General features: G+C 37.8%; 3 protein-coding genes, 2 long non-coding RNA genes and 1 pseudogene across 12 annotated transcripts; 2 read left to right on the top strand and 4 right to left on the bottom strand.

Annotated features, from left to right (window-relative positions):
* The first annotated feature begins 5,761 nt into the window (after positions 1-5,761).
* On the top strand, positions 5,762-76,066 carry BRCA2 (BRCA2 DNA repair associated). Its single transcript, XM_020997137.2, is given in 27 exon segments — positions 5,762-6,222; positions 8,174-8,425; positions 13,870-13,984; positions 16,309-16,358; positions 16,467-16,507; positions 16,863-16,974; positions 18,830-18,879; positions 23,202-23,316; positions 25,312-26,394; positions 28,900-33,411; positions 33,414-33,794; positions 46,361-46,456; positions 48,252-48,321; positions 49,730-50,163; positions 50,674-50,855; positions 53,113-53,300; positions 58,001-58,171; positions 58,680-59,037; positions 59,603-59,758; positions 60,582-60,726; positions 64,900-65,021; positions 69,495-69,696; positions 69,975-70,138; positions 70,236-70,374; positions 71,721-71,965; positions 73,398-73,538; positions 75,205-76,066. Coding segments are annotated over 27 exon segments (10,005 nt in total). The 5' UTR covers positions 5,762-6,155; the 3' UTR covers positions 75,619-76,066.
* A 14,091-nt stretch (positions 76,067-90,157) lies between these two features.
* On the bottom strand, positions 90,158-116,593 carry N4BP2L1 (NEDD4 binding protein 2 like 1). Of its 4 annotated transcripts, XM_020997139.2 has the most exons (7): positions 116,114-116,375; positions 111,547-111,638; positions 111,051-111,066; positions 94,961-95,088; positions 94,549-94,637; positions 92,177-92,253; positions 90,158-90,750 (listed from the first exon to the last, which is right to left on the bottom strand). In XM_020997139.2, the coding sequence occupies exons 1-7, from the start codon at positions 116,278-116,280 to the stop codon at positions 90,495-90,497; spliced, it is 825 nt and encodes a 274-aa protein (XP_020852798.1). In that variant the 5' UTR covers positions 116,281-116,375; the 3' UTR covers positions 90,158-90,494. The 4 variants fall into 4 exon arrangements, with proteins under 4 accessions (XP_020852798.1, XP_078003183.1, XP_020852799.1 ...); XM_078147057.1 differs by lacking the exon at positions 111,051-111,066 and having other exon boundaries at positions 116,114-116,593; XM_020997140.2 differs by lacking the exons at positions 111,051-111,066; positions 111,547-111,638.
* LOC144454563 (uncharacterized) lies at positions 90,746-98,344 on the top strand. The gene is made up of 2 exons (XR_013483068.1): positions 90,746-91,073; positions 94,325-98,344. It is a non-coding gene; the product is annotated as an uncharacterized LOC144454563 (long non-coding RNA).
* A 25,753-nt stretch (positions 116,594-142,346) lies between the features above and the next one.
* Positions 142,347-212,251, bottom strand: LOC110215619 (uncharacterized). 5 transcript variants are annotated; one of them, XM_078147055.1, is made up of 11 exons: positions 211,137-212,251; positions 204,240-204,364; positions 202,462-202,550; positions 202,020-202,096; positions 195,129-195,263; positions 161,495-163,269; positions 153,674-153,759; positions 151,711-151,794; positions 151,202-151,247; positions 149,153-149,350; positions 142,347-146,000 (listed from the first exon to the last, which is right to left on the bottom strand). In XM_078147055.1, the coding sequence occupies exons 1-10, from the start codon at positions 212,156-212,158 to the stop codon at positions 149,190-149,192; spliced, it is 3,600 nt and encodes a 1,199-aa protein (XP_078003181.1). In that variant the 5' UTR covers positions 212,159-212,251; the 3' UTR covers positions 142,347-146,000; positions 149,153-149,189. The 5 variants fall into 5 exon arrangements, 2 of the variants coding, with proteins under 2 accessions (XP_078003181.1, XP_020852897.1); XR_013483066.1 differs by lacking the exon at positions 142,347-146,000 and adding an exon at positions 149,522-149,647 and having other exon boundaries at positions 149,262-149,350; XM_020997238.2 differs by lacking the exon at positions 151,711-151,794.
* A 151-nt stretch (positions 212,252-212,402) lies between these two features.
* Positions 212,403-215,153, bottom strand: LOC144454562 (uncharacterized). Its single transcript, XR_013483067.1, has 2 exons — positions 215,064-215,153; positions 212,403-212,490 (listed from the first exon to the last, which is right to left on the bottom strand). It is a non-coding gene; the product is annotated as an uncharacterized LOC144454562 (long non-coding RNA).
* Positions 215,154-232,802: 17,649 nt separating this feature from the next.
* LOC110215585 (leucine-rich repeat-containing protein 51 pseudogene) lies at positions 232,803-233,375 on the bottom strand (annotated as a pseudogene).
* Between the last annotated feature and the right edge of the window lie 10,418 nt (positions 233,376-243,793).

Raw genomic sequence — 243,793 nt, 5'->3', positions numbered from 1 at the left:
CAGGTCTCAGTGTGTCTGAGGCAACACCCATTCAGTGATTAAGGTTAGGTAAGAAAGGAGGCAAAAGATGACCAAGTTTGCCTTCACAAAAAACATCCCTCTGGGAGGGGAAGATCCACAGGGTTTCTGACCAGAATAGAAACAATTGCTATTTACACCTGACTCTGAGCCATCAAAACCCAAACAATGACCAAATGAAATTTGCAGGACCTATTATTGGCCCATCACTGAAAGCCAGAATGATTAGGGTTTAAGGCATAGTCAGATAACTCTATTTGAATCCCAATGGCCTTTATCAAAGCCTGGTTTTCTAGAGCTCTATTTCTAGAAATCATGAATGAAACTTCATGGGACAGAAGAATTAATTTTCCCAGGTTTTTTTTTTAATGATAGAAATAAATAGGGAAGAGAAAAGAAAAAAAAATCTAGTCTCCAATGCAAGGTTCAAGATCAACATTTATATTCCTTTGGGCAGAGCGCCCACATGTAAGGGTATGACTCCCCATGTGGACAAAGGGAGAGAAAGGGAGGAAGGAAAGAAAGAAGGAAGGAAGTGATGCAGTTCAGAGGTTTAGGGGTCCCAAAACTATGGAGGTACAGGGCAGAGTTGCATGGAAAGAATTCAAGGATTCAAGCCATCTTTTAGTCAAGTGACAAAACTTTGTCATGATGCTATAAGGGCAGGCAAAATTCTTTAGGGAACCTGCAACTTAAAGGTTTGTGAATGGTGTGCCAAGTATGCTAATTAGGTAGTGGGGGGGGCAGAATCAAGGAGTGGTCAGATCTTAAAGGAATGTACAGTTTTTGTACCTTAGGCACAGGCTTTATTCACTACTGAAAACTCGGGGTGGGGGCCTTCTAAGGAGTATGGTTTTTGGTCTGCTACATCAGTAAGTCAACTAGTGATCATGGCTGTCCTGTTTGTACAAGATAGCCTTGGGAGTTGACATCTATAGCTTGACTTCTGAATTGTATATGGTAACTGTGGGAATCAGTACTGGATAGTTCTGTATGTGCAGGGACAGAACTATCCTAACAGAAGGGTCAGCTTGTTCCTGTAGCAGGGAGGGATAGTTTGCCTCACTGAGGCCCCCTCATAAGTTATTGCCAGAGATAGGGTCTTTGGGCTGGGGAGAGATATGGTCCTAGGGCTGGGGTCCAAGTACCCCATCAGAAGGAAAAAAGAAAGGAAGGAAGGAAGGAAGGAAGGAAGGAAGGAAGGAAGGAAGGAAGGAAGGAAGGAAGGAAGGAAGGAAGGAAGGAAGGATTGCCAACTGGAAGTGGCCAGTTGGGTCCCCAGTGGGGCAGCTAATACTAGTCTGGGATCTGAAGAGATGAAGAAGGAGGGCCCTAGGTGCCACTCTGTTGATCAGGAACAGAGCTGGGATAGGAATCCAGGTCTTTTGATAGTACAGTGCTCTTCCTGGAAACTTCAACTGCAAGTCAGTTTGAGCCACTTTTCCTTAATCTGAATTCTCTTTTACTGTTGCTGGCATTTGAGCTTTTCTCCTTGTTACTCAGGAAGCATCAACAGTACTCATGATGCATCACCAGTACGCAACTCTGATAGAGAGATAGTATTTAAAGTTATGCTGACTCAGTGACCCATTGGTCCCCAGTCCTGTTTGTCAATCAGCCTTGGGGAAGGCGACCATCTTCAGCTTTTCTATTACCTGCTATCCAGGACAACTGTTAAGCATCACTTACAGGCAATTGAGGAGGAGGTGAGATGCCCTTTTGCTGAGGTGGAATTGTCTTTATCTCATCAATAAAGTTATCAATAAAAACTGACTTGAATCCCTGACTGATCTCTATTAATCAGCTTGTCAACCTTTTGCTACCTTGACATTTTATTAAATTCTTTTTAATTCTCTTTTTCCCAAGTTTTGCCTCTTTAATCAAGGTGAAAGCCCAAAGAAAGAATTTTCCTTTTAACAATAGAAAATGGGAGTTAAGTTAATGGTTACCAGAGGTTTGAAGGGAGCAATGAGGAAGTGAAGGAGCAAGGAGACAGAATAAAGTTAAAGGAAATGCAACATGCTTATTTTCATTCATTCAGTTGGAACCCTGCCCTCTTCCCCTTACTGCCAACCTCCTTCCCTCTCCCTCCGCACACATTGGAAAAAATCCAGTGGTTCCCTAGTACCTAGGTGATGCTGGGACTGGAGTCAAGAAGACCTAAGTTCAAATGTGACCTCAGACACTTACTAGCTGTGTGATCCTGAGCAAGTCATTCAACCTCTATTTGCCTCAGTTTCCTTTCCTGTAAAATGAGAATAATAATAATAATAATACCTCCTTCCTAGGATTGTTGTGAGGATCAAATAAGATAACATTTGTAAAGTGCTTCGCACAGTGCCTGGCACATAGTAAGCACTATGTAAATGTTAACCTTATTATTGTTACTCTTCTCCACATATTCTGTGGAGTGTTCCACAGTGACATCAACCTTGCTTTTCCTCACACAAGACACACAAATCACCTAGCTCTGCATTTTCACTGGCTGTGACTCATGCCTCAAATACTTTCCCATTTCATTTCCATCTCCAGGCTTCCTTCAAATTCCAGAAAAAAATTCTGCCTTCTGCAAGAAACCTTTGCCAGTCCTCAATCTTAGCACCTTCCCTTTGAGATCCTCTCTGATTTATCTTGTTGATATCTTGTTTTTATATAGTTTGCATGTTGCCTCCCCTATTCAACTATGGGATTTTTTTGGGGGGGGGGTGGGGCTTTATTTGTATCCCTTGTGCTTATGAAGTGCTGCCTCTTAGTAGGTACTTAGTAAATGACTTACACCAGCTGCAAAGAATTGGACTTTGAACCCAGGCTCTTTGATTCGAAACCCAACCTTCTTTCCAGTCAGTGGTATGCAAATAAGTGTTTCATAACCAGCTAGAGATGGGGAAAGGGACACACTTTTAATTTTAATCTGCATTATTAACATTTTTTCCAGCACTTTCTTAAGTCTAGACAGTCAACAAAACAATACCAATTTCAGAGAGTATAAAAGCTTGCCAGCTCCAGCAGACTTCTGTTTCCAGTGCACTATGTTAGAAGAAAGCATGGACATGTGGAAAAGGCTGTCTGGGGAACATATAGTAGTTAAATTTGATGACAAATATGTTGTTTTTAAGGGAGTGGTGGGAAATAAAATTGGAAAGGTAGGATTGTAGAGTGCTGAATAACAGGCTGAGGAGTCAAGGCTTTATTACGTTGACACTGGGGAGCCATTGGAGTTGTTTGGTAGGACTGGTGACAGTCAGGTACAGTGCTAAGTGTTGACATAATCAGAGTAGAGCTTTAGAAAGATTAATCTGGCATCAGAACATAGGCTAGATCAGAGGAAGGAGAAGGGAACAAGGTGAAGGCCTACTATATGCCAGGTGCTTTATAGATACTGTCTCATTTGTTCCTCACAGCAACCCTATGATGTAGATGCTATTATTATCCCCATTTTACAGTAGAGAAAACTGAGGTAGAGATTAAATGACTTTCCCACTATCACAGAGCTAATTAAGAATGTGAGGCAGAATTTGAACTCCAGGCCCAGAGCTACCTATGGGCAGAAATCAAAACTACAGAGTTGGAACAGACCTCGGATGCCATCTAAGCCAATTCATCATTGGATTGAAAAAGCAAGAACTAGAAGCAGGGAAAAAAAGTTAGGAGGATTTTGCAACAGCCTAGCCAAGAGATGATGACTTTAAATCCTGATTCTACCACTTGTGTGACCTAAGACAACAGAGGAGGAACCACAGTCTAGAAAGAAGACTAATTTTAGAAGACTAGAACCTGGACATCTCAGAATATTGCTACTTGGTGGGATCTTTTAACCCTCTTTAGCCTCCTCGGTAAAGCAAGATAAGATGAAGACACTTCCAGGTCTATATTGATGATCAAATGAGATCTGATTTGGCAGGCAGCAGTAGGCATGAAAGAAGGGGAATAGCAATAGTATAATAGAATTGAAATTCACTTCCAACCATCTCCACCAACTGTCTTGCCTTCTCCCAGGTACCCTTTCAAACTACACCTCCTCCTATCCCTCTTCGGTCTAGAATGTGATGTTTAAACGCTGACATTGTACGTGGAAGATGTGTTATTTCTGTGTCCGTCTATGCCCCATTTTCCATCCCTGTAACCTTCTAGACGGATGCATCCCACCGTGACTACCACTGCTCTCCCTATGTTGTCCACTTCTGTTTCAGATGTAAATTCCTTGAAGTCAGGGATCTTCTTCGGTTTTGTATTTGGGCAGTGTTTAGTACACAGTGAGCACATATTAAAGGCTTCTCCTTTCACTCATCAAAATGCCAGAATCCACAGCACCTTCTCTCTGATACTAGCCCCAGTTTATCCTGTCTATATCTTCTTGTTTGTACATAGCTATTCACATGTTGTCTACTCCCTTTAGAATGTGAGCTCCTTGAGAGCAGGAACTGTCTTTTGCCTTTCAAGGTATCCTCAGAGCTTAGTACACATTCTTTTTAGTTGACTGACTAGATATGGTCCATTAGAAAGATAACCCAATGGCTTTTAGCTTGGCAACTGGGAGAATGGGGGCATTGTGACACAAAATAGGAGAAAATAGAAAGACCTGAATCTTTTTCTTTTTGAGGGTGTGGGGACTGAAGTGAGAGTAGGGACAAGGTACAGGCTCCAGAGTCCAGGCCTTCTTCAGCATGCAGTGCTAAAGTTTTACGTGGCTAAAATTTGCGGTAGGAAACAATACTGGGGATAATTCAAATTCAGTAAATGTTAATCAAGCATCCACTAAGTGCAAAGCACAGTGCCACCAGAATGAGAAAGACTCAAATAAAAAATAAATTCCCTGCCCTCAAGGCAGGTTAAATCTAGTCTGAGAGCCTTGAACCCTTCTCCCTAGTCTTTAGTCCCTGTTTCCTCCTTCTCCAATAATCACCTTTATACTCATTTGTGCACCTGTAGTACACCCTCCCGCTATATAAGGATAGCTAGCATTTAAGCAGCACTCTAAAGTTTGCAAAGCACAAATAGTAACTCATTTTTATCTTTAACTACATTGTATCCCCATTTTACAGATGAGGAACCTGAGGCAGAAAAGGGGTAACAGATGACATAGCTAGAAGTGGGATCTGAACTCGGGTATTTCAGAATCCAGGTACTATGCCACCTAGATCCTCCGCAAAGTTATGCCCTAAAAATCATCGGATTGAAGAGGCAACACAATCGCCACGATCCCTAGCCTGAACTAGCAAAGCCCCAGACCACCCCAGAACCAGGAGGAAGGTGACGACCCCCACGCCGCCCTGTGACCACGCCCACCCGACCAGGGCGCAAAGAGCGCAGCTACGCCCCTCGCCTGGCCCCGCCCTCCACCTACGTTGGCTGAGCGACGCCGGCGCGGGCGGGGGAGGAAGCGAGGAGTGCACACTCATGCGCAAAGCGAACGCTCTCGAGTCCTCCTCAGGAAGGGCGGGCGGGGTGAGGGGTCAAGTCCACCCTTGTCTCGGCCCAATCCCTTCGGCTGGTCTTCCAGTACGGAGGAAGCCCGACCGGGGTTGGGTGGGGGGGGAGGCTTTGGGAGGAGCCAAAGCCGCGCCGAATCTCGCTTCCGGAAGCCACGCTCTGCGCCTCGTGGTCATGTGCCTGCTCGGCTGACTTTTGGCGCGAGAACCTGAAAATTCGCCGAGATTGAGTGCAAACGGGATTCGTCATCGGAACCCCAGGTCCGTGGCGCGTGTGCGCCTGCGTATCTCCACCCTTCTCCTCCCCCCACCCCCCCCCCGCCACCGCCCCTACCTCGGTCCGTCCGGCGCCGGGAGGTCTCGTCTTATCTCCCTGCAGGGCAGCAACCCCAAGGCCAGTTAGTACCGACCTGGGGGCGGGGGTAAGTGTTGACCAAGGTCTTGGCCCGCCCAGCTTCTGTCCCTCTCCGGGTCTTCCTCTGCACCGCTGACCTAAGGATTGGAATTCGAAAGAAACAGTATTCGTAGTGAACCCTCCCGGACCTCAGTTTACTTCTCCGTGAAATGGGAGGGTTAACCCACGACACAGCTGCAGCTCTCCGGTGCTGACGTTCACTGATGACCTCCCGTTTGTTTCTTCTGTCATTGTTCCCCCCACCACCACCACTTTGTAGACTTTAACAGACCAGTAATACTGGGGGCAAGAAAATGCCAGCTGGATACCAGGGAGAAACAACTTTTTTTGAAGTTTTTAAGACACGGTGCAGTGAATCAGGTAGGACGTGTTATTTCATTGTACAAACTCCACATCACAAACCTTTTTAACAGTTTTAGCCACCACTGCTTTTTTTCATTAATATTTATTTTCATTAAATTAGCCATACCCATAGCACTCCCCCTTCCCCCTTTTTAGAATGCCCTTGAGGGGGCAGCTAGGTTGCGCAGTGGATAGAGCACCGGCCCTGAAGTCAGGAGGACCTGAGTTCAAATGCGGCCTCAGATCAGGCACTTGACACTTACTAGCTGTGTGACCCTGGGCAAGTCACTTAACCCCAATTGCCCGAAAGCAAAAAAATAAAATCATAAAAATTAAAAAAATAGAGTGTCCTTGAGGACAGGGCATGTCTTGTTTATATTTCTATCCCTTTCCCTTAGCAGGGTGCCAGGCATGCCAGAGAACAATATTTTTACATTCATTAATCCTATATAAAAGTATGTTTATGGGCCTTTCTAGTGAGAAATGGGACTCAATGATGAATATTGAGCACCTGCAGATTGGTAAGTCTGGCAGGTTCCTTGGAAAATAGTTTAAAGCACCGCTAGAAACTTTATTTGCAAGACAATTTAAAGATAATCTGTATGTCTTTAGGAGATATTTAGTGATAATTTGTGTGTTTTTAGGAGATAATGATAAAAAAAAGTATTACTTTAGGAGAAAGGGGTTTTTTTGGTCCCTCTTTATTTGCTATAAGGTGTGTTAAATATTTTAACTGCCTGCAAAGTAACTTTAATAGACACTTAATCGCTATACTGTATTACTTGTCACTGGATTGTGTAAATATATGTCAGGCTTAGAATAATTGGTGACTGAAAATTCAATTCAATAAACATTTAACACCTGTTATGTGCCTGGTACTCTAAGTGCTATCTTCGTACCATTATGCAGTGTTTGTAATAAAAAATGTTGTAAAAATATGTGGTAGACGTCATCTACCCGAAACCTCTCACTTAAACATTAAAGAGAATACCCTTTGGTTATATTAAAGAAGTAATAACAATACTGTCATAATTCACAATAGCTTAATATAGTTCTACTATAACTTTCTTTTTTTTGCTAAATGATGGGGTTAAATGACTTGCCCAGGCTCACATAGCTGGGAAGTGTCAGTTGTCTGAGGCTGGATTTGAACTCGGGTCTTCCTTGACTCCAAGGCCAGAGCTTTATCCACTGCCCCTCGCTGCCCCCTACTATAGCTTTCTAAAGAGATTTTCTCTTATAGCAAGCATTTATTAAAAGTCTTTTTATTGTTGTTGTTGTTGAGTCATGGTCAACTTGCAGATCAAGGTGAAAATGATGCTGTACAAAGTTAAACATTTTGCATCTAAGTTCCAGAAATAAATAGTACCGGCTTTTATACATAATGAACCAGTCAATCAATAAACATTTATTGTGTACCTACAAGCACTAGGGATACCTAAGGAAGCAAAACACAGTCTCTATCCTCAGAGCTTGCCATCTAATGGGGAGATAACATAAACATATATAAAAAGCAAACCATGTATAAGATAAATAGGAAATAATTAATAGATGGAAGGTACTGGAATTAAGAGGAGCAATTACTTGGTAGTATAGAAATGAAGATAGTAGGGGAAGGAATATTGAAGGGGAAAAATTGGAGTTTAAATTATTAGTGATGCATTTGTCCAGCTCTACCACAGATCAGTAGACATGCTTCTACCTCTACTAGGCTGTTTCCCACTTTACCCCCTGTGCTGTTTCCCTAAATATTGTTTCTAACCCAATGAACATAGATGCTTATGACAGCTTGACTTAATATTACCGAATTAAAAACAGTTTGATCTAATTCTTACCATTTTTTCATTTGCCAAAGCAATAAAATCTCATATTATGAATCTGTGTCCCTGAACATTTAGATGACATTGATTAAAGCTTAAGGTGTAAGGTATTTGTTTTGTTTTTGGTTTTGGTTTTGGTTTTTTCACAGATTTAGGGCCAATAAGCCTTAACTGGTTTGAAGAACTTACTTCAGAAGCTCCACCTTACAATTTTGAAACTTCAGAGGATCATGGAAATAAAACTGAAATTATTGAGTTGACTTCTTTTAAAACACCTCAGCGGAAACCTTTCACTTATAATCAGCTGGCTTCAACACCATTAATCTTCAAAGAACGGAATGTAAATTTTTCATTGTATTCCCCTCCTTTAAGAGGACCAGATCATTGCAAATCAGACATAGGTAAGTAACTTTTGTTTGAATATAGATTTTTAAAATTTATTCACAAGAGTGGATTTTTTTCCTATATTAAAAGTTGTGGTTTGTTTTGATTATATATATTTTTTAAAAAGCCAAACTATGATACATTTGTATGTTGCCATGTAAGACATGAAAGAGTTGTCAGTGAATCAAAAAGATCTATGCTTGACCCTGTGTTGTTGAATCTTTTTATCAGTGCCTTTGATAAAGGCGTGGATGATGTCCTTATCAGATTTGCAGATGACGTTAAGCTGGGAGAGATGCTGACCAGAGAGAATGATGAGGCAGATCCCAGATGATCCTAAAGGGCTAGAATATTGGATCACATAATTAAAGTATTACAATTTTGGATCCAAAATGTCAACTTCAGGAGTACAAGATGTCTGGAGACATGATGAGAGCAATTTGTATGGAAAAAAATTTAGGGATTTTAATGGACTAAAAACTCATCCTCAGTCTACAGTATAATATGGCATCCAAAAAAAGGGAACATGACCTTGGGATGCATCAAGAGAGAAACAGCTTTTGACAGTAATTATATATTTTTTAAAGTTTAGAGTATTGCTACAATATACAGCTATCTCTACAACATCTTTTGCACAGGTCTATCTTTGATGTGTGAGTTTCCTATTCGATTAACTTCTGTGGCTTCCTGTTGCCTCTAGGATTAGCTATAAACCCCTCTGTTTAGCTTTCAAAGCACTTCACCATACCCTATCTTGACAACTACATTGGATATTGCTTCCTTTTTGAACATCTTTTGCCACAGACAGCTTCTCCCAACTCACACTTCATGATGAGGTCCTCATCACCTCCAGCTTAGATTATTGCTATTGCTGGTGCCTTCCCTCCCAAGCTACCTTGTATCACTTTGTATACATTTGTATTTATTCACTTTATGTTGTGTGTATACATATATGCTAGGAGACAGTAGGGTCACAAAACTAGAGAAAAGAGAACATAGAGAGAAGAGTGTGGTTCACATCATTAGTGAGTAAAGAAAGGTCAAGAAGGACGAGGAATGAGAAAAGGCCATTAGATTTGGCAATTCATGAAGAGCATCATTTCAATGATGAAGTCAGAATCCAGATGGTAGAGAGTTAAGAAGAAGAGAATGAGTGGAAAGGGGGTGGAGGCACTTGTTATAAACAGCCTTCTCTAGGTGTTTAGTCATAAAGGGTAAGGGAGAAATACAGGATGATAGCTAGTGAGAAGGATTGGATCAAGTGAGAGTTTTTTGAAGATGAAGGAGACATGGGCATGTTTGCAGGCATGAGGGAAGCAGCCAGTCAGTAAGGATCGGTTTAAGATTAGAGAGTGAGGATGTTAGAGGTAATAGTCTGCTAGAGAAGGTGGGTTGGAATGGAGTCATTTGTGCACATAGAGAAAGGGATTTATGTTGACAAGGAGAAAGGCTACTTTGTCATGTGAAATAGGCAGAGGAGATAGTGTCAGAAAGCATCTAAGATGGGGGAAACAACTATGGTCTGAGAATGCTTCGCCTGTCACCTTGGCAGCCCGCAGCTCCAGGAGGGGCAGTGGCCATAGGTGCATCCTGCTTCTGGCCTGGTCTGGCAGGCCTTTCTGGCAGTTTGGCCAGCTGATCCCTGCAGGAAGTGGGCGGTGGCCTTGGCCCCTGCCAACGTGATCCCTATCATATTGCTGTCCAGTCAACAAGGGAAATTTTTCTGTGCTGTAGAAAATTAGGACAATGAATTGTTGATGCTAGAGACTGTACATGTTATGTGGAATTACTAGACAAGCATTTTGGAAACATCTGTGAGCTGGATATTATATTTAATTTTGAAAAGGCATATTTTGTCCTTGATGAGTTTGTAATGGTGGGAGAAATCCAGGAAACCTCAAAGAAAACTGCTGTTAAGGCTATAGAAGACTCTGATATGTTACAGGGGACAGTGGAAGAATACATGAGCAAGCCTGCGTTTTAACTGAAAAATCTACTTGACAACCCAGTGGTGCCACATGTCATAAATCTGCAAAACTTCAGCTGGATGTGGTTCTTCTGCGATGTGCCAGAGCCTTATGCCAAAAATAACTTAAATTGATTGTGTTTGAAACTTCTTGGATGCTTTAGGATACTGTGTTCAACTAGCAAGACTTAAAACTGTAGCATATTTGTAACGGGTGCATATCTGTATTATTCTCTATATATGGATTCTTTTGGTTGTAGAATGTAAAACAACCACCATTCAGTAGACTGCATGTTTTGTTTGTACCAGCAAAGCAATAATTTTAAAGTATTTTTGAGAAGTGAGCTGTACTATATTTTTGCTAGTATTCTTAAGTTGGCAACTATTTTGTAAAAAATACTATGAATGTACTGCCTGTCTTGGACTAAAATAATACTTTTTTCTAACTACAGAGTTATTTTTTATTATGATTTCATAATGTGTCAAAGTAATATAAAAGGCCAGTTATTAGACAACTGTAGGCATATCATGTAATATGCATAAGTGTATATATGCATGTATATGTAAGTAGATGCATAAGACATCAACATGTCTTCAGCCTCTAATAGCAGGCTTCACTGTCTTACCTTGAATTTCTTATTCAGTCTTGACTTTGGGGAAGTAACAGCAGTGACAGAAACACAGCTACCTATCATTTAAAACAAAAACGGAATCCTTAGGAACATCTGTCTAGGATGAAATTGTTCTAATAAAATTTTGGCAGTCAGAATTGTAAAGTATATGAAGTATCCCAATTTGTATTTTCACAAAAATCACAGCATTTCATATTAGAAGGGAGTTAGTTGAGTGGCCATTTACTCTAATCTATACTCCAAACTTACTAATTTACAAGCTTTTTTTTATAACTTATTTTTTAACAAGTCAAATAATTTGAGTGACAGTGTCTATGACTTATTTCCCTTCAAGATGTAATAAGATGATTGACTTGGCTTCCCTAATGCACACAGTGTAACACCCTAGGACTCCAGTCAATTTTTGCTGTTGACTGTGGTGTCAGCACTTCTCTCTTTGGAAGCCTGGAGAATTCATGTCCATCAAAATGAGACATCTGTATACTCAAGGATATGAAAGCCTCCAGTTAGTAAATATTTTGTAATTTTCAGTCACAATTTTCTAACATCTTAGGACTTTTCTGAATTTTAATTTGCACCAAGTGTTTTCCTTAGTGTCTGGACAGTGTTAGTCTGGAGGTCTAAGTTCACTCATATTGCAGTGATTAGAGGGACAATCATGGTCAGTTTTCCTGAGAGATGAGTCTGCCTCCTATGGGGGTGTCTTTAGGAAATTTTGGATGGGGTGACTTCTAAAAAAATTTACTAACACTAAAAATTACTTTTTTGTCTGCCTTAGTAGACATGTGCACATCAGCACCACAGGGTCCTTGATCACTGGAAGTGATATTGCACTTCAGGGCTTCCATTCCTTTTGACTACAAGTGCTCCTCTCCACCCTGAACCTACAATCCTGAAGTGGGTATAGACAATGGAATTGCCAAACATCTGGCCCTGAACTCAGTGCTAGCACAGGGGTCCCCCATAATCTCTTTCTGACCAGTTGTCACATCCACTTCCTATGTCTGGCTTGGAAGCTCCTGAAGCTGCTGCTGCTTCTGTCACCACCACCCTATCCCGCCTCTGTTGTTTCATGTGGGCTCAAGATCACCCCGTTTTCACAGGTCTGTCTCTCTTTCTTACCTCCTGTGTTGTCTTAGGCTGGAAGAATGCTTTTGTTGGCTCTGCCACTCCAGAATTCAATGTGAGGTGTTATTTTAAAGCTGTTTGGAGAGGGATTTGGGGTTGTTTGTGCTTTGTTCTTGAAGAGGAGTGTGACATCAAGGAGGTGATGCCATGACATGCAAGTGAATTGGATTTAAGTGAGGGGTGGCTGTGCAAAGTCACTGGCCTCACTTTCTCCTCCAGAGCCATTTGGGTCTAGTGGTGAGACATAGATCAGGACAGTGGGACACCGTGGCTTTCCAGCTTGACTGAGGCAATGCTTATTCATTGATTAAGGCTACGTGAGAAATGAGGCAGAGAATGGCCTCTAGTCCAAAAAAAAAAATCCGGGGGAGAAAGATCCTTAGGGTTTCTGGTCAAAACAAATGATTGCTATTTATGTTCCTTTTTTTTTTTTAATGTGTCACTGATGAAGATTTTTTTGAGTGTTGTGCTTCTAACTCCATTTTCTCCTTAAGTTTTTATTGCATTTTTGCATAGCATGATGATTTTTAGGAATGCATAGGTTGTATTATAACAGAGCTGACTGTATTACTCTCCCAGTCTTACATCTCATCTGGCTCCAGTTCCTCTTCAATATAGCTAACAAAGTGATTTTTCCAAATTTCAGTTCTGCTCCTGTCGCACCCCTTCCCAACTGTCTGCTCCAGTGGCTCCATGTGATCCCTGAGATCAAATGCACACTTTTCTCTTTGACTCCTAAAGCTCTCCACAACCTGGCCCTTTCCCTCCTTCCAGTCTTCTGCATAGTCCTTGCTTCCATTAGTTCTCTGGTCTAGCCATATAAGACCACTTTCTGTACCTCTGATGTGATGTTGTGTTTCTTCTCTCTACTTTTGCATCAGCTATTCCACACGTCTGGAGCGCTCTCTTACTCCACCTTTCCCTCTTGGAGATGCAGCTCAAGCACCACCTGCTGCCCAAGGCCTTTCCTTACCTCTTCCCCCACCATCCTCCCTCAAAGCTTGCTTTGTAAATATTTCTGCCTGTGTATATGTACATTGTTTCCCTCTAGTAGAATGTAAGACCCTTAAGGGGAGAAACTGTTTTGGTTTTGCCTTTGTATCCCCAAAACTTAGCCCAGCCAGTGCCTGGCATATAATTAATTGCTTGGTCTCTTAAAGCTTAAACTCCTCATCTTTCCCTCCAAAATTTCTGAACTTTAACTTTCGTGTTTTTGGTACCTCAGTGCTTCTAATGACCTTGGCTTGCAACTTGAGTCATTTTTGACCCTCTTCTCTCCTTCCCCCTCCTTCATATACATTTAGTAGTTAAGCCCTTCAACGTTTCTTTCTTTAATATGCTTCATCAGTCCCCACCGGCCCTCATTATACGTACTACATTATTTGTTTGGACTATTGTGTAAGCGCTTCCTGACTGGTCCCTTTGACGTCTGTCTCCTTTCCATTCCATCCTTCACATGCAGCCAAAATAATCCTTCTAATCCCCTGATCAAGTCACTTCACAAACCTTCCAAGGCAGCACATTGTGGGTAATGTCTGCCAAATTTTATTCAGATTATCAAGAAGCCTAAAGTGACCTTCAGAAATTATCTTTATTCTATTTCTCTGCCTTTATGCCAAGTCCAAGATAAGCCATTCCAGATCAATGAGAATCTCTCCTAACTTTAAAGACTTCTAGAGAGGAAAAATTAACAGTCCTTAACAATGATTATTGTAATTATTTTGCTCTATTGCAGGTAAGGATAATGCAGTTGATAAAGAACTTAGGAAAAGTCATTGCATAATGAAGACCAAATTAGGTCAAGCAAATGATGTTACCAGCCCACCTCTCAGTGCTTGTCTCAGTGAAAGGTATGATGAAGTTATGAATATGAAATGAAATGCTTTCTTGCATTTGATTTGCTTTGTTTTTTACATGATTGTCTCATTTAGCCAGCATACAGAGTGCTAAAGTTAGGTTATTGAAGAATACTGCTCTGTGAACCCAAGATCACAGTTATTGGAGCAAGAACTCACTATTTGATAAAAAATATTTGGGAAAATTAGAAAGCAATCTGGCAGAAACTATATATAGACCAACAATTGACCCCAAATTTAGAGCAAGTGAAGCTCTGATTTAGGTGTATAGGGTGATGCTTAAACAAATTAGAGGAACCAGGAAGAAATTACCTTCAGGTCTTTGGGTGGGGAAGATGCCATGACCAAACATGGGATAGAAAGGTTCACAAGAAATAAAATGAACAGTTTTGATGACATGAAATTAAAGAGGTTTTAAACAAACAAAACCAATGCAGTTAAAATTAGAAAAGAAACAAAGGAGGTTAAAAAAAATCTTGGCAGTAAATTTCCTTGATAAAGGTCTCATTTCTAAGACATATAGGGAAATGATTCAAATTTGTAAGAATGAGCCATTTGCCAACTGATAAACTTTTAAAAGATATGAACAGTTGATTCAGTTCAAGCTATCAATAGCCAAATAAAAATCATTAATAATTAGAGAATTACAGATTTAAAAAATTCTGAGATACCACCTCACACCTACCAGACTGGCTAAATTGACAAATGCCGGAGAGTCTGTGGGAAATCTGGTACATTAATTCACCGTTGGTGGAGCTTTGAACTGGTCCACCTGTTCTGGAAAGAAGTTTGGAAATGTTCCTGCAAAGCTCTTTTAAACTGTGCATGCCCATTGACCCAGTAATAATGCTGTTAATCTTGTATTGTCTTGTAACTGCTGCTTGTTGAATTTTTAGCGTGAGCATTTACACCTTGGAAATGAGCAAATGCCTCACATTAGTGCTTGGTTTATTGTTTTATTGATTGTTTAGACTTAAGAAAGTGATAGAGAAAATGTTAATAATGCAGATTAAACTTTAAAATGTGCTGAATGTTTTTGGAGATGCAGTTGTTAAAACATTTATCAGCACCCCCTCCTATACCCCAAAGAGATCAAAGAAAGAGAAAAAGGACCCCATTTACAAAAATATTTATAGCACCTCTTTTTGTGGTGCCTTAGTGAATTGGGTAATGGCTAAACAAGTTATGGACTGTACATGTAATGTAATATGCTTTAGCTACAAAAAAAATGATGAAGGGGACAGTTTTAGAGAAACTTGGAAAATTTTGTATAAAACTGCAGCAGAGTGAAATGAAAGAAAGCAGAAGTATAAGCTGTATTACTGTCATGATAAAAATTTGTGATAAAGAGAAACTGAGGCACAGAGTTCTGAGCATAATCAGTTTATTAGCAAGGCTAGCAATTGCCTATAAATGGGACCCAAGGCTCCTCAGTAGCCAGGGATAGAACTGGCGGGGAGAGCGTCACTTTTATAGTATTTACATAGTTACTGTTTTTAATCTCACTTCTGATTGGTTGATGCCCTCTTACATCATGATATCCCTCACTCAGTAGTTTAACATTTTTTGAAAGGTCTCATGGTTGGCAGTTTCAGGGCAGGGGGATGGGGAGTAGAGGGACAGGACAGGAGGCTTGTGTTTTACATGCTAGCACTTAGGAATGGGTTTAGAACATTTGTGGTGAGAAAGCACGGAGAAGAAAGGTACCAGGAAGTGAGGTGCCTGGAATTGTTTTCCTCTGTTGCCAGTGTTGTCAGGCAGCTTATAGGGTGTGGATGGCAAGCTGTCAAGGTGGAGGAAGGCAACTGAAGTCAGAGGCATAAAGAGCTCAGACTCGTTTAATGAGGGGACCCAACCAATACATAGTCAATTGATCAAACCCGATGAAATAGAGTGGAAATCTTATTAAGACTCAATTCATCCTGCACTAATGATCAGTCAGTACTAATGATCAATTCCACATTATCACAGCAATATTAAGACAAATGACTTTGAAAGACTTAGGGACTCTGAACACAGTGACCAACCACAATTTCAGAAGGCTCATCATGAAAGATGCTGCCACCTCCATTTGGAGAGGTAATGGGCTCAGAGTTCAGATAGAAACTTTGTTTCTGGACATGGCTGGTTCTACAATTTATTGGGCGCAATTTTTTATTTCTATGATTCAGTACTATAGATTTAACAGCTATTATACCTAGGCTTCTTAAATCTTTAAAATTTTAAGTTGTTAGCTACTCTTTTGTAATTTTGTCGCATTTTAATATTATACGATGTAATTTTATTTGTTGAATAATCTGAGTGGCTTTTATTTTCAGTCCAATGGTTTTACGAGGCCCATACAGAACTCCACAGAGGGAAAAGCCTGGTATGAATAGTCTTATTTTTTTGTATGTGTTCTTTTTAAACTACATTTTGATTTTTATATTTGTTAAAATATCTCGTGGCTTAACTACGTTTCTCTCCATTTTTTTAGTGGCATATGGAAACTTGTTTTATACCCCTAAACTAATGAAGGTAAGTATTATTTTAATTGTTAATAATATGAGCTTTTGACAATTTTTTTACTGTATCTTTCCTCTGAGATTCTCCATGCAAATATTTTTAATCTTCATTGCATTTCTTTAAATTAACTACCATTTGTTAATAAGGCAGATATGTTCTCATCTTAAAAATTGTGAAACCAGAAGCATACCAAGATTGAGTGGCACATAGAACCATTCAAGGATGAAGCTCACTTTTTTCACGAGAATATATGTATATTTTCACATGTATATATGTGTGTATATGTGCATATATATTTAAACATATATGTGTGTATATATTTGTATGTAAATATATATGTATATATAATTTTTTTTTCTATTTTCAGGTTAATACACCAAAACACATTTCTGAAAGTCTAGGAGCAGAGGTGGATCCAGACATGTCTTGGTCAAGCTCTTTGGCCACTCCCCCCACCCTCAGTTCAACTGTGCTAATAGGTAATATTATCAAAAATGTGTTGTATGGTGAAAAACAGAATTAGTACAAAGTAATGCTCCCCTCCAAAAAAATAATTAGAAATAGTAATGCTCCATCTAAGTGGTGGAGCTAGTGATTATAATCTAGTTCTTTGCCTCCTTCAGCGGTCTGTTTCTCTGCAGCTTCTTCTGCAGGTTTTCTCGGCAAATGAGGAAGGCTGTATGTGATGTTAACTGAATGAAGAGCATTATTTTGACTCTCAAATAGGCTTTAAATTTAGACATTTATTTCTTAACCCACAAGCCTCAAAGGCTGTGATCTATGTGAATTATTTAGATGTTCAGAATAGTGAAGTCAGAAAAGGGTTTAGGAGGAAAGAGGGTAAACTTAGTTTGAAGTATTGGGGAGACATCTGGGTATAGATAGATGGTCAGTATATGAGAATGGTCAGCATATGATGGTTAGGTATATGAGAGTTCAGGTGTGGAGCTCAAAAAAATGGTCAGACCTAGAAGGCTAAATTTGGGAGTCATCTTCATACAGAGAATAGTTGAAGCTGTGGGGAGCAGTGAGATGGCGAGGGTAGAGAGTGCAGAGGGAGAGGTGGGCAAACAAAGGACAGGAATTTGGGGAAGAGTGTGAAACGCCCTTGGAGGAATCCGAAGCAGAGGCTTGAGGTGGAATAATCAAGAATGTAGTGTGTCTAAAACCAGAGGAGGGAAGATACCTAATGGGAGGGGTTGCTCATTGGGATCAAAAGCTTTGGGAAAGAAAGTGAAGGAGGCTGAGTTATCTACCAAAAGACCATTGACTTTGCTGTTAGGAGGAAAGTGAATTGCAGAAGTCAAATAGAGTAGAGGAGACTGAAGTGAAGTTTGAAGAGGTTGAGAAGAGGTTGATTTTGATTTTATTGGAGGCATAGGGTATAGAAAGCATCTTGAAGTAGTTTGGCAGTGAAAGAGAAGAAGGAAATGGAACTATGGCTGTTTGGGATATTAGGATCAAGGGAAGCTCTGTTCTAGGATTGGGGAGACCTGAGCATGATTTAAAAGTAGATGGGAAGGAGCAGTAGCAAGAAAGAGACTGAAGAAAAGATCAAGTGATAGATTGTTCATAAAGCACTTGATAAACTATAAAGCATCATATAAATATCAAATGTTTGAAGAGGAGGAGAAGGATTAATTAGAGAATTGGGTATGGTTTGAAGACCATTTGCCTTAGTATAGGGAAACCATTTGTGATAGGTAAGAAGAGAGAATAGGTGATGATAGCTAACATTTATATAGCATCTACTATGTGCCAGGCACTGGGTTAAGTACTTTATCATTGTTATCTAATTTGCTCCTCATAACGATCCTAGGAGGTAGGTGAATGAGGCAAAAGGGTTAAGGGGTTAAGTGACTTGCCCAAGGTCACACAGCTACTAAATGTCTGAAGCTAGATTTGAACCAAGGTCTTCCTGACTCCAGGCCCAGCCCTCTGTTCCCTGCACCACATTCCAGTGGATGATGTTGCTAAGAAATTGGAGTCTCCTTCTTAGGGAATAGAAGGCTCATTTACCATTGTAAATGTGTGAGATCAAGGTGTAGTTGAGCACTTGAGGGGGACCTGAAAAGGTTTGGCATGTGGAGAGTGGGAGATGAGTTGAATGGCCACCTCTAGAGCCCCTGGCTGACATGAGGCACCTTTTATTTGTGGTGATAGGGCACATCTGTGACCAAGGAGCATAGCAGCCAAGAAATGCAAATGGATTTCTTTCAGCATTACTTCTGTCTCATTGCCTACCAGACAAATGGTTGTTTATGAAGCCGTGAGGACAGTTGTCCTTTTCTGACTATTAACAGTCTTATGTAAAATTTAATGTTTTTCTTTCAGTCAGAGATGGTCAGACTTCTGGAACTAGGATTCCTAATGATACTACAATTGTAAGTACATTTTATGAATCTGTGGTGTGCTGTTTTCCTTTTTACTTTCAAATCCTTATATAATACTTTCAAATCTTCAGTAATTAAATTATGATGGCATAAGCAATAGCCCAGCATTGAAAAAATTTAAATTCTCAATCCAGTAGAATTATGTAAACAAAAGAAATCCAAATAAACCAATTTTTAATTAATATGTATGTTTCAAAATACAGCCCCTAGCCAAATGGTTTCCTGACCAGTTTCATAAATAGTAGCTTTAAAAAAATTAATGTCTTTTATTCATTAACGTAATTTTTTCCCAGTGAACAAAAATCTTGCTTTCTCTTCCTTCTCCCCCCTCCTTCTTATAAGAAAATTAAAACTAAACTCTTATAACAGATAGTCAATCAAGCAAAATTTCATTGGCTATGTCCTAAAGATAAATGTCCCATTCTGCATCCTGTGTCCATCACCTCTGTCAGCTTAGATTTCTTTAATTAATATGCGTGTTGCAGAGTACAGCCCTGTACTTCTGGCTTCCTGACCAGTTTCATAAATGGTAACTTTAAAAAATACTAGTGAGTTATTTATTAAAATAATTTTAATTAACAAAAATATTACTTTCTATCCTTTCTCCCCCCCAATAAAAAAGAAAAGAAAAAGAAAACTCTTATACCTAATATGCAGTCAATCAAAACTGCATATCTTTTGACCATTTATTAGTTGACATTATCGTTTCAACTAATTTTTTAGATAAATTTCTAGGGTTTTCTAATTAAACTGTTATATGATCTGCAAAAAGTGGGTATTTTGTTTCCTTTTTGCCTATGCTGATTTTCTCATTTTGCCTTGCTAACTTTTCAATGCTACTCTCCAGATGAAGAGTTTTCATTTTAAAAGACTTGTATGCCTGATCTGTAGTCTCTTATTTCTCTCATGCTATGCTGTCTCCCTACTTTGTCCGTTCTATAAGAACGTGATTGACTATTTAAAGTGCATAGAAATTTTGCTACAATGGAAAGCAATGTTAGAATATAAGCAATATGTCGATTAGATACAGTGACTGTATACTGCTGTTTCAGGCTTTTTACAGTAACTTCTACATGTTTCTTGCCTATTAACTTCTAATTCCCTTCTTAGTGTGTTCCCTATTTTTGCTCTATAGTTCGGGGTTAGATTTCCTTTCAGTTGCCATGTTCATTAAATCACCCAGGGCTTCAACCGTGGTCTCTACTCAGGATTGCTTTCTTCATTACCAGGGTGTGGCAAGTCCCCCTATTAAAGAGAGAAGAAATATTGGGGCTCAGACTAGATCCATAACCAAGAAGAAACTTCAAGGCAGTTAGACACAAATTGCCTAGGCCATTTCTGTCTGAAGAGTGAGGGCTCCATGAAACTGCACTGGGTGCACTTATCGAGGGACACCTGGGCAGTAGTGCAGCTTTCTGGATTTTTGTTGGCTTAGTTTTTTAGTAGGAACTATCTTGTGGGGAAGCATTTCCTTTTCTTTCTTGTAATTTTTGTCACTATTTGGCTTTTTTTTTTGTTTAAATTGGTGAACTTGGGAGTTAGATTGACATCCAATTTTTTCCTCTGCCATCATGTCAAAAGTCTCAAATAACTAAGGAATTGAAAATGATATGTAAATGCAGAAGAATAGTTTGAACCAAATGCTTTTTGAGGTCAGGGGAAGAAAGGCTTATTATTAATTGGCACTAATTTTTTTTAAATGTTTGAGCAGAGAACTTTAAAAATTAATAGTGCCTAAGCAGTGTTGTGGTGAATGCAGAAAAGATTCTTGTATAGGAGACTGAGCTTGAGGACTATTATTTTGTTGTTGTTGATCGTCCTTTCTAAAGCAGAAATTGGAATAATGGTCTTTTTGTAAAGCCTTATTAAAATAGTGAGTGCACTTTTAAAACATTGGAATCAACACTGTCTTACAGGACATGTAGTCACCATAGGGATGGAAATCAATAGGCATAAATTTGTTCTCAGGTACTACTAGTGTCAAAGACGTGTTCGCCTGTCACCAGGCTTACTATGGGGAGAGAGCAATGATATCCCCAGCTATTCTGCTAGGAAATTTTTAATAATAGTAATAATAATAACATTTATAGAGTGCTTTAAAATTTTCTAAGTGCTTACAGTATTATCTTATTTTATCTTTATAACAACCCTAAGTAGTAGGTGCTATTTTTATTCCCATTTTATAGATGGGGAAACTGAGTCAAACAGAGTTTAAGTGACTTGCCCAGGATTACATAGCTAATAAGTGTCTTAGGCAGGATTTGAAGTCTGGTCTTCTGATTTCAAGTCTAGCACACTCTTATCCTTTATGCCACTTAGCTGCATAATGAGTGTCTTTTGGGATAAGATTCCCTAAGTTCTATTTTAGAGTGGGTATACAAACAATTTATGGGTTCTTTGAGGGCTAAGGTTGTTTAATTATTTGTATTTGTATCTCCAGCACCAAACACAGTGCCTGGAACATAGTAGATGCTTAATCAATGCTCATTATGCAAGCAATCTTCTACTCCCAATTTTCCTAGAGAAGACATGGATTAGGACTTGAGACCTTACTTGAAATCAGCTAGGCAATTAATAATTTATGGATTTCTCCCAAACAACTTTTTATATCCAGTAAGTTGTATACATCAGGGTCTTTGACACTAAGGCCTGAGTAATGCAAAAATGTACAGAATTTAGTCTTATATTCAAAGTTAATCTACTGTGTGCTTAATGATACAGTCATTACTGTGCTGCATGGAGGTAATGCATAAATAATAAACAGTTAACGGAAGTTGTAATTAGTACTGTATTGGGGGAACAAAATGGGGGCAGGGTTCTAGAAGAGAGAGATTTCTACTTCCTTAGACAGCTAAGTGGCTTCGTAGAAAGATCGCTGGGCCTGGAGTCAGGAAAATCTGAGTTCAGATCCTACCTCAGATACCTACCAGCTGGGGCAAGTCACTTAACCTTAGTCTGCCTCAAATTCCTGTTCTGTAAAATGGGGTTAATAATAGTACCTACTCCCAGGGCTTTTTATGAACATAATATGAGATATTTGTAAAGTGCTTTTCAAACTGTAAAGTGTTATGTAAATGATTCCTGTTATTACTATTAATATTTCTTAATTCCTTTCATCGGTCTTATGTGATGATTTCAAAGTCTTTCACCATCCTGTTTGCTGTCTCTTGTATGTTCTTCAGCTCACTGAGGTCAGAATGTACCCAGAACAGGACATAAGCATAAGTGGGGAAAATTACAGCAGGATTATCACATATGCTCTCTTACTTTGGACACTCAGATTAGCTGACTCATTGCAATCCATAGTCAAGATTTGGAACAGAAAGTTCCTTATTAATGAAATTTAATTTGAATCATTTCTGAGTGACTATTATCCTGATCTTGTGATTTCATTGGTACTGGTAACTCCTCATGAAAAAATTCCCTACAGCAATGAATGCCATGTATTCTGCAATGTAGTATTAGAAAGGTATGGAGAGGGTGAGCAGCTTGTCCAGGACCCCAGGGTCTCTGACCTCTGTGTCAGAGACAGGACTCGAACCCCAGGTGTTCTTGATTCCAGGGTTCTCTGTCCACTATGGCATACTGCTTCTCAAATGATTATTACATGGGAGAAATTACCAGATAACACATTCAAGTATAAATTCCATAGAACTCACCCGTGTATTCATTCTTATAATAACTTTTGGTTCAGTAGCACCTTTTTTGCTTGGTATTTATTGACAAAGTATATAAATGTAATCTTAATGAGTAAAGTAATCTTTACTCATTAAGTAAAATATTTGGTAGAGAGCAGACATGGTTAAGTTTTGTTTTTAGAATGATTAAAAAAGCTAAGGCTTGTTTTTGTAGCCTCAAACAATATTCATAGTCTTTGTAGGAGGGACTGCTGAAGTTAGGGTTATGCTTCTGTTGTGACCTTATTCTCCCTGGCTCCATTGTTGCCCACTACTATGGAATTTATCCTTGATACTTGACAGTTTTTCCTTTATGCTTAATCTAAACTGAAATTCTGCTTTCCTAGATTCCAGTCTCAGGACCATCATAATTTTGCTTCCCATCTGAATCTGTCTTATAGCATAGCTTTACTGTCTTCCTATTCCATTTTTCCCACTCTCTACTATCTGTAGTATTTTTCTTCACCTGCAGGCCCATATACCCTAATAAGTAATTTATTTAAAATTTCTATAATAGTAACTTATGAGACTACCTATAGAGGTAGGTTATGTCACTGACTTCTTAAAATTTAGGTGTTTAATACATACAAGAATGCAAAACTTAGAATTTCTATGTTAGTATTTTAATTTTTGTAGATGTTGCAAAAGTCTTTATCTCAGCAAGGTGAAAGTCCTCAGAGACTTGATAGGACCACCTCTTCTGTACCAAACGTTGAAAATACACATGCAACAGATGACATCACGAGCCAGGGTAAGAATCTGTGTTTTACTGACTTGCTTTGTCTTGTTACTGTTTGTCTACAGTTAGATGCTTTCTTTGCCACTCAGGTGAAAGGGAGAAAAACCTGTAAGGCCATTCCTTTCATAAATTCCACTGTTATACAAATCCCCGTTTTTATAGCATCCTTATAATGTAATCAGTGAAAGTATTTTTACTCCCATTTTACACTTGGGTAATAAACCAAAGCTCCTGAAAGTGAAGAGACTTGTCCAGGTCACACAGCCAGAAAGTGTCCCCTGGGACTGAAACTCAGCTTTTCCATCTCAAAGTCCAATGTTCATTTCCCAATACTAGGCTACAGTTTTGTTTTTTTCTAAAGTGAGTATCTAGATTTATCTTAAAATTCTCAGTTTAATAATTTTATTTGGGGAGTGAATAAAGAATGCACAGTGAAGGGAAAAGGGGAATTTGATTTGACTGTCATTGCTAAAAGAATATTCTGTGGCTCACATTTATACAGGATATTCCAAAAGTCTTAGTGTAGTTTAAAACTTACAAAAACTTGACTGTAACTTTTGGGACACCCTGCATTTTTACTGAGTTTTAAGGTTTGTGAAGAGCTTTGCACAGTTACTTCATTTGATCCTCGTGACAGCTCTGTCAGGTAGGTGCCTGGACATGCCTCATTTTACAAATGAGACAACTGTTACTCAGAGAGAGTAAGTTACTTGCTTATGAACATAAATAAGTCTCCATGTTGATATTTGAACCCATCTGTCCTGACTCCAAAGGCCAGTTCTCTCTCCATTACACCTGCTGCCTTTCTCAAAAGAATGGAAAACACTGAGGACACTATAAGAACATCTTGAGTAGTTTGGATATTAAAAACATGAATATTTCTTAGGTACTTAGTGAGGTCAAATCTTTTTTTTTTTAATTTTATTTATTTATTTATTTATTTGTTAGTTTTTTACTTAAAGTATCATTTTTTTTTCATATGCTTTTGAGTTGAAAAATTTTTCTCCCTTTTCCTCCCCCCACCCTCCCCAAGACGGCGCACAATCTGATATAACCTTTACATTTACATACCCATTAAACATATTTTCACATTAGTGAAGTTGTAAGTAAAAATTAAAACCAATAGGAGGAACCATCAGAAAGATGAAACAAAACTCAACAGAAGGTAAAAATAAGTGATAGCAATTCAATTTCCATAGTTCTTCCTTTGGATGTGGACAGCATTTTCCATCCCAAGGCCTCTGGAGATGTCTTAGATCCTCATAATGCTGAGAAGTGTTCAGTTTAACAATATTAGTCATCGCATAACGTGGCTGTTATTGTGTACAAAGTCCTCTTGGTTCTGCTCACTTCATTCAGCATCAGACCATATAAGTCTTTCCAGGTTTTTCTGAAGTCAGCCTGTTCATCATTTCTTATAGCACAATAGTATTCCATTACATTCATATACCACAACTTGCTCAGCCATTCCCCAGTCGATCTGCATCCTCTCAATTTCCAATTCTTTGCCACCACAAAAAGAGCTGCTGTGAATATTTTTGCACATGTGGGTGTGAGGTCAAATCTTTAACTACTTCATAAGTATTTGTTGAATTTGATGAGATAGATATTATAAATAATACCAAGATGACCTTCTCAGGGACTACTTTGTTTTTATCTTTGTATGCTGACTGTTTAGCACATGGGTTGTTGAATTGAATTTTTCAGCCCTGTTGCTGAAAATATGAGAAACATGAAAATACGAAACAGTAGTAACTGAACCTTAAAATCTAAGGCAGACTTAAATAAAAATGAGAATTGTTAGGTTTATTTGAAAATGTTTATTAGCATTTTATTACTTTCATGTAATTTGAATGGAGATATCCCTCTCCCCTTTCTGTTCAACTGATTATATGTATATACATATTTTGGAATAACAAAATAACTTCATATAATTTTGTGTGATTTGATATGAATTGAATGGTGTTTTTAAGTGATTTTTATAATGGTATGTTTTTAATTTAACAGAACTGGAAAAAATGATAGATGATTCATTTGGTGATGGAAATAACTTTGAAGACCGTAGTGGAAAGATGATGAGAAATGTGCCGAATGTTATGGAAGATGAAGTGTGTGATCCAGTCATTGATACACCTCTAGAAGATGGTACTTCATTCAGTTTCCCTGGTTATAAAATAGGAAGTCTACGAAAAGTAAAACTTGATAAGACTAAGAAAAAATATTTTAAAATAAAAACTAATGAATGTGAAGAGACTGAAAAATTAAATAAGAACGATAAGTATTCAAGTACATCTGAAGCTGAACTAGAATACTGTTGTCCATGCATTTCAAAAGAAATTCAGAAGACCATTGAGAATGTTAATGAAGAATTGTTGAAGGATGCAACTCAGTGGTCTCAACTAAACCTTTCTGGTCTGGATGTAACACAGCTAGAGAGAACACCACTGCCACATATTTCTTTTTTTGATCAAAATTCAGGAGAAAGATCAGCAAATTCAGACAATGAATGTTCCAGCTTAACTACTTTTAAAAATGTAGAAATGTCAGTGTATAAAGAGGATGAAGAGAAAATTAGCACACCTCTGAAAGAAACCGTTCTGTTATTAAAACAGACATCCCCTGAAAGTTCTTCACTAAATTCTTTATGTCAAGATAGAAAAAGTTCCATGTTCAAAATGGGACAAATATCTGAAGAAACCATCAGCATGGATGGTTTTTCCTTTTGCACAATCAACACAAGCATTACAACAGAATCTAAAGTTCTTGGAAATAAACTGGAAAATCCCAAGTCTTCTGTAAATGATATTGTTTGTCCTGGAGATTATGGTTCCTTCTCTCCAAATACAGATGGTAAAGAAAACTGTCCAACAATTACCAAATGTAACTCATCACCTTTGAACAGTGCAGGTATAATTTCTCATTTAAAAAAGAAGACAAAAAAGTTTATTTATGTTGTGAATGATGATTCATCTTGTGAAGGAGAAAAAATACAAAAAGCTCAAGAAATAGGATCAAAGAACTATTCTGCATCATCATATTTAGAATCGAATTCTTCTGAAGTTCATCCTGAATTCACAGATGCTCTTTCAGGTACTTATATTTCTACAAGTGAGTATGGATTATGAATTTCTTCCTACCACGATATAGCATTAGGTATCTAAACACCTGTGAATAAAAAAAATTACACAGAAATAACATTGATATTAATTTAACATCTGTATTATGCTTCATCTAAATTCAGACCATTTATAATTATTTAATTGGTTTGATTTTTTGGACTAGTAACCAATTAGACCTCCATGTTTAGATATATGTATATTCTGAGTCAGAGTAAGAATTTCATAAACGTCAAGACCTTAAATAAAAACTGTATCCTCACTATTACATTTAAGGTAAAAGCTGTATATTAAATGTTTTAAAGCTTGTTGCATAGATTTTTCTGAAATATAATTATGCAACTCTGCAATTACTTTTCTGAATTTAGTGGGAGACACTTAATAAAATTATTTAGCAGTATGCTAATCACGTTTCATACAAGCTCAGCCTTAAATGGACAAAGTACGTTTTTATTTTTGCTGCCTTTTATTTCAAAGATGACACTATCAGTGTAGATATAGGTGAAATGATCAATTGTGTATATTTTATTATACACAAATTGTTTTCTGACTGTATAAACTATTTGAAGAACAGTGGGAAAAGATGTAAATATATGCATGATTGGCAATTTCAGAAGCTTTGGAGAGGTCAAGGAATAAAGACCATTGGATTTGCAATTGGGTAGTCATTGGTATTAACTTTTAAAGAGCAATTTCATTGGAATGATAAGTAAGGGAGCTTGATTGCAAGATATTGAGAAGAGAGGGAGTAATGAAGTAGAGGCATCCTGAATAGAATTTTTTTTTGGTTCTCTTCTTCCCTCTCTACTCTTCCTAATTTAAAAATGTGAATGAGAGAGGACTTGTTGGGATAGTATTTTAATGAAGTAAAAAGCTCAAGGGAAGACTGCTAGGTTGTAAGCAGATAGAAAGAATCATTGAATGGGAGATATATAAGAGATAAAGAATAACAGCTAAAGCTAAGTCTTGGAAGAGGCAAGAGAATAGAATTAAGGACACAAGTAGAGGTACTAGCCTTAGTGAGAATTAGGGATACTTCATCTTCTGTGATCAGAAGGAAGAATACAGTAGATAATGATGCTGAGAAGCTTCAGTGTTTTCACTGAAGTAATCAGAGAATAGAAGAAAGGAGAAAAGGTATGGTATACTTGAAAACAAGATAAAAGGAGAACAGAATTGTAGTCCAGTAGCAGTGAGGCACAGCTAGGTTTATGTAACATAAGTTTATAGTGCATAAAGTCAAAACTGTTTTGTTAATTTCTCCAGTGATACTCATTAGCCCTGAAACTGCCAAAGAGAAATTAGGATTTAAGGAATATTGTGATCATCTGCTATATCTGCCATTAGTTTAAGAATTTAGCTATCATCTTAGACAAATGTACTAATTTTTTGCTTATTGAACATTTACTAAACTTTGAAGCAGTTTCTTTGATCAGCTATTCAAATTCAGAATAAGATGGCCTTAACAAAAAAGCACCAAACTGTTCTGATGTGATGATCTTTATAACAGTTTACATTTAAAGTTACACAAGTCTGTATTTGTTAAGTTGCAAAATTTAGAAAAATGTTAGGACTGAAAAAGACCTTAGAAATCATCTAGTTCAAAACTGTAAGGGGGGGAAATTTCTTTAAATTTCTTACCTTTGACTTGATATTATGTTAATTCATAAATTAATGGTTAGGTAAAGCGAATGAATATCTTTTAAGTTTGTATGAGGAATGTCTTGGAACATAAACTACTATAGATTAAATTAACTATATTTTATAAAAGAGAGGCATTGGAGCTGTGATTCATTTGTACGAGATTTCTCAGATGAGGAAACTATAACGATACAAGTTATCATTGGATAGAGTGCTGGGCCCTAAGTCAGGAGGACTTATGTAAAAAGATGGCCTCAGACGCTTAATAGCTGTGTGACCCTGGGTACGTAACTTAACCTCTGCCTACCTCAGTTATCTCATCTGTAAATATCGCCCAACTCTCAGGGGTTGTTGTGAGATTCAAAGGAGAAAATATTTGTAAAGCACTTTGTAAACTTTAAGGGTCTATTTAAATGTTAGCATAGTAATCAAGTCATAGAGAGTTATCTAGAATGCTGAGAGATTAAGTGTTTTTCCCAGGACTTTCCCTCCCGCAATGAGTATGTGTCAAAGTCAAGAATCTAACCCAGGTCTTCCTGGTTCTAACACTAGCTTGCTGTCCATTATTTCATGTTGACACTCAAATACAGGATGTCCCAAAAGTCTTAGTGCAGTTTATGCTGCCTTTGTAAAATATACTACTTTATTTCCATTTTTTTGGAGAGTGGTTTAACTTTTAGGGTTTGAACTATCAATATTGAATTAGCGAAACTGACCTTTTGCTCATCATGTAATTTCTTAGAAGCTGACTTTTTTAACTTAGTGAAAATTATCTACCCTGTTTTTTATACCAGTGTTTCTAAATTGGACTTCTCTCTTTTGTTGTTGTTGTTCTTAGATGTTTTGGATTCCTCTGTCAAAAGAAAATGTTTACAATTTAATCCTGAAAAACAGACTGTCTCCCTAACTGGTCCTGACAAAACAACACTGGAAGAATGTTATAATGAAAGCAGTTTTCCTCAGAATGAAGTAACATCTCAGGATGTAAATTTTAAAGAAGTAAAAATAAATAGAGGGGATCTAGAGTCAACTATAACAGAAGCTGGTAATCAGTCACAGTCTCAAAAAAGAGGCTACAACAATGCTTCAAAAAGTCCAGGAGTTTCAAATATAAAAGAACAAGTCTTGGCTGCAGCATGCCTCCTTCCAAGAAAACATACAGAAATAGAATTGGGGAATATTGGAGAAAATATTCACTTTCCAACAAAAGATAGAACTCTAAATGACACAATTAATTCTGTTATTACTTTATCTCAACTTCCTCAGGATCCACCAGAGTTTTCTGTTGTGATTTATGCAGAAAAGGAACCTTTATGCAAAATGAAACAAAAACTAAAATTTAGAAGAAACTCTGATTCAACTTTTGTCACAAGTAAAGTTAGTTCTGAACTAACAGAGAGCATTACTAATAGCCACTTTAAGAAGACTCAAGAAACTGAAGTATCAGATGAAATTTCAGGAGAAGTTCAACAAATGTCATCTGAAAAATGCAAAGAAATATCGTCAGTTTCTTTGGGAGCACAGCTCAGCAAAAATGCTGACCTCTTTGTAAGCCTAAGAAACCAGGAAAAAACTATTTCCATTACAGAAAAAACAGTTCTTGAACCATATGCTGAGGAACATTTGCCTTTGAATAAAGATAACTTCCTTTTTCAAACAATAGATAAAAAGAATGTACAGATTATGGACAGTTCTGAGGAACTCCTTGAGACTAATTTCTCTTATTTAGGAGTGTCTATTCCTGAGAACTCTATAGAAATAGATTGCAAACAGACAGTTCAAGAGGTGTGCACAGATTATTTTTCATCAGAAGTGGTTCCTGAATTTATAGAGGACAGCCAGAATAAAAGCCAGACTCCAAAATTGGAAAGTACTATTGATACTAATGTGAAATCAAAGAAAAATGAAGATAATTTTTTGGAAAAGTGGGCAGGAAATTTCAATCCTGACTCAAATAAGAATTTTGGTAGTGGATTCAAAACAGCTTCCAATAAGGAGATAATACTCTCTGAACACAACATTAAGAAAGGGAAACTTTTCTTCAGAGATATTGAACAGCACTATGACAGTTGCTCTTCTGTAGAAATTGTGAACACTTCAACTTTAGTAGCAGCAGAAAATATCAAGACTGATTTAGATACTGAAAACCAAATCAAGAATTCTTTCCCCGTTTGGAATTCAGAAGCAAGCCATACTATGTCTAAGGATGTCCAGAGTAACATATTTGTTATTAACAAGAAAGATACTGATGTAACTCTGGAAGACTTACCATTAGAAAAAGATCTTGATCTTACCTATAGTTTAACAGCCAGCCAAAAAGCAGAAATTACAGAGCTTTCGACAATTTTGGAAGAAACAGGAAGCCAGTTTGAATTTACACAGTTCAGAAAACAAAGTCCTTCAGTACAAAAGCTTGAAATATCCACCAACAAAGCAGCAGATGAGTTAGGCAACTTAAATACTTATGAGGTCCAGAACACTGTTGAACTTGATGGTTATTTTGGAGCTAAAAATGAGATAGATAATAACAGAGCTCCTAAACAAGTAGATTTAATTGTGAACTCTGAAGTGGTAATTAATGTAAAGCAAGAATTTGTTGGTTTGCCAAAAAGTAACTCTGGACAATTCACCTCTACTGATATTTTTACTAAAAATGAAGTAGAGTTTGAAGGCTTTTGTTCTGCTCTTGGAAGAAAGATGAATATTTCTAATGAAGCTTTACAAAAAGCTATGAAATTGTTCAGTGATATTGAGGAGATTGGTGAGGAAACACCTCTGCAGAATTTTAGGAATGGTTCTTTAGGTAGAAGTCATAAGTCTAATATTATTCCTACATTCAAAATTGCAAATTATAATACCAATGAAGATTTTCAAGGGAAAGATGGTAAATGTGTACACAAACAACAAAACAGCGTTGAGAATAATACTGGCATTTTTGTTGAAGAAAACATATTAAATTGCAGCAGAGACCCAGAAAATAAAAAGAGTAGTTGTCCATTATCTATTAGTTCACATAAAGATAACAGTAAATTAAAAGGATCTGTTGTACATAATTCAAGTAATAACAGTCAAAGAGAAATAAATGGCTTGTCATCAATTGGTCAGCAAAATATACATCTGAGAATGTCTAAACTTATAAAACAAGAAAATTATCAAATTAAAGAAGAATTGTTAGATTTAACTTGCTTGGAAGAAGCTGTTAAAGATGAAGAAATGTTTACCTTGAACATAAGCCAAGTGGAAGAGTTGATTTCTAATCAAAAGGAGCAAAAAATTAGAGAAAATGAAAATTCCTGTGACCTACAGCATTTTCAGACTGCGAGTGGTAGAAATATTAGGGTCTCAAAGGAATCTTTCAATAAAGTTGCACATCTGTTTGCTGAAGAATGCTCAGTAAAAGAATTAAATAATTTTTCATTTCCTTTGATTTTGGAGATGCCAAATGTTGCTTGTAATAAACCAATGGAACTTTCAGGGAAAGAGGAAGAAAACTTAGTTGAAAGTGAAACAGAAGAAATGGCTCTTGGTGCTACTAAAAATCAGTTGATATCTATCCAACAGGGACCAAAAATTGAAAACAAAAAATGGAAAGAACATAGTATGGTGAGTTTTCATACTGCTAGTGGAAAAAAAGTTGTAATTTCAAATAAATCTTTGGCTAAAGTGAAGCACTTTTTCGTTGAGGAAAATTTAGAAAATGATGCTACTTACATTGAGAATCTTGAGACAGAACTTTTTAAGCAAAGAGAAAAAGCTAATGAAAAGCATAGACAAGCTTATGAGATGGTTGAGTTAAATAATGCCCAAATGAGGGAAGAAATGCAAAATTATCAGGGTGATGATGAAAAAATCCTTGTTTCTATTAGAACTGCAGGTCCACCTAAAATAACTGATAGTGCTCCTTCTAATGAACCTTCAAATAGTATTTTATTTGAAGAAAAACTGTCTGAAAATAAAGAAAGTAAAGAAAATTGTATGTTGTCTGATACAAAACAGTCTACTGATTTGCCTGTTGGAATTTCAGGTTTGGGATTTTACACAGGACATGGTAAAAGCATTTCTGTAAGTGAAACTTCATTACTGGCAGCAAGAAAATGGATTAGAGAGAGAGACTTAGAAGATTTAGGAGGAAACATCTCTTATGTTGATGGGATCATATGTTTAAAAGCAGACTCTGATGTCCATGGGGAGAAGCTTGTGCCTTTAAATACTTCAAATAATACATCATCAGTTGAAGACAAAAACTGTATCTCTGATAAGCAAGATTCAGCTAATTTAAGTAATAATATGTCAAAGATTAAACATAATTTAAAACATGATACAAAAAGGTCTGATTTTTGTCATTCAGATAATGCAGATTTCTTCCCAGAGCATACATCTAATAAAGTAATGTCATGTCTTAAGACAAGACCACCTGCATTCACTACAGCAAGTGGCAAGACAGTTCGAGTTTCACATGAAGCAGTACAAAAAGCAAGAGAGATGTTTATAAATGATTGTGATAAGTTCCTTAAACCAAACATTGAGACCAAATCAGAAAATAATGAAATGGAAATTGCAAAAGATTTTTCTAAGACATTGGAAAACAAAGAGGATGTTTCTCTTAAATCTTTTGGTGGCAAGAAGAAGAATATGTCCACAGCTGATATTTTTGTTTCAAATAAAAAATGCAGTAAACTAGCACAACTTGAAAATATATCAACAAATACTGGATTAGAGATGGACTCTGAACTGTCACATTATCAAATAAATTCTAAAACTTCTGATTTGTATAAATCTACTATGGGAAGAGTGACTAACTGTAGCTCTTCTGTTGGGATTTTTTGTACAGCCAATGGCAAACCTGTACAAGTATCAGATAATTCATTGCAGAAAGCCAGACAAGTATTTTCTGAAATAGAAAGTAATTCTGAGAAATTACTTCCCATGACATCCTTTAAAGATATTGAAAGCCATCCAGAAACATTATTAGGAGAAGAAAATGCCGTGTTATATGCAAAAACTAACTTACTATCAGAAAAGAAAGACTATTTAAGTAATATGCCAAATTTACATAACAACTCTGGATTTAGTACCGCAAGTGGAAAACAGGTTTCAATCTCTGAAAATGCATTGAAGAAAGTTAAAGCTATGTTAGTAGAATTTGATTTAATGAAAAGTGAGTGTTGTGTTGAGCATTTACCTGAATCTACACAAAATGATACACCAAAAGTTCTGTCTTCTATTCCTTGTATTGATGGTGGTAAAAACCCAAAACATACTGCAAATTCCAAAAATGAAGAAACTTGTAATAAAGAGCTCAACTTCTCAAATAATTGTAATGTTGAAATAAATTCCTCAGAAAATAGTAGCGTACTAAAGTTTCTTGTAATCAATTTAAACAAGATGAGATGCAATCACCTTTAGAAACTAAGCTGACTCCTGCTAAAGATATTTCATTTTTGAAAAAAGAACTAGTTGGCCATAAGAATGTGAACGTGGAAGGTGATGAAATTTTAGCTGATCTTCCTGTGAAAGGAAGCCTGCGAGTTTCTTCTGACTCCAAAGCCCCAGAAAATTCTCTTGATAGAGAAGCAATGGAAATTGCCAAAGCTTTTATGCAAGATGATGAACTCACAGATTCTGAATTGCCTCTTAATGCCAAACAGTCATTTTTTACTTTTAAAAACAAAGAGCGCATGCAACTAAATTCAAGATTTGGGAAAAGAAGAATGGAAAAACATGCTTCACATGGTAGGTCTCTTAAATTTTTTTTCAGTGTACAATTTAATAGTTAAATAGAGTGAATCCCCTTGTTTGATATTATTGATCTAACCAAATTGTATTAGACATGTGTAGTTTATGTTTAGGGGAATGTAATTTGACTCATTCAGTCCATGAGATAGTAAATCCTAATGGGAGTTACCTATATTCAGATATTTTTACAGTAGTTAATAGTAACACCAAATGATTATATTTACAGTATAATACTATATGAATATTACAAGGCTGTTTGATAACATTTTACATATATAGATACAGAGCATTCAGGTTCATTTCATCCAACCTATAGCATTTTCCTGTAGAAGTGAAAAAAATCAAATGGGGCATAAAATCTTAAAACCATTTACATTTTGATTTTAGTAGAAAATGTAAGTAATTCAAGTGAATCATCACATTACATCACATATTACACAGTGAATCAAAGTTTCATTAATAGGAATGCTTTCTGCAGTAGTTCATTTCACAGCCTGCAATTACTTATTTCAGTCCATATATATAATGTTTACAGCTTTTGCTTTTCCAAATTACCTAATGACTTCTCTGTGACTAAGAACACAATTAATATGGATTGGGCAGGGGGTAGGGGAAATGTAAATTCTTGACTTATAGTTCCCTTTATACTTTAATACCTCAAAAATCTATTATAATTAATGTGGCTACTCCCTCTATTGACAATTTGTAATTCTTCTATAAATTAGTGAAGTGCTTCATTGTCCAAAAAAAGTATTGTTTTGCAACCATTTTGTTGCTTAGGTAGGCTGGTTCTTCAATGACAGATTTCACGGGGGCCATACATGGAAGCCTTTCTGGCTTTGTGTAGGATCTTCCAGTTTGCAAGTGCTATCATAACCTTCAAGGAACCTATAATAAGTCTTCAGTTAGTAGAGGATGTATGTGTGTGTGTGTGTACACACACACACATACATATATACATACATACACATGTATGTGTGTATTAAATCTGCTTTCTTCATAACTTCATCTGTAACTTAAATTTACCTTTTTAAATAAATTTGTCACATTTTGATAAATTGGGTTGCTGAAAGCTACTATTAGTTTTCTAGATATTTCATATTCAATTTTCCTTCAAAAATGTTATTGCTATGCAGGATATGGGATACAATGTATGACACCTATATATTTAAAATTAATATGCTCTTTTTATTTGTGAAACCTTTAAGCGTGTCTCTTTATTTTTAGCTCTTAAATCCTATTTGAATTTAGTTTTGTTTGCTATCATAGCAAAACCAGGTAGTTGTAGCATAATAAATTTTGGCTTATCTTTTCAATTTAAAGCTATTTATATGTTTGGGGATTAAATATATTTCCAATAAAGAACATGTTATTGGCTTTTGCTTTAAAGTTATTCTCTTATCCTTTTTCATTTTATAATCCATTTACATTTCAGTCCACTTAAATTCCATTACTTATTTATTTTGTCTTCTACCATTCATTACATTCTTGTTCATTTTGCTAGATTACCTGGTTTTTTTTGCTTCCTATCCACAAACTTAAGAAACACAAAATATTATCTCTAATAATCTTTCTTTCCTTTCCATTCTCCTGCCTTTTTTCTTTATCTGAAATGCTCTCTTAATTCTTTTTAAAAACTAATTTTTGGAAGCAGCTAGGTGATGTCAGGGGATAGAGCACCAGCCCTGGAGTCAGGAGGACCTGAGTTCAAATCCAGTCTCAGATACTTGACGCTTACTAGCTGTGTGACCCTGGGCAAGTCACTTGACCCCAATTGCCTCACAAACAAGACAAAAAAAACTTGTTTTTGCTTTTTTGTGTTCTTCTTCCCCCGACCCCTACTCCCCAATCTAACTGGAGCTTAGCACAGTGCCTAAGACAGTGTATATTGTGTATATACTGGGTAACTGATGCAGTACCATAATTGGTTTTTAATCACACTATAGTGATTAAGATAGTAACTTGTTAATTACAATTGAAAAGTATTTTTCTGAGTACTTAATTCTTTTTTTGTTTGTTTGTTTTTTGTTTTTTGCTTTTTTGCTTTTAGGCAATTAGACTTGCCCAGGGTCACACAGCTAGGAAATATCAGGTGTTTGGTCTGAGGCCAGATTTGAACTCAGGTCCTCCTGACTTCAGGGCTAGTGCTCTATCCACTGCGCCACGTAGCTGCCCCTACTTAATTCTTCATATGCCATTTTACCTCCAATTTTCTCTTGGGTTTTCTCCACATCTGGCCCAGAGGATCTTTTTTTAAAGCTAGGTACCTCCCCCCATGACTTTTTGAAAGTAATCTTAATTTTCAAATACATTCTTGGTCAAAAATAATACATAAAATTTTCTGGGATTCAGGCCTAGTTTTTTGTTTTTAAGTTTTATGTATCTTATTCTAACTCCTTATAGGATCTTTGTGGTTCTTAAAGGAAAGAAATAGTGAGTTCAGTGGATAAAAAAGATTTGGCAGAATACTGGATGTGCAGATAAGGCAGAATCAAGAATCAAGGATGATTCCAAGTCTACACAGCTTTTGCGGCTTTTGACACTGTCAACTGTCCTCTCTTCTTGGACAGTCTAGTCTCTTCTCCATTGGTTTCAGTACTGCTACAGTCTGGATCCTTCATTCTGTTTGACCCTTCCTCTCTCATCATCCTATTCCTGTTCACAAAGGGTGGGTACTACCTAAGGTCTTTTCACAACCAAATTTGAGAATAGAAAGATCTCAGGAACTCAACCCACAAACAAAAGGAATCCCCAACATAAAAAAACCAACAAGTGGTCATCTAACTGCTGTTTGAAGACCCATGAAGGAGAGGAAACACACTACTCCCTCAGACAGTTGCAACCCATTTCACTTTCAGACAGCTCTGAGTGTTAGGAAATTTTTGGTGACATCAGTTCTATATTTGCCTCTTTGCAGCTTCCATGCATTGCTCCTAGCTCTGCACTCTGGAGACAAACAAAAGATAAGTCTTCCCTTACAAGACAGTCCTTCAGTACCTTAAGACAGCTATCCTGTCCTGGTCCCAGCTCCCCTGGTTTTACTTATCTCTTATGCTGATGACTCCCAAATCCAAGTCTAGTCCTTATTATTTACTACTTGTTAATAGATATTCATCCACAGATAACTGGTCCCACAGGCATCACAAATTCAATGTGTACAAAATGAAACTTATCTTTCCCCACAAACTTATCTCTTCAAACTTTACAACTGCCTTTCTGGTCTTGTTTCATATTATTTCCCTTCCTATGCTGTCTGTAGTAGTCAAACTGGTTCAGTAGCTGTTCCCCATACATAGAATCCCATTTTCTTTTGATATACCTTTGCACCTGTCCTTCCAGTTTGGAATTCATTTCCTTCCTTATATCTGCTTGTAGTTTATTTCAAAACATCCCTCTTAATTATTTGCTTATGCTCTCTGTATTGTCAAATTACTTATATCTTCTGTGCATATTTTGTACTTACATGTGTGCTTTTTTTATATATCCCCAGCATCAAGTACATTGCTTTGTACATACTATGTTTTTAATAAATGTTTTTTTGATATTAATTTGGATCAAATCCAGTAAACATTTATTGAGTGCCTACTATGTTCTAGGCACCGTGCTGAACACTGGGGATACAATTAATGAAAAGAAAGACAGTCCCTGCCCTCTAGGAAGTTACAATCTAATTGGGGGGGAGTGGGAAGGGAGAGACTACACCAAAGGAGCCAGGAAAGCAAGGGGGGGGGAGTAGGAGACGGGGCTTCTTGTTCCATGAAGTTGAAACCAGACAGAGCAGCAGATAACAGAGGGGAGTAAGCATGAAAGGTCCAGTTTCTGCCTCCTATAAAGGAAAGCATCAGGAGGAGTTTAGTCATCCATCCTCCAGCCCTCCAATCAGAGGGGAGAGGAGGCTGAGGAAGTATCAGTCATGGCTTGAATTAGCAGCATGGTAGATCAGAAGAAAGTGCCTGGACCACGTTAAGTCATCCACCACAAAAATGCTTTCATTGAGTTTCTATTCAGTATTGTTGCCTTGACATTTATTAGAGATCCTTTATAAGAAACCCATTTGATTTGTGAGGTTTTTACGCCCTAATATTTGGTCAATTTTTGTGAACTTGCTATGTATAGCTAAAAATAGGTATATTATTTTCTATTCCTAATATTTATTCCCCAGAATGCTATCCTATATAAATTTTCTGAAATTCTGGTTCTTCATCTGTCTTTTTTTTGTTGTTGTTAGATTAATATAGGTCTGTGAGAGATAAATTAAGGTCCCCTAGTTTTATCATTTTACTATATGTTTTTTCCTATAATTCATTTAACTTTTCCTTTAGGGACTTAGATGCTCAGACATTTGGTGCATACATGTTTAGATAATAATTCATTGTCTATGGTACCTTTTTGCAAAATGTAGTTTACTTGTTAATTTCTCTCTTTCTCTCCCTCTCTCGAATTATATTTGCTGTTGCTTTGTCTGAGATCCTAATTACTATCCCTGCCTTTTTTACTTCATCTAAAGCATAATAGATTCTGTTACAACCTGTTGTTTTCACTCTGTATCTTTCTGCTTCAAGTGCATTTTTTATAAACAACACATTTTAAATTCCAGTTTAAGAAATAACAGTTCTCTGTCTTTGTCATGACAAGAGTTGACAACCCTACTCAATATATTATTTAGAGTGTCTCATTTCAGAGCTCATGCAATACATTACTTATTGAATTTAGCCATAAGAAAAAATTTTTAGGGGCAGCTAGGTGGTACAGTGGGTAGAGCACCGGCCCTGAAGTCAGGAGGACCTGAGTTCAAATCCAGCCTCAGACCAAACACTTGACACTTACTAGCTGTGTGACCCTGGACAGGTCACTTAACCCCAATTGCCTAAAAGCAAAAAAAAAAAAAACAAAAACAGAAAAAAAAATTTTCCTGGTGACCAATTGCTGTGCTTTCTTTTTAATAGACAATAAAAATACGTAAAACAAAAAGGGAATAATTTAAAACCAAATTTAATGCTCAGTTATATTACTTGGTTCATCTTGGGTATTTCATAAAATATAATCCATATATTTCTTTTGGGTGGTCTCTATTTTGTTTCTGGCCTTAATTGTTCTATTTTAATTGGTTAATTTGTTAATTGTTTAATTTTGTAAGTTGTCTTAAATCCTGTGTTTAGGTGTCCTTTTCTCTGTCATAAATTTATTCATTCCTGTAATTAGAAAACGGAACATGGCTTTTAAATCTAAAAGATGAGGATGTTACTCTTTAATTGGGCCCTTTCCTTTGTGGGCCCTGTGTGATAGTGTTCTTAGTACAAGTGATCAAGCAGGAAAATGAGTGTTTTAAAAATGTTTTTGTTGTGGAGTCGTTTCACTTGTGTCTGACTTTTTGTGACCCCATTTGGGGTTTTCTTGGCAAAGATGCTGGAGTGGTTTGCCATTTCCTTTTGCAGCTCATTTTACAGTTGAGGAAACTGAGGCAAAGGGTTAAGTGACTTGTTTAGAGTCACACAGCTAGCAAGTGTCAGGGGCCACATTTGAACTCAAGAAAATGAGTCTTCCTGACTCTAGGCCCGCCACTCTATCTACAGTGCCACCTAGCTGCCAACTTGAAAAAGTTAACCCAAAAAAAAAGACTATTTCAAAAATATTCCATTGGGCTTTCATAAAGCAGGATATTAAATATTGAAAATTTCAGACATTTGAAAACAGAATCCACACAATTACCTGGAAAAATCAAAAAGACCATTGAATGAGAAAAGACGCTATTCAAAAAAGGAAAGAGGTTAAATAAGGAAAAAAGAAGCATTTATTAAATGTCTACTCAGTGCCAGGTACTGAACTAAACTCTAGGTGTACAAAGAATGGTAAAATACATCTCTTGGTCTCAAAAAACTTGCAGTCTAGTGGGGGAGAGAGTATGGATTCAAAGATGACACCTACATTGTGAGCCTAGGTGGTTAGGAGGTTGGTGGTGCCCTCAGGAAGAGGGGAGGGCTTGTGGGGAAAGATAATGGATTCAGTTTCAGACATGTCAAGTTTAGGATGTTTATGGGACATCCTATTTGAAATGTCTCTAGAGGTCAGGTGAGAGGTAAGGAGAAGTAAATAGATTTGAGATTCATCTGCATAGGTATGATAATTTAATCTATGGGAGTTGATGAGATCACCAAGTGAAATAGTATAGAAGGAGAAGAGAGCCAGGACAGATTCTTGGGCAGCACTAATCACATGTAGCCAGTCATATATGAACTAGAAAACAGGTAGACCAGAAGTGAATTGGTGGCCTAAAATCTGATGCTTTTTAGATATGTTCAAGTAGAAAAAGAAATGGGGTGGACAGAAAAATTTCAGAGCTACTTTAACTGAGCAAAAGGCCAGGCTATAGAAGTTTCAGTGTATTGAGAGCAAGTATTTGGGTAAGAAAGGGTTCAGTTTTCATGTATCAACAGAGTTCTAGATAGGGTGGGATTTGGGGACTTGGAAACAGTGTGGTTGAGAGATCTGTGCCTTTTTTTCTATTCCTTGTATCTTGTTGTCTCATTCTTTCTCTTCTTATTTCCCTTTTTGCCCTGGATATGTTTCCTTTGGCTAAATATAATATAGTATAATTTTTTTTGTTGTACTTATTTAATTTGTTTTTGTTCCCTGCCCTTATTAAAAAGTAAAAGAGTTGAACTTTGTTTATTTCTTAAGAAGATAAAAGAATTAATTCCATTTTACCTAATTAATTTTTCCTTTGGTTCAGTGGCCCTTGATTTAAAAAATTTCCATCTTCCTACCATAAAATTACTTCGTTACCATACTTTTATTCTGTTTTCAACTGTTATACACAGTAATGGCTTATTCATTATATATATGCATTGTTTTCCAAAAGTTAGAAGATACTCTTAGAAATTTAAAAACCCTACCTAGTCTGGCTATATACAAAGAAATAGAAATAGCACAAAGGAAGTCAAAGTGAGACAGCTTGGCCAAATGAGATCATTTTCACCTAGGAAATTTGTCTTGGAGATAACAATTTTCAAAGCATTGAAAAATAATTTTCTGAGGTATCTCAGAAGGGTGATTCAATTCAACAAGTCAGGTTTAATTCAGTTGAATGAAATTTATTAAGCACTTTATGTAAGATTCTGTACTTCATGTTGGGAATACAAGGGCAGAAATGGAAGTCCCTGCTGTCAAGAAGTTTGATGGTTCTCCTGGGGAAATATAGCCTGTACACAAATAAATAGCTACAAAAGTTCTTCAGGAAACGTGGGGCAGCATTAACAACTGGGGAGATCAAGAAAGACCTCATGTAGGAGGTAGTAGGCACTGAATTGAAACTTGAAGAAAACCCAGGGTGGGTTCTAAGATGTAGAGGTGAGAAGGAATTGCATTCCTGATGTGGGGTTTGTCCTATGTAAGGGATGAGGGCAGGAGATGGAATATTCTTTTTGAGGAATTTGTAGGCCAGCTTAGCCAGAAAAGAAAACATAGGGGGAGGGGATAATATAAAATAAGTCTCAAGAGGCAGATTGGAATTAGACTAAAGGGCTTTAATCTCCAATGAAGGAACTTATATATAAACTTACAGGCAGTTGAGAGACACTGAAGCTTCTTGAGCAGAGGAGTGACATCTTCATGGATACATCTTTCAAAGATTGTTTTGGTACCTCTTTGAAGGGAGAAGGATGATGTTAGGAGGAGAGATGATCAGTAGGCCAACTTCGTGAAGGATAGTGGGAGCTGTGGAATCAAGGACACTTGGAGAAGAGCCACTCGTTTGCAGAGACAGGGGCAAAGGAAAGAGTAGGGGGTTATGTCAGAGCATTTGGGGGTATAGAATTCAGGAGAAGAGAAAGCTTATGGCCTCTATTTCCTTAGGTTGGGGCCAGGGTACTTTGCTGAGAGGGAAGTGGAAGGCAGTACTGTATGGGGCTTGAAAAGAATAAGGTTTGGAGCAAGCAGCAGCAGCACAATAGAGGCAAAATAGAGAAGAATGAAAGGATTGCCATACTACAGTGAAGACTGTCCAAGAGTAGGTAGCAAATTTGTGTTAGATCCAGTTGTCACAATTATGTGACTTTAGCAGCATATGAGAAGCTATGGGGTATATCGGGGTGTTGACCTGGGTTTGGAGTCTGGCAATACATAAGCCACAATTGTTGTACACCCTTCATTCTTGAAGAGGACCAGTGACATCAGGAGGGTGATGTCTTGACTTGCGAGTGAGTTGGATTTAAGTGAGGCAGAGCTGTGCAAAGGTCATCAGCCCCACTCCATCCTCCACAGTCATTGGAGTGAAGTGGCCAAACATAGGTCAAGAACACTTGTGATGGCCCAGTGAGAGACCTTGGCCTTTTTAAGCTAAGGTCTTTCCCAGGTCTGTTTGTCTAAGACAATACCCATTCAGTAGTTAGCCTTCAAAAAAGAATCAGTCTGGGAGGGGAAGACCCTCAGAGTTTCTGGCCAAAAAAGAAGCAATTGCCATTTACACTTACTCTGAGCCATCAAAGCCAAAACAATGAGCAGGTAAGTCTTGGGCTGTTACTGGGGCCAATCAGCAAGAGCCAGAGTGAGTTGGGTTTAAAGGCATACTCATGTAGCTCCATTTGAATCCCAATGGGCTTTATCAAAGCCTGCCTTTTCAGAACAGTATATCAAGAAATCATAAATGAAAACTACATGAGACACAAGAGTTAATTGTCCCAGTTTTTCAAACAAACAATGATAGAATAAATAAGTAGGGAAGGAAAAAATCTAGCCCCCAAAACCCAAGATACCTTGGGAAGTATAAACGATAAAAATGTGTATTCTTTTGGGCAGAGCACCCATATGTAAAGGTATGAGTCATAATAGAACAAGGAACAAAAGTAGAGGACACTGTAAAATCAAACTGGTTAACTACAGGGTCAAGATTTCAGTGGAAAGAAATTGGTATTAGAACAGCAGTGGATAGATGGACTGGAGGTCACAGTAAAGATGAAGGATAGATTTAAAGGAAGGAGTGGGAGAGATGCCAAGAGAATGGGGGGAAAATATAGACTATTTAAAATCCCAGAAGAGGCAATCAGAACATAAATAACAATCATATATCTTCTTTTTCATCTGTATTTATGATCTGCCTGTATATCAGAGTTATACTTGAAAATACTAAAGAGGAACAGGAAAGTTTTGCACTGATTCTCTACGGCAGATTATATCTTCATAATTAAAAGGTACAGAGAAGACAAGATGCTGTGTTTTGGGATTAGCAGAAAATAGTCGACTGGATCAGAGAAAGCTTCTGCCCACAATGAGTCTCTCATGCATATGCAACCACAGAAATCTCTGTTCGGTGTATTAATGTCAAATGAGGCATAACAGGGAAATACATGTTTATCTAACTAAGGTGTTTGCTCATAAAGTATGTCTGACCCAGAGGATAAGGTTTCATACACCTGTTTCTGTATGGCAGATTAAATCAAGTACTAGAACGTTGAAGAGCCTTCTCAGTGAGACCCAAGAGTATTGAAAAGATATTAGTTGTTAGAACTCATGTTCTTTTTCCTCTTCCCTTTATGGAATTTCTCTTAATTTTGTTGAAGACACTACCATTCTTCCAGCTTTCCAGATTTTGCCATTGTCCTTAACACCTCACTCCTTCACCCAAGATATTTAGTCGTTTACCAAATCTTGCTCTTAGTGCCTTCACATCTTCAGCATCTGACCCCTTTCTCTACTCAATCACCACCTTAGCTCAGACTCATTACTTCCCACCTGGCATATTTCAATAGCCTTCTAAATGATCTCCCTCTTTCAATCTAGACAGCTGCCAAAGTGGTTTTCCTTAAGCACAGATTTGACCTTGTTATTCCCATACTTAGTTATCTCTACTGGCTTCCTATTGCCTGAAGGTTAAAATAAGAGCTTTTCTGTTTGGTTTTTAAAGTTCTTTGCAACTCAGCTCCAAGATTTTTTTCCAATCTCCTTCTGCATTTCCCCTTTCAAAAACTAAGTTCAGCTAATCTGGTTTTCTTTGTCTTCCTTATGCGTCTCTCTCCTTGCCTTGCCATATGCCTAGGATGCACTCTCTCCTCTGCTTCATGGAATCCCTCAAGAATCCTTTTTATACTTCATTGTACTGTTTCCCACCCTACCCCCAGCTTCTCATGCCTTCTCTGACTACCGTATGTTTTATTCTATTTCTGCCCATAGAACAGATACACCTTCATCCCAGGGATGGTTTCATTTTTTTGTCTTTGTATCCCCAACACCTAGCACAGTTCCTGACACATAGTAGGTGCTTATTGATGGTTGTTGGTTGATTGATTGAAACAAAATATATGAAAAATTCCTAGACTAATATGCAGCTGAATGGATAAACAGCTAAATTATTTGGTACATCCACTGCCAATGGAAATAGGTAAATCCAGATTTGAATAAGAGGAAGAGAGTGAGCTAGATTACATTAGGAAAGTTTTACAGAGCTTTTAATCGTTTTCAAGCTCCTCCCCAGGGCAAACATCTTTCAACATGAATATATTTTTCTGTTAATGCTGTGTGGTTGTGAATCATGTAACACTGTATTCTCTGATGAATCACAGTTGTGAGTGAACCAAAGGATGCAATGGATACAAAAGACATGGTAAGCACAAGTAGGATGTGTCATTTTTGAAGTTTTATTGATGCTTCTATCATACCTCTTATTTATAAATGGACACCCTCCTCCTAAATAGGTATACACAGCAAAGAGAGTGAAATGTAACTAACAAAAAACTCATACTCTTATATGACATACTGACAAAAAACAGCATACTCTTATACGACATTATGTTCTCTGATCCCCTTACTACCAAGACGAGAGAAATATGGTTACTTCCTGTTCTCTGAAACCGTGATATGACATTGTATTAATTTGAATTCTACCTCCTTTTAATGTTTTCTTTTGCATTTTTATTGTGTATGCTGTTCATCTGGTTCTATTTATTTGACTTTGCTTTAATTCACATACCATAGGCTATTTAGCCATTCCCCGATTATTATGCAAAATAATAATTTCTCTGTTTCCAGAGTTTGTCTTAATTTATATTCAAGTGGCGTAAGGGATATCATCAAATAGATGTACGAGCAGAGAAAGTGTTAGGTTGATCATATCCAAGGAGGATAAAATGTATAGTCTGAGTGGATGTATAGGTCAGTGATACAGTGTCAAAACGTATACAGGAAAGCCTCTGACACATTGGTGGATCTTCCCAAACTACCTTGTGTAGAATTACTTTGTACATATTTGTATTTATTCACTTTATGTTTATACACATAGGTATGCACACAGACACACACATGCTTATTGTCTGTCTCCCTCTTTATGTACTACACAGAGGTTCCCAGAGTGGGTGATACCACTAGCTGGGGGCCACTGGAATGATCCAGGGGGGTGGTAGTAGCATTGGGCACAATTAGGGAGCATTGAATAAAAATAAGGGGATGGGGGAAGCATAAGGAAAGAAGAGAAGAAAATTTTGAGAAACCGTTCGTACATGTTTCATCTGTTGCATAACAGAGTTAAAGCTGAGGTGATCACATTATTTTCCAAATAAACAGCAAGTTCTAACTTATCAGTGGTCAGGTCTGCCAACAAGTCTTAACAGGCAAATGTTGGCAAGCAAGCATGTCCTGTATTGTCAGGAAGTCCAGCGTACATGGCAGGAATATGTGCGTGTAATGACTTGTTCACAATATGATACTATACAGTTACATGATGCAATGTTGCATCATTAAAATTTCAATGCAGGAAAAAAACTATAAATTTACTATAAATTATTAAATTTTAAATGTGTCATTTAAAATTTTTTTTTAATTTATGCAAAAAAAAACTTTGTTAGATCGTTAAAGGTTTAAAGAAAGTAGATTTCCATGGGGCCACTGAGTAATTTTTTTTTTCAAAGGGAGCAGTAGGCCAAATGACTTTAAGAACCTCTGTTTATACAGTCACACAGCTAGTAAGTGTCAAGTGTCTGAGGTGGGATTTGAACTCAGGTCCTCCTGACTTTAGGGCTGGTGCTCTATCCACTGTGCCACCTAGTTGTCCCTACACATAATACTTTTAAGGATCAGACTTTTTAGTGTGAACATTCCCACTTCCCACATAGCTAAGCTTCTTTATGCTTTAGACTTTGGACACTGCAAGAGGTAAAATGTTATCATCCTGTGGTCAACCTTCTAGCAATGGGTGAACTTTTCCAAACTTAACTGGGGTGGTCCTCAGACATGATCTTGTACTCAGTGTCTTTCTGTTTTGGCATAGGACATGCCAAAACTTACTCTATACTTAAATAGATTTTAAGATCTTCAGGTCACTTCCACTCCAGGAAGGGCTGGTTTGGTGGAGGATTTCTTTTATATGGTCAGAAATTGTGCTAGATGAATTTGACATTGGAAAATGATTTCTTTTCACTAGGAAAGGGACAGGTTTGTATGATATAATTTATAATGCTTATAATCTTAGGCTAGAATAACATTCATAGTGGTTTAGTTTCAAAGATAAATGGCTCATAATTTCAAAATAGAGCAGGTAATAAGTACAGTTTTTTTTAAAGACATTTATTTTATTTTAGGAGAACCCCCAATTAAAAGAAAATTGTTACATGAATTTGACAGAGTGGTGGAAAATCAAGAAAAATCTTTAAAACCTTCAAAAAGCAGTCCAGATGGTAAAAGTCTTTTTTTGTTGTTTGTTTACTTTGCTATGTAGGTATCATTATCATTATATTTTCTTTGAAGTTGTTATATAGATTTCTTGGAGGAAGATTCTATAGAATACTTCAGTAATAAAACATTTTTGTTCTTTTTGTTGTTTGAAATATTTGTTCTTTGTTAATAATGTAGCACAGCAATCAGTACATAGTAGGCACAAAAGGTATAAAGATGAAATGCCTGAGGCTTTTCCTCAGGGTTCGTGTGCAGGGAACAGCTCTTCTGCCTCATTCATGGGCTTCTACTCCCAGACCATGCCTTCCCCCACCTCCAGTCTATAATGGGACCGGCACTGCCTCTACTCTTTTGCTTAGCTTGAGGCCACCACCCATGAGAGTCTTCTCACTGTTCTGCCCTTATCCTGGTACTTGGTAACCAGGCTGTTGCTCAGTGGTCATGTTTGCATGGTATATTCAAATTGAAGAAGACAACTGACCCCCCGTTTCCCGCTTGCCACCTTCCTTCCCATCTCTCTCTCCTCCCAGGAGGGTTGGGCTATCTAGGCATTGTTAGATATACCAGCAGGGCACAGGCCGTACTGCGAAAAAGGGTCACCCATTCCTATCTCCCCTCTACCCCCACCAGATGGTGCCTTCCTCAGCAGTGTACTGAGGTCGCAGGATTTTCCTTCCCCCATCCCTTCCAGGCACCGGAATAACTAATTACCACTCTGATGAGTAACTATTAGGTGTGGCCACAAAGTAATAAGACTGTTGAAAAATTACCAGAAATTGTGTATTCAAAGCAATTGCCTAGAAAAGCTATGTACTTGCCCCAGTTTTGTCATTACTTAAAAGGTTTTTGGAATTGCTCTTACTGTATTGCCTTCAGATCTAGTTTTTAGTCCACACAGTAAAACCACGTTTCATCATTTTATAGGTGTTTTTTTTAATTATAGATAATCTTTTTTAAAAGTGTGAACATTTAAAAAAAGAGGTAATGAGATTTAGAGCTCTTTATACATAAGAAAAACTGAGGCCCAAAGAGGTTGTGAGTTGCCTAAGGTCACACAGGTTATAAATGGCAAAACCAATTTAATTAAAACCTGATTCACTAGTCTCGATTTCTACTTACAGTTTTCAAAATTCCATTCAGTTCTCAAAGACTGAAAGTTTACCACCACTTAGGATATATAAAAGAATATAGTAGAGGCTTTGAAAGCTATACCAGAGTAGCAGTTTCAGGAATGTTTTTAAGCAGCATCATCTAGTTGAAATTAATGTGTCAATTCTTAAGATATGCTTATGGGGGGGCACACAACATTCATATCAATATTTGACTTCCAGTATTTTGTTAAGAATCTATCTTATCTTCTTATGGTCATACTTTGTATGTATTGATTTTTTTAAATTTAAAAGATATAAAACTAATTCAAACAGAAGTATATAACTTCAAAGCAATAATAAGGCTGAAAATTAAATTCAGTCTCTAAAAGCTTAAGATCTTTATGTGGTTGGTAATTGACTAAACCATTTGAAATTTAGATTGTTGATACTTGGAAAATTAATGTAAACATATTAAATATTGATACTACCTGACAGTATATGTTATATGCTAAGCAATTCAAACAATTTTGTGAAGCCAAAATTTTTCTAGCGATTGTGAGTCAATTTATATTTGTCAGCACTATTGGAAGGAAACCTAATATAAGTGTTTCTTTTGAGTAAGCATTTATAGTAAAAGTGAAGAGATAAGTTGGCAGTAAAATTAGCCATTTGGTTTTCATTAATACACTGTAATATTTTCTTTTAGGCACAATGAAAGATAGGCGAATGTTTATGCACCATATTCCCTTAAAGCCAGTTACTTGTGATCCCTTTAGGTAAGAGTCTCCTTTTTTAAATTAAAAAGTAATCAGGTAAGTTTTAAAAATTTTCCAATAAATTTTTATTTAATTTTGAGATCTGTATTCTTCTCATTTCTGATTCCCCTTGCCTCACCCCCATCCCCCTTTGAGAAAGCAAGAAAAACAAAGCTCCTGTTACACATATAGTCAAGCAAAATAAATTCTTGCTTTGGTCATATCCATCCTCCCCCCAATTTCTCTATCTGTATCTCCTTTTTCTTTCAAAAAAGAAAGGAAATAATACAGTGTACTTCTTTCATGCTCCTGCTTTCATTAATAGAGTGTGGGGAAAGAATATTGTATTATCTCTGATTTTTTTCAGGAAATATTATATTGCTTTTGTCATTAAAATGATGCAACCTTGCCGAAAGGAAATGCAAAGGTAGCTAGATGTCACAGTGGATAGAGTACTAGGCTTGGAGTCTGGAAGACGTGAGTCCCACTTTGGCCTCAAGCACTTACTGTGTGACCTTGGGACAAGTCACATAACCTGTTGCCTCAATTTCCTCATCTGTAAAATGGAGATAATAATAGCACCTACTTTGCAGGGCTGTTATGAAGATCAAATGAGATCATATTAATAAAGAGCTTAATATAGTGCCTGGCATTTAATAAATGCTATGTAAATGCTAGCTATTTACTATTAGTTATAATAAGGAAACTATGTGTTGTCCAGTCAGAAATTTAGTATTAGGATTTAATGTGGAGATATTTTTAGAATAAGCCTGGGAGAAATGTTCAATTCATAAATTGTGATATATTTGCAGAGAATGTGTGAAAAGGCTTTGACCATATGATTACAGAGTTGTTAGGGACCAGTTTTCTACCCATTTAACAGATGAGAAAACTGAGTTTCATAGAGGTTATGATTTGTCTAAAGCTAGTTGAAACATTGAAAAGATTAGGAAGCTACTTTATCCATTAAAGGTAATTTTGTACAAGTTTTATCTATGAAAAGCCCAGAAAATTTTATTTTCACTTATTTTTGTCAAAAGGTTATGAATTTGAAAGAAAAGAACACAATTTTCTAGAAAAGAATATTAGATCTTTAGGTCATACAAATAAAATGGAAAATCATTTTCACTAATTAGATGACCTCCTTAGACTAAACCTTATTCTATTGTATATTCAGTTCAATTTCAGTTGCATTCAATAAATGTTTATTGTCTATTAAATTCAACATATTGTGGTAGGAACTGGGCATATAAAGATGGTCTCTGCCTTCCTAGATCTCATAATCTTATTAAAGGAAGCACTTTGCCTCCTTTTTCAGGCAGCCATCTTGCCTTGAAGTCCCTGCAGGAACTTAATACACTGTAAAAAACAAAAGGTAGCAATAGAAGTATAAAAAATAATAAAACAAAAATATTTTGCTTCTATGTAGCACAACTAAGGAACGGCAAGAAATGCGGCATCCCAATTTTACTGCACCTGATCAAGGATTTCCGTCAAAATCTCCCTTTTTAAAACACCAGACTTTGGAAAATTCAAGCTATAAGTTACTTTTGGGAAGTCCATCATATATAGTTTCCTCTACAGATAATGGAAAGATGAAATCCAAGACTGTTGTAGGCAAGCTTGCCAAAGTCTTTGTTCCACCATTCAAAACTAAGTCAGACTCTTCAACAGATGAGCAGTATGTCAGTAAGAGACTTAAGCTGAAGGTAAAGGAGAACACACAAGAAAATGAGAAGCAAAAATGCATAGATGGACGTAATACTGAAGTTAGTGAAAATAACGAAAGTTATTTCACTGGCAAAGATAATGCGGATCAAGCAACATCTGGTGTTTTTGAAGAATGTGGAGACTCAAACCTAGGTATTTTATGTGTGGTTTTGTTTTTGCTTTTAAATTAGGTACTCTTCTAAATATTATCTTATGTTTTCCATTTCAAACAATGGTTAAGGGAGTTCTGTGCTTTCCTCACTGTTTAAATGTTATTATGGCTATGGAGTTGGTTTCAGTAATTTATAAATGTTAAAAGTATTTTTAAATTTCAGTTTTTAAAACATCAATATGGAATCCTCCAATTGAAACTTTTATACTTAAATGTGTCATTCAGCAGTCTATTAATTTTCTTTCCAAATTACAAAATTCCAAAGTACAAAAAACTTTTTTCCTTTTAGGGATTTCTTACTTGAACTTTTCTCATCCATTCCAAATGTTAAAGATTGTGGATGCTCAAATTTAATGAAAATGTTCTTGCTGTTTAAGAAGATATTAAAATATAATGATTCTTTATTATTAATATAAATGAAAATTTTGGATTGTTTTATAATTGGAAAACCATTTTAGATTTTTTTTTTCCTGGTGTTTTTCTTTTAATAGAGATGATTGAAAATCTTCAGAATGCCAGAGAGATGCAAGATATGAGAATTAAAAAGAAACAGACTCAACAGATTCATCCACAGGCAGGCAGTCTGTATCTTACAAAAACATCTTCTATTCCTAGGATATCTCTCAAAATAGCAGTGGAAGGCAGAGTTCCCTCTACTTATTCCAGTAAACAGGTATATTTTTGTGTGAATTGCTAATAGTTTCACATGATTATCAGCAAATTTTTTTAAAGAACACGGATAAGTGAAATTGTCATTAAAGATTTATTTGTATTAATTTGGAAATCACCTAGACAACTGAACTGTGATGTAACTATAACTGAAGTTGTGAAGAAACAATTAAGTTTGAGATAAGGAAATGAAAGTTGGAAGTCTAAGGATTCTGTTTCTAGTTCCTTTATTACCTCATGTGATTACTTCTGTGGTCACTTTTAAATGTGTACAATAGGAATATTACCTCAAATCAAAATCTTCAAATAGTTGAATGGAGAGATGTGGACTAGGCAGTAATACAGTTAGATGAATTCAGAACTTCTTGGATGGCAAGACTGCTACAAAAAGTACCTGCTAGTGGTTCAGTGGTAGCATGGCAGGAGGTCCGCAGTGAAGTACCTCAAGGATCTCTGCTGGGTCCTGTATTATTTAACATTTTTGTCACTAATTTAAACATAAATAGCATACTCATCAGATCTGCAGATGACTTTGAGCTGAAAAGGATAGCTAACTCATTGGAAAATGGGATCCAAAAGATCTTGGGAAAGTGGAGCATTGAGTTGAATCTATTAAGATGAAGTTCAGTAAGGATAAGTGGAAAGTCTTTAACTTGGGTATAAAAAGTAAGCTTCCTAAGTACAGAATGAAAGCTGATAATATAGTAGTCCTGAAAAAGAAACAGAGATTTCTATGGACTGCAAATTTAATATGAGTCAGCAATGTGATATGTTAGCCAAAAAAGTTAATGCAATCTCGGGCTGCTTTAAAGAAAGGCATAGTTTCCAGGAGTGCTATTTCCACTGTCCTCTGCCCCTAGACTTTATGCAGTGTATTATGTTCAGTTACCGTGCCATGGTCTAAGAAAGACAGGAGAGTGTCCAGGGGATAGCAGCTAGAATGGTAAAGGGCCTTGAGTACATGCCACTTGGTCAGAATTTGAAGCAATTGGGCATTTAATTTGGGAAAGAGAAGACTCAACAGGGACTTGATAGGTGTCTTAAAGTATCTGGAAGGCTATCACAGAGAAGAGATTAGATTTATTCAGTTTAGCCCCAGCAAACAGCCAAGAAGCAATGGATAGAAGTTGCAAAAAGGCAAATTTAGGTTAGACAGAACTCCCTAAAAATTAGTCTTTTAACAGTGGAAAGGTCTGCCTAGAGAGGTGATATTCCCCTTTCCCCCCTTCTTTAGAAATCTTCAAGCAGAGGCTGGAAACCCGGGTACCGTGCATATTAGGCTCGGGGGTTTTTGAAGTGTGGGTTGGACCATATGAGCACTGAGGACTTAGTACCAGTTGCCAGACATTTTGGGTTCCCAAGGTTCACTTGAAGGTTGGTTGTTTGTAATTCTTGAATTTTTCATTAAAATAATATTTTAAATGATGGTTAGATTCTTAGGCTTGTCAATAAAAGCCTGTTTTTGTGTGTGTGAAGTATGGATTGGAAAGGAAGAGAGAAGTCAAGTATAAGGGTATTGCAGTAATCCAGGAAGGTGATCATAAGAATGTTGAGGTTTTTGTTGTTGTTTTAAGAATAAAAAGGAGGGAGAAGTTATAAGCACTAAGGCAGAGGCCCAACTGACAGGACCCTGGTCAAAATTCTGTTCTTTCAGTATAGCTGTGTTCATCAAGGTCTTAGCAATCTGATGGAACCATGCTTCATTGCATGGATAACTGATAGCTGAAGAAGATGCTTGTTAGCTCAAATGACTCTCTAATTAGTAAAATCTATCTGGCGCAACAAAATCAAGTGAAAAAAATCACATGATGCCATGGACAGTGCTTTTAGTGAAGCATGTCATATTTGCATTAACGCCAAACCTCTGAGTTTGGGCCTCTTAACCCGTTCCTACTTTTTAACAGCTTCCTCCTTTCCACCATTTCAAAGTCAGAGATTCTCAAAAAGCATTATTTTGAGCTTTTTGTTTGTTTTGTTGTGTTTTTTAAGCTGTAATTCCTATGAAAAATAAACCAGTGATACCAACAATGAAGACAATAGAACACTGAATACAGTTTTTTGTAAATGTAGATTATTTGTGAGTCAGTCTTCCTGTAGTATTTCTGTGATCATTATATATACCTCTTCTTTCTAATGAAAGATTTTACACTTGATATATTAAGATTTATTGTAAATTCAGTTGTTTGCTATAATTTTGTAGTCATGTAATTTTTAAAATATTCCGTATACTAATCTTACTCACTACCCTTTTTTCTTAACAGTTGTATATGTATGGGGTTTCTAAACAGTGCCTGAGGATTAACAGCAGAAATGCAGAGTCTTTCAAATTTCACAGTCAAGATTACTTTAGTAAGGAGTATTTGTTGGATGGAAATGGAATACAACTGGCTGATGGTGGATGGCTCATACCTACTGATGAAGGAAAGCTTGGAAAAGAAGAATTTTACAGGTATCCTAGTTTTGTAGAGGGTTTTGCATTAACCACTCAAAAGGTAGTGTGGTACCTTAGAGTGCTGCATTTGGAGTCAGAAGACCTGGGTTTCAATTCTGGTTCTGTTACTTAGAACAACAACTGCTATTTATATAGCGCTTTAGTTTCCAAAATGTTTTACGTATATTGTTACATTTAAGCTTCATAACTTTGCAAGGTAGACACTAGATATTTGTTACCCCTGTTTCACACAGACATGATGTCTCTTAGAAAATCATATACAAAATTCATCAGGCTGTCTAATTTAAGGTTAAGAAGATGGCGTAATTTATACTGTCACAATTTTATTTCTGTATCTCTTTTAATAAATACTTATAAAATTATAATAAAAATTTTCCTATTACATTTTCTCTTGCATTATAGTTTTTTATATTTGTGTCTCTTGTAGACTTAGCTCTATGAAAGCAAGGATTGAGTTTTAATTAAATTTCATACTTCAGGACCTAGCACATGACTTTGTCAAACTGCTCTGATCCTCAGGTTTCTTGTCTATAAATTGAGAGGGTAGGCCCAGAAGGCTTCAAAGGTCCCTTCCACCTCTAGATCTGTCATCATAGTCTGCATTTCTCTACATCTTTTTTCAATCAGTGACAATCACTCCTCTCTTCCATCTCTCCAAGTAGTCATACTGCTGAAGAATTCCATTTAACCTATTAGGACCCCTGCTTTCTAAGATTATAAGTCATAGAGCAGGTGCTGGTCTTTGTTAATAGAGGGAATTTCATCCCTGAAATCTTTATACCACTAAAAAAAACCAAACCTGAAAACTGGCTCTAAATCAGATTTTTTTATGCATTAAATAATTTTAAAAGTACTGGTATATTTAATATTTACAGGAATTGTATGGTTAAAAACCTTGTGGTGGTGTTTGTTTGTTTTTTAACCTAATCACCTGGTACTTTATGGATTTAATAAGTGTTTTTCCTATATTGGACTTTCTTTTCTTTTTTTTTTTTGGTTAGGCAAGGGGGTTAAGTGACTTGCCCAGTCACAACTAGTGAGTATTATGTTGGATTTTCTTAAAGTAGGATTTGAATTGGTGTATACATTTTTTATAGTATATAGTCATATGTTTAATAGAGCTTGGTTTCCATATACAGCATATTTATTGTCTATATAGTCTAGTGTCAGTTTATTCTTGATTAAATAATACTTGAAATAGATAATTTATATATATACATATTTACACACACCACACACTCTCTGCCAACATTTGGGATGCCATTTGGAGCTATTAAAATCCAAGCAAGATGTCAACATACTTTAAAAATAAACTACTAATAACAAGTTTCCACAAAATCCTATCCCAGTGCTTCATCGTGGCATGAAGGTGGCACAGACTTCTCAAAAGATATGCCAATAAAGCATATACTTTGGTAATTTCTGCTATGCAGGGTAGGTTTCAAATATGGTCCTGGAAATACACATGTTTTCCAAGGACCAGCTTAGCTAAATTCAGAGAAGTTCATCTTATCACTAGTGGGCCAACTATTTGTGATTAACTTTTTGGCCATGGCAGCCCATGACACAGAGAAAAATACAGTGTGACCTTTAGTTCTAGGTGACTGCTTTCATCTTCTATACTAATGGAGACAGAGTGGCAGAGTACAGGATATGGGGGCTCAGAGTTGCAAATAAGAAAAAATATGCAATTAATACAAGTCCAATCTGACCTTTTAAAGAAATAGTTGATGCTGAAAAATGAGAAATGGACAGAGAAAACTATATCAACATTGACTAAAAATTTTATATAGAAATTAACAGGCATCATTCAGTTGCCATAAAGAGGAAATCAAAAGAGCCCCCTAAAAAACTTCCTCATTGGGCAAAAAGAGAGTTGGCAGTCAATGGCAACACCGATTTAGAATATAAATTCATTTGTAATATGTCACAGAGGAGAGTGGTAGAGAGCTATAAATACTTATCACCTCACAAAACAAGGATTTTGTGAGGTGGAGTTAAGGAGGACGTATAATTCCAGGTATGGTGCAAGATCATGAAAATGGGTGATGGAATGCCATATGTGAGGAACAGAAAGAAAAGGACAGTTTGGCTGTACCGTAAAGTGTGTAAAGGGAATAATGTATATTAAGGCTAGAAAAGGAATTGGAGCCAGGTTGTGAATGGCTTTAAATGTCAAACAGGAATTAATACTTCATGCTAAATTTTAGTATTTCCTTTAGTGCCTAGCACAGTGCTTAAATGAGACAAATAAACAGCCTGATAGAGTTTCTGGGTAATTAATAATCAATGTATTAATTAGGCTAGGAAATAATCAGTAAATTGATGGTCAGTGGTCTCTCTTAGTAACCAAAGACAAAACCATGGAGATCCCTGAGTGCTTAAATCCCTTTGAAAAAGGAGGTGCCCTTGACAGGTGAAAATCAATCCTGATTGGTGAACAGTTAATGAGGGGGTAAACATATTAATAAAGAGGTGGGCTAAAAGTCTTAAACTGTTCCTGCTGAGAATGTGACTTGTTCATGAGACTCAACTGCCTCCAGCAGTATGAACAAAGGAATCCATCTCTACCCAGATCACTGTGCTTGGTTTTCTCCATCATAAGCTGGGTTACCCTAAACTCCAGTGGGGGGCTGCAAGGGCAGCCTTCTTAAGGGCAAGAATTCACCAAATTAGATTCTTTTTGTAAGGTCTTCTAGTTGGGGGGGGGGTACTGCCTAAGATTGCAGAGCATGTACCTGGAGGATTTGGGCAGTCTCATCTATCAGTAATTTCCTTCAGAGACTAACTGACTAATCTATAGGGACTAGCCCCTGAATAAGGAAATAAAGGGAAAAACCTTAATCCTAATTTTTAATTGGTTAATATAATAGAAAATAATTTTTCGCAGAGAATAGTGATGCTAAAGAAGTATGTGTTGAATTAATTGAATGAATTCTGCAGTTGTGTAAATTGATCATTATATACCATGTGTAAACTTCATAAATAAAATAATGTTAAGAAAGTTTGAAACTAGCTGACATATCCTGAGTGTATATTGATTTATTGCCGCACTTGTAAAAGCTATTAAGTAAAAAAAGTCCTTCTAGACCATCATGAAATAAATTATAAATTTTGTTTGAAAGACTTCTGTTGTTTGTGTGATGGTTCTATTCTCATTCAGCTAATGTTATTTCATTTATCCCAGGAGCTACTTATGGCTGAAATGGAGGTCTTCTCTGGCATATGCATAGTATTCTGACTTTTAAAGTTCAATAATATTATGAAATGGACCACAGGAGAAGTTAAATGGCATCAATTTATGTCTTCTTCATATTTATCTCAAGAATGGGAGGTTTTCTCCTATCTTCATTTCTTATTATTTTTTGAATCTCTGTATACCCTCTGTCTGATAGTTGACAGGAGATAGGATGTTTATTTTACAGGGCCATATTTCTTAGCATCTGTATCTCTTTCTAGAATTTGTATTTGTGGAGGGTTCTAGAATATTTTCTCTTTTACTCCATTTTAAAACTAAATTTTAATATAGAAATATTGTTTTACAAATATTTCCTCAATATTCCTTATTGTTATCATTCACTACCAATTTGTCACTGTAATTTTATATTTCTGTTAAGCAAAAAATACTAAATAATCCTTTAAAAGTAAGATCTTTAAAATTTAGTTTAACTCTGAAAAATGTCATTTTGTTTTTTTATAAAGAGTCTAAAAGTTATTTTATAGTTAATGATTTTAGCATTTAAATCCAAAAACAGTTGATTTTTGTTAAAGTTTTTTTTAAAGATCATCTTTACTTTAAAAAGAAAAAGCCCAGCCTTTAAGAAAAAAAACCCAAAGACAACTTTTTACAAAAAACTACTTTCGTATGTGAACTTTTAAAAAGATATAGAGAAATACCTTTGTTTTGACGTACAGCTCTCTAGAAGGAAGCTGAAGCATTAAGATTTACAAAGCATTTTATATGCTATACTCATTTTTCTTTTCAACAACACTGAGAGGTGGGTGCTGTTATCCTACAGATGAGGAAACCAAGGCTGGGAAAGGTTCAGCAACTTGCTCAGGGTCACAGAGCTAGGAAGTATATGAGGGAGGATTTGAAGTCAGGTCTTCCTGACTCCCAAGTACAGAGCTCTTTCTGTTCCCTTATCATTGTATTAATTTCTCCCCAAGGGAAAACAAATTAGAAATGCTGGCATAGTCATTGGTGGTAAGCCCTGCAATGGACCCTCTTGAAAGCCTGACAGTGTCATGTGATCATTGGATCCCACACACTTTGTGTTCATTAACTGGATCTGTCTTAAGTGGTGATTGTTACACCACTTTTCTTAGTGGTTTTGATGCCCTGGACCAGTCATAGTTCTCACTGAGTCAGTTCTTACTTCTGCCTTCCTTGGCCCAACTTTCTTTTTACCTGGCCTTGAACCTATGGCTCCCAGAACCTCATGGTTCTCCATGGCCAGGGCTCACCATCTTCATTACTGGTTTCATACTTCCAAAGTTTCAACAATAAGAATATCACTCAAAATAGTTATATTGCTTAAATACAATGGTTATTAGCTCAGTATTCTGGTGCCAAATAATTTCTGAACTTAAATTATTTCTATATTACAAATATACAATAGGATTTTTTTTGTGTGGTATTTTTAGTGCAGGTAAATCATTATCCGCTTTTATTTTTCAATCCATTTTATGTGCAGGGCTCTGTGTGATACTCCTGGTGTTGATCCAAAACTTATTACTAAAACCTGGGTATATAACCACTATAGATGGATTATATGGAAACTGGCAGCTATGGAATTTACCTTTCCTAAGGAATTTGCTAGTAGGTGCCTAACTCCAGAACGGGTACTTCTGCAACTGAAATATAGGTAAATATAAAGCAGCAGTGTTGATGATATAGAGATTGACATTTTGGACAGTACATGCGAGAGAAGGCAGCACTTAGATTTTCATTGGTACATATACTGGGTAGCACTACAGCTCATCCTCTTCCTGCGTGTGAGAGTCATTGCCGTCATTGTCATTCTTCTCACTGATGACAATCATCACATGATACAAAATTCCAAGTTATTATAAAATCCTTTCCTTTTGAAACGCCAAAAGAATATGAATGGCCAATCTAGCAAATAATTTTGCAATGCTAATGACTCTATAGTAGCAGTACTGTTTTAATTTTATATAATTTTTACTTGTATTTATATTTAAATGATTAAAATATGAATTACCAAATTTAGCATGAAGGCTAAATTTATCATTCCTAGCAGTGTTTCTGTAGGGTATGTTTTAGTTCTTCATTGTAGGGTGATTATTTTTCCCTCATGACTTTCTAGTTCACCAAACATAAAACTTGTGCTTTTTAATATTGTATCTTTTTAGATATGACATAGAAATTGATAAGAGCAGAAGATCAGCTCTTAAAAAGATAATGGAAAGAGATGAAACAGCTGCAAAAACACTGGTGCTTTGTGTTTCTGAAATAATTTCATCAGGCACAAATACATCTATAACTGCCAACAGTAAAAACAATAATGTGGACACCAAAAAAAGATCAGCAGTTATAGAAGTTACAGATGGATGGTATGCAATCAAGGCACTGTTAGACACTCCCCTCTTAGCTCTGTTACACAGGGGTAAATTGACTGTCGGTCAGAAGATTATAACCCATGGAGCAGAACTGATAGGCTCTCAGGAGGCTTGCACACCTCTTGAAGCTCCAGCATCTCTTATGTTAAAGGTAAAGAAAATCTTACTCATGATTTTTAAGAAGTTATTGGTAAAATTTAACTAAAGAGAAGTTCTGCATTGTTGAGCTTTTAATTCTAATGTTGATAAATTTTATTTAATGACAACCTATTCAAAAGTATAAGTTGTTTTGTTCGATAAGCTGAGTGGAAAAATAACTTTTAATTTAAGACTCTTTAAAACTTTTGGGAAAGTAAAGAATATTTCCTATTTCAACTATCTATCAGCTATCCTATTTAAAATTCAGTTGTAACAAGGAAAGCACTAGCAAATTTTGGATCAAATGTTCTGGTTCAGCTCTCCCCTTGCTGCCATCTTACCAGCTTCCTCTCTGTTGTCTTACCTCAGTATAACTTTTGCTCCAGTGGAAGTAGGCAACCAAAGGATTGATCCAACAAGGCTAGGATGGAGCACCCCTTTTGCACTTCTGATTATATAAACCCACACAAATGCAATGTCTATTTTGAAAAATTGAATATAGGCCAAAAAAAAGAACAATTACAATCAGTTTCTTTTGTTTTGAGAACTTTTAATTTATTCACATTCAATTTATCCAGCTTTCAGCTAACAGCACTCGACCTGCTTGTTGGTATGCCAAACTGGGCTTCTTTTCAGATCCCAGACCTTTTCCACTGCCCTTATCATCACTCTTCGGCGAAGGCGGAAATGTTGGCTGTGTTGATATAGTTATTCAAAGAGCTTATCCTACCCAGGTATGACACAAGCTGAATACTTCCCATTGAATTCATTTAAATATTCTTCATGCTGCACACAGAAATGCAGCAAGTCTCATCATTCGTGGAAATTATAGTCTATAAAGTCACCATGAATACTGAATTAGCAGATGCCAAACCATTGCTTCTAGGGGAAACATAGGGTTAGGTTCCTTGTGAGCCTTTGGTCACAACATTTACTTTAGCACTTTCTGGATTGTGTTGTTGATTCATTAACACTGAACTCATGGCTAACAGTACCATAACTCGTGCCTGAACAAAGCTTATCCAGCTCACATATTTTCTCTATAAGACATATCACAGCCTTCTTGTGCCAGAGAATGCTAGACAGTACTTAAACAGTATTCTTGGGGATCATTTTAAACAGTGAAATCACGAACAAAAAAACACAAAGATGTGAAAAAACATGGCACTAAATAGACCTTGAAAAGAGTTCTTATTTTATAGTATGAAAACTGAAATAAGAATGCAGAGCATTACCTTGTTTAACCTCAGGTAGGAACATGCACATCACAAGATTCAAATTTTTCCCCACTCTGTTCACATCTGCAAAAACACAGCAAGTATTTATTTTTGGGGATACAAATAAATTTTAGAAGTAGGCGGATTTACAAGTATGGAATCCCCAAATATGAGGATCAACTGTATATTTATACATCTTCACTAAACAAAAGTCTCCTGCCATTTCCATAATATAGACTGTCCTACCTTATAACTTTCAACCTTTCTTAGAAATGTGATAGAATGTATAGAAGCTGGATTTTAAAAATTAAATGTAGATATTTTATGTAACACATTCCAGTGGATGGAGAAGACGGTATCTGGATTATATATATTCCGTAATGAACGAGCAGAAGAAAAGGAAGCTTTAAAACATGCGGAATGTCAACAAAAAAAACTGGAAGCCTTACTTACAAAAATACAAGCAGAATTTGAAAAACATGAAGGTAAAGATTATTTCAAAATTTTACTTACTGATATAAATATATTAATTGTTGGGAATTTTAATTTTAACATTGGTAATTGGACAATTTTTCTCTCTTTTTTTTGTTTTTGTTTTTGTTTTAGGCAGTGGGGTTAAGTGACTTGCCCAGGGTCACACAGCTGACAATTTCTCTTGATGTTATTGGAAGGGTTTATAAGTTTTTCTACCATCTTGAAATTGGTCAATCTATTTATGCTTGTTGGTGTTTGGTTTTTTTTTCAGTCATATCTGACTCTTCTTGACCCCATTTGTTGTTTTCTTGGCAAAGATGCTGGAGTAGTTTGCTGTTTCCTTCTCCAGCTTATTTTACAGATGAGGAAATTGAGGCATACAGGGTTCAATGGTTTGCCTAGGGTCGACAGCTAGGAAGTGTCTGAGGTCAGATTTGAATTCAGGTCTTCCTGACTCCAGGGCCACTGCTCTATCCAGTGCTCCAACTAGCTGCCCCATTGATGCTTAGTATTCTAGTTAGTTTTCCCTTCTTCTTTAGCTATGTAAAATTTTCAGGGAGCTAGTTCAAAATTGTCATATTTATATGGGGTTTGTAAATTTACTAATTGCCAGAGCAATGTCCTTAAAGCATAGATCTGACATGTCACTCCCTTGCTCAGAAAACTCCGGTGGCTGCCTCTGACTTCTGTAAAATATGAGGCAAGGTTCTCAGCTGATGGTGGGGGGAGGGGAAATCATGGGAGGTTTGAGGAAGGATAAAAAATTTTGGAAGAGCAGCTGTGGAGAGTGGGATAGTGATTTGAAAAGGAGGTGTGGTAGAATTGCCTAGTAGCAGTGAGGGCGCAGTTGAGGTTTTATAACAAAGTTGTAGTAGATCTAGAGAGAACAGCTGCATGATTTTTTTATCTTCATTTCAGCAGTACATATGTAAGGCTGTACGTAGTGAAAATGATCCAAGGCTGAGGTTCATCAGGGTGCGGTCAGTGAAATATTAAGAGGGCTTGAGACTCAAAAGAAGAGGACGTGTATTTAGAGTTGAGCTGATTCACCAAAGGGTGAATATGGGAAAAAGAGGAGAAAGTGACTAGTGCAGGGGAATTGGCCTGAGAAAAAACCTAGAGATTGAGGGATTGAAGTTCATGGTAGGGACAAAGAGTAGGTTTAAGTGAAGACAGAAGGAAAGGTAGAAAGCCAATAGATTATGGCCAAGATAAGGGGGGCTGGGAATTTTTCAACATTGGAGGTGGTACATTTGTGGGTGATAGCAATATCAAAGGTGTGAGCATCTTTGTGTGTGCCTGAGGTTGGGTGGAAGAGTATCTCATGGGAAGTAAGTAGGTTGAGGAACTGAGTGGTTAGGATGTTTGAGGCAGAGTCAGTATGTATGCTGAAGTCCCTAAGTATGAAGGTATGAGGTAGGGAGGAGAGAAAGTTGTGAGGCTTGTGCCAAACTCATTGAGAAAGGAAGGAGAGTAACCTTGAGGGCTAGTGCCAGGTTTTGATTGAGTGGTACATATGGATTGCATGAACCTCAAATGAGAAGTTACGGAATGATGGAGGTAGAGGAGGAACCTGAAAGTGGCAGTGAGGAGCAAGGAGTTTTATTTCAATCCCACTGTCTCTACCAGACAGCTGAGGGGAATAAATGAAGGTGTAGCCAGTATTGGAAAAAAGTAGCTCAGGAGGCCATGTCATCAATGGGGAGCCAGGTTTCAGTGATAGCTAGAAGGTGGAAGGAGTGAGAGAAGAAAAGATTTAGGATGAACAGAAGGATGTTGCCTGTTAAACATTCATTCCAAAGGGTCCAGTGGAGGGAATGAGTGGACTGTGGGGAAGGAGATTAGTTGAAAGGGATGGGAATAAGGCCGGAATGGCGTTTGGATGATGACCTGCAGGGGTTCAGATTCCCTGGGATGTGTAGGGTATGGCCAGATGTGAGAATGATTATTGTTAAGTGGAAGGTGCCATTACTGTATCCCAGGGGAGGCTGGAAATCAGGCTGGAGACAAGCACATGAAAAGATGGAAGGCACATTATAAGAAATGATGAGCAGGATGATTTCAGAACAACCTGAAAGACTTACATGAACTGATGCAGAGTGAAGGGCACAGAATCAGGAGAGCATTGTACACAGTAACAGTGCTATTGTATGATGAACAGCTGTGAAGGACTTATCTATTCTCAGCAATACACAACGATCCAAGACAGTCCTAAAGGACTCATGTTGAAAAATGCTATCTACCTCCAGAGAAAGAAGTGATGGAGTCTGAATTCGTTCTTTCTTCCATCTTTCCTTCCTTTCTCTCTTCTCTCTTTCTTTTTTCCACAAAATGACTAATATGGAATATGTTTTTATGTAATTACACATATATAACCTACATTGTATTGCTTATCTCAGAGAGAGGAGGGACAGAATTTGGAACTCAAAGTTAAAAAAAAAAATTTAAAAATTTTACATGTAATTGGGGAAAAATTAAACTACTACTAAAAAAAAAAAGATGGCAGGTACATGGTCAAATGGGAGGTCCTGTTTCGCTACTCCTCTTCCTTCTGAAGTTTGGAGAGGACCAGGAGAAAGTGCAGTGGAAAGAGTGTTGAGTTTGGAGTTAGAAGGTTTGAATTCAAATCCTGATTCTGCCACTTCCTTGTGATCATAGGCAAGTCACTTGCTATCTCTGGGCCTCAATTCGTCATCTACAAAAATGAGGGCGTGTCACCTCGCTCTGATTTTATGATCCTGTGAATAATTTTTTTCACAAATATTTTAGTTTTATTGATTCTTTTTGCTGTTTTTAGAGGCAACTGGTGGATAGGGTACTGGGCCTGGAGTCAGGAAGATGCAGGTTCTAATTTGGCCTCACAGCTGTATGACCTGGGGCAAGTCACTTAGCCTCAGTTTCCTCAGCTGTGAAATGGGAACAATAATAGCACCTACCTCCCAGAGTTGTCGTAAGAATCAAATGAGATAATACTTGTAAAAGTGCTTGTTACATAGTAGGTGCTGTATAAATGCTTATTCCCTTCTCTTCCCTCTCTGTTTTTTCCTTCATCACTGTCAATTCTAAATAATCAGTATGTCCAGTGCTCCGTCCATTTTCCCAATCGAATATAAGCTCCTTTGAGGACAGAAACTTTTTTTGTTTTTTTCCTTGTATCTCATTCACTTGGCACAATGCCCAGCATGGAGTAGTTTAACAAACAATTATTGGATTGTCTTGAAATTAGATTTTTTGTTTTCATCAAGTTTTTTGTTTCATCATTCTGTGGGAGCCTAGTGACTTTTAGATTCTCTTTCCGTGCTATTTTCCAGGTCAGTAGCTTTTGATAGTCAGTTTATTATGTTTGTCCAGTTTTTCCATCTTTTGACTTTAACATATCTTGAATTTTGAATTCTGTTTGGGGTTTTTTTTTTTCAGTTCTTTTTCCTTGGGGCCTACCTTTTCTGAGCCATCTCCTCTCTTTCAGTTCTTTTAATAGGCCTTTCAGCCACGCTGGCAGCCTGTGGCCATTCCATAGTCTTTTCCTGCAGTTCTGGTTAGAGTTTTTACAGAATATTTCTTTGTGTTCTTTCTCTCTCACTTTTAATGATCCCCTCCTGTCCTTATCCCTTCACCCCTGAACTACAGTTTCTGAAGGGCAGAGGGAGAGATTATTGTTGTCAACGTTTCTTTAGCTTTTCCTTATATTTCTTGTTGGTACAGCGTTTTAATCTCCACATCCATATTTATTTCTGGTTTATATATCCAGTCAGCAATAATAAGAAGCAGCAGGTGAATTTTTCCACCATATATATGGAGATCTACTTTTTTTATTTGTTTGAAGATTTTGTTTAATCTTCATGTTTTCTTATAATACTGATTTGTACATCTTAGAGAAAATAACAGGGATATCATTGGTTTAAAATATCTCACTAGATCATTGTTATTTTCTGTATATTTACATAAATAAATTCTTTCCTTTTTATTCTGTAGTAAATGTACTACTATCAAATGAATGAGATGGCCAGTTTGGTTTTATTAGAGGAGTAGTTGTAATTTTAATATAAAATTACTTTCTGGTTTTTGTATATGTAGCTTTTGGAGTATTCAATATGTCACTTGGTTCACTAGTTTACAATTTATTTTTAAAAGCTGTAAATAAATGAATGTACATTACTGACAATTGTATTTATCTTTTTTAAAAGAAAATAGTGCAACACACCCTGGGCTATCACGTATTTTAACAAGACAGCAGGTTCGTGCTCTACAAGATGGTGCAGACCTTTATGAAGCAGTTAAGAATGCCCCAGATCCAGCTTACATTGAGGTGAGTGATTTAGATGATAAGCCCAATTACTCTAGCGTCTAAGATGGGAACTTTGGGCACTTTAGAAAACTGCATCAATTCCATTCCTTCATGCATTAAAATAGTAATTGAATATATGGTACCCCCTGGGGAGTCTAAGAAAGATGATGTAATTTCTTGAATTAGGTAGCAGTAAGAAGCTAAATTTCAGGGTCTGGCTGCCAGGGATTAAAAGTGGAAGGATAGCTGGTGGATGAGAACTATTGATGACCATTCTCCTAGATAGCAACCCTACAGATGCTTTATATATAAATCTTCCCTTAATTTCATTTGCTTTAGGTTTTCCTTATAATTCTTATTCGTCTTTCCTCTTTTGACCTCTATTCAATCAAAATTTTCCTTCCAATCCAAATTATGGTGACTGTGGTATACTTACCCTCAAGTCGTTCTTTTTTTCACAAGGAATACCTTCATCACCATCTTCCTTTCCTCTTATTCTTGCCTTTGTACTAATGTTTACTTTGTACTGTAATATTTACAGAGATGCTACCTCAAAACCCTTAGGCACCCCAATTCTTCAGCCTTCTTGAATCCCATGACCTACTGCTTTGCTCCACTTTATCCACAAATTGGGATGGTCACACACAAGATCTGAACATTACCCACAGTCGTCCAACTTTTCTAATTAGAAACTGAGTCATTTCCCTTATCTGACCATAACCTCCCACTCTACCTCTCCCTACACCTCACCCCTCATGAACCCATTCTTCATGTCCAGTCCGTCCACCCCTCAGCACTTGTTCAAGAATACTCCTGCCCTGACTTCGTTGAATCTAATCTCTAATCTCAATCTGATAGTTAAAGATTTCAACTCTACACTGTCCTCTGCTCTCCAAGTCCTTGTCCCCTTGTCCTGTTGCCATTCGCATCTTGCCAAACCTCAGCCCTGGATTATTCCTGCTACCTTCCTCCTCCACTCCAACTGAAAACAGCTGAAGAAGTTTCACAATCATGCTAAGTACGTTAAAAATTCACGTTATCCAACCTCAGCTGGGCCCTTACTACAGCAATGAAGACTTTTTATGTTCTCCCCAGCTTTTCTTCTACCTCTCCCCCTCCCCTTGATTCTTACTTTACCAAGAAAATTGAAGCTGTTCAGTGTGAACACGCTCTTATCCTCTTCTCTTTATTTCAGAACTCCTCAGCATAATCTCTTACTCCTCTTTTCTCCAAGTTGGTGACCAAACACCCTTCTCCTTGCTAAGGCTAGCGCCTCTTCAAGTTCACTTGATCCAATCTCCTCTCTTCTATAGTAGGTTGCATTCTGAATCATACCCTCTCTCACTGCTCCTAAATACTGTCTCCTTTGGGTATTAATGGGGCTGCCTTTTTCTTAGTTCACTTCCTAATGGTCTCCCTCTTCATTTTCCTTTGCTGCCTCACCATCCATATCATGACTCCTAATAGTGCTACTTCCCAAAGTTCTGTTCTAGGGTCTCTGTTCTTCTTCTACATTTTCTCGTGGTGATCTCATCAGCTCCAGTGGGTTCAGCTTTCTTATGTGTAGCCATGGGCACGCACACTCACTCCACTTCCAACTGCCCTTTGGACTTTTTAAACTAGGTGTCCCATGTGCATTTCAAACTCAATATGTCCAAAACTAAACCCATTATCTTTCACCAAAACCTTTCTTTCTTTCAAATTTCCTTGTATGTGTCCCAAGCACCATTATCTTTCAGGTCTCTTAGATTCATAATCTCAGCATAATCTTTGACAATTTACTTCATCCCACATAGCAAATCAGTTGCCAAAGCTCACTGTTTTTCTTGATCAGACCATAGGTTGTGAAACAACTGAGGCCATTCTCTATTGTGACCTGCTCATGGTCACACAGCTAGAGGCAGAGCAGAGATTAGAGCCCAGCTTTCCTTCTAAACTGCCAGTCATTGGGTTTTTTCTACTTCACTGTTTATTGCTAAGTAAATTGGTAATATTACTTCATTTGCCTGTGTTCAGTCTCTATGGGTTTTTTCCTTGTAAGAAGTGAGTCCACTTTGGAAAGTGTACTGATACAAATGCTGAAAGTATAAATTCTGACTTTGTTGAAAACAATTTGCCTCTCATATCAAGAAAGTATTATTACTTTCACTAAATTGCTTGACATGCTTTGTAGAAATCATACTTAAAATATTTTTAACTGTATTAAATTTTTAAACTTAACAAAAACATCTCACCAAAATTCTTGAAGTTTGCATGTGTATTGTTCATGAAATGAAAAAGACTGGAAAGGAGCCCATGCTGTGAGTCAGAAGGCCATAGTCTGGACAGTGCCGCTAACTTACCATATGACTTTGGATATATCACTTAATCTCTCTGAGCTTCAGTTTCCTCACCTGTAGAAAGATCCTAAGAATCTTTTTTTTTTCCTGCCCAAGAAAAGGTTTATTAGAACATCTGCCATATTGGCTAGACTCTTAAGGAGTCTGAACATTAGTGAGCTATTGGCTAGATTTTAAGAATCTGAGCACCTTATTAAAGACAAGATGGACTTTGTATACTGAAAGACAGTGGGAACTGGGGTGAACAGAAAGCCTGGGTCCTGGACCACATGGACAAGGGAGAGTGGATTCCTGCCTAGGATTAAGGGTGGGAAATGGCCTAGGGTCATAGGGAGGTAAGACAGTGGAGGGCTAGGCTAGGTTAAGAGAATTGGGAGATTGGTTGTAGCCACAATGAAATGCCAGTTGATGTGATTATCAGCCTTAGCCTAACGCCAGAAATTTGGCCTTGTGGGAAAGTCCAGGGTTTTTCCTTTTTGGGGTCTAGATCCCATCCTCATCATTCCCTCCTCAAATAAATGGGACATAAATTCTTTTGGGGTAAGGGGCGAAGGTCTTGGCTTCTGAAACTGCTTCCTGCTGGCAAGGACCCACTCTGTCACCTAGCTGCCTTAAATTAAAACATAATCACAAAATTTAGAGTTGGAAGAAACAATTTATCTTAACAGTTATTTGACCTAATCCATACCTGAAAAAAAAATCCCTACTGTTATGTACTAGACACCTTTGTGTACTGGATTCCTCACCTTTTGCAGCAGCCAACCTACTTGTGGATAGCTCTAATTTTTAGAAAATTTATCCTGACACCAATTTTCTTCATTTATGAAAAGGGGACAGTAACAGCATCTGCCTCCCAGGGTTGTTGTGAGGATAAAATGAGATACTTGTGAAGTATTTTGTAAACCTTAAGGCACTATATAAAATGCTACTTTAGTGTTAATAGCAGTAGTGGTTGTGCTAGTATGTTTGCCTTTTTGCACCTGATATCCATTGCTTTTTGTTAAACTCTGGAGCCAAACCAAACAGGTCTTAATTCGTCTTCCACATAGTCATATATTCATATATTTGAAGACAAATATCTCGTCTTCCAGAGACTTCCCTGAATTAAACATCCCCAGTTCTTTCAACCGATCCTCACAATAATGTAATGGCTATAAAAGTAGCTGTTGATAGGAACAATAAGTTACCTGTATGTAAAATAACCTGACAAAAATATTACTATTTTTTAGTGATGCCCTGACTCTGGGAAGAAAAAAGCACCAAATATGCAATTTCAGAAAATTCCTAGTTTAAGAAGTAATCTTTCTGGAAGTAGGGATTTTATCTTTAGTCAGAAAGAATTTTATGACACATTGAATTTTAAGCTACCCTATTCCCTAATAAACTGAAGTTATAGTAGAGGAGATTTGTAAGTTAGCAGCATCATTTACTGCTATCAGTAAACTCGGGGTTTAAGAAATTGTTGCTGTAATATATTTAAATCAGTGCTTGGAAGCCTTTCAGAAGTTGTGGCTAAAGTTCCAGGCAAATTTTGTTTTGTGTTAGGGTAAGGTGCTATTGTGATTTCCCTCATGATAATTATCACAGTGCACTTCAGACAAGCAGTGTTGGGATAGGTGGAAAGCATCAGAGTGTACTAGACCATATTTGAGATGTTAACATAATAACAGGTAATATTTATAAAATACTTCAGGGTTTACAAAGTAGATTATGTAAACTATATATATATTTTCTCATTTGACCAGTGAGATTGCTAGTATAGTTTGTATTTCCACTTCACAAATAAGAACATTGAGGCTCTGCAAGTTTATGATTTGCTTACAAATCACAGCTACTAAGTCTTAGAGACAAGGTTCAAACCCAGACTTTACAAATACTGAGAGAATATAACAGCTTATTGCTTCCAAGGGTATTAATTTCTCAAATAATTATGTTGTTATATTATTATATCATGTAGTGATCTTACCTTCAGGACTTACCCACCTTATAAAGAAGATACACTTAATAATTTTCAGTACGTTTTAATCTCTAACCAATGTCTTCTCTACTGGTTGCAAGAAAAATTTTTTAAAATTTTTACAAAATTATTCTAAATATTTTCTGGTCAACATTTTAAAATGTGTACATACACAAGAAGTTTTCTTTGTGGTCACAGGGCTGTTTCAGTAAAGAGCAGTTAAGAGCTTTGAATAATCACAGGCAGATGTTGAATGATAAAAAGCAAGCACAGCTCCAGTCAGAATTCAGAAAGGCTGTAGCAGCTGCTGAACTGGAGGAACAAGGATTGTCCAAAAGAGATGTAACTATGGTTTGGAAATTACGAGTCGTCAACTATGAGAAACAAGAAAAAGATTCAGGTCAGTATTGAGAACATGTAAATGAATTGATTGTTTTTCATTAGTTTCTTTAAGCTACATAACTCTTTTATGATTAAGTAATTATAAATGGAAGATGGAAAATGTGGTGTGTGAATTGTATTGTTTATATAATTAACATAATTATTATTAATGTTAGTATTATAATCATTAACATAATTAATGAAAACTTAAACCAATTCTTTTTTTGAAGTTCATTTTTTACAAAAATTTAGTTCATGTAACTCAGTTCTTGACTTTAAAATGTTATTTTTAAATAGTTATATTGAGCATCTGGCGTCCATTATCAGATATATATTCCCTACTAAAGGAGGGAAATCGATACAGAATCTACCACCTGGCAACATCACCATCTAAAAGCAAATCTGACAGAGCTCGTATCCGATTAACCTCAACAAAGAAAACTCAATATCAGCAGCTGCCGGTACAAAACTTTTACCTCTCATTTTTACAATAGCAATAAATTTATATTAGTTTTATGAAACCTATGAAAACTGAATGTTTAAAAACATTTTTTGTAGGTCTGTCATGAAATTCTATTCCAAGTTTATCAACCAAGGGAAGCACTGCCATTGAGCAAGTTAGCAGATCCATCCTTTCAGCCCCCTTGTGCCGAAGTAGACATAGTAGGGTTTGTGGTTTTTATCACCAAAAAACCAGGTATTCTATATGGGATTAAACGTGGCATTTTTATTTGTGTGTTCTGAATTTCGTCACTGTTGGGTAGTGGTAATAATTTTATATTCATTTTAATCTTTTTATTGTTGTTATAAATATTAGCTGACTACTATCAATTATAGAAGGTGATACAGTGGATAGAGCACTGAGCTTCGAATCAGGAAGGCTTATCTTCATGAGTTCAAATCCCGCTCAGATACTTCGTAACTGTGTGACCTTGGGCAAGTCATTTAACCTTGTTTGCCTCAGTTCCTCATCTATAAAAAGAGCCAGAGAAGGAAATAGCAAGCCACTCCAGTATCTTTACCAAGAAAACCCTAAATGGGGTCATGAAGAGTCACACATAACTGAAACAACAAACCAACAACAAAATTAATTATAAAGGATTGGAGAAAACTCTTAGTACGTATTGCAGGCTTCAGTATTGTACTAAACTGAGTAGCCTGTGAAGCCAGTTTTGTTTGTTTGTTTGTTTTTTAGGCAATTGGGGTTAAGTGACTTGCCCAGGGTCACACAGCTAGTAAGTGTCAAGTGTTTAGTCTGAGGCCAGATTTGAACTCAGGTCCTCCTCACTTCAGGGCTGGTGCTCTATCTACTGCGCCACCTAGTTGCCCCTGAAGCCAATATTAATAAGAAAAATAAACCATACCAAATAAATATTCCAAGACAAGTAATTTCTTCTTAATCTTTAAAACATTTTGTTATTTATGCAACAGGAACCCATTCAAATTGTATATCTCATTCACTGAAGTAATTTAGTCTTAATGATTTTCTTGATCTCTTCCCCTTGCTTCTCATTCCCATTCATTTGGACACCCACATGTCCAAATGGGGCTGATAACACAACCGCATGATTGTTTAATCCATCCTTAAGCTAGGGGGTATAGGAAATAGAGCCCTGGAGTTAGAGTCAGGAAGACCTGTGTTACAGTCCTGCATTAAACACCAGCTTTGTGACCCTGGGTAAGTCACTTAACCAGTCTATAAAATGGGATATTAATAGTACTCATTAAAGGGGTGCTGTGAGGACCAAATGAACTGTGGTTAGTGGCTTACAAAGCTCAGAGTGTTGTAAAATATTAGCTTCATTATTATTACAGTCACAGTATCTCTGACCTTGACTGATGTAGAATTCTTAGTCACTCATTGGGAATAGATCATTTAAGAAACTCTTGAAATTTTTCCAAATTAATTTGCTTTAGTTTTGTTTTTGTCATTGGGATATGCTTCAACTGAGTGGGCACATCTGTATTTGTCAGCATTTCTGAATTTGTTCTCCTGTATACATGGTAAATATATTTACTCTTTCTTTTTAAAAAAAATGCCAGGTGTTGCACCTTTGGTGTACTTGTCAGATGAATACTGTAACTTATTAGCAGTAAAGTTGTGGATAGACCTTAATGAAGATGTTATTAAAGTGCATACATTGATAGCTGCAAGCAACCTTCAGTGGAGAGCAGAGTCCAGATCAGGAATTCCCACCTTATTTGCTGGAGAATTTTCTTCATTTTCTGCCAGTCCAAAGGAAAGTCATTTTCAAGAGATATTCAACAAGTTGAAAAGTTCTGTTGAGGTAAAATTGCTTCTTATCATAACCTCAGGTCTTAAAGTAGCAAAAATAGCAAGAGACTGTTTTTTTGATGAAAGTTAGATGTTCAAATCAGTCAGGCATGAAATAGTGCTAGGGAAGGAAAAAGTGGCTTTTACATTGCTTGACTTAGTTAAGAGAAAGCATAGGAAGGGAGACAGGAGATGCAGACCAGTGAAGGAACTACATATGTTAAAACACCAGAAATTCAGAATAACTCATGAGCTCAAGAGCCATCTGGGGTTGAATTCAGTTCAGCCATCACTGTGGTGGAAGCTGTGTTTTAGTGGATAGAGCCCTGGCCCTGGGGTCAAGAAGAGCTGAGTTTAAATCCAGGCTCAGAATTACTAGCTGTGTGACTCTGGGCAAGTCACTTAACCCAGTTTGCCTCAGTTCCCTCATCTGTAAAGTGAGCTGGAGAAGAAAATGGCAAACCACTCCAGCATCTCTGCCAAGAAAACCCCAAACGGGGTCACAAAGAGTCAGACACAACTGAAGCTGCACGGCAACAACAAATGACTGTGGTGCCTGCTGTGTAAGTTAGCTATGAGTTGTCGAAGACTATATACAAACTATGTATTTGTGTTTAAGATTCACCTCCAATATTTTATGCTGTTTGCCCAGATATTGTGATATAAGTAGTTCTTTATGGGAGAATGGGAAAATTATTCTCACTGTACCCCGTACTAATAGAGTAGAAGTATATTTTGCCTAAATCTATGTCAGATTCTTTTATGTTATGTAAATGAAGGAAGGCAAGCCTCTACCATTTAGCTGAAGGAATAGCGAGTGGATTTTTGTCTGTCTCTTTCCCTCCCACACTTCTTTTGTTTGTGTGGATAACCTAATTACCTTGGGTTTCAGGTCTGCCAACACTGGCCTGTGCTGGGGGCAGACCCTGTTAAGTGTTGAAGTAGTCTTAGTGTTCTTAGGCACGTCACCATTTCCTCCGCCCTGCTTTCTCACCTTATCCTTTGATTCCAGTTTCTAAACACACCTTGAAACATGGTTTGTGAGGAGGTGGCCTTAGATCACCCCTTAAGACTCTTTCCACCTCTAAATTTATAAATCTGTTATGGTGGCTTCCAGCTCATTTTTTGATGAAAGTTAGATGTTCAAATCAGTCAGGCATGAAACAGTGCTAAGGAAGGAAAAAGTGGCTTTTACATTGCTTGACTTAGTTAAGAGAAAGCATAGGAAGGGAGACAGGAGATGCAGACCAGTGAAGGAACTACATATGTTAAAACACCAGAAATTCAGAATAACTCATGAGCTCAAGAGCCATCTGGGGTTGAATTCAATTCAGCCATCACTGTGGTGGAAGCTGTGTTTTAGTGGATAGAGCCCTGGCCCTGGGGTCAAGAAGAGCTGAGTTTAAATCCAGGCTCATTAAGTTGTTAAAAATTTGTCATTTCAGAATATTGACCTGTTCTGCAGTGATGCAGAAAGTAAACTTACTCATCTGCTCAACACACATAATTCCAAACAACCTAATGCAGTCAAAGAGTATAATTTAGACTCACCTTATCCTCAAGCAAGACTTGGCCTGGGGCATGTGGTAAGTTGTTGTGAGTAAGAGCATGTGCAAACTGACCATGTGATGTTTAGTAATGGATGCAAACATTTATTTCAGTGTGATTTAAGGAGGAATTACAAATGCTAGTCATATACAATAGCAGGCAAAGGAAATATGGAATGTGGGGTGTTTTACCGTTTAGCAACAACAACCGCAAAAACATTTTTGTAGTCCGGCATTGTAAACTGAGTCTCTAATTCGAGGATTCAGCTTAGTAGTTGAACATTTTTTAAGATCCTGCTGTGTGCCAGGGACTGTGCTGAGTGGGCTCTGGGGCCTTGGGGATAGAAAAGACAACAACAAAACAGTTCCTTCCCTCAAGGAGCTTACATTTCATCAAGGAGACAACATGTTGCAATCTTAGAATATTTGAAATTATTTTTAACACAGTTATTGTCCTGGTCGGTCAGGTGGTATAATGGACAGAGTGCTGGCCTTGAAGGCAGGAAGACTTTGTTTAGATCCTACCTCAGACAGTAGCTGTTGGGCAAGTCACTTAACCTCTCCCAACCTGTTTCCTCATCTGTAAAGTGGGTCTAATAATAGTACCAATTGTACAAGGTTCATATGAGGATTAAAAGAGGTCAAGTTCTGCAAAGCACTTGACAAACCTATAGAATTCTAGGCTTTTCTTACCACTGTGATCATTCCTGGGTGTCAGCATAGCATTGGACAGAACCTGTTGAGGTATTTTTGTGCCACTTTTTTTTTCTTTTTGGTGAGGCAGTTGGGGTTAAGTGACTTGCCCAGGATCACACAGCTAGTAAGTGTCAAGTGTCTGAGGCCTGATTTGAACTCAGGTCCTCCTGACTCCAGGGCTGGTGCTCTATCCACTGCACCACCTAGCTGCCCCAAGTCAGGGTATCTGTGGGGACAAGATGAAGAGGTATAAACACATCAGCACATTTAAATGGATTTAGAAGTTCCTTGATTGGTTCACTAACCATACCCAAAGAATGTCATTGAATGAACTGATATAGACCTAGGAAGAAGTATATAGTGAGAGTGTCACAGGGTTCTGTTGGGCATGTGGATTATATTTGACATGCTTGTCAGATTTGTAGATGAGCTAGTTGCTCCTAGCTAATATTTGACAGATTTCAATGACTGATTAGGATACAAAACTATTTTGACTAGAATTATAAGTCAAACTGCAAATGATTGAAATTTAGGGGGTCTTTACATATGGTTCTTACATACAGCTTCAAAAAAATTAAGTGTGCAAGGACAGGAAGGGGCAGTTGTGGTCAAACATAAGTTCAGGTGAAAATGATCTGAAGATCTTATTTAACTGAGCATTCATTAAGAGTCAACTTTGTGTCATTAGAGCCAAAAACAATAGTTCAGTCTTAGGCTACATCAGTAGAGGTATAGTGAGTAACCTTTATTCTCTGCCCTGGTTAGGCTCCATATTGAAGTATTTGTTTGGTTCTCAGTGGGTTTGTCTGCTTGTAAATTTTCACCTTTTTTCTCACCTGGTCTGCCTTTGTCCTCTTTCTGTTATTTGAAAACTCCTCTGTTCTAAAATATTTCCTTCTGAAAGAAGACATATTACTTAGTATTTACTGTTATTAAATAATCTGACTTACATAAGCATTTATTTTATCTAGAGTTATTTTTTCTTTGTTGGATTTTTGCCTTCTATTAGATATCCACTTCTCATAGCGAACCAAGTCATCACTGTCCTGAAGGGAATTCTGGTCTTACCACCAGCTCAGTCAAAATAACCCCAACAGCAGACTGTAAAGGAGACAGAAAAATGGATGACCCCAGAATCTGCAAGAAGAGGAGATCATTGGATTTCTTCAGTAGACTGCCTTTACCTCCACCAATTAGCCCAATCTGCACATTTGTTTCTCCAGCTGCACAGAAAGCATTTCAGCCACCACGGAGCTGTGGCAAGAACCAAAGCAAACCTATAAAGGAAAATACACTGAACTCTCCTCAAATGACAGCATCAAAAACATTAAGTGGAATGAGTATGGTGGAAAATGATTTGATTGCAGATGAAGAATTGGCATTGATAAATACACAAGCCCTTTTGTCTAATTCACCTGAATAAAATTGAGTAAATAACTTGATTAATAAAAATATTATTGATGGATCCACCAAGAGAGAACGCAGTGGTTCAGGGGAGCACTGTGTACTGAAAAAAGACTGTCCTAAAACTGTGATAGAAGTGGGAACTATTTCTCAAACCAGTATTGAAGAGACTAAGATTACTAGGTAAGACAAAAATGAAATCACAGTTTTATCAGAAAAGCTCAAAGTGACAAAAACAAAAATGACAGGAAGCAGTGCAGAATCCTTCATTTTCAATTCTATTTTGTAAAGACTTGTATAGTTTGTACTTGTATATAGGTATTCTTTTTCCATTTTAAATACAATAACGTGTAGAATGGGAGAAAAATTTGTCTTATTTTCAAGATCCTGTAAATATTCATAATGATGTGTATATTTACTCAATGGGGAAACATGCTTTATATTAAAATGGTTGTAATTTTTCACTATTTACATGTTTTTTATACTTTTTATTTCACATTGTGCTATTGGATAAGACCTATTTAATAAACCTCTTTTTATAGGTAAGGGCTTATTTTTTTTAGCCTATGATGGCATAAGTTTTGAGAAATCTTAACTGCTTGGCAGTCATTTCTTTGACGCATGCATCCATTCTGCTACAGAGGAAATTATAGTTGTTTTTAAACCATCTAGTTTCTGTTGTTGAATTTTGAAGCATGCTAGTGTTACAACAGGGTTTTCCTTATGAATATTTATTCATCAGTATTCTGACTGAAAAGATGACAATAACATACTCAGCTTAATCGTTCTGTCAGTTGAAGTTTAATTATAATAACAAAAATTAATACTTGCTTAAATTAAAAATTCAGATTTTTTTAAGGGGCAACTAGGTGGTACAATGAATAGAGTACCAGTCTTGGAATCAGGTCCTGAGTTCAAATCCATCCTCAGACACTTGACACTAGCTGTGTGACCCTGGGCAAGTCACTTAACCCCTATTGCCTCACCAAAAAGCTCCCCCAAAAAATTCAAATTTTAAAAAAATTTATTAGTAAACCAGAAGTTTTTTTAAAAAGTAGTACCATCATCAGTAAGTGCTTACTATATGCCAAGCATCGTGGTGACCATCAAGGATATAAAGAAAGGCAAAAACGCAGTTCCTGCCCCCAAGGAACCCACAATCTAATGGGGGGAGATAACATGCAAAGAATTATGTACAAATAGTAGACACACATGCACACAGTAAATGGGAGGTAATCTCAAAGGTAAAGTCACAAGTAGTGAGGGGTCCAGGAAAGACTTCTTGCAGAAGGTCAGATGTCACCTGAATCTTGAAGAAAGCCAGGAAGTGGAGGTGAAGAAGGGAGAGTATTCTAGGCATGGTAGAAATCCACTGAAAGGCATAGAGTTGGGAGAGTATTGTATTTGAGGAACAGCAAAGATTTGAAGGAAACCAGGAAAGATGAGAGGCAGAGATGAGAAAGGAAAAAGTTCCAGGAGTGGGTGACAGTCAGTGGAAATGCCTCAAGTCAGGAGTGTCATGGGCATGGAACAGCAAGGAGGCTAGAGTACTTGGAGGGAAGTGAAGGATAAGAATATTAGAAAGGTGTGACCCTGGGCAAGTCACTTAACCCCAATTGCCTAAAACAAAAAAAAAATGGAAAGGTAGGAAGGGCCAGCTTATGAAAAACAATAAAAACCAAACAGAAGGTTTTAGATTTGATCCTAACGATAATATACACCAGAGTTGATTAGGTGGGGTGAGAAGTGGGAGATGGCATGGTTGGACCTGGCTTATTCCTTGGCAGCTGAGTGGAGAGAGGGTGGGCTACAGTGGAGAGACTTAGGTCAGGGAGACCAGCCATAAGTTATTGCATTTGTCCAGCTGTGAGGTGATAAGGGCCTGGACAAGATGGCAGCTATGTGAGTGAAGAGAAGAGGACATACACAAGAGACATGATGGCAGAAATGGCAAGATTGGACGGCAGATTAGATATGTGGACTGAGTGTAAAGGAGCAGTTGATGACAACTAGGTTGTACTCTTGCGTGACTAACTGGAAGAGGATGTTGGTACACTTTAATAGTAATGGGAAAGTTCAGAAGAGGGAAGGTTTGGGAAAACATGATGAGTTCAGTTTTGGACATGTTGAAGTTAGGGTGCCCAAAGGACATCCGGTTCCAGATTTGTAATAGGCATTTGATGATGGGAAACTGTAGGTCAGGAAATTGACTAGTGGAGTCACTTTGGAAAAGTTGGGAAGAGATGGGATTGTGTGTGTGTGTGTGTGTGTGTGTGTGTGTGTGTGTAAAAGAGATGTGGGGGGAGGAGCAGTGTTTGGCCTTTGCAAGGAGAATAAAATAGATTTTGAGAATTATCCGAAAAGGAATGCTAATTAATCCATGGATGCTGATGAGATCACTCAACAAGATAGTATATACAGCAGGGTTTCTTAAGCTGGGATCCATGAACTTGTTTTTAAGAATGTTTTGATGACTATGTATCAGTATAGTTTGTTTTGTGATCTTATGTTTTATGCATTTAAAATCATTCTGAGAAGGGTTACATAGACTTTACCAGATTGCCAAAAGGGTCTATGACACAAAAAAAGGTTAAGGGGCCACTGTTACAGTGAAGAGAAGGTCCAGGACAGAGCCGTAGGGGATGCCCACAGCTAGTGGGCATTACCTGGATGAAGTCATATCAAAGAAGACTGAGAATCATCAGAGAGGTAAGAAAAAGCCCAAGAGAGAGCAATGCTGCAAAAATCTGGAGAGGAAAGTAGACAATCAATTGGGTCACAGTCTTCAGAGAGCTCAAGGTTGAGGATGGAAAAGAGGCCGTTAGATTTGGTATCATCTTGATTATTTACAACTTAATTCTCTGTCTCACCTCTTTCCAGCATATCTTGCATTTCAGGTTCTTCACATCAGCACCCACTATACTCATTTCACCCTTTGACGTTTTCACAGGACCTAGATGGCAAAGCCTTTTAAACTTAAACCATAATCTCCTTAGACAAAGGAGTCGGGATTCCAAGACAGCTGATTTTAAAGGGCAACCGTGATTAGGCTTATGGATAAGTTCTTCATAGAAAGGAGGGGCAGGTAGTGGGAAGAATATGGCAGCTTTGTGGTTTTATAGTTTTTGTTGAATCAGGTGTTCATAGCATGGCTTCCTTATAAATAATACTTAAAAATATTAAGTAAAGAAAACATTCTAAATCCAAATACTTGAAATAATTTTGGTATTTTAGAAAACAATAATTAGCATTTTATAGTGCTTTTAAGACTTGGGAGGCAATGTGGAGTGGTGCATAGAGGTCCAGCCTTGAAGTCAGAAAGACCCAGGCTCAGGTCCCACTTTAGACACATGCTGGTTTTGTGACCTTGGGCAAGTAATTTTACCTCTCAAGTCTCTCTATGGTTTATAACTCCAAGGAGAAGAGAAGCTCCTTATCTGCCTTGCTAGAGGGAATTTTTCTCACTTACACTAATGAAATGACAGACCCAATCCCTAAATCCTTTTACTGTTTGCAAAGTGATTTACCTCATGTTTGAGCCTTACAATGAGCCTTGTAGATTGTATCTCCATTTTGCAGTTAAGGAAACTGAAGATTATAAAGTTTGAGTGACTTGCCCATACAACTAATCCTAGAGGTAGTATTCAAACAGATCTTCCTGACTCCAAATTCAACTTTCTCTACGTGCATTCAGACTAAGTGTTGTTCACAGTTGTCATCCTTTATCAGCATGGTTAATTACCTTTAAATTAAAATAATTTGCCTTTAAAAATAATTTAAATTTAACTGATTTAGATTAAAATAATTTGCCTTTAAAAAGTATTACTATTATGATCTTTTCTGTTGGTGCTACTAGTCTGTGACTTCTTATGAACATCTTTGTTTAATGGATTTTATTTTCATTTTGTTAAAATTTTTCATTGCCTAATTTACTTTAGGACCAGTTTGTTCCTAGATTTCATAGAATAATAACCCACATTTTTTGTAGTATCTTAAGCTTACAGAGTACTTTCCTCACACCCTTGGGATGAGGTAGTACGTCATTCTCATTTTACAGATAAGACAACTGAGAACTGGAAAGTTGAATTAACTTGTCCAGGGTGGGGAACCTTTTTGTGTTAGAAGCCTACATTAATATTTAGCTGTAATCAAATAAGGCCAAATTCAAGAAACTTCAATTAGGTATACTTAAAAATGTAGTAAAAATCTAACTACTATGCACTTAATAATTTCAAAAAATGAAATTATAGTTAACTAACCTTTTAATGACTTTGTTGTGTCTGCTTTTTTTTAGAAAGCATTTGAATATTTGGTTGCAACATGGGGGCAATTTCAGTTTATCCTCTAAATGGGTATCAGTCGTTTGTGACCTTAGCGGTGTCTTGGTTTGGGTTAGGTAGGAGAATGTAGATTTGTAAGTAAGTGGAAGGCATGAGTATTCTACTGCATTTTTCCCTGTTTCAATTGAATCTTTCTTAGCATTAATAACTTGTAAATGTCATCTACTGAGAGCTCAGTCAAATTCCATCTGTAATCTTTAGGTGCCTTGATGCTATCAACTAGGTGAGACTGAAATACTAATTTGAGTGTGATATCATGATTCCCAAAATAAGTGAACCTTTCATTGTATTCTCCAATTAATAGGTCTATAACAGCTCTGCATTCTTCAGATGATTCGCATACATCATCATGCTCATCAATGACCTTTGGTAACTGGGGAAAATGTTCATCTGAAATTTGCTTTTGAAGAAGAAGTGTTTTGAAAAAAGGTAGCTTTTTTTGAAATGCTTGGATTTTTTGCCACATATCATACATAGACTTAGTTTTACCTTGCAAAGAAATATTCAAGTAGTTTTGATTTGACATGATATCACAGAAATACAGCATTTAGAAATCTTCTTTCAGTAATTCACATAGCTGATTCTGTTCTCATAAAATTTAACTCTCTGTTCTCACAGAGATAAAATTTTGGCTAACAGGCCCTGCAGTAGCCATCGCACTTTAGAATGATGTGGCAAATCCACACTAAATGCTTCATTGTTCAACTTCAGCATGTTAGGAAACTGACAATGCCATGTTGCATTTGCATGAATATAGTTAACAGTACTTATAACTTGTTGCAAAGTGTCATTTAAAATAGTGTCTTTAGCACAGAGATTTTGCTGATGCAAGATACAATGAAAAGAAATGAGAGGGAGAAGCTAAGAGGCACAATGGATAGAGCGCCAGCCCTGAAGTCAGGAGGACCTGAGTTCAAATCCAGCCTCCGACACTTGACACTTACTAGCTGTGTGACCCTGGACAAGTAATTGCCTAACCAAAAACAAAAAAAAAAAAGAAAAAGAAATGAGAGCATCTGGATCTGTTAATACTTTTTTAATCCTTTTGTGTTTTCCTGTCATGGAAGGTGCACCATCTCTACATATACTCACTAAATTTACCAAATTCAGTCCAACTGCATGACATCTATCTTGAAAGTTGTTGAAGCTATCTTTCCCCATATTCTGTTTGCACAAATGCCCAAAGTGAGTCTTCATAGCAAAGAAAATTTTCTGTTATGACCCAAATGAAGTATAAAACCTACACCAAGTCATTAGTTACTATCCGTTGATTGATCTAAACGATTGAATAATATATATTCTCCTTTTGAAGTATTGCATGAAGTTCTGTTAAGTTGAAGGCTAATTCATACTGCCTGCCAGTTATAGTTCTCCTTGAAAGAGGCAGTTCTTTGTACTTTCAAATGTTATTGGGGTCTAAGCATCCTACAACTTCAACAATGCATTCTTTCAGAATTTCTACATTACTGAATGGCTTCTCTTTTTCCCCTGAGTGTATAAGCTACTCTGTAAGGTGCTTCAGTGACATTATTTCCAGGTCTTATTGCTGCCTGAAAGAATTGTCTTTGCTTTCACTTTTCATTTTTTAATTTCTGCAATACAACCTTTACTACCTCTCCCTGTAATTTAAAGTATTTGTGGTCCTTAGAAGGGTTATAATGCTGATGAGCATTGAATTTCTTAATGTTGATCCTGCAGTATCACAAAGCAAGAGATCATCTTATGTTTAGCAGAAACAAGGTAATATTGCAGTTCGCAATCCTCATTAAAAAAATCTGTTTTCTTCAGCTTTCTCTTGATCTTCTTTGACATGATGGGCTGTTATGCAGGCAGAATTTAAAAATACTATAGAGCTGTGTAACTATTGACAAATTCCACTTCAGACATAAACACAGTGCGCCGTTGCCAAAAGCTGATAATAGATTGGCATACTCAGTCACCATAAACTCTTGCCAACCAGCCTCATGCAGTAGTGACACCAGGGAGGCAGGGGAAGTTAGAACTAAATAATGAGAAGTAGCAGCCATCAATTTAGTTCTTATAGCTTACTAATGTTCTTACTAATAATGTACTGGTCAATCTAGGAGGATTATTTCCTTAAAACTTATTTTATTCTTTGGTATTTTAAATACATTCATTTTTAAAATAAAATAAAAATATGAAAGACAAAAATGTATTAATAAAAAGATTTGTTCTGTAAAACCTGGACTCAGTCAAAAGGCTGCACTTAAGGACCTATAAGGCCACATGTGGCCTTACAGCTGCAGGTTCCCCACCCCTGGACTTGCCTAAGGGCTCATAGCTGGACAGAGGCCAGGTTTTGAACCCTAGTCTTCTAGGTCTCAGTTTAATATGTTTCCACCACAACTTATTGCCTTTAAAGAATGTAGTTCTTGCTAAAGGGACTGGTTCTTTCTGAAGAAAAGAAAACCCCAGGAGACAAAAGGGCAGTGTTGAGATCATCCCATTTATCTTTGAGATTTGCCAGAGGCTTCAGGAAAACTGCCCTTCCAGAGAATGTCTAGGATAGTGATCTCAAAGCAACAATAGATTCTTAGAAGGAGTTGGTACATCAGGGAGTGAAGGTGGCATATTTTCAAAGGATCTAGTGTTTATAGTGGTAGAGGAAAATCAAGGTATGTTCTGCTACTCCCTATTGTTTGCTAAAAGTATTTAAAAGTCAGTAGCCATGAAACTAAATTTATTGCAAAAGTTACCTGACATATGGGGGTATGTAAAATTACTGTACAGCCTGATAATTAGGTAGTCATTGTGTAAATGACAGTCAGAAAATATTGTTGAGCACCCCTCTCTGTCTAAAAATAATTATAGTAATATGTTTAATAGGAATGTATATGTGTAGCTATATCAGATTGCACACAGTCCTGGGGAGGGAAGGGAAGAAAATTTCGACACTCAAAAGCTTATGGAAGTGATTGTTGATAAATAAAAATAAATTAATAAAAATAATTATAGTAATTATAGTAATGTCAACAGGATGTACAAAGTAGTGTATAAATGAGTGCTGGATCTGGAGTCAGTCAGCAGGCCCTGGGTTTCAGGCCTGGCTGTGACACCTGCAGGGCCCAGTTTGGGATAAATATACCACCTACTTCACAAGGTTGTGAAGAAAATGATTAAAGCAGTACACAAGAGGAAGCTATTATTGTAAAAGTGAGTTAACCTTGTAAAAATAGCAATTTTAAGGGATATTGGGAGGGGTTGGGATTGGGGCAACAGAGAGGCTAGAAAAGGGAAGTTGCATGGCAATCCTTTCTTTGCTATGGGGCAGATGAGGTCTAAGTGCCCCAGGGCAGCCCTTGCCTGGCAGGCACACCCAAACCCAGGTATTGGCAGGAAGGTTAAGATGGACACAGGGTCCAAGAGGAGGGGAGGCTCACTCCGTTTTCCAGCAGGGAAAGGGTAACTCTAGAAATGAGAAAAAAAAACCATTTTTCTCAATCTCTGCTGCAATTGCTGAAGATTTTCTTAAGTAGGAATGATTTAAGGGCTTCCCTGCCCCAAAACATTTCACAGGATCATGGATCTAGAGATAGAAGCAACCTTTGTCTAACTATGAAGTCTAGCTGTCCCCTGCCCCCTCCCCCATTTCGTAGGTGAGGGGCTTGAGAACTAAAGTAGCTTAACCCAAAGTCACAGGTAGAGAGAGTGGCAGAGCTGGGATCCAAACCCCAAATGCCAGTTTGATATTTGTATGGGTTAATTAATAAGCATCCATGCTGGGGCAGCTAGGTGGTACAGTGGATAGAGCACCAGCCTTGGACTCAGGAGGACCTGAGTTCAAATCCGGCCTCAGACACACACACACACAAAAAAAAAACACTCACTAGCTATGTGACCCTGGGCAAGTCACTTAACTCCATTGCCTAGCCAAAATAAATAAATAAATAAGCATGCGTGCTTGGGAAGCAAATATGTACAAATAAGCTGTACGTAGGATAAATAGGAAATAATTAACAGAAGGAAGGCACTAGAATTAAGAGGAGTTGGGAAAGCCTTCTTGTAGAAGGTGGGTTTTTATTTAGGACTAAAGAAAGCCAGGGAGGTCAGTAGTTGGAGCAGAGGAGGAAAAGGGTCCCAGGCCTGGGAGACAGCCAGAGAAAATGCCCGGGGCCAAAAGAATGGAGGGTCACTCAATCTAAGAGTATATGTAAGAAGACAGGAAAGGTGGAGGGGCTAGATTATGAAGGGCTTTGAATGGCACACAGGATCCTGAAGGTAATAGGGAGCCGCTGGAGTTTATTGAATTAGAGGGATGACGTGGTCAGACTAGGAAAATCATTTTGGCAGCTGAATGAAGGATGGGCTGGAGTTGTGAGAGACTTGAGGCAGGCCCACCCACAAGTAAGCTATTTCAATGATCCAGGTGTGAGGTGATGACGAGGGCAGCTAGGGGTGTGACACAGTGGATAGAATGATGGCTCTGGCGTCAGGAAGACTAAATCCAGCTTCAAACATTAGTTGTGTGACTGACCCTGGGCAAATTACTTAACCCTGTTTGCCTCGGTTTCCTCATCTATAAAATGAGCTGGAAAAGGAAATGGCAAACTCCAGTGTCTTTGCCAGGAAAACCCCATTAGGGAATCACGAAGAGTTGGACACAATCGAAAATGACTGAACAGCAAAAATAGATGATAAGGGTCTGCCCTAGAGTTGTGGCAATGTCAGAGGAGAGAAGGGAGCGTGTTCAAGAGATGTTAAAAGGTAAAATCAAGTCAGTTGGATATAGTGATCCATTTGGAGAGGTGGTGAGAGTTGAGGATGACACCCAGATTGTGAGCTTGGGAGAATAAGAAGATGGTGTCGCCCTCAGAGGTAATAAGGAAGTCTGGGAAACATGAGTTCAGTGGTGGACTTGTTGAGTTTAAGATTATCTATTGGACACCCAGTTCTAGAATTCTGAAACTGAAAGGCAGTTAGACATGTGAGATTGGAAATCAGCGGTCTGGGGCAGACAAGTAGAGCTGAGAATCATCAGCATAGAGATGGTAATTAAATCAGTGTGAGCTGTTGAGCTCCCCAAGTAAAGCTGCATTATGCTTTGTATTCAGAGGACCATGTCATCACAGTGTTGGGAGTCAAAGTACAATGTATTGGACTGGCTAATCCAACCAGTACGAGCTCAGTAGGCACCACCACAGGTGTGGCACAAATAGTTCACGTGAGCATTTAGAGTGGAGATGGCTCTAAATTTGCATATCTCACAATTCTTTTGAGCTACTTCAATTCTATTTTGCTCACAGAGCACAGCACCTTCTTTGATGTGGGCACACCATGCTGGGTGGTCCTGTGCTAGCGTTTCTCATGTCTCACAATCCATACTAAAGTTCTTCAGAGAGACCTTGAGGGTGTCCTTGTACTGCTTCTTCTGACCACCATGTGAGTAAAAGCCTCTTAAGCAAATGTGTTTGGCATTCAAACAATGTGGACAGACCATCAGAGTTGGGTTCTCTGCAGTAGAGTATGAACGCTTGGCAGTTCAGCTCAAGAAAGGATCTCATTGTCCAGAACCTTATCTTGCCTGGTGACCTTCAGAATCTTCCCAAGACAATTCCAGTAGAAGCTGTTCAATTTTCTGGTGTGGGAGAAGAGAGGAGGGTCCAGGACAGAATCCTGGAGGACACCTACAGTTAGAAGGAGGAGGATCCAGGAAAGGAGGCTGAGCAGTGGTTTGATAGGAGGAGAACCAGGAAATGTTATGAAGCAGCTACTATGTGCCTTCAAGCACTGTGCTATAAGCACTAGGGATACAAAGAAAGGCAAGCTGTGTCTCTGCATTTAAGGAGCCATGTTCTAATGGGGGAAACAACATACAAACAAGATAGATACAGGATAAACTGGGGTAGTTTCAGAGGAAAGGCACTAAGATTAAGGACAACCTGGAAAGGCTTCTTGCAGAAGGCAGGACTCAGACCTGATGGAAGCACGGAAGCCAGGAAGTGGAACTGAGGCGAGAGAGCATTCTAGACACCAGCGATAGGCAGTGAAAACATTCGGTGTCAGGAGATGGCAGAATAGCCAGGAGGCCAGTGTCACTGGGTCCTGACGTGTATGGAGGGGAGGAAGGTTTAGGAAGATTGGAGGGGGAAGTGGGTACTACAGTGACTTTAGATAGCCCCAGGACTGCTGAGTAGTAGGGACAGGGAAGAGTAAGAAAAAATGCTTGAACACTAAAAATTTGAGGCTAGTCATCACTTTCTCTCCCCAGAGAACTATTAAGGAGGGTGTTGTGGATGTGAGGAGGTGACTGAAAAAGCCCTGGGGAGGCAGTTCTGGAGTGATACCTCTAGGGTTTTTAATAGGAATCTGTCCAGGACTTGTTGCACAGCAAATAAAGGGTATGGTGTCTTCCCCTTTAGGGAGTATTGGGGTTTTTTTTCCTGCTGCCTACAAAAATGCCCATCTCCCCTATCCTTAAGAAACTCTCAAGTAGGGTTTCCTTCACTTTATTTTTATCCACCGTACCTAGAACAATGCCTAATGCGTAGAGGTGCTTACTACTTACTGATGGGTCTCCATTAACCCACCCTATATCTCTCCTCTTGTTCTCAGCCAAATGCCCTGAAAAGTTTGTCTACACTTGGTGCCTCTACTTCTTCCTGTCTAACCTCTTGCAGTTTGGCTTCAGATCTCCAATGAAACTGCTCTCTCCAATTACTAATTATTATTATTATTATTAGCTTTTTGGTGAGGCAATCAGGGTTAAGTGACTTGCCCAGGGTCACACAGCTAGTGTCATGTGTCTGAGGCTGGATTTGAACTCAGGTTCTCCTGACTGCAAGGCTAGAGCTCTATCTACTGTGCCACCTAGCTGCCCCTACTAATTATTTCTTAATTGCTAAATTTATTTCAAACTTACTTAATTGAATTTATAAATAAAAAAGCATTTATTAATGCTAAAAAATTAAATTTATTAAATGCTCAAAATTTATTAAATTTATTATTATTATTAAGTGCTTAAATTTATTAATGCTCAAAAATTAAATTAGTAAATGCTCAAAAAAGCACTGTGCTTAGTGCTGGGGATACAGAGAGAAAAACAAGATAATCTCTGCTCTCAGGTTCATATTCTAACGGGAGGGACAACATATATGAGGTTTCAGTTCCAAGTCAGATGGAAAGGCCCAGTGGTTTCTAGGATACAGCAGCCAAGAAGGTGGTAATAATACCTCTTCGGATGTAACTCATTGATAAAGCCATGTTGAAACATTTGAGAGTATCAAGGATATTAAGGGTAAGAATTTTCTTTTCTGGGTCTTTAGTAGCTGTAGCCCTGCCAGAAAGATCCCAGGTCACATCCCCATGAGTGTGACCCCCTTCTATGATGCCTTCTAGGACCAGGATTTAGAGAATGCTGTATTTCCAGGGCCCATGCGTTGACCTGCCCACCGTGACAATTAGTTAGCATTTCATGGTGGTAGTGACATAGTGGGCAGATTTCTCCTCCACATGGTTGGGTCCCATCCCTCTATGATGGCTGTGGGGCTGGGTTAGAAACAGGCCATGATCTCTCAGCAGCCCTTGACACTACTCTCCCTGCTCTTCCTAATCTCTCCTCTCTGGATTTTCGTGCCACTACTATCCGGGTTTTCCTCTTTCCAATAGCTCCTCACTTTTCTTTGTTAATTCATTATCCATATTATGTTGACTAGCTGTGGGTACATCCTGAGGCTCTGTTTGCCCTTCTTTCTTTGTAGCCTCTCATTTGGTGACTTAATCAGTTCCCATTCATTCTATTGTTATCTCTGTGGAAATAACTCCCCCAACTTTGTGTCCAGGCTTAGTCTCTCTCCAACTTTCTATTTCCAATTGTCTATGGGGAAGGGAAGTGGGTCCTACATGCCCCTTCCCATGTTAGATACTACTTCCCTCTTCAACGCTGCAATTCAACCATACTAGGAACATCCTATCTCCTATCTCCTTGTCTTGGTCCTATCTCTCTGTCTCATGGCTACCATGATCCCCCATCCTGTCCCCTGCCAGCTTTTGGAATCCCAGTTTTTCTTCATACTCAGATCAAGGGCTACATTCTCCTTGAAGCCCTTTCTGATCCCCCTTACTGCCAATGGATCTCTCCCCAAACTATCTTGTCTGCATTACGTATATACTTTTTGTTATGTAGTATATACATTTGTATGTTATTATATAACCTGTTACGTATAACATATAGTATATGTCATATAGCATATACATTTGATACATATATGTTATGTTATATATTATATAATATATAGCATGTTACATGATACATAATATATATTTGTTATATACTATATACATTTGTCATGAAGTACATACATTATGTATATACTTTATTTATATCCTTATTGTACTCCTCATTTATATACAGGCTCCTTGAGGGAAGGGACTTTCACAAAATTTTGTCCTTATCACTAGTGCTTAGTACTATGCCTGGCACACAGTAAGCACATAATTGATGCTTTTTGACTGAGTGGTACTCTTATAGCTTAGTAAGAATTATGATGACACTTTAAATTTAAGCCTGCTATCCCTTGGCTCAGACTTCAGCAGCAACACCTGTCAAAGTCTATGGGATCTTTCCATTAAAAGGAAGTATCAACTTAGAAAATTTTATTTTTATATATATGTATATTTGCATGTGTGTACATGAACACAAATACACATATTTATTTATTTATGCATATACACACCCATCTTTTTGCTGGTAGGAGGCATTAAGATACCTGCAATAAAATGAAAGTCAAGTACTGCCAGATTGTGGAATGTTAAATAATATCTCCATCTTTTAAATATATCTAGGTAAACTACCAGGGAAATCTTTATAGATCAGTTAAATGTTACTTTCATTTGTTTACCGGCCTGTCTCAAGTGGAAGGAGGGCTAAAAAGATGAGATAATTAACTTTTTGACTGAGAACAAAAACTTGTACTTACAACATTTAATTCCTAATATATTAAAGTGGCCTTGTGGCCATAATCTGGGCCTGGCAATAGACTGTACGTCTTTCACCTCAAGATCAACCTAACTGAATTCAGAGAGACCAATCAACAGGGTTGGCCCAACAATGACGTTCAGGTTTTTGTTCTGTTTCTTATGTTTTGGAGGGGGAGGTTATTTTGTTTTTTTGCCACAACAACTCATGAAGAGCAACTGTTTAATTTTTGGCAGTGAAGGAAGTAGAAAATCATGAGTGTTCTGAAGTACTGATGTATATTGGTAGCATGTAAGAAAATAGAATATCATATCCAGAAAACATAGTTTACATTCCGTATTTGCTTTGTTAAATTCATATAAATACAACATACATTAAAGAATGACTTAAAGCACCATTGTTTGAAACACTTTAAAAATGAGAGATTACAAAACACTAGAAAATAGAGCCTAGAGAGAACAATGCTACATTAGCCAAGAGCAAATGGAAAGCTACACATGGTGTTGGTTTATCACTGTCTTAAGTGAAAAGGTAACAAGGGAAAAAAAATATTCTAATTAATTTGCACTAAGGAAACAGCACTTGTGAACATGCTTTTCAGTGTTCTAACTGGAAAAAGGGACATTCCTAAGATACCCTCTTCTTGCACACTGTGCCTGGGTCTCACTGCTACCATATTAATGATGTTATTAGTCTTCATTTTATGATTTTTAACCACCTGGTTTATGATTGATGCTTAGTTGAGTTTCCCAAAATTTGGTCTATTTCTGGTAAACTAGAAACAATGCTTCTATACAATATAAAGATCCTTTTAAAAAGTGGGCTTAGCTCTTAGCTATAGTATAGTATGGTCTAAAGCTCTTGAAAACAAATGAATGAGGTGGGTGATCAAAAAGGGGGTAGAGCTGTGATTTCATTATTTAATGTGATTGGTTTTCTTTCCAAAACATTTTGGGCAATGATAGCAGTCTTGGATTGAGCTTCCTTAAGGTGACTACTTTCAAGGGAAGAACACTTGTTTGGATATATAAATTCTGCTACATTTGTTTAAAAAGCAAAACTATCCCCGTTTTGGTCACAACTCATACGTTCCCCAGTACAGATATCTTAACCAAAATAGCCTATGCAATGGGACAATATAAAATGAGATGGAGACTCCCCACTGTACAACACAACACATGCATGAGTGTCCTAGGGTCAAATACATCCAGTGAAAAAATAAATCCCTATCTATTACAGAGAAATCAGTTGCACTGATGCTCAAATATGTATAATAGAAACACTTTATGAACTGGTTTGACTTTATTCAATCACGTGACCACACGTCCCCTGCATCTGAACACATGCTTATTATCTGTTTTCAACTGCAATTTCATTGTCAGAGGAAGGGACTGTACCTGTTTAGTCAACTGTACACAGGCCCTCAGCACATGTGGTCACTTAATAAATTCCTTTTGATGATAATGATGACTTAGGCACAAAGACTTCCACAGTTCAATTATCTACCTTGGAATTACATTAGAACTCTGACAAACTGAACAGATAATAAGATACAAAAATTTGAAGTAAAAACTGATTTAGGAAAATTTAAAACAGCTGTAAAGATAAAATATAGAACTCTTAATATCCATTATGGTAACCCCCCCTTCTGTTAAAGTAGCTGTAATCTGGGAAGCCCCCAGGAGCTCTCCGGTTTGGAAACCCTGAGTAGGCGTTCCAGTATCCTGCACTGCTGAAAGGCGGCATGTGTCTGTCCTGGCTCCTGCTCATTCGGCTTGGTTTTTCAGAGTGAAGTACACTGTGAAAGGTCACATCATGCTCATACTGTTCTTTCATTCGATGTATTTTTTCTTTTGGGACCCCATGTGTGTTTCTTCTGCATTGAAAAAAATGGAAATATTTTAATTACAGCAATATGTCAAAGCCATTTTCTTATACTAAAAAGTGTGAAGATTCATTGTACAATTCCTATTCCCAGAGCTTACCTGGGGAAATGTGAAATCTGGACCCTTCAGTTACCACGGAACCCTGTCTTTCTCTTGCCATGCACACTAGAGTATGAGCAAAGCAAGGAAGCAAGAACAGAAAGGGTATACCACATATCTGGAGCAAAGTGCAAACTGCTCTCAAACCCGAGGATGAACATCAGATCTCATCAGGCACTTCGCATTAACAGTCACGGTTCAGAGCAAGCAACAGGTATACTGGAGTCCTACCACGGGAGTTAATACCAGGTTGGCAGCTAAACAGTATCTTTTTTACCTAAGGGATAGTTTTTGTTTGTTTGTTTTGTTTTGTTTTGTTAAGGCAATAGGGGTTAAAGTGACTTGCCCAGGGTCACACAGCTAGTAAGTGTCAAGCGTCTGAGGCCAGATTTGAACTCAGGTCCTCCTGACTCCAAAGCCAGCACTCTATCCACTGCACCACCTAGCTGCCCTCTCTAAGGGATATTTTAAAACACCAAATTTAATTATAATAAATGTACAATCCCACATCCAGAACACTGCTTTAAAATGACCCATTCTTGTGTGTTTTTCAGTTGACATCCCCCTTTTAGTAAGATTTTTTTTTCCAGTTTTTTACTGATTTTTATGTTTTCAAGTATGTCCCTCTCCCCATCCAATTCACTCAGACAGCCTTTCCTTATATCAAAGAATGGGAGGGAAATACAGTTCAACGAAATTATCTAAAACTTCAACTGACTGATGGTATATGCTATCTTCAACACCTCTTCAAAGATTGGGGGAAAGGGCATTCTCATATCTCTAGATATGGTCACATAATTACACAGTACTCAGTTTCAACTGTTTTGGTGCTCTCCACTTATATATAGTGTTTTCCCATTTTGGGTTCCCTGATTCTGTCAATTCATAAGTCTTCCCATGCTTCTCTATGTCCTCCATATATACCATTTCTTGCAGTGCAATAATATGACATTTTATTCACAACTATGATTTATTTAGCCACTCCCCAATCAATGGACATCTCTTTTTTCTGGTTCTTTAGCAACATATTTGTTTAAATAAAACCTTTCAGTACACAATGGCAAACCTATGAAACTCATAGTCTTCCAAAAGGCATTAGACCTTCCTGAGGTGCCCAGTTCTAGAGAAGGTGGAAAGCTTAACCATCAGTATTGTTTTTTTTAAAAACATGCTGAAAAACCTAACACTCATAATTTGAGAGCCGCTTCCAAGGATGATCATTTCTGGCCTGAAAACAGTCTTGTGTTCATTCTGAAATATTTGAAAACTGCAAGATATATATACGTGATGAGAAGTACTGAAGAAAGCAAAAAGTACCTTGCTAACTCTTGAACGTTGAACTTCCAACCGGTGTCAGGTTCTCGGAATATAACTTCGTAGTTATTTTCAAGCGCCTGATTTAAAAAGAAAATGCAAAAACCACTGAGGACATAGGCATGTGTTTGATGTTATTTATTCTGCCACTTAATTTTTTTTCTATATCTTTTCTAAAAATCTCTTATATTGCTGGTAATTCACAAGCTTGGTCATGTTTTTATTTAACTAATGACTTTTCACAGTACCTAGAGCTGATTCTTTGATTACAACACCTCCAAATTTCACACTAGTTCCTGAGAAGGGAGTTCTTTAAATTTTTTTTTAAGTTTTATTGTTGCTGAGAGGTGATTTCAGAGAAATGTTATAGAGAAAGTCCATGAAATCCTCTCTGCAGGTGTTTAATGAGAAAATGTAGAAGTCTGTTCTCTTTGGGTCCATTCTGACGAATGTAGTCCTGTCTAAAGACAACAGGAATTACTAAATGACCTCTAAATTCACTTCTATAATTACCTAGGGTAACCTAGCATATTCACTTAAGAAGTGAGAATGTTAGGTATGTTTTTGAGAGTTGAGATTTTATTGCTTTTCCAAGGTTTAGGGAAAACACAGAAACTCTTCTGTAACATCTGAATACAGAGCACCAATTTTACTTTTCCATGAGATGTTATAGAATGCTAATTAAGAAAGGTATCCAGGCTTCCACCCTCAATGGAGTGAATGTAGAAATCCTTAAAATCTGCCTAAAGGTCATCTTCTTCCCCCATTTGGGAACAAAGCTTACCAAAGAACAGTACAGTAATTTCCACTTAACCTACCTGGGCATTCTTCCCTAGAAGTAACTCTCCTTGCCATTCAAGACAATGGAACATGAGCCACTTTTTCCCCCTTCCCTCAATCAAGACATTTTCTTTATTCCTTCAAATATATATGTCCACACAAACACACTCATGTCTTATGTCCTGTCCACTTTCCTCCCTGTTTACTAGCCTTGCATAATATTTAATAAAAACAATAAAATTCTCATTTTCCTCTTTCTCAAATGTAACCTTTTCTCCCTAACTCCCCAAATAATCTAGAAAGCACCTAATTCTTGTAAACTCATGAATAACCACTGAACGAACCCTAAGGAAAAAAGATCGAACATATTCAGAAAGCTTAAAAATAAGACCACTTCAAAGTCCTTTTATTAAAGTCACTTACGTTGTTCTTCCTTGATTCTTAATTCTGAGTTCTACTTTTCCCCATGTGCCCTACACACCTGGCTCATTCTTTCTTCATCCTAGAACTAGCCAGCACAAACTACCCTCCCTCACCAACCACCAACCAGTATGACCTAAACCCATGAAAAACAATGAGAGAAGAAAGCAAGGAACAAGCAAGCCTAGGTTTAATGCTTTGCCAAAAAAAACATAATAATGATGTAGATGAATCTTGTGTTTATGATGGAATCAAATACGTAATCAGATAGGTCAGCATGAGTCCATTTTTGGAGATAGTCAATGCATGATTACCCACGTGGAGATCATTGGTAGCAAATGTTATATGCCAGTCTGTCCTCTCCCTGGTACCCCATGAGCTTCTGAATGCCTTCCCCCACTATCAGTAGATGTGTGGGGGAAAAGAAAGGAAGAACACTTTGTTTTAATCTCAGTACAAAGGAGATGTAATTAGGACAATAATCTGTTAACCAAAAAAAAAATCATTCCAAAGTCAAAGGAAAATTATTTGGGAATCACTGAAGTTAGTTTTTCCTACCATAGTTAAAATGAATGTTTGAGAATTGAATTATAGGCATCTGTGTATGTTTACCAAATGCATACATATACATAACATTATAGTATTTGTCTCAGTTTAATTTTAAGTCTCAGAAATTCTGTGGAGTTTGAACTTGCAAAGAAGCAGTCAGTCATACATTAGGACCCAAAGCCCTGGCTTACTAAACAATTAAATTGGCTTGTTAAAGACTACTGAAATATGAGAAAGACCATTAACAGACAACTCTCCCTTTAAACCATCTGACCCAGCCACCTCTGTTTCTGAGATAACCGCAGTGCCCTCCAACTATACTGGACCCAAACAGATAATCTGCCTAGGACCCAGAACAGGAACAAGGAAAGATCTGAAAATTGTCATATTATCATCTCCTAGGGTCAGAGTACCATCTGGGGAGGTGTCATTTTCGGAAAGTTTTAGCCACAGAACAGCCAAGGCAAGCGGCAGAGTGAGGCCTCAGCCCCTTTGCTCCTGGGAAGGAGAAGGACCGCTGGTACCAATAAATGGAAGCGGAAGATCAAGAAGAGAGGAAAGAATGAATGTTTCCACTTTCCCACCAATGTCTACAACTGAAAATTCAGAATGATACTTCTTCCTACCATTACTGCATAGGGCTTCATCTCCCAGGCGTGAAGGTTGGTATTATCAATAATAATTGGGGATATGCCATTCCTCATTGCTTTCCTTGCTGCAACACAACATGTTACACAACAGTAAACAACATGCAACAAACAGTGGAAGGGGTGAGTGAAATCCACAGGGTTCAATTCTGTTTACTCTTGGACGCTGCCATTACACACTTTAACGCCCTCTCTTCTAGCCCTGGTCTGTATTAGAGATCCCTTCTTCCTAGAGGCCATGGAAACATGTCAGCTTAGATGAGCCATTCTGGGAAACAGTGAATGGAGCTGCTGCCCTTCCTTAGAACATGTTCCTTCTGTTGCCCCTGCACTCTGCCCAGCATGCAAAACACCTGGGGACCTTTCAGGAGCTTTGGACAGCTCTCATCACCTCTTTTCTGGTTCCAGTCATGAGCTTCCTCCAGGACATCAGGATTGAACTCGTAAGTACCATCTTCCTTGAAGAAATAATCATCTGTGCTGAAGATCAGGGCCCTCGGAAAGTCATGCTTCAATTTCCTGGAAAATAAGAGGAGTACATGCGTTACTTTTCATTTTAGACATAGTCATAATGGGATGGGTTTCCCCCTGGGGAAGTTGATAGCCCCCTAAAGTCCCCTTCCAGCTCTGAACATTCTAGGAGTGCAGTCCCAGGCTTTTAAATGGTTAAAATTCAGTTAAAATGGGGAAGTTGGAATCTCAGAATAAGTCAAGAAAGGGTGGGGGTTCCCGGGATATGCTTTGTCAGGCCCTGTTTAACAGTCAGGCTAGCCCTAAGCAAAATCAGGAAACAGTGGGAGTCAGGAAAAGTCCTCTTTGGGGCATTTTTCTGTTTCTCTTTTTAGTATGGTGGCTCCTACCACTCTCTCTCCCTGCCCAACAAGACACTCAGTACCTTTTTTTTTTAATAATTTTTTTAAATTTTATTTTTTTTTTTAGGCAATTGGGGCTAAGTGACTTGCCCAGGGTCACACAGCTAGCAAGTGTCAAGTGTTTGGTCTGAGGCTGCATTTGAACTCAGGTTCTCCTGACTTCAGGGCCGGTGCTCTATCCACTGTGCCACCTAGCTGCCCTAAGACACTCAGTATCTTGCTGACCCTCATCTGCCTAAAAGCCTTCTTCCATGGTGGCTCTCCTTTGGATCTTCTCTCTCAGGGAATCCTCCAGATTCTGCACCTTTTGTTTTCACACCCTTCCCTCCCTCTCCCCCCCATTCCCGATCAATACTTACTTACTTACCTTCCCTGTCTCCCATCTTCTTAAGAGACCTGCTCTCTCCTGGGGCTACTCTGATTCTTTCATGCTGAGGTATTAATGTTAATAATGAGCTAATGCCTTACCCCTCCTATTTATATAGGGGTTAAGGTTCACAAAGGGCTTTCTTTCCTCACAATAATTCTGTAGATATTTGTAAGTAGCATTACTCCTATTGTACAGATAAGGAAACAGGTTCGAAGAAGTTAAAATGACTTTGCCCAGGGTCCCAAAGCCAGAATTCAAACCCAAGTCCAGCAGCCCACTTCCCATTATGCTGCAATAATTCAGCCAATAGCATAGAATAATTTAAGGCAAATGGTGTGAGTAATGGGGGAATTTCAAGCACTGTGGCTGGCTGATGGACAAGCAGCAGCCCCAAGGACACTGTCAGAGTGAAGGACCTGACAGACTTGATGCTGATGGAGAGGAGGCAGGCAGACTCTCACCTTTCTCTGTCCCTCCTCTGAAAGACACACTAGTAACTACTGGTCATGGAGTGATTTAAGTTTTGTCAAGTTTTATGTACATTTTCTAATTGGGGCCTCACCACCTTGTGAGCATAGAAACTGTAATTCTTATCCCTAATTTACAGGTGGGTAACCTGAGACTCCGAGGTTAAGTGACTCACCCACTGTCACATAGCTAGCAATTCTGGGAAATGTGACACACTGCCTTTCTAGATCCCTCTTTAAATTCATTCTATGAGCACTTAACTGCTCCCACTTACTGGAAGGGAGTAGTACAGAAAGTTTTTGTATTTTAAAGTACAGAATTTTCCACTGGAAATACCCACGTATTTTCTACATCTTGGAAAATCTGCATCCAAGAGCCCTTGGTTCAATACACATGGCCATATTTAGAATTAAACACTGGACCCATGCCCCCAAAAAGTATGAACCAAGTGAGATACAAGGCATGTGGAACACAAGCCTAGCAGCCACAAAGAGGCAAAACGGTCCCACCCCTCAGCCTGGGCTCCTTCTGATGACAGCTTTGATCTGTCTGACCAAGTAGCACACAAGCAGGAAAGTGAACCTTAATTTTTGAGATACTGTATGTGGCAGGAGGAAATATACCGAATTGCCTGAAGAAAACTAATGTATTATTCCAGACTATGCCACAAGTATTTAATTTAGACTTTTGCTTTACTATAAATCAAATGAGGGTGGGATATGATGAGAGAAATTCAAGCAAACAGTCTGAGCTTTTTTCACAAGGACTTTCCCTCTAGGAAGCTCATGCACATTCTTGAACTCTTTGAAGATAAAGAGAGGGTGAGAGGGAAGGAAAGATGCATAAAGGAGGGTTGCTGAAACTAGGTTTTGTTCTTACCCTATTTTAATATTATTATTTTACTTGGCATAAGCCCATACTGTTAGCAAACTGTCTCCCACTGCTGACAGTTATTCTAGACTCCTTTTCAGAGTTCATATGATTTACTCTTAAAAAAAAAACTCAAGTTGGAGGTAGACTTATTTTCTAAGTCTCTAAGCAAATGAAATGTCAATTAATAAGCTATACCTATGCCTGAAGATCAAATTCAGTGGTGGTCATGTGGTAAAAAACATCTTGACCTCATAGATCACGCTACTCATTCTGTAACTTGTTAACTTCTTACCTATCTATGTACTTTTGAAGCATCTTTGGCAGTCAACACCCTTATTTGCTTTTTAGTCCTGGATTTGAAATCTGTAGGATCAGTATCACTGACTGACTACTGAATCTTTAAAAAATTATCCTTAGTAAACAGATGGTGAAACGTACTTCCCTCCATTTGGAAAGGTGGGAGGCTCTGGGTGGGAACGGCTGCATAAGCAGTCTGTCTTCTTTAGTTTGGCTTAACTGTTCTTTTTGTTACAAGGGAGGAACATTTAGGGAAATGACTGGTGCAAAAAAAAGGCATCAATAGTACATTTAAAAACTATTTTAAAACATTTAAATTTTAAAATGTCTTAGACATCTATAACTGCTAATTAATCTTGACTGCTTTTCTAATCTTTGAACCACATCTCTCATTTTCAGATTTTGTTTTTACTGACCCTTCAGAGCTGAACTTTCTGTTCATGAAAAAATTCATTCTGGCCCTTTCTCTTTTCAAGCATACATGCTAACAGCAATGTGAAGTAGAAAAACAACCCTGGACTTGGTCAAGGACCTGGGTTCAAATGCTTGTTCTGCCATTCAACAGCATAGTGACTTTGGGCAAATCATGATTTTCCCTAAATCTGTTTTAGCTTTTTTAATGGGGTTAATACTACTATATGTACCTAACTGACAGACTTGTGAGAGAACTGCTTTGTAAACTATGTATCTTTATAAATATGTGAGCTCTTATTCTTTGTGAAGTCTACTGTTGTCCCCAGGGAGAGGGAAGAGGAAAGGTCCCCCCTAGAAAAAGCTGCTCAGAGCACGTTTCTGTTTGATTTGTAGCATAATTCATCTCTTGGAAAAGAAAACACTGCTGTTCTTGAGGGAGAAACTGTATGATCAGAATAAAAGATCTGCTTGTACAACTTTATTTGGTTGGCTGACCTATTAATTTACATACATTTTATCTGTATGAGTGATCAGAGAGAGAAAGACAAAGGACTCCAGTTACAAAGTATTTGATGGCCTTCAATTCCTGGACCCTTCATTGCTGGTGACCCTTCTTAGCTCAGTACCCACACACGGTAGGCATGTAATAAATGTTTATTTATTAACTGATTTATTGTGTGGCCTGCATTTAGTATCATTTCTTCAAAAATGATTCATTCCAGTTGAATTTGGAAATACTCCAGGGGAGTAGTATGTTAGAGCAAAGAAAGACTATAAAAAGGCATGCGATTATGGAAAGTGAATAGGAGAGGTTTGGGGGGGGGGGGAACATTCTAGAAATCATCTATTTTAACCCCATAATTTTATATGTGAAGAAACTAAGGCATGATATGAACCCAGGTCATCTGATTCTAAGCTTAGGGCTCTTTGTAATACACCATGCTTTTTCTCTAGCAGGCCGTAACACTGACCTTCACACTAACCTCATTTCTTTGGGCAGAATCATTGGCATAAACTTGATTTCAAATTTCTTAGAATTATTTCTTCCCCGAGCCCTGCAAAACCTTTACTCCATTAGGTTCTCATCTATCTGGTCAATGCTCATCATAACTCCTTAAGGATAGGACTGAGAATGGGGCTGAAAAGGTCAAGGCAGGAGTGGAGGGAAGGAGAGTTGGGTGACTGGGGGAGGATATTGGGACTAGGGCCAGAAGAGCAAACAAAGGATCCTGGAGATGGCAGAGGCCTTCGGAACCATCTAATCCTACCTTGGAGCAGGAAGCTAAGGCCAGGAGGTTAGGTGATTTGCCCAAAATCACTCCAAAGATAGAATCTGAACTAAGATTGTTGCCTGGCTCAAAAGCCTCTCTCCATTGTACCACAGAGAAGTGAGGAGTCATAGTGGAAAGTGGAGACTAAGGCTGGAGAGAGAAGTGCAAAATACTCCAAATTTCACACATCCTCATTAAATATCTAAGATGATTAAACAGGCAATTTGGTTGAAAAAAAACACCACTGGCTCTGGAGTTTACTAGATTGTAAGGTTTGCTTCATTCTTTGTTATTAGTATGCCCAGTGCCTGGCACATAGCAGGTCCTTAATTAAAGATTGTTGACAATTGGAGTCAGGGAGCACAGGTTCGAATTTTGGCTCTCCTACTTATTTACCTATCTGATCTTGGGCAAACGATCTCCTCCCCCCACCCCCACCCCCGGATCTCTACAACCTCATATGGAAGTTAAACTAGACGACTTCTGTCTCTTCCAGATCTAGATCTATATTCTAAGGGACAAGGGCCTTTAAATCCTTTGTTCCTGATCAAAAGTGTTATGGATACTCAAAGCAACTTTAGAACTGGCTTAAATTTAAATATCTCTTATAGACTTGTGAGTGATGAGTAAGTAGTCAGCAAGACTCAGCTCATTAATAAATATGGATTATTTTAAAACTGCCCCAGTATTTTTCTGGATACGCTTAAATTAAAGCCCCCCCCCATCCTAGTCAGATTTAAACAAAGAAGGCTAAAAATGAGATCCATGAAAAGTTATAACTAAAAATCATCTGGCTCATCTTGCTGAAAAAGCAAGTCTATTTAAGGAACACTAGTTTTTCTTCCCCTGGCTGGTTGTGTTCTTTAACTCCCAAGGTCTTAGCTTCCTCCTCTATAAAAGGAAGGAGCTGGGCCAGATGACCTTAAAGTTCCTCTGCCTCTCTGATGCCAAGTATGTGAAGTATGGAGTAAGTATGTCTGTTACATGTGTACACTGGACCAACTCAGATTTTACCAAGTCAGATCAATCTGCTCAAACCTTCTCCAAGAATACGTTAGAATTCCTCAGTATAGTAGGCTGCAACTACTATACCAACCTGAATGAGATAATTAATAATAACTAACAATTATATAGCGAATTATATGCCAGGCACCATGCTGAGTGCCATACAAATATTATCTCACTTGATCCTCATAACAACCCTGGGAGGTAGGTGTTATTGTTATCCCCATTTTATAGCTGAGGAAACTGTGGCAAAAAGGATTAGTGACTTGCCCAGGTTCACAGAGCTAGAGAGTGCCTGAGGCTGGATTTGAACTCAGGTCTTCTTGACTCCTACCACGTAGCTAAGATACAGGTAAGTACTCTGATTCCAGATGAAATTAGACACTAAAGCCTGTTCTCACTACTAAACTTTGCCAAGGCAAGCCTATTTTTCATCTGCACAATCTTGACACAACCTAATGAAAATTACGATTGGATAGACATGATCTGGAAATTCTTCAAAATGGCTGTTTTCAGAACTACAATGTCTACTGCCATATATTTGTTAAGGAGTATGTCATTTTCTTAACTTGGCAAGTTTTTGTAGACTCTAAACTACAAGAGGGCAGGAGGTTTCTAAACCAGCTTACAGCTGCCTAGCTTGGATAAATATTGCCTATTAATAAAGTACTGTCATCTAAGATAACATAATATGTAAATTTAAGACTAAAGCCTAAATTAAGCATACTGTATCCAAAAAAATGGAAGTATAAGGCTTTTTATTTTCACCTTTATTAAGATTAGGTGCTACAGTAACAAAAGTCAGTAATAGTAAAATGCTGAATTCTCCTAGCAGACTCTCAATGTCTTTTTGAACCCCTTTTTCCTATCCATCAGTGTTTAAATAGCCTTTATTCAGACAGGCTTTAAATTTCAAAACATGCATTAAATTTGGGAAAAATCTGTTTACTACATAATCTAGCTATCCTCTACTTGCAAATATACCTAGAATAAAAGAGAAAAAATTACATAATTATTTTCATTGCTCCACTTGCTATGTTCTGGCCCTTTAAAGGAGGCCAAATTGAAAGCAAAGCAAAAACAGGAAAGAACAGAGATTTCCAATCAGGTAAGGCACACAGAGAGATGTGTCTGTGTGTGCGCATGTGTACACACACACACACACACACACACACACACACACACACACACACACATATGGTTGGGAAGTCTCTTAAACTCAGAAGCAGGTTTGATGTACAGCAATACAGAGCCAGCCCAGTCTGTCTGCTTTTCTGTGACACAAGGGGGAAGGGAGGGAAGTGATTAAAATGAGCTGAGAAAAGCAAGCCATGCAGGGAGTGCACAAACTCTTCATCACGTGAAACCACATCTGGATCTCACGCCTTCTTCTCCTCAGGTGATGAGGCCCACTGTTGGCTCCTGAAGAAAAGGACTCTTTCTACTGGGAACCAAACAGAAAAGAAGGAAGGCAGGATAAAGGCTACTGATGTTGTTACACAGTTGTTTACCAGAGAAGAACAAAGCATTAGGAAATGAACTGGTCCAGACCGGCCAGGTGGGCAGGCTTTCAGCTTCTGGGAAGAGATAAATGGAGGCAGAGAAAGAAATGACTGTCATCATTAGTGTGGCTTCCCCTCTCAAAAGACAGAAGGTGAAGGGAGAAAATAAAGCTGAGTGTAAGTGAATTATTAAATGGAAATACTTTTTTTTTTCTTAGACTGGCCATTGAAGAATTCACTACAATTTTATCTCCTGACAAAAAGTTAAAGCTGTCCCTAAAACTGCAGAGTTTGCCCAAAAGTAGGTAAAACAATGTAGAGATACCATGGTTTACTGAAGTGCAATGACTTTAACTCCACTTAGCCACAGGATCAGCTTCCTCTCCATCCCCAACACACACACACACCCTCCCTTCACCCCAGGGATGGTGCAAGATCTTCCCGCAAGGACTAGGCAATAAGGAAGAGAATGGAGGATGGGAGGCCAGCCTCCTCCTCTCTGTTATCCGTCACTTCCACAGATAGGCATCTTCCCCCCTACCCCTACCGGGCCAATCAAGCTAGGGTTTTCCTTGAATCACAGATAAGTTCTTTGTGTACCAAAACACCCACATCTACCACCTTTGCAGTCTTTGTCTTTTCCTACTAGTTCTAAGTGAGGGGAGAAGTACTAGGTACATCTGGAAAAGTAGCATGACAACAGATTGTGCTCCTGGAGGGGAGGGGGGAGGGGCCCTGAGTGCAAAGCTAAGGAGTTGGGACTTTACTCAACAGATACCAGTCATTGCAGGGGTTTGAGGAGACAGGTGATGTGAACATGCCTATGTTAATAACAGTTAACATTTATGTAGTGCTTGTTATGTGCCAGATACTGTGCTAAGCATTTTACAATTATTATCTCTTTTGGTCCTCACAACAACCCCTTGGGAGGTAGGTGCTACTATGATCCCCATTTTAGAGATGAGGAAACTGAGGCAAACAGAGGCTAAGTGACTTGCCCAGGGTCCCAGAGCAATAGTGCTCCGATCCTGGGCAAGCTGCTTCACCTGTCTCCTCATCTGTATTAGGAAGTTGGATCAGTTTAATTCTGTTCTCTTCAAGCTCTAAATATTATGGACGACTTATTAATCTGGCATCAATGTGAAGGACAAACTGGAGGCACCTGCAACAGCCAAACAGGCAAAAGGAATGAAGAGAAAGAGACAATGCAAGCAGTACATGACTGAATCCTATAGTAGGTCTCACTTAAATCATAAAAGGGGGATTGAAGTATTGAATTAAATCTCCAACTGGAACAATGCTTGGGGGTTGGATGTTTGCTATAGCATCTGTCTATTAAGACAGAACTGAACATCTCTAAGGGAATCTTAATATATTCTCAGGAGTGGTTAAGTTTTATCTTACTACTGGCCTTATGTCAGGAGATTACACATAGATTAATTTCTCTATTGTTCAGTGACAAGAGTCTACCATGTGTCTTCAATGCTGACAAATTACTAGCACCCTACACATCAAAACAGCCTACTCGTATTCCAAGCCCTTTAAGATAGAGGAAGAGAAAAGGGGAAGGAAGGGAAGAAATGAGACGACAAAACTAAACCACCAAAAAATACAAAGGTGAATAATAGAGGATGAAGCCCCACCCTGGCAGAAGTATACTTACTAACCAAAACACATCTTGGTAGCCTCACACACTAACACAGAGAGCCTTAGGTAGGAGGAACGAATGAAAAATAAACGAACAGGGAGTTGGTGAGAGCAGAGCAGGAGCATGAAAAGAATCTGGAAGCTCTTTCAACTAGCTTGTCCAGTCCAAGTCACCAAGCTAAAAGGTAGCTAGCTGTCCGATATTAAAAACCATAATTGGGTTGTCACCCAGCATCACCAACAGCATTTAACCTACTTATCTTTACGTATTCCCCAAGTATGTGATTTATTGTAATTGTAAACTCCATGAGTGGGGCCAGTGTAGAACTCCCAACAAGTCCTTCCATAGGCAAATAAATAAGAGATTATTTGTGAGCTCTTTAAAAGGAAGGCTTGTCTTCTTCCCTTTCGGTATCACTCAGCATGGTGCCTGGCACATAGCAGGCATTTAATAAATGTTTACTGACTTAGTAACTAATTGGTCTCTGTCTCAAGTCTTGCCCTAATCCAATCCAATCCTCCAGACAACTGCTAAAGCAAGTTTCCCAAAGCATCTCACTCTCTACTCAAACTCCAATGCATCCTCTAGAAGCGAAGGTGAAGTCCTCTGGCCTTGAAAGCCCCTCACCACCTGACCTGCCTTTCTACCCTTATTACATATTACTCTCTAGCATCCAACAATCCACACTCACCTCACTGTTCCTCACATCCAGCAATCCATTTCCCATCTCTTTGCACTGGCTGTCCCCCATGTTTGGGATGCACTTCCTCCTTACCTCCTCTTAGAATCTCATTTGCTTCAATATCCAGCACAAGCACCACCTTCTCCATGAATCCTATGAGGGGGCTGGATAAGTTTAGGGGCTATGAACCAGGAGAATGAGGGTCCAGAGTAGGCAGAAAAGGGAGGATAGACAGTGAGGTGGGGGAGGGAAAGAAATCTTCTCTGGAAAGAGGGGGGCAGAAAATGAAATTTAAAAAAACTAATGATCAGGAAGAATCAAGAGGAGGAGCAGAAGGGAGGTTCTACTTGACTGATAGGGGAAAAAAAGGTAAAGAATGAAATAACCAGATAAAAGCAGGGGAAAAAAAGAACTATAAACAAAACTTCAAAGACAATGGGGTAGCAAATGGGGCAGGGAAAGTGAGGAGAAAGAGAGCCCACAGGAATAGGGCTACCTCAAAAAAGATTTAAACTACAGTAACTGAATAAACATAGTACTGTGTTTACAGCAAAAGGGGAAAAATCATAACTTGGGGGAAAAAAACCAACATTAGAGACAAATGGAGGAAAACATAAACCTAGCTTATAATTTTTAATGTGAATGGATTAAACAATCCAATAAAATGAAAAACAGCAACAGATTGGTTAAGAAAATAAAACTCCACAATCTGTTGCTTATAAGAAACACATTTAAAAAACAAAGACATGCAAAGAATAGAACTGAGGAGCTGGGGGAAAAAAATTTACTATGCATCAAGTGAATCCACAAAAGCAGGAGCTACAGTCATGCTATCAAACAAAGAAAAAACAAACATTCAAAATTTTTTTTTAAAATGATCAATAAGAAAAGTATTTTATGCTGAAAGGAACTATGGGCAACAAATTTGAAATACCTTAGCATCCAAATTTATAAAGGAAACATCCGCTGGGCTACAAGAATATACAGACAGTAACACAACAGGGACAAGAGATTTCAATATTCCTCTCTCAGTCATGGCCAAGTTTAAGAGAAAGTTAAATAAAAATGAACAAACTACTGGCAAAACAAGAGCTAAAAGACTTATGGCATCTTCTAAAAGAAACTTCAAAAGAATATACATGTTTCTTAGCACTACACGGAACTTTACAAAAACTGGCCACGAATTAGGCCACAGAGATTTTGCAGACACGTAAAAGGCAGAAATAGTAAATACAACCTTAATAAACTACGATGCAAGAAAAACAACCATTAGTTCATGGAAGGGACCCTTATTCCAAACACCAAACAGTCCAAATGAGAATTCCTTCAACCACATGTCCAACAAGTGAACATCTAGCTCTAACTTTAAACTTCTAGTAAGATAGGAATCTGCTATCTCCCAAGGTAGTCCATATTCCACTTTGAAAAAGCTCTATTGGGAAGTTTATGATTTTCTCAAGCTCAAATCTGCCTCTGCAGCTTCCCCATACTGCTCCCAGCTCTGGCCTCTGGGATCTACAAGTACTTATAGAGCTGTCCTCTGGAAGATGATTAGACTTGTTTATGTCAAGACAAGTATCACGTTTCTCCTAAGTCTTTGTTTTGTTTTGTTGTTTTTGGTGAGGCAACTGGGGTTAAGTGACTTGCCCAAAGTCACACAACAGCTAGTAAGTGTTATGTGTCTAAGGCCAGATTTGAACTCAGGTCCTCTTGACTCCAGGGCTGGTGCTCTATCCACTGTGCCACCTAGCTGTGCAGCCCAAACCAGATTAAGATACAATTGGGAAATATTTAACAAAATAAATAAAAATACAATAAAACATAAATAATTTTATATTTTAAAGTTAATAAGTGGCCTGAAGGGCTTACTGGATTAGTGGCCCCTATTTCTATTTTAGTTTGACGCCACTGCTTTGGATGGTGTCCAGTTTGTCAAAGTAAAATGTGACAACCAGAATTGAAGAGAAGAATCCAGATGCAGTCTGAATAGAGCAGTACATTGAACTCCCTCCATCTTGGACATTATGCTTCTTCTAATGTGTTCTAATATCAGAGAAGTTTTTTGGCTACCACATCACACTGTTCACTCATTTTAAGCTTGAGGTCCCCTAAAACCCTAGTTCTTTTTCAGGAACATTGCTGAAACAATGCCTTCTTCATTCTGGACCTGTAAAGTTAATTTTCTGACACAAGGTGTAAGACTTTACATATATCAATACTGAATTTCAGATTTGGCCCAACGTTCAAGCTTGCCAATCTTTTTGGATTCTGAATGCCATCCTATGTATTAGCTATCCTTCCTAGCACTGTATCACCTGCAAATCTGTTGAGCATGCCATGCACCTGTTCTTTTCTAAGTCACTGATAAAAATATTAAACAGCACAAAGGCAAGCACAGATCCCAGAGATAGTCTAGGAGAGACCAACCAAGATGATATCTAACCATTTATGAACACTCAGGGTTCCAGCATTCAACCAATCCACTTCACGGTATCCTTCCAGACCACATATCTCCACCTTGTCCACAAGAATAACATGAAAGACTCTGTCAAATGCTTTGCTAAAAATCTAGGAAAACTATATCTATAGCATTTTCTTGGCCTACCAGTCAAATAACATTGAAAAGAAAAAGGAAGTATCAGTCTTGCGTGACCTATTCTTGAATCAGCCTTTATTGGTTTTTACAACTGTGCCTTCCTTTCTAGATGTTCACTAACCATTCCTTTAATAATATTCAAACACTATAAATGGTTTTTTGAACTCATCAATGTGGATTTTCCCTCTAACGATGCAGATAACAACTCATGCATGGCTGCTCATCCTATGTAAATCTTCTCCCTGTATCCTCTTAAGTTCATCGCAGGAGACTGATCCAAATTGCTGGGAGCTTTCTTTACTCTTTCTTGATATCATAAGGCGACCAGCAGAGAATAAGCATTTGGTCATCTATTGCTCTCATCATACGACCGGCCTCATCATCTTTTTTTCTACATAAGTGGATGACATGGCATCCTTTACCTGGGTTCTTCTTCATAGTCACTTATTATGTACTGTAGTTATGTTCTCATACTCCATCGCCCTCTGAGAGATACTCACTTTAAATTCTTTAGAGATTGTAGTGTTCCACGATTTGCAGTCATACATACTGGTATTAAAAAGATGGGCCTTTGTTTCAGGAAGAATTTTAGGGTCATTCAGGGAGCTTTGCATTCCCAAAGGCAATCTAGCCCACTCTCCTATTTAATGCCAGGCCTACCTCAGGTCCATTTGCAGTCTGTCAAAGATAGATAGACAGAGGGACAGACAGACAGAGAGAAAGACAGAAACAGACAGACAGAAAGGATGGATAGACACACATACACATACATAAACAAATAACCTTTGTATTATCTGGCAAACAGGCATTTCTTAATCTACTTGGGATTTTTTGCATAGATTATTACTCCAAACTCTTTTTCCTGGTTATGGATCTCACCCAGGAATCTCTGTAGTAGTATCCTGGGGTTTGATACAATCATTCATAAATATGAGAATCTTGAAAGAGCTTTGTAGAAAATTTTTCTTCAACTTGAAATCTGTGTTGGATATCCATGAAAATGCTGCTTATCTTTTTTTGAGAAAATGTCTCCTTGTTTTATACACTTCGTCTGATAGTAATCATCAAAAAATGTCCTCTCTTTTGATTGTATCTTTCAAAGAATTTTGCATAATTTTGATGTATGCATGGGAGATACCTTACTTAGAAAAGAATCTTTAAGGCAGCATTTTCTTCTATTAAAGGTTGGTTTTTTTTAAAAAAAATAGACAACAAATAGAAAGCACAGTGAAATTTTGTCTTCTTTCAGTCAACTAAATAATGGCATAGATGTGCTGTATATTGAATATCAATTATGGAAGTCTGCTTGTTTCCTTCTAGTGGGAAAACAGCCTTTTGGTTGATAATTATTCTCTTGGTCACCTTTTTTTTACATAAATAAATTTCAAGATTTTTACATTTTCTTCCTTCCTGTACCTTTTAAGTTGGTCCTCAATGACCAACACAATCTCTTCTAGGTATGTTTGGTCCAATCTAGCTACTTTAACTGTCTTTGCTCTTTATTACTATTTCTACCTTCTCTCTAAGTTTATCCAAATGTACTGGCTCCAGCTCCACTGTCCTCAAGTGAAAAGAACGTGCAAAGAAAATCTCAGCGCAAGAACAACACCCCCACCACCACCACACACAAAAACCCAGATGTATATAATGAGATTTGTGGTTTCATACATGGTTTTTTTTTCCTGTTCTTGGCATATGGAAATGTTTATGTTTGTTGGTATTTATCAAGTTCAGAATAACAAACAAAAAATTTTAAATAAGCTGAAAATCTTTGCAGAGCTTTTCTTTCTTTATCCTCCTTCCAAAGTCATCTTCAAATGCCCTCAGGATGATTTTCTTAAGTTGGATCTCTTTGCAAGCTTTCTCTAAACTGGTTTTACAAGGTGATAGTACTCATAATCTTTTGCTATCCTTCTCCCTAAGATTTCACAAACAAGTTTATATACAAAACCCGTGCCGCCCTTGGCTGCCATAGATCTCCACTTGGCAACTGTTTGCTGACTAAAGCATTTTTAGGCACTTTTGGTCTCTTCATTACAGCAATTTAAATGGCTAAACTTCTATAGGAAATTATTTTAACAAGCGTCTATTCCTTCCTTCCACTCATCTAAATTTTGTCTAAATAGGTCAAGCTGGAGTTTTAAAAATCAGATATCATATTGTTTTCTTATATTTATTATTTCTCTTAGCTCTGTACAAATTTTTATCTTTGCTGTAAAAAGACAGTTAGTCTGACTATACAAGCAGTTGATTCAGTCATGACTCCCATATTAGTGAGTGATTTTCTAATATGATATATTCTATATAATTTTTCTAATATATGATTATCAATATAATTTTTATGATGTTTATTCAGTTGTTTGCATGCTGTCTCATCGATTAGACTGTGAGCTCCTTAAATCAAATATTGTCTTTTACCTTTCTTTGTATCTTTAGCATAGGGCCTGGGACATAATAACTGCTTAACAAACATTTGTTGTCTTGACTTATTAATTACTAATTGGGTTTAGGATAAGGGGATCATATATCTAGAGATGGTAAGAACCTCAGAAACCATTTAGTTAACCCCCTTATTTTACAGATGAAAAAATGACGGCTTAGGAAGGTCAGCGCCTACCCTCAAAGGGCTTACAGTCTAACAGTCCCAAGGCAACACATTTAAAGAACAAATATCTACTTTAAAGTTTAAAGACAGTCTAAAAATGAAGTAATTCTTAGCACTCTCTGCCTCTGCCCACCACTGCAGAAAGAGAAGAGGGCCACACAGGACTGAAGACCATTTTGTGTTTTTGTTGCTGTTGTGTTGTGGTTGTTTCATTGGTTGCCATGGCTCAAGATTTCATCACCAGGGGTCTAGCCTACTGGTGATAAGCTCCTCCATACTTAGCTATGCTGATCACTGGAAAGCAGACTCAGTCCCCTGCCAGGACCACATATGGGTGGCACATTGAGTATTTGTTGATTAATAACAACACTAACAAACCCATGACTTTATATTTGTTAGGTAGTTCAGTCGTGTCCAACTCTTCATGAACCCATGGACCCTACTGTCCACGGGGTTTTCTGGGCAAAGATACTAGAGTGGTTTGCCATTTCCTTCTCCAGTGGATGACTTTATATGGCACATTACAAAGCTCTTTCTTTCAAATACGTGTCTCATGTGAGCCTCACAACAGTTTTGCCAGGAATCAAATTCAAGCTCCCTGGCCTACAGTTTGCAGGCTCCACGTTCAGAGACATGTATCCTTCCCCAAGCTGCTGTACCTCTCCCATTCTCCACATTCCTTCAACCTTCACTGACAGTGGCTCAGCAATTATATTCATCCATTTCTTTCAGTCCCCTGGAATGGAGTTCATGTGGACCAGGTGACATAAGCTCATCAAGGGCATGGGTGTCCTTATTATGTCCTCACTTATATATTGTTTGACTTCTCTATTAGCCACTTCTATCCTTCATGGTCCAAAGATTATGCTCCTTGACAGAAAAAAATAGCAAAATAAAAGCTGAGGAGAGAAAGAGACAGAGAAATTGAGAAAGAAAAAAGTACCCCAGAAGATCCTGGAAAATTAAAGTGATCCCATCACTGTTATAGCCTGTCTCTCTGCCTGGCTTGTAATGTTTCCAAAAATCCTCATCTGTTTCCTCCCCTGAAAAGAAGCTCTGACTCAACTCAGGGAATCTGGGTTTCCTACCTGTTGCTTCCAACCTGTGTGACCTGGGACAACTTGCTTAACCTCTCTGGGCCTCAGTTTTCTCAGATGTAAAATGAGGGGGTTAGGCTATGAGCTTCTCAAGTCCCTCCCAGCTCCAGACTCACGAGTTCTATGAGCCTTTGATCTATGGCAAGAACAGCTGCCTAAAGGGAAGAGGGGTGGAGAGGAAGAGAGACCAACCATGCAGCTCCCACAGATCTATTCTAACAATTTCAAATCAGACTGAATAATTATCAAGAAATCCAATGAGAAACTACTGAAAGAAAAAAAAATACTTCTACCCCAGAACTACAAAAAAAAAAAGTCCTAAGTCCAAGGGTTCTGAGGTCTAATATAATGTTCTGAGATGCCAGAAAGAGCCCTGAAGGCCCCATGCTTTGAACCTCAAGGGGGTGGGAGGTAGGGAGAAATGTTACTAAATTCCTGGAGGTATAGGTCAGCACAAGAACCCAGGAGACCCAGATCAAAAGCAGGACAAATCACCCCAACCCAAAACCGAAGCAGAGCGAAGCTCTGCCCTGGCACTGATCAATGCCCAATTTGGACTAAGATTGGAGAAATTAATATTTTTTTAAAATATATCAATCAGTATAAAAATTAATGCAAATCTAACTTGATTAACAATTGCAGGTAGAGATTCAAATGGAAAAAAAGGGATTTTTCACAAAGAGTACATCAATAACAAGAAGAAATGAAGAAATGAAATAAAGGTTCTAGAGGAAAGAACTGAAAAAATAAACAATTTAAAAGAAAAATTGATGAACCTTACCTAAGAAGTGGAATTCCTGAAAACCAGAATAGACCAAACAGATATCAATGAGTCCATGAGAGAACAAGAAATATTAAAACAAAATCAAGATTGAAAAAAAATAGAAGAAAATGTAAGAAGACCTGGAGAAATTATTTAAGAATCATTGGAATTCCTGAATGCCATGATTTTTCAAAAGCTTGAACTCTATATTTCAAGAAATCATAAGTTAAAACTGCCCATTTCTATTAGAACCAGAGGCAAAACAATGAAAGAATCTACCAATTACCTCCCAAAAGGAACCCCAAAAGTAAAAGTCCCAGGAATGTCATAACCAAAATCCACACCTCCCCTGTCAAAGAAAAAATGCGGCAACTTCCAAAATAAACTGGTTCAAGTACCAAGAATTACAGTCGAGATCACACAAGGCCTGGCAGTGTCTACTAAACATGAGAGATCTCATATATGATATTCCAAAGGACAAAAGAGATAGGCTTACAACCAAGAATAAACTTACCCTGCACAGTTGAATATAATCCTATAGGGGGGAAAATGGAATAGAAGACTTTCAAGTATTTCTGATGACCACACCAGAGTCGAGAAGAAACTCTGAAACACAAACACAAAAGTCCAGAGAAACCTAGAAAGATAAATTTATTTGAGCAGTTGGAAAATGCATGATGATATCGTGCTAACATTCTAATAGGAGAAGAAGCATGTGTCCCTTCAAAACCTTAATGTCTTCAAAGGCTTCTGAGGGAGTTAAGCAAGAAAAACAAAGGTCCTTGGGGTGTGAGAGGACTGACTGGTTTGAGTGTTTGAAAAAAGGAAAAAGAAAGGAACATAAAAGGCGAAATCAATTAATTAATTAATTAATTAATAAGGAGGAAGAAACAAGGGGTGTGGGGGGATTTGTTATTTCTCATCACAGGGGAGTGAGAAGAATAGACAGAATGAGAGGGTTGGGGGAAACAGGCATCAAAGGAAATTCATCCACATCTGAAAGGGACAAAGAAAGATTAAATACAGACACACACAGAAAGTTTGGTGTAGAAAAATACATGGGAGGGAAATCACAAGCAAAACAAATTTCTTGATCCTGAGTGAGGAAAAAAACCCAAAAAACTACAATCTAAGACAGAGGTATCAAACTCAAACAGAAAGAGGGTCACTAAACTGTATGTAAGTATCCCTATGGGCCACATATTGACTTAGCTTCAAAATGCAACAATATGATCTATGATTCATTATACATTTATTTTTTTAAGAATTTCCCAATTATGCTTTAATTTGGTTCAGGCAGAGCTCAGGAGTGTTGTAGGGCTGTTAGACACCTCTGCTCTAAGGTAGGGCCTTGGATGGCCTCTCGGACAGGTGGAACGAAGGGCACTATCGTCTGGCAGCAGCTCAGAGTGCACACTCCAAGCCCAGCCCTCTTTTCACTCCTGCACAATGACTCAAAGGTTGGCAAAAGAGAATTAACAATAATTATCATCATAATAGCTAGCATTTACACAGAGCTTAAGGTTTGCAAAGTGCTTTACATACTTTATTTCTTTCTCACCTACTGGAAAAACTCCAAGTACATCTCCCAAAGATGGTGAATCTCAGGAAGGTAATCTTCACATAGGAAGGGCTATACCTCATGTTGCAGATACCCCCAAAATCTATGCATAGCCCTCCCTTCTCCTTCAGCAACATTCCTGACCGTCAATACCTCTGTGAAAATCTCTTCCTGGCTGAGTTACTTATATTCTTCAAACCATGGGAAGAACTCTGAACATTTTCTCTGACAAGTTTCTACTTGAACTGACTTAAATATCCCTAGAATTTAAACAGGAATCTTCTCGATTTTTCAATCATTTCAGACTATAACCTGACCTGGTCCTGATCCCTTCCTTTCTCAGTATTCTTTGCTGTCCCAGAATTTGTTTCCATTCCCAATCGCACCAGGAAGACATAACTACACTGATCTGGAAAACTAGACCCCTACAACTGCAACTACTAGAATAATCACACATTATCTTGTGTCCAGGTCTCTCTAGCTGAGCTGCCTTTTCTATTGAAATACATAGCTACTGGAGTTTTCTTCTAGGCTCAGAGGCAGAGTGGTATAAATGAAGAATTTTAGCACAATGGAAAAAGTACTGGTTCTGGAGCCAGAAGACCTGAGTTCAGATCTTACCTCTGACACTTTATAACTGTGTGATCTTTAGGCACACATTTAATCTCTCTGGGCCTCAGTTTCCTGATCTGTAAAACAGGGAGTTGGATTAGACATTCTCTGATAAATAAGAACACTGGATTCTAGTACCTGTTGTACTATGTCACTAATTAGCTGTGACTTTGGATAAGCAATCAAAACTGGACCTCAGCCTTCTCATTTGTAAAATGAAATGGTTGTGAGTTGAACAAAAAAAAAGTCATGCTAGATGTCCACTTCCACAACTAAATCATTTGAGCCTAATTCAGAGGGGATTCTTCCCCCTTACTTCCCCCAATCCACATTTCATAAGAACTGCAGATCACCCAGGGCACCCCTTTCAGGACATCAAGGTGCTAAAAAGAACCCCCAGCTCTATCCCCTCACCCCTACAGAAACTGTCTAAACCAGCCTCTTAAAAAATGGAAATTTAGAGCCAGAAAAGTCTCGATAAAACATTCAATACAAACCCCTCATTTACAGAGGAAGAAACATGTTCAAAGTCACACGGCTGGTCACTCAGCCAAGAGGGAACCAACTGACCAGTGTTCTTGGGATAAAGCCACAATGACCACATCTGAATCACTAATACCATTAGGTCTGTTAAAATATAATGCTTTTGTTTTAAAGGCTTCTAGGTGAACCAAGAATTTTAACAAAAATTAACATCAATATCCCAGTTCCAGTCCTAAACTAGTTCCTGTTCACTGATGCTCAAAGGACATCAGATGCTTAATCTCCATGACACTGTTCTATTTACCATGATTAAACATAGATACAGGAATAGAAGGCATATTAGACTTTTAGATTCACAAATATGTCTTCTCTGTATAGTCAACAAATGTTTATTAGAATATTCTATGTGCAAGGGTGCTAAACTAGTTGCAAAAGACTCAGACATAAAAAAAAGGCTCTTGCCCTCAAAAGGATTACAATCTAACGAAGGGCTGAGACATGTACAGATATAATGGAGGGTATGGTAGAAGTCAAAACAGAGGTCTAAGAGATTCAGGGAGGGAAGAATTACTTTTCTTAAAAGCAATCAAGGGAATATTCTTGGAGGGACATGGCACTTGGAAACAAGGCTGTCTAAAGAAATGGGACGGTGAATCTTTTCCAGGCAGGAAGGTGAGATGAGAGAAAGTAGTATGGTGTGACTACAGCACAGAGATTGGAAAGAACTGTGAAATAAGGCTGATAAGGTAGACTGGAGTTTGAGTGTGAACCCACCGGCTGTTGAGTTCATACTTATTTAAGTGGGCAATGTAGAACCAATCAGAGTGCCCTGATCAGATCCTGTTCACCAGAGGTATTACTCCAGTAGTGGAGGAAACAGGGAATGGTGAGAGACCAGTAAATTTGGTCACTAGTGACCTTGGAAAGAGCAGTTTTAGGAAAGAGATGAGGAAGGAAATCATCGAACTCAAAATTTCTTCACCTTCTGCATTTTTTTTTGGCATGCCCCTTTGTGTGGGAGTGGGGCACAGAATATAAAATAAAAGCAAAAAAATAAAATGCCTAAACTGCAGTGGGGAAAGTGGGGAGCAGAAAAAGATATTGTGAGTGGGAGAACAGAAGCAACAGGATTTGACTGAGCGGACACAGTGTGAAGGAGGGGGCAAGGGGCAAGAATGATTCTAAGATTTCAGGACTGGGAGATTAGGAGATCAGTTGTATAGTTAACAGGAATGGGGAAGTTAGGGCAGATTTTTTAAAGTTCTGTACGGATATGCTGATTTTGAAGTGCTGGATGGATACAGAGATAGCTGGCAGGCAACTGGAAACATAAAAGATAGGGGAGGTATGGGAAGGGGCAGACATCCAAGTGGAAGGCTAGCAATCAATTAGACATGAGGACCAGAGCTGAGGATCTCTCCAGGATGCAGACTTGAGAGTCTTTTGCTCAGAGGTGATAATAATCCATGACAGGGGATGAAGAGCCCTTTCAGGGCAAAAAGGGGAACCCTTCCCTGCGACAGACAGGAAATACGAAGAGAATCATTAGATAATAGGGAAGAGGGAGCCCAGGAAACGGATATCAAGGTCTGGGTACTTGCAACAGAATTAAATGCTGTAAAGATCAAGGTGGAAATCGGAGTTTGGAAAGGCCAGTGGATTTGGTCACTCACTGGTGACCCTGGAGAGAACCGAAACCAGTGAGCTTGAAAATTCCGCCTGTCTTCTACTTCTGCACGGCTCCTCGTGAGGGTGTAAGGTCACCAAATTTAGAAATAATAATTCTAGTAAGTGTTTTCTGGCACTTTTACTACTATCATTCAATCCTCACTGCAACCCTGCAAAAGTCAGTAGTACAAGTGTTGTCATCCCCATTTTACAGATGAGAAAACGGGCTCCAGAAGAGCTGGGTGACGGTAGGCACTGGCCGCACGGTACCAGTGGGCACTTCCTAAGTACTTCTGCCTGGGTCCAGGAGCAGCTCGGGGGCTGCGCTGCTCACGTGCGCCTCGGGGCAGCCCTCGCACCCCGGCTGACCCGCCACCCCTTCCCGGCCGGGCTCGGCCCGCAAAGCCGCCGGCCGCTGAAGGGAAGGCCGGCCACATCCACCTGCCCTCTCCCGCGGAATCTCCCGGGGCTCCGTCCCGGCGCCCGCTCCTCTTCCCCCTCGCCCCCGACTCAGGCCTCCTCCCCGGCCCGCCCCCCGCGGGACGCTCGGAAAAGAGCGCGCGCCTGCAGCCCCGGCTCCCCCGGCTCCCCCTCTCCCCCCAGCTTCAGGGGGAAGCTCAGGAAGTGAGGCGGGGGCCGGGCCCCCCCCCCAGCTCCCTCACGCGCGCGCGGAGGTGCGAGGGCGCGCGCCGGCGTGACAGGGGGCTCGTGAGGGGTCAGGGGCGCTCCGCTCGCCCGGCCCCGCAGCTCCCGTTACCTGGCCAGCGTGCTCTTGCCCGAGCCCGGGAGGCCGCGCAGGAGGTAGAGGTGCTTCCTGAAGCTGCCCCGGCGCGGGGGTCTGCGGCGTGGGGGCGGCGGCGGCTGCGGGGGCGGCGGCGGCTGCAGGCTCAAGCTGCTGAAGGAGTGAAGGAAACTCTCCTCCATGGGGAGGGGAGATGGGGCCGTCGGGCCCCCTGTTCCTGAGCCGCGCTCCCCGTGGGGCCCGATGCCGCTGCTGCTGCTGCCGCCGCGGCCGCCGCTGCTGCTGCCGCCGCGGCCGCCGCTGCTGCTGTTGTTGTTGTGGCTTCTCGGCCATGTGACGGGGGCGGGCGCAGCAGCCCGGGCTCCTCCTCCCTCCCCCCTCCCTCTCCCGCGAAAGGACCCCCAGCCCAGGTCGGCGCGGTTCCGGGGAGCCCACTCCCGGCAGTGGGGCTTCACCGCAGCTGCTTACCCGATTACCTCCCACTGACACCCTGGGCTCCCCAACCCCGCGTTAAATTGTAATCTCCTCGAGGGTAGGGACGGTCTTTGGCCTTTCTTTTATCTCCCGGTGCTTAGCCCAGCCAGAACCCACTAAATGCTTTTTGCCGCACGGCTTGGGAGGTGGGGTACAGGGGCATTTTTATTCCCATTTTATAGATGAGGAAAATAAGGCTCAGAAAAGTTAAGGACTTGCTTAGAGTCTGAGGTGGAGTTTAATCTAGATTCTCCTGACTCAAATTTACCTCTACTCCTAACCCCAATTTGGTTCAGACCCTGTTAAGTGAAAGTCCCAAATGCCTAACAGAATAAGGCGGGGATACCTTTTAGAAAAACAAAAAATTAGTCCCACACTACACCGCCCTGCTGGACATTTACCCTTGGGTCATTCTACTAAAGGGAATTCTTTCTTTTACCCGCTAAACCACATTCCTCCAAATTTTCCTATTTAAGTGGAGGATATCCAACAGGCTGCCCTAAAGGCATGCTAAGCTCAGTCTCCCTGTCTCTTCCTCCTCCCCCAACGCCAGACCCTGGCGTTCTACCTCCAAGATCGGCTGACTCTGCCTTTCGCATCCGTCCCCTTCCTCGCACAGCCACCACCCTGATTTAAGATACTTGTGACCACTATTTTAACAGGTGCCTGATGGGTCACCCCACTTTCAACCTGCCTTCTCAATCTACCCTCCACACAACTGCCCAAATAATTCTCCCAGGGCATGGGTCTGAGTGGTTCCCTATTGTCTCCGAAGCAGACTTCCTAGGCTAGCATTTAAACTCCTCCACGTTCTAACTCCGAATTCACTTTCCAGATATATATCACATTATTTCCCTTCGGAATACTCTAGGGTTGGGCCAAAACGGACTACCAGCTGTTTCCAAAACTGTTCGGCATGCCACCTCCACACAAGCTGTTACAAGTTCCTGATCCTCATCTGTGTGTGTCTGTCTGTCTCTCTCTCTGTCTTTCCTCTTTCCTTCTCCTCTCTTTCTCTCTTCTCTCTCTCCCCTCTTCTTTCCCTTCTTCCCCCCCTTCTCTTTCTCTCCTTGTCTTTACATACAGCCTCCCCCCGCCCCAGTTGTCGAATTCCCCTCAGAGATAACAAAAACTCATTGAGGACAGGGACTGCTTTCAATTTTGTCCTTAAATAGAGTATATTCTTAATAAATGTTTAACTCCAATATCTAGCACCATTGCCCCAGCTCTTCTCTCCTTTCCCGGTTAGGCAGAGATTTGCCTTTCCCTTCTTCTGCCAAAAGTGCTCCCTGAGAGCATTACTATATATAAATAATCTACAATCTGTTCATTAAATGTCTCCATTGAAATCCTAGGTTGTTTGCCTGAAAGTAGCAAAGCACGAGCAGCTCAAACGTTAAAGGGTTACAGGCTCAGAGCAGAAGCCTAGGTGGATTGCCGTTCACTGAAATGGGCCTTATCAACACTTTGAACTATTTACATTTGCCGGGGAAATAAAACAAAGTCCAACAAGTGCACTTGTTTATATAGACAAATACCCAGAATTCAGACTTTCCACGAATTGGTAAGCATAAATAGTATTCCGATATAGTTCTCCAAAAAAAAAAAAAAGACTAGAAATGATCAAATAAAAATAAAATTTCAACTTCAATTTCTGGCATAAAATAATGTAAAGGTACTTGTGAACACGAGCTTTTTCCTTCAAAAAACAAACAAACACACAAACCAAGACGGCTGCACTGGCATATTCAAGAAACAGAACAAGAGGAAGGCCTCCAGCAAATTAAGTAGTTCCTCTATGGAGCATTTGTGGGAAAACTTGGACAAAAGTCACAAGAGAAAACGGCATGATCAGGGCACCCCTTGCATTTCTGAAGAAGTAACCTCATAGGAAACTGAGGATCATTCTAAGTATAAAAAATGGACTTCACTTTTGGCGATGTTAACTTGGGGGGGGGGGAGAGAGAGAGAGAGAGAGAGAGAGAGAGGCATTAGTAGATTCAGGAAGCTCTGGGTTCAAGTACAAGCTCCAACTCCAACGGTTTTGTGACCATGAGGCAAGTCACTTAACATTTCATTCCTCCCAGGCAGCTCTCTAAGACTTTAAGTTACAAAGAAGTTGCCTATACACACTGGCAGTAGAAACTTACACACAAGGAGTTCCCCTGCATCAACATGAGTACAGGTGCCAGTACTCTGGACCAAAAAAAAAAAAAAAGGAGGCAATTTGTGGAGTGTTAAAATCAGTAACATTTCATGAGGCTTATCACATAAGGAATGTGATATTACATCATACCAATGGTCCATGCAGCCTAGTACCCTGCCCCTGAAAGATAGTTCATAGTTAACATGCTGCTATGCCAGTCAGACTGGGCACACTAGAAATCATGGCAAAAATGTGTATTTGTGTGATAAAGACACCAGGCAATCAGCTCAGAAATACCTGCAATTGAAATATGGGCAGGCAAATGACATGAAAATCAGAACATTGTACCCTAAGAAATGAGAAAAGTGACTATGATCAATTCAAGAAGCACCTTGATAATAGTGTAAAGAGCATTAGCACTTGTTGGGAACTAGAGGTAGATTCCACCACTTCCACTTCCTAGCTGTGTGACCCCTACTCAAGTCACTTAACATCTCTGTGCCTCTGTTTCCTCATCTGTTAAGCATCAATAATACCTGCTACAATAACCTACCTTACATGGGGTTGTTATGAGGATAAAATGAGATAATATACAGGGTGTCCCAAAAGTCCTAGTGCAGTTTTAAGCTCTAATAATTCAAAACTGCACTACAATGTTTGGGGCACCCTGTATATGAAAATACAAAAACTTTAAAACCTTGCAAAACTTATCAAAATGGTGACAAACATAAAATATAAGCAGCCATTCAGAAAAGTTATTTCTGTCAGATTTTTAAGGACTCTTTCATGATTCTGACATACATAATGAGGCATACAAAATGCCTTTGATATGGCATTTTACCTGGCTAAACTTTAAATGCATGTAAATATTATTATTACAGAATCCATTTTTTAAAAAGAAGTCATCAAGAAATACTGATATCTTGTAGTATTTATACTTTTTCAGTCAATTGTGTGACTGTAAAGATAATAGTAATAACAATAATAATATAATAAATGACATTTATATAGCACTTACTATGTGCCAGGAGCTAAATACTTTACAATTATTAATCTCATTTTATCCTTACAACAACCCTGGGAGGGTAAGTGCTATTATTATACCCATTTGACAGTTGAGTAAACTGAGACAAAAAACAGTTAAGTGATTGTAGGGTTGATACAGCTCCTAAGTGCCCAAAGCTGAATTTGAACCCAGGCTCTAGGCTGGGTGCTCTATCCCCCATGCAACTAGCAGATTATGGTCTGCTGTAGAATATTGTTTGTGAAAGTCTGCCATTCCCTTCTCAAACCTTCGATGAGGATGCCAATGAATGAATATGTAACACTGCCCCACCCTCCAACCCTCCTCCCAACACGCACTGGCCCTGGCAGGGTAGGTCCCCAGAGTAGTAGTTCAGGATTCTAGGGGTAACCCTATGGGTGGCTATCTTCCTAACACTAGCTTATGAGCTCCCATTAGTGTATTTACCTTAATAAATCATCAAGTAGACTCGTTCTTTAGCAAAGACATTTACTCAATGGTCTAGGAAGGACAATGATTACCAGATAAAACCAGGGGTACCCTCTCCCACAAAAACCCACCAAGTAGGCAGGAGTGAGAGAGTACAAAGAGTGATCATGAACTTGAAGTAGTGAGACATGCATAGTGAACACACATAGCCAGGCAACTCACGACTCCAGAACTTCAGAGCCTCAGTGTCCTTTCTTTCTCCAGAAGGTGATCATAAAATTGGCTGCAGAGTATGGCATCAGTTCTGGGGGAATGGCTCTCCGGGTCTGGCTCTTCCGCAGGCATGGTATCTCTAATGGATACGTAGTTCTTCCAGACTTTGTCAAGCAGGTTGTTTGGCTGCTTCCTAAACCAGGCAGGTGGATTGGCTACTGAGCCCAGCTATTTCTTAGATGAAGCAGAAAGGTCACTTGGCCTGACTCTGGACTGGGCTGGATTCTGTCACGGGATAGTGGGTACTTGAGGGGGCCAGGTAGGTCACTTGACTGGTGGGCTCTTCTCAGGGCCCTGGTTTGATGCAAAATGAGACATACATTTTTTGGAAATAGCCGATGTGGGAATCTGTTTTGCTTGACCATGCATTTTTATTACAAGGGTTTTCTTTCGTTACAAGGGTTTTTTTTTCCTTTTTTTAATGGGCGCAGGTGGGGAGAGAAAATGAATGCTTATCAATTTTAAAAAAAGATAAGAGGCAATGCATGGTCACTGGATATATTATTAATTAGAGCTACAACCTAGTGTAGTCAAAAGGGCATTAAATTTGAATTCAGAGAATCTGGGATCAAAATCTTGGCTTTCATTCTTTCATTATCCTTTCCTACCAAGAAAAAAAATCCTAATCCTTTTATTTGGAGTCCTTTTTGAGAGTCAGCAACCAGAACTTCATGCAGCATTTCAGATTTCATTATATCCTGGTTATGTACAAAGGTAAAAATATGTGAGTTTTTGTCTTTCTTTATATGCCCAATCCTTGGTACAGTGCCTGGCACATAGGGGCTCAACAAATGCTTGCTGCCATTTTGTTTGCAAACCTCATTCATATGCTTTTTACTTAAGTATTATTTGAATAATAGGACTGCACATATTTATCTGTTAAGACTGAAGATAGGTACTTCCCGACATAACTAACAATAAGAGAAATATAAATCAAACTCTTGAGTTCTCACTCCACAACTGTCAAATTTACAAAGATGATGAAATTAGTGTTGGAAGAGATGTGTGAAGCTGTAAGTGAAACTGGGCACACTAATGCATCATTGGTGGAAATGTTAACTGGTCCAACTACTTTGGAAAACGATTCAGAATTTTTCAAGAGAATTAGATTAGTCATTCACAACTTTTGGCTTACCACATTTGCTGTGCTACATGAGGAGGCAAGTAAAGGAAGGTCCCATATTAACCAAAATATTCATAGGCAGCATTTTTTTTTAGTAGCAGAAAAGCTGGAAACAAAGTGAGTATCCACCATTTGGGGAATGGGTGAATAAATTATGTGGTATGAACATAATGGAATATAAGTAATTCCATAAGTCAAGTCAAGTGAAGCCAACACATTTATTAAGCCCCTACTATATTTCAAGAATTGTCCTAAGCACTGGGGATACAAAGAAACGAATGAATAATTCTAGGAAACATGAGAAGACTTGTATTAGCTGATTACACTAATGTAAATGTAAAGGATAAAAAAACAAAAAAACCCAACAGTTAAACTCAGGTAAAAAGCAATGACTACAATTGGTTCCAGAGAACAGAAAATGAAACACATTTCCTGTCTCTTGCAGGACAAATGGGAAATTATAGGTGTTCAGTGTTGCTAGGCTGTTAAACTCCATGACTGTATTGCTTGGTTTTGCTTAATTGTTTATTTTTGAGAAAAGGGAGGGTTCTGTGGAGATGGGAAGAAATCAGGAAGTTAGAAAATGCAGTGTAAGAAACAAAAGACACCAATGCAGTTTTAATGAAAAAAAATGTATTAGACATTTTTCAACTTCTGGTTACTTGGGTAAATTTAATTTGTTTTGAGTATATTTCCATTAAGCAATACCACTAGTAAAGATGAAATAGGCAACTTCATTAGATATACTCTTAAAGTAGGTAAAGAGCTATGAATAATTTAAAACAGTGGATAAAACAGAATTTGTTTATAATTAAAAACAGCAACTCCTATTAACAAATTTCTTTAAGGATTTGCAAAGCACTTTACATACATTATCTCGTTTGGTGTTTAAAACCACCCTGTGAGATGGGTATTACAGTTATTATTATGTCCATTTTACAAATAAGGAAATGAGACTCAGAGAGTGATTTACTCAACATCACACAGCTAGTAAGGGGCAGAAGTCTCTACTGACTCCAAAATCAGTCCTCTTTTGACTATGTTAGTATGGTTGGGGACTAGTCCTATACATATTGTTTAATATAACTATCTGAAGTCATGAGCATTTAAAACACTTCACACTAACAAAGCCACTGTAAATTGGAGGGATGGGGGTGGAAGAAAAGGAAGTGGATTTTTGCAGAATACACATGTGTGTATGTGTGTATACATTTTTTTAAAAAGCCATTGTGGAGAAACAGATGACAAGTGGAAAGAAGCGTAGTATGGTCTTACATATGTATGTATGAGTGCATATGTGTATGTTTATAGATATCTATTTATATGTATGTATATATATATACATCTATTTATATATAATATATAAATGTATATATATTATATATCTGCTCTTAATTGTGACCTTATTCTTGGGGGGGGGCGGTGGAGGGAGGGGAAAAAATAAGATAAAAAGTGTACAGCAGAGAGAAAAGCTAGGTAGCTTTGAAAACAATGTGTAATATTTATTATATAGGCTTTCTTGAAATGGAAATTTGTTTTATATTGAATTCTCTCTTATGTTCTGCTGCATACATGGCAATTGTTTTTCTTTTCTCATTTTGTATTTGAGTTTAAAATAAATTTTTTAAAATTGCAAAAAAAAATTTGCAAAAAAAAGCCATTGTGAAAACTCAAGTCAAAAAGGGCTAGAAGCTGGTCTTGCTTCTTCATCCCACTCTTGACTGAAGTGTACCCTTTTCCACATTCCAGGACAATAAATCTCTCTTTTTACCCCACTTTCCTTCTTTTCTCCTATCTCTCTATCCCAAATTCGCATCCTGGAGATGGGGAAAGTAATCAAGCATTTTGTTTTTAAATTCACTGGCAACTGAGCCTGAGAGTGGAATTAGGGATAGGTTTTATTCACATGTACAATTTAACAGAAATAAGGACATTAGCAATGGGGTTAAGTAAGCAGAATAAAAGATCATGGCAACAGAGTCGTAATCAAGATTTGCTATGGATAAAGCATATCTGGATAATCTGACTATAGAAATGAAGAAATACCTATACTGCAATAAGATGGAACCTACCTCACTCTATGAGTCAGCATCTTATTAGTACTTATTAGTGCATTGGTTTAATAAACAACCTATTTTTAAGCGCTGACTTTCTGCTCAGTTTTTGTAAGTGTGATAGAACAATTTTACTTCTCTGCAGTGAAAATTGTAGCTATAATAGGAATCAAAGAGGATCTTAAAAATGATACTTTGATAGACCTATGGTTTCATAAATATAGGAATTCCCCTCCAACACCTTCTCATCCTATATGACTCATGTCCATATCTCTCTATTATTAAGAGTGGGTTGTTGAGAGTTGATAGAAACCATTCCATTTTGTTCTAATTCACTATTTGCTAAGTATGACCCCAGCCCTTACTGCAACATAGGTTTACAACAGTTGGTTTTCTACAATCTTCTTTTTATTTTAATTGTTCCAGGGACGTTCTGTTCCTCTTCTTCGTCTCATGTCTCAAGTGATGTATATCCCCTTTATGTCATGTGAATAGCTATGTTCTAACAAACATACATTCCATCTTTATCTCTTGTAATGAGTGATATACATTTTCTTTTAATAAGCACAATTTTTTTAAATGTAGCTAGCTGTTTTGTAATAAGCAGCCATCTCTTCTTTGTCTCATGTAACAAATGGCACATATATATACACATCATATAATATGTATGTGTATACATTTATACATATATACAGATATATAAATCTACTTAACTAATCTGAAAATGACACATATTCCCATCCATTTGTTGGTGGAGTTTGTCTCACTCCTTTTAAAAAAATATTATTTATTTATATTTAACGTTATTTTCTTTTTAGATTTTGAGTTCCAAATTCTTTCTGTCCCTCCCACTCTGTCCCCCAGCCACTGAGAAGGCAAGCGATATGACATCAATTATACATGTGAAATAATGCAAAAACATGTCCATATTAGCCATATTTTTTTAAAAGCAAGAAAAAGAAAGTGAGAAAATTACAGTTCAATTTATACTCAGAATTTTTCAGTTCTTTCTCTGGAGTTGGATAGCATTTTTTGATCATGAGTCCTTTGGAATTGTCTTGGATTATTGTATTGATCAGAGTAGCCAAGACTTTTACAATTGATTATTACAACATTGCTATTACTGCGCACAATGATCTCTTGGTTCTTCTTACTTCACTTTGCATCAGTTCATAAAGGTCTTACCATGTTTTTCTGAAACCACTCCCCTCATCATTTCTTATAGCACAATAGTACTGCATCACAATCATATGCCACAACTTGTTCGGCCATCCATTCCCCAATTGATGACTATCCCCTCAATTTCCAATTCTTAGCCACCACAAAGGAGCTGCTATAAATATTTTTTGGATAATGAGATCCTTTTCTCTTTTCTTTGATCTCATTGGGATATGGACCTAGCAGAGGTATTGCTGGGTCAAAGAATACACAGTTTTATAGCCCTTTGAACCTTGTTCCAAATTTTTCTCCAGAATGACTGGACCAATTCATGACTCCACCAACAGCTCATTAGTGTACCTATTTTTTCCTCATTCTCTCTAGCACTTGTCATTTCTGATAGGTGTGAGGTGATACTTCTGAATTGTTTTAATTTGCCTTTATCTAGTCAATAGCGATTGAGAACATTTTTCCATAAGAATATGAAAACTTCCTGTTTAATATCCTTTGACCATTTATCAATTGGGGAATGGCCTTTATTTTTATAAATTTGACTCAGTTCTATATTCAGTATATATTTTGAGAAATGAAGCCTTTATCAGAGAAATTTACTGGAAAAGTTTTTTGATATTACTTCATTGTCTATGGTACCTTTTAGTAAAACGTAGTTTCCCTAATTATCACTTTTAATTAGGTTTATTTTTTATTTTACTTTTTCTGAGATCTTGATGGCTATGCCTGCCTTTTTAAAAAATATGCTAAAGCATATTAGATTCTTCACTAGACCTTTATTTTAACTCTGTGTGTCTTTCTTGTCTTTGCCTCTTGTAAAAAATATATATTGTTGGATTCTAGTTTCTAATCCATTTTGCTATATATACACTTCCATTTTATGAGTGAGCTCATCTCATTTACATTCACAGTTATGATTACTAACTTCATATTTCCCCTTATCCCATTTTCTTTTGCTACTTCTTCTTTCTCTGTTTTTATGCTGTCCCTCCTCAAAAGTCTATTTTACTTCTGACCACTGCCTTCCTTATTCTGTCCTCCCTTTTATCATCCCCCCTCCTTTTCTCTTATCCCCTTCCCCTCCTATTTCCCTATTGGGTAAGTTATATTTCTATACATAATGGTGTGTACATATATTCTTCTCTCTTTGAATCAATTCCAATGAGAATGAGGTTCAAGCATTGCCAACCATTACCACCCTCATTTTCCCCTCCACTGTAAAAAGCTCTTTCCTGCACTCCTCTTTTTTATGTGAGAATTTTTCCCGTTATACCACTTCCTTTCCTTTTCTCCCAGTGCATCCCCCTTTCTCACCCCTTCATTTATTCTGGGGATCATTCCAAATTAATCGACTCACATCCATGCCCTCTGTATATGCAAACTCTTTTTAACGGCTGCAATAATGATAAAGTTTTTAGGAGTTACATGTATCATCTTCCCATATAGGAATGTAAATAGTTTAACTTTCATGATTACTTTTTTTATGCTTCTCTTGAGTCATGTTTGAATGTCAAATTTTCTATTTAGCTCTCATCTTTTCATCAGGAATGCTTGAAAGTACTCAATTTCATATCCATTTTTCCCTGAAGAAGTATGCTTAGCATTTGAATTGCTTCTTTTTGGCTGCTTGAAGTATTTTTTCTCTAATCTGGCACCTCTAGAATTTGGCTGTAATATTCCTTAGAGTTTTCATTGGGGATTGCTTTCAGGAGGTGTTCAGTGGAATCTTTTAATTTCCATTTTACCCTCTAGATCTAAGATATCAGGGCAGTTTTCCTTAATTTCTTGAAATATGATGTCTAGGCTCTTTCTTTGATCATAGCTTTTAGGTAGTCCAATAATTCTTAAATGATCTCTTTTGGAGCTCTATTCCATGTCAGTTTTCTTTCTGATCTGATATTTCACATTTTCTTCTATTTTTTTCATTCTTTTGACTTTATTTGATTGTTTCTTGATGTCTCATGGGATCATTAGTTTCCACTTGCCCATTTCTAGTTTTTAAGGAATTGTTTTCTTCAGTGAGATTTTTGTACCTCTTTTTCCATTTGGCCAGCTCTGTTTTTTAAGGATTTCTTTTCATTAGTATGTTTTGTGCCTCTTTTACCAAGCTGTTAATTCTCTTTTCATAATTTTCTTACATCACTCATTTCTTTTCCCAATTTTTCATCTACCACTCATCTCTTTCACTAACTCTTCCAGGAATTCTTGTTGGGTTTGGATCCAATTAGCATTTTTCTTTGAGTCCTTGGTTGTAGCTGTTTTCACATTGCTGTCTTTTTCTGAGTTTGTTTCTTGGTCTTCCCTGCCACCATAGTAGATTTTTATGGTCAATTGTGTTTTTCTGTTTGTTCATTTTCCCAACCTATTTCTTGACTTTGAATTTTATGTTAAAGTTGGACTCTGCTTACCTTGGGGTGAGGAGGCATTGTCTTAAGCTTCAGGCTTTTTCATGCTACTGTTTTCAGAGCTAGTTCTGGAGGTCTGAAAGTTTTTGGTGTTTCCAAGATGATGTGATCCTGGAAAAGGTATGGTCATCTTCTCCTACTCTGCACCTTGGTCTTTACCCAGGAAGGAGTCCTGATACCCTGTAGCCATAAGCACTAGTGCTTTCTTTGCCTTGGATTTGCAACTAGGGCCCCTGCTCCCTTGTAACTGACCCACAGTGCCTCTCTCTTCCCTGGAACTGCGACCCAGAACTGAATTAATGAGCAAGAGTTACCAATTAGTGCCATCTGTACCCAGTGCCAGCAAAGGGTCCCCTGTAATCTCTTTCTGATCAGTTGTCCGACCCCACCATCTCTGAGCTAAGGGCTCCTAAAGCTGCTTCTGTCACTATTTCTTTTGTGGACACCAGACAGGCTTCCACCCCAATGTCACAAACTTTTCTTGCTGATACCCTAAGTTGTCTTGGACTGGAAAAAATGTCTCCCTCTGATCTTTTGTTGGCTCTGCTGCTCCAAAATTTGATTTGAAGCATTATTTTAAAGTTGTTTGGAAGGTAAGTTGAGAGAGTTCAGCTGGGTTGCCTTTAATCAGCCATCTTCAGAGTTTGTCTCACTCTGAGTGAATAAAGCTACAGGTTCCCTTTCTCTGTCTCATTGCCAGTCTATTGGCTTTGGCTAGTCAACAAAGATCAGGAGTCATATGATAATTTTGGCATCTTAGATGGGACTACAGTAGCTCAGACTCTCCCAGATCTGCAACTCTGGCAACTTTCTAGCATGTACCAGGTGAATTCACCTATTTGGAGCCTGCTGGAGAAGAGAAAAGAGAAGGGTTGATAAAGTTGCAGTCTAGCACTTTTGTGATCTAAGTTTTGACTCATAGGGACAGGTCAGTATTTTATGTACTTTCTACTTTTGTCTTTTGATATTATCTGTCTAATAGTCTGTCTCTTAGTCCTTTCCTAAACTTCTGGTGTGGATGTAAATTTGGCATAAGTCTCGTATATCTATCTAAATATCTATCTATCTATCTCCATCTCTGAGTGGTCAGTGATCAATTTTTATTGGGGATATAAACTTGACATAAATCTCAAGTAGTCAGTGTCGATCTATATCCCTTAGTTGTAACTCTGACATAAATCTCAATATCCATTTGAGAAGTCAGCAGTCATTATGGGATCTAATTGGGAAAAAATTCCAGGAATGACTGATCTGTCTAAGTCTATACTCATTTAACTCTGTCCATCTAAATGACCAATCTTTATCTTTTCTGTTAAATGGCTATGGCCATTATGTGGTACTTTTAATCATGAAATTTTTAAAAATTGTAAAGGGTAAAATAGATATTCAATTCCTGAAACAAATGAGTTATTGTTTTATTTGGGTGAATCCTGAAGTGCAAAAATTTTGTCAAATTGTAAAAAAAAAAAAAAGAAGATTCTTCTTGAGAAAAGAAAAAAAAATCTCTATATGAAGCTTCACCATATGATGAGTGCTAATGCCTTTTGCCACTATCACCTCCTTTAGCAACTAGTGTTGTTTTTCTTCAACCCTCAACCTGTCTCTCATCTTCCCTGACTTTAACTCCCTCTTCAGTCTTGACTCTTTCTCTTGGCTCCACCTTCCTAACTCCACCTTAACCTTAATCTTTCTGTCCCCTCAATAGAGGATATTAAGAATAGACTCTGGAAGGACTCCTCTCCATTTGCCCCTCTCTAGAGATAAAAGCATTCCCTTACAGAATGACACAATAGTTCTCTGCTACCATGCCTCTGGGTAGCAAGGAAAATTCTTCTCTGAAATCCTCTTGATGGTGACTTTCGTCTTTAAAGGGCAGGTGAGATGGGAAGAGAAAAAGAGATAAAGACTCAGAGACAGAAAGAGTGCCAGGTACAAATGTCCGATGTTGTAGTGGCCCCACCCTTCAGCAAGGCTCTAATCAAAACTGATCCTCTGCCAAATATAAAGGAAGCAAAGAATACAGGCAGATCTTTAGAAGTAGAAATGTTTAAGAATGCAACTTAACAGGCAGGTGCCTATAATTAGTATAAACAACTCCAGCAGAAAAATTACTATTCATAACATAATTGATCTTTTTACTAAACGGTAACTATTGGTGCCACCTTTGTAATTGCAAGAGCAAAAGAGATACCTACTCTATACTGGTCACTAAATGCAACTAGTGTAGAATTCCAAAATTAGTAGGCAAATGAAATAATTTTTTCATGTAAAATAATTCAGAGGTTCATTTAATTGGATGAGGGTATTATGTCTATCTTTTAAATCTATGATGTTTCGTGTTAGTATTATGCTTATAATTTCTTGCATTGAGATTTTGGGAAACTGTTATGTAGAAGTGATGTTAATTTATAGCATAATACCTATAGTGTAATACATTTGTATCATTGAGAGATTATCTCTTTTGATATGAATCCTATGAAATTATGAATATGACCTATCACTTATTAGGGACTTGCCTATAGGATGGTGTCCTTATGGTTTAAAACTGTATTAAGCATTCAAATGAATATATTTTGCTTTAAAAATAATAGTGAAAATTACTTAGTATTTGGGAAAATCTCATTATCTGGGAAATTCTTTGAGGACTTTCCAGGTCCTCTGGAATTTTAGCCTTGGAAAAGTCATATAAAATCTTATCACCTCTAAGAAAGAAGCTACAAGACTATGTGTGAATAATGAGAACATTGTAAATTCTAAAATAGTAAATTGGTTTACAGAGGAACTAAGATTCTCTCCTCCAACACAAATACTCATAGCCAAAGGGAGGATTACTTAAAAGTTTACTTATAATATAGAAGTGATTTATATGATGAATTGTTTTAAGTGCTGATCATGAAATCTATGAAACCTAACTGGATAAATTGCACCCAGGATAAAATATATTGAATTTACATCTTTGAGCCAACTTAGTATTAACAGATCCCAGTTTAAAATATTTTCTTTTCTGCCCTAGGGTTTGTTATGGAAATCCTTAATATATCCAGGATAACAGTAGCCAATGTCTTTCTGGGTTTTGAGTAAACTAGTATGCATTCACTGGATGTGTAAAACCCCAGAAAGTGATAATTTTCTTAATTTCTAATGACCAATTTTTTAATCAGGATGTATTAAGCTAGGAGAAGAAATAAAAGCTTTACAAAAGATCTTATATGTATTTAATATGTGTTCAGTCATTTTAGTCATGTTCAATTCTTTGTAACCCCATTTGGGGTTTTCTTGGCAAAGATACTGGAGTGGTTTGCCCTTTCCTTCTCCAGCTCATTTTATAGATGAGGAAACTGAGGCAAACAGGGTGAAGTGACTTTCCCACAGTCACAAAGCTAATAAGTATCTGAGGCTGGGTTTGAACTCAGGTCTTACTGTTTGTGGTATATCTGATAATATCAAGAAACAGAAGGATGTATTACAGGTCAGGTCACCAAAGAACTTTTTCCAGATTCTTCTTCTAGCATTGTTCATATCATTCACAGGTCTTGGGCAAGGTAGAAGAAAACAAGTGGTATGTGAAAATTAGAACTCTCTAAAAATTTCAGATAAGTTAAAGGCAGCCTAATCTGATATTCTTCCTGTAGTATTGATATTTTATGAGGTTAATTCTATAAGGTTTGCAATGGATTTCACTACATGAACTAATTACTAGAAGGCCAACATGATTAGGGTTTGTGAGGCCCCGCTAAATTATATTAATTCTTATCATTAGTGGATTTGAATATCCACAAGTGGCATTGCATGCCTTGGAACCTGGAAAGTGGGTTTACTAGAAAAAATACCTGTGCTAATCTGCCCTAGAAACAAGGTAGAAAGGCCCATCCCAGTGTAAGCAGATCAAGCTGGACAGTTTGTGGAAGGCAGTCTAGGACAGACTTCTTTGACAGAATTTACAAGAAGCAGGCAACTTCATGAAATAGATAGCTAAGCTCAAGAAAATGGAATGTGAAGCCTATTATCTAAATGCATATTAAGAATAATTCTTTTTTTATTTTTTGTTTTCCTGTTTATAAAGTTATGTTCATTGCCCATCATCTCTTAGAGTGTCCTGTTTTTGGAAAGGTAGCTAGGTGTCGATTTAAGACACAAATTAGAAGTTTAAATCCAGTTCCTTGCAAAATTATTATTAATAATGTCTTAGTTTGTGGCTGGGGGCAGCTTGGGTCCCATAAAAAGGCTATACTTGTAATTCAGATTCCCACCTCTAAGTGTGGATAATTTTGCCAAATACTACTGTTCAAAACAATAGCTCCAAGAGCTGAGTAGGGAAAGACTGAGTTTTGGAAATTATTATGACTCTTCAGTCTTGCTAAAAAGTTTTGTTCAAGCTATTATATGTGTGTATATGTATTCCTTCTTAGAGTTATTACAATACAATTGGTTGATATCTACTATTTAATTTTTAAGAGAATGTCCTGGGTTTTATAGTATATCAGCCACATGTTTTTGTTTCATAATCACTATAACCCTCTTTGATCTCAATTGATAATTTCGCTATACAAACAACTGACTTGCTATATTGAGAATCTTATGTTTAGGTTAGATGGCCCAAGAATAAGTTTAATCTAGGTGAAAACGGTAGATGTTAAGAGTGGATTGTTAGGCGCTGACATAACTAATTTCTAATTTACTGTTTGCTATGTATGACCCCAATAGATAGATAGAAGGATAGATAAATCTATAGAGGCCTATCTATATTTATATCTATATCAACATATGACTACTTAATTTGTAAGAGATACATATTCTCATCCACTTGTTGATTGAGTGTGTCTTATTCTGAGTGAATAAAGCTGCATTCTCATTGTCTCTTCACGTTACTGGTCTACTATTGGCAGTCGCTAGTTGATAACCTCAACAAGAACTTGTGTGAATAACACCACGAATGCACCAAAGAATCCAGGCAACCTGCTAGAAGCATTTTAATGCTTCGGGGGGTACTAATGTACCTACCAAATTATATTAATATTAATATTTTATATATGCATCTGTTACCTCTCATTTTCAGTGCATGACTGGTCTGCCTCCTTTCCCAGGCATTCATTTCCTCAACAATGTCTTTTACACTATTTCTTGAATACATGTCATCATTGTTAAAATGTCACAGAAGGCTAATAATGTTCACTATGATTAGCCCTGATCCCCCTTAATGTGAGTGTTTTCCTTCTGTTAATTATCTCCAATTTAGCCTTTTCATAGCTTGATTGTACGTAGTTATTTGCATACTGTCTTACCAATTAGACTGTGAGCTCCTTGAGAACGGGGCCTGTCTTTTGTCTTTCTTTGTAGCCCTAAAGCTTAGCACAATGCCTGGGACACGTATTAGACACATGATAAGCACTTAGTGACTGATACAAAGTCACCACAAGAATATTGGCATTTACAACATGTGCTTCTGTGGCAGCAAACAGTTTAGGTTCATTGAGAGAACACTACAATGTCCCAAATGCGATTCTGGGCCTAATTCACTATCCAACTATGGCTTCTATACAAGATATGTTGATGACTATGAGTGGCCCATCTAGCTACAATGTTCATTTTTTTTTATCCATTTTGTTTTTTGAGGTTTAGATTAATCTCCTCATTGCTACAGATTTCACAAAGCAGGCTTTGTGGTTTGCAATTTGTACAATGTCATGTTGACAGCTAGGTGGCATAGTGGATAGAGCACAGAGCTTGGAATCAGGAAGACTTGAGTTCAAATATCATCTCAGACACTTACTAGCTGTGTGACCCTGGGCAAATCACTTCACCCTGTTTGCCTCAGTTTCCTTATCTGTAAAATGAGCTGGAAAAGGAAATGGCAAACCATTCCAGTATCTTTGCCAAGAAAACTCCAAATGGGGTCACGAAGAGTCAGACATGACTGAATAACAACAACAATAATGTTATATGTAATAGGAGAATTTAGAGGGACCTCAATAAAGAATCTTTCTTTGTTTGGATTGGGTGTAGAATTATAAGTCAAAGATCATAGGATTTAAAGTTAGAAAGGACCTCAGAAAATATCAAATCCAATCTCTTCTTTCTTCAGATAAGAAAATGGAGGATAGAAATGGAAAAGGATTTGTCCAACGTTAGACAAGCAGGAACAGAGGTGGGATTCAAAACCCAGGTCTTCTAACTTAAAATTCAGTTTTTGGTTTTTCCCTTTTTTATTGTACTGCTCCATATCTTCCATGATACTAGTAAACACCTCAGGTGAGCACATATTTCCTTAAAACCTTACTTGATATCAATACTTGGGGACTGCTGAACAAAGGTATTTCTATAGCCACATTTGTCTGGATCTCCTTAAATTTTAACTTGTGTATCTGAGATACTTTGAAAACTGGATTTTATTCTATTGAATCAAATGCTTTAAAAAATGCGCAACAGGAATATTGTGAGTTCATATTTTCTAGACTTGTCATTCAGATGCAGAAGTATGTAGAAGAGGTAGTCTCTTAAAGAAATTCATCTGTGAAAACTTGCCTGTTCCTTTCTCATTTTTTTCATCAAGAATATAAAAATGGTTCTCATAAATATTTAGTGGCTGCACAAAAGCAGGTATGCAGGTCAGTAATTTCTAACAGCTATTAAAACACAACTAGGTACAACAATGGTACAACAATCTGCTAAGTATAATTTACCTAGATTTTAGAAAAGTTTTGATTTGACAAAGTTTTTCATAATATTCTTATGAAAAAGACAGAAAGATGGCATCTGTTACTTTTAGGAGTAAAGGATACTCTCACTTTTGAGAAGGGAGTAAAAGAATCATCTGTTACCTTTACCATTCTCTTATAATCTTTCCTTCTTTATGACATTTTCATAATTGATCCCCCAGAGTCCTTCTAAAGTTGTCACTTCCTGATGCTTATTACCTGTTTAAAGTTGTCACCTCCAGGGTAAATCTCTTTTGCGTGTATTGATCAGTTTCAGTCCCTCTTCCCAGCTTCTGGTTTTAAAGAACCATTTAAAGTTCCTCAAATAGTTTATTTGGTACTGAGGTAGTAGAATTCAAATGTGGTCATTCCATAATATTGCTAATGAAAATAGTTCACTATAAAAACTCTGGCAGATCTGTTCCATTTCAAAACGGTTTGTTATCCTCTTTCTAGTTTTATAAACAAAAGATTTTAAGATGACCAGTCTTTTTTTTTTAAGGCAATTGGGGTGGAGTGACTTGCCCCAGGGTCTCACAGCTAGTAAGTGTCAAGTGTTTGGTCTGAGCCAAATTTGAACTCAGGTCCTCCTGACTTTGGGGCCAGTGCTCTAACCACTGTACCACCTAACTGTCCCTAAGATGATCAGTCTTAACTGGATCTCATCAAAAAAATCTTGTAGGCTCATTTTCTTCTCAACTTTTTTCATTGTTTTTTGAGGCAATCCTGTTTAGTCTTCCATCCTCCTCTTCTGGAATGTTTTACATGTTCTTAATATGAAAGTGGTGCTGCTGTGGCCTTTTAGTCCCTAAGCTTGGCAAGTTCCCAAATGAAGTGATTTCTGGGCTCTTTGGGTTATGTGACTCTGGACAAGTTACTTAACCAACCATTCAGTGCCCCAACACCATTCTCTAAGGCTATAAGTTATCCTTTAGTAGAGAGGGCTGCCACGCTGAGAATTTCCTACACCAGTGAAATCACAGGTCACAATAAAAAATTCTTTAAGAAATGGTGACAGAGTCAATATCTTTACATTTGCCCACTTCCTATATTAATGGTACAAACTTGAAAAAAAGGAAGCTAGGTTGGAACTACTATAATTGCTCCATATTTTTATCCTTTCTTCTAGTGTGCTACTTACTTACTTGGACCTTTGCTTTAACCAGTTGCATGTGGACAGCTAAGTCTGAAGTGATTACCATGTTTTCATCTAGAGCTAGAATTGATTTTAAAAAATTCTTCTTAAGAAAGTATTCATTATGCACAGGCCCTAACTTCTGAAGAGTCTACAAACTTTTGTCTTACTTTATTCTTGACCATATTTTTCAACGTGTTTTGGAAACAGCTAGGTGGCACAGTGGATGAGAGCACCAGGCCTGGAGTCAAAACCTTTATCCTACATGCCCTGGTCTCTACACTCTCTAGCTTAGCAACGGCTTTCTCAAATTGAGACACCTAGAAATAAACACTATCGCGTCCTTATTGCTGGATGCTACAATTCTCTTAATTCAGCCTAAGATCACATTATTTTTTTGGACGGCCATAGTACATCATTGACTCATATTGACCTTGTGCTGCACTAACCCCCGCCCCCCCCAGATATCTTTCAGACAAACTGGTGTCTAACAATGACTTATGAAAGTGTTCTTTGAACTTAAGTGTCTCTCCTAAATTTTAACTTGTTAAATTTAATGCACAATTTTCATCTGTCAAAATGCCTTTGACTCCCATCATCTACTGCGTTAGTTTTCCCTCCAAGCTTTGTCATCTGAAGATTTGATAAGTATGCCATCTATGTCTTTATTAAAATCGTTTATAAAAATGCTAAGCAACAGCACAGGGACAAGCACAGATACCTGAGACATTCCACTAAAAAGCTCCTTCCACGTCCAGGTCAAACCATTCATGAGTACTCTATTAGTCTGGCCATTTGATCATTTCTTAATCCAGCTGATTTCATTACTGTCTAGCACTCCACCTTCTCCAAAAGAAGAATATGAGAGCAATGCAAGGATCTAAGACAATTCCAAAAGACTAAAGATGGAAAATGCTATCCACATCCAGAAAAAGAACTATGGAATCTGAATGTAGATTGAAGCATACTATTTGCTCTCCCTTTCTTTTTTTTTTGTTTCTTCTCTCTCATGTTTCTCCCATTGGTTTTAATTCTTTACAACATGACTAATGAGAATACATGTTTAATATGAATGTATATGTAGAGTATCAGATTTCCTGCTGTTTTGTGGAGAGGAAGAGGGGAGGGAGGGGTAGAAAATTTCAAACTCAAAATCTGGAAAATCTCAAAATATGGAAGTGCTGAAAACTAAAAATGAATAAATTTAGAAAATTTTTTTAAAAAAAGAATAATATGAGAAATTCTGCCAAATACCTCGATAGAATCTAGGTTGTTATTCTGTTGTGTCCCACTCATCATGACCCCATTTAGGATTTTCTTGGCAAAGATACTGGAATGGTTTGCCATTTCCTTCTTCAGCTCATTCTACAGATGAGGAAACTGAGGCAAGCAGGAATAAATAACTTGCCCAGGGTCACACAGCTAGCACATATCTGAGGCCAGACTTGAACTCAGGTCCTCCTGACTCCAGGCCTAGCACTCTATCTACTGTGTCATTACATTTATACCATTCTCCTCACCTGACAATTTAGTGACCCTGTCAGAAGGAGAGAATGAAATTAGTCATGACCACTTCTTCATGAAGTCATGCTGGCTTATTGTGATTATCATTTCCATTTTTAGATGTTCACTAACCTCTTTATTTAGTCCAGAATCTTTCTAGGAATCTAAGTCAAGTTCACTAGCCTATAGTGTGTAGAAATAATTTTCTTCCCTTCTTTGAAAAATAGAACATTTGCTTTCTCTAATTCTCATTCTCTAGAGTCTCTCAGAGATCACAGTAACAATGGCCCCACAATCACAAGTGCCAGTCCTTTCAGTACCTGAAGATGATGTGTGGACCAGGTGACTCGAACTGATGAAAGGGCCCCTATGTGTTCTTGTAAAGAAAATAGAAGCAAAATAAGAGCAGCTTTGCTCTGTCTTTAGGCATCAGCATCCTCTCCCCTCTACCAGTGGTCCTGTCCCTTCTTTGATCCTCTTCTTTTCCTTGAAGTAACTAAAAATACTATTTGTTATCTTTGGCTTTCCCCACTAACCGCAATTCATACTAAGCTCTAAGCCTCCTGAAGTTATTCTCACAGCACTGTGCCACACTTCTGTATTCATCCTTTCTTACTTATCATTGCTTCCATATTCTATATTTGTCTATTTTAAATCTCAATTATTTGATGAGTTCTCTGAACATTCACATCAGGTTCTTTAGACAACTTCCTTTTTTCCTCCTCATTGGACTTGTTTCTTTTTGTGACTTCAGAATTTCACCTTGGAGAGCTTAATATTTCTCCTGTGCTTATTTCTCCATTAGAATTTTAAATCATGTGGTTCCATCTATCCTTCCTATGGACACTTTGAAATCTATTCTTTCCAAATCTAAGACATATGTCAGTATAGTCTCAGCTTTCCTCTCCTTCTATTATAAACCCAAGAGTGGCCACTTGCTCCCAAGGTTCCCATAATTTCTGCTTTAGAAATCAACTTCCCAATTGGTAAGAATCAGATCCATAACAGAATTTCCCTTTGTTGATTTCTCCATATTCTGAAGCATGAAATTATCATTAAAGCAAGTCAAGAAGTTATCAGTTCTTCCACTTTTTACAGAAAATATTACTGCAGACATCTGATTAACTGAAGTCCCCCATCAATATATCCTTTCAGGATGATGCCAAGATTGAGAAAAGTATGTAACAAAATAATCTTCAGAAGCAATACAAGAACACACAGTTAGCAGAAAACATCAAATCATTTAAAATACTATAACACAATTCCTAATTTACATAGATCCTATTCCACAGGTTCTTAATCTGGGGTCTGTAAAATTATTTTTTATTTTTCATGTTTTGAAAAATATATTTCAATAGAACTGGTTTCCTTTGCAATCCTATGCATTTTATTTAATGCTTTTACAGACATTATTCTGGAACATAGGCTTGCCAGTGGTCCATGACATAAAAGTTTTAGAACCACTTTTCCCCACCTGTTGAAGACTTTTTAACTATTCCTAATAAATAAACTATTCCTAAAAATCATGTTGATTGGATACTTGGGTCAATTACAAAAGTTAGCCAAAATCCTACATAATAAAGGAATTTGACCAACATAAAAGTGATAAATATATCATTGTATAACAATGCCTCTCTCCATTTTTATGGGTGGACCAAATGATTGGTTTAGTGTCTCAGGCCCATACAATTTGCCAAAGAGCTATGTTGACATATGCCTCCTCCAGTGATTCCAAACCTTCCATTACAATCCTATCCCTGCACGACACCTAATACTGTCTGCTTTACAAGTAGGTGTTCAACAAATGAAGACTACCTGGAAATTTGAGGATGTTAATTTAATTAGTTGGGAGGTGATCCTGGTGGAAGGTGGTTATTTTCTATTTTCCCAATGTCTGATCCTATAAATTAGAACAAAGGAAGAGGGGGCTCAACTCCTAAAGGGCACATGAGATACAGAAATTCAATAATATCTCTGCAGGTATGAAAACTAATCATCACACTACAAAAACAACTGGGTACAGCAGAACTGGAAAGGTTGTTAGAACTCCCTGAAAAATGACAACTTGTCCAGGGCTAGGCCCAACCTGTCTATGGTCATATTTTTAAAACAAGGAAGTAAGCATAACCTTAAAGGAATCAAAAAGGCCTTGAAGGTGATCCAACCATTTTAGAGAACAATTTGGAACTGTGCCCAAAAGGCTATAAAAATGCACATACCCTTTGACCCAGCAATAGCACTTCCAGGGCTGTATCCCAAAGAGATCATAAAAATGGGAAAAGGACCCACATGTACAAAAATATGTATAGCAGCTCTTTCTGTGGTGGCCAAGAATTGGAAATTGAGGGGATGCCCATCAATTGGGGAATGGCTGAACAAGTTGTGGTATATGAATATAATGGAATACTATTGTGCTATAAGAAATGATGAGCAAGCAGACTTCAGAAAAACCTAGAAAGACTTGTATGGCCTGGTGAAGTGAGCAGAACCAGGAGAACGTTGTATGCAGTAACAGCCACGTTGTGCGATGACTAACTTTGATACACTTAGCTCTTCTTAGCAATGCAAGGATCTAAGACATCTCCAAAAGTCTCATGATGGAAAATGCTATCCACATCCAGAGAAAAAACTATGGAGTTTGAATGCAGATCAAAGCATGCTATTTGCTCCTTTTTTTCCCTTCTGTTTTGTTTTGTTTCTTCTTTCTTGTGGTTCCTCCTATTGGTTCTAATTCTTTTTTACATGACTAATGTGAAAATTATTTTTTTTTAAAAAAAGGCCTTGAAGGATTGGATACATGAGTGAAACACAGCAACTGAAAACTGTCCCTTATTCAAAAGCATTAGAGTAGGTAGAAAAGGGATAGGATAACTCTACATGTTATGATGTAGTATACTTGTGTGGAAAATGTCACCACTCTGCTAGGGAAAGCCTAGCAGAGAATATTCGAGTGAGGGTATAGTAGGGAGATACAAGTATGATCCTACTGTGGGAATATACTACAGATAGATAACCTGGTCAAGTTGAAGAAGTTGAAAATGAGTTCTAGATACAAATCACAAAAAATAGCAGAGAACCAAGATGTAATCTGGAGGATTGCAGCTATCTGGGCATCTTCTTGGAACTCTTTTCTTCATTAAGAGCAGAGCATCTGAAGCTTTCTTGACCTAGTTTGTTGGTAATGTCATCTTCAGAAAGCAGAAGAAACACATTTTAAAAAAATGTTAGGATGACAAGGGGAAACTTGTTATCAAAATAGAAACAAAAAGAACCTTTGTATCAAGTGCTAATACCATCCTAAAGGCCCTAATAGCCAAGGAAAATACTGACTCTACTCTGGCATATATCCTAGACTTTAAGAATTTCAGAGAAAAGATAGGTATAATTCTCATAGTCTAGGATGAAGAACGGAAGATGGAAGACTACCATGTCAGAGAGACTCCTCTTACAGATGTGCTTCCTGTGTAACTAACTGTTCCACAAGTTTCATGAATTTAGGATCTTTTGGCTTTGTGAATTTTGATATATTGTGCCCAAAACTCACAGTCTCACAAATCTCTCTTTGAAAACAAGTGTACAAATTTCCTATGCTCATAGAATTAAAAGACATATTGATCATATTGGAAGTTCAGTCCATTGACAAGTATGGAAATCATTGTTTATTAAGAAAATAATTAGTTCAACCAAATAACTACTTGGCATCATAAACTTAGCATTACCTATTTCTAATAGTAAACACATACACACCACAGTTGTGCAGAGATGACACATTTACAGAAGGGAGTGAACAGAGGTAAAGGTTCAAAATAAGGGGAAGACATGCAGAGCTAGAATACTGGGGACAGAAGTAGAGACTGTGACTTTCCATCTAAGTACCTTTGGGAAGATAAGACAGGACAATGAAGAGAGAAAGTGACAGTAGCAAATGTCCTTTGAGCTCTTCTCCAAGCTAAAGGGAGAAAAAGATTTAAACCCCCCTCCCCCATACACACAGTAAATATTATCCAACACAAACAAGAAGTAACAGCAAAAGAGAAAGAAGAGGAAAGGAAGGAAATACATACAAGAAATTACCTTTTCAAAACAATGGCAAGATAGTAAGAGAGAAAAGCCCACTCTCCAACACCCTCCCACCCCCTTCCCCCAAAACCGTCTCTACTCTTCAATACATATACAAACATTTCTTTTTTTTCAAAACTGCAAATACAGTTATCACTGACATCCTTGCTTTCCCATACATAGTATGAATATATGTAGAAAACTGTTTTGGCCTATCTCTTTCACTTTTAGCCTTGAAAACATTTGTTTCTTCTTTATATAAACAAGTTAGATAGCTACACAAAAGATCATTATAGAACTCTTAGGTAGCTCCTTCAAGAACAATCCTAATTGGTGACTTACTGGAGAATGAGTTCTGCCAAATTTTGGTCTGGGAATTACAAGCCGACATTGTGTAGTTTGGGGAAGGGGGCAGGGAGATCTTGGTTTCTTTTAATACTGTTTTTATCTTGAGTAGTATTTTGTTCCAGAATTGTTCATTCATGTCCTTTATCTTCATACTGACCAAGAGGTATAATAATTAAGTTTGTGGTCAGCAAGTTTGGGGCACTGCCTCTTTCAAGGGACAAAAAAATAATATCTTCAGAAAAAGTCCAACCACTGGCTTTGTGAGCTTGTTACTCCAATCCTATCCTAATGCTCCTGTACATATATTTATCTGCCTATAGACCATTCAATATTCAGGTGTGACAACTCAGAATCATTGTTAGGATTTCAGCATGTCTTTCACGGGGGCAGCTAGGTGGCACAGCAGATAGAGCAAGGGCCCTAGAGTCAGGAGGACTCATCTTCCTGAGTTCAAATGTGGCCTCAGACACTTACTAGCTGTGTAACCCTGGGCAAGTCACTTAACTCTGTTTGCCTCAGTTTCCTCATCTGAAAAATGAGCAGAAGAAAATGGCAACTCACTCCAGTATCTTTGCCAAGAAAACCTCAAATGGAGTCACAAAGAGTTGGACACAACTAAATGAATGAATGTCTTTCATTAGCACCCTGCTGAAGGGTCTATTAACACTCAAGAACAAAATTTTATCAACACAGTGTAGAGTGATTCCAATGAAGAAGAAAAGAATAAGCATCTAATTAAATCCATCTGGCTATGGAGAACTCTCTGATAAGCTCATATTTTAAAAGGACACATGCAACTAAAAGTAGGGGCACACAACCAAAGGATGTGGCATGAACCAGTAAAAATAATGTCAAGAAGAACAAAGTTCATAATGAGCTGAGGCTTATGAAAAAATACTACGGACAAGAAAAGATGTGTTGGGGTTTGCCTTTTTAAAAAATTATACCCAGGAAAAAGATGTTTTGGGTACATGGACAATGTTAATGGATGACCAAGAGAGAGCAGAAATAATTAATTCCCATTTTATTTCCATATTGTCTTATCAAAAGTGAATTAACTTTTTTTTTCTTTTTGGTGAGGCAATCGGGGTTAAGTGACTTGCCCAGGGTCACATAGCTAGTAAGTATCAAGTGTCTGAGGCTGGATTTGAACTCAGGTCCTCCTGACTCCAAGGCTGGAGCTCCATCCACTGTGCCCTCTAGCTGCCCCAGTAAATTAACTTCTGAATGAAAAGGGTGAAACAAAAACTAAGAGGAAATTGGAACCTAAACTATATAGGGGACAGACACAGGTATTCAGGGTGAGTCCAAATCACTTATCCTGGATGACTCCTATGGTAATTAGGATAACCCTAATTAGTTTTATCTAATACTTTAACGCTTAAAAAGCATTTTCCACATAACAAAATGTCCAATCAATCGACAAACATTTATTAGGCACTTACTGTATGTTAGGCACTTGGGATACAAATACAAGGAATAAAATAACCTCTGCTTTGAAGGACTTTACATTCTCTCAGAGGGAGACTATACATAGGTACACATACACACACACATAGAATATGAGGCAATTAGAGAGGAAGGGCAATAGATGCTGGGGGGATCAGGAGCAAATATATTCCAGGCATGTAGGATGGTCAGAGCGAAGTCACTAAGACAGGAGGTGGAGTGCCATGTATGAGGAACTGGGAGAAATCCAGTTTGTGAGTGTGGGAAGAGGAGTAATATATAATGAGACTGGAAAGATAAGTTTGCCAGCTTGTGTAGGACTTAAAAAGCCAGAGGAGTTTTTATGTTATCCTAGAGGGAATAGGGAGCCACTTTAATTTCTTGAGTGGAAAAAGATGCTTAAGGAAATCACTTTGGGAACCAAGTACAGGATAAATTGGAGTAGGGAGAAATCAGAGGTTGGGAGAGTAATAAAAGGCCAAGGTTAACCGTTTATGCAAGAAGTGATAAGGGTCACAATTAAGATGGTGTTTGTGTGAAAAGAGGGGTCAGATCTAGAGATGTTATAGTGGTAGAAATGGCAACTGATGAGATATGTGGGGCAAGGGAGAGTAAGGGATAAGCCTGGGTACCCTCAGAGCATATATTTGCATTTTAACAGACTTCAAGGACTAAACCTGTAGGAATGGTTTTTGCTTTGTTTTGTTTGGAGTAGTTTGTTTGTTTTTTTGAAACTAGGCCTCCCTATCTCATGTGGGTTGGAACTGCGGGGGCTGTCCTTGGGCCAAATCCCACAGCTGGTCAACACAGCAAGTTTAACTCTTCTCTGTTTTCGACTCTGGCAAGTTAACCTCCTTTTAGGCGGCTCCCAGGGCTCACCATATTTGTGCCAGATTTATTGTGGCTTTAGCCCTGCAGGAGCTCAGAATTCTGGAACTCAAAAGACCACCAGCCTCAGCCTCAGCCTCCCCCATGCCTAGCCCAACACGGGAATTTCCGGCTCAATGTTAGAGAAAGAAGGAATTTTAGGAAGGGGGATTTTTTTTTTTGGCCCCACTTGACAATACCTTACATTTGTACAACACTGCTGTATACAAAGCATATGAATTCATCATCAGGAAATCTCATTATCCTGCAAAATTGTAATCTGCCTAGTGCTCACATCTCATCAAGACCCTATGCCCCTCTTATTGGACCCTCGGACTCAAGGATAGAACCCTGGACTCCAGGGTCTTTATTTAAGGAAGGGGCTCAGCACATTCTTCTCCCCATTTCCCACCAGCTACACTGTTTTTGGACCTTCATCATACCCCCACTCTGGGTACCTTCCTTTTCCCCCCATCCTTCCTCTATCTCCCCTTTTCAGCTCTTTTTGGTGCCTTTCCCAATTAGATTGTAAATTCCTTGAGAGCAGGGATTTGTCTACCCAGATTAGATTGTAAGCTCCTTGGGGGCAGGGACCATCTTTGCTTTTATTTGTATTTATATCCTCAGGCCTTAGCACAGTGTCTGGCACATAGTAGGAGCTTAATAAATGTTTATTGACTGAATTACATTTGTATAACACTTTGAGGTGTTAATAGTAATAATAGTAAAAGTACTTTCTCATTCATGATCTCATTTGATCTTCACAGTCTTATGAGACAGGCAGAGCACATATATATAGTTATCCCTCTGTTATAGAGAAATATACATATGAGAAAACTGAGAGCCAGAGAGGTGGCCTATCTAAACTCAGGTGACTAGAAAATGGCAGAGTAAGGTCTAGAACCCATGCCTGAAGCACAGAATTTAGGCTGAAAGACCTTAGGGAATCATTTAATCCTACCCAATCTTTTTAAAGATAAAGAAACTGAGGCCCCAAAAAACTCATAGATACCACTACTGAACTGTTGTCAGTGATCTTTGAGAAACTATGGAGACAAGTGAGGTACTCTGGGACCAGAAAAAGGCAAATATGGTCCTGGTTTTCAAGAACATATGGGAATAGATTCCTCAAATTACACACCTATGAACCCCAACAAAATTTCTGAACAGATGATTAAATAGATGGTTTGTGAACATTTGTAAAGAGACATGGTAATCACTAAGCATGAAGAATAGGTTTACTAAGAAAAAAAAAGCCAGATTCATTCAACGTCACAGAATCTCAGAGTTAGAAGGGATATTAGAGCCATCTAGTTCAGACTGTGTCTGAATATGAATTCTCTCCACAACATTTGCAAAAAGGAGTTTGTTTAATGCCCTGTGGGGAGGGGAAATCTCTCCTTCATCCACTTCCCTGTGTTTTGCATCCATTATTCTACTTCTGCCCACTGGGGCCAAATGGAACAAATTATTTGAAGACAGTTTTCATGTCCATAGACCCACTCCAAATTTTCTCTTTCCTATTTATATTCTGGTCATCACCACCCCTTTCCCAATGGACATGGTTTAACTTGTCAATAAGAGAGGGTATGGGGACTGGGCCTATAATTTCATTGGTATAGGGAATTCTCAGTATAGGGAGTACTGGTATAGAGGAAATTCATTCTACCAGTTGCAGGTCAGTACCGTCTCTACAATTTGTAATCTTAGAGAGTTGTCCAGATTACTGAGAGATTAAGAAATTTGTCCAGTGTCACAAAACCAGTATGTGTCAGAAGTGGGACTTGAACCCAGGTCTTCTTGGTTTTGAGATCAGGTATTTATACACTATGCCACACTATCTCCAACTTGTGAACATTCTTCCTAAAATATAGCACCCTGAACTGAATGCTCTAAACACAGTCTGAACAGGCCACCTATCACCTCCCAAGACTGAGTTACCAGGATGAAAGAGCAAAGAAATAGCATATACATAGATTAACTCAATTGTAGTGAGGCATTAGATAAAGGCCCACATGTCTTTGTTGACAAGATGGAGAAATGTGCTCAGGATTATAATGTAATTAGGTGGATTCATAACTGCTTTAATGAGAGGACCAAAAGAATGATCACTGTCAAGGCTCAGTCCTCAGCCCTATTTCTATTAAACATTTTTATGGGTGACTAATATGAGGACAAAGACTACATACTTATAAAATCCGCCACTAACATGAATTGGAAGAAAGATGGCTGATATGTCAGATGAATCACACTGCCTCACAAAATAACTCTGTCAGCTGGAAGAAGGGTCAGAATCCAGAGAGATGAAATATAAAGGTAGCATAATCTTGAGGCCTTTAACCATCCCAGTCACCAGCTTCTTTTCAATGCCCTTCATGAAATGTGTTACCCAGAACTGAATACTGCGTTTCAGATACGTTTGGCCAAGGAGCCCACCAATGTTAATGCAATCTAAGATCAATTTGCTTTTTTGGATTGTCATATTGAACTGCTGATTATTATTAAGCTTGCAGTCTAGAAGAAATTCCAGGTACTTTTTCAAATGACCTGTTTCCTATTTAAGCCAGAAACAGCCTTGTGGCTTTTTTTTCTTTTTTCTTTCTTAAATGGAAGGAAATAAGCAAAGCCATCTATTAAGCATTGCTAATGAAGAAATACAGTCTTCAGTTAGATTAACTTTAGCCAAAATGAAAATGAGGAACAGAAAATCCAGACATAGTCTCAGCTCTGAAGAAGTGTCTTTTGAAGCTGGAAAGAAAAAATACACATGTGAGAATTACAAGAACTGATACCAAGAAAACACATAAACAAGTGTGCATACACCAGTGTAGAGCTATTTTACTCTTCCAGGCTCTGATCAATCCAGCACCTGAGTAGTTAAATCATGTACCCCTCAACAATGAGTAATTTGTCCCTTACATTTTTACGCACCTTGCTTTATGGGAAAGATACATTCCTTAGGTATTAGATATAAAAAGGGAACTCTATGCATAAAGAAATCACAGACTAAATTCTTTTGTAAATTGGCCAATTACTTTTAATTTCTCTTTTTGGGAATAAAATGCAAATTTTTTTCATATTTTAATTTGAGGTAGCCAGGTGGTGCAAAAGGGTCTGGAAGTCAGAAAGACCTGAGTTCAAATCCAGACTCAGACATTGACTAGCTGTGTCACCTTGGGCAAATCACTTAACCTCTGTTTGCCGTGGTTCCTTCAAATTTAAAATGGGGATATCATAAATAGCATCTGTTTCCCATGATTGTTGTGAGGAAGAAATGAGGTAATATTTGTAAAGTGCCTAGCACAGTTCCTCATATATAGTAGGTGCTATAGAAATGCTGGTTATTATTTTTACCCTAAAATAGAAGGAGGGATAGAACACAATGTCATACTGTAGGATTAGGACATAGCAAACTAACTCTGTCCCTGCCCCTGCGCTATTTAAAATTTTTATCAGTGATTTGGACAAAAGGAGAGATAGCACACTTTTCAAATGTACAGATGACACACAGTTGGGGTGGGAAGGACAGTGGGTCGGCCAATACACTGAATAATGGGGGCAGGGATTCAAAAAGATCTTGGTGGGCTAAGGCTTTGGGCTGAGTCTACTAAGATGAAACTCAACAGGGGTAAATGTGAAGTCTTACACAAGGTTTTTAAAAATCAATTTTTTCACAAGTACAGAAGGGAGGAAGCATGGCTGGACTGCAGTTTGTCTGAAAAAGGATCTGGGGTTTTCAGTGGGCTACAAACTGAAGATGAATTGGCAGTGTGATGTGGCACCTAAGAAAAGCTAAGGTGACCTTGTGTTAAGGGAAGCATGACTTCCAGGTGTAATGGGGAAACTGACCAATGAAAGCCCAGTCTTTGGAGCATGCTCAGTGTTCTCTGCTTGTTGTATATTTGTATGGTAGCTTGGTGAGCCTAACTATGTGAGGGAGAGGTCTTTTCCCTCCATTTCAGGGTAGGCATAGGCATGCTCTGACTGTTGTCTGTTGGCTTACTGGAAGACGAAGAAAGGCCTTTAAGTTGGCCATTGAGCCCAAACAAATGGCCTTTGAACCAATACGCACACAAAAGGCTTGAATGACAAAACGTCTCCCTCTTCCCAGGTGGTGAACTAGGCAAGAACTATTGTAAGCCTCCAAACCTGGGGAGAGGTAGCAGCAGCAGAAGAGCAACTTCCATAGCTCCCCACCCTGCCACAATGTGGCTGTGAAGGCATGTCTGATACTTCTTTTGTCTGTGTATTTCTTTACTAATAATAATAATAGTTGAATGAGTGTTAGAGAGAGAACAGACCTGGTTATGATCTTGTGGGTGTCAAATGATAAGAAGAGTCAGCATAGATCTAGCAACTGGAGTCTGTAGCAAAATCTACCAATAGTTACATTAGCAAGTGCAGTGAAAAGACAGCCCTGAGGAGTGGGTTGCTTGATCCAGCTCAGCAATGAATCAATCTAGCCAAAAACATCATATTCTGTCTCTACACAGGAATAACGCCTCTTATCAGCTATACTCAGGGGTGTGCTGGTAAATGTTTAACAAACAGTTCTCCAAAAAATTGTATGCACAATGTACTTTTAGCTTTAATATATATTATTATCATTTTATCCATTGCTTTTTTTTTAAGGCAATTGAGATTAAGTGACTTGCCCAGAGTCACACAGCTAATAAGTGTCAAGTGTTTGGTCTGAGGCCAGATTTGAACTCAGATCCTCTGACTTCAGGGTCAGTGCTCTATCCACTGTGCCACCTAGCTGCCCATATCCACTGCTTTCTTAAGCCCAGACAATTAATAAAACATTAAGTCAAGCCCTGATTTGCAGCATTTGTTGATTTCTGAGGAATAAATGCTCATGCTGAAAATTTAATAATTAGCTCTCCTAATTCAGTTCAAGTCAGTCTAGTACAGCCCTATTTATGCTACACCTAGAAGTAAACTTGATGGAGGAATGTTTTGTAGCAACCATTTTAAGTTTGAGCCTCATCTCCACAGAGAGTGAGGTAGCTTAGTTTGCAAACTTTTATAATTTGGTTCTTGCTACATTTTCTTAGTAAATACCCCTTTGTAAAAACTAATAGCTAAAGTTAACTGGTCAATAAATAGTGGACAGAACCCACAAGATGGGGATGTGTGAACACTAATACTAGACATAACTCGAAATCCAGAGCAGTACCTTTTCTCTGGGGACCTGCCCTGCTGGTCCAGGTGTGGGATAGGAGGGAACGCCAGTGTCTGTGCTACACAGGGATAAGTAGGTATCATCTGTATGCTGTATGTCCTGGCCTCTGTGCATCATCGTTAGAGAAGGACATTGATAAGTGGGAAAATGCTCAGGGGGCAACCAGGAATGGGGATCAGATGGAAGAACTGGGGATGTGTAGCCTAGAGCAGAGAAGACTCTGGGAGGACACGGTAGCCTTATTCAAGGTTACGAAGGTCTATCAAGAGGAAGAAGGATTGGCCTCATTCTTTCTTTGACTCCAGGGGGGCAGGATTAGGAGCCACGGGTGGGAAGTGCCAAGAGACACATTAAAGCGTGACACCAGGAAAAATATGCTAACAATCCGAGCCATATATAAGTGGATGGGGCTATTTCAGGTAGCAATGGGTCCTCTATCACTGGAACTCTTCAGGAAGAGCCTGGATAATCACTTTTTTGAGTATGGGATGGTAGGGATTCCTTTCAGGTATGGTTAGAACTGGGTGGCAGCTGAGATACCTTCCAACTCTAAAATTGTGTGATTCTTTAATTATCCCCTTCATCTAATTTTCAAACCCTTTAATAAGCTACATAGCCTATAAGTCCTATTTTCTTCTTAAAAGAGAAATTGTTCATTTTGATAAATATCTGGGGATTCAGAGGCTAGTAAAACAAAACATTTTCAGAATGTTACCTTTCTCTTTGATGCAGCATTTTATTCAAATAATTCTTCAAGAATGACTGGATGTAGTTTCCAAAATGGGACTTGTATTGGCCTGGAAATTATCCTTTATGTTGACTTCGGAAAAGTTTGTTTCTGAAAGTGTTTTACAATATCCTTGACTCTCTTGATGATCAGGTTTCTCTGTATCATGAAGGCTAGTCGCATTAACTACAAAGAAAAAACTGTAATTTAGGGCTAGCCCTAGGCAAAATAGCAAAGCAGGCAAAATTCCTCTTCGGTACCCCACTTTTGGCACCCAACTTCCTTACAATGCTTCCCAACCTCCCTTGACCTGCAGATGCAGTTGCCTTCCACCACCTTCCCCAAACCAAGAACTACCTTTGCCATAATGCTCCTTTTCCCAGATCCTTAGACGCCTCTTCCATCCAAATAGAGTTTACCACTTCAGTGTCCCATTCCTTCAGGACCCAGCAAGTTAATATGACAAATGTTTTTGGAGATGTACTAAATTTGAACATAACTAATTAGCAAATAATGTATGATAATATAATAATATTATTAATTTATAACCATATAAATTTATTATTAATTGTAGGTTTATATGTATTAATAAGCATGTAGTGTATATGCTTTTTTTTTTAAACCAGAGGCCATATGGAGATAATGTCTTAACATGCAAGAGTAGAACATTGTGGCAGCCTAGACCTTTGGGTATTCACCAAGGATGGCTGGCTTCTCTAACTAATCCATTCTTCCTGAATTTCTATTTGTTCTCTGTTGTCAACCTCGACCTTCCTCTTCTGCCCTTAGTACCTCCAAAATTGTCTTTTTCCGACATGCCGTAACTCACCTCTTACTCAATCTTGTTTTTCTGAACTGACCATCCGTTATGTCCTCCTAGCATTCTTCATTTCACCTTAAAATTATTTCTTTTTAAGTCCCAAGTAAAATTTCACCTTCTACAGGAAGCCTTCCCCAACCCCTTTTAATTTCAGTGCTTTGCCTCTAATTATTTCCTATTTATCCTTTATATAGCTTGCATTGTATATATTTGTTTGTATGTTGTTTCCCCCATTAAATTGTAAGTTCTTTGAGGGCAGGGGCTGTCTTTTGCTTCTGTATGTATCCCCAGAACTTAGCACATAACAGGCACCTAATAAATGTTGATTAATTGATTGATCTTTCTCACTTCCCCAACTTCCATAATTTCTTTGCACATCTTCCTAACAATTCCCCCACAACCTCTTATCTTTTGCCATATAAAGTATAGCCCATATTCCCAAATGGCAATTTTTAAGCTTTTCTTTTAAATGCCTTAATTCTTCTTTCCCCTTCCAAGTACTGCTGTCCTAAGAATTCTAACACTTTTTTTCAACCAACTAAATATATAATTATAAATGAAGAATGGATATACAGCATGATTTGATAAATAAGTTAGCTTAAATAAATTAGTTTAAAATGACTGAAGATAACATATGGTGTATGTACAGTACATAATTTTCTTATCAGTTAGAAGCAGTCCTCTAGTTCTGTGCATACGGAATAAAGACAGCTGTGTTTATTTCAACAATTGGCATTCAAACAAATGTGTAATGTGTTTATTTAACATTAGCTTGATATCAAATTTAAAATATATTCTCATGTGAACACGAGCTTTTCTACATTTTTAACCTACTTTCCTAAGGGTCTTTCAAAAAAAAAATTACTTAATCATTATCCACATTCCTAATTCCCTTCCTTCCAAAAAAAAAATCCAACAAAAAAAACTCTCTTTAAACTCTTGAGAGAATGTCATAAAATATGTTCAATCCAATAAAGCTAGGAAAATAAATTCAACACCAACAGTACCAACACTGCTATGGTCCAAAAAAAGGAACTAAATTCATAGAAAGTCTTACATTTGCAACAGCAGACATAGGTTGCTATAGTAACAAATTAAATTTCTTGTATTTTAGTTTTCAAGAATAGTGTGGCAATAACATTTTTTTTTAAACACCAAATAACATCAGCATTTATTTCCTTCTGGGCTTAGAGTCCTGTGGGATAAACTGTACTTACCAATCAAGGAATTTTCATTTTCCTTTCTAATCTTCTTCTGTCGTTCCTAGAAATCATCATGATAAAATGCATATGTTGAACAGAAATTTGGTGTTCAATTTGCATTGCCATTAAGCTTCAAATCAGAGACCTCCCAAGGGGAGCAGAGCTAAGAGGAACTAAAAACTTCCTAATGGAGCACAATGAAAAATGATAGTTCTACTTGCTAAAATATTGCTGTTTTTCAGACTGTCATCAGCAGATCAGAAACTGTAAGAGGTCTTTAGAAAAAAAAATATTTTGTCTGAATAAATGGAAAAATAAACTACTGCTTTCACGACAGTGTTTACGTACACACAAAAAAATAGAAACATCTATTATCCTGAGCTTTTAGATTTCCAATGATCCATTACAATTCAATTGTTATAATTTTGATTTCAAGATGCACTAACAATGTCTCTGGGCACACTTAATTCAACGGACAACAACAATAACAAATCCAACGAAATAAGCATTTATTAAACACCTACTGTGTGCAGAGCACTGTGCTGCATACGGGGGAAGATACAAAGTTTAGATAAGACATGGTTCCTGTCCTCATGGAGCTCAAAGCACTGTAGGGGGGAATATGACATACACAAACAACTATAATACCAAATAATACATGAAAGGTTACACAAAACAAGTTTAAATAAAGAGCTATGTGAGCTTTGAGAAAAGGCATAGGTTGAGGGCATCAGAGGCAATAACTCATACTTTTAGAATAATCTCACCTGTACTCTCATCATCATCACTTAACATTAACTGAACCCTCACTGGGGGCCAAAATTATATTGGATATGTAGAATTTTGACTTATAAGGTTTCTACCTTCCCAGTCTTCCCACATCTATCAGTGAAATTTCCTGACAAAATAAATGGATCAACGACATCTTGTATCATAATAGAGGACCACTGAAGTCTCATGAATGATTTTCGAATCTGTAAAATAAGCATCTAATTTTTGGTTTAGACATATACATAGATAGCCCCATTAATAGATAGAGAGCTAGATGGAAAGATCTGGGTTCAAGTACTTCTGACATAGTACCGATCCTGAGGAATCTCTTAACTTCTCAGTGACTTAGGCAACTAATTCTCCAAAACTACAAATTGTAAAGATCCGTAATTTCACAGGTTTGGGAACTACTGGCAGAGAAAACTCTTTCTACCCATGCAATATCATCGACCTCTCTATTGTTTATAGCCATCAAGAGCTGCTTGTCCTACCAGGAGGTAAAAGGACTGGCCCAGGGTCACAGAGTTAGTAGGTATCATAGTAGAATTTGAATTTAGGCCATCCAAAGCTGGCCTTCCATCCAATACACCACACTGCCTGTCCAGTTTATATGACATCCAAAATAGAATCAGATCAGGAAAAGAAAAGAAAGGAAATAGGATTTTTAAAAAGTATATATTATATATATATATATATATAAATACATGTATACATATATTTATATGGATATGGATTTAGAGATAGAGATATATAGCTATAGATAGACACAGAGAGAGATATAGTGATAAAGATAGATAGATAGATAGATAGATAGATAGATATAGGTATAGGCATGGAGATAGATACAAATACAGATAAAGATACAAATGTAGATAATAATTTCATAGAACAAATCCCCTTAATAAAAGGATTTGTTCTATAAAACTTGGACTCAATCAAAAGGCTGCATCCAAGGACCTAGAAAGCCACATGTGGGGGGGTCTCAAGGCTGCAGGTCCCCACCCCTGATATAGATAGATATAGAGATAGAGCTATATAGATAGAAGTGGATACAGATATAGATAAACAGAGACATAGACAGATACAGATGGATACAGTGATAGAGATACATAGATACAAATAGATACATATAGACAAAGGTATAGACAGAGATAGATACAGATAAAGACATAAATGTAGATATAAAGATACAGATATGTAGATATAGAGATATAAATAGATATAGATAGATATAGGTATAGACATAGATATAGATATATACAGGGTGTTTTAAAAGTCATAATGCAGTTTTAAGCTTAAGCAGCTTTAAAACTACACTATGAGTTTTGGGACACCCTGTATATATCCAAATTAATGGAGAGACCCTTCTTTAGACAAAGTCCCTGAATCCCATGCTATGGATAGCCACAATACAGAAATCCTCTTAAAAGATCTCAGCTTACAGAAAATCTAAGAAAACAAATGCTACTTTATTTTGTTAACTAGTTGTACAACATACACAGTCATATCATCCATCCATATATTTCCCTACCTTAACCAGTGATATAGGCTTTAATATCCAAACTTAATAGATGTTTTCTTTCCAGCTGTTTTTGATTAAGGTGGAGTGTGTGTGTGTGTGTGTGTGTGTGTGTGTGTGTGTGTGTGTGTGTGTGCGCGCGCGCGTATTTAAGGTCTCAGTTAGTGAAGGGTTTCTTTAAAAGCATAACAATATACCTCTACTGATGTCTTCCACTGTAAATAGATCATCTTTAATGTTTTCCAGTCGAGGGTAACTACATAGTCATCAAGCAACAAAGACTCTGTAAGAAAATGAAATAGGATATACTTCGTCACTAATGTCACAGAGGGCTTTTACTTTACATAGGAATACAGATATAGATATATTTAGATATATAGATAGATAGGTAGATTTAGGTATAGATCTAGCTAGAGATATAGAGATAAAAACAGATAGATTTAGATGTAGCTATAACTAGATTATAGAGAACAAATATAAGATAGCCTTTGCCCTTAAAAATCTTTTGGAAATGTGGATTAAAACTTGGAACTGTTTCCAGATACTAGAATAACAGGAAGTTGTTGATTAATGAAAATCATTTGGACTTAAAGAAAATGCTTATTACACACATGCAGCCCTATGCATATGTAAATTTTAAATATTTGTAGTTTATACATATCAAGTAGAAGCAGTACCTAGGATAAGAAAAAAAAAACAACAAAATAGGCATCTTTTCCTATGATATATAGAGGCAACTAGGTGGCACAGTGAATAGAGTGGTAGGCCTGGAGTCAGGAAGACCTGAGTTCAAATTTGACCTTAGAGACTTCTAGCTGTGTGATCCTGGGCAAATCAATTAACCTGTGTTTGCCTCAGTTTCCTCAACTGGAAACATAGCAGGTGCTATGTAAATGCATATTCCCTTTCCCCTTCGTATTATCAGTACATTTAAAACATCACAGTATATATTTTTTAAAGTATTCTTTTGAATTGATCTTTTTCTAACATTTGGGTGTCTGATAAGAAAAGCAGTAGGTGATTAAAGAACTGCTTATAATGTGTCACAAATTCATACATACTAGCTATGCCCTAGATAACCAAAAAATATTGCTTAGTACTAAATCTTGCCAAGGCCAAATTCAGGCAGAGCCACAGCCAGATCTTCTCCAAGACTTTATCACCCAGTGTTAATCTACATGTAACAAATGTGCACGACACCACATCTTTACTATGAGATATAATTTTTGTCACATGGCTCCTCTCCTACTAAATTCTAGCCACTTTCAGGTACACCAGTTATTTGTTCATTCACTTTTCAGTTTGACTTAGTCAAACAAATCTACTGCTTCACTAACATTACTCCCATCCAATAAAATCCTCAGCCTGGATATTCTTTCCTACCCTGTCTCTCCCTAAGCAAGTTCTTTCCCTTCTTTAAAAAAACAGATCAAAACTTGATTTCTCCATGTAGCCATCCCAGAAATCTAAGTCAGAATCACCCTGTCCCTTCAACAATCCTCTTAACATTTCTCTTACAATATTTATAGAATGTTTAGGTTCTCACCATTTATTTTTGTCTCTTTTGTATAGCAGGTATTCCTAAAGGTATTAGTCTAGATTTTGTAAGTAGTCAGGACTCCCAGGGCATATGATCAGGTACTCTGACCTAGCCACTATTAGTAACTGTTATATCCCATATTCTTACCTCGGGAATCACTGGAGTTTACTGAGTAGAGAAGTGATATGATCAGAAATGTGTTCAAGGTAAGTCACTTTGGCAGCTATGTGGAAGATGGATTCGAATGGGGAGATACTGGAGGCAGGGACACCAATTAGAAAGCTATTGTAATGCTACAGGTGAGCATTATGAGGGTCTGAACTAATATGGCAGCCATCTGGGTAATGAGAAGATGTTGGATATGAGAGAAGCTATGGAGGCAGAAGCAAGATTTGGCAGCTAACTGAGGATGTGAATTGAGGGAAAGTGAAGAGTCATGACTAATACCGAGATTGTGAACCCAGGAATTGGAAAGATGATGGTGCTCTCAATAGAAATAGTGATATTCAAGAGGGGATGGGTAGGTGGTTTGGAGGCAAAGATAATGAGTTCAGTTTGGGAACACTGAGTTCTTCAACAAGCTTCAAGACTTCAAGTAGCCTTCAGGACATGTACTTTAAAATGTCAAACAGGCAACTGGTGATTCACAACTAGAGGTCAGGAGAGAAACTGGAATGGATATATAGATCTGTGAGTCATCGGAACAGACATGGTAATTAAACCCATGGGAGCTCGTCTGAGGAGCGACATTTGCTATGTAGGTGTTTTGAGCTGGGTCTACGCAGGTCAGTCCTCTAGGAGTTTAGGCTTAGTAATGGAACAATATGAAGCACTCATAGATCGTTCATTAGTTAACAAAAAGAGATTTACCGAGCCACCACAGCAAGAGAAAGACACTCAGCAAGGACAGGTGCTCAGGACAGCTCAAGCTCATTTAGCTGTGTTGCTCCTTGCTTCAGCTGCCCACTGTTTTCCACCAGCCAAGTATCAGTGCACACCAGGAACTTCCCACAGCTGCTTTGCACTCAGGTGACCAGAGAGTAATGCCAATAGCCAGAGCCTTTAATCCCTGAGCCAGCTAAGTTTCAAGGATGGTCTCAATACCAGTTAAGGAAAAACTATCCTAACTTCCATGAAGGTAGGGGTTAGGATATTGTACCACACTGGCTGCACTGTCCCCCTGAGGTTGAGATGATGACTAGTGATTCTTTGCCCAGAACCACCACACCATCATCGGTCCTAGCCACACTGCTCAATTCTCTTCCAAATCACTCTCCACACCAGCTACCTTGCCTGTATGTTTCCCTTCCCGTTAGAATATAAGCTTGAGAGTAGGCCATTTTGTTTTTGTATCCCCAGTGTTAACACAGCGCTAAACACATAATGCTTAAGTAATGCTTTATCTGTAGGCTAGATTAATTTTTCCTTAAATGGTATTGGAAACATCCTCAAAATTTAATTGGTTCAGGAGACTAAAGCTTGAGCCATTGACATAGCTTTCTGATATCCTAAGTACAAAAGTCATCTCACAGGGGCAGCTTTGTGGTGCAGTGGATACAGCACTGGCCTTGAAGTCAGGAGGACCTAAGCTCAAGTCCAGCCTCAGACCAAACACTTGACACTTACTAGGTGTGTGACCCTTGGCAAGTCGCTTAATCCTAATTGCCTAAAAAAAGGGGGGGGGGAAGGCAACTAGGTGGTGCAGTGGATAGAGCACTGGCTCTGGATTCAGGAGGACTTGAGTTCAAATCTGGCCTCAGACACATAACACTTACTAGCCGTGTGGCCCTGGGTAAGTCACTTAACCCCATTGCCTAACCCTCCCCCCAAAAAGAAAAAAAAAAGTCAGCTTACAAGGAGGTAAAAGTTGCTCTGTCCCGCTTGCCTGGTATACCAGGATGGTCAGTGCAGAGGCAGAGAAGCTGGCTCAAGTTGGTTAATTCCACATCCTTGCTCAGTATTATTTCTGTGCTATGGCTAAGTATATCTCTTTTTATTAATCGTTAGATGGGGATGTATGGGATGTTCAGGAGGACTAGCACCTCTAGTGTGAGGGCTTGCTGAGTCCTTTTCAGGGCTGCTCGTCCACCTTTAGTGTTCACCTGATTCACCCAGCTCTCACCTGTGGCTCCAAGAAGCTGCAGCAGGTGTAGAAGCCACAATCTGGTAAAACATCTGGGCAGATGGGCTAAACCAGGTTAAGGGTAACCAACAGGCTTCCAACCTGTCAGTGAGTTAGGGGGATGCCTACCCCAAGCATATGAAGACTTCTCTGGCACAATGGCTGGATGAGAACAATTTGTTTCAAAGGCCACGAAAGGTGGCTGAAGCACACGTGGAGCTATGGAGCAAGTAGAGCTTGGTCAGACATTGAAGATGCTTAGGTCATCCACTGGATCCTGGGCTGTCTTCAGCCATCTTGACTTTTGTCTTGCCACTGGACTTCAATGACTCTGGAAGAGAGAGTGAGGCTGATGACTTTGTGCAACTCTGCCTCACTTCAATCCAATTCGAGAGTAAATCAAAACATCACTCTGTGATGTCATTGGAACTCTTCAAAAATGAAGGATGAACAATTATTAGATGATCCACAAGTGTCTCATCTCATTGCACTTCCAAATGTGACATACCAAAGTGGCCTGAATCAGGTCCAACTTATAACAGAACTGATGAGGTTGCCAAATGAAAGTTTAGAGAGAAAGGAAGTCCCAGGAGAGAGTCTTGTACCCCTACAGGTACACTCACTGTTAGGAGGCATGACATATTTAGTGAGCCAGCAAAAGAGGTTGAAAGTCAGTCAGACAAGCAGGGGAAGAGCTAAAAACCCAGAGAAAAGAGAGCATTCAGGAAGAGCAGTCAAAAATGTCAAATGCAGCAGAAAGATCAAGAAGGATAAGGACTGAGAAAAAACCATCATATTTGGCAATTTAGAGAACACTGGTAACTTTGGAGAGAACAATTTCAGTTGAGTGATGAGGTCAGAAGCCAGAGTGCCGAGTTGAGAAACAAGAGGGAGGAAATAGAGGCAATGAGTGTAGATAGCTTTTTCTAGGTGTTTGGCTGAGAAAGGGAGAAATACTATAGGAATATAACTTAAGAGGATGATAAGGTCTAATAAAGGTTTTTTGGTTTGTTTCTTTGGTTTTTTTCTTAAGGATAGGGGAGACTTGAGCATGTTTGAAGGCATGATGAAGGAATGTGTAAATGAGAAAATGAAGATTACAGAGTGAGGGGCAATGACTGAGAGGGCAATCTGCTAGAGAAGAGAGGAAGGGATGGGATAAAAATCACATGTGGAAGAGTTGGCCTTAGAAGGAAAAGGGCTACCTCATTATTGGAGACTGGAAAAAAAGAGGAGAGAACCACCTTCCCTGGCCACATATTAAACATCTTGGTATACTGGTTAAGTAAGTGGGGGAGAAAGAGCAACTCTCATCCCCTCATGGGCTGGCTTTCATACATAGGACATAAGAAAGCTATGCCAATGGTCCAAGCCTTAATCTCCTTTGCAATGAAAAGAAGTGGAGAAGAGAGAGCTCATAGGAAATGCCCCCTACTTTCTCAGTAAAGTACAAGACAAGTCCTCAATTGAGCGAGGAAAAGATATGGAAGGTTTGAGGAGAAAAGGTTTTAAATAACCTTTTTAACAAGTGGGATAGGGAATCAGTTAGGGAGGAGTAAAAGTATTCCTTGCTAGAGTGAGGGCCCAAATGAGGTTAGATAACAAATTTGTAAGTGGATGCATTAGGTTAACTGGCTGGACTTTCTCCAACTTCATTCAGCAGCAAGTTAAGTAGAGCAAGGCAGAGTGGGGGCAGTAATCAGAGTTTCAGTTTGGCAAGGCATAAGTGGAAATAGGATAGGATGGAGCACAAGGAATTTGAGAATAGAAGACAGTATGGGGTTGAGATGGTTAATGAGAATTGAGATTGGAAAGGGAGGAAAGTCAAGTTAGAACAGGGTAACAGCCTGAGAAAGTCCAGAGGGATTAAAGGGCACAATGAAGACAAAGAATAGGGGGGTTATGAGGGGCAAGTCAAAAGGAAAGGTGAGATGATAGGAGGTTATGATCAGACAGAGGTTCGCCAAATTTTTTGATCATTGAAATTGAATACTTATAGGTGATTGTGAGATCTGGGATGCTACCATCACTGTGTGTGGCTAAGGAAGAGTCAAGGAATAGGTTATGGAATTTGAAGAGACTAAGAAACTGGGATGTCAGAGTATTTAAAAGAATGTCAATATGTGTTTTGAAGTCTCTTGTGGCAGGAGTTGTGGAGAAGACAGACAGCCAGGTACCGAGCTCCTTGAGACAGGGAAGAGAATGACCTCGGAGACCAGTAATAAAAAAATAATAATCACAACAATAATGATAGCTAACATATAGGTAGCACTTTGGTATTTGCAAGGTGCTTTACAGACATTATCTCATTTGATTCTCACAACAACCCTGGAAGGTAGATGCTATTTTTGTCCTCATTTTATAGATGAGGAGACTGATGCTGATAGAGGTTAAATGACTTGCTAGGGTCACATAGCTAGTAAGTGGTTTTTTGTTTTTGTTTTTTTAAGGCAATGGGGGTTAAGTGACTTGCCCAGGGTCACACAGCTAGTAAGTGTCAAGTGTTTGGTCTGTTTGACTTGAACTCAGGTCCTCCTGACTCCAGGGCCGGTGCTCTATCCACTGTGCCACCTAGCTGCCCCCTAGTAAGTGTTTAAGGAAGGATTATCATAACTTAACATCTCTCAGCCTTAGTTTCCTCATCTACAAAATGGGGATAATAATAGCACTTAACAGTGTTGTTATAAAGATCAAATGAGATAAAAGATATAAAGCACTTTGCAAACACTTAAAAATTTAAAAAACTAAAAAAAACAAATATAAATGAATGAATGAATGTGCCATATAGTATTTTTAAGAGGATAGAAAATTAAAAGACATAGCAATTCCTTAAAGGTTGAGAATCACTGCCTTAAAGCATTAACAGGATTCAAAAACACCAAGAATAAGCCACTAACTCTGCCTTTCTGGCCATGAAATATATTGCCAATTTTTAGTAAGATGTTTTTGGGCCTCAGATGGCTGAGACTGTCAAGGAGCAAAAGAAGGATTAAGAACAGAGTGGAAAAGTGAGCAAGCAAGGTAAGAGATAGCAGATGAGTCCTGGTACCCTGGAGGGTACCGGAAAACAATAACCTGACAGAAGAGAAATTTATGGCTAGGATCCCTAAAAAAGATGGAACACATGGCACTCAAGCATTTGCATCTTAGCTTAATCAGTTTGCATCCCTTATGCTCAGAAAGAAGAATGGCTAGGCTGCTGTTCTGCCATGGGGATTTTGAATCTGGAGCCCATGAATTTGTTTTTTTTTCAATATTTTGATAATTGTATTTTAATATAATTTTTTTCCTTGTAATCCTATGTATTTCATTTTGTGCAACTGACAACATTCTGAGAAGTAGTGCGTAGACTTGGACAGACTAACAAAGAGATCCATGACATAAAAAAAGGTTAAGAATCACTGCCCTATGAGTTGGGTCACTATACACTGGGCAAAGTTGAACATGCCTACCTTTTAAATTTCATGTCAGCTGGTATCGTAAATAATAGTATATGATTTTTTTCTTCAGAATAAAAAAAGGTTTCATATTAAATTATTTAGACATATACTAGTACACCTCATAATCAACTGCATTTTATATACAAATGAATTTTTAAAAAAACTTCATCAAGTCATGGAATTGGGAAGGGAACTTGGAGGCCATCTAGTCCAAATTCCCTTTCTTTTACAACATCCTTCAAAGATGATGATCAAATCTCAGCTTGAATAGGCTTGAGGGGTTTTTTTTCTATTTCTAGTTTTTTTTTCAATGATTAATTTATTCTTATAGTTCAACCTGAGCTGCACAATTTTATTATAACTGTGAATGAGGATAAAGTAGGGGTCATGTGCCAACTGAGAATTTTGACAAGGTGGCAGGTTCTGAGGAAAATAAAGTTTAGCTTCCTCAGTAGTTCCTAAGTCACTCACTCGTCCGATTTGACTCTCATCTTCTCTCTTCATTCTCCCAGAATTTATTTAGATTAAGAATGCCCATATAATATCACTCACTCAAAACAGTATTGAAGAGAAGGCACTATTTGTGACGACTCTTCTGATCACAAAACTGAAAAGTTCAACCTAAGTGATAAAACTACGTGAAAAGTCAGTGAAATGCCATGTAATAACTGATTATAAGGCAACTAGCAGTATGCAACTGGAAAATTCATTTTAAGAAACTGAAAAAGGGGCAGCTAAGTGGTGCAGTGGATAGAGCACTGGCCCTGGATTCAGGAAGACCTGAGTTCAAATCTGACCTCAGACATATAACACTTGCTGTGTGACCCTGGGCAAGTCACTTAACCCCACTGCCTTAAAAAAAAAAAACAAAACAAAACAACAACAACAACAAAAAGAAACTGAAAAAAAAAGTTACCTATTGGAACTCCAGGAGATCCAAATAGATTTACAAGTTGGAAAGCAAATCTCTGGGATAAGGGCAGACCAAAGGAGCTAGGCACAACACTTCGTGAGTCTCCACCGTCTTCAGCTTGTACGCATTGTGACGACTTGGATGCATTTCTTTTGTGGACACTGACACCAAAACTTCCAGAAAAAATATCAAAGTCAACACCAGGATGCTCAGAAGAAACTTTAGCAGATAATACAATATCAGGCTTTTGATTTGCGATTTCCAAAGAAATCAGTTCCATTTCATTCGGCCTATTTCCCACTGTCTGCGATTTAAACATCAGAATTCTTTTCTCATTTGTAAACAAAAACTTCAAAACAGCCCTTTGGGGAAGACACAAAGTCTGTCTCAGCTGACTGAATGATACATCATGAGACTGAAATTCTCCTCTAGGGTTGGATGCAAGATCTATGGGATAATCCTGGTTAAATCGTGATGGATTATTTTGGAGAGCCATCCCTTCTGGCTTATTCTTCTCTTCATGATTCACTTCTGAAATTCTGTCATGTTCTACAACCAAAACGTTTTTAAATGTGTGACTATCTGTTAACTGAGCATCTCTGTTCTCCTCTACACTAACCACAGCTTGTCTTGGCAGGTGAAAGTTTGGAGCCAAATTAAAAATCCTTTTGGGTCTTCCCTTCTTAGTAATTACTGCTGCTGATGTTTTCCTTTGGACATATATTTCAGGCAAGTTGCTTCTAAGGACATTAGTTTCTGACTCTATGAATGGAATTAGGTCTTTAGGTTTATTTGGAGAAGACGTCAGCTCCTCATTTCTTAATGCATCAGCATTCTCCTCCATCAGTCCTTGCACATGGTTTTCTGGTTCTGTGTTTTCATATCTGTGGACAAATCTCATTAGCTCCCCAGGGCCAGCAGGACAAGTCTGTCTGGAACACCTAACTTTCTTTTGTCTCTGTGGATTTATAAAGTTATGAGGCCCCTCAGGCCAACCAGCAAAAGAGGGCTGTGTGACCAAATCCCACTCCAGTTTTTCATCAGACAATGTGGCTGAGAAAAAAGCCCAACAATTTGTTTGATTCCTATTTGCTCTGTGCCCATATTTTAAATTTTCACATGAAGAGTCAAATTTTCCTTTAGTAAGCAGCATTTCTTCATCAGTGGGGCTTTCAGCTGACATGTTCTCCTCCTCTGTGAGAACACCTGTGGCCTTCGCAGATACAACTCTATCCTTAATGCCAAACACCACAGCCTTCATTTCAGAGCATTCAACACTTGGTACACAGGAATTATTCTGTCTTCCTACAAAGTTTTGAACCATTGTCTGATGATTAAACACGTATCCAACTGCATTTTCATGGGGAATGGATGTCAAGCTTAACGGATACAAGTTGTCACTTTCTGCAGTCGAGTCAGACCTTGGTGTACTTTCCAGAGTTACAGACATGACAGATTGAGCATTAGAAACACTTTCTTTTCCAAGTTCTGGTTTTAGGCTTTTATTACTTTCCTCACTGTGTTCATTTATAGAATCTGATGTACATCCCAGATCTCCAATGGACATGGACACTAAATTTCCATCATTCTCTTCTTCTGAGTAATGTCCTTCACTTTCAGATGTGCCCTCATCCTCTGGCACAGGATGATTTAGGGTTCCATATGAACCTTTCTCCATACAGTTACCATTACTATTCTTCAGTTTCCTATTTCTTCTCCTGTTTCTCCTCTGACTCGCTCTGCTAGGTTTCTGTCCAGTTTTCTTCAAATTTTCTTCTCTAAATATGGAAAATAGAAATTAGAAAATTTACAACCATGCTATTTAATTTACTGGGAATGACAAAATGGTAGTGCTTTTTTGTATCATGTGACAACATTAGCAGGTTTCCACACTATACTCATGCATAGACTTGAACAATTTATATGTTCTCAAGAAAGTAGAAATGCACATTATACACTCAAAAATTTAAAACTTAAATACAAATACAAAATAAATTTACTTTTAAAATTCTATTCTCACATATACTTTGAAGTATTCTCATATAACTTTTTAAATCAACCAATTTTATAAAATAGTTTCAATGGCAGTTTCTTGAAACAAAGAAATTCTTAGTATTGTCTCTTAATCTACCAATAAGCAATTGAGATTTCCTAATGTCACAAAGTAAATTCATTTTGGAACACATTTTGTTCATTCTCGGAACATCAGTGGCTTCCTAACAGACCAATCCAACTAAGTTCAACAACATTTATTACGTTTATAATATGTGCCAAGCACTGCACCAAGTGCTAAACATATAAAGACAAAAAAAGTACCTACCTTTAAGTAGCTCACTTTTTGACTCACAATATTAACTTTTCATATTAGTGGGTAGCCCATCCCTGCATCTGTTTCCAAAATCTGGGGTGAGCAAATAGCCTGAGTGACAACGATTCCTTCTCTGTCTAGCATACAAAAATGAATTTGCCTTACTTGACTTTTATGATGGAAGTGATTTTGTCCTAAGGGATTTCTCTTTGGTGTTACTTTCCCTTCATCCTTTATGTAAAAATGTGGTTGTCCCCACAGTGAGAAAGTAAAGAGGGATAGGATGGGGTGAGTACAGGGAATGAGCCAAAAAAAAAAAACAGGCAGAAAGACAAAAAAAAGGTACACAAGGAGGAGCAGAGAAAAAGACTAGGCTCAATGAAAGAGGGAAAAGAAAAGATAAAGAATGAAGCAAACAGACCACTGACCGTAAGAGTTGAAAAGAGTAAGCAGAACTTTACTGACCTTCAACCTGTTTTCATTTCCAGATTGTGGAGTAATTTATGAGAGGTAAAAGGTGAACAACTCAATCTTTATCTTGTAACTTATAGGAGATAAAAGTCCTATTTCCAAGTAACTGGATATTGGTTTAGAAATGTGAACACTGAAAGATAATGAACGATCTCAATACAATACTGATGAGGCTTCTGTGAGAATAGCCAGACTGGAGGGACAATTCCAAACAGCAGCAGCATCAATTATCTCAAGGGTCATTGAAGTAAATGTTTTCAACAACTAACCTCTATGAGCCTCAGTTTTCTCATCTGTGAAATGGAGTTGATAACACCTGCAGTACCTTTCTCAAAGGGTAATTGTGAAGAAAGTGCTTTACAACTTTTAAAGCACTATACCAATAGGGCAAAGATATGGTTCCCTACAGTTGGGTGGGGCTATCAGCCATTCTCACTTTCCTTTGTACTTTTTTGTGGGTGGGGGCCATTCATCCCTTTGAGTACTCCCTCAGCTGCTTTCCTCTGGGAGGGTCTGTCTGCTCCAAAAATGGCAGAGGCTTCATCTCATTACTAGCCCAGCTAGTTATATTACCTTGACACTGCTAACTCATTTATTGACTAGAGCTGGGGTTCTTAACCTAAGATTCTTGGACTTTAAAAAAAATTTTTTTATATTGTATTTTAACATAATTTCCTATTGTATTTATTTTATGTATATGTATTTATTTTGTTTTAAAGAATATTATTCTAAGAAAAGGGTTCATACGTTTTACCAGACTACTAAAGTCTGGCACAAAAAAAAAAAGAAAGAAAAGATTAAGAACCTGGTATTCATTATCTGTCCTATGAAGCTGTAAAAATGAACTTCTAATTTTTTTAAGCTCTGAGCCCCCAGTCCACAAGAGTGCTATCAAAAATGCTATCACTATCTCCCAGGAAAAAATCCTTCAAAAACTTTCCAGATATATTCCCGAATAAATATAAACAAAACAGCAATGTCTAGAGTTAAGTTTATCACAACTGCCAGCTTAAGAAACAAAATAAATGTTTAAACAAAGAGTAAACAAACTTTTAAGAAAAAGATATTCCTCCTCCCAGTTGGAAAAGGCACTGATCTCCAGTGAGGTAAGAGAGATAGCTTAATGAGAAAAGAAAAATGAATCACTACCTCGGGATCTTCACTGGGATTGGGGAAGGGTAGTCAGTAATACATCCTTCTCAATCACCTCATGCAAGATCCACCCATATAACCCGTGTCCTGAAGTCTGGCACTACTATCCAGTTCCTGTGCATTTCCATCTTCTCATTTCCATCGTTCCAGCTCCTTTGCTTTCATAGCTTCTTTGTATCTGTAGTCTTTCACAGCTTACTCTCCTAATTGGAGAGGGAGAGACTAGATACAAGATGAGCTAGGGTTTTATTATACTAGACTAGGTGGGTGGTAACAAGGAATAGTAGTGAAAGTGAAAAGCAGCAGATGCTTGAGATAGTTGCTGGGTTGGGTCAAAAGGATTTGGCAATTAATTTGAGATATGGAAGAGGCAGGGTGAGGGGAAGGGAAGTGTTAATAATGACTCTGAAGTAATAAGCTTGAGTAACTAGGAAGATGGTGGTGCCAACAGAAATGGGGAAGATAGGGAGAGGGCCACGTCTAGAAAACAAAAAGTTCAGTATTCTTCATGTTGAACTATAGGTTTTAGCTGGACATCCAGATAGAGAGATATGCAGTAGTAAAATGGAGATTTGGGACTGGTGCTCAATGGAGGTCAAGGCTGACCTAATGCATAGAGCTTTTGTTCAGTCGTGTCTGACTCTTTGTGACCCCATTTGGGATTTTCTTGGCAAAGCTACTACAGTGGTTTGCCATTTTCTTCTCCAACTCATTTTACTGATGAGGAAACTGAGGCAGACAGGGTTAAGTGATTTGCCTAGGGTCATACAGTTAGTAAGTGTCTGAGGCCAGATTTGAACTCATTAAGAGGAATCTTTCTGATTCTAGGCCCAGTGCTCTATCCACTTATACCACCTGGTGGCCCCACACATAGCATAGAGCTATACGAGAGCATATAAGTATTATAGGAGTGTACAGACAAAAGGATGGAGGACCAAGTCTGGAGGGATGCCTAAATTTAAATGCATAAGGAAAAAGTGAATAAAACTGATAAGGTTTGTTCAAATGGCTGAAAAAAAAAAAGCAATGAGAAAAGCCATGGGAAAAGAAAATACCACGTGTTAGAGGGGGTGATGAGAAATGTTTACCAGGCTGGTCAATGTTGTCAAAAGCCGCAGAAAGGTCAAGAATGAGAAATGAAAAGATGCCCTTGCAAGTTCTCAAAAATGACAAAAAATAGGAATTCTCTACGTTGGAAGGGTTGTAGAAAGACAAGTACACTAATAAACTATTTGTGGAGCTGAGAATTGGTCTAACCACTCTGGAAAATAATTAGAATTATGCAAAGAAAGTGATTTAAATATTCACACCCTTTTGGGGCATTTTGTGTGACTTTTTATTTTTGAAAAATAAAATGTTCGGCAAAAGTATATTCCTTTTCCTCGCCCTTTTGCTTGGTTGGACAAAAAATATAAAAAATAAAACAAACCTATTTAAGTGATACAAGAAGGCTAGTACCAATCCTTTTCCTATCTGGAGAATTCCATTTAACGTGAACCCCCTCCTAATATGAATGGACAGGAATTTGATATCGGATATAAATGGCACACGTATAACATATTTCATTTTCCCCCTCACAAATTTCAACCCCAGATATTTATTCAAAGAAACTACCAAATATCTTCCTTGGCTGGGTTGCAAGATATTAATGGAACTTGAGGTTTCTCTTTATCCCACTTTTTGATAGGGAGATACTTCTGTCCCCAGTCCCTATCTCCAACCCTCAACTATAGAACTGTCTGCCTGGTCCTCATTTCTGCCATTCTGGCTGACTGTTTAGCAGGGTTGCTACACAGCAGCAAAATATCCATATTCTTTTACCCAAAAATTCTATTGCTGAGCAATACAAAATGAAAGCCCATATATACTAAAGTATTTATAGCAGCACTTTTTGTAATGGAAAAGAAATAAAAAGAATATGCCCATCAGCCAGTGAACGGCTAAACAAATTATGGTACGTAAATGTAATGGAATATTACTGTGCTGTAAGAGATAAATATAATGATTACAGAGAAGCATGGGAAGACTTTTTTTAACTGATGCAAAGTGAAGTAGAACTAAGAAGACAATATACACAATAACTATACCAATGGAAATGGGGATAACAATAAGAACAAAATAAATGAAAGTGAATACTGCAAAATTATAATGACCAAACAGCCCCAAAGAAGAGACGAGAGACTGTATCTTCCTGAGCTTCTTTGAAGAAGGCTTTGGAATGCTTCACATAATGTCAGACTTTTTTGATATACTGTTTAATGATGCTTCTTTTTTATTTTTTGTTATAAGATATCCTTTTCAGAAGTGTGGGGAGAAGACACACATTAGGAAACGTAGGAGATGTAAAAACAAAAGAGAGCAATATTTACTGTTTTAAAAAATAAGCCATCATTAAGAAGGGAATAACATATATATTCAATTGGGTATGGAAATCTGTCTTACCCTACAGGAAAATAGGGGGAGAAGGGAACAAGAGAGCAGGGGAATGATAGAGAGGAGGGCAGATTGGCAAAGGGGGTAATCAGAAGTACATACTTCTGAGGAGGGACAGGGTCAAAAGAAAGAATAGAATAAATGGGAAGGCAGGATAGGATTAAGGGAAATAGAGTTAGTTTTTCACAACATGTCTACTATGGACGTGTTTTGCATAACTGCACATGTACAACTTATATTGAGTCGCTTGCCTTTTCAGTGAGGGTGGGTGGGGAGGGAGGAAGAGAGATAATTTGAAACCTAAAGTTTTAAAAACATATGTTTAAAAAAATGTTTTCACATACTACTGGGAAATAAGAAATATAGGAAATGGGGTACAGAAGTCTATCCTTTCCTACAGGAAAACAGAAGGGGAAGGGGATAAGAGAAGGGGAGAGAGTTAGAAGAGAGGACAGACTAGGGGAAGGGATATTCAGAATGCATGCCATCTTGGGGTGGGGGGAGGGGAGAGATGGGGTGAAAATTTGGAACTCAAAAACTTGTGGAAGTGAATGTTGAAAACTAAAAATAAATTTATATTAAAAAAAAATAAGCCATCAAGGGGCAGCTAGGTGGTGCAGTGGATACAGCACCGGCCCGGGAGCTAGGAAGTTCAAATCTGGCCTCAGACACTTGACATTTACTAGTTGTGTGACCCTGGGCAAGTCACTTAACTCCATTGCCTAGCAAAAGAAAACAACAACAACAACAACAAAATTAGCCATCAATAGCCTTGAAGACAGTTGGCATAAACTATGGAGAACAGCTGTCTGTAATGCTTATGTGATTCTCTGATTAGTCCATTATTTCATAGGCATAGGTACTTTCTCTCCCTGTACAAATATCAATCCACTGGTACCTTTACAACTTATGCAATTCTTCTTGATGTATTTCTATGAATCATCCATCGAGGATTTATTCCACATGCTAAAGGCCTCCCCATGGTTCTCCTATTTTTGTACACCAGTGAAGCACTTAGACCATCTATTATTCTTCACTTTTGCTACATGACCAGCCCAGTTCTTTTTCTAGGCACACAAGTCAGGAATGAGGTCTTTAATACTCCTGTTTGCAAACATAATCCTTACTGATAGTAAAACACAGCATACTTATACCAACGATGCGTTTTTCTATGTCCTTTTGGCTTACTTGCCATTATGATTTATGGTATTCTTTGAATTACAGCTTCATTGTAGCACCAAAGGAATACTCCTAATAAAAATATGGACTTTTATGACGGCAAATAGCATGAGATCACTAAAAGGGCTGTGAAAATTCCGAAATACAATACAATCTATTTTTTTCTTCCTGTTTCATTTTGCATGCAGCTCACTATTCATGTGCAATATCTGTAAAAGACATATATATTGATGGAATCATTCAATGGACTTTCCAGGCAAATAATATATTCATTCAAAAATATCTTTATTGGTGACCTTCTCACTCCCAGCATTGATAATTTACAATATATACCCTCTCCTCCACTAAACATTCCCTTCTAATAAAGTTAAGTAAAATTGAAAAAATGACATCTGACAAAGTATGCAACATTCTGGAACTAGTCACCTACCTCTCTAGTTAGTCAACAGGCATTTATTAAATACCTACTATGTGTCAAGCTTGATGCTGGATACTAGAGACACAAATACAAAGAATGAAACAATCTCTACTCATAAGGGGTTTGCATTTTACAGAGAAGAGTGAAGTGTTTTCCATCATCTATTCTATAGAAAAGATTGTTCAACTAATGCATTGTTGGTGGAGTTGTGAAATGATCCAACCATTCTGGAGAGCAATTTAGAACCATGCACAAAGGGCTGTAAAACTGTGCAAACCCTTTGACCCAGCAATACCTCTTCTAGGTCTGTATTCCAAAGAGATCATACAAAAATGGGAAAAGGACCCACATGTACAAAAATATTTCTAGCAGCTCTTTTTGTGGTGGCCAAGAATTGGAAATTAAGGGGATGCCCATCAGCTGGGGAATGGCTGAACAAGTTGTTGTATATGAATGTAGTGGAATACTATTGTGCTATAAGAAATGATAAGCAGGTGGGCTTCAGAAAAACCTGGAAAGACTTATATGAACTGATGCTGAGTGAAGTGAGCAGAACCAGGAGAACATTGTACACGGTAACAGCCACATTTTGTGATGACTGACTTTGATAGACTTAGCTCTGCTTAGCAATACAAGGATCTAAGACAACTCCAAAAGACTCATGATGGAAAATGCTATCCAGGTCCAAAGAAAGAACTATGGAATCTGAATGCAGAGCGAAGTATATTATTTGCTCTCTTTTTTTGTTTCTTCTTTCTTGTGTTTTCTCCCATTGGTTCTAATTCTTCTTTACAACAGGACTAATTTGAAAATAAGTTTAATATGAATGTATATGTTGAGCCTATATCAACTTACATACCATCTTGGGGTAGCGGAGAGATGGGGAGAAAATTTGGAACTCAAAATCTCGTGGAGGCAAATATAGAAAACTAAAAATAAATAAATTTATAAAAAAAGATTGTTCATTGCAATGAATCTGAATTTAGATGCCATTATTTTTTGTTTGATTATTGTAGTCATAGTGTAGATTGTTCTCTTGGTTCTGCTTTCTTCATTATATATCACTTCCTATAATTTTAGCCATATTTACCTGGATTTCTCACATTCAACATTTCTTATGATGTAAAATTGCCTTTGTATGCCACAATTTGCTGTCATTCTCCAGTAGATGGACATCCATTTTGTTTCCATGTTTTTGGTGCCACAAAGAATGTTGCTATGAATATTTTGTTTTATTTAGGAGCAATATACATTTGTAGACAGGACACTGGGCTTCGAGTCAGGAAGACCTGGGCTTGAAAACTGCCTAAGATGCTTACTAGCTCTGTGACCCTGGGCAAATTACCTAAACTCTTTCAACCTCAGTTATAAATAATGTCCTACGTTGATTCTCCAGGGTTCATAGTAGAAGCAACAAATCTCTCACCTTTCTTACTTCCTACATTCTAATTGAGAAACTGTAGTATTCACTTATTCATTCAACAGATATTTCTGTATAAAATGCTACAGTAAACAATGTCCTTTATTGTTGTTCAGTTGTTTCAGTTGTGTCTGACTCTTCATACCCCATTTTGGGTTTTCTTGGCAAAGATACTGGAATGGTTGGCCATTTCCTTCTCCAGCTCATTTTACCGATGAGGAAACTGAGGCAAACAGGGTTAAGTGGCTTGCCCAGGGCCACACAACTAGTGAGGTCAGATTTGAACTCAGAAAGACGAGTCCTCCTAACTCCAGGGCAGCACTGTATGCACTATGGCACCACCTAGCAGCCCCCAACAATGTCCTAGACAAGTATTAAATATAGAGACTGATTCCAGGAACGAAAATGTAAAATGATTGGGTTGTACTCAATATCCTCTAAGATCTCTTCTAGCTCTAAATCTACAAGCTCAACATCCTCCAATTGGTTTTTCTGCATGGATGACAAAGCTAGTCTATTTTGAATAATTATGGATCTGAAGAGAGTGCAGAAGCTTCTGTGGCTCCATGCAATCAGTACCATGTTATCCATGAACTCAATGACTGAAGAACCTCACCGTCAACAGGGGAGCAACCTTCTTTTGAACTCTGCATAGGAGAAGCTCCATGTCACTGGCAAACCCATTTGACGAGCATCTGTATCCCTGTCATATTTTCCTTGGCATTACTCAGTGGTCTGTTGAGCTAAGCTATCTCCATGGTTCTCTGTGACATGACATTGAACTTTAAAGGACTTTAACACAATAGTGGAGATAATTTTCACGTGAGAGATTTTGCCCAGGATCACACAGGTAGTAACATAACACTGTGCCACCTAGCTGCCTCTATGTTTGTAGGAAATTGTCTGCAAAAGCATACCCATTGCTTTCTCATCTTTTTTTTTTTTAACATCAAGGATGTCTTCAATAGATTCCTCTAGATGCTTTTCGTAAAGATTTTAGAGACAGGACAAGGAAGGTAAGTGGCTTCTGTCTTTTCAGAAACCTTTTTTCTTTCTTCTTTTTTTGGTGGTGGTGGCAAAAAGCATCTCCTGTGAACATTTCTACTCTTTTGCATTCTTCTCATCTTGCAGTCTAAAAAAATCAATCCCTGGAAACCTTTAAAATTGTATCACATTCAGTATGCATTTCTTCTCTATATATTTGATCAAGTCCAGGTGGTCTTTTCAATTTCATGTTCTCAAATGCCCTTGCTGTGTCCTCACCTAATGTGTTGGGTACTTTTAAAAAATGGTGTTTGGGAGATAGAACTAATGTTTGCTTTCTAGGTATTCCATGAGATTGTCACTGCATATACTCATAGCATGGAGACATGACCTAATCCATGGTATCAATGAATATAAATAATGAATTGTGTCAAACTGCAGTCCTATTGCACAAGGCGTGACAAGTAATAAGACTGACTTGAGTCTTTAGTTCCCAGAATCGGTCACATTACTTTTCTGGTACATTATTTACTCTAGTCCTGAATAGTGCCCTGTACATACTGGGTACTTAATGGGTATCTGTTGAATGAATAAATGAACTCCACGGTTTCTCAGTTAGGATACAGGAAATAAGGAGAGAGATTTATTGCCTCGACTCTAAACCCCAGGGAACCAACACAGGGCAGCTTATTTATAAAACCACTAATATATAAGTTATATTCCTTCAGCTTTCCTTGAGATATTTGTGCCTTTTTGGCTTAGAAACATTAAATTTCTGTTACAGAATTTTCAATTTCTAGGAATGAAGATTTTGTTTAATTAAGGTCACTGAAGAACACCTTGGGAGTATTATTTATGAATAAAAATATGGTAATTTCAAGAGCACTGAAAGTACAAGATTCCCTTTATTACAATAAACATAAAATGAAAGACCAAATGAAATTGTTTTCTTGTCAATCACTACTTTGTCTTATAAAATGCAGCTCACCATCAAACTACTGAGAGAGCCAGCCTCGACAGACATACCCACATAGCATTACACTATTTTTACCTTTGTTTCTAAAAAGACACTGTATCCTGAATCTAAAACACTAAAATAATAATTTCATTCCCTGGCCTTCCATGATCTAATATAAAGGGAACTTATATTAGTTACTATAAGCAAAAAACACGTACCAAGGATGATGTATTTACTGAACTTGGCCTAGTCTTTCATTCTAGTTTCTGGATGGTTCATTCATTGCCCAGTGAACTGTTGGTCAACTGTATCATAAATAACATTAAATAGCATTTCGTTATTGGGAAATATCTTTTGCTTAAAAAAAATTAATTGTTGCAAATATGAACTGGTATGGTCCTCTGCTAGATAATAGCTTTGAAACTTAAAAAAATTATCATATTCCAGGTATACAGCTCACAAAAACCTACTGAGAATATTTCTACTCTGTGGAGTAATTATGGAGGGATAGGAATAAAATGAAAAAGAATGGATGGGTTGCAATCTGTAAGAGTAACATATTGATGAAATTATCAATCTGCAGAAATATCAAGGTATAGCTAATGCCTGAAATAAAGCAGACTTAATTAGGGAAGGATAAGAAAATAAAAGGAGATTTGGAGAGAATCTGAATGGGCTTCTAAACATTTGCAAGGGTTTTAGAGTCTTATGGAACTAATTCTATACACGTAATTTCCTTTATACAGGAGTATCATTAGGATTATATTCATGCCTGTCAGTTGTAATTAGAATTATTTCAGAGATAACAAATTGAGTGGAGTGAGGACAGGTGAGCAAGACTGCTCTTGAGAAAATTCTGCAAGAGCTGGAGGAAATGACCAAGTAGAAAAGAAGTCAAAGCATGAAAATAAAGATGAAAAAGAGATTGAATGAACTGGAATGATTGGGCAGTAATCAGAGAAAGAGGAAAAGTTTCAAGGAGTGCTGTGTTTACACAATCTTTTGGAGGGAGATGGTAGTAGGGAAGATACTAAGTCAAATGATTCCATGTATGGGCTGCAGTTGGGCCAGCTTAGCTGCTGTCTGGAGGCACCTCCAGGAGGCAGGCAGTAGGATTTAAAGATACTATGAAAACTAGTCAATTGTGCACAGGGATAGTACATTAGAAAGGTGACTATTGGTAACTCAGGGAATACCCCTATTATACAAACTGCTGGCAAGCATTTTAATTTAATAATGAGGATTTATATGTAAGCAGACATGGAAATTATAAATTGTTCTTATCATAATCACCTCTTGAAGGAGTCATGACATCACCAAGACAGAGTAGACATCTGTGTAATGATAACTCATTTATGCCTTCTTATCTTATAACTCTTTTTCATGGCTCCCATCAATCCACCACAGAGATCTACCCAACATGTTGAAGGCCTTCCTCTAGGTCTTTTTATGAAACACAGTTCATAAAAACAGGAAACCAAAACACAAAGTTTTAAAAACACAATTTACTATTATATAAAAAGGGAAACACAAGCAAATTGTCAAGAAGCACCCTTAAGGCAACCTTTGATATTTTTTTAAGCCAAGCAAAATGAAGGAAAACAATAGAAATAAAAATTGTGCTAAAAGTTTTAGTTACTATCAAAACCCTAATTTAGGTTAATCATAGTTAATTCATTTGGGATCATATGCATGGTTTTTATGTGACTTACAAAGACATTCCAGCATGTAAATCCACTTCAGTCACTGTATATTATTTCCCCCACCTCATAGCCTTCTTTGCCAGTCAAATGCAGAACTAATTTCTTTTCTAGAAATGATGCATTGAGGTGTTTTTCTGCTTCTGTAACATAAATTCTCAATATTCAGACCATGACAGATACTATTTTTAAATGAATTACTACCATCAATACTAACAATGATGATGAAAATAATATAAATTCAACATGCCAAAATGGTTAGCATAGTGGTTGGTTGACACATAATAGGCCCTTCCTTCCAACATCTGCTTCTGGTCTTAAATATAATTATCAGACTCAGTATGCCTATCCCTATAAAAGAAATGTAGAAAGTAGACCTTGTCAAAAAATATTTTTAATCAAAACTAGCATTCTCTTGACATTTTGATTCCTTGGAGTGAATAATTAAGCCACCAATCTTCTCAAAGGTCTATCAGCAAACACAGCTAAGTCCCAATTACTTCAACTGGTTAGGTCAAATACAAAGTTTTTTCCTTTACCTTAAAAATAGTGCTGTCACCTGATAAAGCTGATGAGATATGAATTCAATGTTCTAATGTGTTAACTCAATCTATGACAATTACACATTTCCTATGCTATTGATATACTAGCTTAGCTGCCAAGATTCAATTCACTTTCTGTTCCTTTGTTAAAATGTGATACTTATAAGTCATTTTCATTGCTAAGAAATAGATGAATAAATACATTTTGCTACATACCACCAATGATATCATAAAAAACAGGTAGCTAAACATAAATAATTCTGTCATGGATTCCTAAGGATACATAGGTATAATGTTTTTTAAAAAAAGTTATTCACACCTATTAAAACCATGATTAAAGGCATAAAAATAGCCTAGAGAATTAATTTGCCTCTATGTTAGTTGTAGTTCTAGCACAGGTTGGCATCAAAAACTTTTATTAGTGACAAAGACAGATAAGGAATGTACTTTTGAAATGTGCAGAAACAGTTGTCTTTTTTGTTCATCACAGAATGACTTACAGCTTCTTTAATTTGCTGTCCTGCTAAGGAAAGAAAGGCCCCTTTTTCTCTTGGTTCCACCGACATGCTTTCTTACCACCATTGTATCTTACTCTGAACAGATACCCAGACCTCTTTTGTGGGGGACCCTAGAGAGGACAGAGGGAAGAGTTTTCAAAAATTTAAAGCAGACAAATTTATGGATGAAGGGATCTACGTGGTAGTACTGCTCTTATATCCGCTGGGTTTCTAGCAGAGTATTGAGAGAATCTTCTTGCTCAATGGCTCATCATTTATCATGACCCTCTACAATAAATGAGGACTTCTTATATTCAAATACCTCTACCAACTCTATTCATATTAAATTAAATAGAACCAGGGCATAAATAATCTGTAGCAGGTCTGGTAGATATAAAACTGAAAGTAATTCCAGAGCATATTAACTGCATTCATGGTGTAACGTAAGGCAGTACAGTGCAGTGGTAGCATGTCAGACTTGGAATCAAGAAGATCTGAATTTGAATCTTGCTTCAGACATTTACAGTTATATGACCCTGGGCAAGTCACTCAAACTCTCCCTGCCTCAGAGTCCTAATTGGTAAAATAGAGATATTTGTAGTACTTTACTCAAAAGAGCTGTTGTGAAGGTCAAGTTAAGATGTATATTAACTATTTTGCAAATCTTAAGATACTATATAAATGGTCAATATTATTATTATGTATAATAATGCCTGTAATATTTAGATTCTAAAGCTAGTCTTAAATTCCAGAGTACTTCTTAAATTCCAGAGTACTTCTACCATTGGGGGCGAGACAGGGGGAAAATCATCTAGTATACAGGAAAAACTATGGAAAGTATATTGTTTACCATAAAAAGAATCTCTTCCCAAATCTCTTCAATATGCTATGGATTTCACTGATGAGTAAAATAGAAATACTACTTTTCTCAGGGGGAAAAATGTCTCAAACAGGCCAGAATTATGTTTATACCTTGGCAAGTAGGGACTTGACTACTAAACTTAAGTAAATCTGTTTTCTTATAATACAGGAAAATTTATTAATGAGGGTATTTTAATAACAATCAGAAGTCTTATAAAATTAGTAGTGAACACACAAAAAACCTTTAACCCACTATTATCCAATTGGACTGTGAGCTAGAGAGTGCCCCGAACTGGCCAGAGATCAACATGGGTACTACCAAAATTTGTTGTCAAGGGATGGAATTCTGTGAAATGTAATCTGAAAGGATTGGCTAGAATCATACTGATGGAGGTCCCCTGGAAATCCCTTGAGTGGAAGCTGGGAGATCAAGTCTGAAAGCAAGTTGGAATTACCCTAAGGTGAGGGTATGGTTCTTAGGCAGTCTAGGTCTGATTTGCCAGAGAAAGCAATATGCTTGAGGTGATTTCCATCTGAGCAATGTATTAAATTGGGGAAAATCAAAGAAAGAGAAATGATAGACTGAAAATATTCCCAAAAGATCATGAGGAAATCACACAGTGGAGGCAAGATGTTAATGGCATTTGAGATGCACAGAAAACAGAGCAAAATGAGTTAAGCTGACTGGTTCAATTCGACAAGCATTTTACTCTTTGCTGTGGAATTTGCAGGGTACCACTTATGATAACTAAACCTCACCTCACTTGGTAGAGCATAAACAGTGAACTGGTCTAGCTTTTATACCACCCTGTTTCCTGGAAGGCCTTCCCAAACTTTGGAGCTGGATCTTGTGGAAGTATTGTTGGTGAAACACCTTGACTAGAGTCAGAATGTGGAGGTGGCTGGGAGGTGCCCAGATATGGTCTTCTAACTTGTCAGGCAACTAGGTCCTGAAGGCAACATTTGCTGCAGCTGAAAACTTAGGATTTCCCATCCACAGACTTCTTTTGGCCTTCAAAAAACTGGGGGAGCATAAAAGGGACAGTGGGAAAGGCTAGTGGATGAAACTTGGAGCTAGGTAGGTCTTGTATAACAGCAATAGATGAAATACAGGATGGATTCAGAGAGAGTAGAGGATCTTGGATCAGAAGGCTACAAGACTGACTACCTGCATGATGGCTAAAGGACTGGTCTTCCAATTTTCTGGAAAGCAGGCAGAGCAGAGGTTCTTGATAGACAGCCAACCTGTCCTTCTACCTGGAAGGGTTCCCTCAGGGCACAGTAGTGGCAGCCAACTATTTATAGGCCACCTTAAGAGTTTCCAGAGTGGTCTGCTGTTCAGACTGGATGATTTAAAATTCTCCTAGGTAACCATCCACAAACTAAGATCAGGGTACACATGACGGGAACTGGGGAAAACAGCAATAGCAGCAACAATCAGGGTTTGCCAAGAAAGGCTTATTACTGGTTAAGAGATGAATGGCATTATAACAAAACTTTCATACTGGGAATTATAATGTTCCAATCATCATGTGATGAGGTACAGCTTAGGTACTGATCTAAGGAGCAGTTGGTATTCTCCATTCACCCAAAGATTATGGGTTGTAGAAAGCAGACAGGTTAATCTTGACTTGGAGCCACTAGTCTTCAGTTATAGATGAGTTGGGAGGGCAGTTTGTGAAGAAGAAATATGCACATTGGAAATATATCCAGAGAGCTTCAGTAGCTGTGAGAGGAAATACAAGAGAGGAAGTGGGCCACTTCTGTTTGTATATCGTCCCCTACCAAGATAGAAACCTGATCCTATAAGGTAGCCAGGTCAGTGATAAAATCCAGAAACACAAAGGACAGGTAGGGTGGGAAAAGACCTGCTGGTTTCTCCAGTGAGTCTCTGGCTAACCCACTATTTTACAGATATATACATGACAGCCAAATTCAGAGTGGACCTACATCATCAAGAGTCCTAGGTGACTGGGTGCAGTGTATTGAACATTCCTGCATCCAATATGATACCACTTTGACTAAGAATATAAGCATGTATCCTCAGAAAGCATAGAAATGTGGTCGCTCTTGCACAAAAGATCATCCAAAATGGATTCTCTGGTGTGACAGTTGAATCATTTTGGGCCCTCCAGAAAAAACTAGAGACCAACCAGTTCTGGTTAACCTGGGACTTATTTGATCTTTATTTGATTAGTCAAACAGGTTGAAAAGTGGAGTCCACTAGAACTGTGGCTCTTTCTGCCCCTGGGCCAACTCTAAGTCCGACTACATGATGACTGAGTGTTAATCCCCTCCTAAGACGGTATGCAGCACTCCTAGAAGTCTAGCAGCCATTCCTTTTCCTGAATGGTACAGGAGTTACATTTGGCCTAATATTTTCCAGGAGTATTGCATGTAGGACTGCAGCAGAGCAGCTTGCAGGTTAACCTAAGTCCCTGATAGTGGGTAGTTATGTCAAGGGCCTCCAGGGTTGCATTCACACTGGATTTAGCCACAATTACAATAGAAGGAGTGCAGTGATGAACTAGCTTCAAAGTTCTTGAAAAATTGTTCTAATATATCCAGTCATCAAAATGACTTGGAACAGGTCAGTGATGAGAACCTAACGATGAGCTGGTGATAAAATTTCATAGGAAATGCTCAAGATCCTTCATCTTGGGGCAGTTAGGTGGCACAGTGAATAGAGCACTGGCTCTGGAGTCGAGAGGACCTCAGTTCAAATCCGGCCTCAGACACATAACACTTATTTGCTGTGTGACTTTGGGCAAGTCACTTAACCCCAACTGCCTCATCAAAAAAAAAAAAAAGATCCTTCAGCTTATCGGCAGTATTTCTATGTTAGTACATCTATCTTTCAGAGAGCCTAACACCATAACCCGCCTATGAGGTGCCCAGGAAATTCTAGCACCTTGTTGAATTAGTACATTTGGACTTCATGAACTTCACTTCATGTGAAGGTATGCTAGAACCAGATGCACTACTTGGGAATGGCAATTAGGGACCAGTAAGTACCTGAGTGTGTCATGTACCTACACTACCACTTTACAACTCAATTATATTTTAGAAGATGGAGTTCACAAAATACTGAAGCATAGCTGAAACATTAGATAAGCTGAAGGGCATGGCTATGTTCCTAATATGTGTATGGGGTTTGGAAGAGATTTTCCATTCAGCCCTCTTGCCAACACAGACTTCCAACTTCATAAAAAGAGGTTCACTCCAACTGGTTCAGAAAGTCCAAGATGAGAAGTAGCAATAACTAACTCCTTATTGTAATGGCAGTTTAAGTTCAATCACTGTGATACAACCAGACCTTGTTTTTTCATAGAGCACTAGGGTTCTAGTGCAGCAAGTGTGCAGGGGTGTAAAGGTTCTTCTCAGAAAACTTAGATCTTGAGATGCCACAGAAGGTGCCCACAAGAACCAAGTCTAACACACAGCAGTGTCAGCAGAAAGTGATTCTACAATATTAAACATTTCCCCATTTAAACAATATTTCCTGGGAAGTAAAGGGCTGATAGCTAAAGAAGTAGTATGGATAGAATGGCTATTAAAGCACTACTAGAAGGCAGTAAGACTTGAATAAGACTTACCTAGAACTCTAAGAAATATGGATATCATACAAGAAAAACCTCAGGATCTCGACTACTTCTAGGAATAATAGAGATTTGGTGACTTCTTGATTTACAGGAGAAGGTTTTGAATATTACTGAGCTTATCTAGAGAGAGCATCTGCCTATGATTTCCATGACCACAGGAGAAGCATACCCATGATTTCTGATGGCCCTTCAGCTCATGAGGGCCTACATCCAGAGTTTCTGGGAGCCACGATGCCCCAGGTAGGAAAGACTGATCCACCGGTTAGGCCCCTACTGACAGAGGCTAGGACCTGAGAAAGCTCCTCAGAAGGCTTACTCACTGAAGAACCTGGCCATTTCCTGTTTTCAGTCTTTGGGTCCTTAGTGGGTCAGACTGTGGAACAGTATCCTGGTAAGCTGAAGTATAAACAGAAATTTTTGTCAAGCCAGTATGCATTCAACATGAGAGGTCATGATTGAGCTTCACCTGTAGGTATTTCTTAGGGTCCAACATTGGGATTATTGTCTTGTACTGGTGCCTGGGTCAACAAGCAGGGTCCACCCATATAGATGGGTTCAATCTTCATACACTATTTTAGGAGAGATTACAGATGGCCTTTGATCTTTGTGCAACACTACAGAAGGGGAGGGAGGGTGATTTGGTTTTGACTAGGGCCAGGAACTGTTTGAAAAGTACAGCTTCGTTCTTCCTTAGGCTGACTGAAGAGTCAGAAGGACTCAGTATAAATAATATCTGACCATGGCTCTACTGACACTGCCATTGCCTTAAGTGGACATCTAGTCAAATACTCGCTGAACCTCCTGGATGGCAGCATTCAAAATTTCCCAGCAATGTCATCAGGTGAGGAGGGCGCGGTATGTGCCTAGTGTGATCTAACTGACAAGACAAAATGAACCCTACCTTGGCCCAGGAGTGGAGAATGGAGATCTAGAACACCACACACCTTTGCTGTACTCTAGCTGATGGGCCAGGCTTTGGAAGGGACACCTTTCTTGAAGTGCTCTGAGAGCCATGTTTTTCCTTCTTGTGACTTGCTAATAGTGCTGTAGATTTGCATTCTCTGCTTGTAATTGGTCCAAATTAACCTACAAGGTAAGATCCCTCTGCTGGAATCAAACTACTTCACTCAGCATCTAATGCTATGATGTTAGCTGTTGAATTCTCTATGCCCATTTGGGAAAAGAAGAAAAATAAAATGCTCTGACTATGGTCAGAGAAGTATCTCCTAGTGGCCAGAACATGAATCAGCATGAGTTTTATGAGGAGATTCCTCCTAGGAGAAGAGAATCCTGGAAATGTAGCCTGTGGGAGCTAGATGAAACACAATAATGCAGGTCAACTGGAAATCCATCAAGAGACATAGTCTGGAAGTAGAAGTTGGAGTCTCAGTAGGATGAGAACAAGGGCCTAAAGCAATCTAGGTCAGATTTGCCAGGGAAGGCAGTATGTTGGGGTAAGTCAGAGGTCAGCAATAACATTTGCAGGAAAAAATTGGGGAAGACAAAGAAACAGGTCATAAAACAAAAATGGAATCCAGACAAGTATAGGGGAAATCAAGCTGCAGGTCTGGGGCAGGAACAGCAGAGAAAATAGAGTGAAAGTGCCTAGTCTTCAAAAGAAATTTGTTTTGGGACTTTTGCTAAGACATCTGGTTACAACTTTTATGCTAATGATGACCCTGCCTTTTTGGAGGGAAGCAAAACAAGTTAGGTCAAGCTCTTCTTGCATTATGAACCAAATTTCTTTTCCAGAAGTGTGGAGAATTCAATAATATCAACAAATTTTGAGCTCCTATGATGGGCAAGGAACTGTATTAAGATTAAAATATCACCTGAGAGTAAACTGCAGTACTCTTCAAAACATGTCCTGTATTTTAGATGTTAAAAAAAACTTTACCTAACTAAACCCACGTATCTTAATCTTGCTACCAAAGTGACAAGCATATAATCTACATACAGTATCGTATCCAACATCCTAACATTGTATTTAATAAGCTCTGAGTATGCTCTTTAAAAAGCCAAGACAAAGAAAGGAAAATCTTTATAAAATTACAAGCTCTCTTATGTCCTACATCTTGCAAAGTCTATATAATTTTCCCCCAAAGAACTATTCAGGAAAATCAAATTAGTTTGCTGTGCTTGAAATTTTAATTTTTATGGTTAGATTACTATACTTACAGCATCTAGGTTAATTCCAATAGTGAATTTCCACAAGCCTATCCTTTCACATGCACAGCATTAACATTCACCCTAAGAAATGCTTTCTGAAATTCCTCAACTATTCATGCCATTAACATCTGCAGATGTTCAAACTGTCTTCTGTCACTTTTTAATTTAGGGTTTTATATGGGGCATTAAGATTTTAAATGTCTTGTCCATGATCACACAGTCAATGTGTTATCAGAGTTAGAATTTGAATCTAGGCCTTCCTGACTTCAAAGACAGCTCTCATCACTATGCCATGTTGCTTCTCAATTTTTTTCCTTTTTTAATCTGTTAAGGGCAGGAAATCCAAACTTGTTTGAATTTTGCATCAAATAAGACCAACTAGGACCTAGACTTCAAGAAATCTGCTTTGGCTGCTTTTCTTTATTTTCAGGTTCTCAGCTATGTTAGAGAGAGCTGCAGATGAGTGACCGCTGGTTACATGAAGTGTCACTGTATATATTTATATATTATGGTCCAGCTGGGAATCTCATCCCAAGTGCAACCTTCCCTTACCTATCTGCAAACGGTCCTAGTGGATCACTGAAAATACACAGAAAAATTTAAATCCTGGTATGGACAGGTCAGATATTGAATAGGTATGTTAAGATAGAATACTGGCTTTCGGCATTTGAACTGCACACCCTAAGATTTTTAATTGTTTATACTTGTTCTTCAAAGTTGATGATGCTACCAAAAGTATGTGGCTAAAATGATCAAGTATGTGATTTAAAATGATCATTGTACTTTCCACTCTATGCATGTGTGGATACTGTCTTTCAATACATGGCTACAGTCACCGCTGGCACCCTTTCGTATTCTGCCACATGGGATGCACAATACCTACTTCTGATCAGAAAGAACTCCATCTCTTATGAGTTATATTAGTATGGTGCCAGCATTACATGGCTAAGTTGTGTTGCTTTAAGTTCACAAAAACAGAGTTAGAGCTAAAAGTGATCTTAGAAGCCATCTAGTACAAACTCCTTTTATAAATGAAGAAATTGTAGCCTAGAGAGGTTGTGACTTGTCCAGTATCACAAAAAGCCAGGATTCAAATCTAGTTGTACTTAAAATATGTTCCTGTGACTTTCTGGTTTTGCTTACAATTGTTTAATTTACATCATCTGTTTCGGAATTCTAATACCATTAGCTGTAGAACAAACACATCTGGCCTAGTACAGTTGTATGAGCTCATGCTGACAGACAGGTTGTGTTAACAGCAATTCTGTTCCACCAAAATGGGCCATTGCCCTCAAGAAATTAAGAAACAGAAAGCTGACATCTGAGGCAGGTCAAGGTCTCCTAACTATAACATTGAAATAATTCTATTATTCAGCAGACATTCAGCTATGTTTAGTTTGAGGTATTTACATCACACTGCTGAACTTCAAGTGATGAGCTCATTGATTTCTAACATTTTTACTTGGGATTTTAAAATATGGGATTAAAAATTTTTACAATGAGATTTTGAACATTTTTGCATCTTTGAATATCAACAGTTATATAAACAGCATGGAAGCCAAGTAGACAAATTTAGTGACAGTTTTCAACTCTCTATTGTTGGTGAAAATCCTGGCCTAGAGGTAGGATTTTCATGATCTCCATGTCATTCCTATAACACAATATTCATCCCATGTATGCACACATGATCCTCTGCATGTCTTCTAGTATGACTCAAATACGCAGTTTTTATCAGAGTGACCAGCACTGATTTGCATGGCTGTCCTTTTAAAAACCCTGGATGCTGATTTCCATTAAGTTGGGTAAGTTTTAGAGAAGATTGGAAATGAAGTCTAATACCAACCTCCAGATTCCTTAAGATGTGGGCCATAGCTATAAAAAAAAAAGGCTAAATAAAACTTGCTTTTATACATGTACAGTTTACTCTATGAGAAAGGACTAAATAGGATTTCCAGCCAATTTGAATGCCTAAACAGAGGGAGGCAGCCCAGCTCCCACATATCTACTCCAATAAAAACCTAAAAAACAGGACCAGAACAAATGATGATCAAGAAATCCAGTCAGAAACTATTGTAAGAACCTTCACCTACCCAAGAACTGAAAAAAAAAAAAGTCAGCCAGAAGCCTGTGAGCATTAGGAAAAAGAGCCCTGTCAGGGCAGCAGCTATTAGCGTGGGCCAACGAACCAGAGGGCTCCCAGCACAACAGACAGGCATCAGAGACAACTACAGCCCACAAGGTTCTGTATCTGGAGGCAGCAAGAATGAAGGACTCTTTCAGAAATCCCTAGTGTGAATTTTGGAAGCAAATAGAAGTAGCAAAGACTAGCATGAGTGAAGCAGTTCAGATTGGAGCTCCTCAGGCCCAGGGGCTCCAAAGTTCCTAGCACTCTGTTCTGACATGCCTAGAGAGGACCCTGATGATCCAGTTATCTTGAACCTCAAAAGCACAGGGAGGGTGTAGAACCCACCAGCATTGTTAGCATGGATACATCCCAGGAGGTGGAGGTCAGCGCAGGAATTCAGGTGACACGGGTAAAGACGAAGCTCACCCAAAAGCCCAGTAGATGAGAGAGACTGGCACCAGAAAAAAGCTCCAATTCAGCAGCTCAGGCTGGAGATGTGAGTAAAAAGAAGGCACTGACCACTATAAGGAATGATCCAGAAACACCAGAAAATCCATACTAAAAAGAGAATAATTCTATGACTACACTAAGAATCAAAAGAGTAAGTGGATTTTCCACAAAGCCATCTTCTCTAGCAAGTTGGCCCCTCTATCATCCTTACTCTAACTAAACCAGCTGCTTCCCTGTTGCTAACATCCTTGAAAAATCCTCCTTTGCTGCATCTACCTTTGCCAGATATCATTCCTCTCTCCCTTTTGCAGATAACCTCCTCTGGAGAAAGTCATCTATAATCAATGCCTCCACTGTTTCTCCTCTCACTCTCTTCTAAACTCTCAATAGTTTGGTTTCTGACCTCATCATGTAACTGAAAATGCTCTTTCCAAAGTTATCAGTGATCTCTTAATTGCCAAATTTAAGTCTTTTCTCAATCCTCATCATTCTTGACCTCTCTAGCCTTTGACACTGTCAATCACCTACTTGATTCTCTTTTTTGAGGGGGTTTCTAGGTTCAGGTTTCTGGGTTTTCTCTCCAGATTCTCCTCCTTCTCTGAGTATGCCTCAGTCTCCTTTGCTGGATCTTCATTCAGGTCACACTCACTAACTGTGAGTAACTCCAAGACTTTGTCCTGAATGTTCTTTTCTTCTCCCTTTACTAACTCCCTTGAAGATCTCATCAGCTCCCATGTACTCAATTCATCTCTATGCAGATGATTCTCAGATCTGTTGATTTATTCTTCACCTCCAGACCTGCATATCTAAATGCCATTGGACATCTTGAACTGTATAACTTGTAGATATCTTAAATTCAACATGTCCAAAATAATAATAGCAGCTAACATTTATATAGCACAAACTATGTGCCAGGTACTCTGCTAAGCACATTACAATTATCATTTCCTTTGATCCTCATAACAACCCCAGAAGGTAGGTGCTATTATTATCTCCAGATTACAGAAGGGGTAAGCTGAGGCACAGATTAAGTGACTTGCCCAAGATCACACAGCTAGTGTCTGAGGCTGGATTTGAACTCAGGTCTTCTACAACATCACCTATACCTCCCATTAGCATCGTGAAGAAGAACCTTCCTACTTCCAAATTTCCCTATTTCCGTCAAAGGCACCACGATCTTTCTAGTCACTTTGGTTTTCAACGTTGGTGTTTTGCTCAGTTATGGCGCTCTCTCTTACCCCACATATCTAAGTCAGTTGTCAAATTCTGTCATTTCTATTGCCACAATATCTCCTGTATCCATCTCCTTATCTCTATTTCCATGGCCACCACTATGTTAGGCACTTATGACCTCTTCCTGATATTTAAAAAGCTCCCTAAAGGTTAGAATTCCCTACTTGTTTCTGCACTCCCCAAGCCAAGTGATGTTCCTTAAGTCCAGGTCTGACCACATTCTCTCTCTTCTCAATAAGCTCCGAGGGCCTTTGTATAGTCTTTACAAACTGACCCTAACCTATTTTTCTACACTTGTTACACACTGCTTCCCTTCAAATGCTCATTAATCTAAATAAACTGCACCCTTACTGTTCCCAGGCACAAAATTCCAGCTCCTGTGGTCCACACCTGGACTGCTCTTGCTCATCCTCCTCTCCACCTCTTAAAATTCTCTGCTTCCTTTTTTTCCTCAAGCACCACCTTCAACACAACCATTTCTGACATCTCCAGCTGGTAACGCCCTGCCCTCCAACTGTTATTTTTTAACCTTGTTTTCACTTGGCATATACTCTTTGTTCCTTTTTTTTAACTCTAAGTGTCTTTGTTTTGCCCCAGACAACTATATGCCCTTGGGCAAGTCACTTTGCTAGAGGTGGGGAACATTCAGCCTTGAGGCCACACATGGCCCTCAATGTCCTCAAGTGTCATCCTTTGACTGAATCCAAACTTCAGATTTGTTCTGTGAAGTTTGGATTCAATCAAAGAGCTGCACTTGAGGACCAAGAGGGCCACATGTGGCCTCAAGTTCCCCACCCCTGCAACCTCTTGGTTAAAGTTTCCCCATCTGCAAAATGGGACCACCTTTCTTATAGGGTTGTTATGAGGACCAAGTGAGATACAAGATGTAAAGGACTCTGCAAATCTTAAAGCACTATATGATTGCTATTATCATCCTCACTGTGCTCCTAACACTACTAGCACAATGGCTGATACATAGCATGTGCTTAATAAATGTTTGGTGACTGTGAGGGGAGACCAATTAGGCAGCAATTACAATAGTCCATGTGAGAAAGTCCATATGAGTTGAGAGAAGGGTTCAAAGGTACAAGAGTTGTAGCAGAGGTAGACAGGGCAAGATCTGGCAAATGGAATTGGGTATCTCAGATGAGGGGGGAAGTAGTCAAGAGGCTGTGAAGCTGGGAGACTGAAAGGATGATGGTGCCCTCCATGGAAATTGGGAAGTTGAAAAGTAGAGAGGGTTTAGGGATGTTTATGGAGAGGAAGATAATGATCTGTTTGAATACATAGAGTCTGAAATGTCTAACTGACATCTAGTTTGTAACGTCCACTGGTGATGTGAAACTGCTATAGATGTGTAAATCATCTGCAAAAAGATAATAATCAAATGGAGGGGAGGTGAAGAGGCCACCAAGTGAAAGACCATAGAGACAAGAGGACCAGGGTCTTGTGGTGCACATACTTAGTAAGAACGATATGGATGACGAGGCAGCAAGGAAGACTGAGGAGCAGTCAGACATCTAACAAAAGACCAAGAGAGTAGTTTCATGAAAACCCAAAGAAGAAATGGTATTCAAGAGGGAAATAGATATCAATAACATCAAATGCTAGAGTTCAAGATGGATAAGGATTGAAGAAAGAACATCAGATTTAGTAATTAAGAAATCACTCATGACTGAAAAAAGGTATTCACTTCCTGATAAGAAATGATAGACTCAGACTGCAGACTGAAACAATTTATTTGGACATGGCCATACAGTAGTTTGTATGGCTTAACTATACATGTTTGCAACAAATATTTTGTTTTTCTTGCTCTCTCAGATGGGGGTGCCCAGATGGGGAAGAGAGATGGATCTCTGTTTGAAACAAGTAAAATTTAATTTAAAAAAGATCACAGAAGAGTATCTCTGAAAGTACTTGTCATAATGAGAGGTATATGAACTGTCAAGAGAAGCCTAAACATTAAACTCATTGTAATCCAGGATTTGTTCCTAGAAACCTAAAGAGCAGATCTGAAGGCTGGGTAGAGTGCAGACAACAAGCTTTTAGAGATAAGCTCGAAAGTAAACAATACCCTATTGCCTATTAACCTGGGCATTTTTCTTCTATCTAGGACTAATAAAATTATTATCCCACTAATTCTCTAGCACTCAATATGCTCTCAGTTCTTTTCATTACACAAGCAGAATTTTTAAGAGAGAACTTTTAGTAGGAGAGCTCTCAACCAACTGTGGCTTCTGTTTCTAATTACAGAGGGTATTATATTCTAACAATCTCTTCCAATCCTAAAACACTATGAAGATTTCCCCCAATCTCTCAATTCCCACAATAAAAGAAATTCACATCATCATTCAAATCCGAGCTTGAACCAACCAATGCAAAATGACTAGACCAAATCTCATATTTGACTAAAATTCATTTTTTTCCTGTATCAACTGCGTTTCTACCAATATTACATACTATGTTGCCCCAATTGACATTTAGGCATTCAGCTTATAATAGTCAATAAACATTATTAAGCACCTATGATGAGCAAAGGATTGTACTAAGCACTGGGGATACAAAATCTTTTAAATGTCCCTTTTGTCCCTGTCTCTACTATTACATACAATCTTGTGCAAATTAGTTTTCCTCAACGTAAAAACGGTGAGGTAGGATGGGCTAGATGATCTACCTTTCCAGTCCAAAAATTCTATAATTCAACATTTTTCATGTCTCTCAGTTTCCTAGACTGGGAACAATCTTAAATCTATTCCTGAAATTAATGCTTTTCCAAAACTCTTTGAATATTGCTTCAAGATAAAACTCTCCTAGGTTCACAATTAAAGACATCTACTCTGATCTGGTAGTAAGAAACAGACAACAAATATTTATTAAGAAACTATTACATGCTAAGCACTCAACTAGATTAAATCACTTGCTTTTCTTATAAAAATAAGAATACTGAATTCTTGCACGTTACTCATTTATGAAGCAATACTAAATGACTATTACTTTAGCTATTGCTCTTTAAATTTTGGGCTTAACTAGTGATGGTATGAAACTGAAAAAGCATAAAAAATCCTTTTTTCTTTAACACAAAATGATTGCAAATAATAATATGTTGTAAATGACAACAGAAAGCTCCCAATCTTTTAAAAAATATATACATATAAAACTTTATTTTTACACATATTCAGCAGACTGAAATGATTTTTATGACTTTTATCAGCACATTTAGATGAATCATGAAAACTAAAAAGAGATGGGTACAAACAACTGGTGCCGAGAATTAAGATTTCAGGAAAGACTAATTAAATATTAACTAATGAAACTAAAAGGAAACAGATAGCTCACATATTTGAACAATCTCTTTTCTTAACACTAAACACCTTATGTGCAACTTATTAAGATTAGAGAAAATATCAAAACAAGTATACTTAAAGTAGTAAATATTTTACCTCTATTCCAATATATCAGCCAACCGTATGTAATTCCCAACAATGAACAACATACTAAAAGGTCTTTAAAACCTTTTACAAAGTACTTCCATGCCAGGAGTTTGCCTGAAGGTCAGGAAGCTCCATACACTTAGGTGTTTTACTGTAATTCATTACTCCAACACTAGATTTATAAAATAAGGTACAATTAGCAGAGTTGAACACAAAGGGACAAAGAGATTACCTAATGGTTCTTCAAACATCCATATACCATCCCATCTTCTTCATTTAAAGATCAAAAGAAAGTAGCTGATAAATCAGGTGCAACCAAAACATTGTCCTGCTTTATTATTCTGAAATATCCTTCATCAAAAATACCCTTATTACTGTAAGAGCTGTGAGGGGGAGTCACACCTCCACATGTCCAAAGAAATCTTTTTGATGTGAACAGAATTTAAATAGTGGCTTAAAACCTTCTGTTCTTTTCCTCAACTGATCTTCTGTACAACATTTTGATTTATAGTATCTAAAGGTTCTAAGGTCTATTTGTCCATTCTAAATAGACATCACATAAAACCACAAGCACTGTTCTGAGGATCATAAAAAATTTGCCTAGAAATAGAGATTAACATAAACTTTCCTAGAATAAGCTGGAATTTTAAATTGAAGGAAAAAATGGGAGGGAGGTATAGGGAGGGGATAACAGGTTTAAAAAAATGCAAGTAATAAGCCAGAAAATGATAAATGAGTAAAGGCAGATCAGGAGAGAATAAAGGAAGAGAATGAATATACAACCTCCTCCAAAATGTTTCATTAATTTGTTATACTCAGGAGTAGAGGAGAAAATCTAAGACATCAAAAGCACAGTAAGAAAGGAGGAGACAAAATTGTAAACAAAAATTATCACCTTTGGAAAAAAGTTAACTACTTTTTACCTGTCCCCATATTTAAAAAGACAACTACAACTCTAAGCACAAATATTCCAAACTATATATACTTCAATGACCATTATGAAACCAAAATACATTGTAAAATACAAATGTATGGGCTATTTTTATTTCTTTAATTGTGAAGGAATTTTTAAAAAAAGCAATAGTTTCCTTTAAAAATTCAAAGATTCTCAAAGATTTTTCTAATTTACCACTTTAGAAAGAATATGAGACTATTCACAACTAGAAAGGCAACCTTTGATTAAGGCTTGGTTACTCAATACATACCTAGTCAATGTGACTCAAAGTTGTTCTAAGATTAAAGCAAAGCCTAAGCATTTGTGTTAAATTAATGAGAACTGGCCAATTCAAATTCTATTTGATCTTAGGCTTTTTCTGAAATAGCTACAGTGCACCTGGTTGCCTCCTTTTTAGTATGTCTACATAACTTCACTCAACTGGAAGGTAAAATTTTATTTCCAAGGCAGATGCATTTTAACTTATCATTCTCAGCCTCTCAAGGATTATAGCAGGTGAAAAACTTTATTTTTCTCACTTTTAAACACTTAAATTATGCAGTTCAGTCTGGTCTAAATGTAAATGGTAGATATAAAAATGCAAGCATCCCACTACTAGTTTTCTGACCTGTGAAATTAAGATAATAGATTTTTCAGGCACCCACTTTGAAAATATTATCAGCCACTACCAAGGTAAATATTTTAGTCCTAAAACATCTCACAATTTTAACCAAATCATTTAAGAACTTCTTTTCCAAAGGTAAAATAAGGCTACAAGGCAGGGTTGTTTCACACGGCTATTGCTCCACCTTCTCTTTGAGGACCTATCTATTGTAACAAACTTACTACCAGCTAACTCCTATCTGTCTTCAAGTTTCTATTTTCATTAGAAACATGGAAGAAAATCTCATGCAAATTTCTAACAGAGCATCAGATTTTCTCACTCTGGACCCCACTTGGAAAATTAATCCAATCTACTTGCTCTCAATGTCTTATGTGAATGGCTTTTTAACAGCAAAGCCATCTAATGCTTCCTTGTACAGTACTGGTGAAAACTGGCTTTACTTGAGTTGAGTATTTAATTCAGGTTTAGAAAACTGAATGTATACTTACTTCAACCACACTTTTATACTAGATGAAGGTGCAACAGAAGTTGGCAACCAATCATTCAATGTGCTAACTTGGATACTTTGTCAATAACAATGAAAAAACTGCTTTTCCTCAACATTTTCCACTAACAGTATTACCACTACTGACTCTACAAATATTTTCAAATCTAGTATCAGAAAAAAACCCAGCCATTTCTCTAATAACAAACAACAGTTCCCCATTTAGTCATGATCTCTCAGAAGCTTAACCCTATGCAGAAAATGGAAAATCCCAAACAGATTACATTAATTGGAAAACATACTAAGCAGCATCTGCTTCCAAATATTTGAACTCCATCAGCCCACAAAAAATACAACCCAGTCTTTTTCAAACAATATTTTAAGAGAGATTTCATAAACAGAACTAATATTCCAGTTAAGCAGGCATAGCACAGGAAATAAAGAATATTAATTCAAAACGAAGATAAAAGACAAATATAACCAAGTTCAACTTGAATGACCATGCAAGTAGGTTTTTTTTTTGCTTTTTTAAAAAAAATACCAACAGGATTTGTGACACACATGTAACTTGCAAATTAGTTTATCCCAGGAGCACAAATATTTATATAAAACCTATGAAAAATGTAGCTAAGAACTGTGAGTAAACTTTACAGCTGCAGTTCACTAATATAAACGATCTAAGTAAGATGTCTGTTATAAATTTTAGACTCAGGCCAAGCAGGGAGTGCTGGGAGATAATGTGATAATATACAATATTATTTAATTAAAAATAAGTATAATTAACTTCTGCTGGGGTGGGGGAGAAGAATGACCACAAAGATCCTGTCAATATAACCTATATTCTTAAGTTCTATCTTCAAATTTTGGATAATCAAATCACCTCAGCTTTCAAACTAAAAAATTTCCTCTCTACAATTTATTTATTTCACTGCTAAGTGATCACCTAAAATATTAATTTGGAAATCTAAGGGAAAGGGATCACTTATTTAGTCTTTCCTCATGTTACTATTCAAAAAGCTAGAAGGAAAACCATGATTAACAAGAATAATTTTTTTGTTTTTTGCCAAAAACTGTTACTTCAACCCTTGTTACTAAAAGTTTTCCTAAAAAATATTCCTTTTTGGGCTTTGCTATATATGGTCTAATTAAAGTAATTAATTCTTTATTTGATGCTTCAGAATTTTGAATGATCATTCTGGAGGATCACAGATATAAAGACTGGAAGATTAGGGTTATAGATTACAGGAAAGTGGGCTGAATCAATAGTGATCACAAGATATATCCTATAACTTGGTTCTCCTGTTACTTGCCTCTTGCTCCTAAAAGCAAGGGTGGTTTACTATATTCCATTTCCTAAGAGAAACCCTGAAGGAGACAGAAGCAAAAAAAAGAAAAGAAAAGAAAAGATGAGTTGTTTTTTTCCCTGCAGAAACTAAACTTACTTTTATTAATTCTACTTTGTGACAGCATACTTTAGAAATATGGTACTATGGAGGGGCGGCTAGGTGGCGCAGTGCATAGAGCACCAGCCCTGGAGTCAGGAGGACTTGAGTTCAAATGTGACCTCACACCAAACACGTCACAATTACTAGCCGTGTGACCCTGGGTAAGTCACTTAACCCCAACTGCCAAAAAAAAAAAAAAGAAATACGGTACTATGGGAATAAGGTTATAATAAGTACTTTTCTGAGAAAAAAGAAAATATGGAGCATGAGTTAGCACATGTCTGTATTTATATTTGCAAATACACAGATATATGCTGAACAAGAACAAGAGTGAGGTAATATAACACTCATTCAAAACTAACCATGGCACTTAGCTGTACAAATATGTAAACCCTGAGGTAACTTCCCTAAAGCCTGCGTGAATATTGCACCTGGTTTTGAATTCTACAATGCGAGAGTGATGAAGAGAAAGAAGAAAGAATTGAGAAGTAAGTTTAAGAGAATCGCAAAATATTGAGAAGCAGCAAAAAAAAAAAAGATGCAAAAATTGGGAATGTTGGGTTTAGAAAAAAGGCTTTAAGGATATAGACAGTTATTAATTGGTAATGGATGTTATATGATATGACATACATATAACATGTGAAGGGGAACTATAAATGTACAATGTCATCAAGTCTTCTATAAAGCCCTATTGATTCCTCAGATGATCCTGGGCACTTGAGGGCTACGTGAGGAACACAAGCTCTGATGCGTCCTTTTCAGCACCCAGCAACAGGTCATTTGCCCTACTAATCAAGGATGAAGCCAGCTAAGTTGGAAAGAGCTTCTTACCATGAAATTGGCCACTAGGTAATAAACCATGAAGTTCTGGCCACAGCAATTCATAAACCATTTGTTATGGCATAGAAGGTTTTTAATTGCATTGATGCATACCTTTTACACCAGCAAAATCACAGGTTTCTTTTTAAAAGTTTTCCTGCTAGTTAAACTGTTAAACACTGGAAGAGGATAATGAAGAAGTTTGCTGGAGACCTTTAAGAATAGAACAAATCCAGGGCAATTGTACAGAGACAGTAGAAGGGCCAATTGGAATCAAGAGCCCAAGCTGGGTTGGAATCCTCTCTCTCTTGCTTGAAGCTTTGTGCTATGTGGATAAAACTCTTCACCTCCCTGGGGCTCAGTTTTCTCAAGTATGAAATTAAAAGGTTTTACTAACTGATCCTCACAGTGTGCATGAAGGGGCAGTAATTAGGGATGGAAAGATATAGTGGCGGCATATTGTAAAGGGCTTCGGCGCTTATTCACGTCCTGAGCTTAGCACAGTATCTGGTACATAGCAAGCACTTTTTTATAAATGCCTTTTCATTTATCTGTTAATTCACTCTAGCTCCGCATATGATTTTTTAACTTTGCCTGAAATTAAGGGGGATGAATTATATTAACTTAGTGTTATTTTACAATTTTAACTGATGGAATTCTAATTCAACATGAAAACTGTTGCTCAGAAAATATAAGGTGCTCTGTATTTTAAAAAAAGTGTCAAAAGCAAAATATCCTAGGGCAAAATTTTATTATAATCAATTCTAAGGGACTATTCAGTTTATTTTTAAAATTAAAATCTATTCAAAATAATTAAGCCATTGGTTGGAGTTTAGAAATGTTTTTAAGTGGACATGTTTGTAGAAACAATATTTTACCCATATAAAGAAATGAGTACCATATAAAATATCAGAATACACTGTAACAAGTTAGCTATGTTTTGCATATTCCAAGTTGTCTGTGGGGGAGAATAGTCCAGATTTTATCTATAACCAATTTTTACAATAAACTTATTAAAAACTACTCAATGGTTCCTACTTCGGACATCAAAATTATTTTATGATTCAACTGAAGTAAAGAATTCTGTTTCATACCACAGTATTCAGATGTTTTGCTAAAACCAAAATTAGTACAATAAAAATTATTTAAAAATAAGGTACAATTTATATACTATTTTTTATTTACATTTTAAAATTTAAACAGTTTTCTGGGAACAAACTCTGTGAGGTAATGATAGTTCCTTTTTTATTAGACGTGAACCTATTTAAAAACCTCCATAAAGTCTCAATGCTCGTTTTTTAAGGGTAAGCCACAAGCTCACTTTAGTTGAAAGCAGACTTAATATTAGTTATTTTGCAACATCAAAGTGATTCCATGAGTCTACACAGCCTCCCCACCTCTGTCTTCGAAGTCTCTCAGACCTTCTATGTGGAGGCTCCACTGAATTCATTACAATAGAGATGGACATTTTATATTCATAATGATCCAACATCTGTGCAATCTTTTCACGAGACACCCCATGTTTATTCCTCCTATAAAAAAAGAAGAATGATTACAATTTTTAAAAAATAGTTTTTTTGTTTACATTGGCAGAATACCAGGTGTTAGGTTTTTGTATTTTAAAAACTGACATTAAATAAGACAGCTCCTCTATATACATTTTAGATGCAATTATTTATATTTGCTTTCTCAAAGTTCATTTATAATAGTTAAAATTGTACAGCAATTCACAAGAAAAAGTTAATTATCATTGAAATCTAATCTTCTGCAGCTTATGAAATGCCAATTTAAAAACAGAACACTACTAGGAATCGCATGATGCTATTCCAAGTATTTGAAATGCATTATTTAAAATCTTTCATCCATTGGATAGGAACAAAAATCTTAATATTTTAACTCTAACCTAAAACAATCCTTTGTAAATAAATTGTATATTAAGTTGTTTTGCTGACAATTTAGTCAGCAAAAAAAATAAAAAATTTTTATTTTTTTAAGCAAAATCAATAATTCTGCCCCCTTTTGTTTAAATTAAACAAACTAAAAACTCCTCTATGAGACTGAATTGTTTGAAAAGATTCATTCAAAGATTACCAGAAATTCCAGCTTTATATAATCATTTAATCACTATATGATTAGGACTATCATTTTATTTTCTTAGCTAACAGGAAGGCAAACTGTTCTAATAATATCAGAAGAAAGTAATACAGTTCTAGTACTTTTAAAATGTTGAATTATTAGCATCAGGAAAGTAAATGTATTGGAATGCTAATGATCACTTTATTAATTCAATATTTTAAAAAACAAACAGTTGAGGAAAAATTAGTCTGGAGATAGTATAGTAGGAGATTCAGCTAAAACAGATTATCCCCAAAGTATTTTTTGAATCTCAAAGGATGACAACAAATAGAAAAGATAGAACAGATCTGCTGATGTATTTATGTAGACCTATTTTCAAAGACAGATGTACTACCATACTTAGACTCTGACTTTACCAGCTGTGAGAAGCAGCCACCTCTTAGTTGTATTTAAGAAAATAAAATCTGGAAGGGCTAGAATGAGCAAATACAGAAAGATGTGCCTGGCCAGAGTGGACACAATTTTAAAAGTACTCAAGGATCAATTCTTAGACTATGTCAAGGAGAGGAAGATTTCAAATGATCACTGAGAGCACTAATACTATAAAAACAAAAACAACAACAACAAAAACACTAGTAGATATCAACAACTATTTACTTCTTTCTCACTTCTAAAAAAATCCATATAAAACTATTCTCTCCATGAACTGATATCCTCAATTAACATTTGAAAAAAGAACAAGCAAATTGTGCACTTTTTTTTTTTGTTACACCAATCCACATCTTCACAGTCACCTGAATGAAAACTGTGAAAATCTAAGATCCTTCTGGTAATTATTTAGATTAAAAGGATTCAAAAACAGAAGGCACATTAGAGATTATTTATTTACAGATGAGAAGATCAGGGCCAGGGAGCTGAAGTGACTTACCACCTGGTCACACAGTCTGGAAGCAGCACTACTTACTGACTTTTAGAAAAGGCTCAGAAGAGCAAAATACAGCCTTGAAGCTTCTCTTCATGTCTAATCATGAAAATCACTTTAACAATTCCTGAGTTAGTACAATAAATGCAGTGTAAAAAGCAGGGAGAGATATGTTCATCTAAGACATCTGCCCATGATATAGAAGCCTTACTGTACCAAGTTAAAACAAAAGGATGGGGACAGCGAGGTGGTGCTGTGGATAGAACACTGGCCCTGGAGTCAGGAGGACTTGAGTTCAAATCTGGCCTCAAACATAACACTCGCTAGCTGTATGACTCTAGGCAAGTCACTTAACCCCAATTGTCTTACCAAAAACAAATGAACAAACAAATAAATAACAAACAAAAGGATGTCTCAAATGTGTCTTTCATGTATAACTGTATTTGTACACATTGTCTCCCCAGCAAGACTATAAACTCAACAGGTGACACCATTTTCTTCACTACCACCATTACCACCATGTTTATCCATAAGCATTTATTAAGTATCAGAACACAAAGAAAGGCAAAAACAGTATTTCCCCTCGAGAATCTCACATGCTAACGAGGGAGACAACATGCTACAGTGGATTTGGAAGATACATACAATGCAAATGAGAAGGAATCTCAGAGGGATGAAACTTATTGAGAGTTGAGGATGAAAACTGTGAAAAGTGAGTTTTGAATTGAATCGTGAAAGAAGCTAGGAAAGCCAGGAGGTAGAGATGAGGAGAGAGCATTCCAGGTATGGGGCAGAGCCAGTGTGTCAGTGAAAAGGCACTGAACTGAAAGTGAAGACTGTCAGGGTGTTTTTTGAGGGGAAAAGCAGTTGCGAGGGATCAGGAAACTTCATTCAGGAGGTGACAGTTGAGTTGAAAATTGATGGAAATAAAGAATACTAAGGATAAGGATTACTGAGAAAAGGCCAACAAATTTAGCAATTAAAAGATCATTAGTAATTTTGGAGAGAGTAGTTTCAGTGCAATAAGGTCAGAAACCAGACTTCAAAGAACTAAAAAATGAGTGAGAGGAGAAAAGCTATATGATAATTTGATAGCTTGAGGGAATGGTAGAGGAGTAGTGAAGGTTTTTTAAGGATGGGGAAGACAAAAATCTGATATTTCTCATCTTACAAGTTGACCTATTTCTATTTTACCTCCCCACCCCAGTGTAGATGCTAATTTCCCTTGAGATGAATGGGATCTCTCTATTCTGGGATGAGATGCAGTCCTTGGGATGTACAGCCTTCTCTAAAAAGATGACCTCCTAATATGCAAGTATCTATCTATAGATAAAACCCATTACAAAGCCCTGTCTCTTACCACAGACATACAATTCTCTGCTCTCAATGTACATGTTCTTTAGTGCTACCTAATCCTTTCCTTTTCTGAGGTGAGATTCTTCCTTTACTCTCCCCCTATCCCAATTCCTTCCCTTGATTGTCTTTATCTTCTTCCCATACTTAGCTGTGTGACCTTATTGTTAAAAGTCTGAAGAAATTATTATCCTTTATCTATTCGCTTATGTATTTGGTAAGGGTGCATCTTCAGTGCCCCTTTTTTATCATCTCTCCTCTACTCCTTTATATAACTTTCCACTGTTACCACTACCACAGAAAGAATCTGACTCACTTAAGGGGCATCTTTAGTCCTTAGAATATCACTGTAACTCGGCTCTTCTTCCTTCACTTCTCCTGATTAAGTTCCCCTTAAATATTTAGTTTCTTGGGTTCTTTTAACCCATGATAATCCCTCAGGTGAATCTCTTTTAAAAAGCCTATAAAAATGACAATACTGATTCATTACTTGTTTTTGCTTAACTACCTGTGTGACCTTGAGCAAGTAACTTAATGTCCTCAGGCCTTTTTCCCCATGTGTAACATGAAGGGGTCTGAGTGGCCTTTGAGGTCCCTTCTACATCTGTGATACTATGATCTCTTCTTGACAATTATACATATATACCCTTCATATATTTCTCCTGGTTAGAGAGTTTGCAAGTCAAATATTCAGCTCACATAAAAGTTTTGTGGTTTTCTGCATCAATATCTCAAATGCCTCTTTTGTTAAAGTTTCATTCCCCCCCCCACACACAGACACAACTAGGCTAAGCTTTTTAGGCCTTCTGGGAGTAAATAACTCCTTATCTCCACCTCTCTCTCTCTCTCTCTCTCTTTTTTTTAGGCAACTGGGGTTAAGTGACTTGCCTAGGTCACACAGCTAGTAAATGTCAAATTTCGTCTGAAGCCAAATTTGAACTCAGGTCCTCCTGATTTCAGGGCCGGTGCTCTATCCACTTCGCCACCTAGCTGCCCCATATCCCCACCTCTCTTAAGAACCTCATCAACTCCAATGGGTTTTTAATTGTCTTCTTATATCGTCTTTATATCCACCTTCCACCTCTTCTTTAAATCACTAACAGCCTACTGGACATTTCAGCCTGATGTCCCAGAGACATCTGAAACTTAACATGTCCAAAACAATCAGTATCAAAGGATCCCAGATTTAGAGCTGGAAGGGACCCTATAGGACATTTAGTCTAACCCTTCAATTCACAGATAAGGAGCTGATGACAGAAGAGGTTAAGTAACTTTCTCAAGATCATACAGGCAATAAGGAACTCTAAGTCTAGCACACTTTCCACTGTGCCATTCTGCCTTCATTAACTTCCTTCTTCTATTACCCCTCTACAAAACTTCCATATTTTTTTCAAAAGCAACACCTCTTTTCCAGTCTCCCAGGTTTGTAATCTCATCATTATCTTCTTCTCTCTGCAGGCCCCTCACTCTGTACATCCAATCAGTTGCCAAATCTTGCCATTTGTACCAGGACAATACCGCCTGAATCTGATATCTTCTCTTTCCTCATATAGATATCACTTGGATTATTGCAGCACCTTCCTAATTGGTCTTCCTGCCTTAAATTTCTCTCCTCTCCAATTTATCCTCCACACAGCTGACAAAATAATATTCCCTAAATACAGACCTGACCATTTCATTATTCCACTCAAAATAACTCCACATGGCCTCTAAGATAAAATATGAACTCCTATGTTTAGCTTTTAAAGTTCTTCACAACTAGGCCCCAATCTAGCTCTCTGGCCTAAGTGCACATTATTCTCCTTCCTCCTCTGTGGCCTAGTCAACCTATCACATCTGCCCTGGCTCTCCCACATGCCTACAATTCTCTCTCCTGAGCTCTGTCTGGTGGATGGATCTCAAGCACCACCTTCACATGAAGCTTTTCCTGATTTTTCCAACTGCTACTGCACTCCTTAACTTTATAGTTATTTAGTATGTATTTTATTTCTTTTGTACTTATTCCATACTTATTCACTTTCTATATATTTCTATATGTAAATTCCCCTCATCTTCTTCCCCTCAATAAAACATTAGCTCTTTGAGAAAAAGGACCATTTCATCTTTGGCCTTTGTATTTCCACCAATGAGCACATAGTAGATGCACAATAAAGGATTGCTGATTGATTTGTTACATTACATCTGGCACATAATTCCTCTTTCTGAGGTTTTTGGGTTGCAGAGACTTGCAGAAAACTATTCCTCCCTCTTGCCAATCACATAATCCTGCAAACTCCTTTTAATGAACTCGAACTATAGCACATTCATATGTTGCTATAAAAGTTCACTTCTTTAACACCAATATTTTTCTTTTCCTTTTTTTTGGTTGGGCAATGGGGGTTAAGTGACTTGCCCAGGGTCACACAGCTAGTAATTGTCAAGTGTTTGGTCTGAGGCTGGATTTGAACTCAGGTCCTCCTGACTCCAGGGCTGGTGATCTATCCACTGCGCCACCTAGCTGCCCCCTAATACCAATATTTTTCTAACATCAAGATCTAAGAAGAATCGGAATCATAAGTAACTCAAACAGCAAAAGAAATATTTGTGGAACAAAATATATCAAGAACATGTCTGACCAAAAAAACAAGATAAAACCAGTGACGTAACAAAAAATGAAATATAAATGATGAACCCAAATGATGCAGTAGTATCTTCAAGAACCAAAGGACAGCTTCCAGTGCATTAGGGCTTCTAGGGAAGATTCATAAGAAAACATGGACAAGAATTATAAAGGATGAAAAAGTCTTGCGGGACTGAAAGCCAAGCTAGAGTCACCAAAGAATGAAAATAAAATTATTCTTCAAACATTGGTAGAAGTTTGTATCATTTCGTTCACTCTCCCTTTAATATTTTATATTATGAATTGGATGACATGTCAAAAAGTACCTGGAAATATATTCTATGCTTAACTCTAATATCCATACTTTCTTAACTTTTATTTCATTTTTCCCTGTCACAATGATATGTTAGGAAAAAATATAAAGAATTCCTTTCACCACTGCTGATGCTTTGTACAAGAGGCAATGAGAAGATCAAAAAGAAAAAGGAAGGAAGACTGCTTCTCTGAAAATGCATGAAGTTGCAAGAAACTGGTCTAAAGAAGGAAGTATAAAGGGAAGCCAAGAAGTATACTGGAACAGAGATGACAGGAGACTAGAAGCAAAATGCAGAGCTGGCCTACTATGGTTACTGTGCTGAGAGAGGACAACAGAGGTATTGATTACTTCCAACATCTTAGAAATCACATAAGATAAGCATGAAATTAAAGTCAATAAAAGATAGTAAATGACAGGATCCTTTAAAAACTATGCTTTAACATTTAAATAGAAATGTTCTTTGGATATACAATCAAACTGGGGTGGGGGTAGGGGATGGGCAGCCAGGGTTGTTGGTTTGCTTTGCTGAACTGTTTTTCCTCTTTTTCAATCTTCCTTATGAGATGTCTTGCTGGGTAGAATAAGGGAAGGAATATATTAAAATGAAAGTGGCATAAAAACAAAAGGTATAAATAAAATCAAAATATAACAAGAAAAAGTCCAAGTTCCATTTAAATTAAAAGAACAAATTTAATATAATTGTCACTTAACAGAACTCTATCATTAATATTCTGCATAAAGCAATTTAAGAGAGGCAGCAAGATGTAGTAGAAAAGCACTGGACTAAATCTGAAGATCTTAATTCTAATCCCACTTATTAGTTTGTGACTCTGGGTAGATCATTAAACCTTTGTGAAATATACTACTTCCTGTTCTGCCTACCTCTGAAATTAGTTGTTAGAATTAAGAGATAATACATGCAACAGTGCTTTCTAAATTGTACAGATCAATATACTGTATTATTGTCAAGCGACCCAGCAGTGTAAAAAATACTCATTTGAGAAATCAATATGTTTTCTTACTTTTCTAATTCATCAGGATCAAATTTCCACCATGTTTCAGGTTCGTGGAATTCCACTCGGTATCCTTTGCCTATAGCCTACAAAAATCAGGTTAAGAAAAGCAACCAATTAGAAGATTTCCTAAAGTAAGAAACAGCTGTACCATTGCACACATATTAGGCAACACTTTAAATTTCACATTTTTTATACTTAATACATTAGAATTTTTTGTTTTAGTTTAACAACATTTATTTTATTTCAATTGTTAAATTAATTCTTACATCATAAACTTTGGTCAAGCATACTTCTACCTATATGAGGGTCATTACATACAATTAAAAAAAATCTTTTCTGAAATAGGAAGGAATATAAAAATCAAAGCTTCCAAATTTGTAATATTCTTGGATAAAAGTACAAAGAGAAAACAATAACCAGATCAAAATTTTCTATTACTCATATTTACCATTTCCACATAAGGTTTCATTTCCCAAGCTTGGGTATTAGTGTTATCTATTATAACTGGAGATCTTCCCTGATCAATAGCTTTCTTTGCTGAAAGAAAAAGCAAATTTCAATAAAAACACTTTAGAAACACAAAGTAAATATGCACAACAGAATTAAATGGCAACAAACGATCATTCTACTAAAAGTTTCTAGAAAAAATAATTTGTTTATTTGTTCTAAATCAGGCAAGACCGTGAATTTATTATGACTAGCTAGCTTGCTTGTTACAGCTGTTTTAGTCATGTTTTAGCTGGGGCTAAAAGAGCTCTAACTATGTATATATCACACTTAGCTACTTGAGTCACACAGCAACATGTGCCTTCCTCTTAGGAGAATGTGGCAGAAACCACTAGTACTTGGAAGAACTTGTGAATGTGGCTACTTACATACTAGCTTAAACGTCAAAACAATTTAAGGGTAAATAAGCCCAATCTAGAAGCCCAATCAAAACAACATAAATGGCTGTAGTACCTACAACATGTACTGGAGAACATGGTTTCCAACAGAAAAATAGCACCATAACACAGAAACAGATTGGCTAAACTACTACTGTTCTACTGTGATAGAGGGGGATGGTAGGATCCACCAATTTAAGTAGGCCACCTCAGGTCAAAAATATGTATTCCACTCCTGAAATTCTACCCATTAGAGATTTTCTTGGGTTAATGACCCCACTATCCTTCTAGTCATCTAAGTTTACAATTAAGGTGTTACTTTCACTCTCTTACTTCCCACATCCAATCTCTATGCAGATTGATTCTCAGATCAACTTATCTATCTAGTCCTAACCTCTCTGCTGACCTCCAGTCTTCCAACTCCAACTGCCTTTTGGACATCTCAAACAGGATGACCTGTAGACATTTTAAATTCAATATGTTCAAAATGGAATTCATTATCTTTCCTCTCAAACATTACCTTTTTCAAACTTTCCATTACTACAGAAGACACCACCAACCTCCCAATCTCCCAAGCTAGGACTGAGCTTTTGGCAGCCAAAGACCAACATTAAAACACTGGGAAATACAGGAGGCAGAGGTGCTTAGGACAGAAAACAAAGCAGCCAGTAGAAAACACAGAAAGGAAGATAGGAAGGTACCAGACTCACTTTGTCTATCATCTTATTTGGACCTCGTGACAGCCTAGGCAGGAGTGGGGAAACTATGGCCTTGAGGCCACATGTGGCCCTGAAGATCCTCAAGTGTGACCCTTTGACTGAATCCAAATTTCACAGAACAAATGCCCTTAGGATTTGTTCCATGAAGTTTGGATTTAGTGAAGGGGCTGCACTTGGCCACAGGTGGAAGGTACAGGAAGGCTGATTTTTAGCTGGATATAAGGAAAAACTTTCTAACAAATAAAGGCATCTTTTCTATTCCATTCTACCTATCTACAAATAAAGGAAGAAAGGGATCCTCAGGAGGCAGTAAGTTCCCCTTCACTGTATGATTTCAAGCAAAAGCTGGATGACCATTTCTGGGGGATGCTACAGAAAGGATTCCTATTCAGAAATGGGTTATTAAGGGGATCTGTTCTGTGAAGTTTCGATTCAGTCAAAGGGCTGCACTTGATGTCCTGGAGGCTACAGGTTCTCCACCCCTGGGTTAGACTAAATGACCACTGAGATTCCTTCCAACTCTGAAATTCTATACACTGGGATCTTGATGCTGATTTGAGCAGAGAAGCCTGTTTTATTTATTTATTCAAAAACCCGAGAAACGTCATCTAATGTTATCACACCTCTGCTCTGGTTCCAGTCATGGGCGTCACCAAGCTGTCTAACGTTATATGTATACCCATTTCGATGTCGAAAATAATCATCAGTGCTGAAGACAATGCCACCACGATTCTGACCAAGCAGAACACTGTCAATAGAAGCAAAGAAATTATGTTACATACAGAAATATCTACCCAGCTATAAATAAATTTTTTAAAACTTTCATAAGTATGTTAGCTAAATTTAATAATCAAAGTCATATTGAAATGAGGTAATCCAGTTCTGGGCATATTAGCCCTTCAAAGATAACATTATCTGATCAATGTCAAAATTCAAGATGATTTTAAAAATACATAATATTTCTACCACTTTTTAAGCTCTTCACAAATTAGAAAAATTATTTTCTTTCTCTTGGCTTTATTTTTTTGGGAGAGAAGAATGAATATTTATCAATGTATATTTTTATGGAAATAGGTCTACAATGTAATTACATAGATCTTTGCCTTAGAAAATAACTATAATGTAATCTTTCTAGTTAACTAAAAATTATCAGCCATTCTGTAATTCAGTGATACCCTCAGGAATTCTTGAATTCCTCAAAATTAAATCTCAGAAACTCTTAAATTGAGTTAGAGTTGTCCTTCTCTACATTGAATGTTCATAAATCACATGATTCTCTATTTTTTTTTCTTTCTTCCTTTGTTGTCAGCTGTCACATTCTGCTGTTGCCACAAAGTCTACTTCAAAGAGCTTTTATTCTGCTTGTAACAGTTGTTGGCTTTAACAAAACAATGTGTCAGGCAAAACCAGATTTTCAAGCCTATTAAGCCAGTAACTTTACAGTAACTTTATACATTCACACACTAACAGTCTGATACCTTGACTTTATCTTTAACGTCTTTAGTAGCTACATAATTAATGCACCTTCAATGAACTAGTAACCTGAAAATGAGCACTGTGGAGGAATTTATTCTGAAAAAATCCCATATTTGGCCCAAGGCAACTCTGAATGACAAATAAAACAATATCATGGAGGATAATTTAAGGTTTACAGGTTGTGGCATAAAATATCTGAACCTCTAAAATGGTACAGAATTTTTTTAATGGAATTCAGCTGGGAGTGAAGAGGGGATAATTAAATAAACTTGGCTCAGTAGTAAGGAAGAAAGGACTTTTATTTAACAATATACCCAGAATTCCAAAGTTCCAAATAGAGAATATACCAGTCTTTTACATAACCAATGGCAGAAAAATGAGGTGAAGGAATACTGAGAATGACTGGGCAAGAACTGCATTCCTTCTCTTCTCTAACCACCATCATCCCAGCATCAATATGGAAATACAATGAGGAAGAAAAGAGGAGGAAAAGAAAACGTACTTTCCCAGGATGCTTTAGGGTCACTGAAAAGTGACAGGATATAGTAAGTTCCCTAGTAGGCTAGCAAAATACTCTACCTTATCACTACCAACACAAGCACTATCAACAATAAATATAAGGATGCTACATTTGTTAACACAATATCTAGTTTAAATAACTCTCAAAACAGATAGCACAATATGAAACAGACCCTGCCTTGGGCTTTTTCCTCCCCCCAAGTTCAAGAAATTGTCATTGTTCCAAAATCTTATTCAAAAAGAAGATACTAATCTATCTACAATGTGCATTTGAAAAATCGGCAATTTTCTTTCACAGGTCTTTTGAAAACTTCAAAAAGAAAATGTAGTAAATATCAGAAGCTTTAAAAACCAAATTTTAGATGTCTGAAAAACCTAGACTACATTTTATTACCTTACTGCATACTCCCTTTCATAATGCTGTTTAGTACTTTCATATGTTTGTGACAAACTATCCTGTAATTTATTTGAAGAAAGGTCTGTTGCTTTTATGTCATTTAACTTGCCCCCATAGCATTTACTGCTGTCCTCACAAAGGGCTACTTAAGAAATGCTGCTGACAAACAATAAAAGCTAGAAATAAGCTATTTTATTTTTATTTTACCAACTCTATTATATCCTCCCTATAAAGTGTCTTTTTATAGAAATAATGCATAGTCAAAACTTAATTTTGTTTTGGCTTAGCAAGGATAAGTTTATTAAAGATAATAAACTCTCTGAAGGCTGAATTTGTTTTTCAATCTTTGCTTCCCTTTCTCCTAGTGTGGTGCCCAGTAGGATAGTTTGTTAAATCAACTTTATTCCTGCCCTTATAACTACTAAACATTATTATATTTTAATTTCTACTAAATAATTTTAGGAATCCCCTCAACCTCTGACTTTCCCTTCTTTAAAATCCACTTTAAAATCAAACTTCCTGTAGTGGTTTTTTTTTTTCTTTCAAAGACGCTCATCAAACCCCAAATTACCATATTCACACTTATTAGAATTATACATTTATGCAAACTGTAATATAATAAATATTAATTTGTACTAACCATTATAGTTTATCTAATCTATACTGTCCACACTTAAGAATAAAATCTACACATTTCTACAAATTTGCTAATGTCCTGATTCTTTTTTTCATTCAATTCATTCATCAACTTCATTCAATTTTAATGTTCAGTTCTGAACTTTGACCCTCCCTCCTTTCCCTTCCCCAGCAATTGTGGAGACATGAAAAACAAAACCCAAGACAAAGACATTTTGTTGTTGTTCAGTTGCATTGACTCTTTATGACCCTATTTGGGGTTTTCTTGACAAAGATACTGGAGTGGTTTGCCATTTCCTTCTCCAGCTCACTTTACAATTGAGGAAATTGAGGCAAACAATGTTAAGTGACTTGCCCAGGGTCACACAACTGACAAGTGTCTGAGGCCAGATTTGAACTCAGGAAGATGAGTTTCATGATTCCAGGCCTAGCATTCTATCTATTTACTGTGTCACCCAGCTGCGCCATGAGAAATATGTATAATCATGCAAAAGAAATTCCTGCATTAATCACGTCCAAAAAAAAGCAAAGGAAAAAGAAAAGAAAATGTCTTTTAATATGTTTAAAATAATTTCTAGAGTCTAACATTAGCTTTCTATCTGGTGGTGGATAGCATGTTTTATCACTAGTCCTTGGAAAATATAGCTGGTCATAGTGGTGATCAGAATTCCTAAGTCTTTCAAAACTGATTGTTTACAGTATCACTGTTACTATATATATTGTTCTCCTGGTTTTTCTCACTTTGCTTTTCATCAGTTCATACAAGTCTTCACAGGTTTTAAAACTACCTCCCTCAGCACTTCTTATAGTGTAATACTATTCCATCACATTCATATATACCATAATTTATTCAGCCATTCCCTAAATCACGGGTATCCCTTCAGTTTACAATTCTTTGCCACCACAGAAAGAGCTGCTGCAAATATTTTTTGTATCTATGGGTCCTTATCCCCCTGCCACCCTCCTTTGGGGTATACTCCTAGTAGCAGTAGCAGTAAGTCAAAAGGTATGCAGTTTAATAGCTTTTTGGACATAGTTCCAAATCACTTTCCAGAATGAGTGGACCAGTTCACAGCTCCATCAACAGTGTGTTACTGTTCTGGTTTTCCCACCAACTTTCCAGAATCTATTATTTTCCTTTTTTGTCAACTTAGCCAATATGATGGGTATGAGGTATTTTAATGTGCATTTCTCTAATTATTAGCGGTTTAGAGTACGTGGCTATTGATAGTTTGGATTCCTGCCTCTCAAAAAATTACTATTCATAATCTTTAACCATTTATCAACTGGGAGAATGGCTCTTAATCTCATAAATTTGAATCATTTCCCTATGTTGGCCTTTATCTTCTTAAAATTCTTCCAATTGCCTCCCCGTCCTCTTAAAAAATATTAAGAAATCCTATTTTCTCCATGTTGTAGTCATGTTAGCCTTTGGACTCATCTAAAAGAAACAAGCCTTGTCAATACTTAATCAAATGCCAGTGCAGCTAGGTGGCCCAATGGATAAAGCACTGGGCTTGGAACCAGGAAGATTCATCTTCATGAATTCAAATCTGGCCTCAAAACACTCAACAACAATCAAATGCCAAGGGGAAAGGATCCTTGTCTGAAATTCTTCAGTCAAGGTCAAATGAATTTCTAAAGGGAAAACTAAGTCAAAGTTCAGGGAAGAACTAAGATGTACCAGAGAACCCAAATTAGTGTGTTCAGATCCCTTCTGACTAATCTAATTGGGATCAATACCTCCGTTTCCACTTTTGCTGGGACTGAATGGTTTTTAGTAAAATGCTTCTCCAGGATTCAGGGAAAGTTGTTCTATTTGATAAACCAAAGACTGTTACTTAAATTCCATAGCCTGGCTTAATCCTGAAATAGTGGGGTGGAAGTTTGTCTTTTTTGAATACCATAACATATAACAAGACCTTGCCTGGGTAAGGAGAATTTCAATTAGCAGGGAATCTACTTCTAAGCAGCAATGTGCTCCCATGTGCACATGTGTGCGTGCGTGTGTGTTATATGTGTGTAAATGCCTGAGACACTTGAAACAAAGAAGAGTACTAAGCTTCTTCTTCCCACTCGTGATCAGTTTTAATACACTCCATTAAAGTCATCCCAGTCAGTTGCACAAGACTTAAACTACTGAGTAACACACTTAGAATACACAAAATTGGTAAAACACAAATTCGCCCCAAAAGTACCAAAGTTACTGAGAAGTTCCACAGTTTATCTTCATTTGTAACAGAAGTAACATAAGTTGAAAACCTGCCTTAGACACTTACTAGCTGTGTGACCCTCAGCAGGTCACTGTCTCAGTTTTCTCATCTGTAAAACAGGGGTGATAGCACCTACCTCACAGGGTTGCAGTGAGAATCAAATGATGTAATATTTGTAAAGAGCTTTGCAAACCTTAAAACACTATGTAAATATTATCTTTTTTTTTGTTGTTAACTTGTTAGCTAGGTTGCCCAGTGTCTAATGAGGAACTTGGGAATCCTCAAGAAAGTCCCTTAAACCTCTCTGCGCTTCAGTAATCTGTAAAGTGGGAATAACACTTACTCCATAGGGCAGTAGTGAAGATCAAATGAGATTATATGCAAAGCTATTTGCAATTCACTTACACCTTCCTTTTCTCCCCTACTGCTCAATTTACATCTCCTATCTGCCTTTTGCTGAGATCTTCGACTTCAGCCCTATCTCAAATATTGAAGTGGCACCTTTCTTCGCCAAGGTAAACTCCTTTAATTGCACAGGTGATCTCATTCCACCCTGTCTTCTCCAGCAGCATGCTCCCTGTCACCCATACTCTCACTTACCTTCAATCTCTCCTTCTGCTTTCTTTTGCCTACAATCATGCCCACATCTTCCTCATCTTCAAAAAACCTTCATTTGATCCTTCCATCTCCAATAACTATCATCCTACATCTCTCCTCTCTTTTGTGGATAAAACCCTTGACAGCCATCCAAAATAGGTGTCTCTAGCTCCTTTCACTCTTTTTAACTCCTATAGTCTGATTTCCAAATGTGTCATTCAGACAAAACTGGTCATTCCGAAGTTTCGATCTCTTCATTGCCAAATCTAATGAACTTCTCTCAGTCTTTATCCTTCCTGACCTCTCTTCAGCCTTTAACACCATTGATGACCCTCTTCTCCTTGATAGTCTCTTCTCTACAGGTTTTCAGAACATTTTCCTCCTGGTCCTCTTCCTACCCAGCTGACCTCTCCTACTCAGTCTCCTTTGTTGGATCTTTACCTACATCATGCTCAATAAAGGTAGGCATCCCAAAATGATCTAGGCCCTTTTCTTTTCTCCCTCATTTGGTGGGATCATTTGGTGATCTCATTGGTTCCCATGGATTCAATTATCATCTCTATGCTGATGATTCTCAGATCTATTTATTCAGCCTTAACATTTCTCTGTTAATCTTCAGTCTCAACTGACTATTGGATATCTCCAACTGGATGACATGTGGTCATCTTAAACTCCTCATTTTAAAAACTGAATTTATTTTCCTCCCCAAACCTTCCCCTCTTCCTAATCTCCCTATTACTGTCCAGGGCACGACCATTCTCCCAGTCTCTCCAGCTGGCAAGCTAGGTGTCATTCACAACCCCACCCTCGTTTTCACTCTATCCAATCTGTTGCTCAGGGCTGTTGATTCTACCTTCCTAACATCTCTACAATAGACTCCCCCTCCCCCCTTCTCCTCTGACACTGCCACCACCACAGTGCAGACTTTCACTTCCTCAAACTTAGACTACTGCAATATTTTCTGGTTGGTCTCTGTCATGACTCCATTCCAGTCTATCCTTTCCCGATCCCTTAATTCCTGATCTCCCTAACAGAGAGAATAAGTCTTCCCTCTGTTATCTCCAGTTTATTCTGTACATAGCTTGTACATATGTAAGTTTGCACACTGTCTCTATTAGACTGTGAGCTCCTTAAGACTGGTGACTGTCTTTTGTCTTTCCCAGAACTTAGCACAGTACCAAACACATCGTAGCGGCTTAATAAATGTTTACTAGCTGACTGATGAGAACACTAGGCAGATAGTCAGTCTCTTCACAAATAAAGAGGTTTAGTAAGTTGCCCAAGATTACAAAGCTAATAATTAACAAAGCTATGACTAAAATCTAGTTTTTTCTGACTCCTAGCCATGTGTTCTCAAGTATGTTACCTAAAACGTAAAGGCCAACATGCTTATTAAACATTTGTGTACATAAAATTTGCTGTAATTTGCATATATATATTTTAAGCATTTAGATTTTCCTCAGATAAAACCTAACTCCCTTTCCCATACCAGTAGTGTTTCTCTGTGTACCCAAAAGTAATAAATTTATATTTACTTAAGACAGTTTATAACTCACCTCCTTAATTAGGACATGTTTTATTACACTTGGAATGTAAGAGTTGCTATCGATTACACTAGTATTTTTATTATCGATTAATACCATTAAGATTACCAAATAGTCCCAATACCACTATTTACCTACCGAGACAATGTTGTTTTCCCTGAACCGGGCAGGCCTCTTAAAAGGATAAGTAGCCTCTTTAGCTTTTCCTCTTGGAACTGCTGGTTTATAAGCCTGTCTGTTTTCTCAATCTGGAATAGAGAAGGGTCTTCCCAAGATTCTTCTCTTGTTTCACAGAAACCATTACTTTCTCGTCCATCTTGTTCACTGTGGCCATTTCGAGGGGCCTGTATGATACCGTTCCTCCCATCACAATCAGAATATCTGTTAGTCTGATCAAATGTCGGACAATTCCAATTTGTGTTGCCACTGTTTACATTACATCCATTGTACATTTCACATAATTTAACATCTTGAGCATGGAAAACATTTGGTGGTGGAGATGGAGATGGATTAAATCTTTGAAAATTTAAATGATAATTGAAGCCAGAAGGAAAATGGCCATGAGGAACTAAAGAGGATTCCACTGGTTGCCATTCAGGCCTAAAGGAAGGAACTGGGTTGTTAAAAAATGTAGGTTCCATTTGTCCATTAACTGCATATGCAGTGTTCCAACCAACTGGCTCATTACTAAAATATTGCTCATCACCAGGGGGTGAATATATAGCACTAAACCAAGTATCTTTCTTTTCTTCATCATATTTTAAACTGTCATCATAATGGCCTTGATAATATAAGCTAAATTGCTCATGAGGGGATTTAAATTCCTGACAATTGCCTTCCAAATCTTCTTTTTCACTCTCAAGCTCCTGAATTTCTTTGTAAAACTGAGATAATTCATTGTCTATATCCAGTTCATTAGAAGAAGGGTTCTGTTTGTTTTCCACTCCACCAATGATTTTTTGTATATGATGTTTTCTTTTGTCTCGTTTATTTTCCTCAGGACTTTTGTAAATAGGCCCTATGAATGCTTTGCTTGTGCTATATTCCACTTCCTCTCCACTAACTGGGATAGCTACCTTGAGATTTCCTTCCATTCTAATTTTTTTAATATTTCCAGAGACATAAGTACAGTTATTTCTAGATACCACACTGATATTCATGGATGTAGGATCTGCATGCTGTAGGCCTTTTGAATGAAATGATTCAATGATATCTGGCCTACTATGAGAGATTACATTCCCCAAAGGTTTCAACAAAATTGTAGTTTCAGTCTTGCTCTCCTGAGTTTTTCCATTTTCTTTGTCATCAAAGATGGATAAAGGTATCCTGTTGTTCTCTGTTTTCTCTTAGGATGTGTGAAAATGGTTACCACCATCATGGAATATTAGTATAAGCCTCTTCTGTTGATTTCAGTTTTTTATTGCATGTTTCACTTCCTAGGTTTTTTTTTTACCATGTCCCAAAGATTAGCTTAATTTTCACAATAAGGCATCTGGGGAAAAAATTCATACAATTAACAGCTATGTTATTAAGTGAAGAATCGATTTTTTTTAAGAAAAATCTAAACTCTAAAGTCTTAATAAGAAACAAAAATCTAAAAAAATTAAAGATAAAGATATTTAGTAAATGCCTATATTTAAACATTACTTTCACTTTAGTTTTTTAAAATAGAATTCATAACAGATGAAATCTTTAGGCAGAAAATTATTTACATGATTAAGATCCCCTTTTTTTCAGTATCTCTCATCCCTAAAATGGAGAGTCAATTTCAGACTTGCAGCATAGTTCACTATTTTTTTCAAAGGAGAGCATAAGCAAAATTTGAAATGTGTACCAACAACGAAGATCTTTATGATGTAGACACTTGTGTACAAGAACTGGAACTGTCTTTATTGCCAAAGATGTGTGAGGTGACTTTCGTAACTCATGTCTCTTCCACTTAAAAACTGCATGATCTTATAGGTGAAATGATATAAATTCATAAGTTCTAATCAACCCATCACTGACTCTTCCAAGTCCCCAAGCATCAGAAGAACTGAAATACAAATATTTAAAGAATTTACCCAATAAGTACTAAAAATGCCAGTTCACAAATTCACATCATTTTAATAAAACAAAGTACAAAGGCTGGGTTTTTTTTGAGTAGCACAGGAGATAACTACACAAAAATAGTGCATTATATACTGTTAGGGAAAACATGGCACTTTCCATATTCAAAATCCTAAAAGGTCCTATGGATATTTCGCTTAATTTACTTAAATGCTTAAATATTTTTAGTTAAGAAAATGGCATGGACCCATAACTTGATTTATTTTTAGTCACATTCATATTTGATGGTTGTGTATACTTTACAAAAAAAAAAAATTCCAGGACCCTCTCTCTCCCTTTATGATTCACACTGTCCCTTCTCCTACCTAACTTTCATAGAATCTCAGGGTCTCTCAATAGGCCTCAGAGGCTCTTCTAGTCCAAACCATATCTAAATAAAGAATTACTTCAACAACATACTGAGCAAGCAGATGTGGCAGCCTTTGCCTGAATACCTCCAGTGAAAGGAAAGTCCACTATTTGCTGAAGCAGCCTTCTCCACTTTTGGATAGCTCTAATTGTTAAACTTCAAACTTAACTTTGCTTCTTTGCAATTTCCACCCATTCTCCTAGTTCTGCTTTTTGATATTACAAAGAACAAGTCTGATTCCTCTCCCGTGTGACTATCTTTCAAAAACTGGTTCTCCACTAAATCTTCTCTTTTCCAGACAAAACAGACTCACTTCCTTCAACTGATCTTCTTACAGCATGTACTTCCCATCTATATGCCAAGGTGCTTTGAGAACCATAAGCCAAACATATCATCTCTCATCTCACTTCAATAAGAATTCTTCCCAGCCAATCTCCTTTGATGGTAGTCTGGCCCACATTTCAAAAGGTCACCATGCCCCCAAATCATATAGAAGAATCCTAAAATATAGATCTTGGAGCAGTAAGCGAGCTCAACAGATCACTGGGTGAGCCCTATTGCCTTTAGTAAGTTATCTCTATTTTATAGTAAAGTCTTTGAATTTGGTTTCTCTTAGATTAGGTTCATGAGAAGATAAGCTTTCTGGAAGCCCTTTGCCTTTTCTTCCCCATCACTGCCTGTCATACTAGAAGGGTTCATTAGAATGAACCCTTCAAGTAGTTTTGCCCAATTTCTCCAATCATATGTTATTTCTCTCTACTCCAAGATCTCTTTAAGCTTCCCTCCCTTCACAACCTCTCTCAAGTCTCCTATTATTTTGCCTTCTGGTGTAGACATCCATTTATTCGTTTCAACTCTACTAACCATCCTGTAAACTCCTGGAGGGAAATGAAAGTTTTAATCAATTTTGCATGCTACGTACTGTCCAATACCTTGCTAAACAAATATATGTTGAATGACTGAAACCAACTCAGGACAGGATAAAGGAAGCTCCTCATCGAACTGACTGTCTCCCCATCAAACATACCTGACGGACTCACAGACACACAACAAACGGAGGGGCCACAAATACGAATACAAAGCCCCGACACACGATGGATTAGAAGAGGAAAAAGCACGAGACCAGGAGGAACCTGCTATCTAGATAGCCACCTTCCTGGAAACTCCCGAGGCAAGAGCTCCATTAGCTGAATTTTTACCAGCCCGGCCACTCCTCACCTCCTTACCGTGAACCCTATAGTAAACACGGGCAAGAAGAGCTGGGAAAGGAAGGCCAGGGCCTGCAGAACGCCAGACTCTCCCAGACAGGAAGCGGGAATACGTCACTGGCTTCTCCTCCCCCCCCGAGAGCATTTCCGGGTCCTCTCTAGGAGTCCTGGAGGTCTCCCCAGCTCAGTGGTTCTCAGGCACTCGGCGGGCGCCTTCTCCAAAGTGCATGCAAGCTAGTGCAGGATATATCTAGGAGGCCCATGGCGGGAGGCAGAGGGAGGAAAAGGCCTAAACGCTAGTCGCATCCGGCTGACCACAGGGCGCCTTGTTACCATGCTCTAAAGGTCTTGCGTTGACTTTTCCCTCCCAACAGAAACCTCTCATAGTTAAAAACCGACCTGTGAGAAAAGAGAAAAACCAGCCCGGGAGGTCTCGGTTCTCAAAGCTGGCGGCCGCGGATGAGCCCCTGGGGCTCGGTCCACAGCCGGCAGCGTCTCGGCTCTCTCTCAAGATGGCGACTGCCCCTTCCACATCCGGGCAGCGGCCCCTGGTGCTAGGCATATAGGAATTGGATTCTGGCGCGCTGGACCTCCCTTTCGAATCCCATCGTCTCGGGACTACCTCTCCCGGAATGCTTTGCGAAAGTGTTGTTTGTCATTTCTCTTCTTTTATTCTTTTTTTTTTAAAGGGTCGAGAGGAGCTTCTTGCAACTGGAACTAGGAAATGCTATAAAGGTAGCACATTTTGGCTCAAACACCAGAGATCTGTTTGTTGTTTGAGGGAGAGAGCAGGTGGAGTGTCTCCAGAGCTCCGCAAAAGGACGCAGGAATGGATTTTTCTGCTGTGTTCTCATAGCGATGACTGTCTCCCAAACCCCAGATGAACCTGGAAGTTGCCAAATACCAAGATCTTTGGAACTTTATTGGTGTGGTTGTTGTTGTTTTTAAAGTGAACATTTACTTTATTAATGCCATTTTTTAAAAACACTACTGTCATTTCAATTCATTTCATTTCCGAAAACATTTAATAAGCGCCTCCTTTATGCCAGACCCTGTGCTTGGAGCTGGAGATACAAAATCAAAATAAAATAGTCCCAGCCTTCAAAGAGCTTAATAAAAGTAGATAGTATTATTTCGTACGTTAAGGCTTGCAAAGAACTTTGCATATGTTATCTCATTTTATTCTCACAACAACTCCATTATACCCATTTTACAGAAGAGGAAACTGAAACAGAGCGATTAAGCCAATAACCACCTGCTTGCCCAGCTAGCTTGCAAGTGGCTGAATTAGGATTTGAACTCGGGTCTTCCCGATAACAAGTCCAATGCTCTCTACTCCAGAGATGTCAAACATGAGGCAACTATAGCCAGAATCCAGCCAAACAATATTATAATACAATTGGGAAATGTTTAAAACAAAATACAATAGAATATTATTGTTCAGTCATGTTTGACACTTCATGATCCCCACAGGGTTTTCTCAGCAGAAATACTGGGGTGCTTCACTATTTCCTTCACCCTATTTTACAGATGAGGAACTGAGGCAAACAGAGTCTAGTAACTTGCCCAGGGTCATATCTGAGGCCAGATTCCAAGTCTGATGCTATATCTACCAGACTACCTAGGCACCACGGTATAAAATAGATAATGTTGATATATGGTTTTATGTAGCAATATGCAGCCTGCAGGGACCTTATGTTGGGTCTAGAAGTTTCTATTTCAGTTCAGCACCATTGTACTACACCACCTAGCTTACATTTTTTTGGAGGAGGAAATAATGGATATACGTATAAGTAGATATAAAATATATAACATAGATATGTGTATGTATATATATATATATATATATATATATATATATTATATATATATACATAAAGTTATTTGGGGGCACAGAATAGACAGAAACCTAACAGGAAGGGCAATATGTTAATAATAGGGGGAATGCCCATCAATTGGAAAATGGCTTAACAAGTTATCATATAGAACAGACAAGCAGGATGATTTCAGAAATACCTGGGAAGACATATATGAGCTGATCCAAGTGAAGTAAGCAGAACCAGAAGAACATCATACACAGTAACAGCAACATTGTTAAGGATGAGCAACAGTGGATGACTAGTTTCTCTGATCAAGACAATGAGTCAAGAAAGGACCTGTGAAGAAAGATGCTATTCACCTCCAGAGAGAGTACTGATGAATTGTGAATGCAGATTGAAGCATACTTTAAAAAAAAAATTATTTCTCTGAGTTCATTTTTTTGTCTGCATTTTCTTTTGCAGCATAGCTAATAATGGAAATGTGTTTTGCATGACTTCACATGTATAATCAATATCAAATTGCTTGCCTTCTAAAGGAGGGGGGTGGGGTAGAAGGGAGAAATAATTTGAAACTCACAATTTTAAAAAATGACCTGTAAGAATTTTTTTGGGAAATACTTGACAAAATAAAAAATATTAAAAATAATAGAGCAGAGGGTATCCAGAGGTCATAATGAAAGGTAGAGAACGGACAGCTGAGAGACGGACTGATATTGCATATAAAGGATCTTGGCATGATGATCAGAGAAGGGAGCATTTGTGTAGCAGCCTATGATTCAGAATTACAAGGATTCTGAATAGAACCAGAGGTAGAAAATTGTCATGGCCAATACAGATAAATAAGACAGCTTTGAAAGTTTCATGTTGATTTTATTATAAAAGGAAAAAAGCAAGCTGTATATAAAAAATTCATAATTTTATTTAAAATCCTTTTTAAAAAGTTCTACTTTGTATATGAAAATGTTCATTTTATTTGATGTTTATTAACCTCAGAAATTATATATGTGTCTATATATGTCTATATGCACATATAAATGTATATGGGGAGAGAGAGAGAGAGTGTGTGTGTGTGTGTGTGTGTATGTCATAGCCTTTCACAGTAGCAAAGTTAATGGTGATTTGATTAACAATCTCTAATATCCATCCCTACCCATGTTTTAGTGTGCCTTCCATTGTAACTAAGAAACATAGTTAAGCAAATGCAAGAGACACAAGACCACGTGGGACACGGTATACTGATGATCTGCCTCCATTCATCACCATTTCCAAGGAAAGAAAGAGAGACTCAAAGTACCAAGATTTCTTATTAAAATCACATAGTGACTTCCACTTCCAGGAGCCAAGATGGTGTAGTAAAAAGGTAATTGCTCTCACCCTTCCCTATCAACCACTGAAAACCCAGAAAATATCACCCTAGGGAAAAAAAACCCCGGAACAGCTGAACTAGAAGAAAGACAGGGAACAGCAGTGCAGCCTCCCAGCAAAGGGGTCTCCCAGTGCCTCAGCAAAAATAAGGGAAGCAGCACTACAAAGGGCCCCAGGCAGATAAGCACCCTGCAGCATTCATCTGAAAGGAGCTGAAGAAAGCAACCTAGAGTCTTCCTAAAGTCCCAGCCTTGCTGATTCCAACCCAACCCCAGGTAAGTTGTCAGAACCCTACAGCCTCCAACTGTCAACCAGGAGGAAATCCTGAAGCCCAGGTGGTACAGCAGGCAAACACCAACACCTGGACCTCCAAGTACCTCAGTGAGGGGGAAGGGAGGAGTGGGGGGGTGTTAAACCGGTGGAAACCAGCTCAGAAAACCACCAGGTGCCTCGGCACTCTACCACAAAAGAATCTCCCAGTGCATTAGCAGAAACGAGGGAGGCAGCATTGCAAGGGGCCCCAGGCAGATAAACACCCTGCAGCACCCATCTAAAAGGAGCTGAAGAAAGCTAAATGAAAGGAAAAGCAGGCAACCCAGAATTGCCTGAAAGTTCCAGACTTGCTGATTCCAGCCCAACACAAGGTAAGCTGCCAAAACCCTACAGCCTCCAATTGCCAACATAAGAGGCCCCAGCACACAAAGCCAGTGACCAAGACCTAGGCTCCCAACACAAGAAGCTTGGGTCAGTGCCCTCTGTTCCCCAGCAAGAGAGCTCAATCTCTTTAAAGGCCAGGGAATAAAGAAACACAATGAGTAAAAAGAAACATACCATAGATTCATATTATGAGAAGAGTGGAGATCAAGACAGAAATTCTGAAGAGGACAACATTGTCAACAAACCCACATCTGCAACATCAAAAGGGAATATGAACTGGTCTGAAGCCCAAAAAGCCTTCTTAGAAGAGCTCAAGAAGGATTTTAAAAGTCTAATGAGAGAGGTAGAAGAGTCCTTAAAAAATACAATTGGCCAATTGGAAAAAAAGTACACTGAAGAAAACAAGTCCCTAAAAAACACAATTGGCAAACTGGAAAAAAAGTACACTGAAGAAAACAAATCCCTTAAAAATACAATTGGCCAATTGAAGAAGGAAGTACAAAAACTAACAGAAGAAAACAATCTGTTAAAAACTAGAATTGGATAAATGGAAACTAATGACTCTATGAGAGAGCAAGAATCAGTCAAACAGAAACAAAAAAATGGATGAAAACATGAAATATCTCGTTGGTAAAACAACCAACCTGGAAAATCAATGCAGGAGAGACAATTTAAAAATTGCTGGTCTACCTGAAAATCATGATGAAAAAAAGAGCCTGGACAGTATCTTTCAGGAAATCATAAAGGAAAACTGTTTGGAAGTCCTAGAACCAGAAGGGAAAATAACCATAGAAAGAATCCACCATTCACCACCTGAAAGACATCCCAAATTGACAACGCCAAGGAATATAATAGCAAAATTCCAAAATTACCAGATGAAAGAGAAGGTGCTGCAAGCAGCCAGAAAGAAACAATTTAAATATCATGGAACCACAGTCAGGATTACACAGGACCTTGCAGCTTCTACATTAAAAGACCACAGGGCATGGAACATGATATTCCATAAGGCAAAGGAGCTTGGATTGCAGCCAAGGATCAACTACCCTGCAAAAATGAGCATGATTTTTCAAGGGAGGAGATGGATATTCAATGAAATAGGGGACTTCCAAACCTTCCTCATAAAAAGACCAGAGCTCAACAAAAAATTTGATCTTCAAGTACAAGATTCAAGAAAGACATAAAAAGGTAAATGGGACAGAAAGATACAAAATGTTGTTAATAAGGGTGGACTGTTTACATCCCTACAAGGGAAGATGACACTTGCAACTCTTGAGAACTGTATTGTTATTACACCATGTTAAAGGAGTATACATAAAGAGAGTGGGTATTAGTTGACTTTGATGTAATGATAAAAAAAAATCTAATCAAGTGGGTTAAATGGATCCAAGTAAGTGGATTAGTCTGATCTTAGAAAATGTATTGAGAAAGGAGGAGGAAGACAAGGGTAAATTACATTACAGGAAAAAACAGAAAATCCTATTACAACAGAGGGAAAGGGGGGGGGGGAGCATTGTTTGAACCTTGCTCTCATCAGCTTTGGCTCAAGAAGGGAATAACATAGTTAGGTATGGAAATCTAACTTGCCCTATGGGTAGTAGGAGGGAAAAGAGGAAAGAAAAGAGAGTGGGGATGGAAGGGAGGGAAGAAGCTATGAAGGCAAAGAGGAAGAGGGGGAAGGGGGATAATAGAAGGGAGGAGAGACTGAAGGAGGTGGTGGTCAAAAGCAAAGTACTGATGAGGGGGGAAAGGGAGAGAGGAGAAAGAAAAGCATAAAAGGGGGAAAAAGGATGGAGAAAAAGATACAGATAATAATCATAACTGTGAAAGTTGAATCACCATCTTTTTTTTTCTCTTCTGTTGAGTTTTCTTTCCTCTTTCTGATGGTTCCTCCTATTGGTTTTAATTTTTACTTACAACTTCACTAATGTGAAAACATGTTTAATAGGAATGTAAATGCATAGCCTATATCAGATTGTGCACCGTCTTGGGGAGGGTGGTGAGGAAGAAGGGGGAGAAAAATTTTAAACTCAAAAGCACATGGAAGTGATTGTTGATAAATCAAAATAAATTAATAAAATTTAAAAATAAGATATGAGATGACCAAGAAAGGAGAAGAAAAATCACATAGTATTCAGCTTCCTTTTAGTGTGATGGAGTTCTTTTGGATTCACAAAGATAATTCATTAAGCATTCCAAAGACATTTCATAAAATGCTACAAAGTGGAATGTGTAGGCATTGAAGAAATGCACTTAAAAGCCTTCAAGGAATTTTTAATTTGTAACTACATATACTACCATTCTGCTCATTTGAGTCTCTCACACAGTTTGCTTTAAAGTTTTTTTCTCTCTGTTACCTGTGGTTTTATGAGGAAATCCCTCTTATAATCTTCCAACATCTTCCTCTGTAAAATTTTATAAAATAATTTTAATCTTGGATGCATGCTGACTAAAATACTAAAGTGTTTTCAGATTCTTTTAGTCACCTCCTTAAGGTAATTTTGTTATATAAGTTAAACTGTATACAGTTGTCATAGTATGCATCCATGTCCTTTTTTCCAATCCAATTCCCATTTTGGGGTGTCAAGATATTTAAGTCAGGTTGGAGTGTTTTTTTTTTAAATTTAGTTTTTTTTTTCAATTATCAAGCATTTTTTCCTTCCCACTTCTCTCCTTTACTCCCGTCCCCCAAAGAAAAACAAAAACAAATCTTGTAACAAATAAACATAGTCAAGCAAAACAAATTCTCACATTGATACTCCAAACGTGTATGTCTCAGTCTGTGTATTTAGTCAGTCACCTCTCTGTCAGGAAGTGTAAATAACAGTCTTCATCATCAGCCCTGTGGAATCAAGATTGATCATGGTTCAGCTCAGAGTTCTTAAATTTTTCAAAATTGTTCATTTTTATGAAGTTGATATGATGGTATAAATTATTCTCCAGGTACTGCCACTTTACTCTTCATCAGTTCACACAAATCTTCCCAAATTTTATTTCTTATAGTACAAAAGTATTGTATTACATTCATATACCATAATTTGTTCAGATATTCTCCAATTAATGACCACCCCCTTTCTTTCCAGTTCTTTGCCTCCACAAAAAAGCAGTTATAAATATTTTTTGTACATATAGGACCCTTTCCTTTTTCCTGATCTTCTTGGTGGTATTTGTGTAGAAGTGGATCAAAGGATATGCGCAGTTGAATAACTTTTAAGGCATAGTTCCAAATTGCTTTCCAGAATAGCTAGATGGATTTACAACTCTACCAACAAGTGCACCAATATTTTTTTTTCCCACAGCCCTTCTAACTTTGTTACTTCCCTAGTTGGTCAACTTTGCCAATCTGATGTGTGTGAGATGGAACCTCAGGGTAGCTTCAGTTTCCATTTCTCCATTAATCATTTGAAATATTTTTTTTAAGGCTACAGATAGCTTGGATTTCTTCCCTTGAAAATTAACTACTCACATCCTTAAACCATTATTAATTGGGGAATGGTTCTAACACTTATAAATTTGAATCCATTCAATATATATGTGTATATATATAGTTATGTGTATATATAAAACATAATATGCATATGGACATACATATTAGGCACCAGATCCTTATCAGAAAAATTTGTTGTGAAGAGTTTTTTTCCCCCTAGTTAACAACTTCCCTTCTAATCTTAGTTGCATTGGATTTATTTGTACACAACCTTTTAAATTTTATGTAATAAAAATTGTCTATGATTCTGTAATCATTTCTATACCTTGTTTGATTAATTAAACTCAGTGCCTATAGATATGAAAGATAATTACTTCCTTGTTCCTCTAATTTAGCAATTCTCAAAGTATAGTTAAAGGATCCCTGGGGGTATCTGAAGCCCTTTCAGAGGGTCTGCTAGTTCAAAACTATTTTCATAATAATGTTAAGATGTTATTTGCCTATTAAAATACTCTTCCCTTTTCCAACAACATATCTGTGTGATGCTAGATTTTCTTCACATATTTTAACCAAAGCAACATATTATAACATTGCAAGCAGATGTGAGAATCCAATTGTCTTCAGTCAAGCCAGACATGAAAGAGATTTGTAAAAGTATGGAAAACAATGCCATTCTTCTCACTGATTTTTGTGTGTAGCCAATATCATTATTTTTATTTTTAAAATACAGTATTTATGTTCACATTTAATGAGTTTATTATTTTAAATAATAAATATTTTAAAAATATATCTGTTTTAATTGTGACTATGGAAAATTATCAATAGTGATAACCCATAAAAACAAATACTCTTTCAGGTCTTCTATAATTTTTAAGAGTGTAAAGGGTTCTAAGGCCAAAAACTTTGAGGGCTGCTGCTCTAATTTGTTTACATATGACTTTTCATGGCTGGGTCATATATCTATTTAGAAATTCTCTTGCCATAAGTTATAAGGTGTTGGTCTCAAGCTAATTTCTGCCAGTCTTCTGTCCAGTATTCCCAGCAGTTTTTGTTAGATAGTACTTCTTTACCCTAGTAACTGAGGTCTTTGGGTTTATTGAACTAAAGGACTACATTTATTTACTTTTGTATGATGTGTGCCTAATATGCTATTATGATCAAATTATCTGTTTATTTAACCAGTACCAAATTATTTTGATGATTACTACTTTATAACATAGACTGAGATCTGCTATGACTAGGTACCTTTCTCACTTTTTTTCATTATTTTTCATGAGATTCTTGACCTTTTGTTCCTCCACATAAATTTTGTTATTTTTTTCTAGCTCTATAAAGTTATCCTTTGGCAACTTGATTTGTATGCACTGAATAAGTAAATTAATTTATGTAATATTGTGCTTTTTATTGGTTCAGCCTGCCCATGAGAAATTAATATTTCTCCAATTATTTAGATCTGCCTTTATTTCCTAAACAGTGTTTCATAGTTGTATTGTTTCTGTATGTATCTTGGTAGTTAGAATGCCAAGACTTTTATATATTCTGTGGTTTTTTTACATGAGATTTCTCTTTCTATCCCTTTCCGCTGGGTTTTGTTAGCAATACACAGAAATGATAACTATTTATTTGGATTTATCTTATATCTTACCATTTCATTTATTAATTATTTCAACTAGTTTTTCAGTTGACTCTCAAGGTCTTCCTACATAAACTATTATATCATCAGATAATTGTTTTTTTCTTTTGGCTTATGTATTTATTCAGTTTCTTTTCCTTGACTTATTGCTATAGCTAGCAATTCTAGATATGAAACAACACTGGTAACAATGAACATCTTTGCTTTACCCCAACCTTATGAGAAAAGATTCTAGTTTATCCTTGTTATATGTAATGCTGGCTATAAGTTTTAGATATATACTATTTACAACATTAAGGAAAGGTGGGGCAGCTAAGTAGTGCAGTGGATAGAGCACTGGCCCTGGGGTCAGGAGGACCTGAGTTCAAATGTGCCCTCAGACACATAACACTTACTAGCTGTGTGACCCTGGGCAAGTCATTTAACCCCATTGCCTAGCCAAAAAACCCCACAAAAACATTAAGGAAAGGTACATTTATTTCTGCTTTCTGGAGCTTTTTTTTTTAAATAGAAATATGTATTGTATTTTTGTCAAAAGCTTCTTCTATACCTATTGATATAATCATGTTTTTGTTGTTCTTATTGCTAGTATGGTTATTTATATTTATAGTTTTCTTAATAGTAAATCAAACTCAAATTTCTAGCATAAATCTAACTTAGTCATAGTATATAATATTTGCAATGTTTTGATGTAGGCTTTTTGCTAATCTTTGCTTTGGTCTCCATCCTAATTTTCAAAGATTCTGTTTAATGAGTAAAGTTTTGTATTTCTTGTGCTAAACTATTAGTATTCTTTTAAGCCTATCCTCCAAATCTCTTATTTCTTTTCTAATTCTTTCCTCTAGTGCTCTCATTTCATTTATATTATCATTTTTTAACTTAAGGGAAAAAAAAACCTCTTCCTTCATTTTTTTTTCTAGGAATTTTAATTGACCTTGTGACCAGGTTGCATTATTAGTATTATTATTTTACCTTTAAGGCTTTGTTTAAAGGTCTTTTGGAGTTATTCTCCTCTCTGAGTTTGTGTTTTAGTTATCCCTAGCTTCACAACAATTCTTTACTGTTTGTTTGTTTATTTATTCTTCCAGCCTTGTTTTCTGGTTGGGAACTTTGTGTTACAGTCAGGTTCTGTGTATTTCCGATGGAACTGTCTTGGCCTGGTAGGGCACTGGTCTCTCTTTTCTGTGGTTTTGCTGCTATATTCTCCAAATATTAAGTACTTTAATTAAGTGCTTAATCTGATTGGTGCACTCCTGGGCTTTCTAGGCTTCAAACCTTGTTCAAGTCCAGGAGTTACAACTGCAGGTTTGCCTCTGGGTATAGATAGTTGTTGACCCCAGATTCTATGAGTTAGTGGGAAAACTCTGCATGTTTAGAGAGGCAGTGCTGACAGGGTACACTGTTCTGAGCCTTGAGATTGAGTCTGGAATCCTGCTCTGGGATCAGCATGGCAGTGCCACAGACCTATTCTGAGCACTGAAAGGGGCAGGATGAGAGTACAATATGCTCTAGGGTCAGAGAGATGGTACTGCTACCCCAGCCCCATTCTGATGGGTGGAGGACAAGTCTGCAATCATTTTCTGGGCTCAGAGTGACAGCCCTGCGTCCCTGTTCTCAGTCTGGAAGGCTGAGTCCAGGATGCAGGCTCACTCTGTTTTGCAATTTTGGCCTTAATTATTTGCCTCTGGTTTGAATTTTTGATTTGGGGCTAGAAAGATGACCTACTGTGGATTCTCCTTCAATTTACCTATCACTACTTAGTCTTTCACTTTCTTAGATCATTTTCTGGAGTAGTTGTGAGGGGAGTTAGGCTCCATGACTTCTTCCTGTTTCACCATCTTTGCTAATCTCCCTCTGCTGTAGTATTTTTTTTTAATATCTTTCTATGCTATGGCTAAATAAATTCCCTTTTGTTAACCATTGAATAACCTTCAAGTGTCTCATTTCATTCTCTTATTGAACCTAAACTAACAAGTGACCACCCTGGATCCCACCTATTACACTCTTAAATCTATACCTCCTCCAAATTTCCTAGTTTGATTGAGGATACCACCATCCTTTCACTCACATGAACAATTTCATAATAATCCTCTTTTTTTTATTCTTTCTCATGCCGCATATCAAATGGGTCACTAGTGGATCTTGTGAGCTCTTTCAGCACAATGTCTCTTGCATTCTTTGCCTCTCTACTCATATTGCCACTACCCAAGGCCTTCATCACTTCTTGCCTGAAGCAAGCAAGAGCTAATTCGTTTCCCTGTTCCCGACTTTCCCCTCTTGAATCTATCCTTCATACAGCTGCTGAAAAAAAGGCTTCCTAAAGCACAAGTCTAACCTTAACAGTACTATCTTTGGGACAGCCCAGTGGTGTAGTAGATACAGTGCCAGCCCTGGAGTCAGGAGGACCTGAGTTCAAATGTGACCTTAGACACTTACTAGCTGTGTGACTCTGGGCAAGCCACTTAACCCCAGTTACCTTAAAAAAAAAAAAGAATCATTGGTGGATCTTCCTTGCCTTTAGGGTAGAATATGAATTCCTCAACTTGTTATTTAAAGTCCTTTATAGTCTCTTGCCTACCTTTCAAGATTAATTTAACATTTTCCCTTCACGTTGTCCAGACAACCAGCCTACTTGTTCCCTGAGCTCAGTAATCTGTTTCCTACCTCTCTACTATCCCATGGAAGCATCCACCGTCTTTAAAATGAACTCCCTCCTTATCTCATCTACTTTGTATCCTTTACTTCCTTGAAGGCTTAGCTCAGGTGTGACCTCCTTTAAGAAGCCTTTCTTTTTTTCTTTTTTTTTTTCCTGTTTATTTTTTTATTTTTTTCATTGATTTATTTTGAATTATCAACAATCACTTCCATAAGCTTTTGAGTTTTAAATTTTTCTCCCCCTCCCTTGTTCCTCACCTCCCTCCCCAAGACCAAGATGGCACACAATCTAATATAGGCTATACATATACATTCCTATTAAATATATTTTCACATTAGTGATGTTGTAAGTAAGAATTAGAACCAATAAGGAGGAACCACCAGAAAGAAGAAACAAAATTCAACAGAAGAAAAAAATAGCAAATACTATGCTTCGATGTACATTCAAACTCCATAGTTCTTTCTTTGGATGTGGATAGCATTTTCCATCATAAGGCCTTTGGAGATATCTTAGATCCATGTATTGCTGAGAAGGGTTAAGTCTATCAATATTAGTCATCGCACAACATGGCTGTTACTGTGTAGAACGTTCTTCTAGTTCTACTCGTTTCACTCAGCATCAGACCATATAAGTCTTTCCAAGTTTTTCTGAAGTCTGCCTGCTCATCATTTCTTATAGCACAATAGTATTCCATTACATTCATATACCACAACTTGTTCAGCCATTCCCAAATTGATGGTCATCCTCTCAATTTCCAATTCTTTGCCACCACAAAAAGAGCTACTGTAAATATTTTTGTACATGTGGATCCTTTTCCCATTTGTATGATCTCTGTGGGATATAACCCTAGAAGTGTTATTGCTGGGTCAAAGGGTATGCACATTTTTATAGCCCTTTGGTCATAGTTCCAAATTGCTCCCCAAAATGGTTAGATCATTCCCTTGTAGGAACAGGACTATCTTGTACTAGCAGAACTATCAAGTACTGATGCCCACCGTTACCATATACAGTCCGGAGGTCAAGCTATAGATATCAGCTGCTGAAGCTATCTTGTTTCAGACATAACAGACCAAAAACACAATCCTTAGGAAACCCCCTCTCCCTGAGGTTTCCAGTAGTGAATGAGGTAGTTGTATGTTATTACCTAATTAGCATACTTGGAACATAATCCACTGCTTTTCCTATATAAGCTTTAGCATCATTCCTGTTAGGTTGCAAGTTCCCTAAGGAGCTCTGCCCACCATGGCAGGTTCCTTGAGAATCCTTGCCCCCTGTATAGCATAACAATAAGTCTTTGCCACATTGAGTTAAAGAATGCTTGAGTCTGTGAATTCATTCTAGACGACCCTGTCCTATACTCCAATCCTTGAGATGTCTCTAAATCTCTCAGACCACAAAATGGCCAGTGCTGCAGACAGTGGCCAAGGATGTAATGTCACCTGGGAGAAGCCAAGTCTCTATGAGTATACATAGATAGAAGGAGTATGAGAGGAAGAGGTCCACAGCTCTTGATTATGGACTGGATTCCACAGAGTGGGCAGAGTTGGAATGAGATCATGTGTGGGTTAAGGTTCAGGAGGATGGGAATGAGAGAATAGGATACAGGGATTAAAGATAGTTTAATCCTAGAGAGCCTTTGATTAAGTAATAAAGAGATACAATAACAAGTGTTTGGAATTTGCCAACCATAGTCAACCCATCAACAAGCTTTTGTTGTGTTAGGAATTGTGCTAAATTCTGGGGATACAAAGAAAGGGGAAAAAAACAGTTATTTTCCTCATGGTACATGCATTTTAATGGGGAGACATAGTATAAATAACTAAGGTGGCAGATGGCAGGTGGTAGATGAATCAAAATGTTCACTATCATCAAGTGGTGCTGTTGAGGAGTTAATGAGAGGACAGGAAGTAGAGGATTGTATGCATAACTTTTTCAAGGAATTTTATCTGAGAAGGGAGAAGGGAAATAAGATGAAAACTCAAGAAGTGGTAAGGTCTATTAAAATTTTTGTTTGTTTTGTTTTGTTTTGGTTTTTTTTTTAAGGATGGGGAGATTTAGCAAAAGCCAATGTCAGGGACAACGGACTGTGTCAACTGCTCCTCTCTGCCAGGAGTTGGAGGGAGTGGTGAATGGTGTTCCAGAGGTAGAACTTTTACCCTCTAAATGTAGCTTAAGATCTCTTTATTTCTTTTGGCTGCTAAATTACATTTATTCCTATTAAATTTCATCTCATTACATCCAGCCCATCAATTTAGTCTATCAAGATCCTTTTGGAACTTGACTATGTTGACTACTGTGTTAGCTGGCCTGGCTAGCTTCGTGTAGTCTGCAAATATAATAAGCATGGCATCTATGCGTTTTTAGAAAAAAAATGTTATATTGATGCCTTTTCTCTCATTTCTCTGGTTTTTTTATTTGTTTGGTGAGGCAGTGGGGGGTTAAGTGACTTGCCTAGGGTCATATAGCTAGCAAGTATCATGTATCTGAGGTTGGATTTCAACTCAGGTCCTCCTAACTGCCTGGCCAGTACTCTATTCACTATGCCATCTAGCTGTACCCCCCCCCAATTTCTGTGTTATTTTTAATGACTCTTCCTTCCTTTCCTTTGTCTCTTCCCAATAAAAATCTCCTCTGTAGCAAAAGGCTACAGTTAAGCCAAATAAATCAGCATACAGGCCAGGTCTGATAATCAAAAAATGAGCAATTTATTAAGTGCTTACTCTGTGCTAGCTTGGCACTGTGCTAAATGCTGGGACAATGTATGTTTTATTTAGAGCCTAAAATCTGCCACCTCTTTGCTGAGGAGAGAAAAACATTCTCCCCTCTTGTCATCTAAAGTCATGGTTGGTTACTGCATTGATTAGAGTTCTGTATTTCAAAATTATTTTCCTTTGTATTATTATGGTTATTGTATAAATTATTCCTCTGATTCTGCTTTCTTTACTCTGCATCAACTCATATGAGTATTCCTAAATCTCTCTAAATTAATTTTCATCATTTCTTACTGCACAATAATATTCCATTACATTCATTTACCACAGTTTTTTCCCCAGCTATTCCCTAATATGACCGATAGGTATTTTATTTTCAGTCCTTTGCTACTATAAAAAAGTGCTACTATAAATATTTTTTGCATATATGGGAACTTCTCCTGTGTCTTTGACCTTCTTACTGAATCCTACTTCCAGATTCCATGGGAGAAGATTGTGGAAGAAGGAATGGGAGAGGAGATAGAAAGACTTGAGCCAAATAAGAAAGTACAATGGTATAGGCGAATTGGACAGGTCTGGTAATGAAATAGGTCAGAGGTTGAATTTGGGGGAGGAAAAATGTAGCCAAATTTGGAAGAAAGTGAGGAAAATTTGAAGCATAATCTCCAAGCCAAAACTGGTCCAGATTCTACCTCTGGGTTATAAGTGAAGTAGAATTAAGGACAATTTGGGAAGTTATGAAAGGATTAATGAGGATCAAAGAGGATTAGAGTAAAACCTAAAGAGGTAGATTTAAGTATAAGGAGAGGTAGATGACAAGAGAAAGGTAAATAAGAAAAAGTATTGGGATAATCAGGGCAGGAATTCTTACCTTCCCCCCCACCCCCACCCTGTTCTGTCATAGACTCCTTTGGCAGTCTAGTGAAGCCTATGGACACTGTTTTTCATCATCTTGACAATGGTCAAGTTCTCTCTTCCACCTTATATCCCTTTTCACCTCTCCTCCCTCCCCTCCCCCTTTGTTGAAGCCTTGCTTCTGTTTCCTTTAGGAAACCTTCAGTGTCTCTAACAGCCTGGAGTGTGGAGAAGCATTCTTTGAGTCCTTTCAACTTTTTCTACAAGAGATATATAGGCCTACACTATAACGTAAATAAAGGTCACTCAGCTGGGGCAGAAATACAAACATCTCATAAGTCAATGCACAATTTCCTCCACCCTACATAATGGTTGAGATTTTCAACTTTGTTTCTTGAAACTACTTCTGGGTGTTCATATCTGAGCCTGAAAGACTCACTTAAAACTTTTTATGGCCAATTATTACTTCTTAATAATCTGACAACTCCATTCAAATTCGTTTCCCTTTGTCTCAAGACTTTATAGCCACAGTCAAACCTAGCATTCACCAATTTTTGTCCCACTGACTGATCCATTCTGTCAATTTGCTTAACTCTCTAATTAAGAAGTTCTTCACCTGGAATCTGTGTACTTCTTGGTTTTTTTTTAAACTTTTTACAGTTATATTTCAATAGAATTGGTTTCCTTTGTAATCGTATGTATTTTATTTTATACATTTAGAAATATTATTCTGAAAAGGGAGCATAGGCTTCACAGGCTACCAAAGAATCCACCAAAAATGTTGAGAACTCCTGATCTCAATTATCTTCCAAGTTACTTAAGTGACTTCAGTTGAACAACAGTGGGCCAAAAAATAAATTCTTGGTTGTTTCTTTAGTGACCTCCTTCCAGGACATTCTATCCATTAATGACTCATTTTTTGAGTCTGATATTTTGACCAGTTTCCTATCTTTCAAAATGTTCTATCATGTAGCCAGCAACTCTCCAAGTTTTCTACAAGGATAGCATGAAATAGTTTGTCAAATATCAGCTGTCAGATTTGCCAAATATTAGAAGACCTGGGTTCATATCCTGGCCCTACCACTTAATGACTTTGGGAGCCTCTCAGGACTTTTGTTTTTTTACAAAATGTGTTCTCATCTATAAAATGAGGTCGAATTAGATAATTTCTAAGGTCCATTCTAACTAAATCCTATGATTTAGATGGGCTCCTTCTGCTTTGAGAAATACTCTACTGAATTATTGAAGGGAAGACTAATGTAGAACCCAGAATTTCATCCACTGAACATGGGATATCAGCAAAATTAAAAAGATAAAGTTTTGACTTTAGTATTCTCAGTACTCAATGCTAATATGTAAATTGCTATTTTTTATTTCAATACTTTAATAGGACTGTGATCTCATCAATGTGGGTACTCCTTCCAGCAGGGCAGAGCAAATCCATTTACACCTTTTTATCCATATACTCTCATAATTCTCTATAAGGGGTCCATAAAATGTACTGGGAACCTTCCCCTAGATCTTATAACATTGGGAAAGTATTGCTGGCGTATGTGGGCTGTCCATTGGTTTCCCTCTTCTAATACACATCTTCTTGGAAAAATCCTTTATGTCCTTTTAGGTGGATGTTTATATGTAATTAAAGCAGTCTGTTCTCTTATCCTTTGGATACCCTGCAACTTAAATTCTTTGAAGAAGAATCCTGTGATTCTCAGCCATATAGAATCACTGGAAGAATACTTGTGTTAAAAACACTGGCCTTTATTTTAGGGAGAAGCCTGAAGTCATAAAAAGCATTACACAATTTCCCAAATGCAATCCAATCTGTTCTTTTCCTTATATCTGACTCTGGGCCAAATTCATTGTCTAACTGCAATCTAAGATATGTGAAAAATTATGTAACTGAAAATTAGTACCCTATAAGGGATTAATCAATCATAATCATAATCATAATCAGTAAACAATATCCAATGCCTTCTATATGTCAGTAATTGAGCCAAGTGATGGGGATACAAAAAGAGGCAAAAAGATAGTTCTCGCCCTCAAGGACCTTACAATTTAATGGGAGAGACAAAAAGAAGACAAATATGTACAAACTATATTTGGAATAAATAGGAAATAATTAAGAGAGGGAAAGCTTTAATAGGGGGTTGGGAAAGGCTTCCTGCAAGAGGTGGGGTTTTAATTTTAGTATTAATATTTCAAAACCAATATTTCTAAAGTTCCTAGCACTATAATGCCACAATATACTACGTTATTTTAATTGATTGTTATAATAGTTTGATGATATGTATGATATCATTTGTCATTTGTATAGCTATATTTTACACATTGAGAATATGCAAATTGAGAAACTGAAAGATTTCTCAAGAGATAATTAAGTGTGAGGATAAAAATTATCCAACCTACGATAAGAGAGACTGAGGTAGAGCTCTGAACTAATGGCACTTTATTAAAGGGTCCATGGTCCCTTCTAATGAAGTGGACCTCAGATCTTCCTCGTGATCTGAGATGCCCCTATTTTTATAGGGTTAGATATCTAAACATTCAAGAACAGCTTTACCAAATACAGAATAATTCCATTGGTTGACATATGATGTAAAAGCTACAATAAGCAAACAATATAGAAGCAGGGTCACAAGTTGGGCAAAGCAAGGAATATCGCCACTGACTAGGTAGTCATAAGATCGGTGAAGCATAGGGCATCTCCACTGACTAGGTGGTCATAAAATGGTCATAAGATGGACACCTGTTTATGTTGGACAAGACAGAATGGTCTGGAGGTACAGAAATAGTTGGGGGACTCTCCATGTTGTTGAATCACCTCCATCACACTGGGCTTGGTCATCATGACAAGGAAAAACAAGGGTGGAAGGACTCTAGCTAGCTTTCTATGATTATGCAAGTAATCTTTTTTGGTTTTTTTGAACAGCTAATTTCTTTATTGCTAAACTAAGTGTTGAGGAAGAGGGTACCAGAGTCTTAGGGGCTTTGGGGCTTTAAGCATGGAGAGGGAGTTATAAAAAATTATCCTGTTTCAATCGTACCTTCTTGGGCTTGACATTCATTTGTCTCCAGATAGTGGCTGTGATCCGGTCTTGCTTGGTGACACCACTGAAGTCAAAGGTAGTAATTTGGGGTAGGATGGACAGCGCATATTGCTTGTACCCCTTCTCCTCCTCAACAGGGTTCCCATGGAGATTCAAGCTCCAAAGCTTGGGAAGACTTGACAGCTTATCCACTTTTGGCAGGTGATGGATGCAGTTGCCATGGAGATAAAGGACACTTAAGTTGGAGAAGGTAGTCAGCATGAGGCCAGGTCATTGAAGGACAGGTCAATCCAAGCCAGGTTCTGGGGTTTGAATGAGTCTTTCAAACAGAGTTTGAATGAAGTCTTTCAGGTCATTGAGCATGTTGTTAATGCTCAAGGCCTGGGTCAGTGACTTACCCTCCTTAGAATGCTTTACAGGCTGGAGACCAATCCTAGGCTCCTCACTTGTCAGGTCTTGGATGAAGTTTACATTTTTGAAGGAGAAGTTGAGGGGTGGCTCCTGTGCCAAATTCTTCACATGATCCCAGTTGTCAGTCATATTTTAGCCATTGTGGGGGGGGGTATAGGAAAAGCAGGGGGCCCTGGGATGCTAGTTTTGGCCATAGATGAATAACTTTGCTTTTTTTCTCACTGAGGGAGGAATTGAAGTCTTCTGCAGCTCTGTTTCCTTCAGCCTTTGCCTTCCCGTAGACTGCTGCACACTTACCACAACTCCACGGCAACCATCATCATCAAAGCCTCCCAACCTCTGTATGCTCTGTCCCCTGCAAGTAATCTTAACATCTGCAGCTCACAGCTCTGGGGCCATATATATATGTATAGAACTTATAATCACCACCCCTATCATGTCAAGTTGATTAATACTGATTAGAGTTTGAGTTGAGGTCCTCAAGGAATCAACTTTCTCGCAAGTTAGTGTTTACATCAGTCAGCCAACATATATTATGCAGTTTCTAGGCACCATGGGTCTTCTGCCTTAAGATTTCCATTTAATGAGAGGAGAAGAGAACAAATTGGGGTAAAGGATGATAAGCTTCTTGAGAACAGAACTGTGCCCATACCTAATACATGCAATGTAAATGGGAGATGGAGGAGAAAACCATCAGAACATATAGGTATGACCTAAATTAACATCCCTTATGAATATGAAGTGGAGGTGATGGGTTTTTTACTTTATTTTTCTTGAGACTTTTTTTTTTGGTGTTTTCTTTCACAACATGACTATTAGGGGTATGTTTTGGATGACAACACATGTATAACCTATATCGAATTGCTTGCCCTCTCAAAGAGGGGGGTAGGGAGGGAGGAAGGGAGACAATTTGGAACTCAAACTTTTAAAAAGGAATGTTAAAAATTGTTTTTACATGTAACTGGGGGAAAATAAAATACTAAATAAAAAATAACAAAAAGAAGCAACAGTTATAACCAAACATGGAATAACTAATTGATTTAAGATTGAAAAGGAGTACAAGGCTGTATATTGTCACTTTATTTAACTTATATGCAGAGTACATCATGCAAAATGCCAGACTGGATGAATCAAAAGCCAGAATTAAGGTTGACAGGAGAAATATTAACAATCACAGATATGCAGATGATACCACTCTGATGGCAGAAAGGGAATTAAGAAGCCTTTTGATGAGGGTGAAAGAGGAGAGTGTAAAATCTGGCTCAAAGCTTTAAAAAAACAACTAAGATCTTGGCAACTGGTCCCATCACTTCCTGGCAAATAGAGGGAGAAGAAATGGAAGCAGGGTCCAATTTTATATTCTTGGGCTCAAAGATCGCTGCAGACAGTAACTGTAGTCATGAAATTAAAAGACGCTTGTTCTTTGGAAGGAAAGCTATGACAAATCTGGACAGCATACTAAAAAGCAGAGACATCATCTTGCTGACAAAAGTCCATATAGTCAGAGCTAAAGTTTTTCCAGTAGCAATGTATGGCTGTGAGAGTTGGACTATAAGAAAAGCTGACTGCTACAGAATCAACACTTTGAAATTTTGGTGCTGGAGAAGACTTTTGAGAGACCCTTGGACAACAAGGAGACCAAATTAATCAATACTTAAAAGAAATAAATTCATGCTACTCACTGGAAGGTCAAATACTGAAGCTGAAGCTTGAATACTTTTGCCACATATTGAGAAGATGGGATGCCTTGGAAAAAACCATGATGTTGGGAAAGATTGAGGGCAAAAGGAAAAGGAGAGGGCTGAGGATGAGATGGATAGAAAGTGTCATGGAAACAACAAACATAAACCTGGAGAGGGGAGAGGGGTGGCCTATGGTTTAGGGAGATTACTTTGGCAGCTGGAGAACTGACTGGAGTAGGGAGAGACTTGAGGTAATAGTTTAGGAATGAAGTGATGAGAGATTGCACTAGGATGGTGGCAGTGTGAGTAGAGAAAAGGGAACACATACTAGAGATCTTGTGAGGGAAGAAATGACAAAACTAGGCAACAGATTGTGTTATGTAGAGTGAGTGTGAGAGAGAGAGGAATCAAGGATGACACCAAAGCTGTGAGACCAGGTTACACCGCCGGGTGAGTAGGAGAATTGTGGTGCCCTGACTAGTAATAGGGAAGTTTGGAAGAGGGGAATGTTTAGAGGGGAAAATGAGATTTATTTTGTACATGTTGGGTTTGAGATGTCTAGAGGACATTCCATTCAAGATGTGCAAGAGGACGTTGGAAATGTAAGCGTAGAGCTCAGGAGACAGGTTAGGGATGGATATATAGATCTGGGAATCATCTACATAGAGATGAAAATTTAATCTATGAGAATTGATGAGATTGCCAAGAGGATAGTGGAGAGAGAAAAGAGAAGAGGGCCAAGGACAGAGCCTTTAGGGTCCCTATCTGGATTACTATTGTTGTTGTTGAGTCATTTTTCAGTAGCGTCCAACTCTTCATGACCCCTTTTGGGATTTTTTTGTTAAAGATACTGGAGTGGTTTGCCATTTCGTTCTCATTTTACAGATGAGGAAACTGAAGCTAACAGAGTTAAATGACTTGCCCAGGGTCACACAGCTAGTCAGTGTCTGAGAATGGATTTGAATTCAAGTCTTCCTGATTACACTTTATCCGATGCTCCACCTAGTTGCCCAGGTGGTACTCTGAATAAGAACCAGCAAAGGAGACTGAGAAAGCAACGGCCAGACAGATAGGAGGAAAACCAGAAAAAAAATCAGTGTTATGAAAACCTAGAGAAGAGAAAATATTCAGGAGAAAAGTATAATCAGCAGAATCTGAGGTTTAAGAGAAGTTAAGAAGGGATTGAGAAAAGCCATTACATTTGGCAATTAAGAGTTAAAGGCAAGGCAACAAGAATTTATTAAGCATTCATGTGGCAGGCACTGTGCAAAGCCCTGGGGATACAAATACAAGAAAAAAGACAGTTCTTGCCCTCAAGGAGCTTATTTTTTTTAAATAATATTTTTCTCTAGTTACATGCAAAGACAAATTTTAACAGTGATTTTTTAAAAATTTGAGTTCCAAATTTTCTTTCCCTTCTTCACCTCACTCCTCTCTAAGACAGTAAGCAATTTGATGTAGATTATACATGTCCAGTCATGCAAGACATATTACCATATTAATCATGTTGCAAAAGAAGACATAGACTCAAAAGAAAAAAAAAACCACGAAAAAATCCAGAAAGTGATAAATAATATGCTTTGATCTGCATTCAGACTCCATCAGCTCTTCTTTCAGAGGTGGATAGCATTTTTCCTGAGACACATATGAGGCCACTCTTTTTTTGGGGGGGGTGGGGTGAGGAAGCAATCAGGGTTAAGTCACTTGCCCAGGGTCACAAAGCTATTAAGTGCCTGAGGTCAAATTTGAACTCAGGTCCTCTTGACTTCAGAGCCAATGCTTTATCTACTTCTCTACCTCGCTGCCCTGTGGATAGCATTTTTCATCATGAGTCCTTTGGAATTGGCTTGGATCATTGCATTGCTGAGAAGAGCTAAATCATTCCCAGTTGATCATTGTATTACTGTTGCTGGGTATGGTGTTCAAGGTGCTTCTTCTTTAACGGAAGAAGGCAATATACAGAAGGGAGCTGAAAAGGGAGTGAGTAGGTATGAATATGAAGGCATGATGACAGAGTTAGAAAAGTCAAAAGCAAAGTTGGGGGGGTGGGAAATGAGGGATTTCCAGCCCAGAGCCCTCCTTAAAATGGTGGCCCCTGGAAGAAACTCACCAATAGGAGAAGGAAGCTGGCATGGCAGTGAGATGCTCCAGAAGAGGAGGCTCCAGGTGCAAAGGCTGCTGAGGCATGACTTCAAAATCTAGAAAGTCAGAAGCAAAGCCAGGAAGGGAACGAGATCACTGGTTAGGAGGTCACCAGTAATTTTGAAGAGAGCAGCTTCAGTTGAGTAATGAATTTGGAAGCCAGATTTCAGAGTTTAGAATCAAGTGAGAGAAGAAAAAGAGGAGACAGCAACTGTAGGTAGATTTTTCAAAGAGTTTAGCCAACAAAAGGAGAAGAGAAATTAGACCATGGCTAGTGGGGATGATAAGATCAAGTGAGCAAGCAAGCATTTTTTAAATTAAAGTTTTTCTTTTCATTAACAAACCTATTTTCTCTCCTTCCCACTCTTGCTACCATTAAAAAAGAAAAAAGAAAAAAAATACATTGTAACAAGTATGCATAGCCAAGTAAAACAAATTCTCTCGTTGACTATGTTCCTAAAAAATAAGAGTCTCATGCTGTACCCCGAATCCATCACCTGTGTGTCAGGAGCTGGTTGGCATGCTTCATCATCAGCTCCCTCAAATCAGTGATGGCCATTGTGTTAGTCATAGTTCAGTGTTCTTTACAGCGTTCAAAGTTGCTTGTTTTTGCAATACTGTTGTTACTGTATGAATTGTTCTATTGCTGCTCATCAATTTATAAAAGTCTTTAAAATTATTCTTTTTCATGTAGCAGAGGTTTACTGCATGCTCAGACCACCTAAGATAGAGGCATAAGATGGGACATGACAAGAGTACTGGCCCACGTAGGGAAATTCTATAATGGCCTATCTTGGGGTTGAGAGCAGCCTCTTTCCACTGGCTACATTGTTGTTGTTGCTGTTGTTAAGTCATTTCAATTGTGTACAATCTTTTACGACCCCAGTTGGGGTTTTCCTTGGCAAGGTTATTGTAAGGGCTTGCCATTTCCTTCTCATTTTACAGATAAGAACCTGTGGCAGACAGGGTTAAGTATCTGAAGCTGGGTTTGAACTCAGGAAGAGGAGTTTTCCTGACTCTAGGCCCAGTGCTCTCTCTCCCGTGCCACTGAACTGCCGCTATTGGCCACCCAGCCAGTATCATTTAAAATAAAATCCTTAAATTTCTCTGACTAAGGCATTATGAAGTAAATAGGAAGGGCCTGAGGGTGACTTTACCCTCTTCGTAGGCCAGGTGGCCCTGAAAAAGGAGCTTGGGCTTTTGTTCTTGTTTTGTTTATTCTTTTCAGTTGAGTTCTAGGGAATGGAGTCACCAGTCCAAGCGCTTAAACCTCAGGGACCTTGGAACCCAGGATTCCAGGTTGGGTGTTGCAACTTACTTAGCAAGGGAGCCCCAACAAACCAAGGGACATAATCGCAAGGAGACTTTGGACTTGGAAACTGGTAGGACTAGGGTTATGCAGAAATGGAGCAAAACTATCAACCTAATCCTTCTCCCCTACACAGATACTGAGCAGGCATAGGTGAGATCTTTTCCTCAAGGCGTTGGAGAGGGAAATGTTTGCATGTTTCCTTTTGTTATACTCTAGAAGTAAATACTCCTCTGTAAGAGCTAATCTGCCTGTTAAGTGGTAAAATGGAAAGTGGGGTGTTTGGACCCCTATATTTAGGGGAACACAGAGAGTGTTCTAGACAATGGCAGTGAAGAAATCTCCCTGCTTCCACAGGCAGCTAGGTGGCACAGTGGATAGAATGTTAGGCCTGGAGTCAGGAAGACCTAAATTCAAACCAAGCCTAAGGTACTTTTTAGCTTTCTTTCTAGCCCTGTCTGCTTCAGTTTCCTCAACTATAAAATGGGGTTAATAATATCTCCTACCTCCTAGGGTTGTTGTGAGGATCAAATGAGATAATATTTTTAAGGCACTTAACTCAGCTCCTGGCACATAGTAGGCGCTTAATAAATACTTACTCCTTTCCATTTTCCTCAGGATACTTGGGGAGAAGTAAAACTTGCTGCAAAGACTTTTTTTCTCAATTAATGTGTCCTTCTTAATCTTAGCTTTAGTAGATGTATTTGTACTAAAACTTTTAAATCTTTCTATTCAGAATTATCCACTTTATCTTCTATGATCCTCTGTATTGCTTGTTTGGCCCTGAACTTTCCTTCTATCCATAGATTTGATAGATATTTTTTTCCACATTTCTCTAATTCATTTATAATGTGACCTTTTATATCTAGTTCACTTATCCATTTGGAGTTTATCTTGGTATAAGGTGCAAGGTGTTAGTCTAAATCTTTCTCATTGCTATCCAATTACCCCAACTTTTAAAAAATCAAATAGTGAGTCCTTATTTCAGTAGATGGGATCTTTGTGTTTATTGAACACTAGGCTACCAGATCAATTTACTTCTGTATGTTGTGCATCTAATCTGTTCCCACTGGGTGGGAGAGACATGGGTATGTTTGTAAGGAACAGGGAAGAAGCCAGTAATTGGAGAGAAAATGGAAGTGATTGAGGGGGAAATCTGTTGGAGAAAGGAAAAAATGAGATCAAAGACACATGTACAAAGGTTTGCCTTCAAAAGGAGAAAGGCCACCTCTTCCTATCAGACAGTAGTGAAGGAAAAGATAGGGAAGATGTCCAAGTGATGTTAGATTAAGAAAAGGGGAAAGTAGAATATTGTCTGTAAATGTTTTCAATTTTTCAGTGAAGTACTGAAGTGAGGTCCTCAGCTGAGAGGGTGGGGGAAGGAAGTGCCATAGGAAGATTAAGAAGGGTATAAAAGGGTTTGGAATATCTATAGTGCTCAGTGGAAGAGTGAAAATCTATTAGGTTTAAAGGGGTTGCCTTGCTATGGTGAGGGCTACTTAAAATTATATAACATAACTTTTTAGTATGCTCAGTCACCATGGTTTTGTGAATTTCTCCAGCTCTATTCAGTAGCACTTGGATAGAGAAAAAGGCAATAGCAATAATTCAAGGTTGGGGTTTGGCAAGTCGTTGTCTGAGACAGGACAAGGGGGTAAAGGATTCAAGTGCAGAGGACAGTGTGTAGTTGAACTATACTTGATTGATTGGATGGTGAGAATGAAGAACAGGACAGTGAAAGATGTAATGATAGAAAGTTATGATCATATGAAGGAATTTATGAACATGGAAATGGAATAGTGGGCAATGGAAAGATCAAAGTTATGATGATCTCTGTGGGTAGCTGAAGTGGTCATGAGAATTGAAAAGACTGAGGGACTGGGAAGTGAGAATACTAGAGAGAGTATCAGTATATATGGTTTTTTTTGGTTTTGTTTTTATTTTTTGCTAAGCAATGGGGTTAAGTGACTTGCCCAGGGTTACGAAGCTAGTAAGTGTCAAGTGTCTGACACTGCAGTATGTATGTTAAACTTCCCTGGTATGAGGGAAGTAATTCATAGGAAGAGGAAAGACTTTGAGCAAGGTACTAAAGTCACTGAGGAAGGAGGGAATGTTTTCTGGATGTCAATGGTGAACAGCCCCTCGGATCTGGATTGGGTGATCAATTTGAATAATGTGAGCCTCAAAGGAGAAGTTTCTGAGTGATGGTGATAGATGGGGAGTCAGGAAGTAGGCAATGGAGAGCAAGGAAGGCCCCAAATACCTTGTCATCACCAGTGAGTTGAGGGTATGTGTGAAAGTGTAACAATACTGCAGTGTAATCAGGAAACAGCCAAGATTCAATGACAGCCAGAAGATGGAAGGAGGGAGAAAAGAAAAGATTTATAATGAAAGCAAATTTGTTAATTCTTGAGTAGGTATACTAGAGAGCACAGTAGAAGGGGCTGTTAGATCTGGAATGGGACATTTGGAGGATAGGGTTGAGGGAGTGAGCTGGTGGGGATGGGGAATCGGGCTTAGATTTTGGAAAACCGGATTTCTCCTTACATTTACCAGCTATGTGGGCAAATCATTTAAGCTCTATGTGCTTATGAAACTCCCTGGGACATGAATCCCCTGTAACCAAGTGCTAGACAGGTTGCAGTTTACAGATTCACACTATGAGTTCCCTAATTTGAGCTGATGAAATCACAGCTCCCTCCCACATTGGTATGCCATGTTCATAGTACTGTTGTGCCAGCTTATCATTTGTGCATATATTACATTAGACATTGTGATTCTCACAATAGCAATAAATTTCTCACCTTCATGTGACTAAAACTAAACTAAATCAAACAGAGGAAAAGTAGAAAAGAATTCTTCCAAATCACTGCCCAGGAAAGTTTGCCAATCCAAGCTGCCAATTAGCTATATGTCCCTTCACATCACTACCATGAAACTCCATTTTTACTTAGGCAGCATTGATATTAATATGCTTTGATCTGATAGTTGCAAAAAACATTACAAAACCCTTATCTTATCATTATTTCCAAGTCTTTGTGGTGAAATGCCACTTAATAATTTTATTTTGTGGCATGCTAAAATTTTTCTTCTTCCAAAGATGAATTTCCATGGATTTCGTATGTGTCATTTTTGCCTATGATCATCTTTCTTGTACTATTTGCTTCCAAGGTCACTTCTAGTTATAGCTTGTGGGCAGTTTTTAAGTAGAAGGAGTCAATATGTTTACTTTCCATTGAATATGTAGGTATAATAAAGACATGCATGAACTTTTATGTCCTCATTAATCTACCATCAGTGATGCATTCTATTGATTATGCCATCAGACATATTTGTGCTTCATCATAAATTGAGCTATTATGTTAAAATAGAATGACATTTTATTCCATAAACATGACATTTATATGTTTCATAATTTCACAGCTTGGATGCCAAATTCCAAACTCAATCACTGTGAGAGAACTTTTCTTTTGGGTTGATGTTAAAGAAGGGCTTCTTAAGACCAGCTTTTTTCTAGCCCTGTTCCCCATAATGGATCTATGAGCACATAGTTCAAACTCTGATTATTTTGTTTTTGATGTAGCAAAACTAACTTACAAAAAAGGAAAATGTGATTTTGTAATAGATAACAAGATGAAAGCTGAGCATAGCTTGGCCTGTACCCCAGACTTTAGAAGAACAGATTTCAAAGCATTCAGAATTGAGAAAAAAGATTGGTAAGGAGCCATTTCTTGACACTCAAAAAATGCAGTTGATTTAAGAGTCATGGAATGTTCTCACAAATTAGGTTTTTGTTATTTCTTTAGACAAGGCATGGTCATTGGTGGGATAGGGAAGACCCACAAGCGCATTAAACTCAACATGTCCAAACCAGAATTTATCTTTTCTCACAAAACCTTCCCTTTTCCAAACTTCCTTATTACCATCATTCTTGACTTCTTTCCAGCCTTTGACATTGTCAATCGCCCTCTTCTCCTTGACACTCTTGCCTTTTGTGACCTTACTCTCTCCTGGTTTTCCTCCTACCTGACCACTCTTGCTTAGTTTCTTTTGCTGGCTTTTCATCTAAGTTATACTCCTTAACATTGAGTGTCTCACAGGACTCTGTCCTGGGCTTTCTTTTCTTCTCTCTATATACTATTTCACTTGATGATTTCATCAGTTCCCATGAATTCAATTGCTATCTCTATGCTGATGATTCTCAGATCTACTTACCTCATCCTAACCTCTCTGCTGATCTCTAGTCTTGTATTTCTAACTAACTAGCAGACATTTCAGACTGGATGTCTTATAGACATCTAAAATTCAACACAACAATTCAACACAATTCCTCCTTCCAAACTTCCCTATTACTATTGAGGACACCACCATTCTCTCAGTTGACCAGGTTATCAAGCTAGGTATTATTACATAGTTCTTACTCTTCAGTCCACTTCCATATCTATATGCTGCCAAGGCTTGTTGATTTTACTTCCTAAAATCTCAAATATATACCCCTTCTCTTCTCTGTCATCAATCTGGTGTAGACCCTCATCTCCTTATACCTGGGTTATTGCAATAGCCTGCTGATTGCTGTGCCTGCCATAACTCTCCCCACTCCAGTCCATCCTCCATTCAAAATGATCTTCCTAAAATGAAGATCTTACCATGTCACTGCCCCTCCCCACCACAATGTAATAAGCTCTAGTGGTGACCTATCACCTCCAGGATCAAATATAAAATTCTCTGTTCAGCTTCTGAAGTCTTTTATAATATGTCTCACTAACCCTTTCTAATTTTCATACCCCTTACACTTTCCCTTCCCCCCTACTCTTAGATTCAGTGACACTGGTCTCCTTGCTATTCCTTGAACAAGATACTCCATCTCTCTACTCCAGGCATTTTCACTGGCTGTCTCCCATACATGGAATGCTGTCCTCTTTGTCTCTGCCTCTCGGCTTCTCTTGGCTTCCTTTAAATCCCAGCTAACATCTCACCTTCTATAGAAAATCTTTTCCAACCTCTATTAATTCTAGTGCTGACCCTCTATTGATTATTTATAGCTTATTCTGCATATAGCTAGTTGGTAGTTATTTTCATGTTGTTTCCCCACATTAGATTGTGAGCTCTTTGAGGTCAAGCACTGTGTTTTACCTTTCTTTTTATCCCCTGCACTTAGCATAGTACCTGGCAAATTGTGCTTAACATGTTTATTGACTGACCATTAAGAAGGTACCACCATCTTTTCATTCACCCAGGTTCAGAACCTTGGTGTCTTCCTTAACAATTTCATTTTCATTCACCCCACACATCCAATTTGTTGCCAGATCTTGCCATTTCTGTCTCCACAACATTTCTCACATAGTCCCTTCACTCCACCCACATAACCACCACCCTAGTTTAAACTTTCATCACCTTTTGCCTGGACAATCTCA

Source organism: Phascolarctos cinereus, unplaced genomic scaffold (genome assembly GCF_003287225.1).
Source record: "Phascolarctos cinereus isolate Bilbo 61053 unplaced genomic scaffold, phaCin_HiC Scaffold_726;HRSCAF=1367, whole genome shotgun sequence".
In the NCBI taxonomy this organism is placed as follows: Eukaryota; Metazoa; Chordata; class Mammalia; order Diprotodontia; family Phascolarctidae; genus Phascolarctos; species Phascolarctos cinereus.
This window is presented reverse-complemented; position numbering and strand designations above follow the sequence as displayed.

Bases quoted from the DNA above. Each gene is read 5' to 3' on its own strand.
- N4BP2L1 (XM_078147057.1), bottom strand. From the start codon at position 116,431: ATGGCCGAGAAGCCACAACAACAACAGCAGCAGCGGCGGCCGCGGCGG. The intron at 95,089-111,546 runs GTAAGTTTATTC...CTTATTTTCCAG, and splicing joins ATTATATTCAACTGTGCAGG to GAAATTGAAGCATGACTTTC. The intron at 92,254-94,548 runs GTAGGAAGAAGT...TTTTTAAATCAG, and splicing joins TGAAGCCCTATGCAGTAATG to GCGCTTGAAAATAACTACGA.
- LOC110215619 (XM_078147055.1), bottom strand. From the start codon at position 212,158: ATGAATATCAGTGTGGTATCTAGAAATAACTGTACTTATGTCTCTGGA. The intron at 204,365-211,136 runs GTAGGTAAATAG...TTCTATTGACAG, and splicing joins GGGAAAACAACATTGTCTCG to TGTTCTGCTTGGTCAGAATC. The intron at 202,097-202,461 runs GTAAATATGAGT...TGATTTTTGTAG, and splicing joins TGAAACCTTATGTGGAAATG to GCTATAGGCAAAGGATACCG.